Genomic DNA, 213,845 nt, shown 5'->3' with positions numbered 1-213,845 from the left:
CCTTATATTTTAAACAAACAAACATTCAAACATTCAAGTTACCCCATCTGGAAGCAAGAAAGCTTTGTATACAGTATGTTAGTGTATTTAACATGTAGAGACACATGTATGTTAATTGAAATCATACAAATTTTTGAAAAATAGCGCGCGCAACCAAAGAGATTAGAAATTCTATTCTTTTTTCTGAAAGGGAGAGGGAACGGGAACCTAAGTAAATATTAGAATGAGCTCGGAGTGGTTTGGTTTCTTATTGAATCCGTTCAAAAACAATTTTTAATATTCGCCCTAAGAAATCTGAACTGGGACTCTGACAGACTCCATACCGATATACTTGGCTCGGCATGGCCTTATCTATTATCAATTATCAATATGCCGTGTCCTGCTCTGCCGCGGCGCTGCCGCTCACGTACACGCGTATTACAGTGATTCGTACCAACACCAATGCATCGCAATATTCCGTTTCGCCATTAATTAAAACTAAATAAATACATATGTAAATACTACAACCATATATTGTCTATAGTCTATTGATATATTTTATTTTTTATATTTAGTTGTTCACATTAGTTGGTCAAGCTCCCTTCGCACAGGAAGAGTTCTTTCAAAACACCCTTAACAATTGTCCTGTGATATCGATATACATATCGAAAATAAATAAATGTGATGGTCCGTTTTCTATCGAATAGTCTCTTGTATTGGGTGATTGTCGTATGAAGATATCGAATATATGCGAAAGTCAGGCAGCCTCCGATATATTTAGCCATGGGGTGTCTTTTTTCTCTGCATTTTCGCAGCGGGCATTTTAAAAACAGGGTAAGGAATGATTTAATCTAATTTTATAGACTTGGTTTTGTAGAATTAGTAGGTATGCAGAGAATTCTCTTTACGTCCAAAACCCAAAAATAAAGTTAAGGAAAGGGTATATTGAGTGTGTTTGCAAATTTTAGGCATTTAAAGCTTGTTGTGGGGCAGATTTTAAAATGCGTTAGGTAATGTTCAACTGAAACGACTTGCAACACTGGCACAGTTCTCCACAATTGTAAACAAGACGCACTGTGGGGTCAGGTGGCAAAAATCAGGTGGCAAAATTCCAATATTATGTGAATTCTATCCATACTTTGGATGGCTTAAGACGCAACTTGGAGAACACTTCTAAATATGAATATTAAAACAAATAAGTATTTTATGGAACCACAAATTAATAGAATTTATTTTTGCGTTTAGGCTATGGCCGTTTCTCCACTGTGCGTCGCTCTGTCAATGGGAATGGGCAGCTCAGCAATTTCTCAGTCAACGGGCTTCAAGAACGTACAAAGTGCATAAAACAACAATTATTAACACCAAACAAAAGAAAAGTGCATAGAAAACGAGCAGTGATAGATAAAGAAACATAATTAAGCATTTATTTGCCGCTTTTACCAAACATTATGCATACACATGCATGTGTGTGTGCTGTATGTATGAACATGTGCGGGCTGAGCATGTGTTTTTGTTGCTGTGGAGATGTAGTGAAAGAATAAAATAACTAATTAAAGCAAAGCCAAATTACGCGAGTGTAATTAATTGGCATCTATGTACTTGAGCACATGTGTTTGTGTGAGTATGCAAAATTAACCAATTTGTGAATTATAAATAAACCAATACATAAGCATCACCGGCAAAAACAGAGAGCGCTAAATATGCGAGAAAGAGCGGCAGAGAGTGTTTTATAGAGTTGTCAAGGTGGTTAAAGTAAACTGAGGTACAATTGGAATTATTATTGTAATATTTTATTTAAATATGTAAAATATCCAACCAAATATTTTTCTTTCATGCGTTTTGGTCGGAATTGATTTTTTTGTGTGCAAAATTAATGTTTTTAAAAACGAACGCCCTTAACTCGCGCCGACTCGAGCAGCCGAGAGAGCGGCAAAGAGAGCGGAACGATGAAATATGGGAGCTCTCTCTTCCCTAACAGATTTCGGTTAATGAAAATTCAATGAACTAACACATGTTACCCGAAACTCTGTTATTGTCTGTTCAAATTGGCTAATTTTGTCAGCAGGGGGTTACAAAATATATCAAATAAGAATATAAAATCGAATGGGCTGCTTTGTTAAGGGCTAAAATTCCGTCGTTTCCTAACATACTTTTCTTTTGGCATTTTAAAACCTCGCTCTTTGGCGAATTCCTCTGGTCAGGGATTTTTTATCCTGTTGTCGAACAGTCAGGAAAACGTTTTCCTGTTGCCAAACAGTCTCCTGCTGCTAAACGGTCAGGGAATTTCTCTCCCATTGTGAATTGTCAGTTTTCTCCTATTGTGATTGAGCAATTTTCTCTTACTGTGAACGGGCAATCTAATTGTGAATGGGCAACGCTGCCAACTTTTCGTGTGATAAAAACTTTGAAAAGTCGAATCCAACTGCCGGGCCGCGGACAACGAAATACCGGAATTTTGTCTTGACTTGGCCGAAATACGTATAAATATATATATTATTTATATATGTGTATGTATATTTATGTTGAATATCCCTAAAAAAAAGAGCGCGAATAATCGTCGAGGCAGGTTCGTTACCCTTTAATTCTCGGTGGCCGGGAGTCCTGGCAGAGATTTTACACGCCCACGCAGCCACCCATAAACAAATCAAATAGAAACGAAATACTCGTGTGTGCCGTGTTTTTCTGTGTGTGACAACAATAAAGCCACTAAACGACCCCGTCGAGCGGTGGGGGGCAACCAAAACCCGAATGGTCAAAGCATAACTAACAAAACACAAAAGTGTGCCTTAAAACTCAATAAAACAAAAGTGTTTAAGCCGCAGCACCATTAAAAAACGAAGAAAAAGAACAAGAAGCCAACAACAAATGCAGAATTTCGGCAATTTTTCCCAGATATCTTTCATTGATTTTTCGCCTGGCGCGCACACCTCCTACCAAAGAGAGTGAGAGAGAAAGAAGTTGGGGGAGGCAAAGAAAGAAATGAAGAGAGATGAGAGAGAGAGAGCGAGAACATGCCGCTTTGTGTTCACTGCTCTCTCCACCACTTCTCTCTCTCTCATGCTCTTCATCTGCTCTGCTGGGTGCTGGTGCTTATCCTTTTTATTATATTTTGTTTATTTTGCGTTCTCTATTTTGTTGATTGCGCTTTGTACTACCCATTCGTTTCGCTGCATTTCATTCTCGTGGCGTTTCAAATTGGCCACACAAAACGAGAGCCGTGAGAGAGGCAGCAGCAGCTGCCTGCCTCCATATGTAAATGTCTCTCTCTCTCTCACTTTGTCTCTCTGTCATCTCTGTTCTGTCCATCCCACCCTGCAGAATGTGTTTTTGAGCCGTGCCTTATGCTCGCCCATTCGCATTCTCTATCGCTCCGTCTCTCTCTGCAGTCGTTGTCCTTCGTCCTCGTCCCCGTTGCAGGCAGTGTGTGCGCGTTGCCAACCGAAAAAGGTGCCGTTGTCATAATAAAAAGGGAAAAGTGGTAGTCGCGAGCCGCAAATAAGAAAGGCTGCTGCTGCGGCTTAGACCAAAACGAATACCAAGAAAATCATAATTAAATTCTAATTCTTATCAAATGTGTGTTTCCCTTGCAGTGTTCTCCGCCATCTTCTGCCATGGAAAGTGTGCACTAGAATAGCAAAAAGCAACCAAAAAGAAAAGCAAAAACTACATAAAGAAAACTTCCTCGTGTCGTCGTGTACGAATACCGTTAACAGCTAACTCTATCGCGTTGTTCCCCCAAAGTCTCATCGATCAGAGATCTCTGGATCTTCGAGCCGCGTTAATCTAATCGTTTTTCTCTGTCTATCAATAATCGCGCGTGAGTGTATTTTCTCTTTCTCGGTGTCTCTCTGTGTGCGTGCGTGTGTTGTTTTGTGTCTCTCTGTGTGTGTTTTTGTGTGTGTTTCTCTGCCTACCCTGTACATATGTACAATACTTGTCGTCGTCGTCATCATCGTAATTGTAATTGTAATCGTCATCGTCAATCGTCGTCGTTGTTGTTGTTGGTTCCGCTGTTGCCGTTATCCTATTACGCACACCATCCGACGGCCACAATCCTCCGCCGCCTTCGCCTTTGCATAAATTAATAATTATAAGAAATCTGTGTTCTTCGGTGTTGTCTCGTGTCAGTGTCTATCATTTGTTTAAGTACGACAAGCGATCCGCGAAGAGTAAATGCCTCCGCCAAACCATTCAATTGATGTTCAAATCGCAAACGCCATGGCCAATGCTCCATTCTGTGTGTGCTAATCGATGTAACAACTACAACAGCTGCAAACAACAGTTGAGCCCAAAGAGATCATCCAACAACAACAGCTGGAACTGGAATTGGAAGGATAATTTGTTCACTTTCAAATCACACACTGGAAAAGGTCAATTTATTGTGGTTCGTCGCTGTATGGAAAAGGTGAGCTTTTGGATATCAAAAATATATTGGGGAAAGGCTTTGCGGCAATCAAAAACTTCAAAATAGGCATCTAAAATATAGATCCATTAAAAGCAGGTAGGGGCCGCCCATCATTTTGTTAGCCTAAATAAGTGTCCCCTCCTTGGGCTGCTCTTCACAATGCAATTTTCTGAAGTTCTCTGCTGAAATGCATACACGTTAATTTGCCATGAAAGTGACAGCGGAGAGGCATGCGGCAGACACATACGGATATTGGAATTTCAAATGTGACGTTGCGTTGTGTGTTGATGTTTTCTGGCCAAGCGCTTAAGGACTGTGAAATGCAGAGGGCAAATGCGAAGCCAGAAAGGCAGGCAATCTTTATTTAGCGCACGTTTTGTCCTTTCCGACTAAGCAACCGATCGGAGAGAGAAGGCACTAAAAGCAGTTTCGATACAGACACACACACACATGACAGCCCAGAGTAGACTCCTCATTAGGACGTACCGAAAATGGGATAAATGCACTTCGCAGACAGAGACAGACCAACCACACAGCAGGAGATACGACAAGGCAGCGGGTAGACGTAGACGGAGACCCACAATTTCCATTTGAAATGTAAACAGAACATGTTGTTACCCGCACAGTGGAACAGATAATTACACGACTGCAGTGACAGACATAAGCGGGCCTGCGATAGGGCAGGGCGTTCAAGATTGGATTTCAGACGAAACCGCATACCACTGCGTAATCGCAAAAGAAGAATGAAAGACCAGCTGCAGGAGACGAAAGACGTTGAAATATTTCGATATTTAACCCAATAAATGATATCTTTGTGGGATTACCACTGTACAAGGCACATTGACACGCCCATGGATCGTTTTTCGGTTACGGAATACCATAACCATTAATGGATTTTATGTCTGAATTAGTTAACCGATTTCACAGTTAGATATTTCCAATCTCAAAATGGTTTAATCTCTTAAGCGCATGAATTTTCCCACTAATCTTCCATGGATGAGCCTAATGGAATATTCTTCGCAGTGTTTCTATTTTCCAATTGGGAACTCAAGTTCCTAAACTTATCTTTTTCTACGACTATAATTGGACCGTAGAATAATGATTATGCTCCCAATGTGCATATCGTTGGGCTTGGGGCCTGTGTCTGTGGTTACTATGGAGCTGCCTCCTGCTCCGTTTCCACTTTCCACTTTCCTATCCACGTATCTAAGCTCTGTATCTAAGTATAACCAAAGAAGCCCGTATGTTTTGTATTATGTTACACAAATATTTAAGCTGCCTTAAGTAGATACAACGAAACGCGTTTAAGATATACAAATATAGAAAGAAAAGAGCCAGAAGGAAAAGCAATGGGTGGGTGGGTGACTGGCTGTGGCTCCCACTGAGCCAACGCCAAAGCCAAAGTCGTGCCAAAAGTTATCACTACCCAAGATATAGGACATACAGACATGGGCAGACACCACTATTCGTATGAGTATGTAGATCGATTGACTGCTAAAGCCACTTCGCTGCTGTGCTGCCACCCAAAAATGTCACAAAAGAAAGCTAAATAGAGAAATGTAAAAGTATAATTTGATTATTGTTTGAATGACAAAAAGTAGTAGAGAAAATAGTCTATGCTATTAAGCAACGATTTAACTTAGCGGGAAACAAATGTTGTGTCTATTTGATTATGGGTAATTTGCACGTGTAATGTGTGTTGTTGCAGGTCTATTGTAAACCATCATTAAGATATATTCCAAGTGAGTTCTTGCGGAATTTCTAGGATAATTATTATTTCCTTTGCGTCGGTAGCTATAATTTCTGGCTGAATTTAGGAGCTCTGTAGAATCGAAAAAAACAATTTTTAGGGTAGAGAAAACTCTAAAATAGCTATAGCTAAAGTATCAACCTCTAACGACTTGGCACCATGTGCTTTTCCTTCTCCTTTTGCTGGTCTCCCCTTAACTGGTTCTTAGTTTTTCCTCTTTTTTTTCCTTGCTTTTGGTTTGTTTGTTTCTTTTGCTGTGTTTGCCGTTTGTATATGGATTGTCTGCTATCTGCTATCTGCTATTTTTTTTTGCTCTTCTTTGCTCTTCTTTATTTTATCCATTGATACGCATATCGTTTGCAATTTGCTGGGTGCCCTGGCACCCCCCACTTGACAAATTCAATTCAATTTCTACGATTTCATCTTGGTCGGACAGCAAGCAACCAAATAAAAGAAACAGAAGAAAACCTTGCAACTGTTGGGAGACTTTTGCCTGGCATTCTCATGCTCTCATGCTGTATGCTAATAAATTTCAATAAATTCATGACTTATTTTTACGGCCTAAAGCTAGCTCGTTTGCCCGCTTTTCCATCTATGTATTTGTTTATCTGTCTGCCAGTTTACTGCTGCTGCTGCTAAAAGTGCAGCTAAGGCTGCTACTGCTACAAGAATTTATGGCTAGAGGAATCCGAAGGATTTTCCTTGATTTTAATATAGGGACTACAATATATTCCATATTCAGCAACAGCAGATCAGTAAAACATTCAATATCCATTTGTTTGTCTAGAAAACATTTCATAGCATCGATCCATCGGCCAGGGCAGCTTTAGGATTTCCTCCATTTGTGTCAAAACTTTTGTTATTAATAGGTATCACTTTATGTCCTCAATGCAAATATATCATTAAGTATTCTTTTACCTGACACTTTGGAAATTGTCCTTCAAAGCTAAAGAAAACAACAAGAATTCATTAGTCAAATTAGTGGCGAAATTTCACCAAAGCTTTTCTAGGCTTTAGACTATTTTTGGGTGTTGTCTGGGGGTAGTATATCATTTATTTGATTATAATCATTTTTACTTGTCAGCCCAGCAGAAAACGAAACGAAAGAAGAACCTTTTTCGGGTAAACAACAGAAGAAAAACGTACGATAATAAATAAAAGCGACAAAAACAAACAACCAGCGAAAAGCGAATAGGCGAAAAATGAAATATTCGAAATATGTATTCGTCGTCGCCTGGCGTGTTGACCAAATTAGGGCCGTGCCAAGTGGCTGACTGACCAAAAAAAAAGCAAAAAGAAAAATGATTGATTTAATGACACTATCGCTGGTGGCACACCTCTCAGTCGGATTTGGGGAATGGGATTTGCCAAACAACAGACAAAGAAGAGAACATAGACTTGTGCCACAGTTCCAGTAAAGGAAAATTCGTCAAACGGTGTTAAGTTTCCATGCGTTTCGAGTGATTTATAATTGCAAATGTATTTATATAATTTATTGAAGTCTCTAAAGCATTTTATAGAAATATAGGCAGTCGGAAAATCGTGACTGTGATCAATCAATAAATCAATTAAATATGTAAATATATTAAATAGGTTTATAATTATGGAGAAAAACATATATTTCTATTGTGTTCAACAAACTGTGAAATGTAAACAAAAACCAATTGAAAATTTGACCATTAACAGCATTGTTCGTTAGGCGGTATTAAAATTGGTTTAATTTTATAAAATATATCAAATTTCACGTTTAAATCTGGTTGAAACTGTGCGCTTCGTTCGCTTTTGAAATGGACAATAAAATGGCAATTAAAATTTCAACTTAATCTAAAATCACTCGCAAAATAAAGCCATTGACTGTGTAATTAAAATATTAATTAAATTATAATTAAAGTTCTTTTATTTTTTTTGATAAAGAGGTTTTCTCTTGACGTCACGCTAATCCCTTACCTCCCTCATTTACCCCTCTTTCCATTGCGGAAAGTTTCAAAACTGAAACTTTTTGTAGAACTGTAGGTCTCGTCCTATGCTACAGAACCGCACTGTATATTTTTGGTTTAAATCGAGAAAAACAAATGGAATATAATTCGTACACGATTCTATAAAATATTTATAGACACAATGAATTACTAATTAAATGCAATAACAAACGGAAAACCAAATTAAAATGACAAATTACACAGAATGATGCGGGCGGAGGGAGGCTTTACAGTGAGTACCCTTTCAAGTGGAAATTACAAAATTTGCTCATGCATCAGAAATTACCAAATTCTGTTTCGAATGTATTTTATTTAATTATTTATTTGATAAACAATTTTGGCAAATCTTTTGTGTGTGTGCAGATAGGAGATTGAAACAAAATCCCTATTATATATTTATATATACAGACTGAAAATATTCTGGGAAATCACATTACAAAATGCTATTCCTGTTCAAAAAACTCAAACTCTGTCTGGCCAACCTTTTTCTTAGAAACATTTCCACTGAAAATCAAATCCAAATTCGATTGAATATTTAATCAACGATTTGTGGGATACATTTCTTTGGTACTTCGGTTTTCTTTGTCGTCTCTATTGATTAAAGTTTTTTCGATTTATGGACTGGTACACAAATGTTGCCATTATTTGTTTATGAAAGCAATTTAGTTATTATGATAAAAAATTCGAAAAATTACCACACTTTCATTAAAAGCGTTGGAAAAAGGATAGCAGTTAATAATTTGCAACAAAAAATCTGGAAAGTGGGTGGACCGAATGGTCGATAGAATGGCTCAGGAATAAATAAACGCAAATGAACAAATACGGCGGATTGGTGGTGTAAAAAGCATTCAAACCAAAAAACACAAATTTTGCAGCAATTAAAAATTCAATGTTTGCAATTTTCCATGCACACCACACCCACTCGTCCCCCCTCCGGCAGAGTTGACGGAAAAAGTGTATGCATTTTTCCTTTATTTGCACACAATTTTCGCATCCATGCCGTTTGTTTTATGCTTTGGTTACGAGTGTTATTATTTTTGGCCCCGCGAACATTTTCATTTTCATCCTTCCTTTCATTTTATTGATATTATAAATTATGGTTTATGCGAATTATGAAATTTATTTTTAACCGCCATTCGCGACTCTGCAGCTAACTGCATTTGTATATAAGCGCGAAAGTTTTTGGTCGATAATTTAACGATCAACTTAATCGCGTGCAGAAAGGTAAAAACAAATTTTCCGCAAAATTAAATGCGAATTAAAAACTCAACGAAATGAAAGCAGCAAAAAAAAAAAAAAAGTTTAATGCTGAGGTAAATCTTAAAATAACGAAATTTTTTTTCACAGTTTGCTTTATAAATCTAAGGATACTGTTGAATTTGATTAATATTTTAAATGTGTGCAGATTATATTCAAAGACAAATTTCGGCTGGTTTAATTTGTTTTGGTTCATATGTATATGCTTTGCTTTTTTATGCAATTGAAACAATTTCAAGGGTTCTTCATAGTTTTCCATTCACTTAACTACTCCAATGAAATGTGCCCTGCACAACTGGTTGAAACTGCCAAATGCTCAACTCCAGGATGTTGTAGAGGCAGCACTTCACATAAATGAAAATGAAAACGAGTCGAAATTTGGCAGCCAAGCATCATTAACAACGATTGAATCTTGCCCAAAAAAAATAAAGAAGGGTTTCTAACCCCCGAAAAAGTATTCTAGTAAATGTATTCCTGATGCCTGATGCATGATGTATTTGCATGTTGAGCAAAGATGAAAACAACCCCCCGAAAAGAGGTCGCCGGCTAAAGTGAAGTGCACTCAACGCCCCGAAAGTTGCGACAGCTGCAAATGGAACTTTTTTGTGTGCAGCATTTTCTTAGCAGCATTTTTTATTTTCTACTTAGCCCCCCGGGCTGGGGCAGTGCCAACGCGCTACACCGCATTTAGCCCATGAGCCATGGGCCAGCGCTTAGTAATTTGATCATAATTGGGTTAAGATTGAAGCGAAATATACACGGGGGCGACCACCGTATTTTATCCCTGTTCCAGCAGAAGGGCGGGTTTTTGTCATCGCAATTCAAATTCAAATTTAAATTGGAAATGTACATTTATGTAATGGCTACAACTGCTGCTAAATAAACATCCAGCACTTCCTTAAATAGAAGCACAAACTAACACTTAAATGATTACAGATGTTGGGCGTTGGATTGATGTTTTCAAGGAGTGTGTTCACATTTTATTGTATTATTTAACTTTATTTTATTGATGATAACAAATGATTGAATGATCTGTGCACAGCAGAGCACTACGTACACTTCCTGGCGTATTAAATAACTCTGAAAAAAGCTACAAAAAAATGTCCACTAGCTACTTACCGAAAAGCAAGGAAGAAAGGAAAATGCGAGCCAAGTAAAGGTACGAGTAAGAGTAGCGAAAATATGAAAAGCACAAAAGTAGAAAGAAGTGAAAGAAGAAAAGACGACAAGTCTCAGCCAAATGGTAAACTTTTCTTTTAAAAAGTTACCCTGTACCCTGGATGACACTTTTGCTTTGGACGGGGGGAAGGATGCGGATGGATGGATGGACGGGGCGCGGGGGTTTATATGGGCCTGTGGCAGAGAAGCCGAAGCTGCTGGTTGGCCAGTATATTCTTGGCCAGATGTTGCCCCGGAAAACATTAAAAGTGCAACGGCGGCGAAAACTTATTTACTTTTTCACATTTCGCAGCACTTGACTGCGCGCCGCCCTTTGCTGTTAGCGGCCAGGGAAGAGAGCGGAGAGTAGATGTAGCAGAGATGTAGGAAATGTGGAAAATGTGGGAGATGCGGCTTTTTCAATACCGCCCACGAACCAAGAGGCAGGCAGGCAGGCAGGCACTGCTTGACAAGTTTGAAATTTCAATTAAATTCATTTGAACTGCGGCTGGACTTCTTGGGGTCCAGTCACTCTCTATCGCCCTCTCTCTCTCTCTCTCTCTCTTTCTCTGTCTAACAGTCGGTAATGAGCAGCAGCAGCAGGCCAGCGTAATGGCATCTTAGTTTGATGCAGTCAACGTTTGCCATTGCCATTGCCACTGCTATTGCAGTTGCTGGTCGCTGGCTGCTGGCTGCCGGCTGCCACCGATGCGATGGCCACTGTCTGTTGTGGCAGTGGCGTGGTCCACGCTCTGCTGCGAAAGGTAACTGAGAGCGCCGACAAGGGGGCAATTTGCTACAGTGGTTGTGGCAGGCATATTCGTGGAATTGCTGCACACATTTTCCATTTGCTGGCTTTGGACTGTCCACTGTCCACATTTACCTCCCCCGTCCATGAGTGCCATTCGAGAACCAAAACAGGCAATGGGTCGGTTCGGTCGTTGGCATGGGGTCAACAACGTTGACAAGTCTTTGGGTTTGGGTTGCACTCAGGTCCACATACCATTGGTGGTCCACTGGTCAGCTGCAGTTTTGATGCTGCTGCTGCTGTGGCTGTTGTTGTTCTCTCCAGCGAGAGGATTGCTCTCCAGTGCGTGGGTCGTCGCCGAAACGGAAAATGTCTTCATCTTCATCAATCAGAGCCCAGGCATCTGACACTCAAGTCACTCATGCAGTCACTCAGCTCAATTCAATTCCCAGAGACAGAAACAGAAGCAGAGACAATGCTTTCTCCCACTCTCTCCCCCTGCTGTGTGCGTGTGTGTGTGTGTCGTTTTGTTGCTAAATTTCAATTACAAGTGCAACAACTAAGTGCATCAAGTCAACTTTCCTGCCGCATGAAATGAACTTTCCCCCCCAAAAGGGCGATGAGTTGTCGTCGTCATTCATTTCGTTTCCTTGTCAGCAGCGACAGGGCATCACTGAAGTGGAATGTGTACCACCCGATAGCATATTGTTATTGTTTGTTCTTCAAAAATTGTACTTATATATTACTCACTTCGCCAGGGACACTCCGCAAGAGCTCGGAGAGAGAAGAAGGTATTTTTTCTAGAAGGAAACTGTGAAACTAGGAAAATCAGGAGGAAACTATTTTTCGATTTTAGTAGCCTATCAGTCCGATCATAAAATGAAGATATGAGACAGAAATTTACGAACTTTTTTAAATCAAAATGGATATATATTTCATTTAATTATTTTCCACTTTATTGCACATATTTTATATTTAAATATTTTCAATCAATAATCGTCTAAACGGCTCTTAAATCAGCTTATCATTTTTATTAATAATAGTCCTGAAGCGCCTATCATTTCTGTTCGTATGGGAAATTTTTGACTGTGATTCAACGATGAATTGGCCTCGACTTATCTGCTTGCCCGAACTAAGTTTAACATTTTTTTATGTTTAATTCTTATCTATTGTATGCCTTGACTGTATAAACAAACGTTTAAGCCGCTTGGTGGACCGCTGCTTGGTTATGTCATCAGCGGGGCGTGGCAGTGTCATTGTGTGGTTTATCTTGAACTCCCGCTGATGCTGCTGCACTGCATGGTGTCGGCCGCCCTAACCAATGTGTCGGCGTGTGGTGTGTGCCACACAGCCGGCTTCCAACTCCGACGTCCCTTTCCGTTAGTCATACCCTACCCCCAACCCCACTCTCGACGACATTCAGCCTGTCATTTGGGTTTTGGGATGCGAGAGCTTCTGCTTAATTATTACAGCATAAATTATCAGCATCTTGAGAGTAAAGCAGGGCATGATTCACTCAGACCGAGAGAGAGAGAGGGAAGAAAGAGAAGAGGGAAATTGTCTCTTGATTTGCATACTAAGAGGCTTTTGTTAGTGGTCAGGCTTCCACTTCCACTCCCACCCATAACCCTTTCCTCTTCCTTCTCTTTGCTTCCTCTCCTTTCGTTTCGTTCGGAATGGAGCCCCAGATAACAGGCAGACACACACACACTCGCACACACATAATTCTTGGCTTTGTTTGTAAAGAATTTATTGAAATTGATTTCGATTTGCCTTCGGTTCTTCTCTGCGCTCCGGAGACATTACATTCGATCATTTAAGCAGGCGGCATTCGATTCTTTATTCTCTCTCTGCTATCTCCTCTCTGGCTATGCCATGTGATTTATTGATTCCTCTGCTGCTGCCCGGCTCGCTAATGGCCAAGGGTAAGGTTGAGTTAGGTTCCAGGGGAGGTTTGTGGATTGAGAATTGAGTATTTGAGTTCTTTGGTATGGGTGTTCGGTCTCGTCTTTCATTTTGATGGTTTGATGAGTGTGTTAGACACATTTGCCAGGGCTCTCCTCTATCCCCGTCTCTCTTTATCTCTCTCTCTCTCTCCCTGCCTGTCAGATGGATTTGCCGTGGGAATTTCGTAATTTCGTATGCAAGGCGAGGCCGCCTCTGTGACGATGGGCTTCGGTTTCTCCCTTTTTTTTTTTGTGCGAGTATCCTAAGTAAATATAATGGGTAATTTCTTTTTAAAGGTTCTGCGTGTGCCATTAGGGAAATTGCAATATCGATTCGGAGGGTTTTAGGCCTCACTGGAGATGTGTTATCCGAAATCAAATTAAATTTTGAATGCTTTTGTTGTATTTGCATTTTATTTAATTAACGTTTTTCTTTGTCTTTGTCTCTTTGCAGGTAAATGTTTGTGTTTAAGGACTTTAAATCGAACAGAAGTCAACCTGACTAAGAATGAAACCATAAAGAAGCGCATAATAGTGGTAATCCTTGGAAATTCAAGAGCTTTTATCTACAAAAATTAATTTTTTACAAATTTCAAAAGAAATATAATCCGGTTGATAAATGCCTTATCCGACCTAACACATGCCTAAAGTCATATATTTTACATTTTTTCTTTGAATGTCAGCTGAATTTTCCACATTCATACATATATTCCTTTTATTTTTGGTTTGCCGATGTGGAGGTTCTTTGATTGAAAGCCAAGCATAGGCACAAGGACTCTGTGCGCTATTGTAGGAGACGCATTCGAAAAACCCAGACTCAAGTATTCAGGAAATGACAACAGAAATTTACCCACCAATTCCAACCCTCCCCCAACAGTCAGATTTTTGGGAAGAAACAAAAAGAGACAGAAAGAGAGAGAGAGAGACAGAGAGAAATGTTCCCATGGCACGCGCTGGCGACACTTTGCAGAAGCAAAAATATTTTGCTGGAGGATGGGAGCCAAAGACCAAGACTACGAACAGAGCCAGAGCCAGAGACCAAAGTGGAAGCCAAGGGCGCGCGCGTTTCATGCATGTTGTGAATATTCTCGTTTCGGGGACACAGACACTGGGGGAGAGTGAGGCATGCCACAGGGAGGGTAGTAAAAGCGTACCGTTATACAAACATAAACATAAAAATATTAAATTTATGATGCAATAAAAAAAAACAGTGTTAACAGGAGCAGAGAAAGGCAAAGAGAGAGAGAGAGAGAGAGCGTCGAGTGCGTGCCTGGGAAAGCCTTGAGATTGGGTTGCACCCCCCTGTTGCAAGGGGCACCCTGTGGGGAATAAACTGAAAGCGAATCAAAAAAGGGTCACAAAAAAGTAGAAATAACGGAAAATATTTTTTATTTCCTATAATTTATTCTTAATAAAAAGTTCCAAAATAACTTTTATTTCGAATTAATTTTTCTAAGAAAATATTTGATCCTAGAGATAACCAGTCAAAGCCATGCGACCCTCTCCCTCGACAGGATATAAACAAAAGATAAATGGCAACAAAACCCTTCTGTTGGGGTATCAGAAAGCGCAGCTAATGAGCGTCCGAACCGCCAAAGGAACTTTACAACAACTGAAGTGACCGAGCCTCATCGAACCGGGCTAACCGGGCTAACCGGTTGCATTAAACGGTTATGACACCAACCCCTGGCAGCAATGATCTTTCGAGCGTTAAATGAGAAAAACAAGAAACCAGAACACAGAACAGAACAGAACAGAAGAGAATTTCTATCGATGTCAACTGTGTGTGCTAAGCCCTCAAGTCAAACGGGATTAAAGGGGATGCTAGAGGGCCATTCGGCACGGGGCGGACTCCTTAGGGTGCGGTGTGGGGCAGTGCAGTGTATTGGCAGCAATTGGTGGTGTCACGTTCCTCAAACCTTTTGGGTTTTTATTTATTCCGCCCCGGTCCCAGTTTTCCCTGTTGCCGTCTGTCGGCTTACTTTGACTTTTGACAGCCCCCCGACTAAAAAATAAAAAGCTGTGCCAGTACATGGCACTCATTCTCGCTCTGTCCGCTCTCTGTGGCAGCAGAGGCACATCATTGCTTGTAATATGAGCACGTGCCACCATCAACGAGGCATCAGCGTTGCTCCTCTGATTGGATGAGAGCTCCGAGAGTTTTTAATTTTATGTTTTATATTTTATTTATATCTAATAAAATTCAATGTGAACTTGTGATTGAAATTTCAATTAACATGCGAAATATTTGTTATTTTTAGAAATTCTCTTAGAGTAAAATTCCTCTTTTCCGTCTGACTTTTATTTAATTTGCTGTTTAAAATTCCCAAAGGCGAAACTAAACCTTTGTTTAGTTGTCTGCCACACCTTTGAGAATATTTGCAAACGTTTTTCAAAGCACCTTGAAAAGGGAAACACAACCCTCTCGAAACCCTGCCACTTGCAATGTTGCACTTATGTTTGGGCCATCCATCAATTTGGTTTTCCCCCACACCCCAGTCGTCTGATAACCCCAGCCCCTAACACTTCATTTGCACACATTTCAGATACAACTATTATTTCGGGACTTTTGGGGTTGAAAGTTACTAAATAATCCCAAACACGCGACCGACCCCCATGCAACAACAACAACAACAACAACAGCGAATAATTCGCATTCAAAATCTCGTAAATCAATTTTTTTTCTTCATTCTAATTATGTGATTAAGTGATTTATGACTTTGTGTCGCACATAAACGGATGGTACTGGCGCCCTCTCGTTCTCTCTCTCTCTACAACGCACCCTTCTCAACATTATCGCTGTCTCTCTTTCTCTCTGGATCGTTATTATTATTATTATTTGTTTTGTTGTGGCTGGCTGAACTCTTGAAGAGTAAAATAAAAATTTATGACTACACTAAAAACCCGAAAAAAAGCAAACAAGCTAACAAAATGTGTCCGTGACATTTATGATGTGACACATTGTGTACCTAACTCTCTCCCATCCTCACCTTTGTAACCAACATCCTCCTCTTGCTCTTGAATAAACATTTGTGTTACCCTGCCCCACATTTGTGTAAGAATGAGCCTCTGCCTTCTGGTTCGACTTTTGTGGCCTCAATCTTAAAATTGGTTTCTCTTTCGCTTCGGTCATTGCATTATAATTTTTATTGGCTCTAATTGATGACGACCCAACCCCCAAAAAGTCGTTTCCTCCAATGTGTTTTCCGCTTTTCCAATTGACCGTAAAGATCGTAAAGAAATGAAGTACCGCCCTGTCATTCGGCGGTTAATTTGTGAGTTCTCTGGAAACTGAAACCCAAGCGCTCCCAGCACTCACTCCGTTTTATGGCTCTCCGTCTTGGCATTTTGTGTATCTGTATCTGTATCTGTATCTCATGTTACCACCTGATAACCGAGTAACCAAACAAACTCGATTGATTGATTGTAGTTAGTTTTTGTCTGTTTTCTGTTTTCTGGTTTTTTGTTTATTTGTTGGTCTAGGCTTTTCCACATTTTGTCAAATGTCAACGTTGTTTAATGGATGCCACACTCAAAAGTCATTTTTCAGACAACGCTTCTCTTTAGACAACTGAAAATAAAATACGTTTCTTAATCAATTCAATGTAGAAGTTTCTCAGCTATTGATATTTCGTGTAGAATATATTTTTGTTGGTTTTCAAATCCTAGCTTCATTATTTATGAGCAGTTTTCAAGCCCCCTGGCAGAGTCAAAATGTCCTCCGACATACGCAAATTTTATGGGATTATCAAATGCAAACGAGCTGAGGGACAAACGACACATCCCCTTGGCTTCAAACGCCCCATAAATCATGGAATCAAAGTGCCACATTTCGGGCACCGAGATGGCCCAGAGATGTTTTTTGTTTTCGGGTTGGGAGATGCGTTAAGCCCTTTGGTCGAGGTCTAACACGTACTAAATGCTTGTCAACCGACGGCAAAGTAGAGACAATGCGGGGGGGCCGAGCGTTGAAATATTTATGAAAAATATTTCTTATCGAAGAACACACACAAACAAACAAGCGAAAGGCGGAAAAGGAGGAAAATGAGAATTGATTTTGTAGAAAAATTTGAGCTTTGTTTTTATCTTTTTCTAACTTTTGCTTAGTTTTTGCATTTGTTGAAGCGTTGCCCACATTTATTTTGTTCCTTCATCCAATCTTTTCACTTTCTTTTCAATTGGTTAAAAGTAAACTTCAATTCTAATGGAAATGCAAGTGCAGCGCAGATATTGTTCTCGTTGCAAAGCAGCAGAGGTGGCAGCGGTGGCAGCGGGTCCTCCTTCTGTACACACAATGCATAATGGACAGACATGCTCGGGCCACTTAAATTGAAGGACTCTGCTGAGAAGGACTCTTGCTTATCCATGTTCTCCCTTTTGGCATCTTTCTGCTAGTTCTATCAACAAATTCCAAATTGGTTTGCCAGCAGTTTTGCATAAAATGCCAAGGAAAAGGACTTGCTGGTGGAGGAAGGAAAAACTTTCAGTCTACAAATTGTTATCACAGTCTATTGGTCCCAGGGACAAGCCCTCATTCCATTTACTAGATGTTCATCAAGTGTAAATTGTAAGCCAAAAATTAATAATGAATCGAGTGGCGGCAGCAAACTTTCATGGGCAAAACAGGAAAAGTCTGTTGCACTTGCAGCAACAGCAGGAGGAGCCTCAGCGGAGGAAGCGGCGGAAGTTGCAGAAATTTACATAGCGCCTCCCCCCACAAAAGGCAAAGAAATTCCAGTTATAACTGGAGAAGCGAGCAGTCGGCCACAATGCCGAATGGCAACAAGAAAAGCACAACAATAAATAGCATTATGCTAATCCCAGGCCAAACAGAATGCGGCAAAGTAAAGAAAGAAAGGAGAGAGGAAGCCCTTTTGGCTGCGCTGCCTGGCACCAGCTGCCTTTCGGAGACTGGACTAGGAATAATAATTACGAGGAAACACAAAGAAAGAGGGAGAGAGGCAGCAGAGAACTAACTAACTATTATTTACTAAAAAATACAGCAGAAGACAACCGCAAAGAGTAAAAAAAAGCAGCAGCAAAAAGAAATTCCGCGCGAACGTGACATGGCATAAGAAATTGGTATAAGTCCCCTCTGCTCCACTTCGCTATGCCCTCCTTTCTCGAGGAGCTTCGCAGGGAGATAATACAACTTAAACTCCGCAAATGAGCTTTGAATCCTAGCTACAGGCAGGCCAGAGATAGGAGAGATATTATCCTTTCTATAGATAGTAGTAATTAACAAAAGTACAAAACAAACTTAAATTAGTTTGTAGGGGGACTGAAACTCTCGTTTCCACACAGCGAGGGCATTAGCGAGGACATTCGGAGGTGATACGTGAAGGAAGCTTCACGGGCCACGTTCACATGTGACTGTGTCCTTTCACTTATGCCAAATTTGTACAAGCAAATCAACAATCTACGTCCATTCGCATCCTGTGATAAGCGTGCCTAAATGGGGCTATATCCCTGCTTGAAAATAAATAAATAGCTCAACATTTCTTTCTGCGTTTATAACTCATTTTTTAATCGCATAAATTCCAATTAAATAACAACTTACATATTTAAATCCAGCAACAAAAAACGCATAATTCATCGTTAACCAAAACACAAGCAGAGAAACGAAGATCTACAGAAAGTATCAGAGACAGAGACACATCTAGACGGACATGTGGAGGAGCCCACAAAGCAGCACTCGAGGGTTAGACATGTTAAATTGTCATAAGCCTCAAAAATTCCATTATGATTATTTACTCAAGTACCCCAAACCGCTGCTGCACAGCACAGGCCACAGGCAGCAGGACCCAGGGCCTGGCCTGGCCTCCTCCTTGCGAAGATGAACATAAAACACGAAACACAAACACAGTTAGAGATACAGAAACACACAAACAAAACCCATGGATGTGGAGATAAGGAAACAAAGTTCTCTAAACGTATAAATCTGTTTGTCTTTGCTGCCAGGAGGACGGCACACGTCCCTGTGTGTCCCTGTATGCCCCTGTAAAAATTGTAAAATATTTTCAAACAGACACATAAACAAAGCTAATAAATGAGAACTTTTGCGCCGCGATACACACACAAGAACAAATCCCATTTTTACAAGGAAAAGGATATGAGAAAGTAGGACTCCAACTTGACTGAAAAGCGGGGAAAACCAGCAGGAGAAACAGAAACAAATCGCCGCAGGATATGCAGACAAGACAAACAAGTTCGTGTGGGGGGAAAATGCCCCAAAATGAAGAAAAACCTCTCGCGTCGAGCCGCAGAAGATTTTCCAACATAAATATTTTCCCATTGCAGGCAACAACAAGCAGCACACACGATATAAAGTGATGCCAAACAAAAAGTGCACATGCCATGAGTATGCGAAAACAGTCGAAAAAATGCGCCATTTATTTGTGTATTAAGTGATGATTTTTTGCGCTTTTCTCTGCCGTTTTCATACCCATGGCGGCCATTTTGCAAGAGCTGCAACAAAATGGCGGCCACAAAAAAGCAAATTGCATTGCCCGATGAGTGTTAAGTGTGTGGGCGAGGTGGTGGGTGGGGAGTTAATGCAGGATGGGGGTTATCTGATGTCAGAGCCCAGCAATGACGGGCAGTAGAGGGTATGCAAATGGACCATTTGCATAATTTTTATGCTGAATGTATGGCAGAAGTACTCGTAAAATATCTTTTAATATGTGGAATTTAATACAAATTTAGCTATAACCAAAGAAGAACCACAAACAGGTCTTTTGGAATTTTCGGAGCAGCACAACAGCAACAATAAAAAACGAGAAGGGACGTGTGAGACGCTTCTTACGCGTCACAACTTTTATACCCGGCACTCAGTACTACATCTGCAACTTAGCGGTTATTTGTCAAAATTTACATTTTTTCTTCATCTGTCATCTACATCAACAACACTGCTCACGCCAACACGCTCCTTTAGCTCGCCACCCTCCCCTAGAAACATACACTGCAGAGTCGCGGCAGAGGCAGAGGCAGAGGCAGAGGCAGTGACGTGTCAGGGGCCAGGCCATAAACAACGCGAAGCAGAGTGTGAATGCGCGGGACGGGGTGGGTTTGGCCACTGAAAATTAATTTCTCCATTGTGGCTATAATAATGATCCAATCGGATCCCAATTTGGTGATCTGATAGATATGGTCATTCCCTACGGAATGGCGTTTTTAGTTTTCTGCTATCTTCAAAATTGTAGATTTGGGAGGTTTTCGCCCTTTTGCGGAGGCGGAAGGGGGCGTGGCTCATTTTTGAAATACACTTGTAACAGTGTGAGCATACAGAAGTCTGGATGCAAAATTTGGTGGCTCTAGCTCTTATGGTCTCTGAGATCCAGGCGCTCATAAGGACGGACGGACGGACGGACGGACGGACGGACGGACGGACGGACGGACGGACGGACGGACGGACGGACGGACGGACGGACGGACGGACGGACGGACGGACGGACGGACGGACGGACGGACGGACGGACAGACAGACATGGCTCAATCGACTCGGCTATTGATGCTGATCAAGAATATATATACTTTATGGGGTCGGAAACGTTTCCTTCTGTGCGTTACATACAACCGTTATCCGCACAAATACAATATACCCTATTTACTCTTCGAGTACCGGGTATAACAAAAATTCGTCTCAACCAAACAGCAATCATCTTTATTTGTTTACTTCATGAAAAAAACGTAGTTGAACCGAAAGTTTGCCCATCAAATGTTACCATAATTGCACGGCTATAAATAAAAGACATGACACTTCATTTATAAGACTTTTTTTTATTGATACGAGATCATTGACGTGCTTAGGGGCTGAGGGGTGCTGCCACATGTCGCACAAGGCAAAAATGCTGAGGTTCTTCCAGATACACTCTTTCCTTTCCTCTATTGATTTCAGTTCCCGCTTCAGTTTCATTTCCGTTGAGCCTTTTCGAGGGTATTTTTCAGCCGTGATCAAACAATGCCTACTCGGGCTTTCTTTATGTTTTGTTCAGTTTTGGTTTTTGTTATGTTTTTCTCTCATTTGTTGTTGTTTTTTGAGTTGTGTTGGTATTATTTTTGAGTAATATGCGCAATGCATCAGGCTCAGACGCAGACCCGTAGCCGGAATCAGGCTGGGGGCTGGGGGCTGGGGCTGCCGCCGACATTGTTATTGTAGTTGTTTAAACACCACACACAACACACACACACACACTACGAGTACACTCTTGACATATTCGTGCTGTCTGCAGGGATTTGTGGCATTTAATTTTTGGTAGCCATTTACAAAACAGAACCCCTCGGCCCCTCCCCAAGTCCTTGCACAACAGGGGGGGAGGGAAATGTCTGTCCAACTGCAGTGTGTAATGCAATTGCCAGATTCAGAAGCCAGGAACAGGAACAGGCGAGGCTGAGCCAGAGCCAGAGCTAGAGCCTGGGCGTGGCTCTGGCTCATTTTTCGTGGCCTCCTTTGTGTGTGGTGGGGGGCTGGCAGGGAAAATCATTTTAAATGCCTGGGCAACGTCTCGCTTTTGATGAGGATGCTTTTCCAACCGAAAAGTGTTTTATGTTTGCACTTTGCATAGGGGATAAGGCCTCAGCAGCCCAATGTGTTTAGCTCTGAAATATTACTCAACATTCAGGACGAAAACTACGAGAAGATTGAAAAATTGGGAAAATGTGCAGGCGTGTAACCATTAATTACAGAATTACCCACATAAATGCCAGCAAGTGCAATGTTCGATCAATAAGTAGAGTGCGGAGTGCACTATAGTTGAGGCAGTGCCCGAATTTAAATCAAAATGGCATCGAATAATAATGTAAAGCTCTCTTATGTTCACTCAAATCTTTCATTGAGAGCAACACTCGATAGTTGTACTCTCTCTTTTGCTCTCTGACTGTTTCTGCCCTAACAATTTTGGGTTAAATTTTGCGTAAACACTTTCCAGGGCACTCGACTAATACACAGACGCTTACACCTGACGCTCGTGTGTGAGTGCGTGTTTGTGGCGCTTTATCTAAACTAACAATCGGCAAAGAGGAACAAAAAGATACACGAGAGTGAGCTGCTGCTAAGTGGACACTCGACTTGTACTCATCGCATGCCACATGCCCTCCCTACCAACTTACCATGGTGACACTCTGCACTTTTATGGATACCCTTGCTCTAAAATTTGCAGCGGAGAGTAGAGAAAATATATAGGATTATTGTGGGAATTATTACACAAAGAACTTTAGGCCTTGCTCTTTGCAGAGCCTATACTTTAGGTCCGTAGTTGTGCGGCATATTTAAAAAGAAAATTCCCGAACAGCCACCCCATCAACCATCGATATTTGGCAGTGTATCCCAAAGCTAGGCTTTTGTTTCGCTTATTTTTCTCTTCTCTATTTTACTTGCCACCTACGCGCTGTGTTGACGTCATAATTAGAACGTAGCCGACACAGATGCACATGACTTGGAAAAACAAATTGCGCTGCACTTTTCCACAGCCGCCCCATTGCCGACCTGCTGGGGTTTTCACCTGTGGAGATTTATGACACCAAATAACCCCATTTCGAGTCGAGGCTACAGAACAGAACAGAGCAGAACGAAAGCACCTTGTCAACCCCTTTCGTGTGCTAGATTTTTGTACATTTTCGTGCTACATTTTAATTTCTCTGCGTTGGGGGAAATAGTGGTGAAGGGTGGGGGGCTTGTGGGTGTGCTGGGAAAACTCATTAACTGTGCACGCTACTTGGCACCTTTTCTCCTCCTGCTGTCTACGCTACACTCTGCATTTCCTTCATTCCTTTCAATTTGTTTTCGCCTGTCTCTTGTCGCTCTTTCGCTCTCTCGTTGCTTTCTTTAATCTTCTTTTTCTGGGGCTCACTCACAATCCATTTCCATTTCCATTTCCATTTGTGGGCGAAGGTCGCTCAACTTGCGAGAGTATCTGCATAGCGAAAGACGCCCTAACAGCTGGGCGTGGCTCAATGCGTGTGTGTGTGTGTGTTTGCGTGTGTGCACACACACGATTGCACAATAAGCCGCTTTCAATAACTTGTCCAAGAAACGTTGGGAGGCAGGAGTGACATGAGGGGGCCAGGACCTACATTAAATCGAGCACAAAATTTATGCCACCGAAATGGAAAAAATGCAAAACGAATGGCGGATATATATTAGAAAATAATATTAAAAAAAAGGAAGAGCATTGGGGGAGTTAAGCATATGGGACTAATATTATATACGAAATTTATTTTCCTAATTTATAGCTTAAATAAATTGCATTTAAATTTTAACTGGATTTTCTGTAGACGCAAAATTGTAAATGAATGTGCCTCGGGGTTCCACTGGGATGCACTGTGCATTCGATTAATTTTCTATTTTATGGCAGTACCCAAAAATATATTAAACATAATCAGCAGCTTCCACAAGGGATGCCTACAATATTATTAAATCTATCCCAAATAAAAGAGTAAACATTTGTAATAAACATCTACAATTAATTATAAATATTTCTAAACCTTCTCTCCCTCTTCTAATTACAGAAATGACGCAACTTCCTAACCGCAACAAAATTGTTTGACAACAGTTTTTCCACACACGAAAAAAACGTTCGTTTTTTAGAACCGAAATTAAACACAAACTTTGTTGGGCTTAAAACAACAAGCAAAATGGTTAAATAAGAAAAGAAATCAATATATTTGCGATATTTAAGGTCCCAGAAGTAAATAAAAGATGCAGTAAATAAATTATATATAAAATCCCCCGAACACAACACAAATATAAATACATAAAATATAAAATCAAATCAGCTATAATAAGGAGAAGAACACACAGAGGAAAACCAAAAGCAACAACAACAAAAGAACACCAAAAATCAACCAACAATTTTTGAACATTGTAACCGACCGACAAAACAGGCAAACATTTGCATAAATTGTATGCAAAATAGAAAATGTTAAATTCCCACAACGCTGCAAACCAAATTACGCACAATAAAAATAATAATAGAAACCACACAAATAAAAACAACAGCAGCATCTGCATCCGCATCAGCATCAGCAAAAGCAAAAGCAACAATAATAACAATAAAAGCCACAAAATGCATTTGAAAAGTGCAACAGCAACAAAAGCAGACACAGTAAAAACAAAAACAGCAACAACAACAAACAAGCTGAAGCATAAGTTAAGCAAATTGTATGGATACTACGGATACGGATACAGATACGGTTGGATGCAAGTCTTCCTACTACTAACACTCTACGTGATTGGTAATCAAAGTGCCTGGCAGGAGAATATACGACCAAAACTCTATGTGGAATTAGGTGAGTGTTATATTAATAGTATTTTAGACATGAGCATAAAATGGGTGCGATTAATTTGGGTAATTTCGTTAAGGTTTCCCTTGTAACATCTACCCTGAAACTCACCTTAAAATGTATTTCATTGCCATGAAACCTTCCCGTATTTAACATTCTTTTACTCATCAAAAATTTACATATTTATTGCAATTTCTTTTGCTCATAATCGAATTTATGTGACGTCCCACAATGTGTCTGTCAGCTGTAAGATCTGTCAGCATGTGGCTGAAGTCTGGAGCTGAAGTTCCAATCATTGCAACGAGATTAAAACTAAAGCAAATGTCAATTTAAATTATGACTAATAAAAGGTGCAGACAGAGAAAGCAAAAAGAAAGAAGAGATATGTGTGGTGGAAGCAAAACGAATCGAAGTCAACTGCCAAAAACTTTAATGACAATTTTTTATTTTCTTTTATGTGAGAGTACAGAATGTAATTTGACTGCAAGACACACACACACACGCACACACACATGGAGAGAGGATAGTGGTTAGTTCCTATATTCAAGTTTTGACATTCAAAAACTTGCCCATCCATCCCCCCCAGCTGCTACCCGAAAAGTATCCACTGTTGTCAGGTGCTGAAGAAGAAGTTTCGGAGCCCAAGAAATGAAGCAATAACTTGTGTAGGGTAGAGAGAGATACGGAGAGATCTGAGAGGCATGGCTACTAATGCACATACACACAGTTTTTGAGATATATCCACAAGACATCCACACGTTTTGCTATCTTAACTATAAATAACAAAAATTCCAGGCAAGACATTATTTGCATAAAAGTGGCGAAGCTTTCAGGAGTGCTGCTGCTGCTGGCTGCCAGTAGCTAGCACAGTGTCCTGTGTGTGTCCTCAAATGTAAGTCTACTTGCGACATCATCATCATCGTCATCGTCATCGTCAGGAGTAACGTCGTTGCATATGCAAATTTTTGCTTGATTTTTTCTGTCTTTTTGTTTTGTTTTTTTGGGCTAAAAAGTTGGGCAACTCACGTAGCTTGAACCTCCAAATGTAGCAGTATGTATACCCAAATATATAAGTGTACATAGAGCCAGGTACATATGTACATGTGTATCCACAGTGGAGTTTGTTTTGTGCTGCAAGATGAAGCAGAAAAATTGTGGAAGTTGCCAGCAGCAACTGAAGTTTTTGAGGAAGTACGAATTAACTGCTAAAAATATATTTTGCACGCTTCAAAAATTACGTTATTAAATGTGCATTTGGCGCATACTTAAATCTGTGGCACAACAAACACAGTTAAGGGTAAGATAGAAGGCTTTTTCTCCCCAGCCAAAGGACTAAAACGAAATAAAAGTCAAAAGTGTTTTCCATTCAGGAAGTCATACAAATGAATGTCCTACCTTTTTCCAAGAAAATGGTGCCAGCATTTCACATATGCATGAAAATACTGCAGTAGGATGTAAATTAAATTAAATGTCAGCTCGATATACATTTACACCCTGCACTTTATGGCCAAATGGCAGCCATAGGATTGGTAGGAAACTGTGGAAAAATACCTCAAAAAGTAGTGGAAATTTCAATTTAAAATCCCGGTAGCAACTTTATAAGTTCTGCAGGACTGAAGGTAATTTCCTCTCTCTGATAAAACGATCCAATTTTCATTATACTCAATATCTCATTAGGGAAGAAGAATTTCCTTTCGTTGCAGCAACTGGAACTGTGTGCGGAATGAAACGTTTTTATTATTAGTTTAGTTCTCGCTCAAAATCAACTCTGAGGATAATCTGTGAAACGAACCCGTTGATGCCACGCCCATGCCACTGCTAAACCAATTACTTAGCTTCATTCCGCTGCCAGAGACCTTCTCCAGCGACCTCCAGGGACGGCGTGCGCACGTGTTAAAGTTCATTTAAAATCCATCAGGGAGCAGCAGGAGCAGGAGGTGGAAATCATCGTAAAAAAGCGTTCTTCAAACGTGGCGACACCCCAGAGTAGGGTATAGAAGGGTGTCAACTTCATCTTGGAGGGGCCACTCGTGCATAACAGGAAAATAAGGTTAATGGGGAAATTATGAATGCGCCAAATGAGCATAGGGAGGAGCTGGCTGGGAGGCTGGCAGAGTATCGTAGGGGTAATGTCATTCATGGGCCATACCCATTGTGTTGGTCAGACCAGAGAGACCAGAAACAAACATCAGGCGTCTCCTTAGGGGCAGCCCATAAAATATTACAACCCTGCGTGCCGTGCAGAGTTGCATTTGACAGCCGCAAGTGGTTGTCATTAGAGGAGCTGCGACAAAACGGTCATTTAAATGCACTCTTCTGCTGCTACTGCCACTGCTGAAGCTGCCACTTCAGCTTCTTATTCTTTCATCTTTCCCCCCGACTCTCTCGAAGTGGGCGGCGCAACACTTGCTGCAAAATTACGTCTATCAAGTGGGCGCGGCTGCTGGGGGGAAGGCAGTTAATGTTGATCGTTTTGTGGCACTCTCTTGCGTTGCATCCTGCACACACACACACACACTCCGCTCCACTCGCATCACTCTAAAAAAATGTCCCCCTTTTTCTCTCTGTAATTTTTGTGAAATGTTTCTTATGCTTATTTCTGGATACGTGCAAGGACTTTCTGATTACAGCACAGGCAGGCAATCAGGACGAGGCGTGGTGCATGCCCTGTTGCTAGGATGTCAGGGAAAAATCGAGACAGCGATGGGAAAAAAGCCAACGAAAGTGGAATTCAGAATATTCAAAGGTGGAGAGTTTATGAAATAAACTGTATGGAAAATAATATTTTGAGGAATGAATATTCAAATATTCGGACATATTTTTCAATCCACAGTATGCTCTTCTGCTTCTCAGAATCCTTTAGACTTCACTCTCCCTCACCATTAATCCAGAAGCCATTGACTATAACTTCCCCTTTTGAAAGTCAAATCAAATTTTAGACAGTCCAAAACAGGAGAGTCTCAATACAACAGCAAAATGAATAAATCCCATTGGTTGGATTTCGATTTGAAGGCTTCCTTCACTCCCGTCGAGTGTGGCACCACCATCTTGGCCTTCGAGTTTGCGGATGGCGTGGTGCTTGGCGCCGATTCCCGCACCACCTCCAATTGCATGGTGTCCAATCGTGTCACGGACAAAATCAATCGAATCACGGACAACGTTTACTGCTGCCGCAGTGGCTCCGCAGCGGACACCCAGCAGCTCGCTGAGGAGGTCTCCATTTTGATGTGGCGCCGCAAGATGCACACGGGCCAGCAGACTTTGGTGCGCGATGTGGCCGCGGAGTTCCGCGACAAATGCTACACAGGTCGCAGGAGCCTATCGGCCGGCATTATTGTGGGTGGCTGGGACGATCTGCATGGCGCCCAGGTGTACAACATTTCACTTGGTGGCATGATGACTCGCGAAAATTTCAGTTATGGCGGCTCGGGATCCATTTACATTAGCGGCATGCTGCGGGATGCCTATCGGCCGAACATGGATAAGGAGGATCTGGTGCTGCTTGTCCAGTCGGCTCTGAAACAGGCCATTCATCACGATAGCTTCTCCGGCGGTGTGGCGCGCATCGCAATTATCACCAAGGAAGGCATCGAGCGACGTGTGTACTACAACACCAGCACGGGAAAGGCACAGGCTACGGGCACGGATGAAATCTTGGGCAGTTCCGAGGCCAAGAAATCGCGAGAGTCGTAAAACAGAATTTTGTGTAGTTTTTTTGTTAATTAAAATCTTATTAAGATTACCCAAGGAACGTTTCAATGCATCCCTTCGCTTATGGGAAATTTCTGCAGCGTATTTGGAGCGGGGGAACAGTGGAAGAGTGGAACATTGACACATGGACATCTTCACACCTTATTCCAGTTGAGCTTGGGGCGACCATTAAGGTATTTTCTTTATTGGCATCTTCCGCGCAATTGAACTTACCCCGGCCCTCGTTCCGGAGTAAGTGTCTTGGCAGCCAGATGTTGACCAGAGTTGCCACCATCGAGTTTAAGTTACATGAACTTCCGTTTGCAGCCAATTACGCGTTGAAGAAGCTTGCGATGGCTGCAGCCGGAGGGCTGGCGAACAGTTATTTCCTGTGGCATGGGGAGAGGCATTCGATGGGGATGTCCAAGTGCAAGTCACCTAAAAATAGTTTCGCCTCGAGTCCGCGTCTCGGCGCGTTCGCGTCCGCGTTCGCGTCCGTCCCGTCATTAAAACTGTCTGCAACGTGTTGGAACAGCAAACATAACTGTTAATTGCCATTTGTGTGCGGAGCGAGACTCCGGCAGTCCTCCACTCCACATTGACTCGATTCCGCTCCGTCTTGGGGCTCTCATTTTCATATTTCGCCGCATGCGCCTCATTACAATTTAATTCAGAATGTAATTGCAGACGTTGAGTGGGAATGGGCATGGGTGTATGTAGATGGGGCATGTGGGGATGGTGGCAAGAACTGTAGGCAACCACCGACTTGGCAAAAGTTTTCTTGCATTTTGCGGCACTTGACACGCGCCTCGCATAATTTCCACACGTCTTATGTGCCGCACAAAGCTGCACTCCACTCCACCACACACCGCTCCACTCCACGCATATGTACGCTGCTCTCTCTCCCTAGTCTAGTCCCTTGCCTGACATCCTCACATTGTCTCTGCATTTCCATATGCATATTTTTTGGCAGTCGCTGTCGGAAAGGGCGGAAATGCGACAACTAAAAAAAATTATATATGTAGTTTCCCCCTTGGGACAACGGTTGCTTTTGTTCTCCAAAGACACCCCCTCCGCTCACCCCCTTTGTTTCCTCTTCTCTTGTCTCTCTCTCTCTCTGCATTTACATATTACTTTGATTCCATTTATATTTCTGTTTAATAAATTGTGAACGTGAATTGATAATCGCTGTTGTCGCCGCTTTGGCTTTGTCTATATTTAGTTTTAGTTGAAAAATATATGTGAGATGCATAATTAAAGCGAAGATAGCTGGTGGACGGTGTAATGCCATTTATGAAAATATTACAAATAGTTTTGGAGTTGTGAACCAAAGAGGAAGGGGACAGACAAGTCACTGATTGTAAAGGTATTCCTTTTGTAAATCGAACTGGAGATGTTCCTTTGGCTGTACGAATCCTCTTTATTTGTACAACGAAAATCTTTTAAAAGATACCCCAAGCATGCACCAAACAATTCCCTAAGCCACAAAGCCTTCCACAAGAGTTTCACACTCCTTTTAGCCCATTTAAAGTCCATTTTCAAATACAATTAATATCAGAAAATGTTTCCCCAGTCTGCTGCAGTCTCTGGGCTCAGTTTTAAATCGAGAGGAACATTTGGCCGTGTAATTTGAAATGGGAATTACAAATCACTGGCTTGTGCTTTAAGCACAAAAAATAAAACGAGAGCGAGAGAGATAGAGAGAGAGACAGTGGGGGAAAAAGTAAATCCAAAAGGCACACCCAATCAATTATATAGACAGCAATTTTTACAGCCCCCACTGGGCAATGTCGTTCAGCTCCCGAGCCCCCCAGCCCAATGCTCAGTTCATTCTGCACATTCTGGCCATTCGAGCCATTCAGGGCATCCATCTCATACCCCTTCCAGCCCTGCCCACTCGGCTGCCGCTGCAGTCCCTGTGTCTATGTGTGTGTGTGTCTGCAATTGGAACATTTCATGGATTAAACGTTTTCTTAATTGAGTGCCTCATTTTCCGGTTAGGAAGTTTTTCTCATGCCGAGAAAATAAATTACACACATGAGTGCAATTTGGTAGCAGGCAGCAGCAGGAGCAGCAGCAGCAGCAGGAGCAGCAGCAGGCGCAGCAGCAGGACTCGTTTCAGGTTCAGGAAAGCAGCCTCGAACTTTAACCTGGCGCTCAACTGAACAATCACCTCATAATGGCGTTAATCAAAAAGTTGCCACGACTGCGACTGTTGCAGTTGCATCCCGTTGATGCAGCAGATTGAACATTTAACGATTGAACCCTATACATACGCGTACATCTCTATGCACACGCTTTTATTCAGGGGTTCAATGGCTCTTGGTCTTGGGTCTTGGTCACCAGGGAAATTAGTAATATGACAAGTGCAGCAGCAGCAGCAGCAGCAGCAGCAGAAGTCAGCAGGCAGCATCATCATCCCCCATTGCGTTTGGGAACAAATGAGCGCCTGGATGTGCCACCATTTTTACACATTTTACTTATTCCCTTTGTTCTTCATGCTATGGTCATGGTCCTGCTCCTAGCTTTTTGTCTCTATAAATTTGCCACTGATCGTCGTCCAGCTGTCCAGCTGTCCTGTGTCCTGGCACTTGGCCAGTAATTGAAATGGCGTAACGACTAAAAATTGAGCAGAATCTCTCTCTCTCTCTCTCTCTCTTTTCTGCCTGCACTTTCCCCCTTTACTCCATGAAAAAGTTAAAGGGGGTTTACATAGAGGTGGACAAAAAAAAAAATTGTGGCGGGCTGGGCATGTGGCACTAGAAAAGTTTTGCTCCTCTCCTGGCACAAGTAAAAAGTTAATATTGATAAATTGATTAAAAGTTTAATAATTGTACATTTTGTTTTTGCCTCAAATGGGTGGGGCTGAGAGGGGAGTGCGATGCAACGTGCGTCATTGGCATGGTGTGGTGCGGGGCAGCCATAAAACTTATTGTCGTTGGGTCGAAAATTAAAAATGAATAGCCAAAGCGTAGCTCAAAGATTAATGCAAAAATGAAGTGCTAAAACAAGGAAAGAAAAAGTGCAAAATAATTATCTGAGAAGAAAGTGCTTGTCTTTTAGGGAATTGAATAGATAAGGATTAACCTCTGCCATTCTATATATTTCTTTAAAGTTGAAACCAAGAGATTGGAATATGCTTTATATTTTATTCGGCTTCCCCGGACATCAGTGCATTGCAGCTTATCTCCTCCACTATACTCCTCCGCTTATCTCGCTCCATGTAGCTCTCTCCCTGAGCGTATAGGGGGATTTTGCCACTGGTCGATCAAGTGCCGAAATAGCTCAGTTGGGAGAGCGTTAGACTGAAGATCTAAAGGTCCCCGGTTCAATCCCGGGTTTCGGCAATCGCTAACCTTTTTTTTTCTCTCTTATTATTTTTATTTTCTTATTTATTTCCGATGCACATAGTCCGCTTACCTGTAAGTACTGGCTATAATTACATATGCACAACATACCGTCAGTGTTCTTATCGGATTTAGGCACTTCCTTACTTTGTTCTCAATACAACAAGTAAATGTAAGCCATGCCTGCGTGTGCCAGTGGAAGTCGTCGAATTCCGACAACAATTCACTCCCTGCACACACAAATCACAATATGAACGAACTTTTAACCAAAAAATAGAAAATAAAACTTTGTTTCCCGAACAAATGCAGAAAATGCTGTGGCTGTGGCACGGTGGCTGAGGCTGAGGCTGAGGAGGAGAAGCAGAAGCAGAAGCACAGAAATCAGCATGACAATTATAATGATAATGAGGAGGGGGGATGCTACTATGCAGAGGCAGGCAGGATCTTGATGAAAATGTCATTAAGTGATGGCAAGGAATGCGCGCCCAACCAGCATCCAAGCACGGCAGCGATGGGGCAACGTCATTATCCTGGAGCCTTCCCCACCCATATTTCTAGCCATCTCTTTCTCAGTTTTTCGTGTTGCTCTCTGTCTCACTCTCAATCGCATCTCATCCTTGTGTCGTTGTCCTTGTCGTCGTAGTTGGCAGCTCTACATTGAATGCAATTAAAAAAGTTTAGCTTGATTCCCAGCTTTCTATGCACTTTCAAAGGGTATATTGGTTTTGTTCAGAAGGTTGTCAGGCAGTTGCCTGAAGCAGTTCCTTAACAACATCAAGATTGGATCACTATTATAAATAACTTTTAAACTAGAACGATCTGATAGGGTATTCTAGGCTTCGTCAGTCATTTAAAATGTCTCTTATTATGCTCTCATGAACGCAAATACATCTCAACACAGACATTCGTTTGTTCTCTAATTAATTTAATTTACAGGAAAATGAGCTGCTCAACAGTTGGTCATACGATAATTGGAAGCTTAAAGATTTTTGCATGTGTCGGGAGCACAGTCACAGTCTGCTGCTGTTGAACAGTTGAACCATGTTGACATTCATTTGTGTCTGACTGTGAATTGAGAAGTTGTTCGGGGGTTAATCCACAAATGAGAGGCACATGATGAGGCATATAATTTCAAGTCATAGCTCCCGTTTTGATGTCCCACGATTACCCTGATCCTAATTACCCATTGGGCTGTGTTCTCCTGAGTTTATCCGCTGGGATTCTCTCTAGGCACTTAAATAATAAACACTATCCTGGACAGCAATAACTTTGCCTTCCACTTGAATATTGCCAGCCATAAAACATAAATCACACTTTTTGTCTTGCACATAAAACTTCTTCAAGCTGAGGCCCCGCGCCACGCGCGACTGTCAGCTGCAGGAGCCACAAAGTTGTTATATTTTATTTTCTTGAGCAAAGAAGTAAACGCTTTGCCCCCGCATTGGGACTGCTGTCGTCGTTTGTGTCACTCTCCTGCCTTCTTCCTTTTGCTTTTATTTTTTTGCGGCCGGCAACGCTAATGATCTGCGGCAATGGCGCCCACGTAGCAACCTCAGAGTGAACCGCAGCCACATCCTCCTCAGACGTATCCGCATCCGCATCCGTATTGTCGATTGTGTTTTCGCTGAGGCTTCAACTTTGTTGCCTCACGTGACTGCCATTTAGTTGCAATCGAAGCTGGAGATGTGCCACTTCCGATAGGCAATAATAGATCGATTTTTGTATTATTGATGACTGCCAGCAGCAGTGGAAAGTGGGAAATATTAAAGGGCGCTCTTTTCTCTTTAAGCAACCCTTTCATAATTTAAACATCTGTTTTTTTTTGTGGCACAGACATCATTTATCATTGCCAAAGACATTATTAAGACTGGAACGGACAGGCCTAGCCGGGGGGATACATTATAACCCATTACACGCGTCTCATATGGATGCTTATGGCGTAATTGTGCGAACAACCCTCGAGCCGAAGCTCTCGACGTACCGACCATCATCATCATCAGGCGACAGCAGTTGACATCCACGAAGGCCCACGCAAGCTGCTGCTCACTTTTGTTCCCCCGTGAAAATCAGTGGACGTCATCGGGGCGGCCTACCACTTGTTCACCCCTTTGCTCCTGCCGCTCCACGCTGAAACAAATGTCTTCCGTCTCCGGCTTGGCTCCGTCTCTGGGCTTCTGTTTTTACCTTCTTTTTTCTTGTATCCGCTGGCTTGGGCCAAATCCGTTGTAGAGTTTTTTTCTTAGGCGGCTATGCTGTTCCTTTTGTCGAGATTTATCGCCTTTTATTCATCATTGTCACTGTGAAGGGGGTTGAGTGGGTGCTGCCACTGCCACTGCCGCACGTTTGCTGCGGTGACAACGTGCAACCGCGTCAACGCAATTTGCCGCCATGTCGAGATCGAAGTCGAAGCCGTAGCCGAAGTTGTGTGAGGAGTGGAGGGCCTGTGCGAAATCTTTGTGACGCCTTTTGGCCTTCATGATGAATTATTGAGACGCATGTCGCTGTGACAATCGGCAAATCAGCCAGGAGCCCTGGAGCCATGTGGAGCCCTCTGACAGGGGGCGGAGTATTTCTATATCTATCTGTATCTCTAGCTCTCTCTCTCTGTCTCTGTTTGACTGATGATTTGTTAAAGGGACATCCGTTTTAGGGTCGCTACTGCCTCTGCATTTCAAGTGTATTAGATTTAAAAGTCATTTACGAGTTTTGACCTAATCCGCTTACCATCCAAAGTGTTTGTCACATGAATAGCAGATGTCTTTGCCCCTGCCTTTGAGTGTGTGTGTCTGCTTGCTATTTGTATTGGCATTAGTCCTACATATATATCTTCCATCTCTCTGTGCTTGTGTGTGTCTCTCTGTCATTACATTAATTTGCGGTATTATGTCCTGGACTGGACTGGCCGCCTAATGAAAATCTCCTGTAAAATCCCATGGCCGAAGCAATTTGTAAAAGCATTTTGCAATTTGCCCCCTTAAGCACCATTCAACAGGAAGAAGGGTGGAGGGTACGTGGATAGAAACAGAAGGAAGAGATAAAGAGAGCAGGCTTGGTGGAGCTGCCAGCGGAAATTAACTTTAAGTTCTTAAAGTTTTAGGTTAAATGCTTGGTACCATGAATAAACTTTATAAGGAGGTCTCGTCGGTGGCAGAGTTACTCGCTACTTCTGCTTATTTTCAGTGCTCGTTTGCTTGTCAATGCGGAAGGTTACAGCGAGAGCCCTTTCACTCGCACTTTGCACTCGCAAGTTCTGCTTATTTTTGCCGACGAGACCTCCTTATATAGTTGCTTTATGGCTTGGTACTATCAGTCTCTTATTCGCTACTCGTTACTCCATACTCGTTACATTTAACACCGTATTTTTACTCGTTAATTTAATCTTCATTAATTTTCAGGCATTATTTTCTACACATAGTTCCCTAGCTTTTCCATTTGCTGTTCTTTAAGTCCCACTTTCGGATCTTCCCTTACTTAATGCTCAATTTTCTACAACTCCACCGTTGAATATTCTTTGCTTTATAGTCCAAATTCATAGCTCAATTTAAGCAGAAATAGTTTTGCTTCTTTCATATTTTACAGCTCGTTAGCTCGTTTATAGTTGGATGATTTTTTTCGCATACATATTTAATGGATGGTCAACGGGACAGAAACTGGTGACAGCTTTTCACTTTTCACTTCGGTCAAGGCTGCCGTTGCCTGCCACTGCCACTACTTGAGCTGTCATCGTTTTCAGCCATAGTTTTCTATGTGCCTCCTCCCAGTTGGCCATGGCATCTGAATCGAATGTCTGCCGGCAGTTATCGCTGTGGCATTCGGCTACTTTGATGTTGAAGTTGAAGCTTAAAGCCACGGCGCGCCGACCAAGTTGGAGTCCAGCACGAGAGTCAGCGTTTGAGGATCTTGTTTTTTTTTTACGAGCACTCGTATGCCTTGCTTTGGTTACGTCTCTCTTTTGGGGCCATGTCTGCAGCTTATGGTGCTGCCAGAGAGGCATAGCAGCTGGCGGTAGGCTGGCAAAAACACATTTTAGAATTTTTAATGCGCCGCCTTCTGCCTTTTATGGCGACAGAAGCAGAAACTCTGTCCGAAACCGCAGCAGGAACCAGGAGGACGCTGGACGATGGCTCTCAACGTGTATATCCAGAAGATATACTCCACCGCCTCTCTCCTCCAGTTAACATGCACATGACATTTGTCTTTAGACGTTAATCTCATTAAATAAGCAATGTGGTGCAGCCCAGGCAGACCAGGCAGGGGCTTTGTGCCACCACACTCTTTGAGTCTCTCCTTCTGGCCTGTGTGCCATTGTGCGTCCTGAAATGTGAGCTACTTTTGTCGCCTGAACAGTGGCTAAAAGTTGACTAAAACCATGAACTAAATGTATATAAAAATATATAAATAAATGCACAAAACAGTGAATCGATTGCCATGAGTTTTTCCCGATAAAACATGCCAAAATATGTTCAAAAACATGTTCCAGCAAACATAGTTTGGCACCACTGTGCCGTGTGATTTGTGAGCCCGGAATATTGGGTCTGTCCTCCTCCTGCGACTGCGACTGCCGTCTCTCTGGCTGTCTGACAGTTTGGCTCGTACCGCTTTTAATGCAAATACAGAAGGAGGGGGGCCAAAGCGCATTAAGAGCGGCACAAACGAACGGTCGCAAAGTAAGCTGTAGGTGGCAGGGGGCATGCTGCAGATACTATGCATACTAGCAGATACAATGTGCATCTTTTATGACATGGCAACGAGAGTGACTCCTCCTACTCCGCCCCTGGCTGTGTTGGGGAGTCTGCATTAGGCTCTCTCGCTTTGTGTCTGGGCAAATGTTTCGCCATCGATTAGTTTGCTGCCAAATTGCCGAAAGCCGCACATTGCCAGAGAGAAGTGCAGGATACGAGAAAGCCTGGCCTGTCCTGGCTTGTGCCCAAAAACTTTTGAGGGGGGGTGCGGAGGACGAACATTTGCATTTTGTGGGTGATGCGCCGGATGCCGGATGTGAAATGGTGAAATGGTGAAATGGTAATTGGTAATTCTATAAAGGCAGGGTTTAATTGATGAATTACTGTTGCACTTTAGAAACCAAAATCCCCAAATGTATCTTCCAAATACACGTACACATTGTGTTTGTGTGTGTGTGTGTGCGACTTTTGTGGTCGGTTGCTTGTCTGTGGAAGCAAATTTCGTGTGTCCACAAAAGATAATTCGAACGGAACAGCTGACGAGGCACTCAGCCGTCTGATTTCCATTTTAGACTGAAGCAAATACAGATACGAGCAGGAGAGACAGATACAGATACAGATATTTGCAGGAAGTTTTGGGCTTATAATTCCGCCAGAATACATCCTCTCCATGCCCAGGCAGCTGGTTAAAGTTTGAAATTAATAAGGACTTGCAGAGGCATCAGTGGAGAGTGTTTTCAACTGTGGAAAACAATGGAAAATCTTCAACTCAGAGTGGTCAGAGGGGGGATGGATGAAGCTGCCAACGGATGCGCAACTAAATCGTCCGTGTCATCACGCTGAGCGACCCCCAACTTACATCTTCGCCTCGTACTCTCCCACGACTGTCATTCGCATTGCCATTCCCATTCCCATTCCACATTCTCATTCCACATTCACATTGCATTTTGCTATCCGTCTACACTGTTGACTTATTTGCTTTGAGATAAACGCCAAGTTGATTTATACAACCCACCGACAATTCATTCAGCCATTTGCACCAGCCAGCGGCCACCACTCTCGCCCGCTCAGTTGTTCATTCATTCATTCATTCATTCATTCAGTCAGTCAGTCATTCATTCATTCGGTCGCCCGGTCGCTCGGTCGCTGAGTCGCTCATGGCAGAGACATGCAGTCAAGCGTACAAAATTCTTGTTTGTTTGTTTCTTTATTCATTGAGCAAGCAGTCGACTTCCTTGCCACCAGATCAGAGTGTGCTGCTGCAGTGGCAATGCCTGGACAGAGGCTAACCGAACGACTAACAAACTGGCAAACAATAAGTGCATGAGGAGGTTGAGCAGACTCTCCAAGGATGCGCCTGTGAGCGTGGCAGGAACTCCACAATCAACTCGCATCGACTGCGACTGTGGTGTCGTTCAGAGTTCAGGTCTGCCACTGCCACGCTCGCATGTTTAATTCAATCAAAGACCTCACCTATTCACATAATTTACTTCTTGATTAAATTACCCACCAAAAATACTATACTAATAAATAAATTGAATGAGAAAACCAGCAGCTCCACTGCCTCACAGCTGCTGAACAATTGATTTACTTGTTTGACATTTGTCGCTGCTTTCTTCTATGGAAACTTCTTTCTATCTGATGTTTTTTTTCGGTTGCATGTGAGAGCGGAAAGTTCAAAGGGTGGCAAGCATTGTATTTGATGGTTGATTGCTGATAGTTCCACAAATGTAGCAACTAGCAAAAGGCAAATCAAGGTCGAAAGTAGAGAGAAGCGCCAGGCTGTACCTGAAGTGTATTCCAACTGGCTTAAGGTACAAATTGAAATTAAATAGCTTGCAAATGTGCGGGCATTCATCTAGATTCTCGATCTTCAGTTGCGTAAGCCACTCATTAAAGTAAGCCTCTCAGAGCTCTTGGCCCAAACCTTTTCGGTTCCATTTTTATACTCTCCATTTCGTTGATGTGGGGATCTGTTTTATGTGCGAGTAACTGCCACCCTCTTTGCCACCCTCCTCTCATGTATATTCTGTGGGCCTTTTCGTGGGTTGTGTTGGCATGGCGGTTGAATAATGGCGGCTTGTATGCTTAGCGGCAATTAATCAGCGGAACTGTCCGCACCCAAACATGCGTGAACCGCCCAGCCCACACACCCACACACGCACACACACACAGAGAGTGGAAATAGTAAAGAGAGAGAGAGAGTGAGAGAGAGAGAGATAGAGATACGAGGCGACCCTAAAAATGTTTTGCTGTAATTAACTTAGATAAACAAAGAGCCAAACACTGCAGCACGGCGGCCATGGGGACATTCAGAGTCGTCGAGTCCGAGTGCCACCGAACGGCAGCAGTCGTTGTGTCCTTGTGCGCCTTGAGACCATCATCCCTCACTGTAAGAACAGCAGCAGGAAGGAGATAGAGAGGGAGAGAGTAAGAGAGAGAAGTGGAAAAGAGTAAAGTGGAGTGGTGTGGTGTGGTGTGGTCTATGGATTGGCTTGGACCCACTTCCGTTCTCGTCTGCTGCTGCTGCTGCTGCTGCTGCCACTTGGCAGTTGAGAAAAATGATTGCCTCAAATAAATCATAATTAGGCATGTAAACATTTAACAGATGTGAAACGAGTCGTCAGTCAGTCCGTCAGTGTGTGTGTGTGTGTGTGTGTGTGTGTGCAAGACAAAGCGATAACATAAATCGTTGATTGCGTCCAATCCAATCTCCAATCCCAAAACCAAATTGTGTTCTTTAACGCATAAAAACTCACTCTCCAGCAGCAGGCCAAAAGCTCGTACAAATTTATGGCCGCAGAAAACGGGCAAATTTGTAGGCAAATCTCTGCGCCAGAATTGCAAACGATAAATCAAGTGGTCAAATGTATCAATTTCATTGTTGATTTACATGCACAAATCTGTGGCAGGTATTTTAGCTTTTTGATCGAAAATTGTGCGAATTTTCATATTATTTTTTGGCTATAGAAAATCCCAAGCTCTGGTCCATGGCCATACTTCAAATAAATGCTTTGACATAGTTTTAAATGCGGTAAACAAATGCAATTGAAATCGATTAATGTTTGCGGTGCGATCAAATTATGTTGCTGATTTATGCCAATTATCAAATGACAGTACTCGCACGTCTCTCTCTCCCTGTCTATTCATGATTAAAGCAATACTTTTAATCATTGTAAAATCGATAGATAAATATTGTACAAGATTGTACCAACCATTGGGTCATCTGGTCATTGTCTTGCAGAGTTTATCGCTCCCCCACATTGGCTGCTGCTCGTAAATTTCATGGCATTAATTACAGCGTCTGTTGGCTGCTGTCGCTGTTGCTATTGTTATTGCTGTTGATATTGTTTATACACATTTGTGAGAGAGATAGCGCGATGTTGTGCTCTTTTAATTTCTCCGTCTCTGCCTTAATGATGCATGAATTACTAGACGTGGGCGTGTACGCCAGGGCAGAGGCTTAGGGTCGAGGTCAACATTGTTCATGTTGCATGTCATTCGTTCTGCGGTTCATTGACTAGACTACTGCCCGTACCCCTTTGTCTGGTAATTGATTTCTTACCTCTTACCAAGGAGAGCAGGGAAAAATAAATACCCGTAATTACGATTATTTCTGACGTGTGTGGAGTGGAGTACCAGTTCCTGTCCTGCCCATTGTGCGGTAGGTAAACGAATCAGTTTACGAGTTCTTTGTGCATTCGTAATTGGTTGTGTGTGGGGCTCATTATAATTGCCACTAGAATTGATTGGGTTAAGGGATTTACATGGAATTTCCAATGATCGTTTTCTAATCAAATTTGTTTCCCTTTTTTCTCATTTCAGGTACGTAAATGCATCAGAAACTGATAGAGGTACGTGAATAGAATGTCGTTTGAATGAAGGTTTGACACACAAAACTTTGCTGTATTTACATTTAAAGACTTTTTGCAGTTCACTTTTCAGCGGTTAAGAAAAAAAGTGACCCCGACTCTCGACTTTTGTGCTGCAATTTATTTTCAGCAGCTTATCAAATTAAAGTTTTGCGGGATCTTTCCAGCTAGCACTTTTTTTTGCGGCAGCTTAACCTTGCACCACCCTCCCGCACCCACCCATGGGATCCACTTTTCCCTGATGTTTTTTTATTTTTAGTACAGAGTGTCTGAATGTTGTCGCCATTTGCGTTGAATGGCGACAGCAACAATAGGAGCAACAACACTGCGTAATAGAGTCGGTTAGTTGAACCCGGACTCCCCTCGAGAAAGAGAGGACTTCTCCCCAATTGGCTCTGGCCTGTGAGCGAGCAGGAGGGTGGGAGGGAGGTAGGGTGAATTAAGTCTTTGCAGCAGTCAGCACAACAATGGAATGTCGTGCTATCTCTCGGGTGCACAATGTTAGAGTTGCACTTAACTTCAGACACAGGAAGGCAAAAAGGAATAGAAAGGAAATGCAAGGACTTGCATAGAGCTCCACAATAAGCACAAGGACAACTGGCGAAACGTTGAGCAGGATGCTGACTGCTGACTACTGACTCTCCCCCACTTTCTCTATGTGTACGTCCGATGTACCGCTGACAAAAACAAAAGTCGCCATGAACGTTGCATGAAATAGCTGCAGCGTTTGCTTTTGCTTTTGCTTTTGCCGTTGGCAAAGTCAAGTGCCAGGCGATTTTTCTTACACAATAATACACTTTTCCCCATTTCGCTGACAGGGCTTCCACTTTCAATATCCTGTAGGTATGCGGTTAGTGGGTATGATAATTGTATGCAACGTAAAAAGGAATACATTCTGTGGGTTCTTTGAATTATTTTAAATGGGACTAAAAGAAATGGAAACTCTGAGAGTAAAAATCCAATTAAAATATCGAATAATTATGTAATTTCTTAATATTTAAAGAGAAATATCGTAGACATTTTTTGCATCATTCCGGCCATAAAAAGTTTTGTTTTTGCGACTCACATTCAAATGAATTGTTTTTTGTATGTTCCATGGATAATTGTCGATTCATTTGTATTCATTGCAATCAATCCACGATCTAATGGTAATACAAGTTGTCTCAACCTGCACTCCAATATTCCCTGCTGTAATTTTTCTCACATTTCATTTCATCTGCGACTCTTCACTCGACTCTTGCCTGACGGAGAGGAACAGCAGCTCCTCCTGCACATGCACAGCGTATGACGTCACTTAGCGCAGACAACTGTGATAATGATAAAATTAGATTATAGATGCTTTTCATTTTTCACACCCAACTTGCTGCTGCCGCTGCAGCCTCTTTGTGTGGAGTGTGTGGAGCATGGAGGAGGAGTACATTTCAATTTATGGCTGCTGTGCCGCCCATGTAGGGGAATTCCATGCGGGTGCTGTTCTGGAAAAATAATTACCATCAAAGTTTTATATTACACACATATGTATTTATTTATTATAGGAGGGAGCGGGGGTGCGGGGTGCTGCTGCGGCTGCTGCAGCGGAAGATACACAGAAAGTCAAGTGGAATGAAGCGAAAATTTCCAAATGCATTTGACAGTTTGCTTAAGAGCATTTGTTCTCGCAGGCAACTGGCGAATGAATTGTCTGAAAGATGCGAATACCAATTGTTCATAGGGAAGAGGAGTGGAGGGATGTGGTGGGGTGTTGCACGTGCAACAGCTGCCACTGTTGTAACAGTTGCTTGGAGCAGCTTCAGTTTCAGCTTCAACACATTTGACGATTATCAAAGTGCCCCCCGGACCCTTTTTCTTTCCACAGCTGCTGCTGCTGCTGCTGCCACTGCAGCATCGAACAATTTCAATTGAGAAAATTATTTCTATATTTGTCTTTGCTTCTCCCTCTCTCTTTCTGTTGTCTGTGCAAAATTCGACACAGTTTCCTTAAGTAATTGAATTCAATTGTATCCACAGTAACCATCGACGACGACTTTGGTATTTCTGTGACTGAAGCCAGCGATAAAGTTGTGGAAATGTAAGCCCAACTGCCACCAACAGAAAGGCAAGTGGCAAGTGTTTTATGGAGATATCGTATGTAGGTTTGAGTACTGAATTGATAGGAGTGAATGTACATTTTGGAAAGAACCTTATTATATTTTTAGAACAGTTGCTGAGTTTATGGGAACAGCTAAAAACTCAGCAAGGAATTCCACTTCTTAAGAGCACTTATTATAATTATTATAATTATTCTAGCATCAAGAGATGGCCCTCAGTTCTATGATTTATATTTTCACAATCGAAATGAAATACTTTTGGCGTTTGCCGTAGAGATAAAACCACGGTTTAATTCGTTTTGAAACAGAAACCAAAGTAATTCATTTCGTAATTCAATCCGCTGGAAACCCTTACCCTTACCCCTTTGCTATCCCTTCCTGTTTTTCCCACAGCAATTATTTTCACATTATGTGGGATTTATCTCCTGGATATCAAAGGGGGAAATATACAAAAATTAAACAAGCCAAACCATCAAATTAGTGTTAGCCGCAAAGGATTTTCCAAACTATTTCAAACACTGTCCGACAACAAAACCCGAGTAAAAACGAGAAAACGCCATGGAAAATACTAATTACTCTGCACTAAAAAAAACTTTAACGATGAGTGTCGGGCAATCTTGACGAGGGTACGAGGCAGGGGTGTGGGGCATGGTAACCGCGTTGCTATAAAACGAGAAATATTTGAGTGTAAACACAACGTATGTACAATCCATCCTCTGGCGCTGCCGGGAGAGAGGCGCCACACAGAAGAGTGTTTTTCAGGGGCGTTGCATGCCACACACAGGCACTACACACACTCGCTGCCGCCTAGATACATTTGTATCTCTTTGGAGCTCTCTCTTCTAAAAGAGGGCGAGACCAAATGCAAATGCAAATGTCTGCCTGTCTGTCTGGGCCCCTGCCCAGTGCTGGATACTTAAAAGGGGGAGGCCAGCCGGGTGCACATGTTGCAAATGCATTCGACGTGAACGTGTCGAAAGTAAGTTGCAGTTGCAAGTGACAAAATCGCGTTTTGCTACGTGATACAGGCTTTGCCTCCGGGCTCTAAGCCACTCCGAAGCGTACAGAGCTACAAACGCGTATGTAGATACATAGATACATACATATGTATCTACGTTCCGCCGACAGCGCAAACTATTTGTCACGGAATTCCTTCGACACTGGGATTAAGTTCTCGCATTGCACAACTCCGCGTCTCGAGATTTACTTTTCCAACAGAGCCAAAAGCTCTGCTCGAAAAAGGAAAATCGAAAAAGTAAAAGTGTCAAAGGATGGCAGGGGCATGTGCCACAGGGATTCCCACCTGATTTCAAGATTCTTGTAGTTGCAGCAATTACGGAAAACTTTCTTCGCTTTTGTGTGCTGGGGCTTTGACTTTTTGGGGCACAAGTCAAGTGTCCAATTAGGCGTGAAAATGAAAGATTCAGAGGCAGGGAATGCATGGAAAGCTAATTAAGGGCCACATTAACTTAGGGAAAGTAAGTTCCTTGAGATCTACAAAGAGCTACTAACTATTTTGTATTATGTATAAAGAAATAAATAATAAGAAAAGTAAGGAAATAATAATATAAATAAAACTAAAGAAAAATAAGACTTATTAAATGAACATGGGGGACTATCAATAGTCAAATAATAATAATAATAAACATTAATTAAAAAAAAAAAAATAATAATGCAAATAAAAAACAAAATTACAATGAAATATTGAGAAAAAGAAAATAATAATTACGAAATATTATTTTATTTTATTAAAAAAATAAATAAGTATTGATAAAACAAAGAATATGCTTCCATTGAAGCTGAGATTGAATTTAGAAACATCCCCAAGAATGACCATTCACAGCAAATCATTAAACCGACTCGTTTTCCTGCCACTTAGGATCGTTCTATCAACATCTAGGAGAAGTTAAGTTGCATTGCCCGCAAGCGAGTGAACATATCTACAAATTAAGAAAGGAAAAAAAAACAAGTAAAAGAACAAAGCGAAAAAGATTGCTGTACAGTGGAGTCGTTTACATGAGCACAACAAACAAACTAGCAGAAAGCAACACAAAAAAGGAGCATTGAAAAGCAGGAGGAATGGAAGAAAAAACCAGCGTGTGACGTTCTGATATGTGGAACACGCCCCGTGGATACCACACCCACAACTGGCCCGCGGGGGCAGGCGGGAACGCAGCTGAAGGAAAAGAAATAGAAACATGTGTCTACATTCGCATCAGAGCCAAAAGGAAACTCCATGTTTCGCACAAGTGCGGAGGCAAGAGGCAGGAGGCAAGAGGCAGCATGCATTAAAAATCCACGCTTCCGGCAGGAGTTTCGCCTCCCAGAAAGCCATCACTACCGCGCAACCCACCCTCGTCCCCTCCACTCATTCAGGGTTTCAATAAAAAGATACAAACCAACACTGTGCGGGGAGGGGGCAGAATGTATCTAGGGGGAATGGCAAATGCATTTGGAGTGTTTGCGGCAAATGCCAAAATGAAATACATAATACGGGAACGAGTACGAGCACTCCTGCCTGCTGCCTGCTGCCTCTCCTCCCACGTCCTTCGTTTCATTTTGTTTTGCGCTGAGTTGCATTTTTGTTTTCGCTACTGGATATATACATATACATATATACACTCGTATCATGACCGATTTAGCTAAGGGAAAACCTCCCTCACCAACTGCTATTTTTTTCCCTTTTAGTTATATTTTTTTTTGGCTAAAAATGTAGTACCGCTGGAAGGCATTTTTGCTCCGTGTTCCGTTCGAGAGAGATGTTTTGTAATCCGCTTTTAAAATAATGAAAGAGCGACAAAAAATATATGCTGCACATAAACATCTATAGAAATATCTAGAGAGATTTAAAGCTGAACTTTTTCTACTGAATTTGCACTGTTCTGTTTGCCTGCCTAAACTTGTTATTGGTTCAAAGCGCTGGGAGCAAGTGCTCCTGCGAATATTGCCAGTATATAGTGTATTGTTGGTACAATAAATCTCTTGCAGGCGAATCAATAAAACTTGCTAATTTTCCGCTCCAATTAGCAGATTATACTCTCAACCAATCTCGGCAAATGGCGACGGAGGAGGGATAAAAGGAAAATAAGTTTGCACAATGGCGAAACAAGTTCCGAAGGAGCAGTAGCAACAGCACCAGCAAAAAAAAGTTTCCTTCTTCCTTTTTTCGTGTACATGGATTTTATCCTCCTCTAAAAAAAAAAGAAATAAAAACATTCAAGACTAGAACCGAGGGCAGTGGCCGGATAAGAGAAAAGCCAGTCCTTGGCTTGGATTTCTTTTTTTTTTGGGCATTCATCGCGTGGGATCTACACGTCGACAGAAAGAAGACTTCGTTCTGTTCTGTAGATTGAAGAACTGTGTAAATGTTGGACAAGGCAAAGAAAAACACGGATTAAATTAGGCTTTTCTTGGCTGGCAATTGTTTCTCCAGCTCACTCGATTTATTTGTATAATTTGAAGCAGTTCCCCAGTATAACGTCACCCAATCGATAGTTGATCCAGTTCCAAATTCTATGCAAAGTAAATTACTGTCGAAAATCAAATGCAAATTCCAAGAGTAAGCACTTGCCCGAAAGTTATCTATTTCCGAATTACATTCTCCAATGCGTTGGGGTTTCCATCCCCTTCGAACTGTGCAACTTATAAACAAGATTGCAAATTTAATTTAAAGACCAATCGGAGTTCCGTTGAACAAGAAGAACAATATTTATCCAAGCCATATATCTATCGCTTCTGCTGTGTTGTGTTGTGCTGCTGCTGCAGTGCAACCGTTTGGCCCACCAGCGGGGCTGTGTGGTGTGGCAACTTTATGGCTGATTTGTAGCATGCAGCAAGCAATAATTCAATGCTCTATGAAGGGCAAAGGGGGTTGGGAGAGCAGCAGCCCAGTCCCATCGTTGGAGAGACAAAAGCCTTCCATTGCTGGATATTCCAACACCTTCGACAATGTCGTTGTCACTTGGTGGAAACGGGAGAGACGAATGGAGTGGAAGTAGCAGTGGTACGGGGCAGGAGCAGGCGCCGGCTGCTTGCAACTGCAATCTGTCTGCCCTGCCAATCTCCCTGTCGGTCTGTCTGCCTTTCTCTTCTGTCTGCTAGTCTGCTAGTCTGCTCTTCCCTCAATTCTGTTTGGTTGGTATTCTCGGGGTGAGGATTCAGTGCCTGCCATATGCGTCCTTCTGACGCCAATGCCAATGCCGCCGCCGCCACCTTGAGTGCAGCAGCGGCAGCAATCGGTTGCACCTTTGAAGCGTGTCCGTGTTGCACCACCAACAGCGTCAGCAACAGCAACAGCAACAATTTGCATAGACAGTCACACTCCAAGGGCTGCTTGCTTTCATTGATTAGAGATGGTGAAATGTCCAACGATGTTTGAGCTGTGGAAATGGAAGAGGCATTCGGGTGTGGAGATTCGAGAGAGGTTTTCAGCCTACAAAAAAGGGGAGACAATAATGGGATCACCCATAAATTGCTTTCTAAGAACAAAAAAAAAACTAAAAAAAAAATATGTCAAGAAAATAAATATGTTAAACGATTAAAAATAAAATAAATATGTTTATAAACAAAATAAAAATAATAATTGAACTTAATTTTAAAAATTAGAATGCATTATAAAAAAGTAAACAACGATAAAAAAGACTAAAAAAAGGAAACAGTTTTTTAAACTAAATCAGTAGTCACAAAAAATTAAAAAAAAAATATATATAATAAATATATGTAAATTTATAAAAAAATCTAAAAACTTATAAAAATATTTTTTTTTTCGCCTCCTTGTTGAAAATGATTATTTTTGCACTTTTCGCTTGTGACTGAGGCTGTGCCTTGGGACTTTAAATAAATCATAAAGAGAATAACGTGCGGTCGTCACGCGCACATCTCTAACGAAGCATGCCGAATCCTCTGGTCTCTGGTCTCTGGCTTCGGTTCCCCTCCCTCAAAATGCATATGCAACATTGTATCTATATTTGTTTGTATATTTGTAAGCAGATGATCTACACCCACCGCCAGCCGGGCGGCAGCGAACGCACACGTGCTCTCCCTCTCTCTCCCTCTCTCTCCCTCTCTCCCTCGCTTTGTTGCATGTTGCATGCCTCGTTGTGGTGTTTATTTTTTCCTTTGTGCACTGCAATTTGTTCTGCAACGCTAACATAAACACCCATGAATCCCATGCATCCCATGCATCCATCCCTTATTCTCCGTTTGCAAAAGTTCTTTCAACTTCAACTTCGACTTCAACTTTACCTTGGGTTGCATTTGGTTTTTGTCATTGCCATTATAATTGATGGGAATATAATTTTGTTTCGTTGCCATCCCACCAATTTCCACAATCTCTTTGGCGATGGGATGGCCGCCGCCACCACCCCTTCCCCTTTGGCTTTTGGCAAACGGAGTTTTATGCAAATTTTATCGTGCAAATTGCTTTTAATGCATTTTGAATGCAATTTGTGTTTTGTATGTTTGAAATTGGAGTGCGCCACAGTGCGCCAGCGCCAGGGCCAGTGCCAGTCAGACAGCACACAAAAACTCGTAATTGAAACTGAAAGATTTTAATTTAATTTGAGTTTCTGTTTCTCTTATCGCCATCACAGCCCTCAGCTAGCTGCCTCGCCTCGCCATCCCTTGGAGGCTATTGTGTGTGTGTGTTGCCTTTGCCCCTCCTCAGCGAGTGGAGAGAGTGTTGCACTGTATTTTTAGCTGCAGCATTCGGCAGCATGCGGGATGCATGCAACCTTCGTTGCGCCTCTGATGTGTCTGCCAGTATCTGCATTTCGGTTGTGGGGGGCCATTCATTGAATTGATTTAGATAAAATTCATTCGTGTCTCGGTTTTGTGTTGATTACACGCCACGCACAAGCACCAGCAGCAGCAGCAGCACAGCATTCATGCAACTTCATTATGCCACCCGAAATGTGGCATGTAAATTGTGCATCCCGGCGTCATCATGGCATAGATTGAGGTGTCCCCACACCCCGTCTCCGGAGTCCCTGTCAAACGAGCTTGTAAGTGTGTTTGGGGGCTTTCATTTTTGGGGGGCTGGGGCTGAGATTTATGAGATGCACGCACACACATGCCATACGGCATATAAATCTCAATCTGGCATTGGAGCGGGAGCTGGGAGCGTGCAGCCACACTGCTCCCTGCCTCGTGTGTGAGGTGTGATAAAGACTTTAATTTGATTTAAGGCATTGCAGTGCACTGCATTGCATTGATTCCTGTATTCATTAAGTCATTTGGTTCTGATTATGGCAATTGTCCTTGCATCTATCGCTTGGCACTTTTGACACCTGGCTTTCCTCTATGTTTCAGTTGTCTGGCTGTTTAATGACCTTTATCCTTAGCATTATCTGCATTAGCCTTAAAGCATATTGAAATAAGTTCTTAATCTGATTAGGGGTCTCTGGTCTCTGGGGGCAATAAGCTTCACAGAGCCAGCGCACTGACCATTTTCTGCGCTTTGTGCCACGAGACCACTGAGGGGGCAGGGTGGGGTGCTCCCCCCGTTCCTACGTGCCACCAAACAATGAGCAATCAAATTAAATCCACACTTCATTGTGGGATAATGAAAGACTTCCCTTCCCTTCCCTTCCAGCCCTGCCCCAGCCCTGCCATAAAAAAGTCTCTCTGGCCAAATGATGTTAATGAAATTAACGCCAAGTTATGGCCAACTTTTGAACAGATGACTTACCTGCTACGGGATTATGCTTAACTTTTGTTGGAAAATCAAAAACTTTTACTTACCAACACACAGAAACTGACAGAGGGACGGTGGGGCGTGGGGTCTTCTGTTGTCCATTGAAGGGCAAAAGGGGTTGCCACGGCCACACATAGCAAACCACATCTAAAACGAGGGATTTCCTTAACGGATAAAGTAATTTTTTAATCCCTTTCTCGGGTTACCACTCGAATCCACATCCACTGCTGGGGCGACCTTTTATAACCTTCAAATGAGCAGCCAGCACGCGGCTGGTTGGGGATCCAAATAACAATTTAATTATGAGCATACTCTGTCTTTCGCAAACTCCTCTCCGGTGTGTATGTCCCAATACGAATTCAAGGACAAATTATAGCCATAAAGTTTCCGTCGGCAGCAGCAGCAGCAGCAGCATCAGCCTTTGGGATAAGCTAAGAGCTCATTAATGTCACATTCATGGTGGCTGGAGCTCTCTCTCTCTGGCAAGAGCATAAAATGAGCCCAAATTCTATCAGGGTATCTCCCAGGACTAGGACTGGGACTGGGACTGAGGCTGAGGCTGCTCCCAGTATCCATTTAAATTGAGTGCACACACAACAAATTGTTTATGGGCGTGTGCTGTGCATCTCTTCTGGCTCTGGGCCAGACCGAGTGTCGTCTGTGAGGTAATTAACGTGGCTGGAATGCCCCCAACCCACTCTAACCAAAGTGCCCCGCAGTAAAATAATCAAAATTAGCCAGAAAACGCCATCATCGTTTTGGGTTTTTGTTTTTTTTTGGGGGAGGCTAGCCATTTATTTTTGCTTGCATTTTGCCATCTACCAAAAGGACCTGCTGCTGCCTTGGTGCCATGTGAATTATTTAGGGATTTGTATTTAAAGTGTGTTTGGAATGGGGCTCCCTCACATTAGAGGTAAACACTCTAAAATGGGTTTAACATTATCATTTACATTGGGGTATGTGGTAATGGAATTAGCTGTGTTTATTATTGTGTAAATATACATTTTTGAGTGCTATAATTGTTTTATTTGTAGAGGCATCAAATGGCAAATACTTCTAAAACTTTGCCAATACAATTGTAGAATGTCAAACGATTCTCCTCTCAAAGTTTCTCAAAGCTAAACCGCAAATTTCCTTTTGAATTTGAAATATTTATCCCATTTCTTTACCAGCGTTTATTTTATTTTCCATTTCTTTAGAAAATAGCTTCAAACAGGCTTCGAGAAGCCTTTTCGTGTGGCTGAATTTATGTTTACCCGTCGCACTAATTAAATTTAATATGCATATTGCCAAGGCATTTGAAATTGCCAGTCCAGTGTCCAGTGTCCAGGACACTGAGAACCAGCCCGGGAACCACAAGCAGTTCGAAGGGGGTTGCAGAAAGGAAGGCCATAGGGAGAGACCGCCCTTGCGGTTAGTCTGCCAGTGGCTGTGTTCCTCCCTGTGTGTATGGGTAATAAATTTGATTAGTAGGATTTACGGGCAGGCCAAAAGACGGGACTTGGACTGGACCCTACGTAAGCGCCAAATGTTTCTTGGTGCAGTAAATTTTATGCTAAACAGTTGAGGCAAAAAAAAGGTTGTTCGAAGGAGTTTGTTGGCCTTTTCTTTACTGGTTTGTCCGTGTCTTTTCTACTGTTTTTCTTTATTTTTTCCCCTCCACGTTTAACGAGTTGTTACAATAAAATGTTTATTGCATGCTTTATGGCGCTCACTTGTTCGTTATTTTCTGTGCACTTTTTTTTTGTGCTGCATGACAGAAACGGAAGTGCACAGAACGTTCCAAGGCGAAAAGTAGGGAGCTCGAAGTTAGGGAACCAAAAACTTCAAAGGGTTTTCCTATTTTCGGCTGAGGTGGCCGCACTTTGCAACGATTTCTCATCAGCATCACTGAAGCTGCCAAAAAGTATGCAACACATCCTCGAGCTCATTATTAACGTCATTATCGGGTCATAAAGCCAGAGAGTGGCAGAGAGTGTGGGAGAGTGAAGAAGAAATACCCACAAATGATGCCAAGAATCGGTCGAGATAAAACCGCTTCACGACATGAAGTGGCGTCGAAATGGCCAAGATTCAGACTCCTTGCTGTGGCTGTGGCGGTGGCTGTCAGCCTGCTGTGAGGCTGAGGCTGAGGCTGAGGCTCTGCTGCCATTTTGCCAAACTCTGAAATGCAGTCAATGCCTCCTCTCCTGGATTTGCCATTCACTCTCGTTCCCTTCACTCATTTGCAGCTAAATTATGCGCATTGGGCTGCTTTTGGTATTGAAATTACGAGTATTTCTACCCTCACTCGTGTTCTTTCTTCTGCTATTTTTTGTTGGTTGCTGCCGCTCGTTTGGGTGCTGCTGCTGCTGCTGCCACTGCTCTGATGATGATGATGATGGCACCCCCTTGCCTTTGTGCCTCAGTGTTTGTGGTTCAAAAGTGAAAAGGAATTTTTTGTGTGCCTGCAAAATGCATTTTGATGATTTGCGCTGCAGGGACATAAATCTACATTCGCAATTTGGCAAGAAAAATCCCGAAATTTAGAGCGAGTGCAGTGAGATGATTTAAATGAATGCTTGAAAAGGTGCCAAAGAGCATTTCTTAAATGTTTTTGATTTTCAAAAGATTTTAAATGCGTTTAAATATTTTTATATTTTTTTTTTTTTATTCAGCAAATTTTTAATGTAGACATTTTATCTCTTTTATTGCAGGTAAGCGTTGATGAACAGAAATCTTAGAAGACGATCGATTTGAAGTTAAATGTCTATAGATAAGTATGTAAATATGTATCAATGCTAAGGCATGCCAGAGAGCGGTATAGGAACACGAAGAGAACTCAGCTGTCAGCCGGCATCGACTCATTCGATTTTTTGTTTGTTTTATGCATTGCGCGCAGTGTGTTATCGCTTAATCTTCAGTGTAACTGCAATCTTTGCTTGGCAATGCACATGCTCTTCCGTTTGCTTCGTTTCTTTACTCTCTCAGTAAAGGGCATCGCTACAAAGCGCAAGCAATGCACATGCCCTCCCAATTGCTTCGCTACATTACTCTCTCAGCAACAACAACAATGCCCGACGCCAAGCGTGATCGATCGTGTCGACTAACGGAACCCGCAAGCTCTTTTCACGGGCATCGCCACAAAGCGCAAGCAATGCACATGCCCTCCCAATTGCTTCGCTACATTACTCTCTCAGCAACAACAACAATGCCCGACGCCAAGCGTGATCGATCGTGTCGACGAACGGAACCCGCAAGCTCATTTCACGGGCAGCGCTACAAAGCGCAAGCAATGCTCATGCCCTCCCAATTGCTTCGCTACATTACTCTCTCAGCAACAACAACAATGCCGGACACCGAACGTGATCGAACGTGTCGACTAACGGAACCCGCAAGCTCATTTCACGGGCAGCGCTACAAAGCGCAAGCCATGCACATGCTCTCTCGAGTGCTTCATTGCAACGCTCTCTCAGCGGTTTTATATATTGCTCTCTCAGCAGCAACAACAGCACGCCAACGCGATTCTCTCGCTGTTCGCCGGTGCGCTCAACTAAAGAAAAGAGACTACCGATGCCCCTTATTCAGAAATCAATGCCATATTTCTTCATCCAATCAACATTGAGTTGAAGCCGGCCACAACTCTCACACCTTTATGGATATGGCTGTGGATATCCTTATTTACGGGTAGTGGCAATCGATTTCATGATTCATTATTCCCCACACAGCAAATTGGGATTTATGAGCACTTAAATAAGCTTCATTTCGCTGCTCAAATTATCAGAGTGAACTGATGAAATTATAATATCCTACCAGCAATATATGTACATATGTATGTACAATGTGTGCATATTAAAATAACGCATTAATTATTATGCATTTTTAAAGAGGCGCCAGCATTGAGGGAGGAACACTTGAAAAATATGCGACACATTTTCAGGACTCGGTTCGGGGCTCGGCGCGGGGCAAAAATGCTAATAAATCAAAGCAAATGCCAACAGCGGCAAAAAGAAAAGCGCAATCAATGACAGCAACACCTATGTATCTACATACCTCTACCAAGGGGATTGCAGATGGTGTGGTGTGTGTGTGTGTGTGGTTATTGGGGGCTCTGGCAGAGGCATTAACATAACTGTTATGTGCATATTAAGTGTACATTATGTTCCTTAATCCAGACAATAAAGCACCCAACAGTGCGGCAGCAGAAAATTAATGAAATTATGCAACAATTTTACAACAAATCAATGAAACGAAAGCCTCACAAGAGTAAACGAAAATGTTAATGCCACATGCCACGGGACACAGGCAGCACAGCACGTTCAATCGCCATAGAAATCAGGTCAGAGATTAAATAGAAATATGTTTCATTCACTTTCCATTGAGATTAGTGTGGGAATTTTATTGTGTAACCGTCAGAGCAAAAAGTCGATAAGAAATTGTGTGTATACGATTATATTCCAGCCTCACTTTCCGCCACGAACATTGCAAACGCGGCAATCGCCATTAATAATGACGTTTCCCGGATTTAGAGGGGTAGCTAAAATGAGAAGAAAATTTAAATTAATTTAATTTAATTTAATTGAACATTTGATTATATCGAATTACCATTAGCCAGAGCCAAGAGGCCGAACACAAAGGCAAGAGATAGGAATTTCATCTTGAAAGATACTGCAACAGAAGCTTGAACTGAACTGATGTCTGGACCAGTCCCATCCATTGGCTTTTATACGCTGCCTTCTCCACGATCGTTCTGTTATCAGGGAAAACCGCATTATTGTTTTTACGTGTGGATTTGCCCTAGTCTTTCTAGGAAATTCCCAATACACGAGTGTAATCTCAGAGAGACAGTGAGATTCGTTTTTAAGTATCGAATTCAATTAACGCGTTGCAGTGTGGGCAATGCTTCTCTTCTTTGGAAGTGTAGAACCCGTTTGCTAATCGCTTTTGATTGACAAGCTTTTCATGGAACTATGAATTTAGTGTCTAGATACAGCAAACACCCAACGATAAATGCGCTTAAACAGGTTCTTTGAACCTGGAATTCGCTTGGAACTTGTGCATCTTATTTATTATGGCTTGCGCGTGTGCTCTAAGAACTCTCTTGCAACAGACGGTGTAATAAATACTCTTACTTAGGCTTGGAAACTAAAGAACACAGAGATCACATATGTAGATGATTTTCGATTTGTTTAATATTTTATTTTACTTCATTTTTGGCAATAAATAAGTATTAGGAGCCACTTTTTGTGGCATGCACTAAAATAATTTGAAACAATTCATTGCTCCATTGTTTGTTGATTTCCGTATTCTGTTAATTTTGAAATGTCGCACTTCCAGAATTTTGAACCTATCCTGGGTGTGGGGCTGTGGGGTACCAAAATTGTTCACTTGATCGAAGGCCATATAAGAATTTTTTATTTACCAGTCTTCTTCAATTACCGCACCGACTAAAAACAACGCCATGAGCAGAGCCATTGCAAATGTTATAAATTGCTTCATTTTAATAATTTCTCAGATATTATTTATCGAATTGTTTACTGAACTGTAACAGAAGTTGAACTGATTTCAGTGCGCGTTATAAAAGGAACATATATATGAGTACTTATCCCATGTGTGGTCCATAGTTGGCTCTTATCGGACTGCAAATTCTCTGGGGTAATGGTCTTGTTGCATATAAAATATCCGAGATTTCAGGGGAACATTTCAGCGTATTTATTGTTCTATAGTTTTGTATTTCTTCACTTCTGATGATTCAGAAAATGAGAGAATTTAAATGTGAGGGGAAATTTACTATATTTTGAGTACATTTTGTGTCCCTAGAGATAAGGTTTTTCCGTTTCAACTTCCTGGAAAGACCCCGCTTATCCCGCTTTTTTGGGAATTATTTCTCTGTGTTTTTCCCTACTCCAAGAACTAATATTAAAATATTGTAAGAATTTATTCAACTATTTTTACGAGTATTCCTCGTTGCGATGTTCAGTGCTTTAACTCACGTTTTCCATCAAAATTAAAATTGTCAAAGTGAAAACGAATTTCGCTTATTTTAGGAAAGTGTGGAAGGAGGGCAAATAAAATGGCAAGTGCAATGGAAAAGTGAGGAGAAATGTAAGCAAACATAAATCAGTTCATCATCACAGCCGAGTCGAGTCCCTCCTGCCACAAGTACTTGTTCCATTTCTGCAAATCGTATCGACAATTTTCTTGTTGTTTGCAAATCGAATACCAAGTGAGCTGCGAGGAGATATTTTTTCTCAATTTTCTCCCTCTGCATTTTCTGCTGCTGCACCTTTTTACACTCTCTGCGATAGTTTTTCTTTTACCTTTTTTTCTATGTGCAGGAATAAACGTAATTCGTTAGAATCAAGCAAGGGAAAAAAATCCAAGAAGCAAATCAAATTAGGGAGAGTCTGAGTGAGTGGAAAAGGAGGGTAAATCGAGGGGAATGTGGGAGGAGAATGATGAATGGGAAGGGGGAGCGGGGTGCACATTAAAATTGTGTGGAAATCAACTAAAAATTGGGGTCTATTTCTAATTCTACTAATTCTAATTCTACTATTTTTATATACTCGCATTTAAATTTGAGTGGGGGAATCTTAGGTGGGGAGGGCCATGAAAAGCTCAGCGAAAAATTGCAATGCATTTTCATCGACTTCACCTTTTCAGTTGGAGTAGTCCTTAATTTATTTTATTTTTCATTGTATTTTCGTGTCTTCTTTTCGTTGCTGTCTGTCTCCTTTTGAAGCTCCTCCTTTCCATCAGTTCTTTCTGCAATTTATGTGCATACAAAATGAGTCCAACAAAGAAGAGCGAAAAACTTTTTAAGTGCGAAAGTGCGCTTTTGTGCCACAGTGCAATGGAGGGCTGCGTAATCAGATTTTCGAGTAGTTGGTTCATTAACAAATACACATGTACACTTATTGTGCTCCCCTGTATTTAATTAATTTTACATTGAATAATTTATTTATTGTATGTACATTTTATTATTTATTATTTCATACTTTTGTGCGCACGATTAAAAATATGTTTCTCTTTACATAATTCAAAAGTCCAACTGCTAATAAGTTTGGAAACATCCCTAGACTGTTTAGCTCCTCCTTCTTCCCTGGAGACAATTTAATTTAATTTCTCCTTTGTGTCAATATTTATCAAAGACAACGTTCTGCCTTGGCCTGCCTCTGCTTTGAGTCCATTAGCCGAGGTCGATGTCTATTAAATTAGAATGGAGAAATCATCTATTCATTCGAATGATTCATCTTGAATGACAGCCATGGCATATATTTAAATTCAAACTTTGCCGAAAAATGATAAATGATAATGAAATATGTATGTACATCTGTATATTGAAGAGGAATGTATGTGTATAGGGACTGCTGTTAGAGCTCTTTAATCAAATTACGACACAGGACACACACAAGGCAGGGCAGGGCAGGGCATCCTTGCATTTCTCGCTCAGACAATAAAGTTAATTAATTTACTGAGCCTCCTCGACTTGGTTGTTGGGCTGGATCTCGGGGTGGTCGGGTCCACTTGGTGTGGTTTTGCCTTTGGCTGGGGGTTGGGCTGGGCTGGGGGTTTTCGTGTGGTGCCAAAGTGACAGGCGCTGTGGGAATGTCAAGCTCTGGCCAAAAGTGCATCGATGTCGTGTGGCGTTCGTGCATGTGCAGTAAATTAAATTTCGTTGGACAGACTCTTTGGCAGCTCTGACAATCTGCAGTTAATACGAGTGAGTACTCTCTCGCATGGACCCAGGACACACACACAGGACACAGGGACACTGAGCGATTGTTTAAATGCCTTGGCATCCTTTGCGCCCTCAACTAAATATGCAAATCACGGACAAAATTCGATTATAAAATATTAATTTATTAATTTGCATACCATCCTGGCCGGCGCAGCACTGCCGGTGCTCCATCTAATCCATTCATAAATCAAAGCGAGACCTGTTAATGTCCTTTATTTTAAAGGACCCCCCACATACATTTACATGGCACTTCATAGCCTCATCTATGAGTACATATTTATGTATAATCGAATGCGCTGTTGTCAATTTTCATGCCACAATTTATGTTAATTTAGTTGTTGAACCTTTCTTGAACCCAGCAAATGGTTTGGGCCAAAGCAGAGCACCCAAAAAGAGCCAGCCATTACGCACACACAAACATTGGGGATTGGGATAATGGGGCAACAATCCATTAGTGGGTTACTAACGGTACAGCTCCCCCCGGCTGCCATTTCGTGGCAACAACTGCAAATCAATGCTCTGACATGTGAAAAATGGCAAGTCAGGGCCATTCCATATCCTTTAACAGTGACACAGGGAAGGGTGTTATGATTGTGGGCAAAGCTTGTAGAGTTTAGAAAATAAAGGCATGTCAGCTGCTAAGCTACTCTGGGAGAGATAGGATAAAGGATCAAAGGAACGAAGGAAAACTAAAAAATATAGCTTACCCATTTGCATTATATTTAAATAATTTATAAATCCATGTATCTATTTATTTTCCAAGCATGTACATATCTATGCACTTTACAAGGGTATCTAAATATTCGACACCCTCACGGCTAAACCTTCCGTCTGTTGTTGCTGCTGGCTGATGCTTTTGTTGAATGTCTATTATAATATTGCCATATTATTTTATGCATGCAACTGTGCCTCTGTGTGCGTCTATGCTAAGTGTGTGGCTCACACACACACACACACCACACACACACAGGCAGATATTTTGTGATTGTGTCTGCATTTTCGTAATCAAGCTCATGATAAATCGTTTGCGCAAAATTTATTGAGTTTTTGCATGACATTACCAGGAGCGACAGCGACAGCAGCTGCAGCACGAACACAGAAACCCCACATAATAAGAATGATGGCAGAGATGGTAGATGGTCCTCGTGTGAGTAGTCCTTTTTTTTGGGTGTCCCTGCCCTGTTCGTTTTTGGCTGTCGCTGCCGTTTTATATCCTCCATTTACCCCATATATTCGAATGCATATCCATATCCTCCATAGCTCATCCCTTTCCTGTGTGCTACTTATAATTTTGTGCACACAGAAAGCAAGTTCTTAAAATTCAACCCGTTTGAGCATAAATGTCTGACACCCTATTCAATTTGCTCTTTAAGCATACAAATGGGAACCATATTTCAAGGCTTCAACAGATGAACGGCGTAAAGAAATATTACCAAAAGCAATTAGAAGTTCCAAATGATAGTTGAAAGTTCATTTACAGAATGCAAATCGAAGCAATTATTTCTTGTTACCCATTTGACAAAAAGATAAAAATCAATTTTCATCCTGCAGACCTAGGCATTCGAAATGCAAATTGCTGAATTGAATCAATGTATGTACGTGTGTACATAGTGTATGCTTCTTTCTGCAAAGTATTTTTTGGTGCATGTTCATCGGCATCCTTATCGTGTTTGTCCAGCTGCTGCTGCATTGGCTCTGAAATGAAAGCGAACCGAAAATATCTCTAGAACACATTTCTCATGTAAACCAATCGCAGTTAGATGTATTGTACACATAAATAAAATATATATCTGCTCCTATATGTATGTATGTATGCTGAGCGAACGGATTGGATTGTGTGTTGGGTTCGGGATGCCTTTGCATTTTCCTTGAATATTTCCTGCCTCTTTTACGGAATGATTGATGACCAAAATGTTTTTGCATTGAATTTTCTTTTTGCAGTTATTTTTGTGTTGTCCACTTTTGCACTTTTCAATTGAGATAGCGCAAATATTTTCACCAACTATTTTTGATGCATAGAAATATTTATATATTTTTGAGAGACATTTGGGCGGCACTTTGATGCCATTAAAAGCCATTAACATGCCTTAACACTTTGACTGTGGTTTCATGGTACTAAGCTGCAAAATTTATGCCAAATTTATTGATATAATTTTAGTTTATTGCTCGTGATGCTATGTGATTCAATTTTATATTTGTGGGCCATTTTCGGGAAAAATAAAAAGTCTACCAAAGAGAAATTCATTGTCTAAAGCGTATTTGATTGAAATAAATTAAATTAAATTAATTATAATAAATAATGGCATATGTTAATAATCAGAAAACAATCGAGCGATAACCCTATTGCATTTTTATCTCACACCACATCACACTCACATCTCTCACTTTACCACAACTAAAGCGATAAAGCGAGAACGCGTAACTTCAAAAAGCATCCAAAGGCTTCACTGGAGTGTAAAATTACGAAATGTTTTACATGCGGATTAAGTCATTAGAGCTAACACTGCCCCTTAAAATGGTAAAACCCAAAGCTAGAGATAGAGATAGAGAGTGGAGTGGAGTACCAACTATCGTAAACACACTCGAAACAAGTGGCAGATGGAAATGGAACTGGACAACGAGCACTCCATGCTGGAGACTTGTCGTCAATAAAGATGAAATTATGAGTGGAGGAAGCCCTTGACTTATATGGGTTATTATGCCTCCCATTCCATTTCAGCTCTTCCCCGCTCCAGAGCTGAAATTTATCTATGAAATATGGCAAGAGTGAGTCCAAAGTCCAAAGTCCGAAGCCAAAAACCAAATGACAAATGAGTGGACTCTGAAGTGGGTGGTTGGGTGCTGGGCGCTGGGGGCTGGGCAGAGTCCAGTCGTCTGGCCCGGGTCTTGTGGTCGGTCATTGTGCCAGTGCATGAGCATGAATGAAAACTATTAGCCTGACATGTTGACTGAGGGAGGCAACGCAGGCGGGAGGGAGATCGGGCGTTTTTGATGTAGAAAAGGAACATCATTGTGTAGTTGTTAGGTGACTGCTCTCAGAGACAGACCCAACCATAGATGGCCCGACACAGGACACAGGAACTGCATATGTCCTCTGCCAGACGGAGAACAAGTTTTTTGGGTTTTTGCACCCGAATGAACCCCCCCAAAAAGCCAAAGCCCAAGCCGAGGGTCAGGAAATGATACAAAAGCCATGCAGCAAGGCAGCAAATACGAACAAGTGCTCCCAAACAACAAGGAAAAAATGCACCCCCTAGACCCCATTATGTGATGCAGGAGGAGTGTGTCTGGATGCATCATCCGGTGTCTGTTGGCCATGTACGTCGTGTCGCAAATGTCGCGCTTTCTATGGAACAACAGCAGCAGCCGTTTTTCGGACAGCAGAAATATTTTCTGTCATCGTGGGGATATGGTCATGGTCGTAGGGGTTGCCTAAAGGTTATTGGCCAGTCTTCAAAGTTGAAATTGATTTAAAAATGATGAGTAAAAAATGTTAAATGTATTCCTGGCATTGATTACAAATTGATTTAATTCCAAAGCACCTTTAACACGATCCCTCTGAAAATTGTCAACCCTTTCTTTAAATTTCTGCAACATTTAACTTTCTCTGCGCCGCACAAATCGTATTTTATTCAAATTTGTTGATTGCCACTCTGGCGCTGATTGCGCTTCATCCTCTCCAGCTAAGCCACACTGAGAGAGGGAGTGGGAAGCAGAGAGAGTGAGAGAGAGAGAGAGAGAGCCCGTCATGGCCCATCAGTATTCCCTTTTTATGTTCATATAAATACGGTGGCACACATCATATAAAAAGCTCTGTGAATGGTTTAAGGATGAAAGACAAACCCAAACCCCCAAAAAAATGGCGACAAAAAATATCGCATAAAAAAAAGGGCGAACAAAAAAAAAATATTTGTTTGCCTTATTAAAATTCCATGCAAATTATGGCGACTACAGTGGGCGTAATCCCCCATTGCTGCCATGCAACATCATGTACTCGCATGTGTGTGTTTGTGTGTGTGGCAACAATTGTTTCGGCTGCACAGGCAGCGGCAGAGGCAACGAAACGAAGGAAAATAAGTGAAAACCTAACGAAAAGTTATTTCATATGCGCACCAGACAAAACAGTGGAGCAACAACCCTCGCAACCAACAAAAAAAAAGGACGGGTATTCGAGACGAGCCAAGGACTTTTCCTCCACAAGGACCACAAGAGATGCGGCAGGGGGGTAGAGGGGCAGGCGGCGTTGATGTGAGCGCGCGTGTTAAGCATATTTAGTTCATTTATTTCAAATTAGATTCTTTTTTTTTGGAGCGACAACAAAGGAAATGCCATGAGGGATGGGTAGATGGAGAATGAATGCTCTGTGCGAGGACGAGTGTCAGCATTGATAAGAAGGACAACTGTCTGCCTGGCTGCTGCCCTGCCACTCTCGTGCCACACTGATGGCTGCTCATTTTGGGGGACTTTGCATGCATTTTCAAATTATTATTCAGCATTTATTTTCCCACATTCGCTCGTTTGCTAAGAATCCTATTACACAGCACATACGAGGACGAATACGAATACGAACACGAATACTCGTGTGCAGGATTTAGCCTTCTCCATTTGCTGATTAAAATGGCCATGACAAGGGTGTTCTGTCTGTGTGCGTGTGGGCTGTGTGTGGCCCCGAAAAAAGGGTTAAAATTACAATAACCGAAAGTGCGCTTAAATTTTGGAAATTGTTTGATGTGCCTTTGGGTTTTCTCTCATCCACTTTTTTCCCCCACTTTTCATTTTGTTGAGCAGCTTTGTTTGGGTGTGTGTTTGGATGGTTCATTAAGTTAGTTCTGTGTATGCATTCGAGTGGGCTCTGGGACTTGATTTGGATTAAGGGATTAGCTTGCAAAATAAATAAATAATTCACAGACTTCTGTTGGGCTGACAACTGGTCAACTTTTGGTTGTGGCGGCAAGGGTTTTATACGAATGCTCAAGTGTACGTGTAAATATGGCTATTTTAGGGATATGTTTGAATGCGGTGGAAGTCGGTTGAATGTAGAAATGAAAGAGATATTTTCATCGTGCATTGTTTTATGTGAAAACTTTTAATTGAAAAATACAAGAGAATTTAGACGTTTGAAATTGCGAGATGAATTTAATTTGTATGTTAAAAATATTCAATTGCATTATATTTATAATGGAAATGCATAAATATAACCAATTGGATAACCCAAACAATTTAATAAATTAAATTAAATAATTACACAAAAATTAAAGTTAAAATAGATATAAAAAAATGAACAAAAATAGTTAATAATGAAATTCTTAGGAAAACATATATCCCTTATGTACATATATATTTTTTATTTGAACAGAAACCTTTTCGATATTATTGCTGCCACCAGCCTGCGAAATGCTGCAACATTTTTGTGGTTCACTGAAAACTCTCATACACCTGTACATGCCTCCCAGGGCAGCTACACACATACATACAACATATGCGTACACTCCTGAAGAGATTGGAATATTGCCTTTGCAGGGCTTTAGTTTTCGTCTTGTTTTTCCCCTGCATCAATGTCCTGGTAGCTGGCCCTTGGACCCTGCAGTGCGCTTTGTTTCCATCGAAATGAGCAACGGCTGTGGCCGTGTGGCGGCATGTGTTGTGCATTCTAAATTGTTTTTCTTTTTGTTGTTGTTGCTGCTCTTCCATTTTTAAGGAATTTTTTTCGTGGCCCCTCGGCTCAGGGCTCAACCCGGCTACTTGGCTGCTTGTTTGAGTTTCTTTTTCCCTTCTTTTTTTTCGTGTATTTGGTATTTTTTTGTGCCACCCTGTTTGGCGCTCTGTTGACCTTTTATGAAATCAGCCAAAAGTCGTTGAACGTTACTCGGGTCGAGTAACGGGGATGGGGTTGGGGCCCGTACCCGAAAGAGGCAGGCAGCTGTCAAATATTAGTTCTTGTTAGTGGAAGGCAGGAGGAGCGACGACCAGCGCTGCTGTGTGGCGCACGGTGGGGCAGAGCCTGTCCTGTGTACATGTTGTGACCAACATTGTTGGTCAACACATTCTCTCTGCCTCTGCCACTTGTTATAATTGTGTTTGCGTTTTTCAATCTTTTCTTTTCTTTTCTTTCCCTTTTTTCTTTGCACCATTTTCCCCCTTTTGCAAGGAGTCTCCTGTACATCTTTTGCTTGTTCGCAATGTCATAAAATTTTTGCTTGCTCAGCAACATTCTTCTTTTGCTTACTCAACACTGGCTCTTTGCTCTTTTTATCCTCGTGCTGCTGCTGCTGCTGCTGCTGCTGGTCTTGGGACATCCTTTCGGTATTCAGTTTTGCTGTACTTACAACGGCATATCCCTCACCACACCCGTCTGCTCTGTTTCACTCTGTTTGATTGAACAGCGAATATATCCAGGGCCCAGACAACAGACAACAGGAAATTGTCTTACTGTGGGGTTTTGGTCAAGAGGGGAGGCCATGTCAGATGCCAAATGCCAAACGGGTGTGCCCACAAGGGCTCTCCAGACCTCAACAAGTAATAAATGGTTTAACAGTCATAAGACAAGAGATCATCTTTGTTAAGTATCCCTTACAATCGTCCTTAATCGCTCTCCCCGAGAGCTCCTTCATTTGTCTGATTCCTGAATTGATTTCCCTGTCGAAATATTTAATCCCTTTAAACCCCAGGCAATCCTTTAGTTTTACAATTTACGGCCTGCACCCTTTGTTCTCCTTGGGAAAAAACCATTAAATAAATTAAAAATGTTGAAAAATCGAAAGGGATTTCCGTTTACTTTGCAAACTGAATGGATATCGAGTGGGATGCTTGACTTTCACCTTGCTCCTGGGGGGGCCAGTTGAAGCCAAGGACACAAAGTGTGGAGAAGAGCCACAGCCAGACATTCAGACATTCAACTATGCAAATCTCAATAGAGAAAACCCTGCACCTGCACAAGTTTTATGTTTCATTTTAGACGTCGATTCACAGAGAGAGAGAGAGTGCGGATAAATGCTAAATCCTGTGGTGGGTTATGGCCCCACACATCCATCAAGTTGTGCGGCCCAAAGGCAACCCCTGAGTGCATTAGCCATAACTCTAATTATGTGGGGGCGGGGCCCAATGGGTCGGTTCAGCATGTCCAGCGAACCATTCAATCACGCTATCGCGCCCCCACAAAATCCTTCTACTTCTTCGACAAATGGCGTACACGTACGGGGATGTTTGAAAGGTTAGAAATTAGCCACAATTTCAGCAGCCTTTGGTAGAAGTCGTGCACACGACATGTTTGTGGTTATTTTTAAAAGACTTCTAGTAAAATACTCGTCCTGCGGTAGGAAAATTGTCAAGGCTTTTGTGAGGTTTCAACTACATAAGACAGTGTCTATCCCTTCCATTCGTGTAACTCTTTGGCGAGTGGCTTTTCTCTCTGTTTTCATTCCTAGTTCCATATCCTTATGCCATTTTCCGTTCGAATTGGATTGCCACTCCTGCTGCTCCTGCGAAAAGCGAAACGGAAGGTGCAACAAATTATTCGGACTGCAGCGAAATGGATAAGTGAGCGGGGACTCTGTGCCGCCCAGCTGAACGCGGCAAAGGCAGAAGGCTACGAGTGCTCCTACGGCTTCTCTGGTGCACCACTCCCGTGGTGATGAATGCGAGTCCTGGCCACCTGGGCCACTGCAGCATCAACTCTCGAACTCTAACTCTGACTCTGACTCTGGCTCTGGCTCTAACTCTAACTCTCTGTGACTCTGGGGCCGTGCAGCCCGGGCATCAGATTGCAGCTCTAGTCCAAGTGCGGACTCGGATTAATTTGCCAGTGATAGCGACTGGCGCCTGGGCTCCAACTCTGCTCTACCAAATTTGTGTGTTCTTTTTGCCCGAAACTTTTTCGCAGTTGTGCAAATTTGTGCAGCAGCATGGCGGCATGGGGAAAGTTGAAATGAAATATAGGAGAGGCATTCTGAAGAGCGTGGAGTGTCTCCCATCGTGTTGGCTAATCAACTTTTGCAAATTCCCAAAAAAAAAAGTAATAATAAAAAAATTGTATACGATGCAATGCCATGCCATGCTTCAGGTCCAAAGTGGGTTAAAAACATTGAAAACTATTAAAGTTATCTGTGTTATCTCACTCTCTGCTCCGCAAAGCCAATTAAGTTTTCTATTCGTGTAATTGAAGCCTGAAGGCCATTTGTTGGTGAAAATCAGTTGGACAACAAAAACCGATTAATTCTGATGAAATGATGGGATCATAAAGGAGGGATTTTACGCATATGCATATGCATGTACATGTACGAGTAGTCTCTGTAAGAGAAATTAGCATAATTGTAATATAGAAATGGCATTAAGAGATAATTATATTTCGTGTGCTGCTTGCTTTGTTCCCCCCAAAATGTTGTTATTGAATGACATAATGATTTTCCTTTTATCCTCAAGCAAAATTGGCTACAAATTTAATGCGGGATTATAGAATGGAAAGTTTTAAGTTGTTTGCCATTTCCCATTTGGCCAACTATGTATTTCTGTAGGGATATTTGGGCCTGTGACTGCCTCCCACCAGCAGTTGCTGCAAATGTCTGAGGCATAATATTTTATTGGTTAAAGTTGGCTAACGATTTATATTGGATATTTTGAATGTTTTAGCTTAGCATTCAAATAAATAACCAACCCGCAGAGCCAGACAAGACATCTCTCTTAGTCCTTGAGTCCTTCTGCCTTATCCTTTCTCGCCGCTGCTTCTGCTGCTACACACAACATCATTTATATTCAACTTGTTTTCAAAGCGTCTAGAGAGAACCATGGAGAATACGAGAGTCCTGGACCCTGAATGAGTGTGTGTGTGTGTGTGTCTGTGTGACAGGCAGCCATTTTTGCGTGTTTTTGCAGCATTATGTGGTGGGTGGTGTGTGGGCTGTGTGGACTCTGTGGATGTTGAACTGTGCCGGGGTGTGGTGTCTGGTGGCCTGCTGTCCCGTCTGGATTGCACGCTTCAGTGGAACGCACAAGCAAATGTTGTTGCTCAATCGAAAGTATCAAATTGCCCACAATAACACTTAAATCCAGAGCGAGTCTCCTCCTAAGTAGAAGTCAACAGCTGCTGGTAGATGGGAGGGTGTCGGGGTGTGGCCGATGGCTGTCTGCTTGGTTGGTGTCAAGGAAATGAGCAGACCAAATACAAATGTTCAACTCAACAGGAGAAACTGTCAACTTTTGTTGGATAGTGTTCGGTTAATCGAAGGAAAATATTTGAAGATACTTCAACAATTTATGATGGCAGGCCATGGCCACGGAAGAATGCTAGGATTTTAGACCAACAAACAGTGATAGAAGAGCAAACATTAAGTTTGTTACAAAACAAATTTATACACACGAAATTCTGTTATTTCTGGATTAAAAAAAACAGTTTTCCAATAAATTAGGAGACTTTTTATCTTTCTCATTACGTAAATTACGTATTTATTACGTCACTCATTACGTCATTAGTGGAATAACTTCAGTAAATTACAAATTCTTTGCTTCTTTCAATTTGTTCCATAGTTGATAGTTTTATCCTCTGTTTAAATATAAAAATACTCACAAAATATTCTTTGCATGCAGAATAGATAAATATATTCACGAATGCTGGCTGGCATTGTAACATTTTCAATCAAATTTTAGCCAGAAAGAAACCTCCATCTTTCCCTCCTTCGTTCTAATAAGCCATGCGTCCATTTAGTTGCAACTCCAGGCCGATTTTTGGACATCTCAATCGTCTCCGAAACGAACTTCTCTGCCAGCAATAAGTGTCATAAACTTTCCTGCAGCATTCCTTTTTTATGCTTTCGCGTTTCGCTGGCAAATCCTGGCAAGTATCGGAGCCAACTTATTCAATCGCAAATGTTGGAGAAGCAGACAGAAACAGAAAAAAAACGAAGAGTGTTCCAGAGGAAGTCGGGTAAACAGTCGGCATTGAAGCAAAAAAGGCAATAGGAAAAAGTTTGCGCTGGCTGGGGTCTGGGGTCTGCCAGCCATTCGATGGACAGAAGACAAAAACAAAGCAGCGAACCAAAAAGGAGAGTTCTGATGGCAACTGCTGTGCAATCGTGTCAAATATTAAAACATGAAATACATATTAAACGAGCACTGAGACTAAGCGGAATACCAATAGGAAAAAAGAGCCATTCCCAGTAGCAGTGGCAGTAGCAGTCCCAGTACCAGAGACAGCGACAGCGACCGAGTCTCGTGTAAACAGCAGCACAATAAGTTGGAAAATATATACAAAAAATACGTATATATTGTCTGCTGCTGGTGCATCCTACATCCTCTATCCTGCATCCTGCCATAAAGCATAGCAAATCAGGGGAAACAAAAGAAACCCGAAAACGAAGGCAAAAATCAAACAGCTAAAGGGAAGTAGTGCCAGTGGTGGAGTTACCATGAGTGAGGAGAGTAGTTTTAATGGCCAGAAAAACATTCCAGAAATGGGAAAAAACCCCTCGTATCGCATCGCATTGCCAGCTGCCTGAATGGCATATAAAAACTATAAGAGAAATAAATAAACAAACCCAAACAACGATTCATGTGCATATAAATAACTAAGAGAATAGTCAAAGATGCAGAACCAAATGGGGAAATGGCATAAAATTGATACCCCATCTAAACGGAATACGAGTCTGCTTCAAACGTATCTTTGGCAGAGATTACACATAATATTGCCGTTTACAACTAATTTCAATAAAGATCTAGATACGAAAATCTTTTCTAACAAGGGATTTTCAAGGGTGTCGTGAATACAAGCCACATCTGATTCTGGCTTCAGGATAAATCTGCATTCCTAAGACCCTCCCCAAAAAGCTTGTAATCATATTATTATTGTTTCTTTTCCCCCGCATAAGCTAAGAATGATCTTGGGGTAAGACCTTCTGCCAACAAAGGTACTGCGAATGCCAAAAAAGATGACACTAATGACCTTCTGCTAATGCCACCAAATGTTCGACTTTTTCTCTCTTTTTTGTGTTGTTTTGGTGGCTTCTGCACGCATCTGATTTCGAATGATGCCCCAGCTGCTGCTTCCAGCTAACGAGAAGTCTCTCTCTCTCTCTCTCTCTCTGTCTGTCTGTCTGTGTCCAGGGTCAACATTAATATTTGAGCAACGTACGCGAGCTCCACCCCAACTGCAAGACCACAATCCAGTCCCAGTCCCAGTCCAAGTCCAAGTCCATCCGATTCCGACTCGATTTTGGCTGTGTTTATCTGTTTGGCTCCTGCTAGCTGTTGTTGCTGATTATTCAAGGATCAGAGCCACAAACAAAGCACATGGTGGCAGGCAGCAACGCAATTTCTTCACTCTCTGCGGCGTATAAATTTTGTTCCTGCTGCTGCTGCTCTGAAAAGACACAAAAAAACCAACACCAAACGAAACCCGCAAAATCAGCAAAAATTTTCTAGTGTAAAAACACATTTCGCCACCACCAACCAGCCAGCCAGCCAGCCATCAGGCAGCCAGCATTCTCTCCTCTGTGCCGCTCCAAAGGGGGAGGGCGTGGCAAAATATGCGGCGTACGTGTTAAGTGGCAAACGTTTTTCAGCCCAGAATCCCCAAAAACTGAAGCCATAGCTCTGAAGCCCAAAGCTAAAGCTAAAGCCGAGGCCAAGTCCGTCAGTCAGCGTCAGCTTCAGAGACGGCAACGGCGACGGAGAGTAGTCGGATGCGGATGGATGGAGTTCGAGCTCGAGTCAAGTCACGAGGTTTTTGCCACGCATTTGTAAACTTTATAAATCAGTTCGTGTCGAAGCTGAAGCTGGAAGGGGCAGTGGAGTGGGCGAGGGACGTTTGCGGCAACGATGCGTTGCGAAAATATTTCACGTTATTTTTGTAAATTGCATACTTTGCGGCGGGCGTTCTTCACCACGCTGATTCGACAGACAGACAGACGGACGGAATGGGTTGGGATGCTGAGCTGAGCTGAGGCTGAGCTCTTCTTTCGCTGCCTCTTGGCTGGAGAGCATTTCTTTTTGTTATACAGAGAGAGAGAGAGAGCGAACACTCGTACAGAGCACTCCCACTGATGACTGAGATGAACCGAGTTTGAAAAGTAGCAGCTGCAATGGGGATACGATGTGCATCTCCTACGAGTGGCAGTGCTCTTCGCTATAGTTTTAGATGAATGCATTGCAATCGTGCCAAGTTTATGAACTTCTTTGTTCTTTTATTTTGTGAAGTATTCTTGCAAATTTATGAATGAAAAGATCTTTATTTTGGAAGCTAAAAAATGCCACATGCGGAGAAAATATGCAACGAAATTTGTATTTAGAATTGTAAATGGATTTGTGTCGAGAGTGGAAATTGTCCAAAATATAAAATAAATACAAAAATCTAGTATAATTACCAAAAATTGTATTTATTGAGAGTTGATAAAGACAGTCTCATAAATATTTTGAATGTTTCTATTAAAGTGAATTATATTTAATTTTATTTTTCATAATTTTATATATTTTATTTCCCTATTTATTTTGCATTGCCATGAAAAATTTCTCCAAGTGTTGATGTGTAAATTCTGCGTACAATCTGAGTTGCCCCTTCCATTGTTTTATGTTCAAAATGCCATAATGATAATCCAATCACAGCGTGCATCTTGTGTCTTAAAGCAATTAGCCCCACAAGACCGACAAGTTTCTAATCAATTGCCATTCTCTCGTGCTCTTTTATTGCATGTGTGTATGGGTTGACAAAGTCAGATAACGAGACCGAGCGTTCATGCCTAATTGAAGCGATTAAATTGAGTAAGAAATTAAATACCTAAAAGCATTCAATGCAGGGCCGCCCGCAGCGGGGGTGTTCGTTCTATGGGAAATATCATTGTTACAACTTTAATTAATGGCCATTACAGTGGAAGTAAATTGCTATGCTATGCAGAGCAGTGCACACCCCATTCCCATTCCCATTCCCAGTGTCTGGCGAGTGTGCGTGTGTGGGCGTGGCACAATTTCTGCCTTAATAAGCAATTTTTAATTTGCAATTACTCGAGTGAAGCGATTGTGAAATGAATTTTTATTGAAAAATGCACCAACACACACACGCACACACACGCACACACAAATTACGTATACGAGGCGTTGGACAAACAAACAGCAGTGCACAAACCCCCACCGCATGCCCGCCCACAGAACCACAATGCGCCAATCAATGCTCTACGACGGGGATGGATCCAACGGATGGACACGGGACACTGTACATACATATAGAGAAGTTTAATAATTCTAGTGCTGCTGCACGTTAACCATGGCTAAGTCGACAACTTGGTCATTAGGGAGCTTTGACCGAAATGTTAATCACATTACCGCAAAACGCTATAACGCAGAGACGGCCACCCACTTCAGCCAGCCCTTCCCGCTCGCCCTCTCTCTCTCTTTGAGGCAACAATAACAATTATTTTGACCAGGCCAACACACACACACACACAGCAATCGACAGGAGTGTGTGTGTGTGTGCTGCGCATTGAAATAGTAAACCGCAATTTGGCTGCCGCCTGACTCTCATCGAGACCTGCTAACTAGTTGAAAATGCAAACACAAACCGAGAACCGAGAACGGAGAACCGAACCGAGCACCAGGAGAAGCCGCCTCCTCCACGCACCACTCTGAGGCAACAACATAATCAAAGTCTCAACTAAACCACAAGCCGCCCCCATCCCACCACACACACACACTCACACACTCACACACTCACACACTCACAATGGTTGCCCACAAGCCGCTCAGTGTAACAACCCAACCCACCCCTCAAGTTGGGGCTTGCCTGCCCCAAAGCGGTAAGCGGACTTCGATCTGCCGCATGGCTCGTGGGGGGTGGTATTCTCATACGTGTGGGCTGGGGCTTACAGACCATAATTGTTGGCAAAGTTACCATTTCCTGTCTTTTGACTACACTGAGCGAAACTTTCACTCAGGCAGAAACTTTGATTAGTTCAATCAATTGAACAACTCAACTGTGAGTAATACCCGCACTCGTCGGGCGAAGGTGGATAGTGGCTCTTCCCCCAAATTAGCCAACTGAAGAATGTGATATGAAAGCGGAAATGGAAAAGAAGAGAAAATAGTGGGGGGAATACTTAGAGGAGAGGACTCCTCAGAGTTGATACATAAGAAAGTTGAGCGATTGGTTGATGTGCATATAATATGATGATAAATATTTAAATTTGTGACATTTCCACAGCAAAAAGGGACAACATTTTGGGAGTATTTCTGTAGAACACTTGAATAGCCTTAATTGAGGCAAAAACTAGCTTCCAATTTAGGTTATTGCGATTCATTTGCCTCTCATTTAAATCAGAATTTAATTTTGTTTTCATTTACCGCACCTTTCTGACCTCTTCCAGCATTAACCCTTTGGGATTTGAGCTCACAAATGTCATACCCTTAACCAAGTTATCCACTACAATTATGCTTCAATATAGGACCTTCAATCTGCAAACTGGTAGAACAGTTTATGTCTTTCTTCTTCTGCATTTTGCCTTTAAATATTCTCTTTTATCTATAGATAGCAGCCTCAACTTATATATAATTTCCGAAATCCTTTCCCATCTCCATAAAAAGTGCCCAAGATCTACTCAAGTATTCCACGACAAATCTGAAATACTTTTTGGTGTGGTTTTCCGCTTCTCATTGTGTATCCCACGTACGATTAAAAGATACATTGTGTGTGCGTGTGTGCGTGAGTGTGTGTTTTTGTGTGCCATTATGGGCTTTCATCGGCCGTCAGTTACAAAGCATCAAATCGATCGATACAAATTACAAAACCAACGTCGGTGCTGGCGGGGGGCTTAGGGCTAGAGGGATAGAGGCTGGACCATGGACCATGGACCATGGAGCTGAACGTGGGCTGACTGCCATCGTCTGGATGATGCTCTCGGGGATGCTGTTCGGTGGGTGGTGCGATGGTGGCATGGTGGTGGTTTATCCCCAGATCCCGAGTTCCCTTCGCCTTCCTTCCTACCCCGTTTTGGTGCATAGTTGGCGCATTGATGCTTCCCATTCACATTCACTCGAATGTCTCTCCCGCTCTCGCTTTCCCTTTCCTTGTCCCTTTGTGTGCTGCACCTCGCTGTCTCTGTCTTTCATTCCCTGTGCTTTGTGTCTGTCACTCTCTCTCTCTCGCTCTCTCTCCCTCCCACTGTCTTTCTCTTCCACTTCAATCATAACTGCGTTCAATTGTTGTTTTTATTACCACATTTTCCTTCACCTTTTCCCAGGAACGACACAGGGACAGGAGTTTTGGGTGGCAGCAAATTGGTTGGCTCTGCCACCTCCCACTCCTCCGAGCTCCTGTCGTTATCCTTTGGCGTACATTTTATTTTTTCTGCTTTGTTTTTTGTGGTCCTTTATGGTTGCAGAGCTTCAGCAACCTTTATGCGGTGCTTATCTTGCGGCCTGCGTCTGCCTCCCTGCCACCTGCCGCTGAGCCTCTGTCCCTTCATTTTGTGCATGAGATTTTCCGCCTGAGCGGCAGCCGCCACATGCCACTGTGTGTCTGTGTGTGTGTGGCACGTGTGGGTGGATGAGCCGACTTCCTCCCCCCTGCCAGGCTTTGCAACAATTGCGCATAATATAAATTAATAATGCAACAATTGCATTTTGTTATGCTTCCATCTCTCCGCCCTCCATCCACATTGTGTGGCATTGCTGATTTCATTAAATATTTTTGTTGCCTGCCACTCGACCTTCTCCTGCCTCTGCCTTGGAGTTGGGGGTGTGGGTGGGGCACTTTTATTGCCGCTGTCCCTCTCACTTTTACGAGGCTGCCTGTAGACATGGGCATAACCATTAAGCGTGATCTCTGCAGAGAGAGAGAGAGAGGAACCCCAACCCCAACCCCATTGAGCCATCAAATGCATTTGGCATACTAACCGATGCGGGGGAGAGCCTCCCCTCCACTAACTGGTGCCTACTTTTACGAGGCCAGGGATAAGCAGAGTGCCAGGATGAGTTTTTCCTTTCTCTTTCTTTTTGCTTCGTTTTGTTTGTTCTATCAAATGTCGAACAAGATACGTGTTGGGTTTTTCAATGGGCAATGGGCAATGGGCAATGGTCAATGGGAAACGAGATTTGTAGTTTGAACATAACTAATTACTTGAGCAGAGAGATTATTCCTAGAATTGCTGTTCCCACACTTGTGAACACACGAGAACAACCACAGAACAGCTCTGCGACCCAATGATTCCGTACCGAAAGACCACAGCTAGTTGGCAGTGGGCTAAAGTGAGAAGTTTTTATGGTAGAGGCAAGAAAACTTCAGGGACATGAGCGGAATGGTTAAAGGGAAGATAAATGGATAAATAGTATTACAAATATGCATTTAGAGCCCTTACCATTGAGTATATGCAATGTAATCCAGAGTTCAACCAACCATTCCTTGAATTCCCAAGGAAACTGCTCCACAAAACTCAGCAGCTGCCCAGCACAAGTTTCTCTGTGTCTATCCCCAAGCAGCAGAAGGAGTGGCAGTTCGGCTCATAATATGCATACAATACAATCTCGTACATAAATGAATCTTCCAACTGCTCAATCCTCATTTCAATTAGCATTTGGGCCGTGCGCTCCAATTATGGCCAAGGAGCAAAACCAGAACCAGAAGCAGCAGCAGAAGCTCTCTTTGGGCCATCAAAATGCCATTGACTAAGCAGAAACTACAATATCTAATGAGCAGAAGAGATGGGGTGGCAGCACAGCTCATTATCAGAAAATATCAATATTAATTAGTATGTATTACGTGACAACTGCTGGTCAGACTTCGCTTCTCTCTCTCTCTCTCTCTCTCTCTCTCTCTCTGTTCAGTTTTGCTAACAATTTGGCCAGCGCTTCGTCCTGTATCCAGCCCGTTCATAATTGTTTTCCGAAAGTGCCAGGGGAATGGGCAACAGAATGCGAATCAGAATGGCGGAATGGAGCATAGAGGAAAATCAACTAACCCGTCCTCGATGGATTAACAAAGTGATTGGCAACGACATTAACATTTTCATCAGGCCTCCGGCCTTTCAGGCTTTTCCGTTGGGTAGGAGTTGACATCGTAATCCATCATCGATGCCAGCTGTGGGGTGGGGCTTGGCGGGGCTACGGCGCACAAAAGAAGCTTTGAATTTTTATGATTATTATGTGCGTGCAGTGGGGGGAGTGCTGGTGGGTGGGTTGTCCATTCGATAGATGGCTTACTATCAACGGATTCCGCTGTGTCCGCCATTTATCGCAACTCATGGCGCACACGTTTCCCATTAGTCTTTGAGTTTGTCTCTACCCAAAGCCCAAAAACCCTACTCATGGCTCGTGTTTCTATTGTGGCTGCTGGCTGACGGGGTGAAAGGGTTAACAAAGCGAAAGAAAAATGGCAAAGATATAGACATTAAAATCAAAGAAGTGCTTCGAAAAAATAGTAAATAAATATCGCTAATTAATTATAAATAAATAATCAATAATTTATTGATTATCCCCTAAGAATATTCTCTTAGTTTCAATAGATTTCTTGCACCCTTTGTAGCGCTCGGCGGGTGGCAAAGTGCCAATAATCATGACTGACTTCTACAAAGGCAACTCATTCCACTCGTGCCACATGCCCCCTGTTTGGAGTGGGCTTCAACTCATTCCCCACTCCCCATTCGCTGGCTTCCTTCCTCCCTGGCTGTGAACACGTTTAATCTGCTTGCCACAGATTTCTATCACTGTCATGGTAGCTGCTGCCGTTGCTGTTGCTGTTGCCGTTGCTGTCATTGACATTGGCGACGTTGGAGCGGACTCTGACTCTGGCTCTGATACGCTGTCACAGTCGCCATCTCCTCCGCAGTCGCTGTCGTCGCATCGTGGCTGCCATTGTCAGTGCCGTGCCGTGCCCCATCGATACAGCCACGCTGCGCTGCGGCTTGAGCCTGGAGCCTGGAGCTGGAGCTGCGTCTGGTGAGGCTCTTATTTTTGCGCTGTCCTGCTGCTGCTGCTGCTGTCCTGCCTTCTTTTGGATTAACATCAGCGCCGCACCGATGTCGGAGCTGTGTGCCGTTTCGCCTTTTTTAATGATACACAATTAGTGCGATGATAAATGGTCTGTCAAATGCAGCATCAACAGCAAAGGAGCCATCGCGGAGCCAGTCCTCCAGTCCTCCACTCCTGCTTTGTCGTTGGCCCACTACTTAGCTCGGAGCTGAAGCTGAAGCTGGCCCGCGTCTTTGTTGTAGTTTTGCCCATTGATATCGTCAGCTTTTTGTAGCTGGAAGTGAAACATCTCCTCCGTCAGATGGAGAAAGCAAAAACGAGACGCGAGAGACAAGATAGAGGGAGAGGGCGAAAAAAGTAAACTAATGATGGCAGCACCCAGATATTGGATATTAATTGTTACAAATAACAAGATGCGCTCGCTCCAGCTCCAGCTCCAGCTTCACTGCACTTGGGAAAACCCGTCGGGGGGCGACGCCAAACGACGGAATCAATTAAAATGACGGAAATAAATTGTAGACACAAAGTACATTGTGTAGCCAAAGGGACCGGGACCAAGGACTGCCGAGCGGACATCGGGGAACTATTTCTGATTAGCGTCCTCATCCTCTCACAACAAGGGAAGATAAGAGGATAAGAGCCATAAAATATTACCAGCAGCAAAACAGCAGCGGAAGGGAACACGCGTACATATGTAGATGTAATCGATAGCCAAGCATAACTGAGGATACAATGTGTGTACATAGAATGAGTCATAAAGCTAGAAAGGACTTACCCCCAGAGATGGAGCAGGGAAAAATGCCATAAAATCAATAGAGACAAGTACAAGGCATAGAACAATTTGGTTTGGTAGTTGAACAAATATGTAATGAAATAAGTTCGTAAAGTTCCGACTTCATGGAGACTCTGGCAGTTACAGATTGATATACAAAACTCACCGAATTATAGCTTCGATGCTGATTTATGATTGAAAAACTCCATCATAAACAGAATCTCCTGCCAGTTAAACATCAGTTCAACATTTAATAATAATAATGCTGATTATCTAATCAACCATTCAGTGGTGACCCCAACTTGATGGGTGACCCCAACATAAATGTAGATTGTGACTTGTTTGATTAGATCAAACTGTCACACAGATTGGATTACCCGCGAAACGAAAACCTGCTGCCCATTCCCTTTGTAGCATTGTGCCTCCTGCTGCTGCTCCTGCTCCGTGCGCCAAATGCAAATGTGATGGCCTTCATAAGTGTAAATTATCGTTAGCGCAAATCAGGTTGCCACAACGGATACGGATCCGACAGACGCACGGCATGTTGAGCGTTTGTCTTGTGATTCAATTGGGTGCCTCCGCCACATCAAAGTTCCAGAGTGTGGGGGGAGAGGTGAGGGCGTAACTTGATTTGCATGTTCCCTGACTATCGGCATTGCTGATTGTTTTGCCAACGAGTGTGTGTATCGTGTAACGCACCAGCCAGCCGCATTGTTATCGAATAGTCAAATTATGGTGATGGAGGAGTGGCACTGGGACCGGGACTGGGACACTGGGCTGAGGGTTAATTTTGTGCTCTCTCGCTCTCGTTTAACATTTTGAACTTTATTATTAGTTTTTGCGGTTTTGAATTTCGAATTTCGAATTTCGCATTTCGATTGCGCGAGTGCAATCAGAGCCCGAGCTGGCTGGCTGGCCGCAGTTTGTGGTGGGCCAATGTGACCCCATTAATTTGTGGAACTGAAACGGAAACTGCGAGGCCTGCCTGTCATTCGTCTTGCGATTGTTTGTTGCGGTATTTGTTTTGTGGCTTTAAACATGAACCCCGGAGCGAAGGCTTGAATTATGTATTGGTTGTTCTTTATTTTAGTTTTTCTCGTCAGAGTTGGCTTTCATGATTATTTTTTTTGGTTTGGATTTTGTTTGCCTTCGGCATTGCAATCATTTAAAGTTAAGTTGAAGTTTTTCTTGTTGTTGTTTAGAACTAGATCCAGCGCTGGAGTCTAGTAGTCGAAGTAGGAGTAGTCGAAGGTGCCGAACTGGGCGTACTTCTTCTCGAAGTACTTGGCGAAGGTGTCGACGAAGAAGATCTTGACATCCTTGAAGTAGCCGTTGGGCACGAAGAAGGTGTACTCGTCGATCTGGCGATCGAAGGGGTAGCCGAAGGGTTTGCTGTCCACAAAGCGGGTGCCGCTGCCGACGCCCGAGGAGTAGGTGTAGTCGAAGTTGGAGAACTGCTCGTAGTCCTCGGTGTAGGGCGACACGAAGAAGTAGAACTGCATGGGCATGCCGGACTCCCAGCCCTTGGGCAGGACCAGGCGGTCGGGGAAGGCGTTGTGGGGCTCGCTGATGTCCAGGGGGAAGTCGTACTTGCCCTCGGTGGCCAGCATCACGTACTTGTACAGTTCGGTGTAGGTGGTGCGGTCCTCGGCGGTCCAGGTGAACTCCTTGGAGCTGCGCTTGATGGTGTTGGTGCCGGCAACGAACGAATACACAAAGCTATCGATCTGCACAAAGTTCTTGCTGTTGTAGACCAGAGGAATCACGCGGCCATACTCGTCGAATTTGGGTCCCAGGAAGACGCGCACGACACCCTTCTGCACCTTGTCGGAGTCGATGGTGAACTCGAAGTCGAAGGGCTTGTGGTTGAGGCGAGCCTGACGGGCCAAGAGGGCCTTGTCCCAGACGAACTCACCGTCGACGAAGGTCATCTTGTCGTTGAGCAGAGTGGTCACATCGAAGTCCACGATGTCGTAGTAGGTAACCAGTTTGCTCACGCTGACATCCTTGATGTGAATGCCCTCGTAGACGAGATCCTTCTGGGTGTAGGGCTTCAGGTAGTACTTGAACTGGTAGAACACATCCGTGAACTTCTTGTAGAAGGTGTAGAAGAAGGGATCGCGCATCATGGTCTCAAAGTTGAGGAACACGTTGGGGAACACCTCGAAGTCGTAGAAGTCGACATCGGCAAAGTACATATGCGACAGCATGTAGAAGTAGTTGAAGAAGTACTTGTCGTAGGTGTCAACGTTGCCCTGCAGGTAGTTGCCAATGAACTTGATGGCCTCCGGCTTGTGCAGATCGATGACAACGCCATCGGCGGTCTTGTAGTAGCCGGTCTCGAGCACCTTGTACACGCGGCTGAAGAAGTTCTGGATCTGGTTGAACATCTCGAAGTTGCCGTAGGTCTGGTAGTCGTAGTAGTTCTTGCGGTAGCTGTAGCCCACACCGTTGTAGTAGATCAGCTGAGGATCGTAGCCGTACTCGATCTGTTTGTACCAGAAGAATTCGGGAATGTCGCCATAGCCGTTGGCCAGACGCTCCTGGTAGTAGCGGGCCAGGATCTGCTGCACATTGTAGATCCAGAACTCGCCGCGACGGTCCTTGTCGAGACCGAACTCCTTGCCGTTCAGGAAGAAGGCGTAGTCCATGTTGAGGTAGTACCAGTAGGCGTTCCAGCCGAGATCCTCGGTGAAGTAGGACAGTTTGCTCTCGGCGTTGAAGAAGTCAATGTCGCGGGTGTAGTCGACGGGCATGTAGAATTTCTTGAGTCCCTTCATGATGTCCACGTACTTGGGGTCCTTGTTGAAGGTCTCGAAGTTCTCGCGGAGGAAGTACTTGTCCTCGACGTACCATTCCTGGCCCAGACCCATCATTTTGTACCACTGCCATGTCTTCCAGTCCTTGGTGTAGAAGTAGAAGTTGTCGCTGAATTCGCTCACATCCTTGTACAGGATGTCCTTGTACTCCTTCTCGTACATGATCAGCTTGCTGAACACCTCATAGTCGAACTTCTCGGCCTCGTACACGAACTTGCTGTTGAAGAAGTACTGCGGGAAGATCTCGTAGATCTGGGGCAGGATCAGACCCTCGAACTCGGGCTTGTGGATGACGGCCAGGGTCAGAGCATAGACGAACATGCCCTCGTTCACGTGGATGCGAGCCCATGCCACATTGTGCACGAAAGTCTCCCAGTCGTTGGCGTAGTAGAAGAAGTTGAACAGACCGTAGGCCTGCTTGTGATGGGTCTTCACCAGAGAACCGAAGAACTCGCCCTTGGGCAGCAATGCACCAAGTTTGTAGGACTCCCAGAATTTCTCCATGTAGAAGTCGAATTCCTGCAATGGCAAACAGAGGTAGGAAAAGTCTTTCTGGCTTGAGCTTGAGGCTTACCTTGTACTGGGCCTTGTCAACGATCAGCTTCTGTCCCATCTTGATCCACTCCTCGAACATCAGGGGATCCTCGACGCGGTAGACCATCTCGAAGATGAACTTCTGCTTCTCAAGGAAGTCCTTGTCGGCAATCTTCACCTTCTGTGTGGGCACACTGAATGCGCACACACAGCCCACAAGGGCCAGTAGTACTAGGCACAATTTCATCCTGGATTTGTCCTGTCGCTCCTCTTGCTCTGTTTGCTTCAACTGCTCCGGCTTTGGTTCGCTCAACGACCAACACCTAAAGTCTGTTGTTTGATTGCAGCCCAGCCGGTGTCTTTTATACCCCACGAATGCTGCCCACAAATCGATCCATGCTGCTGCTTGATCCCCATGGCCCCCACAGCACTGTCCGATGCACCATATCAGTCGCAGACAATGCCAATGCCATCAGCATAGGCCACACATAGCTGATGCTGCTGCTGCTGCTGTTGCTGCTGCTGCTACCCAAAATAGCATCATATTCGTATCATCCAGGTCGCCTTATCATCATCGGATGCTGTCATCATGCGACCGAACGAACGCCTCTTGAAGTGCACATCAGGTGCGATAGCATCCGTGATGCTGCTGCTGCTGCTGCTGCTGCGTTCCGATTCATTCCTATTGTGTAATTGATTATAATGATGCTGATGCGGTAGCGCCATGATAATGTTTTATTGTTGGCTTATTATTATGATTGTTGACACTGGACTTTCGCTCTGGGCAACAGTTTGAAGCGCAGCTTCTGTTGCCATCTTCTGATATGATTTATGCAAAGTTCAAGTTTATTTTCGTCGTGTTGTTTTGCATTTGCCATGAATTGAATAAAATAAATTCGAATATGAAATGGAAAAGTTCTTAGCACCAGTAGAGGCAGTTGGTAATTCCTGGAACAAGTTTTCCTTTGTCAATTCTCCCCTGTTTGTTCTTTCTATAAGAGATACTCAAACACTTAATATTTCCACACCCAAAGAGGGTGTGCTGCTTCCTTTTCTTCTTTACTGCTAATTGTTTGATGATTATGAAAACCACACACGCATAAACCCTTTCTGCCGGCACCACCACCTGCATTCAGTCAATGGCACTCGAGTCGCACGGTTAGTTAACTTTTGCCTTCACCGGAGTGAAGAAAGACTGCTGCAAAGTTGTTCTAAGGAAAATCAGCAGCAGGAGCAGAACCCTCCGCCCGCTGTCTTGGGTTCTGTGTGCTGTTTCTCGGTCCCGCCAGGACGCGAAAACTCACTCAAAATAAATGCGCAATTAATTTTCATGGTAAAAACTCGACAGGAACTTGGACTAAAGGTTGAGTGGAGTTGAGATGTAGCCTGGCGTGGGAGTGGGGAAATTGTTTCCTGCTACAACTTTTGCCATTCAAGAGAGAAAAATAATAATAACAAGCTGCCGGCTGCTTGGTTCGTTCTTCTCTCCATGGAACTTTGCTTAGAACGGATGCAGAGAAGATAAAAAGTAGGAATCGAAGGACTTGTAATGAAAGCAGCAACCGAAGTAAACAGCAGTGCAACAAAAAATATTCTTTTCAATCCAAAACAAGCGTGTGAAATATTTATCTATGTATTAAATACAAAAGCAGTAAGCAGTGGTTGTTGCTGCATTTATTATTTGTTAATATTAAGGGGTTTAAGTAGATTTTTGCAACAGCCATCATAAGCTAAAAACTAACATTTGTTTGGTCATTTTTTTTTAGCATCTTTGAACATCTTTGAACTCCAAATTTTTTCACATGTTTCTTACTTCTTGTATACCTCCCTATATCTGTAGGTACAATCTTTTTTTAATAGTGGAGTTTCTTGTAAGAAAATCCTGCTGCTCCACTGCTTTGGCAGGAAATTGAAACTTTTACAAATTATTGTGTGCACTTTCTGTACTTTTAATTTTCTTGCTGAATGCTGTGTTTGGGGCTGCTGCAATTCTTAATTTATTGTATATTTTGCGTGAGAAGGAGAGAGAGAGAGAGAGTAGCGAGAGCTTTGCTGAGTGAATATAAAAATGAAATCAAAATATGCAGCGGCCGCAAATGAGCAAAGTTTTCTTTACAGTTTTCGCCCCGTACCGTTTCGTCCTTATTTTTGTTTTGTTGCTTTATTTTGTTTTGTTTGGCCAACTTCAACGCCAAAGCTGCAGAATTTATTGCTTTTGAAATGCGGTTGCGCATAAATGTGCAAAGGAGCAGCAACAATAGAATGGAAATGGTGGAAATAGGAGCAGGAAAAGCTGTAACAAGCTGCGGTCGGGAATGAAGTCCACACAGAACGTAAATGAAATGAAGAAATGAAATGAAAAATCCTCACATAATTGCAAATGCGTGAGATATTTGCCAAATGGTGAAATTATGAAAATGAAATGGTGCCAGAAACCCTTACCCCAGGGCATACAATCTTTTGGGTCTCCCTCTCTCTCTCCCTCTCTCTCCTTCTCTCTCTGTTGGTTTTATTTTTGGGTATTCGTATTTATTTTTAAGTATTCCACTCAGGTTTCGGGCCTTAGAGGCATTTTGACGCCTCGTTTTTGGGGTTCGCCTAACTATTACTTTGATGACTTGCCAACTTGGGCAACTTTTTTTTTGCTTTTCAGCATCGGAAATGACTTTGATGGGGGGCATTTCTACGTATATATAAAAATATATTTGTTATTACTTTTTATTTTAATCAAATACTGACCTTCAGCTCAAGTTATTATCTGCCCTGCCCTTGGGGGCCATAAGAACTATCAGTGGAGGTAGACAAGCCAGAGACATGAAACTATTCAATATTCGAATATATAATGTAGATTTATTTGTTGATTATTCAATTAGAGTGTTTGACAGCTTGATCCTTGGGTCAGTGACCATTCTGTTAACCACAATTATTTGTTAATTAATTAATGTCATTAAATGAATGAATTCCAATCAATTCAAGTGTTAAAGAATTTACATTTATTTTATTTTATTTGATATGTGAGACATTTAATTCGACGACTACTCATAATTAAATGATTTAACTTTATAATTTGTGCTTTAACCAATTATTTTTCAGTGTGTTTTGGTAGGAAAGCCGGCAAGTTAGATTTGATTTTACTTTTAAGAGTATTTGCTTTCAGAACTACGTGGATTTTAGCATTGTCATTAGCATCTTATCTGAGGTCAAGCAAAAAATGCTTTGGAGAGGTCTGTTCCCAAAAGCTGACAGAAAGTAGAGTGAGCGCTGGAAGTGCAGCACAAAATGTGTTCAAATGTCAAAGAATATTCCAGACTAATATTCCAGACAATATTATAATCTTTTGCTCAAATGAATTCACAAAGTAATTTCCAATTCTCTACAGAGACCAGACCCCTGAGGCAAACAGACCGAAAACGGCTTTAAATCAACATCAAACATTCATTGTTTGATGGAAGTCCACAAGTATATAAAGTGCATGAATATTTCAGACTTGCACGTCTCCCCATCGATTTGCCCGACTTCCCCACCAAATACCCATCGACTTCCTACACAAAGCAGCCCACATAATTGAGTGCTCTTTTATTTAACATGCAAAATTAATGGCCAAGCCTCTGCAGGAATACAATAAAACTATTAATCAATAAGCGCTCATATGCCACACGGAGTGGCCGGGTCCGGGCCGGGAGGGAGGGAGTCTGAAGTGGTCAACCAGGGCGGGAACAGGGGACTCGTAAAAAAACGTGAAAGAAAAGAACAAAACTTTTGCCCACTTTATAAATTTAATGGAGTTTGCTAAAGCAGCATACAGCAATTATATTTTAAAACTTTTTCCATCCGCATGAGCAATGAGCAGTACAATATATTATGTACACTTCCCTTGCCAAAAAGCGGGTATTATTAATTTTACACGCAGTTAGTTTTAAACACATACCGTGTAAGCAAGTTCTGCAGATTAGAACCCTTCTGCTTAGGTAATTGTATTAATCAAATAATCTTTTCCCTCTTGCGCTTTAATGTAAAGAACTATGAGCATTGATATGCAATGATACCTCAAAGAAAAAGTCTCTCCAAAAATGTTGTAAATTGTAAAGCCACATATCGGATTTCTCTTGGGTATGTAGGACTTCGACCCCCCGGATTCCCTACCGACTGTGCTCATTTCCCTTCTTTTTTTAATTTTTTAGAGGCCTGTCGGAACTGGCTTTAGCTTGGCCAAAGATTCTAGAGAAAGTCCGCAGCTGGAAGCGGGTGTGGTACAAAAAAATGTGCACGAGTATATGCCCAGCAGGGGGTGGCTGGGAGTGGAGGGGCAAAAGTACAATAGCGCAAAGTTTCAAGTGGACTCGCATGTTGTGGATGGGATGGAATGGAAGGCAGGGAGTGGTGAGCGGTGTGGCAGGGTACCCTGGTCGTTGGCATCTGTTCAGCGCTGTGGCACATATTCCACTTTTGTCTTTTATTGCCTGTTATTGGACTCTCTCCGGCTTGTAGCGCAGCTTGGCTCCATGGTAGGGCTCCTCACCCCCCGCCTACCTACCCCTGTCCATTTCACAGCCAGCTTGTTGGAGCATTTCATTGTTTTAAAACAATGTTACCCCCCTTTGGTGGCGCTTCTGACTTTGATTTGCCATCCTGCTCGCACGCCCTTTTAATATTGTACTCGGAGAGAAACGCTTTAATCGGCCTTAAAGCTTCGACATGAAAATATTCAAAGTTCTATGTGAAAGCTTTCTAAACTTGTGATCTTGGCAGCTGACAACAAAAAGACTTATTGTCGCTTTGATCGCAACATCCTCGATAGTATAGTGGTCAGTATCCCCGCCTGTCACGCGGGAGACCGGGGTTCAATTCCCCGTCGGGGAGAGTGTACAATTTTTTTTCATTTTCTTTTTTAAGCATTTATTTTCTTTTTCGTGTGCATTTAAAAGTTCCTACCCTTTTTCCTTACACACAAAAGCCTTCAAAATTGCGATGAAAGCAATAACAATATATCTTTTTGTGCTAGAAATAAGAATAAATTGTTTTGCTTAACCCCACCGTATCCACACCAGCCCAAAGCAGTCAACAAACAAATTAAGGTGAAACTAATAAATTTTCAACACTTAACAAAATGCAAACACAAACCGAAAACCACCCAACATTTTCCCACCTTCGCCCCACCGTGCCAGGGTTGCCACATCCACGCCCATGCCCCAAAGGCACTTGAAAATGTCTGGGAGTGTGCTCCACGTCGTCGTAGCTGGTTTTGCCTCTTTTTTTTTTTTGTTTTCCTGGCTGGAGCACATGGCGAACCTTAACAAAGTTTCACTTGAAAATTAAGTTGCCTTCCTGGCTACTGTGCGAATTCAATAAATTTTCCTCAGGCAATATGTGTGTGTGCGTGTGTTTGGAGAAGCCAAAGAGAAAGAGAAAGAGAAAAAGTGGAGAGAACGCAGGGAAAACAGCAACAGAAACAGGAAAAGCGACAGTCAGGGGAGAGAAAAGTTTGTTCAGGTTCTGCAATATAAAGACCACAGAACGGAACCCGAAAACAACACCCACACTCGAGCCCAGTCCCCATCTATTCGAGGCATAAAATATTTAAAGGCAAAGGGAGTTCCGCTCCCCTCTTTTTGTTGAAACAGTCGAATTTTAGGCAGTGGCAGGCACAGGCAGAATTGAAAAAGAGTGTCCCAAAAAAATGTTTTCCTTTCTGGTCTGCAGCAAACAATGAAAGTTCTCAGCCCCTCTCTGCTCATTTTCCGCCATCTACAGCCTGTGCCGAATTGCAAGAGACACACACAGAATCAAATACGCACAGACACCTGCGGCCAGGGTTGCCAAATACACAAAAAAAGGAACAACAATACCATATCGAAGCGAAAGGGGACTCGAATCTGGGTTACAAACTTTTTTTCAAATTGCATTTTTTACTCGTTTCTGTGCTCTGCCCTCAAAGTGAATTTATGCCAACGCGAATATTTCCATTGATTTTGGTGTTCCTTATTGGTATTTTTGCAGCCCACCAGCCCCCAGAGAACCATCTCTCCCACTGTTCGCATCTTAAAATGTTGTTACAAACGATATTTTGTTTGTTTCTTTACCTCCACTCCACTCGACTACCTCTACCTCTATGTTGTTCCTGCCACTGGCAAATAAATTGCTGGCATGATAAAAAACACACTCCCAGAACTGCAGCAAAAAAGAAAAAAAAACCAGCTGCAACGGAACCAACCAAAAATGGCAATATGCACACAAAGGACAGGACAACGATTCTGTACTGTACTATTCCGTTCCGTTTTGGGTGGCCCAATGCCGTGGACGAGTGCGAGTGCCATTCGATTATTCATTTCGGCTGACAGCAGTCGCCAGGGCAACCCACAGCCAGCCCGGTTGCGGGATGTGCATGTGCATTACTTCAAATCGACTCCTAATGGCTGTTCAAATTGAAAACTAATCAGGGAATTGAATGAGTTGCCATGAAAACGGGGTTGTCGAGCAAATACGACGAGAAAGCGCTCTCCACAGCGCTCGTCTACCATTTGATAATAAAAATCAATGCAAAAGTGCATTTTCTGCGCAGAATTAAACCCAGTGCAAAATGTAATTGATATTATTTGAGTATATTAAAGAAAAGAGGTTATAGAATAAATAGAAAATCAAATTAAATTGAAAATATAAATGCCGGTTAATAAGTTGAAATATTTCTGAATATAAAAACTAATTTGTTATTTGTTTCTGTTTCTTTGCAGGTGTGTACGAGTAAATCCTTATAGCTTATGCAGCTAGAAAAACCCCATAAAGCCTAAGTATCCCTCTAACAATCCGATAACCTATAATGCTATTCGATGGAATGACTCTCTAGCCTCTTTATAGACTTTCAGTTTTCAATCCTTGAAGCGTCCTCCGTACTCCGCTTCCAAGGTGAAAATTATTGAAATATTTGCCTTTGTCAAACCCGGCGGACCCTTGAAATGACAGAGCAAAACGAGCAAAAAGAGTAGAGACTTCACCGTTTGGCGAGCATCTTCGTCATTCCCTCATCATGTCCACATTCTGCTTCCGCCTGCCCTTCTTTCTTATCATTCATTGTCTTTGTACGTTTTCTCTCTGGCCCTGAGGCGCTTTTATCTTTACTCTCAGTTTACTTTATATCTTTCGTGCGCTTTTTATATCTTTTGTATTTCTGCTACGTGCGCCGTTCGCTCGCTTGTTTTGCGCTTCCCTTTTCGGCCCCCGCCCCCAATGGCAGGGTAAAATTATAAAAGCTTCTGCCTCCTTTACGGTTCTCAAAGCAAGCGTTTTCGGTGCTCCAACCCTCACTTAAGACTTTCGGCTTCATCGGCTTGGCGTTTAAATAAATAAAACGAAACGCTGCTGAAGAACTTTCTCCCCCGACAAAGCGCTGAGCAGGCGGAATCTCCGTGCTAAGACCCGGAAAGGACCTCGAAAAGCCACAAGTAGTCCAAAGGATCTATAAATATGTCCAATACCCCAACCACACAACCATCGATACACTCACACACATGATTGGAATGATGACATTGACGATTTGAATGCTTGAAAGCGTCCTTAGAAAAACGAATCCCAAAAGGAAACACAAAGGTCTACACGAGATATCCTTTCTATTATTATTTCTTATGATTTGATGGACCATTGAAAACCATTGAAATATTTAAACAATTGAACTAAATTGAGGGAATACATTTGTTGTGAGATTCAATTGCTTTGAGGACTTTAATTTAGAAAGGAACTTAAACAGAAACTAGAAGTGGAGTAAGAAATTCCGTTGAAGATGATCCAACTGGGGCCCAAATAAATCAACAAACATGTGCACCTGACAAAGGATTTTTGCTGCACAAAATACGGGAAAATAGTGTCATGTTTCGTGTATTGATGAAGCTTTTAAATACGAACAAAAATATTATCCAGCATAAAAGGAATCCTCTCTTCCATAACTTTTATAAATTGCATTTCGAATGAAAACTGAGATTTGTTTGTGGGGCTTTTATTGCCATATTTTGTGGCAACTTGAATCCTGTTCAATGGAACAAACTTTTGCAAAAGGCTGTGGAGCATGGAGCTAGCTGGCTGGCTACCTTTTGACTAGCTGGACATTTATAATCCCATGGACACCATCCGAGTTCCATCCCAATGAGTGTAATCGTTGGCCCCAATTCGTTGGGGATGCATCGATGGAAATTGCCAGAGGCTGGGCTCCCACCTGACAGTTACTAAGTTAAGCCCTGCCCTCAGTCTCTCTGTTTCTGTTTCTGTCTCTGTCTCTGTTTGTGTTTGTGTTTGTGGCCGGGTGTACGAGGACGAGTACACTCCTGCTGTAACATAGTACCTGCAAACGCTCGATTTGACATGACCCGCTTCTCGTGTACATGGATGAGAACGAGGACCGAGGACCGAGGACCGAGTATATGCGCGCGTGCCATGTGAACCACAAAAGCCTGGCAAAGCTGATTCTGCACCTCAGTCTCTCTGCCTGTACCAGTGCCAGCGTCCGTTTTATGGGTCATTGGAGCAAGCGCTCAGAGGAGCGGACATGGATGCTCTGACTGGCATGCAGGCAATCATTGGACTCGGCTCGACTTGGCTCGGAGTTGATGAAAAGGCAGCGAGCGTGCAGCGACATAACCTACATGACGATGCCAGGAGGCACGGCAGTGAGAGGGCTCAGCTCAGCCACGTTAAGATGAGCCAGCGATGTCTGGTTGACAGCCAAACGGCATCATTAAACACGAACAAAGTGCCATGCTCGTTCGGGGCGTCATCATCATCGTCATCAGTTTGGAGCATCAGTTGGCGTTGCAAGAGGCAACGGTTGGATCTGAGAGCAGATGACATATACATAAACTTTAGCACGTGCTTACGACTCTTTCTCCTTCTCCTTCTGCCTGGCACTGCTAGAAATTCACAAAAAGAATTGCTAAATACCCAAAAACATGAAGACTTTCCTCGCCAGCAGCTCTAAGTGCATCACATACTCGTGTCAGTCTCTCAGACATTTGCATATTGGCGTGCCAAGGCATCCGTGGCATCCGTTGGGGAGCCAATTTATAGGGCGACTGCAGCGTCATTGTTTGATTGGGTGCGTGCCCCAGTCAGCCGTTGATCAATTACACCCGCCGCCGACATTTGTTTGGCGGCGCACAGAGGCAAAGCCATCCATCCCATCTCTCCATTCATCCTTCAGGGTCTCTCGTGCTCATATTTGTGGTGGGGAGACGCAGCATATCATTGTCACTGTAATAAGTGACGCGTGTGCTTAGTGCATACACCTGAGTCCCAGGACCTGCTTGCGTGCTTTGGCCTGTTTGCGATTCGTTCATGCGTGTGGCCCCAGTGCTAAATGGATGTGGGTGTTGCCTGCAACTGACAGGCAGGCCCCCATGCCGCCGCATCTGTGCCTCTGCCACTGCCACTGCCTCTTGGCCTCGTGCTTGTTTAGGCACACATGTAAAGCACATCTTATCTGAGCCATGTCGCTGCTGCCCTGAGAGACAGACGCCAGGGAGACAGTTTTGGGGGCCTTCCCACCCCAGCAGCTCCAGGATTATGCGAGTAAACACATGCACAGGAGTAGCATCGTACAGATTCTGTTTGTACAACATATCACGTTCCTGCCATGAAGAGAAAGTTCCTCTAATGATGAAGCAACAGCAACAGCAGCGCCAGCAGGGAGTACGAGAATTATGAATTTTTAATATTCCAAATTTTCAAGTGTCGCCCAAAGAGGGAAAGTGTCTTAGGGAAAAGCTGATGAGTTTCTGTAAATATCTCGAAAGGGTTCTCTTTTTTAAAGTTTACTCTTCGAGTGAGTCATAACGAGCTTCAGACTTTATTGCACTGCAGAAAAGTCCTTAAAAAGCGACACAAAGTACGAAGTTCGTCAGCATTCAACGCTTTCTCAACATCTTTGCCGCCTGCCCCCCAGCATTTAATTTAACATATTTCCCTCGATGAACTTTTCCGCCATCAACTTGATCCACATTAAACTTGATATGTACACTCGTAAAAGGCAACTTCGCAACGCATCCTGATGCACATGTCCGCTGTGCATCCTGCGTGTGGGGAAATTCTTCAACTTTCGCTGGGTTCTGGCCCTGCAGCCCACCAAGCACCTGGGCAATTGGTTACGACAATTTGTTGTCATTAAGGAACCCAGACTGTGGCGCAAGTGATGTACCAACAAGCCGCAGCATCACCCGACACCAGAGTATCTCTGGTGCTCTCTCGTCCTGTTGCTCCTGGTTGCTTGGTCTTAATGAGAGTACGCGCGTATCCTTTGCGTATCAGGATGCCGAACGCGAAGAGCGTAAATAAATGCAAATAATACAATAATACGTCAGTCCCGGATGCTGCTGGCTTCGCTTCTCCTTCAGATGTGGCGGCGGCTGCCGCCATGCCACGTCTGCAGTGCCTGGTTCTGGCGTTAATTGCTGCATAAATGGCGTGTAGTTCATATCCTGTCACATTTCGTGGCATCCGCAGGGCGTGCGAAGGTGCTCGAACTCTTTCGGCCTAAATGAATTTAAAGGCCTTTATGGCTATGGCTATGGCGCCACATCCCCCCGCTCCATGCCCACGCTCAACGTATTTCTCGATTAATTTAATTTTATTCGAGGCACGCACTGCATGGAAAATCAACGCCAGGTGGTGTCTTGTGCCACACAGGGTTGCATTTGGCATTATCATTTAATTATATTAATGTTGCGCAGCTGCCGCCAAACAAATTCCACCGCCATTTATAGAATTAGTTTTTGTCTATTTTGGCAGCAAATGCAAATCCCGCTGCTGGTTTTTCCGCATTTGATAAATTGTTGATGAATTTCCGAATGTAATTGGAAAACGATTTGAAATTTTAATGACAGTGAAAAAAGGCAAAAACATTTTCCCAGCCATGCCCCAAAGCTATTTATTTGTGGTTTGCTTTACTTTTTTGTGTATCTTTTCCACCCAAAAGAAAATATGTGGCAGGGCGTGTGGCGGCTGTCATCACACGAGACGAGGCGGCAAATAAAATTGATTTGGTCAAAATTGTTTGCATTCAAAAGCGTCACAGCGCGGGGCGGGGCATGAATAAAACCAATATCATGGGTACCATAAAATACGCGTATTCCCCCAGTGGGATTGGGGATGGTTTTCAGTGATTTTTTTCTCACTTAATATTCGTGGGGGACAGGACAGAATATTTAATAGGATAATTTGTATGATTTGTGATTGTGTCGACCGTGATAGAATGCGATTGGGGGGAGTGTGAGAGAAGGAAGAGCCAACGCTTTGGGGTATGACAGAGCAGAATTAATCGATAAGTAAGCGGATTATGTAAACGATACCCAAAGTATCGATAAGTACAAATGAAATCTCGCCGGTTTCCCCAGTGGATTTAATCTTCGGTGGATTAGTTTACACGAAGCTGTATCGGATTTTCCCCCTCGAAATGTTAGGATGCAAACTTCAGCAGAAAATAACATAAATAAGGTAAATCCCACAACAAAAAGCCAAAGCAAATCAAACAAACATTGCAGTTACAGCTGAGAGATACATACACATCGACATGAGCGGAGACAGGAGGGAGGTGCTGCCGATAAGCCCAAGGATGGCACAAGGATGATAGCGGAACAGAGTCCTTCCTTCAGACCAGCGGCATTCATTTCAGATTTCATTTTTGGGCCGTCCCAATGATTTTTTCATTCTCTGGGCTGCCTTTTGCCGTTTGCTCTCAGGCTCTATCTCTTTCTTGCGCCCTGCACCTGCACCTGTCTCTTTCTGCCGCACTCGCTGTGACTGTGTTGTGGCTCTTCCTGGCGTCTGCCTTTTGTGTGTCCGATTCGGTTCGGATTCCGATTCCGATTCGGATTCTGTCTGGTCTGGTCTGGCCATTTGATGTCCTCCTCTGTCGACCGTTGGCGTTCATTTCAATTAAATGCAAATCTCAACGAGGATTTTTTTCTTCGTTATTGTTGCCGCTTTTTTCTTTGCGCCTCTCTGGATAGAGATGTGCGGCTGAGGGGACTGGAGAGGTGAGTTGTGTGTCGAAACGCTGGCAAAAGTCGTGGAATGTTTTTCACGCATCGCTGCATTTTGTTTTCCGGCAAGTGAAGCCGCCGCCGCCGTTTTTCCTTTTCCTCATCACACGCTCCTTGCCGTATTTTCGTTTCCGCATTATTTTTTATGACGGCATCCAGGGATTTTTATTTGGTTACCCCAAGGGCCTGCGACTGGACAAGGTGAAATTTTACTCAATAGAAATGTTCTCTCTCTCTCTGCCGGTTGGATGGCCAAAATGAAGATTATTTTATTTCCTGCAGATACATTTTTGATGCATTTTAAAGCTCAAGAACCTGCCAGAGCCAGAGCCAGCGCCCGAGCCGCCTCTGCCGTAAGTTTTTTCTGTGCACCGGAAACTTTTATTATTGACAGACTCACAGACTCGCTCTCGACTTTCTCTCGCTCGCTTGCTTCCTTCTAGCATTTCTCTGGGCAGCACTAAAAGCAACATTTGGCTTGCATTTTTGAGCACGGTTTTTGCATATTTAATGTTTGCATTGTTGTCTGCCTGCCGCCCCGCCCCGCCCCAACAGTTTCCGAATGAAGTTTCACCTGTGTGTGGGGAATGGTCATCACACCATGTCGGGTAGAGGCATTTATCGCTTTGCGTTGCGGTGCTGCAAGTTCTGCCCGTACAAATGAAAAATTCGTTAAGAAAATATTTAATAATCAGCTTATTTTGTACCGCTGCCATTCGTTGCCGGCTCTTTGTGTAATTTGTGTAGGAAATTGTCGAGGAAATGCCTTTGCACGGAGCAGAGAGCGAGAGGTGGTCCTTTTTCTGGTTCCTGGTCGGAAGTTGACCATTAAGTTGGTTGGTTCTTGCACGGTCACGTCCCGCAAGTCAATGTCAAACATGGAGGACTCGGCTCTGCGACTCTACAACTCGACTCTGGGGCTCTGGCGAATTTTGTAGATTTTCGTACGTCAGCCGGAGGAATTTTATTTTATTTTTTTTGTATTTTTGTGTTGAATTTGCATAATTTTCGAGCAGAGGCGGCAGTCAGACATAGACGGTGGGTCCCATGTCCAGTTGATTAAAGTGATAGACTCTGTTCTGTTTTTATTTTGCATTTCCCTCCTCTATGTTTTATTTGTTCGGCTGTCGTCTGGCCCGTTGTCCTTTGTTCATGCATAGTCCATGTCCATAGACGTGTGCACCATGGGAGGACTATGGGGAAAAGAGGAATTGGATCTGGGACCACCTCTGTGTGTTACCCCCACCGTGGTGCTTTTTTCGAGTTTGCAGTTTACTTTTGTGCAAAGTCAAGGTAAATATTAGATTTTTGGCTGTGGCATTTTTCCGCTCTTTTTCGGGGTTCCAGTTTCCCAGCTTTGGCAGTATCTCTGTGGGTTGGCTGGTGCTCTCTCTCTCTCTCTCTCTCTCCCTGTTTGTGTGTGTGTGTCGCTTGTATTGTATGTGTGTAGATATAGGTAAAATAAATATTAGCTTACAATTTTGGGCTTACAAAGTTTTGTTGGCCAGGTCGACAAAAAAGGCCCGCGGTGGCATTAAGCAAAAAGTTGGACCTGGCCAGCATAAAGCGTGGTCCAAGGAGCATGCAGCAGCGGGGGGTGAAGCGTGAATGGGTCTGCGGCAGTGAAGCAACAAATGAGAATGATTATCATACAAATGAGAATGGAAAGGAGCCTACAAATAGAGCATGGGGCAGGGTACATTGAATCAGGGAGGGGAATCGGTGGTTACCAAAGAAATGTAGCAAGACTTGAGCTACAATTGAGCTGCATTTATTTTTAATAACTAAAATATGGTTGTTGTATTAATATGATTTTCTGCAATATTATTTATGTTAAATCCTTTCCAATTTTGCCATACAAAATGCGTCCACAAGGCCTTTTCCTTAAAGCATTCCAAACATTTGTCCAACATCTTCTCGCCTGTTCTGTTTCTCCTATCTGCCTTTTCCTTTTCTTTCTTGTATACCCCATATCCGCAGACTATTTCGCTCTGTTATCTGGCTCCCTCTTTGCTGTTGCTTTCCTTCTCTATCTATCCGTCTTTTCCTTTGGTTTTGCCCTGAGACATTCTTCATGTTTTGTCTGCTTTAATTATTTTTTCATTCTCTGTTTTCCTTTGGCGACTTTCTCTTCAGCTTTTGTTTTCCTTTTCCCCTTTTCTTTCTTTCGCTTCCGTCGTGTTTCTTTTTGCAGTGCTTGTTGCTTTTGTTACTTTTAATTAAAGCGAAACAAAATTAAAAAGAAAATGTCGCTTCATTTGTACAACTTTCGCTGTAGTTGGCACACCCCACACTCCACTCCTCCACCATGCACCACACACCACCTCGCCCCTTTGGAGGCTTCCCCTCACAGCCCTTGCAGTGTCTCTTTTCTGTTGCCACATGTCCCATGTGTCACGTTAAATGTCAAACAAACAAAAGGCTTCTTCTGTGCCGCGCATAAAAGCTCCTTTTTTTCTACCCATTAATTTTAGTATTTCTCTTTTTCAATTTTTCATCCGACAACCCATTGAAATGAAAAGTGGGCGGACACGGGCAAAAAGGGAGTCCAAATGTACTTTCAATAACCAGGTAGCGCACCCCCCTGCGTAACGTACCCCAAAGCCATGAAAAGCGCTTCGAATGAGGGCAGAAAAACCAAACCGGGGGAGAGCCCCAAAACTTTTTTACTCTTTTGAGGTTGACCCAACATTTGGCTGTTAAAAGTTAAAAGCCCTCGGAAAAAGCGAAAAAGTTGACGCAAAACACACACACCACACACTGGAAATTAAACTGCTGCAACATCAACGAGCGAATGTCTAATGAGTGGCACAGGACACACGTCACGCTGTTAAATAGATAGAATTCGAGGTTAATGAATGTTTATAATGAATAAAAGATTGCTTTGATCGGAGTGCAATGTAAACGCTGATTACCAGCTTCAATTCAGACATTGTATCAGCCAGAGAGCATCACCTTTACTTTGTAATCCCTTGTGGAGTCGTTCCACCTCCTGCTCTTTGTTGGCTGTATCGGACAGACAGACAGATAAACCGGCTACAGTTTGTGGCAAGTGACAACCATCAACGTTTTTTCCCCATCCCCATCCCCATCATCCCCATCATCATCATCACAGTGGGTACAAAAAGTAAATGCGAATAGCCAAAGTAAACAGCTGACAAAAACTTTACTCCTCCCTGAAGGACCAAAGCGGGGACATGATGAGGTGGCTGTGGCTGATGCTGTTGCTAAACGGGTGGCCATTCTTTGTGCTGTTGCTGCCCGCATTGCCCACTTACCGCTTGCCCCTCACCCCTTACCCCTTACCGCTTGCCCCGAAGTCAGCACTGCTCTGTGGACTTTTTTGCATATCAAGCTAGAAGGATCTTCTGCACTCTCCAGTCGCCATTTCCATACCCAACTTCTGCTCTTTGCCGCTGACTCTGTCTCTGTCCCGGCAGCTGCATTGTTTTCCTGTGCGACGCCATTTTGCAGCATTTTACTTGCCGTCTCTTGCTCCCTGTTTCTGTTTATCCCTGCTCCTCTTTTTCCATTCTCCTTTTTCCCTTTCTTCTCGACTGCTTTTTGTCGCCTTTAACGCCGCCTAATTGCCTAATTAGGCATTTGCATGCTGAACCAAAACCATCTCATCTGTCTTCCATCTACCAGCTTCCACCTCCAGCTCCACCTTCCTGGCAGCCCAATTTATTCGGAGTCAGTCCTCCTTTTATCCTGTTGTCTGATGCAAATTTTGTGTATAACTTTTTCGCTCTCTCTTTTGCAGGTCCCGAAGATATACTGAAATTTCTGGGAAACGAAAGTGTTGTGGATCACTTTAAGCTCGTCACCAAGGATGGCAACAGTCTGCTCATCGGTGCCAGGTAAGTGCTTTCTTTTTTTTCTATACTTAAAAGATAAGTGAGAGTTCAATTTACTCTTCTATATTTAATATTGCATATTTTCATAAGGGGTAGAGCTTTTATTAGTAGAAGTTACCTGCTGACATCTCATGCTTCACATGCAACAGTTCATTGTTCAAGTTTTGTGCCCCCATATCCTCCTGCATAATGTCAATTCCTTCGAGTGCATGGTGTACACTCATCGTACATGCGTGTATTCGATGAGGGTCTGCTTGAGAGCATTTGTTTAACACGTTTAAATGAAACTCCTGAACGGGCGGATAGAGATTGTGGGGAGGATAAGACTAGGAAGGAAATGGAAGTGAAAAATTTCACATAAAGCAAACTTCAATTTACTTTTCGCACACATTGTATTTAATTTAAGTAGAAGATACGAGTGGGAGTATGTTCCCATCTACCAGGATGGTAGATATGTATGCACAAACAGGACCAACTTTCTCAGGGCCAAATATGAGATAGAAGAGCACTTTGGGTTGGGGTCGAGGCAACTTTGCTTTGATTTTGCAACACACACACACACAGGAAAGGAGAGAGCGAAAGGAAACGAAAACTTTTGCAGCAGGTGGCCCTAAGATATGAGGAAATGTGCTAAAGTTTCCAGTAGTTCCAAAGACTTAAAGGGTTGGCTGGCAGGCTTGCACCGGGGAGGGGGTTGGGGTTGTCCTTTCGGTATTGTAAATTTTGTCGCTGCCAGAGACCGCAAAAGATGCTTACTGCAAATTTAGGGTTTGTTGAGTTTATTATATTCCGCATAGACAATGCCACCCAAACACACACACACACACACACACAGAGGCAAGTGCAGCTGGTGACACACATATTAAAATGTTGCATACTTTTTGTGTGCTCAGCCAGACATAATAAACTTGCCTGCTCCTGGCTGTGTGCTCGAGGAATTTGTGTGGCAAAGGAATGCGTGCAGCTTGTAAGACAAGACATCAACACACACACATATACACACAACCTAAACCCTTAGCCCATCGCCTACACATCGTTTTCTCACTTGTGCAGGCTTTCTTTCAGTCTCCGAAAAACCCCAGAGGACGGACGAGTCGAGTGCAAAACTTGGCAAAATATTTTGTAAACAGTTTTTGGGTTATTTATTAAATAGAAAATCTAAAAAATAAAACGAAAGGCTAGCGAACGTATTTCTTGAGAGTTTTAATTGAAGTTATTTGATATAAGCAGCCCATCTCAGCTGCAGATAGTTTCGAGTCATTCAACAAAATGTATTTATTATTTTTTGGTATGCATTATTTGTTCTCAAGCTGAAACAATTATAAGTAACCATTTTACGTGCATAACAAAGAGCGCTTTGCAGGCTCTTACGAATTTTAGATGTTGTGAAATGCAAATTAAAATGCTATCTAAAAACCAGACTAAGTTGTGAGAACTTTAACGACCTTCATCCGCGTCCTCCTCTTTCGCTTCCTCTTACGTCAGTAGAGCAATTTACAATAGAAAGATAATGAGGCAGCAAAATGCGAAAGCATAACCAAAAGCAGGAAAATTAAGTGGAGACACAACCCCCCACCCACACGCACACAAACGTACGAATGGAGTTGCAGTGGTGTGGGTTGTGTTGAAGCTTCTCAGCTTTTTTGCACGCTTGAACGAATTTGTATGCCAGCGATGTCGTTGCCAGAGTTGCCACTTACGTGATTAATGGATTTTTAACAAGTTACACACACACACACACATACGAGCACACGCATTGCGGAAAAAAAGAGGAAAACGCACAAACACACACAGTCGCACATGTTCGGATCCACTTATCAGAGACCCCAAAAAGAGTCAAAGTAACCGAAAGAGAACCGAGCAGCGATGGGGGGCGACTGCTGGTGAAAGCCAAAAAGCGCCACGTGTGCACACACACATGTGTAGCTCCATCTGCATCTGTGTTTGTGTGGCGAGGTTCTGGTTAGGGGTCTCGTGCTGCGTGGAATAGGGGTAGAAATCCTGGAACGGGATGGGGAGCCCAACTAAACTAGGATGACAGGCGGAAATGCGAATGTGACACGCGTTTTGCATGTGAAACGTCAGGAACAATGTAGAAGAAAACAGAAAAAAATAGAAAATTCTACAACGAAGTTGCTGTGCCGCTCCGCTCCCCCCTGAGTGCCTACCTGTATGCCCCTTCACATTTCCTGTGGTGTTGCAGGCACCGTGTTATGGCTGCCGGCACCTGATGTCGGCCCATGTCAAAGGCAATTCAAGAGTTTTTCAGTTGCCCCCAGAGCAGTAGGCAGATGTGTAAATTAATTGGTTGAGAAATCGATTGAGAAACCAATTATGAAGGTTGTGTGACTAAACAAAAAAATGTCGCTATTTTTCATGCCTAAAATATATTCCATCGAAATCATTAAAACAAAAGGAGAAAGGAGAAAGCTTTTCCCGACTTTTAGCAGATATTTTTTGCTTTTCTTGTAGATATTCCTAGAAGTGGGAATATAATCGTAAATTTCTAATTTAAAAAGTTTGAAGCCCACTTAGCTGCTTCGATGCGAATTCCTGGCTTAAACTTTCAACTCATTATTGCAGACAGCTAATGTTGCTGGTGTTGTTCCTGTTTCCTCTTGCTCCTCTGGTGACACTTATGCAAATTAGCGGGAAATTGCTGCCTTGAGGCAGGGCCCCACCCCTTGCTGCAGTGCCACTGGCAAATCGGGGTGGCCCGTAATTCAGCGGTAAATTTTCGCTCCAATTTCGGGCTCTTTCTAGTCGGATCTACTATACGTAGATAGCTTCTCCGTCCTGCCCTGCCCGCCTGCCTAAGCGCTCAACATGAAAATTGGGTTAACACATTAAGATGGAAAATATGTGGCAACGGTTCCTTCGGTTCACTCCGCTCCATTTTCTACGCTTCCTTCGTTTCCTTCGCTGCTGTTGTCGCTGTCATTGCTCCGCGCACTCCATTCCATTCCATTTCGTTACCCTTTCCCTTTCCCTTTTCTCGCTTCCATTTCTCAGGTTGGCAGGCAATCGAATGAATCGCGACAAAGGCGGAAATAAAATTGCTAAACGAACAAAGCAAAAAAAAAAAGAAGGAGAAAAACCGTTCTGTTGCCTAACGGTACGAGTGCTTGATTCATTCGCCATCTCCCTCTAGCTCTCGCTGTGGCTGTCGCTGTCTCTTTTCGCTTCTGCTCTCCTCTGTCGCATTCTGCATTCGTGTGTGCTCCATATGTCAGCCTATCTTTTGGCTTTTAGCGTCTTTTTCAACGCAATGGAATGCGAATGCGAATGTGAATTGGGCTCCGAGCTCACAGTGGGCCTGAGAAGCCTCAAAGAGGGAAAGTAAATTTGATTTAAAAATGAAAGAAGTAACTTTAGGACTACTTATGAGGAACTTCACGTTGAGAGCTTAGCAATTTAGTAACTATTGCTACAAAATCTTTAGACTCTAATTATATTTAATTTCTTATATCAACTTACAAGAAATCTGATGTGGAAAATAAACTATAATTAATTTATTTACTTTTATTCTTTTTTTATACGTGTTTAATTATTATATTTACGTTTATATTAATTAAACCCTTTTTTCTGTACCTAAATTGTGTGTGTAATTCCACTGTCACTGCATTGCATTTGGCAATTTCCATTTTGTATGCAATTTTCTTTTTTTACGGCAGTTGGCACTGAGGATTCTTTTACACTCACTCACAGAAGTATGCACACACACAGACGCAAACACTTTCATGGTGGGGTGTCCATCTTTTATTTCATTTCGTTCTGGCTCTTCTTCTGGCGTCAGGCAGGATCTGTTTGTGGGGTGCCTCTGCGCCTTTGCGCCTTTGTGCAACCGCGCAACAATCATTTTTGCACCGCGAATTCATTTCCGTTTGCGCTCGTTCTTGTCTATATGCATGTGGCCTGTGGATGCGTGCCTGTGCAACAAAAGTCCGCTAATTTTGGTGGAGATTTAAGCGCCACTCTTCACTGAAGTCCTTTTTTTTTGTGCTCGAAAATTGCATCAAGTTGCGGTAGCAAGTCATCCGCCTCTGAACGGATTGTAATCAACGGCTATCGTCCCGTACAATGAACATGCTGAAGGATTCCATTCCCAATTGAATTGTTCAGCATAGGTTCTAGTGCCTAGTCCTGCTGGTTCCATCTCCTATGTATGTACATGCATTCAGCAGGTCGTTGAGTAAAGCCTCATTTTTGCCTGCCTGCCCGTTCATTGTTCGACAATGGGCCATTGTCTACGCCTTAGTGAAAGATATTGCCCAGCAAGTAGTCGGAATGCACAATGGATTGCTGCGGCGCTATAATCGTTAAAGCCTATTTTTTGTGTGCGGAAATAGGTTTGGCGCACAGGATTTAACGCATCTAAGGCGCGGCATTTGCCTTGAAACAAATAAATTGAGCAAATCAATGGCAAACATTGAAACATTTCAGACTTCAGATGACAATGGAGTACCGCTCTGTTTATTACCGGAATAATACACTCAAACACTGCCTCATTCCCGTTGCATTTCCATCGATTTCAATCACAAAATGCCTGCACACTCATTGGGAAAATGGAAAATGTCATGGCAGAGTCGACCAAATTAAAATTGACCCAAGGAGTAGTTAATATTTTATGTGGTTGGTCTGTGGGATAGGTGGGGTCGGGGCTGGAGTGGTTTGGGGGGCCTAATCATGCTTATGAGACCACAAGCATTGAATGATGAAATGCAATTTGCTTTGTCATGTTTGCCTGTGGGTGGAAACGTGCCGAAGCCCATCCATCGCTCCCATTGCCAGACTACGAGTGGCCTGGGGGGCAGAGTTCAAATGCTTCCACCTGGTTAACAACTCTCGCAGCGTGTGTGTGAGTTGTGTGTGTGTGTGAGTTGTGTGTGTGTGTGTGTGTAAGCGCGGTGCTGCAACTGCAACTGCAAACTGAAGTTGTGGCCCGCTCAGTTGATGTTTGAAGCTCAGTCACAAGGCAATTCACATTTGGGTTTTTGGCATTTGACAGTTTCGACATTTTCCTGTTCAACCCCTCAGCCCAGTGCACTGAGGAGGTCTGCAGTGGGGGGTCGGGGGTTGTTGCACAAAAGAAAAACCTTGGTCAATAGCATGGAAATTCAAACCGTCAACTGTCCCCGTCCCAGTCCCAGTCCCATCTAGGGATAGCGAGTGAGTGGATGCTGCCAGAGCGAGGTTATGGGACAACACTCTGTCCTGGAATCCCTGAATCCTGAATCCTCAATCCTCAATCCTGAATTGGCTTAGTCAGCATCATCGAATGATGTGGGGGGGAGTACGTACTGAAGTTGAAGTTGCAGCCCTGTAACCCTTCCAGAGTCAGAAAGTCAATGAAAAATGACAAAAGCTAAGCCCCCCGAATGTTGATGGATGTGAGGGTGCATCGCTTCAATAATTTTTTTACCCTGCAATGGCTGCCATTTCACAGACACATGCAGGATCTGAGATACAGTGGGATGCAAATGGCGGCGACAAACATAAATTTGCCCGCTTCATGGGAGGAACATGAGAAGTTTGCCTGATTTGCTTAGCTATTCAGAAAAGCCATTTACCGTTCTGTCAGCCTCCCTTTTGCCGCATCAGGCATCAGGCATCAGGCGGCAACGCATCAATGCATCTCTCTGGTGGGGAGTGTTCTTTTCTCTGATTGCCTCTGCGTATTCCTCTTTGGTCGCCTGATGACGTGAGACATTGAAAGTTGACTGCCGCTGGTGCTGGCACAGGCAGGAGATGCCAAGATCGAAGGGTCACCACCGACCACCGCACACATCCCACAGCCACTTCCTACCGTTTTCGGCATTACGAGTATTCATGAGGAGCTCCTGCAATTTGCCATCTCAATTGACAATGCAAAGGCAATTCATGGAGAAGCAAATGTCTTTTATAGATGGGAATAGCCAGAGCCTTTGCTGTGGTTATCCCTCAGTGGGTGTGGGACAGAGAATAATTCCCATTCTTCCAGGGTATATAATCTTCGTTGCTCAGAGCATGCAGCACACAAAAACTTTTATTCAAAGTGTTAAATTTATGCACATCTTCATTCATCTTCATTGGAATCGCATTTACATACAAGAATGCCATTCTGTGAATCCTAGAAAATTTCCGCAAAATAAATTCTTGCATTTCCATAGACATTTTTGCGCTTTGAATAAAACCCAATAATCAGGTGGCTCGTACGCGCATAAATATCAGAAATCAATGCGCAATGCCAATGATGGCTCGTAAAATTTAATCAAACATAAATGAAGCACAATCTGGGAGTGGGAAGAGGTTTTTAATCGTGCCCAATGTATGGAAAGAATATCATTTGCTTCGGGGTTTTCGGCTGCGGTTTGGTTTCTAGTCTGCGTATGAGTAATTCGAAATCTTATTTTCGCTTTCGTTCGCACTTCTTGGTGTGGGTCTAGACTCTAGACGCAAGTCAGCGAAGCTTCTTGCATTGTATTTTGTATTTTTTGTCTACACGACACTTTTTTGTGGGTCAAACCACAGAAATGGCGTCGGTAGCGATGGCGACATGAATTGTATACCCGTATCCCAGCTCCTGCCACCATCTTCCTTGGCCTCGTTAAAGGTGGCTGGCTTTCAATCTATTTTATGACAGACCCTCCACACACACTTTCTTCACTTTCGCCTTGCCCAGTTTCCAGCCCTATCTCCTTCCGCTCTTGGTCCCAGCTCTTCTGGCAGCACACCCTCGTTTGCTTCTTCATTTCTGAGAGCTTGTCGACCACAATACTGTTATTTATGTGGAGCTGTGGCTTTTGTTTTGCCTCTCTTTGCGCTCGGTTGATATTTGAAAAGGGTCGGGCTGGGTCCTTGGCCTGCGGGTTTCGCCAATGCCATTTGTGGTCCTCCTTGATGGCTGGCAACGCGGCTGATTTGTTTGCTCCTCGTTGGCCGACTAAAGACATTTTCCCCAACAAAAGAGAGGAGAGATTTTTAAACGAATCGAAATTTGTTTGCCCGCGAGCCGTGGAAAAGTGTCACGTATGTGAAGGGATTATGAAGGGATTTTGTTGTAAAGTTGATGAATGTTTTTTGTATTTCACTATGGGCAGCGGTATTCAACGCTTAGATGTTGCTTGATACTTACTATAATCCTCCCTACCTTATGGTTCATTTGATATACAAAGAAATTATGGAGGAAAGCAGCTTAAAAGCTGCCAAACAATTCGGCAGCATTTATATATGTATATTTAAATTCGTAAATTATCATAAATACCAGAATGTGCCACTTGGAAGCGTTGAGCATTGGGCATTTGCATTTGATTGGGTTTATGCAAACGCAAAACAGGCGCAAAACCACGAATCATTTTGAGGTTCCACGGGCAATGGCCACAAACCGCAAATATTTCAAACCATGGCCAGACATCAAATGCCTCCGACTGATGCCCGTTTCCGCCTGATTTGCCTAGTTATCGTTAACACACACACACACACACACATTGTGTGTGTCTGTACATGTGTGTAGATTGTGCAAACGTTGTGCAATTGCTTCCTGCATTTGCAGGTGTATCCTGCCATTAGCCCCAATTAGATGTTCCATTTATTTTCCACAGAATCCATCTCGCAAATATTCGTATTATTTTTCGTCAATATTATGATTTTGCTTAAAGCTCTAAAGAGGAATATTTAACCAGTTTTTGTTCTGTGAAATGTGAGAAATCTGCATACATTTAGATAATTGGAAATTGTTTGTGGTATTAAAAATATTTTTAAAATTCAATTAAATTTCGATTTCTAGTTCTCCATGTTGCAGAAATTCTTTCTGCACAATTTTGTGCATATTTCAGATAACATTTTTGTACATTTATTTCGCATAAATTCCCAATGTGGTATCTATTGCTGTGCAACATTCTTTCTGTAACATCATCCTGTGTGCTCTGTGCTGTGTGCTGCGTGCCTCATTATCGCACGACGTTTCATCTTGGCTAAACATAAACGTAAACGTTTTCATAGCACCGGAAGCCTCTCCCTCGCACACACACACACACACACACAGCAGTATTCCCTTTTATATTTGCCAACTGCATTTAAGCTGAATAATAATAAACTGGCAAAGCAGCGGCAACAACTACTCGCACTATGGGATAGCTGCTAAATGTGGAATGGCTGACAGCACGAGGGAAAGCAGTGAAAATCCTTGCGTAATCGTTGCCGTTCACTGCGTTTCGCTGCGGGTAAAACTACTGCAACGCCAACACACACACACACACACACACACAGAACACACACTTTGCCGTGTGGAAAATATTTATGAGCTCGGTTTTCACGCCAAATGCGTTCTTTAAAATGCTCAAACATCCAGGCAACCCCATTGCATCCGCCGGCAGAGCTTGCAGCGAGCCCACAGGCTGCCGCACCCTTTGCTTTTCCTGCTGCTGCTGCTGCTGCTGCTGCTGCTGCTCTTCCTCGCTTTGGCATTTTCCGCGACATTTTCACAAAACGTTGCATTTGTTGTTGCACATTGCATTAGTCTGTGTCTGTGTCTGTGTGTGTGTGTGTGTGTGCTCATGCGCCTCTATGTGTGTTAAGCATTGCGTTAAAGTGTTTATGTGTGTTTGTGTTTGTGTGCATTAGAAGCCAACAAGCGACAACAGGAGCGCGCAACATCCGACAGTTTCTATACTCTGTACTGCCGCCACAGTGGCGTACATTTTTGCACAAGTTATGTACTTGAAATGTACTCTATAGACCGCATCGTAGGAGTAGATAGAGGAGCTATCAAAGCGCAGTCCAAGATCGTTTATCTTTCTGGGTAACTTTAGCGTATCTAAAGATCAACTCTTTGCTTGCTCTCTACTTTCCTTTAAACCAACTTTCCGCCAACAGTCAACTCGTTTTCCTCGCCTCTGTTACCACCTGCCCAGGTCCAATGCTTGTTCCCTTTATATGCTAATTTTGTTCAGCGCATTTCGTTATATGAGCAGAGCGTGAGCGAGAGAGAGAGGGGAATGCAGCTGCTGCTGATGTTGCACGTTCGCTTGAACGTTGCCTTTTGCCGTTGTCATAATTAAAACTCGCTGCATAATTGCCAAACAAAGGCCATGTCCTGTTCTACAGAAGTACAGCAGAGAGAGTGGCTGACATACTGGCGCTACACACAGTTACCCATCCTTGGCCCGGGGGCAATTACAGGCCTGACAGTCGCAGGCCCAGCAAATACACATGGACAGCATTCTGCTGCAACTCCTTTGCTGTAATGAGGAGACATTCCTAACCATTACAAATAGTGCAAATCTGTCAGTTTCCGCAGACCAAAAGTGGATAATATTGAGCCAAAATCGAAGCAGAAAAATATTAAAACTGATTTCTTGCAATTTGAAAGTCGTTAAAAAAAAAGATTGATGGAGTTCAAGGTGTGACAATGAGCTGCTAAATAATTCCCTCTCAGAGCAGAGCAGCTTGCAGTTTATCTTTCGAGAGTAACTGAAGTGTGAACAAACAATCAATAGCTGAAAAGCTGCTGCAAATGGCACTCCACCACACAGCCAAAAGAGCTGAAGCTCTACTCAATTTTCCATTCTGCATGCAAAATCGTTTGCACACCACACACAATATGTGCATATGCATATACATAACAGTATTTACTCTTAATATACATATCTATTCATTTATTTATTTAAAATTTTACGCTCTTTTTGCTGCATTGAAAAAAAGGATCGAAATGTTGGCAAAGTTTTGATAAGGGGCCGTCGTTTATGCTGTGGGGTTTTTGGGGTTTCTGGTGGTCCTTGCTGATTCCATGACACGGCAGCCATAAAATACTCGACCAAAGTGCACTCACACACGTTAGCATGCCCCCCAACCGCACACCCACACGCACACACACGTACACACAAAGTGGGAGCCACACGTAGTTGTGGTTTCAATAATCAATGAGTTGATTTTATGAAATTTTCCGTGCACCTCAGATGCCAGTGGGGCCACGGCACCCCCCACTCGTTGGGGTTTTCATGTGAGTTCAAATTTTATTAACGAGCATTTTTGGTGAATTTTTTTGTTGCATAAATATCGCATTGAAGCTGACAGAAAAGGCTAAAAGGAAAGTCAAAACATAGCGCAGACAGGCCATGCCTCTGCTTTGTGCTCTCTGCTATTTCCCTCGCACTTCCAAACAAGGTCAAATGAATTTTAATTAATTTTTTAATTAATTTCCCACAACACCCACAAGGCGTCGGACATGGGCCCCAACTTTTAGCGAAATGAAAACCGAAAGGAAATCAGAAATTCTATTAGTTGGGCGCGGGGGAACATTTAAACTTCAAACGACACATTTCTTGTGCCTTTGTGCTTATTACATGCTCATACTGATATCCCTTGTCTGTTCTTTTGTCCTTTGCAGAAATACGGTATTTAATTTAAGCATACACGATCTCGCTGAACAGCAGCGTCTGGTCTGGACATCGCCGGAAGATGATACCAAAATGTGTCTCGTCAAGGGCAAAGATGAGGTGAGTAAAGCAATAATTAATATATTTTAGTACCTGTAGCTGTTAAGCATTTATCGTTTTAAACATTACAATATTATGACGTGCAGCAATCGATTTTCATGACAACTCGTGCCATTTCTTGGCACTTTCTTGTACTTAATTCGAATTCAATTTTGAAGGCAATCTCCGACCAGCACCTGGCCTAAGACTTTTATCCGCTGTTAGTCATCAAAATACATAATCATTAATGTTCTGTTGTTTTGTTTGCACTTTGGCCTGGATGGATGGCCTTGCAGTTCCCATTTCCATTTCCATTCGCATTCGCATTTTCATTTCCATTTCGATTTCAACTTTTGCTGTTGCTTCCGTTGCAGCGCAAGAAATGAGAAAACAAAGCAATAAAGTGTTCACTCTCTCCCGCACTTTCTCCTGCAATCTCTGTGCCATTCCAGCTGCAGTTTTTTATGCGCTAAAAACATGGTAAACTACGAGAAGCTAACAAGAAATTGATTTATGCAACTTTTTCTGCTGTTGTTTGCCTCCTGTTATTGTTTTCTCTTTCTTTGTGGCTAAGAAATCAGGAAAATTTATTGAAAACTCTACGCCACCGCAGTTGACCCATTAAGAAAGTGCTGGCTAGCAGAGAGTCGGAAAGAGAGAGGAGGGGTTGTGCAATGAGAGAGGAGAAAAATCAAAGCCCAAACGCAAACTTTTGCTTAATGGAAATGGCAAACATTTTGGCTTTCAAATTGGTTTTTTGCAGTGTTCTGCTGCTGCTGCCGCTCGCTGTTGCGCTTCCGTTTCCGGTCAAGCAAGCCGAATGGTGGCACACACACAAACACACAAAATCCGTGGTTTATTCCCTTTGGTTTCCTTTAGCTTGCATTAGGATTTATAGGGGGTATATTGATTTTGATATAAAGTAAATAAAACAGATCGAAATACCGATATCAAGGGGTACACAGTCCACACTCGCGTTTTAATAGTTATTATTTATATTGATGAACATCCCAAATGGCTTTTGAGAGGGTATTTACAGCCGGCTTTCTGGCTCAGTTCTTCTTCTTTTTGCATGCTCAAGTGCACTTCAAGTTTGGCTTTTTCTGACGTAATTAGCCAACACTTGTTGGCTGGGCGTGCCCCAGTCATGGCCATAGCAGCGGCTACAGCTCCACAGGGAGAAGGGGGAAGGGAGAAGCAAAACATTAGCAGGTGTAATTTGTTGAACTCACTTTGCTTGCCGACTTCTTGAAGGGGCCTTGGCTTTGGCACCACCGACCCACCCACCCACTGTGGTGCTGGTTCGTGTTATTTATGGCATCAAAGCAAAAAAGAAGGAGGAAAGTATTAAAGTTTCTTTAGATTGGGCGCGGGGGAGCGGATTTGTGGCGTGCATGTTTGCCATTTGCAGCAAAAGAGTTTTTTCTTGCTCCAAATATAAATTGCAATTGTTGGCCAAAGAAGGAGCGCAACAAAAAATGTAAAAGAACCCAAATAGAAAAGTTCAAAATTTACAATTTTAATTAACTGACATTTTGGCCACTAATTTGGAGTCAACTTAATGCTAAAAATACGGAATACTTTTAATGCGAAATGCAATTAGTGGCAGCAGATATACACGCTCCCATACACAGACATAAGTCACGCCATGAAGGAAATTAAGGAAGAAAATATCCACATAAATGCCACAGGAATTACTTAATTAAAGCTCAGTTCAGGCTGTGTGCTGAGTCGATAATGTGTGGAATATACACACATGTGTGTGTGTGTGTGCACACCAAATGTCGTGTTGTTGGAATGTTTTCTTTTCCATTTAGCCCGGGGCGCCTGGGTGGGGTGTTAAATATTTAATTGATTGATTTTTTTTGCCGCAATATTTTATTAAAACTGCGCAAACAACACTCATAACAGCCAATATCCCGCCACTGTCTGCCCAAAATGAGCAATCAACACACATATTTATCTGGAGATATATATGTACATATGTATGTACATACATGCATATGTACATATATGTATGTACATATATTGATTCAATCCATAAACTGGCAAATGGCCATTTATAAAAAATGCAACCGCTGCTGCTGCTGCTGCTGCTGCTGCTGCTGCTGCTGCTGCTGCTGCTGCTGCATTGTGGGGGCTGAATATATTGAATATTTGAACGCATTTATGGCTAAAAAAATACTCGTAAATCCATTTAAAATATTTTATTTAATTGCTGAAGTCAAATAAAGGTATTTGCGATGGTAAAATCATCTCTTCGAATGTTAAAATGAATGCCCTCCCCTTTTAATCCAGATTGAACGCACATGGAAAGGCGCCTTGAAGCCTCTACCGAATGCACCACAAAACCATCTCAGCTACGTTGCCATTTGTGCGGCTCTTGTCTGCCATCATTAAGCGTTTGATTTGGTTTGCAAATTGTTTTCCACTCTGCTCTCAGAACTTCTGCCAACGCCCAGAGCAGACTCATGATGGAAGGATTGCCATCCCATTGAACCCACTTTGGATCCATTGTTCAATGGGTGAATGCTAGACGAACACTTTTGGCCTTTGGAGCCTCAGTTTTGGGGTTAGTGTCTAATCCAGGCCTCATTCTGGCTATGCCTTCATTCATCCGATGGACACACTCATTTATCTCACTTGTTGTTCCGTGTGCGGAACTGTTTTCTGGTCGCCCACTGATAAATCACAGCTGCCTGCTGGCATTCGAAGTTTTCGTTTTTGACATTTTTCAGGGCAACCTTTTTTGCTGATAAACTTCGCTCCAAAAGTCAAACTGAAGTCACATAATTATGTGCCAAATGAGTTTTGGAATTGTAACTTAAAGTGAGATTCTGAGAATCCTTCTTCAAATCAAATCGGACATAGCCAAATAGCAGGCAAAATTAATATCCTTGTGCCGCATCAGTCACACTCCGCTCACGGGAGGGAGGTGGAAGAAAACTTTGCAGAGAGTACCAGAAAATTGTGTTTGGCTCTTTTCTGTGTGGCTGCCAAAGCGCCTGCAGGTAGGCAACAATTTCGTTAATGATACCCAAACACGACCAAGGACCAACTCAGAGAAAGGGGAGACTGGGCAAGGGCATGAGAGAAGCATTTTACTTAATAATTTTTAAGCATGAAAAATGAATGACAGGCCGAGGACAGCCAGAAGGCAAAATGCTGGATTACATTTTGCCTCGATTCGCTCCCTCCCTCAACTCGGTCTCCCTCCCGCCCTACACAAAGCTCCCGCTCTTTCCCCATTTAATATTTCATAAATTTTCAGCCGGAAATCAATATTCGGAAATATTTGTTGGCCAACATTCCCCAGCCTTTTCGGTTATCTCTCGTATATTTGCAAATGCTAAAAACCCAAATGGAGAAGGACAAGGAGAAGCTGGACGGTGACCGCCCGGCGATGGAGGAGGAGGCCCAGACACAGCTGCAGCGGCATCTGGGCGATCTGAAGCTGAAGCTGAGCGACACCGAGCAGCGGCTGGACAGTGAGACGCAGCTGCGGCTACAAGAGGCTGAGGAATGGCAACAGTTAAAGGCGGATCTGCTGACGACCGTGCGTGTGGCAAACGACTTCCAGTCCGAGGCGCAAAGCGCTCTCGAGCAGCTCGAGCTCGACAACAAGATGCAAATGGAGACGATTCGGTTGCTGGAGCAGAAGCTGAAGAAGCTCACCACCGAGCCGGTCCCGCAGCAACCGCAGCAAACCTTCGCTGGCGATGAGCGCAAGGATCCACTGACTATGCTGGCCAAGAAATGCGGCTCCAAGCGGAATGCACTGCTCAAGTGGTGCCAGAACAAGACAGAGGGCTACCGCAACCTTGACATCACGAACTTCAGCTCATCGTGGAACGATGGCCTGGCCTTTTGTGCGATCCTTCACTCCTATCTGCCGGATCGCATACCCTACGATCAGCTCAGTGGGGCGAACAAGCGGCGTAACTTTTCGCTGGCCTTTGCCACCGCCGAATCGGTGGGAATTGCCACCACACTGAACATCAACGAAATGTGCCAGAGTGAGCGACCCGACTGGAGGCCGGTGATGTCCTATGTGATGGCAATCTACAAATACTTTGAGAACTAGACGGACCTGCCGTTTTTTGTGTATATTTTGTATCAGTACTTGAAACTGTAAAGAACAAAAATTAAAACTAAACTGGAATAAATAGAAATTCCTCTAACAGATAACGAGAGTTAGGGAGAGGGCGAGAGATAGATATTTAATGGGATAATGGCATGTAAAACTAAAAGCAAAAATTATTTATTAACCAGCCGAAAACAACAAACGGCGGCAGCCGCAACATTTCGACTGAAAATTAATAAATTTTCCAGTTAATTGCATTCTAAACAATGAGCCCTGGTATCCGCGTGTGTGTCTGCTATGCGTGTTAATTACAACAGAAATAATGAGAGTACATACATACATATCAATGCACAAATATACAAAACCTACAACAAACAAGTGCAGACCCAACCGAACCCCTCTCTCCCGTAATTGTTTTGTTAATTTATTTAAGTTTATGTAGCAACAACAACTGTGCTCGTTGGGCGCACAGAACAAGGCAGAAAACATGTTCAATATTTCAAAACAATAAACTAAATGAAATGGAAACGAAGTAAAATAGGAAAGGGAATGAAGTTGGTATACAGCCAAGTAAATGAACTAAATAATACATATTTTTACAGAATTATAAGAGCAAATGTTGTCCAAACTAAACTAAAGTCAGAGTTGGGCAGTCAAGAGGGAAGTTTTTAGCAGATTAGCAGATATTTCTTCGCTCTTTTATATGTTTTTCCTTGTGCGAGTTTGTATGATGAAAGTCACATTTATATTTGTTTAAATATATCAAAGAAAGGTTGACACTTTGGATGGAGCTTAGCTAAGCTGCAGCTTTGACCAGAGAGACAAATCACCTTCATAAAATACGCCGGAGAGTGAAATCATTGCCCCAATTACGCAAATTGCTGCATTCTGCATGCTGCATGCTGCATGCGCAGAATCTTGTGAATAATTTCCATTATATTGTACGAGTATGCACGTGTATGCAATTATTTTCATGCCCTGCCCCTGCCACTGCCCCTGCTGCAGTGGGGCAATCAGAACAATGGCATTGTTGTGGCCAAGGATGCCAACGGGTGGATAGGCAAATGACAGAAACCAAAGCGACACAGAATGTGGTATCAACATGGGCTTGCTGCTGCTGCTGCTGCTGGCTGGCTGGCTGGCTGGTTGGTTGGTTGGTTGCTTGTATAAGAATGACAGCGAAAAACTGTGCAAATTAGTAGGCAAACAAACAAAATGTTTAAATATTTTAACGCAGAGAAGCACAGAGAGAGAGAGTGCAGAATGCGGAATGGCAACTGCTGTCGGGAGGGAATATTGCAAATGATTTGTCATGTCAGAGTGCAAACACTTCCGGCTGTAATGGCTGTGGAGGCTGCCGAGTTGGTGGAGGATGATGGGTCGTTGGGGTGGCAGGTGAGAGTTTATATTCCTGGCAACAATTTTCCGCAACTATGGGGAAAAGTTGTCGTTGTCGTCGTCGCTGCGTATTCTCCCTTCTTCCTACCACCCCCGAACTATGCTAAATGGGAGCAAGTTACACATTTGCCTTTTAATATTTATTGAGTTGCAGCTGCCGCACCGCTCCGCTCGCTCTCCCACTGTGTGTGTGAGTGTGTTTGAAGTGCATTCGTTACGCATTAAATATTTCAATTTGCAAAACATTTATGCAAAGCACACACACAAGGAGGAAAGAGTTTAGTTCCAAAACACACACACACACACAGAGAGAGAGAAATGTTCATTCAGGTCAAGCCTTCTGGCTAGAGCCTGCCTCTGGCAAAAATTGGTAAAGCCTCAAGACCCGGCCCTGGCCTTTTGTGCAACTTTTTTCTATACCCAATTCCCTTTACGCAAAAGCTACTTCAAACGCCTCTGGGCTGGGCCGTGGGGTTCTACGTATTCCGAATTAAAACTTTTAATGGCAGCTTTTAACTAAGAACAATTTTAGTTTGGAGCTCTGACACAAAGAGGGCACAAATGATTTCAAAAAGTAGCCGCTGCAAGACTTAAAATACTCTACAAAATATGTTCTTAAATTTCCACTGATTTCTTTTTGATGCCAATAGCCCTAGAAGGCTTTGGATGTTTTATTCTTAATCTCTGATTCCATTTTACTCTTCTTCTTTTTACAGGAGGCCTGCCAGAACTATATCCGCATCATGGTGGTGCCATCGCCGGGGCGCCTCTTTGTGTGCGGCACCAACTCGTTCCGGCCCATGTGCAATACGTACATGATCAATGAGAACAACTACACGCTGGAGGCAACCAAAAATGGTCAGGCTGTGTGCCCCTACGATCCCCGTCATAACTCCACCTCCGTGCTGGCGGGTAAGTGCACATTTTACTCACCCACAGATTGCTCAGATAAACATACAAAGTTCCCTTTACTTTTATTCTGTTTTATTTTGCTTTACTTTTTGTAAATTCTTTTTCGTTTCGAATAATTTATTATGGGTGAAGCATCTCCATTTTTTTGTGTGTGGAAAATGTCTATTTTGTTTGTTTGCCGAAACAAAAGGGTTTAAACAAATATTCATACGTGTGAGTGTGATTGTGGGCGTGGCACTCTCGCACCCACTTCTGCCATACATATACGCAAATCGGATAAAAATTGTCATTCATCATGCGATGCGATACAATGGGATGCCTGGACCTTCTGAACATTTTTTCAACTGCTTTTTTGTTGGCCCAGCTTTGACTTCTTCGATGAGGTCGCATGATACATTTTTGGTATCATGGTCGCTGCCTGACTGCCAACCTGCGAATTATGTGCGAAATATATTTCGTGGACACTCTGCAGCAAGACTGCGGAGGCGCTACCCATAACCGATAAAAGGATTTCGAAATTTCCCATTTGCTTGATATTTGATTGAAATTTATGGCCTGGCACCAGGTGGCTGTGTGCTGTGTCTGTGGCTTTATATATTCGTATCTCAAGTGCATAAATTCACATGGAAGAACAGCACATTGTGGGCATATTTAAATGAACAAAACTAAATGGAAACCAAAGGTAGATGTGAAAGGTTTTACACTGCAGATACTGCAGTAGAATGCCATAATCTAAATTTGATCTCCGACGCAAGTTAGTAATAGTTTTTAGCTAGTAACATTTCGACCATTTTGTGGGCATCCTTTCGCCGCCATGTAACATAGTTTTGATAATATTTCCACTTGCCACCCATAAATCGACATTCTCCTTTGGCGGCATGTTGTGAAGTTTTCGCGCTGTGATTTGTTTGCATTTCATTGTCTGCAGCAGCAGCCAAACCAACAAAAACTTTCCCACAGCCAGAGGGGGAGAGCGAAGCGGATAGAAAGAAAGAGCGAAGGAGAGGGCATAGACAATATTGATAAACGTTTATAACTAACTTGAAAGTGTGCGAGGAGCAGCAGCAGCAGCAGCAGCAGCAGCACATGTGCTTTCCAGCTTTCTGGCTTGCTGGCTGGCTTATTGGTGTGAGGAGGGACCAAGTGTTGCCACAAACTTCCGCCGGATGCAGCTATCATCCATGTGTTTGTGTGTGTTTGTGTGTGTGTGCTGGCTTGGCTCTTTGCCCAGTTTTCGCCTTCCCCACCATGTGGGTCATAAGAGTTTATCATCAACAAGCTGCCACATCCTGGCCAAAAACGAAGCCCAACCTGAAGCCCGTTGTCAGTCGCCATTTTCTTTATTGCTTGCCGCAATTTATATACCCCTTAGCAAGTGGTACGATTATTTCGGGGCATATGCGCTACGCGGTGCGGTTTGGTTTGGAGAAGGATGAAGAGGCTCTTGAATTTGTCCCATTTTGGGAGGCATCACGAGGCACTTTTGTAGCCTTCACCCGTCTGCGGTTCTCCGAAGCATTTTCCTTGATTCATCCGCTTTTTGTTCCTATTTCACTTTGACTTGCTCTTCATGGTGCTAATATTAAATCGACATTTTCGACAACCCGCACACCCCGCACACCACACCCCTCGCCCACTGTCGTTAGTCATTTGGCGACTGTCGGCTTGCAGCGCTCGTCCTGACAGGATTTTCGGATATTAGCGAAGGGAATCGGCCTGGACGGGGAACTGGGGACAGCGATTTGGATGGGATGGTTAGCTGGGGCATGTTGTTTAGATTACAAATTGCCCCGGACACAGACAGCGCATAAAAAATCCCATCGTGCTGCAACAAACAACAACAACAGCAGCAACACCAGCAGCCGATACGAAGAGGATAAAAAACTGTTCCAAAAAATACAAAAAATAGAACCATTTCGGGGTGTGGGGGGGTGTGGGAAAAAATTGCCAAAACCCCGAACAAGCTGAAAAATGTTATCAATTCCGTTTTTATTCGTGACAGGGCGTTGATGTCAGGGGTTGACGGGCGGTGGGCGTGGTCGGTAACTGGCACAAAACTTTTACTACTCCCTACCCCCCTCTGGCCACTACTGGCCTGGCCCCGCTTTTCTAGCGCTCTCGAAAAAAGTTGGTTGACAACATTTTTGTGCCAATTTCGTTGTAAAAATATTGTTGTAACCATGATGAAGTTTTCAATTGCTTTTTCCACCAATATACGACATCTCCGCTTGGGTAGTTCCCCAACTCCCAACTCCCTACACCCTGCTCCCTCATTCCAGAGCCAGTTCCATTTGGCCACACTTCGTGCTTCAATGCGAGCGGAAGGATTCTATTTGTGTTCGATTTAAAAAGTGCATCTGAAATAAATTTCTATTGCCCGACAGTGTCACTCATTGATCCGTAGATGGCCGCCACCGGCCACAATACCAAAACTTTGCAAATAAAAAAAAAGATAAAAAGAAAAGGAAAACTCGCGTAAACCATTCGAGCGTTAGATGAGGTGAAAACGAAAGAGGAAACACGTATTAGCCAGCTTTCCCGTTTAATTTGTTAAATGTTTTCATTGGGAACTAGAGCAGAGAATTCGGAGTTGGTTCTGGCCCTTTGTGGCTTTAGCATTTCGCTTCCAATGAAGATCTTTGCCATTGAACCCCACTGTATTGGCAACTACATATTTTTGGGGTCAACTGGCCCCATTTTGTGGAATTTTGCTGCTTTGAATATTAAAATGGACCCCCCAGGGGCTCGACCTTTGTGGCACTTGAAAATATGGCTTAAATGTCTTACCAATTCGCACACGCCTCAGAAAACAATGCGAAGAATAGTAATAAATAATTTATAAGTGCGCATTTGCCACATTAATCACGAGCCAACGCTGCCGCCAGCAGCGACAACGTCGAAGCAGGAGGCAGAGCCGTCAGTTGGGGTGAAAAAAGGCGGAGAATGGCCAACAACGAACGGGGCCAAATCCCTTGGCAGCAAAGTTTTCCCGCTCCAAAGCCGACGCATATTAATTTCGGCACACTCAACCCCGTGGATCCAGAGCCTGCCCTGTTGGTGGGTTGTCGGTGTTCCTGGGCGCGCCATCTCCTGGCCACTGGCATTGGCCCGGGCACAGCGAAGCGTACAAATTGCCATCACTTGCGTTCAATTTTAGACTTTTCCAAGCAAATGCACAAACGCGATTAAAATGCTGACGAATGGCACGGGTGGAGCGGGGAAGGCTGTGACATGGGATTGTGCTGGCGGAAACAAGGGGCAAGGCGAAAGGCGAAAGGCGAGTGGCAAGGCATGGGGTCAGACATTGGCGTCAACGAAAAATGTCAAGGACTCGGCAGACCGTGCGGTCCGTGAGCCCTGAACCGGGAACAACATTGAAGAACGGTCGGGCCAGGATGAGGACCACGGCCAGCACCAGCCCCAGGAGCATGACCACGACCGGCATTGCTATCGGTGCCCAGATTCAGGACCAAGCTGCATTTGCATATCACGCAAAACCGCTCCAATTTCGCAGCACATTGCCTGTCGATTTTTGGTTCGGCAGGTTAAGGCCTCCAATCCGAACATCCTGCCACCATGGCCCCACCATCCTTGGGCCTTGGCTATTTCTGTCAGAGTATGTGTGCGTGCTGGCAGAAACTTGACCTTTTTCATTATAAGCCCTAGCCGAAAAAGAAGAGTTGAAGTAGCGCACACTCGTAAAATATTTATGTTTAATCGGGAATTTATAATTAGCAAAGATATTTTGCATACATGAATACACAAGTGGCAGATACATATGCATGGGAAGTGGTGGAATTTAAATGAAGAGATCTGTATGTGTTTCGCGACGAACTGTGAAGTTTTCAAGCTGATAATGCCAGTACTGTGAGTGGTGGAGCTACAACGATAGAGGAACCTATGCAGAATTTATATAAAATTAATCGTGATGAGACTCTAGCATCGAAGCTTCGAAGAGTAATGTTTAGATAGTTTTTTTCGCTTTAAACATAGGTACCATATATTCCATTTGGTAGGTTTGTTTCAACCTTTGCTCACTTGTTAAATTTGGCAACAGCGAATAAAGAGCAGCTAAGGGACACAACCCGAAAAATCGTGTTGGAAAATGCGAGTCAACGGGTAACAGATGGGGCGCTAGGCTCGCTCTAGCGTGGGCGTGGTACCATCGGCATATAAAATGAATATCAATGAACAGCCCGTGCAGGAAAAACACTCACCCACGTGCGCACGCAACAATAAAACAGCAGCACTGCGGCTCTCCACACGAGAGAAATAATAAAAACAGAAAAAACAGAAACATAAACCGGAACAACACCAAAAGAGAACTGGGTCACGTCACGGCTTTCAGATACTCCCTACGTGGTTGGACGCGGGGCTGTGCACCCCACCAGTCAGCCACCACCATACGTGCCGTGTCGCCGTGCCTATGACTCATGCGACCGATGCAGCTGTTAAGTTGTTTACCGAAGATCTTCGAATGGAAAGAAAACTTTACTTGGAGGCGCTTCGTTCAACATCCTCGATAGTATAGTGGTCAGTATCCCCGCCTGTCACGCGGGAGACCGGGGTTCAATTCCCCGTCGGGGAGAGATGTGAAAGTCTTCTTTTTTATTTTTTTTCTTCTTTTTTATTTAAAATACATCAAAAATAGTTCTAGATCAAAATACTAGGAACAGACTGCGAGGCCGGGATGTCTTAGAAACTAAATAGATACATTTCTTAAACATTTTACATAGAATTATCTAAGTTTGACAGTAATTTGATTCACATTCTACAATATTCTAAATAGAAACTGAAAAAAAAGAAGAAAAAAAGACTTTCACATCTCTCCCCGACGGGGAATTGAACCCCGGTCTCCCGCGTGACAGGCGGGGATACTGACCACTATACTATCGAGGATGTTGAACACCGCTTGTCAGATTTATGTTTTGTTATAAAAATAGACCAGCCCTAGACCCCAATAGATCGTAGAGCCATTTAAGAATGTTGTTGGAACATTTCTAATTGCATATTTAATCCAGTAATTAAGGGTCATTTTTCCGCAACATTTGTGCTTGGGTGTGGCTTCCGTTGCTTTTGGTTGCCTCTTAGATGGTTTTGACCCTGCCTGAGAGCTCGTTAGAAAGTAAAGGAGGGCTAATTTATTTTAGCCAACTTAAATTGGCTTAGGCGAATGACCAAAAGAAAACAAATGGCGCGTTATCTCGGAACCGAAGCTAGCGCCCAAGGATGGCCCTGGGTGTGGGTTGGGGTGTTGGTATGAGTGTGGGAATAGGGCCAGAGGACACACAATGCGGGTGCAATGCAAAATGAGAACAACAGCAGCAACAAGAGCAACAGCAGCGACAGGGACAGCAGCGACAGGGACAACTGTCAGTTTCATTAAAAACAATGAAATCTGCTAAGAGCCAAAAGTTTAAATGAGCGTCTAACAACTGCGAAGGATGAAAGGACCCTCTCACACCCTCGCACTCGCACTCACACTCACCGTCTCTCTCCCTCACTCTCACAAAGGGGCACTCGAAAAACTCGGCGAAAAAAGCAGCAGCCAACAGCGTCCGTCTGCAGTAAAATATGTACTCGAAAACAAAGTCCAAACAATAAACCAAATGGCGGAAAAACAAAGAAGAAATGCCTGCAAAAAAAGGACCAAACAAGCACAGCTTGTGACCCTTTTACGGACAATGCACGGACTCTTCTCGTATTTCCTTTTCTGCTTCTACTTTTCAAAAAAATGTGAGCACAAAAAAATCTAAGAAGAGAAACGAAAAGCATTAACAAGAAACAATTAGCTGCTAGAAACGAGGACAGCAGGAGAACAGAATCCTTTCATTAGTCAGTTCCGTTCATATCAAGCAGGACCTTGAAGAGGTTAAACTTGCCCCATTACTGAATAGATCAAGTGTGGCGTACTATGCGGCGGATGCGATTGCAGGTACTCCTGCAATTTTATTTTGTAAGCAGTCTCTCAATTTAGAAACCTTTTGGTTGTGTTTACTTTTCATTAGACATTAGACTGACTCAGCTGTTCGTCAAGTGGAAAGATTCATTATTTAAGGGCTGCTTGTTTCAACCCTTACTTGCACCTGCCACTCGTTGGGGATAAATCAGAGGGAGCCCTTGGGTTGTGCGGCACTTTGAGGGGAGCAGAGCAGCCACTTGCTTGTGCCAAAAGTCGCGGCACATGCCCGCCCGTACCCTGCCATCTCCACATGAAAGCAACACACAGAACCACCCTAAATTCCCCCCAGCCACCGCCGATGTGGCATGCACCAAATTTGTAGCACACATTGTGGCGGTGATGGCCCACTAAATTAATGTCTGAGCAATGTTGGCGCCAGGATCCCAAGCTTGTCGACGCACACAGCGCACAGAGCACACACACATCGGAGAATATTACATGGTACATACGCAGACAGTTTTCATAAATTATGAATTATGTTCTTTGATAGTTTTCCTTGTGGCTTTCCCCCCACCCAAAGTAATCGATATATTGAGCTCACCACAGCTTTCCATTTTGATTGTTGGCCTTTGGTTGGGAAACTTTTTAACTTCCAGAAGTTGGGGTAAAGATTTCCCAGCAACTAATGAAGTTGGATGGGATAATCTGGGGTTCTTTAAACCTAAAATATTATATAACTTTCAGCAGTTAGATATCTCATCTCTATGCCATTTTTTATCACTCTCTTTCCTGAAATCTTTTCATCACTCTCGTGTTGCATGAGAAATTGACCCAAATTGAAGAGCCGTCGAAAGGAGAAGCAACAACTTGAATAGTTTTAGCTGCAACATCCAATTGTTTCTCTCACCCTCTTCTCGGCACACGATATTATCCTTACCCTCGTTGAGGTGTTGCCTCATCCTTGTTGTGCTCGTACTCGTACTCGTACTCGTTTTCTTTCTGCATTGCCAATTAGACAGCAAACACATTTGAAATCCCTTTTAGCTGCATAAATCCCAGGCACTGCTCGGCTACTCGAGGACTCCTAGTCCTTGCTCCAAGAGTCTGTGTGTCTGTTTTCTTTTTTGGGACTTGTCCAAACGTAACATAATTCATAAGGCACACACATATACACACACTCAGGCAGAGAGAAAACAGGATAACGACATTTGAGTGATGTTAGTGTGCCACACAGAAGGAGAGACGGAGAGATGGAGACGGGAGCACAGCAACAGCAAGAGCTGGAGAGAGAGAGGAACATAGAGAATGTGTGAAATGGTCTTAGAACACATTGAGGGAAAGAGGCCCTTGAGTTTAGTGTTAAAAATGAGAGCCAAAACCAACAGACATGATGCATACATGTAACCAAGAGAGCTGCTGCTGCTGCTGCTGGCTAAACATATAAATTACAGACAAACTGCCATAAACACGCACCCATTCTCGTGCCCGCACCCGCATGGCAACACTTCCTAACCACCATTACCCTGTGCCCCCATGCCTTACCCCCCATTAACATCCTGTTGAAACAGTGGACAGGTTGCCTGAGCATTTCCAGGGTGTTACTTCCTTCCTGATGCTGGCTGCCAGGAAGGAGATGAAATGGATGGGAAGCCCTGCTAATCCTGCATCCCCTCGGCAGCTTACACGCCCCTAATCTAGATCCGGATCCGTTCCTGCCATCAGCATATGTAAATCTTTTTCCAACCGTCTGCTCGGAGGCGAAGAGGCAGAGTGGAAAGCTACCATTAATAACAGATAATTACGCCCAGAGTCAGCCCCAAACTTGAGACGACTTTGGCCTGAATTGGATTCTTTGTATTCATTGAATCCACTCGTAGTCCCAGTCGGGCACTTGCCTTGCAAGAGCCAAGCCAAGAGCTGCTCTGAGCCAATTGGCCCAACTTTCGTGCCCAAATCCAAAAAAGAGGGCCATTGGCAAGCTGCCTTGGCCGAAGCAGCTCGCTTGAATATCCATTTGGGGCAGCGACAAGAAAGACATTAACTTTTAATTTGATCATTTCTAAGCGCAATGCCAGATGCACACAGATGCAGATACACAGATACGAATGCACAGATGCCGAGATGCCGAGATGCAAATACGCCTGGGGGGGGGAAAGTCAAACTCATTTGGCCCCTTACAGAGTGGAGCGATTGGAGAGTGAAGTGAAGCGAGCCAACAGCTGATAATTGTGGTGCGCCAATAAAAACCAAATTAAGCTAATTGCAAAATTTTGCAAACTCCCAAAGCCAACGAGAATGAGAACGAGAACAAGAACAATCAAAAGCAGCAGCAGCAGCAGCAGCAGCAGCAGAGAAGCAGAAGGAAGATGGCCAGAAAATGGCATAATAAAACCGAAAAGAATCATGAAAGTGGAGCAGGCGAAATGTGACTCTGCCTTCTTGGCCTTCCTTCCATCTTCTCCTCCTTCTCCTTCTCCTTCCCCGTCTTGGGGGAGGACACATGTTGCCAAAAACTTTTGCTTCGATTTGCCTCCACACACAGAGTTTTGCTCTCTGGTCTGTGCTGCAATGCTAACAGAGCACAGCACAAGTGAAATGTAATTACATCCCAGAAATTGATAACACACACACAAAAATGGCCAAGAAAATGTGCAGGAATATGTCGACTATGAGTACGTTGTGGGCCCTCTGCCAGCGAATGTAATTAAAGCCTTGACTCGGCCATGGGCGGGGCGGGGGCTGCCATGAACAACGAATTTGGTGACTTAAGATGGGATCTGCCCTGCCATTGAACTGGGTCAGCCACATGGCTGTAATTATGCTAATTAATAGGCCAAAAGCTTTGCTTTAAAATTTCCAAATCCAGCCTCTGTCTCCCTCTGACTATCTGCTGTGCTCAACTTCAAGGATAAACCTTGGGAAAACTACTTGGCAATGCAAAGTCAAAAATTAGTGAAAACTGCAAGACTGCATTTTTATTTCGAATTTATTTAAAGAAAAATAAACTTAACTCTAGGACAAATAGATGTAAGGCCATGAGAATAAACTTATATCCATCTGGAATGTAGCCATAAAAGCATGTAGCATTCACTTATGTGTATGCCTGCATTTATTGTTACTATTTGCACGCATAATGCTGTAAATCTCCGAAATTCCTTGGCAATTTCAAGCAAATGAAGCAATTAAGTCGTGTGCAATTTCTGCACCGCTCAGTCGCTTTATAGGAATTATAATAGCTAATGCATGGAGCGCATATGCATGGCTGAATACACAACAAGCTTATGTGTAATTATTCCTAAGCGAGCTATTGAAATGAGGGCTTTAGCCGTACGGAACACACCCCTGCAAGGCCCGTGGCATGGCATGAAAAACAATGGGCCTCTGTTGGCCCTGAAAGTGGAAATAAAAAAAGGAAAATTATAAATATATGTGTGTGTGTGTGTGTGTGTGTGTGTTTTGATATCAAATATTTAAAACGCAACGTTCCGAGCAAGAGCGGACATGAGCGGCAATGTAATAAAGTTACGCCTTCCTGCCTGCCTCGTTGCCTCGTTGCCTGGGGGTCTCTCCCGGGGTGCAACGTCCCTGTCCCTGTCCCTCTAACCATTCCGTGCGTCGTCCTGTCATTGAAAATGAGTGTAATTTATGTATTAGCGTGTGAGTATGTGTGTGTGTGTCTGTTTGTGTTTGTGTATGTGTCTGCCGCATAATAAAACATGCAAAAATATGCAAATTGCCGCAGTCAACGCGATGAACTTTCATTACGCCTTGTTCTCGTCATTCTAAAGAGCGTTTTCCGTTCCGTTACGTTCCGTTCCGTTCGTACGTTGTTATGAAAATCGATTATGAGTAAGTCACTTAAAGAGTTTATCGAACTTTATGCCACACACTGCGAGAGAGAGCTGCGGGCTTGCGAAGACTTTCTGCCGAGTGCATAGAGAGGCTCAAGCCAAAAGGAGAAAAGGATATGGATAAGGGTGAGCGAGCGAGTGTGGGGTTGCAAGAAAAGTGGAGGTGCATAATTTTTGCACGCTAGATTGTCATTTAAAATGAGTTAAGTCCCGGCAATTGCTGCAATGCGGAAAACTTTGCCAGCTCTCCCAGGCCAGGTCTCCCGAAGAGTCCCGTGCACTATCTGCCGCCCAGTCGCTGTTCGCGTTGGTAGTTGGACGTTTGGGTCGGGTCGGGTCGTCAGGTAACTGGCGTTATAATGAGCAAACACTAAAAGCAAACGTAGCTGCACGAAACAATGACGAGAAAGAGACCGACAGACAGAGCACAAGACAGAGGAGAGCGTATAAAGGGCAGAAAGAAAGAGCCGGAGAGCGAGAGACGGGGAGCCAGAGCAAAAAGACACACACAAACAAAAACCAATTAGATGCAACGTGCACAGAGGCGCCACACAGCGAAGGCCAAAGGTGGCAGCAGCCACTCTTCCGTGTCCTGTCGATGTTGTGACAAGCGACGGACGGGGCTGACTGCTCCTCAGTCCCGACTATGTGTATCTGTACCTGAGCAAGTGGGTAGTGAGGGGCACGCTGAGGGGCAGGGCTCGTCCATTGTGCAGCTTGTTAGCCAAGCCAAAAAAAGAAGGAGGGAAACCTAAAATAAAGCTATAACAATGACAACTTTTGGTCGCTATGCTAATTGCATTCTCTGTGTTAATCACCTGCCATTCAGCAGCACTCTTCCCACCGTTTTGCAGATGGATATCTTCAAAAGTGAAACAAAGAATACTTTTATTAGATGCTTAGATTACGTGACAGTTGTTGCAAACAGATGTAAACCTTTAACTCGCCAATTTACAAGTAAAGTTCAAGAAATTGTAGAGAAATAAATAAAATAAATTTAAATTAAAGACTCTGAGGGTCAGGTAATAAATACAAAGAGCTCTCCTTATAAAAACAAGTCTTCTGAGCTGCTTAAATATATCATAAATATTCATAAATTCGAAGTGTTTAATCAGCGGAGTTAAATCTAGAAAAAAAAACATTATTTTAAAAAAGATGTGAAAAATGAGCATATTGAAAAATTAAAGATTTTAATATAACTCTCTGCCAGCTCCTCTCCTTGTTACCATTCCCTTAAATTTGAAAATTGCTTTTATTGGCCGTTACCATCACCTGTCCCACGTTCCTGCCAACTCCCACGCCATCCCCAATGGGGGTGCTAGAAGTTGCCTCAGCGGATTCTTGGCTGTGCTTCCCGGACACGAGCCGATTTTACTTTTCACTCACCGCGTGACTTTTACAGCCTCTTAATTTAAGCACTCGCCTGCAGCAATAGCAATAGCTCCAAGGGGATGGGCTGTAATGGCCTAAGAGTGGCAAGATGGGAGGGAAGGGGATGTTGGCTCCAAAATTAATTTGTTGCAGACTCGCGCTTTTAATGTGGCTTTTTGTTGATTTAATGTTGTTTTGCGCCTTCCTACCTACCCCCCCACGCGTTCTTGTCACGTAATTTGCGTTTTCTATTCGATTTTTTGTTGTGATAGCAGAGCTGCCACGCCCATGTGCCTGATGTTGAAATTTGCATGCAACATGAAAATCTATTGAAAATAAGGCCACCCTTGGCGGTGATGAAGATATTTTTCATGTTCCAAAAATATATTTGTACACAAAAATTATCTTGAAATTAGTTTGATTAGATTAAGCCTTAGATATGCTCTCTGCCACGTCAGTGCTGTATAACATGATGCCTAATTTGTCGTCCAGGGATCAACATCCTCGATAGTATAGTGGTCAGTATCCCCGCCTGTCACGCGGGAGACCGGGGTTCAATTCCCCGTCGGGGAGAGATGTGAAATTCTTTTTTCTTGCCTGTTTTATTTGTAGTAGAAATAAATAAATAAACTTTATATACTACAGGACAACAACAAAAAAGCCTGTGAAACTTTCGCTTGGTCTGCAAATCTCCCTGTGTGTGTGTGTGTCTGACAGTCACTCCTTCCGTCTCACAATCACAATTTTGATAAATTAAAGATAAATTCATCTGCAGTTGGCTTTCTCTTGCGCTGCAGCCATAGAATGAATTATATGTAAATAAATGAAATACTTTGTATGCCAAACAAAGTTGAGACCCCACCTTGTCCCTTGCACCTCCTCCATCTGCCAGTCCGCAAATGCTGCATGCGCCGTCTGTCTGAGTCTGTTGCTGTATCTTGGAAGATGCATGGATAATGCGGCACTTTGTCGGGGTTCTGGCTGCCCCTAAAGTGCCTGAAAAGAGTGGACTGTGGGAATCAGACATTCCCGCAGAGCAATTGATGATTGCATTGGAATCCACAGAGTCTGTGCTGGGTAATGTATAGACTGGAATGGGTGGGGAGGGGTTTGAGTTTTTGGAGGCCGACGGCAAAGCCATTTCCGGCCAGACAATAAACGGGCGCTCGGCATTTCCGTTTGCCTGCGTTGTTGCCGCTCCTGTTTTTCCATATTTCCTTCTTGTGTTCATGTTATTGAAGCTCCGACAATGGAAAAGCCATAGCCAGAAAGCCGGCGACAAGCCCAAGCCCAAGCCCAAGCACAAGCCAATTCACTGCACAAACGAAAATCAAAACAAAACAACAGCAAACAAAAAAAAAAACGCAGGCCCAGAAAAAGAAAATCTCATTTATCTTCGCTGGAGCCGGCCGCAGGGGCCCGTCCGATACCGATGCCGAGGCCGAGGCCGGCTCTGAGGCTTGTCGAAAAGTTTTCCCTCGTTGTTCTTGTCGTTTAACTTAATGGAATTTGGTGCGCATATTCGGCCAGGGACAACAGGGACAACAGGGCTGACAGGGCCGTGCGTATGTGTAATGATTTGTCCCAGACAATCAGCAATTGATGAAAATTGTATGAGACATATTTCTAATGTGTTTTCCGTTTCGCCAGGAACAACAGACAGGGTATTCAAATGCGCTGCATAAATAATTTCTTGGCAAAGATTCAAAGGAAATTTGTGTTTGTTTCTTGCAGCTAATAGAATGCGACACAGAATTGAAATTTATTTACAAATAATGCGACTGAAAAGTGTGTGCAAAATGGATAATAAATGCTGGCATTTAAGGTTTATATTTTGATTGGCTTAACTTAACTTTCTGCCTTTAAATGTCCATGGAAATTATATGCATTAAGAGTATCATCTGTTTGTATTTATTGTTAATCATTTGATGTGTGCAAATGTGACTCATCCAATATATTTTCCTTTTTCTTTGCAGATAATGAACTATACTCGGGCACTGTGGCCGATTTCAGCGGCAGTGATCCGATTATCTATCGAGAGCCGCTGCAGACCGAGCAGTACGACAGCCTCAGTCTCAACGGTAAGTTGTAACCACTTCTGGTAATTGAAAACGTCAAGACTGTCATGTTAATGCCTCTACGCGTTCCCCTTTCCCATTCCCATTCCATTTCCGGGTGCATCTGAGCTGCCCCGTACCCGTGTTACCTCCCATTGTCAGTGGCCTCTGCTGTCCTGGACGCCTGCTGTCATATGGCGATTGCGTGCGATTGCCTTTTGCATATTTCAAGGACCTCCTCGGTGTCTCGCTCGCTCGCGTTGCCCTGCACAGCTTCCATTAACTGAATCTGAGTAGACATTGGCACGTTCGACTGTCATTTACCAACGAAGATGGTAGGACCCCCCACCTATCTGTCCTGTCCGTCAGTGTTCATAATTTATGTGGTTGCTGCACGAGGGGGGTGCTGCTGCCTGCTGGTTGCCCGTGAAGGCTGTGAATATTTCATAGAGTCCAGTGTCAGGGTCCAAATATTTGTATTTATCGCTGTCCATATATGAACGAGTATAATTCTAGATATGTAAATATGTATTCCCCATTTAAAGTCAAGCGTTGCCAATGGCTGACCCACTTATATCCGAAATATTCATTACGTAGTCAAGCTTAACTTGTCCCTAATCACGCCCCTTAATACGTAGCACGAGATGAATCCATTCGTCTGTTCATCTCCCAACATAAAGTTAATGCCCCTCCACTGATAGCTGACAGCAAATAGCAATCGACCCGCTCCTAGGACACGCACAGCAACGCTCATAAATTCGTGAAAATTCGACGAAAATCGAAAACTGTCAGCGATAAAAATGTTTACAACAAGCTGAAGGAGCACAACTACAAATGCATTTGATGACTAAACTTTTTTGTTGTTTCCCCACACAGCCCCGAACTTTGTGAGCTCATTCACGCAGGGAGATTTCGTGTACTTCTTCTTCAGGGAGACAGCCGTGGAGTTCATCAACTGCGGCAAGGTGAGTTTTTCCCCAATCAGTTTGGACAACAGGCCACAAAACAAAGGCAATCAACGGAGAGCATATTTCTGCTGATGTTTGGCCAACGGAAGGTCCATTGTTTGTGGTCCGCAGATTGTCTGCCCAGCGACCAACAGCAGATATAATATTTATTTTCGATTTTCAGGCGATTTATTCGCGTGTGGCCCGCGTTTGTAAATGGGATAAGGGTGGACCGCATCGGTTCCGCAATCGCTGGACATCGTTCCTCAAGTCCCGCCTGAATTGCTCGATACCGGGCGACTATCCCTTCTACTTCAACGAAATACGTGAGTTTGCCAGGACAAAAGCGATACGAATATTAAATTTCATTATATTTCGCAACCTTAGAATCGGCCAGCAATCTGGTGGCGGGAGAGTATGGCTCGATGAGCTCGAAACTAATCTACGGAGTCTTCAATACACCCGCCAACTCGATACCCGGCTCAGCTGTGTGTGCCTTTGCCCTGCAGGTGAGTGACCCTTTCGGAGTCTTTGAGCGATACAAAATACTGAATGAATCTCGTTGTGCCATCCGCAGGACATAGCCGATACCTTTGAGGGCCAGTTCAAGGAGCAGAGCGGCATCGGCTCCAACTGGCTGCCGGTAAACAATGCCAAGGTGAGTGCCTTGCAGGGTATACTCGTACTTAGCGTTCAACCACAAGTTAGGGCTGTTGCCTTTGCCTTCCTTGTAAGCGCACTTGGACGCAGCTGTTGCCATGCAAATTTATGACTTATGGCCGGGCATGCCATAAAAAATGCCCAAAGGCAAATGTATTTTTCGTTTGGCACCAAAATTTGCATTTGCAACTCGAAATGCTTTTGCCAATTTCGGGCCAGAAGATGACTTGACTGCACATGTCGCCATCGATTTGGTGGCCTTTCTTCTCCTTACATTCTGGCAGTTGATGTGCGGTCAGGCGAGAGCTCAAGGGAAGCCAAAAGCCAAAACTTAAACGTATATTCAAAGCTCATTTGGGGTCGGCATAAACATAAATGTTTACAGCAATGTTTGGGTTTGGACTCTGGTAAACAAATGTATTTGAAATCAGATATTAAAAAGAAAATTCTTTTAGCTCACAAAAGTACAAACTTTGCAGCCAAAAAGCACATTCAAAAAAGGGTTACGAAAAAGAGTAATCACCATCGCAGCCCATTGCTGACTAATATTTTATTTAGCCTTGTATCTCATTCGCTTTTCGTTTCTTTTTTTAGGTTCCTGAACCGCGTCCCGGCTCCTGTCACAATGATTCACGAACGCTTCCGGACCCGACATTAAATTTCATCAAAACACATTCGCTAATGGACGAGAATGTGCCGGCGTTTTTCGGTCAACCGATTTTGGTCCGGACGAGCACAATGTGAGTACAATCAAATGCCACACAGCAGAGTCACTCACTCACTCTGCTTTGGCTCATCTTTATTTCGTTACTCGGCTGCTTCCGCTTCCGTTGGTGGCAAAGGGCCAACACAAAAAGACCAAGTTAGACCCTGCCGAGCTGAAATAATGCTGCGGCAGTGTATCCACAATTTATTTGCAGCATTTAAAGTACAGACAAAAAGCTGCAGTGCAATGGCGAACTTGAATACGTGACGGGGTCTAATTGGGGAAGCTGTTCAGCTGCAATTTGTGGCTATTTCGGAGCTTAATGTGTGGGCAGTCTGTGGGGAGCGAAGAAAGATAAGAAATTCCTGCCAAATACTATTTAAATCAAAGCGAATGCAATCTACGTAATCGCATTGCTTTTAATATAAATTTGATACTCTTTGCGGACAGCTCGCTCGTTGCACATTGAAGCGCTTGCACTTGCACCTAAGGCACTTGCGTCATGTGGCTGCACTCGGTTCATACTTCAATGTTTCAGCACCTGTGCCGCATCCGCATCCGCATCCGCATCCACTCTCAAAATGGAAATTGGCTAAAGGTGTTAGCCAGAGCATATAACCGTAAACTATAACAATCTGAACTTTAGGACGCAGCGGGAGGGGAAGGGCAAGGGGAACCGCATGACTCAGTGCAAGAGGTGCGAGCGTCGAGCATGTTGGGTCGTTCCCCATAAATTATTTGAAAAGATTGTGCCAACCGAGATGGCAGAGTGGGCTGGGGGGACGGGAATAGGAATGCGGTAAGGGAATTTAAAAATTCAATTTGGCAACTTTTCCATGTAATTGAGCCACAATTACGAAGCACTGTTCAGATGTGTGTGGGAGGTAAAAGCGGTAAAACTTTAAAGAGGGTAAATCATAAGCGAGCCACTGAGCAGCCCCTCGACCGAGAGTGGAGTCGGTTCCAGGTGGAAGGTGGGCTTGGGTTGGGTAGTGGCAGGGAGCTGCTGTTACTGGTACTGCTAGTGGTACTGGTGGCTGCTGTCCTGGCCTGGCCTGGCCTGCTGCTGCTGCTGCAGTGAAGCGATAGTTTGAAGCAAACGAACCGAACCAGCCAGAAGAAAATGCATGGATGCGCCGAGGAGGCAACCCGTAACGAAAATATGTATGCACAACTGAATAAATTAGAATGAAATATGGAACACGTAGCAACAACGCAGACTGCCGACTGCCGACTGCCGACAACCTCCTCCACATCCACATTCGCTTCCTTATCCCTCATTCCCATTCCCATTCGCATACCCATTCGTGTGCCACATGAGCACACCACAACAAATGCATGAGGCAAAGGGTGTGCGGTGAGGTGAGGTGAGTGGATCGAGCGGGACAAGTGGTGTGCGAGTGGGTGCCGTGGGGAGCAGAATGGCCACTTTCTGCAACTGAATCATTGCATTTTGGGTCTCAGGCCGGCAAACGGATGCGATGCGATGCTATGCGATGCTATGGGATGCTGTGGGACGCCAGAGACCAGAGGCGGGCATGCATCAGAATTTAATCAAGACCCAAGACTCAATTCAATTGCATAAAAATGTGCAAAAGTTACTTGAACATTTTCCTTTTCTTTTTTTTTTGGCTCAACTATTTTTGTATGGAAGGGAGGGGAGGGGCGGAGCACCACTGGCGCATTTCCCTCCCAGCTTCCTGCTAACCCAAATATTGAATTAAATTCCCCATTTACTGCTGGAAATCTCTATGAAGCGTCATAAGTCGTGAAAATGAAATAAAAGCGGCCTAATGAAGTGGGGCAAACCAGGAACAAAACGGAAATGCATTTGGGGGCTTTCCATGGAAAGTATCTTGAAAAATAATTAAAAGCACTAAACCATATTTTAGATTCAAATATCTGAGAACTATACAATGAAGAAATCTCTGCCTAAAAGTTATTCCGTTAATGAATCACTTTAAATAAATTGCCAACACTTTTTGTCAGAGATTATGTTCCATCTTCGGGAAATGCAATACTCGTTTGCTTTATTGGCTTTTGTCTACTTTTCACCTTGAACTTGCTTTACTTTTTGCCACATCCTCCAAGACAGGTCGAAGTCCTTAAGGACCAAGACCAACAATTTCATTTATCATATTTTCCATTTATATTTTCAACAATTCGCATAAATTATTTCAAAGTCTAAATGAAAACCAAAACGAGACAACCGCAAAGGGTATGCGGGGGAGGACTATTGGAAATCGAACACAAAATGACAAAATCAAATCAGAAATTGCCCAAAAATGTGGACAGAAATTTTGCTGAGAGACAGAAATTTATTATAATTTCATTTGTGGCCGGACAGAGGGGAGAATCGCTTGTCTGGGGGCCATCGACCACTTCCGTTCTTCGAGGGATATCCAGCCAGCTCTCCAGCAGGGGCGTGGCATAAATATAAATCTTGGAAGGAAGGAACTTGGGAAGGGACATTGGCCAGGCAGCAGCAGCGGAGACAGGACACAAAAGCAGGAGGATTTGCATGCTTGGATGAGGAGTGGTGGGGAGGGAGGACCAAAGTTTGCCGCAAGTCGAAAGTTGTAGCATCTCTGAGAAAAGTTGAATGTTTCAGCAAGTTGGCAGCTTTGGCTCTGTTGCAAATTGCTTCCTGACTTGGACCGGAAGTATCCCATATTCAACTGATTTCTGGCAGCTGGCTGACCATATCCCGTGCCTTCAAAAACCCACCTCTGCCCCTCTGCCCCTCCTACGGATGCCCTGTCCTTGCTTATCGTGTCTCGCCGTTCTTATCGCCAGGCAATGGCAATGGCAGCCCACCTCAGGCGGCGGCAATGTGGTTTGGGTTTGGGCTTGGGTTTGGGTGGGGAGAAGGTTAACTTCCTTTCTGCTTTGTCTGTCGCTGTCCCTGTCCCCAACTTGTTGTTGTTGCTGTCATCGTCGCCCTCCGAAACCCATCCGAGCGATGCAAAAAGTTGGCAACATTTTTGCAAGTTTCAATTGCCCCCGGACTCTGGACCTGGACTCTGGACTTTGACCCGAAGCTGGACATGTCTCTGGCCCTGACTTGGCTCCCCCAGACTTTAAACAATTTTCCCATTTTCTAGTTTCGACTTCAAATATCAGTGTATTTGCTGTGCACATGTATTGCATGTCCCGAACATTCCATTCCACACTTGGCCTTTCATTTTTCTCATTTTTTGGGCCATGCAAAAAACTTTGCGCCAACTTTTGCTCCTGGACATTGTTCTGTCTTCCATTTTAGTTTCAAATTTGAATGGAGTTTAATATTCAAAACGCCCTTTACTTCAATAGTATTGGCAATCAGTTTTATTTATTTATTGATTTGCAGAGTAAAATAAATAAATGTTGACTGAAAAAGTATATTCGAAATTTAACATCAGACATGTGGCAGTTGGGAAAAGCTTCAAAGTTTAAACTATGCCAGCACAAAAGAATACACAGAGAGAGATTAGTTAATTAACAATAAAAAGCAAAAGCCATCGTGGGAGGCAGCTCTAGTTTCAGCTCTAGTTGCAGCTCTAGTGGTTGTCCTTGATGCCAGTGCTGCTGTGCCAGACATTTGCATTTAAATCGAGGCAGGCGGCAATCGTGACAGCAACAATAGACATGGGGCCAGGCCACAAATGTTGCAGCGACGGCGGCGGAGGGACGGCACGGACATTCAGGCGCTTCTGTGGTGGAATCAGAGAGAGAGAATTTTCATTTTCATTTTCATTTTTATTTCATCTAGTTGTGTGCTGCTGTTTCAGTTACTGCGAATATGTATATATTTCTTGTACATATAAATACACACAAATTGTTTGCCTCTTGTCCAGCGACAATGTTTTTGCGTCCGTCTGTCTGTCTGTGCCTCAGTGTCTGTGTTGGTGTGGCACTGCCACACTGCCACACTGTCGTTGCAGTTGTACGAGTAGCTGTGGCTGTGGCTTTCTGGCATTCTGCTTCTCGTACAACCCCCGGACAGCAGCCAGCGACCATTTTGGCGTCTGTCCATTATTAATGGACATCTAACCAAAATGACAGACGTCCATCCATCCGTCCATTGTCAGTGGAACAGAACAGAACAAAACAGACGAAAAACAATGTTGCAAAACAAAGAAAACAACAACTAAAGAAAACATCCATTGACATTTCTCGTTGTGTTTCATATAAAACGAGTAGCAGCGGCAGACAAAGCGAGCTGCGAGCTGAAATAAAGACTAGATCCAAGTGAAATCGAACACCCCTGACAGCTGCAACATTAATTACGTATCTGGATGGATAATATTATGTTTATTTGTGTCTTCCCATTTGCAGTTATCGCTTCACGCAAATCGCTGTCGATGCACAGATCAAAACTCCGGGCGGCAAGACATACGATGTGATATTTGTTGGCACAGGTGAGCTCCATTAAACTACATTAGAATTCATACAAAAATCATTAACCAATTAATTTGTAGACCATGGCAAGATCATCAAGTCGGTGAATGCCGAATCGGCAGATTCCGCTGACAAGGTTACCTCCGTGGTCATCGAGGAGATCGATGTGCTGACCAAAAGCGAACCCATACGGAACCTGGAAATAGTGCGAACCATGCAATACGGTGAGTCAAATGCCACATAGCCTAAGGGAAACTCAAGTTAACTCCTTGGGGCTCTTCCACAGATCAACCCAAGGATGGCAGCTACGACGATGGCAAATTAATCATTGTGACAGACAGTCAGGTGATAGCCATACAACTGCATCGTTGTCACAACGACAAAATCACCAGCTGCAGGTAGGTCGCCACATGCCAGACAATGCAGAGAAGACACCAGAGAATGGCATTTTTATTATCATGTAACAATTTGCGTGACTTTCCATGGCATGCCGTGCGCCTGTCTGGCCGGGCCACTTGACTGCCTCAATATGCTGCGCATTTATGGAGCTTTTACATTTTTTACATTTCACAATTTTTGCAATATATTTATCCCGCCACCTCCACCTCCACCTCTCCATCTGCAGCGAGTGCGTCGCCTTGCAGGATCCTTACTGTGCCTGGGACAAAATTGCCGGCAAGTGTCGCTCCCATGGTGCACCACGTTGGCTCGAGGAGAACTATTTCTACCAGAATGTGTCCACTGGCCAGCATGCGGCCTGTCCCTCAGGTGAGTACCAGTGCCGGCCCAGCCATCGAACGCGAAATTAACCTCTGCTCTGTTCTTGCCCCTTCACACTCTCCAGGCAAAATCAATTCAAAGGATGCCAATGTGGGCGAGCAGAAGGGTTTCCGGAATGACATGGACTTATTGGATTCGCGTCGTCAGAGCAAGGATCAGGAAATCATCGACAATATTGATAAGAACTTTGAAGGTGATTTATCTAAGCGTTTCCCCCCCCTCCCACGTCTCTCTGTGCGCTCTCTGCGCGCATCTTTATGTTGCCATATTTTGCTGTTCGTATTTTTTGTATAATGCACGTACTTGCTTGTCACTCTTCCTGAGTTGGGGCTGGCTCCCTTACTCTGCCCTGACCCCCTCTCTCTTTGCTATCTGTATCTGTGTACCTGCGCTAACCTGTGCCCCTCCTCGGTAACTCTTACCCCTCTTGTCTATGTCTGTTGTCTTCTGGTGCAAATCACAATTTCATTCCCCAGACTCCGTTGGCTTATTGCCACTTTGTGCTATTCAATTTCAATCCCAAATGCTTCCCATGCACTTTATTTCACGCGGAAAATACACGCGAACGGACTGTTTTGCTGTTGAAGTCAACTTTTGAATGGTTAACCATCTCAGATGAGTGAAGTTGTTCCATTTGCCATGGAAAAAGCTCTGTCTTGGGAGTACATCTTGTGCGGATAATTTTCTGCTTAATAAAAGATACTGGAACTATTTGTTGGGTATAGTAAATGTATCTGTTTACTCATTGAATGAAGGCTCATTCCTAAGGCTCAAGATACAGCAAGTACTTTGCTCCCGATCGTCTCCTAATTTATCCTACTTTTGACTGCTTGTTTAAAACTAAATCTACCCATATGTATACCCATTTATAATACTCAAATATTACCATACCATGTGTTGATGTTGTTGTACAATTATATTAACGATTCTTGTTCAATGTTCTTCTTGTTTCTTTTTTTGTATGATTTCCATCTGTTATCCTTGTAACGTGCGTTCTAAATTCGATGTTTGGATGTTTATTGATGTCGTTGCAACACTCGTTAATGGATCATCTTCCATATAAACCCCACACTGAAACCGCCCCACCTGAAACCACCTGACACCCGACACCCGACACAACAAACAAACAAACAACAAATCCAATCTATACAATATCTGTGTTGTTGTGTATTGAAATGTTTGTTGAATGTTTTACCTAAATGCACAAACTGTATCGATGCGAACCAACCAACATTTTATTTGCACAAATTATTCTAATCGAAGGCCCTCAAATTTCCGCAGACATTATCAATGCCCAGTATACGGTGGAGACTCTGGTGATGGCCGTGCTGGCCGGATCGATATTCTCCCTGCTCGTGGGCTTCTTTACAGGCTACTTCTGCGGCAGGCGCTGCCACAAGGACGAGGACGATAATCTGCCGTATCCGGACACGGAGTACGAGTACTTTGAGCAGCGCCAGAATGTCAATAGGTGAGTGAGCAGTCCGCTAATCTATTCTCCACTCATTACTGATTACCCGCCGGCTCTCTCCCTCCAGCAGCTTCCCCTCCTCGTGCCGCATCCAGCAGGAGCCCAAGCTGCTGCCCCAGGTGGAGGAGGTGACCTATGCGGAGCCCGTGCTGCTGCCACAGCCACCGCCGCAGAACAAGATGCACTCGCCAAAGAACACGCTGCGCAAGCCACCCATGCACCAGATGCACCAGGGACCCAACTCGGAGACGCTCTTCCAGTTCCAGCCGGACGGCTACAACACACAGCAGACATATCGCGGACGCGACAACTTTGGAACGTTGCGCTCCCACCAGGTGATGGTGAGTATGCACGCACCCCCGAGAGTGACATTGCTCATCTATCACTTCCATCTCCTCCCCCCACAACAGGGTGACAACTATCGACGCGGCGATGGCTTTTCGACCACACGCAGCGTCAAGAAGGTAAGTTTGTTCACTCCAACTGGGGCTGTGGCGATTGATTATTTTCATTTCCGATTCGTACTACTACTACTACAACTACAACTACAACTAAAACCTAATACTAATCTCTAATTGTAACTCTAATTGCGCTCTTTCGATGTTGTTGACATTTATTGACATTAGTTAACATTACTTAACTAACTAACTAACTAACTCTAAGTCGGAATACCTTGTGGTGCCCTTGTATTTGATTGAACTCTCCTCGCACACTCGTCGATTGGTGTATTTCTTAGACTCACTTTTCGAACATATAACTATTTGATGTATTTGCTGTATGTGTGTATGTGTGTATGTGATGTATCATGTGTGCGTGTGTTTTTATCACCCATAGTACCTATCAGATAAATGTTTAAGCACAAACATCATCCACATAAATGTTGTACCTATTACCTGTCATTGATGTTGCACATTATAATTTAGTTGTACCATTTGCATGTCTGTTTTATGTTTCATCTATGCATACATACATCTGCATTTATTTTACTTTATTAAGTATGCATTTAAGTCATAGTTGGGTGTACTTAAACTTATGGAAACACTTATAAAATATCTGTTAATATTTATTGTATATTTCTGTTTTCAATTGGTTGCTTCCTTATCGGGCCATTCCTAAACCATTAAGATTACCATTTTCCATCTGTGTATATAAATATCATATAGGAATTCCTCATCAACCATTACTTTCTTTTGCCAATATATCTAAAATGTATCTTCGTATCGCTTGGGTTATTGTCTTCGAGTTGGAAATACACCAATCGTTCGAATTGAGTTGGGTTGGATCTATGCAGGCCCCTCGCTCTCTCCTTTATCTCTCTCTTGCTCTGTCTCTCTCTCTGTTAGCACTTTGTATAGCTAATATTCCTAACTCAGAGAAAAAGAACCACTTTCTATATCGTTACTAACTTCTTCATGCTATCGAACTATTCACAAAACTCACAAAAAACAGACTGCAGACACCTAACCAACATGAAAATACCTCTGAAAAAACAAAAAAGAAAACAAAAACTCTATCTCTATCTTTTCTCTCTTCTTTTTCCCTTTTTTCATCAGGTTTACCTTTGAGACGGGAGTGGGGCGGCTGAAACCAGTCAGGGACTAATTACCCAAAATATGGTAAATACTTTATGCATAACTAAAGCAAATTTAGTTCATTTTCTTTCACCCAACTTTTTATTCATATGTTTTAAATATATTATTTTGGCTTTTATTTGTTGTTACCTGTTTATCATTATTTTGTTTGCCAGGTTGGGGTTTATTTTGCGGCCTAACTTCCCGTTTAATATTTCCGTTTCCAAATATTCCGCTCAAAAGCTGCAATGTGGAAGCTCTCGTCACATGGAGCTCAACAGAAATTCGCTAGGCAAAAAGTAATTTCTGAATAAATATCCAAACATTTTTGCAAATTTGCTCACCTTTCGATCTAGTTTCGATCTTTTATTCTTTGGTTTGGTTATACATGAGTTCTTTTTTGAATAGATCCGTTCCGTAGGCACCAAGTTGTTGAAGATTTGTTGTTTGTTCTCTCTCTCTCTCTCTCTCTCTCTCTTAAGTCACTGTTTTTCTATTGGTTCCACATTACATTTATGCGAATGCCAAAAACGAAATTCTCAATCGATCAATCAGCCAAATCAGTCAATCGGTCAATCGGTCAATGGTTGTCAATTCAGTCCAGTCAGCCAGCCATCCCGCGCCCAACTCGTTTCGTCGTCAGTCCATCCATGGCCAGCGCCGCCTCCCTCCTCCAACCCAAGCCTGAACTCTGTATGCCTGAAAGTGTGTGTGTGTGTGTGTCTGGGCGTGTGGGTGTATGCTTTGGGTTGGACCTAGCGCTATACTACTCTAAGAACTGTCTACCCAAAACACTTGAATCGCTTGAACTCCTCTGCATGGGCGCCGTTCTAGACTCCTCCCCACAACAAACAAACAAAAAAACACCCAAGAATCCTACTTCAATGATTAACTGCTCAACAAGTGTGTCCACAATAGATATACCCACACAATACCCACTCTATGTAACTGCAATAATAAATACTACATGTACTCTAGTAACCTTATACTTTCGATATATAATTATATGCTACATGAAATTATCATTTTATTGCTTGCCAACTAAAAACAGCTCCCCGATTGGAATCACTTGAGAATTCGCATACCAAGAGATCGAAAGTTGCAATTTAAAGATCGGATTGAGAATATTCAGTAAACATTTAGAGTTTATCATTTCGGAATCAATAGAGCCCAAGCATTATAGATCTATAAATTGTCTTTGCCTTGCAACATTTGAGAGCCACAAAATTGACTGCAACGTTTTTTTGTTTTCTTAGATTAAAAAACCAAATTAGAGAATATGTTTTTGGTTGTACTTTTTCGTTTTGTTCCATTTGTATACATATGAATATATATCTTTTTCCGAACTGATTAACGAATAACTTAACGAATAACTGAATATATAAGAAAGTAAATGACACTCCAACCCTTAGGCTGTAAACAACACAAATACACGAAACAGAAGTCTTGGTCGCGCAAGAAGACAGCCGCCCCGTCATGGCATTGGTAAGTTTCACTCTCTCTCTCTCTACCCTCTTCACTCTCTTAACCGTTCACCTACACACATACACAGAGACACTCACGTAGGCACGCTCGCAACGTGGTTTCCCTCTTTGCCTCTTTCCCTTTCTCTCTACCGCTCTAACCTCTGTGGCTTTCTCTCTCCTTCTGAAATGATCTCTGAAGTCTTCGGAAACTTCCATTGGGTCATGCCATCATTTTGTGGATTTATTTACCCTTAAATGATATTGTTGTTTATTTTTTGTACCTACATAACTTATCTCTGTAAATGTAGTATATGGCTGTGTGAGTGTTTATGTGCATGTTGCAACAGATTTGCCATTCCTCAATATTCAATGCCCGATATGTGTATTTTTTGTGTGTCTCTCCACCCCAACCCAAATGCAACATGCACCCAAGCACTTGTACATACGTACATAATACTATATAGTATCTCTGTGGCTGTGTGTGTGTCTCCTGTCTCCACCGATCCACCTATAAAATATTTACCCAAAACTATGTGTTTCTATATCTTTTGGTTTGTTTTTTGCAGTAACTCAACATCGCTCGAATAGCCCCCAGCCACAACCACAGCAACAGCAGCAGCAGGCCCAACAGCAGCCGCACTCCAGCTCCGGCTCGTCGCCGGTAATGTCGAACAGCAGCTCCAGTCCGGCGCCACCCTCGAGCAGTCCCAGCCCCCAGGAGAGCCCCAAGAACTGCAGCTACATTTACCGTGATTGATTGCTATGCAACACCAAGTCGATGCCCCTCATTCAGGCCATGCCCACGCCCACGCCGACACCGACGACCACACCCAATCACCCTACGCCCAGGCCACACCCAGTCGCCAGTCGCCCAGCCCAGCAGGAACATCATGATCATCACAGTCCAATATTCAAGACCTACGCCAAGTCGATGCCTGTGACGCCTATACAACCGCAGTCGCCGATGGAAGAGACGCCCTCCTACGAGCTCTACGAACGCCACGCCCGCTCCGATGCCACATTCCACTTCGACGACGATGTAGATGTGGATGATGATGACGACGATGATGATTTGGAGGATACCTCATCGCTGGCCATGATCACACCGCCGCCACCCTACGACACCCCTTACCTACTATCGCGAAGAACCTGCAACAGTGCGTCGGCGGCGGCGGCTCTATCGCCACCAGTGCCGCCGCCTCGCAGATTCCGCTTCGGCAACCGGGAGTTCTTCAGCATGAGTCCGGGTGGTGGTGGCAGTGCCACGCCCACATCCACATCCAAAGGCAGCGCCATAACACCCACAAAACTGAGCGCCGCTGCGGCGGCCATGTTCGCCACACCACAAATGGCCCAACTGAACCGAAAGTGGGCGCATCTGCAGCGGAAGCGACGGCGGCGGAACAGCAGCTCCGGCGACTCCAAGGAGCTCGACAAACTGGTGCTGCAATCGGTCGACTGGGATGAGAATGAGATGTATTAGTTATGTAGATATGTGTGTCTGTAGCTTAAGAGTGCTGCAGATTTTGGCAGGAGCTGGGTGAGTGGAGATAAGTCCACATACAAGAAACAGATACGATCTCCAACAGGGTCTAGGGCTGAGGCTGAAACTATTGCTATTATGTATGGATACACATCCATCCCCCTTCTCCACTTATCTGCGCTCCACTTATAGCTTGCATTTTTCCCGAAATGAATACACAAACATTTGCGATAGAAGCTGAATGGGGATAGCCGGAGAAATTATACACGAAATTTATAGTTATATATACATACAGCCTACATATACCCAGGCCTGCATAACATACGTATATAAACCATGTACTCGAATGAATATAAATATAGTTCGAGGTTCGAGGAAGGGGCTAAGCTAAGTTAGAGCCAGCTGCAAACGAAACGAGATATTGTTAATTAACATTCATTGAGAACACATTGAGAAGAGAGAAAGGAGTCAACAGCATGTACATATTAATCTTAGAGTTCAAGTTGAAAGACGTAAACGTAGTTTAAGGCAGAACCTTATTTGATTGGAGGAGGGAGTATACGTTATACACACACGTTTTTTGCATTTAAACCCCCAGACAAAATGGAAAAAATAGAATAAATTTACAAAAGAGAGAAGAGAAAACAAAACAAAAGGAAACGCTTATTACTGATTTGTATAAAAACAAAACGAAACACAAAAGAAGTTCTCGTAAAATACCAAAATAGTAGGGCAAAAAAATTAGTCTTTAAGGGCAGCATTCGATTCACAATTCGAGAAACAGATCCTCCACTGCTCCGAAAATGGAACTGCCAACCGCAACAGGAAATATGCTCCAAAAATATATTCTCACACACCAAATCAGACGAAAACTCACACAGAATCTATTAACGAGTGCATTTTCTAAGGTCAATTTTAGTTGCAGAGCCTTAAGCTTCTTTTTACAATTTCAAAATCTGCTTCAACAAATCTGCTATGGAAATGTGTAAATTGTGTACAGGACTCTATACGATAGCCGATCCAAGGATCCGGGCAAACTGTACAGATATATGTGCCATAAATAGGGGACGGGCCAGCTTTGAGTTCAGTTGTTATAGTTTGCATTGCATTTAGGATGGTACTTTACCGGGGACAGAACGAACAGAGCTCTCTCTTAATAAATATGATAAGTATGAGTATGAGAAGGGCGTAGAAGGGTAAAGGTTAAGGTAAACACACATTTATTCCGTGTGAAGTGATCGATCAAAATTTAGTGAAAGCATTAACTAAACTTTAGCCTAGCCACATAGGGTTTGTATTATAGATTAGGCCAGCGGATGGAGAACTTTTGAAGATATTTGCACTAGGGGCATTGCTAATGTTGTTCTCATAATAGAGTATATATACACACACACACACAATACACATTATATAGGTTAAGCTAACCGACATTTAAATATTTTGTATGAAAGAACCTTAACAGAACCTTAACATCCGATTAAATTCAAAAACAAAATATTGTATGGAACACTCGAGGCATTGCAAGTTGCGAGACTCTCTGCACGAGAAAAAAGCGTAGAAATATCTAAATCAAAGCAAAGTTTGTAAGAACAATTAACAAATTGTAGAGTAAACAATAAATAAACAAACACACACTCAACGATCATGTATGTACTATATATAGAAGTGTATGGAGTGGAGTAGCAATTTAAATGCTTTTATATGCAATTTTACTTTTTGACAAAACGTATACAAGTAGGAAAGAAACAGAATCAGAATGAAACGACTCGAAAAGAAATTACATACGAATGCAATACATTTAGACAGCCAAAGACACACAATTCATTATTCTAATCTAATTTTAAATATTTATAATTGTTTGTGCTACATTTTATTTAGTTTTAGTTGTAAATACACCGATTGTACATGTATTTTTTAATGGACTTTCATTGCACTGAAGCAAATATCGTGTTTGTTGCATTAGCTTTGGTTTATTTAGTTTGTACTCTTTGTTTTTGTATTTGTTATTACAACTCAAGTGTGTGGAGTACTTCGAAAGCAATATGAACAACACGTAACAAACAAACAAACAAACAAAAATATATATATTAATGGTACATTTCATAGGAAAAAGCAAATCAAACAAAAGTCAGACACATAGCAGCAGAGTAGCAGCCGCAGCAGCAGAAGCAAAAGGGGAATGAACTAGGAACACCCTTAGGCATACCGTAGGAGTTTGAACTAATTCTAGAACTACAATACATACATCAACTACTTATACAATTGCGTAATCGAGTATTAGCTCGGAATCAGATCATTAACTTTTATACACTTTACCATTTACATATACTATACATAAATATATACAACAAGCGAACAGAATACCGATTTCATAATACATAGTACACGGCAAGCAGAATATGTAGTTAGTTGTACTCGTAATTTAGAGCCAGGCTGCAATTGAAAGGTTTTACAGTGACTCATGCCTACAAACAAACAGAACAAACAAACAACCAGCAACAACAGCACACACATAAAAAGATCCATGAATATACCGATTATATAATTATACATTATGTATATACATATATATACATAGATGACCCATATACATACACTTATTAGATACTTTAGCAGAGAGAGATTCTCTAGAGATGCTTTTAAAAATACAAACAAAATCGAAAATCCCAAAAAAATGAACAAACAAAAATAAATGAATTAAGCAAATGAAAAGTATTTTATTAAAAGACACGACTCTCTCGATTACTCGATGCAAAAGGGGTAGCAGAGTAAAACAGCTAAAGATAGAACATACAATACCCGATATATACAATTTCTTAAAACTTCTGCAAAACAAACAAAAAAAAACACTCGTGAGATCAACAAAACTCAGCAACTTTTTATAGAGGAGCAGCCCAACCAACTGTGGTTCGGATAAAGATGAAGATGAGGATGAAAATGAAAATGAAAATACTTTAAAGATACATTGTAAGCTAATTGAAAACGACTTTTAACTTTCTCCAAATAAGACGAAACGAAACGATTATTAGCCATGTATGCCGACACCCGAAACTGAAATCAGATTGTAGCCAGCGCATTCGTATTTGCTATTTGGCAATTAATAATAAAGAAAAAGAAAATGAGAAGAACGACACAACCGGCATTAACAAATTAGTGACAAAACGCGAGCCCTAGAGAGCGGAAATATAACACATAGGGAGGAATAGGAATAGGTATAGGAACGGAAAACCAAGACACACTCAAGTTCTCATTTTTCCATTAAACGATATATATTCAAGTGCTTCTTACATAAAATAAATAAATATATATATACATATATATAAATGATATATATAACATGAAGATTACATGGTAGAAATTATTATTACGGGACGAAAGCGGAAGCGCAAGCGGAAGGCATTGGCATTATGAATACCTACTAACTAGTTTAAGGCATTTACTATACAGAAAGAAACACAACTCTATTATGATTATTATGTTTTGTGAGCGAACTTGGAGCGAACTATTACAGATTACAGATAACAGAATAGAGAGCAGTTCTAGGGTTAAGCCTTATACTACCTATGCACGATGATTTCCCCCCTCCTGCGGATGATCGTGCCGTGTCGTGCCGTATCAAGCGGGGACACGAAGCGTTTGGTTTTATAATTTCTAAGTAGCCAGCTCTCTATATGCAGTACATATAGGATATATACCATACACAAACAAACGTAATCGATGCATTTTACTTACTTGAAAAGCCATCAATGAAGCAAATGAAGTTACAGCAAATTCATGATTCAATTTATATAATTATGTTAAGATTTTATAACGCAACAAGCCTAACGTATACATTACCTATATGAATACTATTATACGAGACTTTGTAAATAATACTTCAAACCAACCAACAAAAATAAATAATCTTTCATTCGAGCAAAACAAAACAACAAAAAGCCAGGACAAAAACATCAAAAATCATAACGAAACGAAATGAATCGAAACCAAGCTAAATACCGATTCCAGAATCGACTTTTTACAGCCTTGGTTCCAACCACAACACACCACAAGACTCACAGTCCCCCAGAAAGGTGCACGATCCACGAATAGGAGACGAGTATGTTATGCATTCTTTAGCGGTTACAAATACGTAAGGATAAATTTAAATTGTTGAATATGTAGAGCAAAGCATAATTGAAGATAAAGAAGGAATAACAAAATATTTAACCAACATAAGTTACAAAAACGCTATACACAAAACAAACGGTACTTCCAAGCAACTATAGAGCTAACAGCAAACCATTTAAACAATTAAACTGCAAACACTTAATGAATGAAGTTGAACGAAATGAATTGAATTCCGCACTCCTGCCACCCTCCCAAAACTATGGCTCCAAAGTTCACTCTCTCTTCCATAGTACTCTCCCTCTACCAATCGGAAATTCTCCATTATTTCGAATTAAGTTCGAACCAAACGCTTCACAAAACTAAACAAAAACTCCCAACATGAACACAGCGAACTTTGTGCGGAATGTGTGCGAAATCGGTTAATCAGCAGACAGCATACACAGAAGACAGCGAGAAGAAGATCAAGATCAACATGATGAACATCCGTTAAATGAAAGACAAGAAGAACAAACAAAAATTGTTAGTAAAAAGACTGAGCTACAAAATATACAAGAACAAAAAAACAAAAACAGAAGAAATAAAAGCAAACAAAGAACGCTATCGATATCGATAACGAAAGCGAGATGAAAGCTAAAACAAAAGCTAATTAATGAATACTATTGATTTATTGAGGAGTTTATTAATTAATGTGCATTTCTGTGAAAACGGTTTTCTAACTAGACGCTTGACTAGAATTCCATTTCCTTCGGTTCAATATGATTTGGCCAATCGAGAGAAGTTCCTAGCAAACGGAGGCAGCCAGCCCAAAAATATCAATCAGTAAGTGAATCAATCAATCAATCGATCAGATCAGATCAAAACCAGAAAAGGAACTTCTGCCCATCATTGTTAGTCCAGGCCATAATGATTGCTTTTGGCAAACTCATTCATTATCTGCTGATGTGGGTCATTAAATACGTAAATTGAGAACTTTTGTTTCCGTTTGGAATTCGAGATTGTATTGAGATTGAGGTGCTTTCTATTCTTTGGTCACTGCCACAGCATAATCGAGATTAAAATACCTAGAACATATATATACACCAATATATATAGTATATATATACATATATAGAACACGTATGTATGCATACACTTGCTTTTAGCTTTCCTAGAACTCTGATTTCCATACTTGAACGTACAGTAAGCTGCGAGTCATAGGAATTAGTCTCAGACACGAAATAATCAAACTCAAGGCGCTAAAAGAATGCGATTCGATTCGACCCGATTCGATTCGATTTGATGAAAGATTTTCAATTAATTCCACTCCAAAACACTACAGAACAGAACTAAACGAATCGAATCGAAAATACATTAAACTTTATAACATTAAATTCCGAAGCAAAGCAACAAACAAATTGAACACATGCAAAAGCTGAAAGAGAAGCTGATTAATGAAAAACAACAACCACATATTATTAATGATTATTATATTGTATTATTATAACTGAAAATATTTAGATGAAATGACATAATGATTCTTAATTATAACACACATTATTATAGATACATACTGAACAAACCGATGCAAAAAACCCAAAAACCAAAAAAAAACGACAACAAATGAAACAAACAAAAAACGGGAACGGCGAGAAGGGAATCGAAAATGATTAATAAAAATGAAAATATAGAGAATATTATATTATGAACATTCCCCCCAATGCCTTTCAATTCTTTTTGCATTCTTCGCTGCTCTGAAATTCTGCCCTGAACTTTTTGAATATTTTAAATGGTAATTCTCTCGAGATTGATTTTCTCCTTTAACATCAGAATCCAGCAGAGAGATAAGTGAACTCTTCATTTCGAAATGGTAAAAATATCAATCGGAGTGCTGGGAGTTTCATAGCTTGACCGCAGAGACCTAATCAGCTGGTGCCAGTACATGGTAGTCGTACCTAGGGCCAACATTTCTATCAGCGATGCTCCAACATGGCGAAACATGGCTGGCCCCACGAACCGACAACTGACAAGAGGAGCTGCACCCCGTCCAGCGTACGCACCCCAGACTGATAACCCAGAGGCAGGACGGATGAGATAAGGACCGGAGCCAGCTAAGAACATGGAGAGCAGATGAAAGGCGGTGACGACATCGCCAAGTGGAACTAAGACAGCGAGGGCAGGCGCAGAACTAGCTGAAAAGCGCAGTAACTCAATATTATTGTTGCTCAATGTCCAACCAGAGAACTGTCGAGTTTTGTGGACTACTTTTGGAGCCCGCCTCGTAGTGGGTCAATCGAATCAAGGCTAGTGCTGGGCATAGATAGTGTGTGAGCTAGTCAGTCCGTAGAAACTAAATCCGAAATCAGTTTCCATTCAATCGCGACACTGAGAGCAACATGCAGTCGTTGCCTTCCTGGGTCCAACTGCTGGCGTTGGCACTCTGCATATGCCAGATCTGCGCCCTACAACCCAGGCCTAGGTCTGATGATGCCGACTATGACTTTAGTGCGGAGAACGAGGATTCGTTCACGCCGCAGCCACTAAGGCCGCCACCATGGCAAGAGGCTCCCCAGCCACAGGAGGCTCGTGTGCAAGTTCCCGGCGTGGGCGACATTGTCGGTGTACGCGGCTATAAGACGATCTCGGGACGGCCAATCAATGCATTCCTTGGCGTGCGCTATGCCCAAGTGGGCGCCGGCCTGGGACGTTTCCAGCAGGCCAGGGCCACGAGTTTCCAGGGCAGAGTGGATGCCACGACAGCCAGTCCAAATTGCGCTCAATTTCCGGAGCTGCAGCGACTGCAGGCGGCCGAGGCACGCGGAGAGAACGTTGACGATTGCCTGACCCTCAACATATATGCGCCCGAAGGAGCACGCGATCTGCCCGTCCTGGTCTTTGTGCACGGGGAGATGCTATTCGATGGAGGTGCCGAGGAGGCCCAGCCGGACTACGTGCTGGAGAACGACATTGTCCTGGTGTCGATCAACTATCGTCTGGCTCCGTTCGGATTCCTCAGCGCCCTCAGCGATCAGCTGCCCGGCAATGTGGCACTCTCGGACATCCACCTGGCCTTGGAGTGGCTGCAGCGCAACCTTCCCCACTTTGGCGGCAACTCTGGAAAGGTGACTCTTGTGGGTCAGGCAGGCGGCGCCACGCTGGTCCATGCCCTCAGCCTCAGCGGTCGTGCAACGAACCTCTTCCAGCAGCTCATCCTGCAGTCTGGCACGGCCCTCAATCCGTACCTCATCGACGAACGTCCCCTGGAAACTCTGGCCACATTCGCGCGCCTCGCCCGCTGTCCGTATGCCGGTCGCAGTCTGGCACCGCTCTACGACTGCCTCAGCCGTCTGCCCACCTCCCAGGTGGTCAGCGCCTTCGAGCAACTGCTGCAACAGAACGAGGCAAGCGGCCTCAGCTTCCTGGGCGGCTTCAAGCTCGTGGTGGGCGATCCCCTGGGCTACCTGCCCGAGCATCCTGCCGCGCTGGCTGCCAAAGCGGCCAACAGCAGTGTGCCCATGATTGTGGGTGCCGCCAAAGATGCCAGCGCCTTTATTCTATCACGTGAGTGCTTAGCTAATGTTGGGTTGGGTCAGACCTGGTCAAATGCGATAAGACTATCAGTCTGAGAGTCCAGTTCCAACCAACCAACCAACCAACCGATTAGTGAATGTTTTTTGCTTGCCATTTCCTTTTAGGCTTCTACGACCAGATACAGCGCGTACAGTCGCAGAATGTGAGCGACTTCATCAACGTGGTGCTGCGCCACACGGCGCCTCCAAGCCAACACCAGGCATGGCTGGACTGGGCACGCAGGGAGATCTTTTCGCAGGAGCACGATCGCACGGCCAGTGCCCACAGTGTGTCCCAGGGCCTGTTGGAGTTGAGTAACATGATCCTGTATCGGGCGCCTGTCATCTACTCCATCCGCCTCTCGCACAAGAAGAGCCCCGTCTATTTGTACACCTTTGACTATCGCGGCGAGCACCATCGGTTCGGCCATCTGGACAATCCCCTGCCCTTTGGTGTGGACGCCTCCCTGAGCGATGACAGCGTGTATCTGTTTCCATATCCGCCAGAGGCTAGCCGCCTTAATCCCGTGGACAAGTCGTTGTCTCGTGCGCTGGTCACCATGTGGGTGAACTTTGCCGTTAGTGGCATACCCAATCAAAATGCTGGCGTCTGGCCTAAGGCCACTTCCGAGTACGGTCCCTTCCTGCGCTTCACCAACTCCAGGCAGAGCATGCTCGAGCTGGACCCACATTTCGGTGACGGACTCTACGCTCCCAATCTCTATGGACAGTACTTCAATGCAACCAACAGCACCACCACAGCAGCAGCTACAACGACAACGACAACAACGACGACGACGACGACCAGACGTCCGTATGTCTACAATCCTTACGTTAACCGGCAGCCAAACCCCTATCCCTATAACTACAACGCAACGACCACAACTTCCACGACAACGACGACTACGAGGCGGCCAATGTATGCGTACAATCCGTATGCCAACTGGCAGCCAAACAGACAGCCCGGACAGGCTCAGCCGTTCCCAAGGAGGCCTACGGATCCCGCGTACGAAAGAGCCCAGGAAATCAGGCGGCAACAGGTGATACGGGAGCAGCAGGAGCGAGAGCAGCGGATACGTGAACAGCGCGAAAGGGAGCAGCAGCAGCAAGAGGAGCAGCAACGCCGCGAGGAGGAGGAACGAGAGCAGCGGCGTGTGCAAGAGCAGCGAGAGCAGGAAGCACAGCGAGAATTGGAGCAGCGCTACCAGATGCAGAGAGAGAAGCAGCAACGAGAGCAGCAGCAGCGAGAGCAGCTGGCAAGGGAACAGCAGGAGGTCCTGGAGCAACAGCAGCGCGAGCGAGAACAGCGTGAACAAGCGGCAAGGGAGCAATGGGAGCGAAACAGAGAGCGAGCGGAAGTACATCGCAGTCCGCAGGAGGAGCTGGAGCAGCGGCAGCGGGAGTGGGAGCGACAGCAGCGTGAGCGGGAGCGGGAGCAAACAATCAATCCAGATGAACCAGACGATCGGGAGCTGGAGGAAAGGGAGCAACAGGAAAGAGAAGAACAGCAGCGACAGCAAATACTGCATGAACAACGCCTTCAGTACGAGCAGCGGCAACGAGAGCAGCAACAGCGAGAGCAGGAGCAGCGAGAGCAACTGGCCAGAGAGCAGCAGGAGCAACAAGAGCAGCAGCAACGCGAACAAGAGCAACGGGAGCAGGAGGAAAGAGAGCAACAGGAGCGCGAGGAGCAGCAGCGAGAGGAAATGGCGCGTGGCCATCAGCCGTACGAGCCTGAAGAACAGGAGAGCTCTCGCAGGCCCTATCCCAGCTACGAGGACTACGTGCGCAGAGACGAGGAAGAGGAACCAGTCGACTCTGATCCCGAAATCGATGAAAGCTCCAACCGAAACTATGCCGAGGAGCAGGAACGAGAGCAACAACAGCGCGAGCAACTGTATCGCGAGCAACAGGAGCGAGAACGCGAGCAGCAGGAGCAGGAACGCGAGCAGCAGGAGCAGGAACGCGAGCAACAGGAGCAGGAACGCGAGCAACAGGAGCGGGGGCGCCAGTCCCAAAACCCGAATGAAGACGAGGAAGATCAGCAAGACCGTAGGCAGCCTTACCAAAGCTACGAGGAGTATTTGAGGGCCACTGAAGAAGCTGAAGCGGCAGCAGCGGCTGCTCAGGATACTGAGCCTGAGCCTGAGCCTGAACGCGAGAATGATCCCAGCGCATACGAAAGCTACGATGATTACATTCGGGCGCAGCAGGAGCGTCAGGAGGCAGAGGAGCGAGAGCGGGCTGTACAGGAGGGCTGGGAGCACTCTCGCCCAGAATACCCTGGCTATCGGCAGTTTGTCGGCAATCATCACAGCTCCCCGCAGCACGCCAAGCAGCTGCGCAGGCAGCAGCGACCCAATTTGTAGAGCATTCAGCATGGAATCTTGAGTACTATGCTTAAGAGTTCTTTATTAAATATAAAATATGTATCATATGAGTAATCAATACCAATTGTAATGCAAGATCTGGAAGGATCTGCTCCATCGATGGGCTTATTTTTAATTGGCTCAGTGCATGGCTTCATAGCCGTATCTTGTTGCGATTTGGTCGCTTCACCAGACTCTTGCGAACCTCCAGCTTCTTCATCCGACTGGCAGTTGCCGCAGCCAATTGCTTCTTGCGCTGTGCCTTGGCCCTCTTGCGACTTTGGCTGCGAAGGTAGTAGATTTCGCGTATAAGACTCTGGCCCTGATCCTCGTCGCGCAACGTGGCGGAGAACTCGTTGAAATAGTTGCCGCCAATTGTCAGCGTCTCGTCGATCTTCATGTACGGGCCGTAGAGCGTGGTCATTGGCGGCCAATAGCCGGAACGATAGGAGCCCAGGGGATTGCCGCTGATCACAAAGTTTGTCCACAGTTCGACCATTCGGTGGGCCATTGTCACGTCCGGCGGACTCAGACGCTTCACATGATCGGGATAGGGGAAGAGGTAGAGGGCCTCGTCGGTCAGCGAGACGCCCGCCTTGAACGGACTCTGCATGTTCGTCTCCTCGTCCATTTCACGATACCTATTGAACTCGCCCGCATAGTCGAATGAGTAGAGGAACGTGTTGTCCGGGTTGTGTTTGTTGTTCATATTCAGCGCCAGCAGCACGGGCAGCTTGTGATTCAGGGTTCCAGCCACCTGTAAGACCATGAATTGAGATCAATGTGGAATCATTTGTGGGCGGGCTTTTCGCTTACATCGATGAGCCTGGGTATCAGGGTGTCGAAAGTTCCATTCTCCAGCAGCTGGCGATTGAAGAAGTCGTGCGTGACGAAGCTGGTGAGCAGCATGGTCTTGTCAGTGCCCACCACCTGGCGTATCACATGGTCGATGTAGTTGTACGTATCGTACTCATCATCCGGAATCTTTCCCTCGAAGTCGTTGTCCACGATCTCGTTGAGCACTCGAGTGCCGGCGTTTTTGGGGCAGCCACCCATGGCCGGATAGGAGAAATTGGACTCCAGCATGAGATCGTAGGGATGCTTCGGCAGCACGCCACTCGGTCCACCAATGGTGAACTGTATGCCGCCCGTATGGCCAATGCCCAGGTCAGATTTCTCGAGCTGTCGTGGGAAGGGACTCTCATTAATTGGACGTTTACCTGGAGTATGCACTGTACTTACCGCATGTTCCATGAAAGCGTTCAGCAGCTCCAATGCCGTGAGCTCCATGAGGCAAGTGTTGAGGTCTCGCACTGTCACCATCTTGCAGTCAGCCTTCTTGGCTATCTCCTGGGCGTGCTTGCGAGGATCCTCCTCGAGGAAGATGGGCATAATGGCCGAGCCCGAGTGGTAGATCACCTGGCTAAAGAGACCCCGCTGCACCAGCGGCGAGAGGGTGAGCAAATGTGCGATGGCCGCTCCACCTACCTGTCCCGCCACAGTGACACGAGACGCATCGCCGCCAAAGTACTTGATGAAATGTTTGACAAACTGCAGAGCAAGAAAGATGTCCAGGAATCCAGCGTTTCCGGGTATTTCATCGGTTTTGGTTGACAGAAAGCCGAAGGGGCCCAAGCGGTACTGCGGCGTCACCAGCACCACATCCTTCTCGAGCAGATAGTCTGGCGGCGCCTCGGAGTTGCTGCCCTCGTACAGATACTCCCCGTGTATGTAGACCAGCACGGGCAGCTTTGCAGTCACATTCGGCGTTGTGATGGTCATCGTAAGGCAATCCTCAACGTCCAGCACATCGTCCAGCTTGCGCAGCGAGTCCATCGACACCACCGAAGGGCATCCAATCTTTTCCGCTGTGGCATCCATCACATCTTCCCACGGTTCAATCGGTCGCGGTGCCTGTTAATCCAAATGCAAAACAAAAATCCAATGAGAAGGCACAAAATAGCATTTTGACGGAGGGAAAACCACATCCTCGATAGTATAGTGGTCAGTATCCCCGCCTGTCACGCGGGAGACCGGGGTTCAATTCCCCGTCGGGGAGATTCTTTTTTTCTTCTTTTTTTCTTCTCAGAACTTAATTATGTGAGATTTACATATTTTTGAAAGTTTAACCAATCAAGCTGAACATTTCTATTCCAATATCAAATTAGCGCAAACTTTTTTATCACTTTCTGTGGGTTCCGTTCAGAAATTATTTACCTTGAATCGATGCTGACCCGTGGGAGGCTCGGCGTATCTGACATCGACAAATTGCAGCACCTCCCGCTTGGTCCAGGCAGTTTCTAGAATTTTTCCCTGGATGCTGCCCAGCTTTGGTAGCTCAATGATGGTGTCTTTCTCCTCGTCGTAGAGCTTGCCGCGGACGCGTGCCTCCACACCCCAGTGGACGCCCAGGATGATGATGAGGAGTCCGAGTACGAGCTGCATGTTAGATAACTCAAAGTGGCACAAGATACCAAGAAGCCCAACGCTCTCGATGGCACTCAAAACGCAACTGATCTGTGCCGAGCTGTGGCTAATAGATTTTAGTTCGCTCTGACCCGAAGTTTCACCCCAGACCTGACCGACATAACCAAAAGAAGATTTCGCGAAACGGAGAGACTAAAACAAAACGCAAAAATACGAATGACGCCTTGTCCCCCTGGCCGTCCATAGATTTATGCAAATAATTAAGAATGGATTTCGCTGCTCCGGTTTCTGCTGCTGCGGGCCGGGCGCTTTGGTGCAAGTAAAAGGGAAAAGCGCCGCGACAGAACGACGAACCGAACTTGATTTGTCAGCTGGTCAGTCATTAGTCGCTGAGATTGATTAGCTGGCGAATATTTGCCGGCAAACATTGGGCATTCGTTGAGTTTGTCTTTCTCACGCCAACGAAGAGGCCGACGACGAAGGTGCGGGCCGAGCCGAGCCGAGTCGAGCCAGGGCAAAATTAATTTCTTAAAAGCTGCGGGCTGCTGCCTAATTTAAATTTTAGATTTTAGCTAATTGATTTTCCATATTCTCCTCGCTACTGGAATTCGAGGCCCATCGCGAATTATCAATCAACCCGAGCTGCGGGAGAAAGCAACGACTTTTGCACTTAATGAGTTGATGAACTCTAGATACTTATTCATTTGTAAATATATTTTTCCTTTGTGAGACCAGGGATGCCCCGCTTCACCAGAAAATTATTTTATCACCCCACTGCTATTGATTCTCTTGTAATTAAGCTATCGAATGCCAACATGAAGTTTTATTGAACATGCATAAACAAAACAAATGGACCTGTCACGCTAAATGAGAGCTTGATCATCTTTCTAAGCGAATATTTTATTTATGCATATTTTGTTCGCAGTCAACACTTTCCCATTCTGCTTGTTCTCGGGCAACCCAAATATGATTTATGGCTTATTTAGGGAGAACTCTCTGATCACTGATCGTTGGTCAAATAAAGTATAATATTTCCTCATATTATATTGCTACAACAGAAACTAATCGGTGATGTTTTCGCAAAGCTCCCTAGGGTGGAAGAGTCGAACCACGCCAGCCAGATTGTAGTCCAAAGTTACGCCGGAGATTTGTATAAATCAAATAAATCAAAGTCAGGGAAATATGTCACGGAAAAATGTTCCGAATACTCTAAAATTTAATTGACTTGAAGGATGATAAAGATTGAGTCTTTTTATTTCTCTTATGCATCAACTCACAGAATAAAAGTATACTTTCATTTTTTTGTAATAAATATAGCCCCAAAATAGACTGCATTTCCGTTCAGCCTGAATATAAGTTCAACCCCAAAATATATACAAAAGTGTACACATGCATTTTGTTTATGTTTATTGTTTATAAGTAAAGGTTAATAAGTGATTGGATATGGTATAATGGCATACGAATTTTATTTCGTCCTCTGGTCTCGCACACAGCCTTTTACGACGGAGGTGATAGAAACTCTCTCGGCGCTCTCTCTCCTATCGGTTGTCCGCTCTCGCTCTCAATTCGCTCTCCTTCGTTTTCTCTTTGCGTTTGCTCATGTGTTTGGAATTCGCAGTGACGCGAATTCGCCCTTGCTTGATTTGATGTTTTGTATAGGGATCGCCAGTGGCAAAACCAAGTCTACATACATATATAAATATATATGCGAGTCTGCATATCAGTTGAGCTTTAGGAATTGTTCGGCCATTCCTACTGATGTCAATTCATTCTACGCTTTTGAGTTGTGCGGTTGTAAATCAGAAATAATTATAACTTACAGAATGCCCAAGACCGCGTCGTCCCTCCTCTTGTACATATTGATTGCTTCGCAACTGCAGAGATCTTTGACAAGTGATTCGGTGAGTGGATATTTTAGCTAAATTTCTTCCTTGTCAACTGAAGCTTCCTTCCTTTAGAGTGCCACATTGTCGACTGAGAGTTCTGAAAGCCAGTGCGGTGGATATTGCTTTACCGCATTGAAGCCTATGCTGGACCACATTGCTGCCAATCAGCAGCAATGGAATGCCTGCGACGCCACCAACCAGCAATGCGAGGCCAAACTGGAAAGGATGGAAAGCCAGCTGGAAGTCCTTCAGGAAAAAGTGTCCGCAATCGAAGCACTAAAGGCTCCTGAGGGAAACCTGGTGGGGGTTCCGAAAGCAAAGAAACTGGAGAACTTTGTGCAGATCGGCTCGAGGTTCTTCTACATCGAACAGCATCACAGAGTCAATTGGTTTGCCGGTACGAATATATGCCGCCAGATGGGCGGACATCTGGCGAGTCCGAGCAGCGAGGAAGAGTTGAATGCCATTAAGGAAAGGCTCACACGTGGCCGAAACTATTGGCTTGGAGTCTCTGACTTGGCCAATGAGGGTTTGTACTTGTCGCAGGCCACGGGAAATATGGCATCGTATCTAAGCTGGCCCTCTGGAGAACCCAACAATCACAATGGTGACGAAAATTGCGTAGAACTTCGATCCGATGCTGACTTCCTAATGAATGACATCGAGTGTACATCTAAAACGTATTTCATTTGCGAGGCAGCCAATGAATCATAATAAATATAAAATATATTATAAATTCCCCTTTTTTGCGGTTTCCGGCTGCTGATAATTGAGGAAATTATCTTCAGCGGCTGCAGGGTTTTTCCAGCTTTTGCTTTAGAATTTAGTGAAATAAATCGGAACCTAGCTACCACATTCACTATAACAGGGATGTGCTGAAAAATACCTTTAATCCTTCATTCAATAGCTGATTTAATCTATAATCTATTAAAATTTCATTATAAACTGATGATGAACTTCCAATAGAGAGAAGGCAGGCAATGAAACTGTTGCGACATCTGCGACGGAGTACAAACTTGCTTCTACGGCTATCAAATATACACAATCTATCAACTAAGTAAATATTATAAAATGTAATAATTTCCCATATATTTTGAATGCATTTTCTCTGAGTGCAATCACGTTTTAAGTTCTCTAATTCTATACAATACATTTGTATTTGTGTAACCCGGAAAACTTTCAATCGCTGATAGTGTCCCAACAGCGAAAATTCGCTGCCTATAAAAGGTATGGCATGAGTTCAGCAATTACAATTCGAAATCATTTCTTTGCAATCTTTAGCCCAGTGCTGTTGCACATTTTAAGTAATTTATAGAATGTTCACTCTTGTGTCTCTGCTCCTGTGTACGCTGACTGCTGTGTGTCTGCCAGGAAGCTCGTCAAGTGATTCGGTGAGTGGAAATGCTGGACGGCTGGACAAGGTCGAGAGCCAGGTGGCAGTGCTGCAGTCGCAACAAGGGGGTGGCTCGGATAACTTCTGGAAAATCGGTTCAAAGTCCTTCTACATTGAGGAGAATCAAAAAGTCAACTGGCACTCCGCATTGGATATATGCCATGAGTTGGGCGGCCATCTGGCCGATCCGGACAACCAACAAGAACTGAACTCCATCAAGCAGAGACTCACCCGCGGCCGGCACTATTGGCTGGGCATCTCCGACCTGGCCAATGAGGGCTTGTTCCTCTCCCAGGACACTGGCAAGAGGGCCACTTTCCTCAGGTGGATTTATGGCGAACCAAATAACTATGGCAACTACGAACATTGTGTCGAACTGAAGTCACAGCAAGAAAGACCATTCCTAATGAATGACGCTCCCTGTGGTCTCAAGTCATATTTTATTTGCGAGAAAGAATGACAGATTATCTCATGAGAGTTTTCGTTGCATCCGGAAACATCTAGTATTTAATGTTAGGAATTGTTACTTATCTGTGATTCCCTGTTATACAAATACAAACTAATTTTAGCGACGGAGACACGCAAGTTTATTTGAGAAATTCATAAATAAATAACTTAAGGCATTGCCATTATATTTCTGTTACAATTTTTGTCTGCGCGTTGACTTCTTGGCAATGAAGACCAGATTTTGTCCGCGTCCCTCATTGGCAGTCGTCTCGCCATCGTTCTCCTCTGAATCCTCCTGATCGTCCTCGGCATCCGCGTCAGGCGTCAACCTATCCCGCATGGTGGCTGCCAGCAGGGCCGACTCCAGGTCATAGTAATCCTCGTTGACCAGGCTGTAGCCCCGCTTGACCTCCTCCACCGCAATGCTGTATTCATCGAGATAGTTGTCGCCGTAGCTGATGGTGCGACCCATGCGCATGTAGGGCCCCGTCTCGTCGCTCATGGGTGCCCAGGCGGGCACACCAGGGGCCACGGGTACACCCGTCTGGGCGAAGGATGTCCACAGGGCCACCATGCGCTTGGCCACCTTGATGTCGCGGTTGGAGTTGAGCATCTGGAAGCGTGGCCAGGGGAACAGGTAGAGATTGTCGTCGGTCAGCGACACGCCCATGTCGAAGGGCACAAAGGAGGCTTCCTCATCGCTGCTGGCGTATCGATTGATCTCGCCCTCGTAGTCGAAGGTGTACAGATAGGTGCTGTTGGGCAGCTTCTTGGCATTGGCCTGGAGCACCAAGAGCACGGGATTCTTCAGAGAAATTGTGCTGCACAGCTACACATTCGGGAATTGTTAATACAAGCATTTGGAGACGTTAATTTTGGTTCTACTTACATCGATCAGTCCTGGGGTAAGACGCTTGAAGCTGCCATTCTTGATGTCCTCGGCACTGAAGATCTCCTCGTCGGCAAACGCGCTCCAGGAGCCAGTGGGATCTGCGCCATTAGCCTGCGCTATGATGGTCTCAATGTACTGCCGCCCAGTCAGCTTGTCATCCAGAATTGTGTCGTTGAAGCTGTCCGCAAATATGTCTGCAAGGAGCAGGATGAGTTCCGTTGCAAGATCAAGCGAGTGTGGCACTCACCTCTCAGCATGAAGGTGCCGCCATGCTTGACGCTGCCACCCATTGTGGGATATGCCTGGAACTTCTCGGCGGCCAGCAGACGTCCCGGATGCTCCGGCAGTATGCCGGAAGGTCCACCAATGACCAGCTGAACCCCACCATAGGCGCCGCCGCTCAGCGAGGGCTTGTCCTCGCCATGGATGCTGAAGGCGGCCAACAGCATTGTGGCATTGAGCCGCATTAGGCACTTGTTCAGCGACTCCACCTTGGCCAGCTGCTTGCAGCCGGCAATGCGAGCAATGTCCTTGGTGGCAGCCAGGGGGGTGTCTGTGATGAAAGCGGGCGACAGTGCCGTGCCCGACTGATAGATGACTCGATGGAAGAGTCCCGACGGCACAGCCGGACTCAGGGTTAGCACGTTGACAAGTGCAGCGCCGCCCACCTGGCCGAAGAGAGTGACTCGCTGTGGATCGCCACCGAAGGAGGCGATGTGCTTCTGCACCCACTTAAGGGCCAGGATGATGTCGCTGACGGCCGCATTGCCAGGCATGTCATCGCTCATTGTGGACAAGAAGCCGAAAGGCCCCAGGCGGTAACGCACCGAAACCAGCACCACGTCCTGCTCCAGCAGATAGCCAGGGGCAGCCTCCACGGAGTCGCCATCGTAGAAGAAGTCGCCATGAACGTAAACCATAACTGGCGCAAGATCTCCCTCCATCTGGGAACAGCAGGGGAGAGGCTAAGTCAATGAGGAATTGTGCACTTGCAAAGATTTTGCACCTACCGCCTTGGTGCTGACAGTGAGGCGAAGACAGTCCTCGACATCGAAGCCATCCTCCTCCAATTTGGCGTACTTCAGCAGGTCCTGTATGGACGGGCAACCGGGATGATGACGATGGGCGGGCAGAACTCCTCTCCAGGATGAAGCTGGTTCCGCTGCCTAGGGCAAATCAGAGGCAAACAATTATATTCTAATGGAAATTTCTGGAATTTGGAGCTGGAATGTGGAGCTGTAGCCAAAACTCACCTTGAAGCGCTCTGCCTTGCCGTATGGCACATCGAGGAATTGCAATATTTTCTTGCCAGACCAGTCCGTGCTCAAAGTACGACCGCGAAGTCTGCCCAGAACGGGCACCGAGGCGGTGAACACATTCGACTCTGGAATATTTTGCTGCTGCTGCTGCTGCTGTGGCTGCTTCTGTTTGTTGGGCCTCTGCTTCTGCCCGGCTGCCTGCTGGTTCTTGTTGGGGCGTCTGTTCTTGTGATTGCCCATTGCGGGCTTGGGCCTCTGCTGCTTCTGCTTTTTCTGGTTCTGTGCCTGACTGCTGGCCACCAGGGCCAAAAGCACTAATGCCAGGAGGATCAGCACACCAACACGTATCCTTGCCATGCCTAGACTTCAGTTTGTGGTTCCGCTGTGGTTGAAGGGACAAGTAAAACTGCTGGCTGCCTCGACCACTGGCCACGACGAAGACTTTCTCGCCCAACATCGAGTGACACTTGACCGGGCACGAGCTCTAATTTAGAAGATAAAATGGGGTCAAGTCGTAGTCGTTGACAGCACTCTGCCGCCTCTTTGCTCTTTCGCGAAGCTCTCGACCGATCCCAATCCACCTCTCAGTCCATGAATATTCATCGAATCGCAGCCGATTGCTGAATTGGTTCTTGAGGAGATTATGCTGCTGTTGGAAGTAAAACAGAGCCGCACGGCTCCACGTTTTCTCCCAATCAGTTGGATCTGGCGCCAATGGGAATAACCAAATTATGCCAAACCATTTCTCATCTAGATTCAATATTATTGGCTATTAATCTTGCGTACGGGTGTGGAGGTGTTGGTGTGGTTATTACATTCGTTAGCTCTTTATTAATAAATTAATATAGTATGTATCGTGTAGCGTGTAAAATTATATTCAAATGCATTCATCTAGATTCTAGACCTACAAACGCATTAACAATAATTGCATTCAAATGCAGAAACTTCAATGAGACGCGAACTCTTTCGCCGAGAACATTCTGAGACATTTTGGTTGTGTGTGCAGTAGCATCGGGCAGAACTGCAGAAGATCGGCTATATGTATATATAGACTTATACATATGTTTTCTGTTTGTGGGCGAGTATGAAGAGTGAACCACCTGGCCGTGTGCGAGTGTGGGCCGATGCCGATGCCGACGCCGACTCTGACTCACATTTAGATGTAGTAGAGGCGCACAACCGATTTTGTGATGAGTGTTTCGTTGTCATAGAAACTGGTTTGAATTGTCACATTGCCATTTAAGACCTTGGCTGGCATCATTTGGGACTCGGGGGCCGCCTCGATGGTGGACTGCCAGGTGTTGGTGGTGCTGGCGCCGACGAAGCCCATCTCGAAGAACCACTCCTCCATGATGCGGCCCTTGAAGAGCACCTTCTGGTCGAGCCGAAAGTTCTCCATTGACTCGACGGTGCTGAAGTTGATCTCACGCGACACCGCCCGCATGTCCAGTATTTTGACGGGCACCCGCGCCTCGTGCTCCACGTCCGGTGCCGAAAAGTCCTTGTTCTCTTGCCATATAATCTTGCCGCTGTCCGCGTCACGCAATATCATGTAATTTATCTGGAACCCCTTCTGGATCTTGTCGGCGGCACTCTGGTCGTCGGAACCCATCGCTGTCGCCGGTCACGTCACCGTCGCTGGCAGTCTCAGTCCTGTGCACAACCAAGAGAGCGGAGCGGCCAATTTTTGCAGCTCGCCGACTTCAATATATATTTGGAGCAGAAAATCAATTATGTTTATTTTTAATTCTTGTGCCAGGCGAACAGCTGGTTGATATAATATTTGCTACGATTAATCGACTGGAAAATTATCGGTATTTTTGTGCGATGGACAGTTGAATGCGTGAAATATATTATTCAATGTTACCTAGTTGACTTGTTTATTAATGAAATTAAATATGTAGCGAAAATATTAAATTGTAAAACCTTTCAGATTAAGAGTTTGTAAAGTGAATCAAATCTCTCAGACCAATGGAAATATAATATAGGCTAGAGTTAAAATCAAGAGGGCAGTCCCCTGCGATACCTAAACTGTCTGCCAACTATGTACTGTATTTTAACTCTATTGTAATGTAGCTTTATTGTAGCGAATTGACTCATCAATCGGCTTAAATTATAGTTTTGCGCTGATACCCGTAACTAGCTGGAAATTTTAAATAGAATATCAAAATAGGAAGTTTGTTAGATTTGGTATATTTTGAAAATGTGATGGTACACTTCGGCATATTTGTGAGGGTCATGCGGTATATTTGATCGATAAATGCGCTGTAACACTGACAAAAACATTCCGAAATTACAAATTTTGCAACAATTAAGCCATGATTATTTATGGCGTCTATATAGTTAGCAAATCGGGTGGCCTTATATTCAACCTGGACAACCATGTACCCCGCATCGAGCACGAGAAGACGTTCACATATCCCCTGGATCTGGTGCTTGACTACGACTCAAAGAAGGTGTCGGTTGCCTTTAACAGGAAGGATAAAATAAACGGTAGGCGTTCCCTGGGATTATAACACTCTAGTTAACTCTACTCATTGGCTTTCCAGTGGGCCATGTCCTGGTGGCCGTGAATAGTATTCCCGTTAATGGCATCACAATGGAGGATGGGCGAGACGTGAAAGCGACACTGGAGGCCGCTGAGAATTATCCCATAATCCTGAAGTTCAGCCGACCCAAGATGACCACCAACGAGAAGATCTTCCTGGCCAGCATGTTCTATCCGCTGTTCGCCATCGCCAGCCAACTGAGCCCCGAGCCAAAGAGCTCCGGCATCGAGCTGCTGGAGGCGGACACCTTCACGCTGCACTGCTTCCAAACACTCACCGGCATCAAGTTCATTGTGATCTCAGAGACGGGGCTCAACGGCATCGATCTGCTGCTGCGCAAGGTCTACGAGCTGTACTCGGACTATGTCCTCAAGAACCCCTTCTACTCGCTGGAGATGCCCATTCGGTGCGAGCTCTTCGACAACAAGCTGCAGGAGCTTCTCGCGCAGGTGGAAAAGACGGGAATTAGCAATATTGATAAATAAACGTTAACTACACTTTATACACTGTTATCGGATGTGTTTCTGTGTTGTGTGTTAAAAGGAAGTTAAGTCGGAGAGGAAAAGAAAGGAGGAACCTCCCGGTGTAGCAATACCTTAACTACGAAGCCATTCTGTCGTCGATTGGCTGCATGAATTTCGGTGACTAATCCTTAGACGCTTGCAATCAGATTGTATCAATAACAATACGGTTCATGAACGCCATTTGGTTGGCAGAACTCTCCCGATTATCAAAATATGCCAAAGGAGTCTTCCAACTATTAAATTTCGCAGTGTGAGGAGTCGGACTAGGCCAGTCTGTAATGCAATGTTATGCCGATTTATTGTTGCCGACATGATCGGGAGATCACACCAACAACAATGGGAATAATGCTCTTTATACCCGGTACTCGAAGAGTAAATAGGGTATATTGTATTTGTGCGGATAACGGTTGTATGTAACGCACAGAAGGAAACGTTTCCGACCCCATAAAGTATATATATTCTTGATCAGCATCAATAGCCGAGTCGATTGAGCCATGTCTGTCTGTCCGTCCGTCCGTCTGTCCGTCTTGTTTGTCGGCTAGTTCTCAGAGACTATAAGAGCTAGAGCCACCAAATTTTGGCACCAGACTGCTGTATGCTCACTCTGAAACCAGTGTATTTCAAAAATGAGCCCCGCCCCCGCAAAAGGGCGAAAACCTCCCAAATCTACAATTTTGAAGATAACAGATAACATTCCGTAGGGAATGACCATATCTATCAGATCACCAAATTGGGATCCGATTGGATCATTATTATAGCCACAATGATTACTGGTGATCTATGCAAGCTATTTTTCAAATTTTTCAATGTTATCACTTAATAAACATGTCTCTCTTAATAATTTACATACATTTACATACTGTAGACAAAGTCTCGCACTCGCTGGCCCATTGCGTGGGCGCTGACTTGGCCATGGGCGCAGGCATAGCTGTGAAGTTCAAGGAGGTCTACGGCAAGGTCGATGAGCTGCGGGCCCAGAAGGCGGCCAGCGGAATGTGGCTGTGCTCAAGGATAATGATCGCTACATTTACTATCTGGTGACGAAGCCACAAAGCTGGGGAAAACCAACATACGAGTCGCTGCAGTCATCTCTGGAGCAGATGCGCGAACACATGGTGAGTGGCTTGCGCTAACTTTTAGACTTGGTTACTTGGCGACTGAAAAATGAATTGCGGTTTCATAGCATCCAGATTTTGACACAGTGAAAAAACATGGAAACCAGTTACCTTCTACTGACTTCTGTTCGCCTGGTACTTTGTCTGAAAATTTCAGAGAAGCAATTTCAAAATTTCACAGTGGCGTCCCAACACAGATCGGCCAATTCTCGAACTACGTTATTTTAGTTCCAGAAATTACCGTCTTCATCGCGTGGGCGCCACTGTTCAAAGAGGTGACTGTCAAAATTTGACAAAAATAACAGGAGAGATTTGTTTTGTTGTTTTCTCCTTTATGTGTAGTTCGTCCAGGATGTGCCACGCCCCCTCGTGATCGGCACAATGTCCTGGATCCTTTGCGACCAGTTCGGGTGCAAGGACATTAAGGATAATGCCATTTTCACGTTGTTTTTTCTTTTTAATCTCTACAAGGCTATAGCTCAGCTGTTTCCTGTCGAAAAAGGACATGTCACGCCTCCTCGGGATCGGGACAATGTCCCGGATCACTTCGGGTGCTAGGACATTAAGGATAATGCCATTTGAATATTGTTTTTCTATATAATCCCCTTCAACGCTATAACTCGACTGTTTCCTGTCGGATCAGGACATGGCATGCCTCCTGGCGAAGGTACGAGTCTCCGGTATCGCTTGAGTCCATCAAGGACGACAAGGACTGCAGGATATGGCTGTCCTACGCTATTTTGTAATTGGGAACTTTTCAGCCTGAAAGTATGCTATACTTTTGAGAACAAAAGCAGCCCCCAAAAGATACTTCAGTTTATTGGCCTCTGCTCCTGACACGTCTCTGCCGCTGCCTCTGTCGCGACTCTGCCCTGACTCTGCAGTGGGTGTTTCTAGGGGAGGGTGGCGAGCTAAAGGAGCGTGTTGGCGTGAGTAGTGTTGTTGATGTAGATGACAGATGAAGAAAAAATGTAAAATTTGACAAATAACCGCTAAGTTGCAGATGTAGTACTGAGTGCCGGGTATAAAAGTTGTGACGCGTAAGAAGCGTCTCACACGTCCCTTCTCGTTTATAGTTATTTTTGTGTACAAGATATTGCTTTGACTCATTCCGCCATAGCTAATAATGCAAAGAATAATTAGAATGTAATTTTGATTTTGTTTTTTTTATTCACTCAGCCATCTTACAGATAATTTTTGTGTATTTTATACGTTCTCATATAGTACAAATATTTCTTCGCTTAGCTTTATAGTTTACTCGTATTTTACACACATTCAGCGCATACTCTAGACAACACCCTAACCTAAAACAATATATTGCATGGCCTGTACGAACTGTACGCTTTTGTGATCGTTGCACACGCACAAGGATAAAGAAGGTAACGTAACCAAATAACCAACAAATTCAGTACATGCTAGATGTGGGTGTATACATATATTAAAGGGTGTAATTAATATGTTGTATATCATAGTAATAAAGTTCTTGAGCAAAATATTGACTCCAAAAATAGATTGCAACTGCGTTAAACGTTTACAAATTAAGCAACAATTTCCAAAATACCTACTTAAGAGCTATTCAAAAAAGTATCAAAAAGGTTTCAAGGCATAACAACAATTAAGTAAGTTTTTCATTTCATTTCATTTCTGTATAGCACTTGGTGGGGGGTTTGGATTGGGTTGTACAGCAAGAGGGGGCCTGTATATGTGGGGGGGTTGGTGGAATAATTCCTATTGCATACTGCCTATTGCACCAGTAGAGTCTTATCGTAATAAGAAGCGATTTTATGCACCGTTTCCGCTTAGTAGCCCGTTTCCGGTTCCTGCTTCAGCGTCATGCGACAGGGTTCTGCAATGAGCCGTGAAAAAAGTTACAAGTTAGTTACATGATTCAGTTCCAATTTGCGAGTAGACTCACCCATGCCATAGCCAGACGGTGCCGTCAGCAGCTCGGGAGGTCGGATCTTGAGCGGCGTGCGCCGCAACAGCTCCTCGGCGCTGCTGCCCTCGCTCCGATTGTACTCGTTGAGCGTAATGTCAGCAGGATTGCGCAGGCCCAGCCCGTCGACCGGCGACGTGACCGTTCTTTGGTACGGATGCATGCGCTGGGGACTGTGGTGTGGCTGCAGGGATGCCGACGATCGGCTGCCGTTGTAGTGCTTGACGGCTGCATCCATGTAGGGCCTGTCCTGCTGCTGTTGCTGCTGCTGCTGCTGATGAGACGTGCTCTGCAGCTGATTCTGCTGTTGTTGTTGTTGTGACTTGGGGCTGTTCAAGGGCGGCGAGATGGAAGCCGGAGCGACAGCTGTGGGCGTGGAGGAGGATGAGGCTGCGGCTGCTGCCGTGTTGGCGCTATAGGCCCGGAACGAATCATCATTGTTGGCCTCGATAAGGGCCTGTATGTGCTGCACGTCCAGGTCGAGGGCCTGCGAGGCGGCAATGGTCGCCGAGGCCAGCGTGTCCAGCGTGGAGTTCACTTGGCTGCCATCCAAATTGGTGGCGTGGGTGGGGCTCTGATAGTCGTTGGACTGATTGGGTGGCGACAGCGGCAGCGGGTTGTCCGCCAGTTCTCCTGTGAAAACGAGAAAAAAAACCAAATTAGTTTCTGTTTTCGGTCTGGGGAAGATCTAACGTACCACCCAGCAGCATTTCCTGCAGCAGGGAATCGATGTGGGCCACGCCAAAGATCTTTGCGAACTGTATCTGCTCGATCATCTGCCAGGTGATGGACTGCAGGACCGGCAAGATGAGCAAAATCTCACCGAAACGGCCGCGAGACTCGTACTGCCGATCGGATATGTAGTCCTCGAGATTGTTGAGTATCTGGTGGCGCAGCGACTTGATGCGATGCGGTTCATTCAGGCCCTTGGCATCTGTGAAGGAAGAGTAGAGGGGAAACGGTTACCCAACACAACTCCAAAGAGAACTCTTTACAACTCACTTGGATCGAAGAAGACCAGCGCCTTGATGCAGGCGAACTCCGTGTCGTCGATGCCAATATCCCGCATTACTGTCACCAGTTCGTCGATGATGCGGGCGCCAATCCGCGATATGTCCAAATTGGGCGACACTCCAGGATCTGCAAAGCATAAAGAGAGAGGCGTAAGTAATGGCTAGAATGCAAGCAAGAGGGTGTGGGGTGTGAGTACCTGGACAGTGCCTGGTGATGACGCAGTTGTTGCTCAGCAACAGGACGTCCTTCAGGTGCATCGATCGCCGTGAGAGACCCAGGAGCAGGTGCTCACCGGCATGCGCACGCAGCAGGGCCACCTGATCGTCCAGCTGCAGCTCATTAAAGGCTGGTATCTGCTTGGCCCACTCCACGAGGGTGAGCAGCTGTTGCTTCATCGACTCGCAGACATCGTTGATGCTGGCAAACTGCTTGGTCGAGAGATCCTCATTGATGTTCGGCTCCATGGCGGCGCCCGCCTTCGACTGCCGCGACTCGTTCTCTGCCTTCACCAGCGAAATCACAGAGAGCCCATTGCCCGGATCCGGGTCATCGTTGGAGGTGCGACGGCAGCTGATCCTATCCCGCTCGTTTTGCACCGCCTCCTTCTTCATGCCCGCCTTGAAGCACTTCCTCAGGCGGCAGTACCGGCACTGATTCCTCTTGTCCTTGTCCACCACGCAGTTCCGCGAGAATCTGCATGTGTACTGGTGGTTCTTGCGCACGCTCCGCCTGAAGAATCCCTTGCAGCCGTCGCAGCTGGAGGCTCCGTAGTGCTTGCCCGTCGCTCGATCTCCGCAGATGGCACACACCGTCGGAGATTGCGCTTGCTGCTGCTGCCCCTGGAGCTGTTGCTGCTGACTGGTGGCGCCACCGACTCCAGCTCCACCGCTGCTGCTGCCGCCTCCGCTGTGGTTGTTGTTGGGCGAGTACACGTTGTTGTTGTTGCTGGGGGTACCGCTTCCGGCGCCATTCCCGTTTCCGCTTCCATTGCAGAGCGCAAAGTTCTCGCTGCTCTGGTTGCTGCTGTTGCTCAGGCCCAGCCCCACGCCATTGGGACTGAGGGCGTGGCCGATGGGACTGTGGGGCTGCGACGCCGGTGGATAGCCAGAGGCCAGGGCATCCGCGTGCATAATATGGCTTTCCGATTCTGTGAAAAGATCAAGGCAGTCGAAAGTTAGTACTAAGTTTGGGATATTTGAGATCAATTTATATTTAATTCTGACAGTATACTTAAAACCCCGCTTGCTTAGCTTTTAGAGCTACTGAACTGTCCCATTAATTTACATAGTGCTCTTAAAACCTTTCAAAGATTTACAGTTACTAAAGTGAGCTTCGAAGGGTAAGCGCCACAGACGCTTAGGCTTGGCATCCATTCTCATAAATTTACAGAAATATGCATTAGTGCTTTCAAAGCCTATTACTGTTGCTAATTAAAAGCGGATTTAATGTCACCATCAGCACAGAAAGTATTTGAATACAGTTTCAGAGCCATACCAGCAGTTTCAATATTTAGTTTGAAACACATTGAACCCTTCTGCTCTGTACCGTAAAAGTTTTAGAATCACTTTTCCCTTCTGCGTCTGCCAAAGCAAATTCCTCTACACAGTTTTCCATTCGATGGATTTCCAGTTTCTTTCCATACAAAAAGCAAAAATAATTATACATTTACACACTCATACACATGTACATGTTCACTTGTCTGCGAGGAGTGTGTGGCTATCATAGTTAAAAATTGCAAAAAAATAAATCGCGCAATAGCAACAAACAAAAACAATTAAAATTCCAACAAAAACACACCGTCACTTGAGGCCGTGTGGCTGGCGCTGCTGTCGCGTCTGCGTCGACGTCTTCTGGTCAACGACGCTGCCGCTGGCAACGCCACTGCTGCGCTGTCCACCGACTTGCCACGCAACAGAATGTTGCCACCGCTGGGGGCAGCGCGATCGCGACTAGAAATTTTAACTCTACCGGACTTGCGCACCATTTTAGTGCAACTGATTAGTGGAAAACACGACGACAAAAAGCGCTGCGCTCGATCCCCATCGCAAAGCCCCAACGCCGCACACGCCATCGTCGTCGTCACACCATCGTATGTTGTCTCTGCTCCTCAGAGAGCGGCTCAAACAGAGACAGAGAAACAGAGAGAGAGAGAGAGAGAGTCTCAATGTGTGTGCGTTAATCGACGCCTAAATCAATTCAACTGTGTTTGCATATCGTTTCAGTGTGCAGGCCTTCTCTTACTTTGGATACCCTTTCAGACACTACACAAAACGTGCATAACGCACGGGAAGCAATCCGTAAGAGCTAGGTAACAGTTATCTATGTTTTCAATAAAGTTGAAAACACCCACATCGAAGAAATATAACTATAACGACAGCACAATGACACTATTGCTGACATATGTATGTAGCTATCATGTAATGATCTGCAAGGGTATCAACTCCATCGGCCACCGTGGATAGCATTTCTTATTTTCTCTCTTACGCGGACCATTGGGCAGAGAGGGAGATTCAGACTTGGCGCACACGCTAGCGGCACGGACAAGGCAGAGAGACAAGATAGAAATTCAACAGCAAACGAGACAGACAGAGGCAGAGACAGTGGCAGAGGCAGCAAATAAACAAATAAATAAATAAAGAGAAAAAAAGCCGGCTTTAATTTGGACATCGTTATAGGTGTGAGTGTGTGAGTGCGTGTGTGGAAAACACAACAGAATAAAAATGTATGTAAAAATACAAGCACCGAAGTAAAGGTACCCTTTCCAATCGATTACTCCCACAACTATGTAAATTTGTAAGTACATACATATGTACATATGTAAATGATAACTTTATTATATTTTTGACACATAGTTAGCTTTTTTTCAGCTTAAGTAAGACCTTTTACAAGAACAGATGAACGGACAATGATATTTTATAAAAGTGGCAAACACCTGCTCTGAATGATGATACTCTCCGCTGGGAGCTTTGAAATAGACAGAAAGATTGAGCGCGAGAGAGCGACACGAAAAACGAGAAATACACGACACGAGAAAACCGAATAACAACAAGTAGAAGAAGAAGAAAAAGAGGAGAGTCGGTAAATAGTTGCTTTAATAAAAACAATCAAAATTCTGTATTATTTTAATGCACGCAACAAGTTTGCGTACAGTGGGCGATAAACGCAAGATATTACTCAAAATATGTATTTTCGCCTTACTAAATTGATGGATAAATATTTACTGTTTCAATACACTTTTCGCAAATTAGCACTGCTGTTTAAAGATTCCCCAGACGGTTAATTGGTTGAATCGATCACCCACCACGCCCACCCGTCGCTCCTCACCTGGAATCTTAGCAAAATCAATCACGTGTTCAGAATCAATCCGTAGTGTAGTGGCGTTCCCTCGAGGCCCACAACCGAAATAAGAGCAGACACATTGGGGTAAGAGAAGTTTAAGTAAAAACCTAAAAACCAACAAGCCCCCAGACGAACCATTCTTATCACCTGGTTGGTCTTTTTATCACAAAAATACCAGTTCTGAACACTGCGAAAAGACAAAAACAAAAATATGCTGTGGGTCGCGGTCCTATCTTTTCGCACATACAACTTTCTCGCTATTTCTCACACTCTTTAGCTGGCCTCTCTCCCTAGTCTCTCTCTAGTAAAACAGGCCCCGGTGTAAGTTTTTTTTCTGCCATGTCATCGTTAGAGCTCAGTTTTTTCGTAGAGTTGCTGCGTCATCGTTAGTATTGCAAAAATGTTGTTCTTGCCGCTGCTGCTGCTGGCGATGTTTATACTTGAGTGGGGGCATCGCCGCAATCATAATCTCAGATTAGAAAATATCGGATTCCGAATGGTTTTGAAGGATTCATTCGATCACTCACACTGCCTGCTGCCACAAATAGTGTGGTTTATGGCCGTTCATAAAACGAAAGAAGCAAAATACATACATATGTACATATATGTACATAGGTACATACATATGTACATATTTATCTACACATGTCCATGTGTTACTCGATTTCCAAGTAGTCGTGTTTCTGCGCTGATAAGAGGCAACAACGTTTATGGATGGATGCATCATCGTTAAGCACCTGGGCTCTCAAATGAATCAGAAACAAAAAGAAAACTAATCTACATATTCATACCAGTGGTGTATTTTATAGTATTTCAACTTATTTGAGCGTGTTGGCTATTCAACTCAATTTGCTTAATTAATTTGCCCAACACAATGTTGGCGGCCAGCGGGCGACGAGCCCCCAAAGCACCCCAAATAAAGTATAAATAAATAAATCGAGAGAGCGGATCCGGAATGAAAGAGAACCGAATACTTCACGCTTCCATGTTAAATTTTATATTTATGGATATACTCGTACATATTTTTCTGTAGAAGTACACACAAGCCTCTATATACCCTCATGTTTTTCGTTGATGTTCACTCTTTATCTCAGAGGAGGTAATCTTTGAAAGAAAATGAAGTGTCCCACAGAGCTATAGACTCTTGAACTGCTCCTGAGATAATAGATCAATATTACAATAAAAGATTGATTTGTCTATAAAGCGGACTAGATTATTTGTTGTATGCCTTTCTAAGGGAATTGCTAAAATTATAATACCCTTAGCTGGAGAGAAGAATAACACATACAAGCATGTGTCTCTAATTTATGTATATTCTAGATACCCGCACATATTGACACACACACCTAAATGTGTATCCAAATATTATTTTTTAGTCGCCCATGGGTTGGACGGTTGAAACTTTGGTAGAACTACGCAAAATTTGTGTTTATTTATAGCTAAAATTGTTTTTGTTCGCTCAAAATAAGTTTTGTTTTGTGGAAACATGTGTATATTATTTCGGATGGAAATAAAATGCTAGCAATATTGGATACAAAAAGCAAAGATAAACCGGTCGCAATAGAAGAAATCCAATTGCTCTGCAGAACTAAACCGAAATTTGTTGTTTGGTTGTCAATGAATTCATTTACATTCAAAATTACACGAGTATTTATTTGCAGCTTAGTACCACATCAGATGTTTAGATATGTAGGAACACGTGTAGTTTGTTTGTCAGCAAATTAGTCACCCGAAAACTGGACTTTATTTGATAAGAGAACATGGAGTGTTTCCATTATGATGCGATAAGAATTAGACAAAGAACAAAGCAGCTCTCATTACTCCTTTTACACAGAAAACCCGGTGTTCTCCCCAAGGAACTCGACACTGCTTACAAGAAGCAATAAGGAAGCAATTCTTATCCATTTCTAATGATATTTGGTAGATCGTTTGATAAAGACAGTTGATTAGAACAAATCTCTTTGTGTGTTGTCACTGTACAGCTGTGTGGTATATTTATAGATGATTGTTAAGTCCCAGACGGATCTGTTGAACTTGATCCGAAATATATATTATATATTTATTATGAGGTCGTAATAAATATAGTATGAATACTCTTAATCGTTTGCTGATCTGTTAGGTTTTGGGGTCGAGCTTTTAAATGATTGAATGACTAAAGTAGGTAAACGATTGATTAAGGAAGTCGCACAGAATCTGGAAAATCTTGAAAATTGTAATGCAAATTGAATGTCTATGATCGAAGACAGAGAGCAGGCTAACAAAGACCTTAATTATTGTTTTGTTTCATCAGCAATGGTGAAACGACTGGTATTAGCCACGTACTGCTACATTTGTGTGTAATTTTGAATGCGCCGCTTATCCCCAACTCCCCCTCTACGCACACAGCAAGCGAATTTTATAAGCTCTTATCGGCGGCAGAGCTTCAATAACGTGCCTAACGGCAAACCGAAGCTCCTGCTTCCCTCCCCAATGCTGATAGCAGCGGCAAAAAGCTCAATTTTAAATCGAAGAAAAAAAAACAACCAAACATTCGAAATCGAAATCGAAACCGACATGCGACAATCGCAATTAGCGAAAGAACGAATCAAAGAGAAGAAACCCAAGAAGAGGAGGGGGAGTAGTAGTAGTAGATGAAGAAAAGTGAGTCAGTCCGAGCGATATCAGGCATTGGCATTATTCACAAAGGGGGTAATATTATCAAACGAAACATAGACAATTTCAATCTTAATCGAATGACTTAAGCAACTTCGGATTAGGTGACTACTTTTAGAGACAATTCAGAAAACATTTTACCTTCGAAAAACAAAGGATGAGGACGGCAAAAAAAAAACTATAAATGATATAAAATAATTAATCGAGGGTAACATGCAGTCTTAATTGTAGTTCTAGTTGCTGTGCAGCTGTTTGTTTAAATATAAATTGCATGTCAGAGATCAAATTCGGTTTAGATGCAGAATAATGTTAATTGAAAGGTGCACATGGAAGTACATTTATCCATTTAATATTAGCAGTCGATTGCACAGCTGAATGCACTTTCTTGGCAACACTGTTGTCTTTTACATCATCAGATGATGCTGACATCTCTCCAGCTCAGGAGGAGCTACCTAATATAGAATAATCTATGTGGGGTGTTCGTTTGGTTGGCATGAACTTTGCCAGATTTTAACATTTTATTACCACGGGGCCTCTCTAATCACTGGCGGACGTGCCGATGCGTCTGTAGTTTCTGGGAAAGTTTTGACGTACTTACTTCCCCCAGTACATGCATCATCAGACTCGAACCCGTCGTTGTCTTGGCTCCTCCTGCCAAATCAGTAATCACTTCGGCTCTTAGTACAGTTGCACTCTAACAAATTGTTTGTTTAATATTCCTGGACTGCAATTAAAACCCCTCATTATACCAGACTGATGCTACAGACGCTGTAGCTAGGCAAACATTCTACAATAAATATCGGTTTTATGGATATTACCAGAAACCCCCAAAGGGCCCAACATTGTTGTCTACACCGCGTGATCCCGTAGAAAGGGAAATTTGAATGTGTGTCGCTAAGCAAACATTTTTGTGGGTGGAAATTCTCTATGAACAACAAATACAAATACTAAAACTAACCTTGGATCAATCAGACCAAGTGCAAACGTTGAGCTCATCCCCAAAGATGGTACTTACGAAGGGTTTTTTATATTTTATTCCCCATGCATGCCCCACAATGTCACGTCATTCGCACCACTTTGCGAACGCTTTGGAACGGGAGAGATTCAATCATCTCTCCCTCATGGCGGATGTTTGTGTGAAGCATTAGAAATGGTCAACTGTGTGAAATGTACACAACTTTTTAGTCAGACAATTTGACTTTTGACTGCAAATATCGGTCGATCAAAAGTTATATCTGTCCGATGACCAGACCGTTATGGGGGAAAGGTTAATGCAAATTGGAAATCCCTTCATGCGGTTGTGAAATAATATCAGGCAAATAGTTTGGACCTTTCCAACAGAATGAATGCGATCATTTAGCCTACGAATAAATATACAAAAGGGTTTTCTTTCCTTATCAGCGTAAGAAATGTTGTCTGTACTATTCGCGGGCATTCTCTTTCTCTTGTACGTCTCGAGCATCTATGTAGTACCTCTTGGGAGACTGCATCGTTGGAGCTCATCGATCATTGGTACGAGAAGCATTTGCTTTTGAGGTGCCTGCTAGCCCCATGCCGTGATCCACTTATTGCACAGGCGACAGACTATCGTAAAATTGTACGTTTTTTATTGGCTTTATCATTAGTTTTATGACTAATAATTGCGCTTATATTGTCTATAATTAAAATACTGAAAACGTCGTCTCAATTAAATTGTTATTAACAAAAAGTCAAAGCGGCAAAACAGAACACGTTGATGCCAGAGAGCTGGTTCGCTGGTTGGCTGGCTGGACCAATCGTAATGCCAAACCGAGAGCTTAAACTATTGTATCTACCAGTACGAGTATCTGTATCTGTGTCTGGGTCTGTTACGTGCGGCAGCCATCAAATGCTGCTGAAAGTAAAACTTCTCGTTACTCGTACTTAGAATCGAGTCAAGTGTAATTTCCATTAACTATGTTTGTTATGGTCTTGGTGTCCGTCTGGCCTCTTAATTGGGCGCTAACGTGTTTCAGATACATTTGTATCTACGAATGACAGCCCCCAGGCCCCCTCGCAGGCAATTAAACAAATCCTCGCCTTGAACTGCGTATCACGACATTTAGAACTTGACTCCGCTAAGCATCCATTTAATTCATATGTACATAAAGTCGAGCTCCAAATAAAACCCACTCTCGATTTGACCAGCAATCTTTATCCATGTCTGGGTCGTCTTCTACCAACTCTTCTTATTTGTTTAGACGGGAACTCGTTGTATTTCCTCTATCTAATTAGCATAGGGGAAATCCACGGACTGTCACAGTCTATCTCTCAACTGCAAGTCACGATGAACTCAGTGAAACACTGGGAGACTCACTCTTTGCGGCTCAGTGGCTGTTGAAAAAAGCGATAAAAAATCAAACCAAAGCTGCGATTTTTGTCAACATGACCCAGCGCAAAAATGGGAACTGGACCTACCCCAAAAATATTTGTCATATTTAAATATAGATATATTTTTGTGTAAAAGTATTTGAAGATCAAAACACTCTTAAGCTCAAACCTGAAGGGATAGAAACATTTGTGGACATTTAAACACAAGCAAAAGAAACCTCAATTGTCGTCAAACCATATTTTATTTATAAATCTTTAGACACATTAAATGCCTATGATTTAGATTGCCTTCGAATTAAAGTAAGTTTCAATCTATTCGAATGAATAATTAAGTGTCGTACATAGTAGAGAAAGATTATCTCATGAAATCACTTGACGAATTAAGTAATTTAATGGATTAAGTCCACTTTTTATAAATACCAGCCAATAGGGACACGTGTGGAATAAACTATTAACAAAAGATTCAATCAGTTTTCGTATACAAAAAAAAAATATAATCATAAAGATAGATTATGTGCACTCGGCAATAATTCAGCTTTTAAAGAAATTAAATGTTTATCAAGTTTTCGACATCATACAAGTACTTTTAAGAAAATTTATGATTCCCAATGACTCCATGGCTTAGGTTAATCATAATCTTTATGTGTCCAACGCTAAGCTCTGCAAGCTTTATTCTGGAAGATATAGAGCATGTCCCTCCCAAGCACAAGTCCACAATTAAGATATTACTTTCGGAACATTCAAAATGTGGCTTATCGTCGTTTGATTTTTTGGGGTGTGATTCTTTCAAGTGTTTAGTACTCAAAAATCCAACTAACTTTTGACAATGCTTATCGATAACTATTCGACTCTAGATCGTTGTTGGTTCTCAAGTGGCACCTTTCCGTACATACGTAGTTCGTAGAGATATGCATACAGTGGCAAGTGCTACGGTGGCAAGTATTTCCGGTTATATCAGAGTTGGAACCAGTGATTAGTTCTATAAGGTAGCTGAATAATTAAAAAAAAATTAAGTACACACAGCACTTGCAGTTGTCGTTGAAGTTCTCCTCTCTATCGTTCCTGTTGTGCTACGAGGGGCTCATCACCTTCATCGGTGGATGGATGGAGGATAGAGCGGATAGCTCTCCATAAAGGTATCAATAATTCCATTGTATTGAGAACAGCAATTAACAATTAATCGAAGCATTCGTGTGTGAAAATACATCGAATCAGTTTACAATGTTATTAATTTTTGGTTGTGTGTTTTTTTCCGTTGATCGACCCCCTGGCCTCTTGCTCAACTGACCCAATCATAGCCTCATGGCAGTGAGGCAGTCAGGAATTTGCAAAAAGATGTTGGGTTAGAGATAGAGATGGTTCTATCTCTTGACTGGTAATCACGACACATGCCCCCAAAAAAAGCTGAAATAAACAGGAACATATAATTTAATGTTCATAATCTGTAATTGTACAAGCAGATGGAACACACACTTTATAATCGCATACTCGTACTGGCAAAATAAAAAATTAAATCATAGAAGCAGTAAAAATTTGTTTGGAACGAATCTTTAAATACGCTACAGAAGACACTGGATATACACTGCAAAACAGAATTTAAATCTAAAATAGAAGGAACAATTTATGCATAGCTTAATGGAAAGACAATCGTGTAGACAAAAAGATGAGCAGTAAATCGAATTATTGCTGAAATTTAATGGCTAACATTTTCTCCTGGCAATAATCCTTTAGTCTGTCCACTGCACAATCCAGTAGTACCCTCTTTCAGGGTACTATATACTCATACCTCTGACATTCTACAACGCAAATTGCCCAATTCTGTTGTTGTTTTACTGTTTGCTGCGTGTGGGTCTTTCTTCTTTGCTGTTGATGGAAGGAATAGGAATCTTATCGTCTCTCGGATGCACAACGATGGCACACATGAAAATCATAATCGTTGATAAGCATTGCAATAAAGTTGTTTTTATTGTTCGCGGGGATCTGATAAAGACCACACACCATTCTGATAAACAAAAAAAATGGTCCCCGCAATCAAATGAGAGGCATGTGCATGCATAATACTCTCACTTATCTGATATGTCAGTTAGATAGAGCACCCCACAGATCGGGAGGATGAGCCAGAGGACTGCATTGAAACGGATGTCTTGATGGAGGATCGCCTGATTTTCGGTACACATTGTTTTCGATGTTGTCATGGACGCAATTAAATGTATCTTATCAGAGAGCCATTCAAATCAGAAACGATTACAAAACATTCGCCATTCCCGACTAGCGGACACCCTCCAGAGTGCGTCCAACAAACGATCAGGATCGATTAGATCCTGAAATAGCTTTAGTCAATTTAGTGTGGCTCTTGAAACAGTAGGAAATAATGAGATTCCCAGATGGGCAAGGCTTTCGTATACCCCACTTGAAGGCTTTTATGATCCACAAACACTTTTCACCATGACTCGTTGGAAATTTAAAGTGGTAGCAATCACACTCGACGGGGATCCTAATTAATCTTAGCCACAATCCATAGTTTTTTTAGGAAACATTATTAACTGCACGCAAACATTTGAATGTGAACTTTCTCCAACCTCCGAAGGTTTGGAGTGGATGGGTGTGCCAAAGTGGAAATCACTTGAATCGTTGAGGATTTTAATAGATTTTTAATTGAAATATGTTCAGAATTATCTCGTTTTTGCTGGGAAAGGGCTTGAGCAGGAGGTAAACTTATAAATGTTTGCAGAAATGGAGTAGAATTTAAATATAACCATTATATCCGGCATGTACACATGCTTCCCCCTTGTGACACGAATTTTGTTTATTCCTTAGAAACGTTAAACAAATCCTTGAGGCTGCAGTCTTTACTACAAAAAATTCTTCCCAATATCCACAGACTCTTCAGACAGTTCTTTCGCAAACAAAAATTTGCTACCCTGCCTATCAGTTTTTTTAGTTTCTCAATAGTTTTGCACTTCGCCCCACTCACCCATCATGTGCAGAAGGTTCTCCTCCAAGAGGAAGGCATCGTCGTAGCTTGAATTGGTCAGATTCTCCGTTTTCATATTCAATAAACTGGGCAACATTGAGGCATACATTTAGGTAGCGTTAATCTTTACGTTTCTTTGGGTTTTCAGATTAGATTGTACAACAACCGATTAGGGATTAAAACGAGTGGAAAATAAAAACTCAAATCCGCGACAATAAGGTAAATATTGAAAAGTCCTTCACACTCTTTTGCAAATTGATTTTTTCACAAATTTATTTGTTGCTGTTGCTGCGGCTCTTTGGTGCACATTTTTTTATGTTTTTTGATAATTTTTTTCTCGTAGCTGTTGGATTTTATTTTTACGCGGTGTTTTGTGTTTTTGCTGTTGTTTTTTTTCAGCTAAGGTGAGGGGCCATAGACACACTTAAGTAAAGTTAAATATTTGCACAAATTAAAACCAAAAATAGCTGAAGCGATGAGAAAGTTTAAGGAGAATATACACACTGCTAGGGAAACACCGACGGCAATTGCTTCGATACGATACGATATTTACATATGGGTTTGTCGAGTTGCAGGAATGGATGGCAGGCAGAGGCGGTGCATAAATAAATAATGCAAAACGATCGACCGAAAAAAATGTTGGCAATGCAAAAAGGAATATCACAGTCCTTTCTTTCAAGTCAAAATGTTCACTCCTTTCAGTATTTTATTTCGCTGTATCTGTGGTCTTTTTAAGCCACGAAATCTACCGGCGTTTGTCAGTGGATCAGGAGGTGGTGGTGGGGGAGCCTGCGGTGCTGCCTCTGCGGGCTGTATGTATTATTACCGCCTAGTGCAAAACACTGACTAAACCTCAAATAATGTTCTCAACACGTACTAACTGTCTTAATATTATTTGTTGTAGATATAGAAGCCGACGCCAGCGACACCGACACCAACACCAACACCGAGACACCGACACCAACGAAGCCAGCGGCGGCGGCGGCGACAACGAAAGCTCCAGAGAGACGACGGACGAGACGATCAACGGGGAATTGGCTCGGTGTCCGCTCACTCGCTCGCGTCGCTCTGCGGGGCCCGCCGTCAGCGATGTTCGTATAAACTTTAATAAATATTATTACACCTACTATGCCCCTCGCTGTTGTTTTTACCTGCTGCATTCGGACGCACTCGTACTCGTCTTGGCAAAAATATTGTTAACAGTTACTACAACAGTTCGGATCGGATCGGCCGTGGGTTCGCGCCTCGGATCATTTCGGATCGCTGCTTCGTACCCTCCTCTTATCGGCAGAGATTAAGCGCGCTCCTATACGACTACTACATAGATTCTATATGTACATAATTCAAATTGTTTAATGGCCCACTAAATGTACATACGGACATATGCATATGAAAAGCCGTATCTGCGTATATAGAACGCGTAGATTTGTCTGTGGCTTTGTATGTTTTTTTGAGCTTTCATTTAAATAAATATAGTTTTTATTTTCGTTTTCTACAGTTTTCAAAGATTACACCGTGTTGAAGCACTTGAGAAAGAGGCAAAGAAATTGGGGGGCGCATATCTCAAACAGAGTAGTGGATTAACCGCAGGTTTGAGGCAATTGAGGAGAGATTTTTAAACTCTCTAAAGGAATCAATGAGCTGTAATTTTACAAGAAAGACAGTGAACTGTTGGGAGTTTCTATATCAGAGCTTTATTACTATTCTTTGGGATGCTTTTTGGGATCTACGAAATTGTATATTCTGTTCTATACTTTTTCCTGAAGAGCCCATTCAAATCATCTATCTATTGGATAGCTTCTCCTGTTAAGCCACTTTCCACGAGCACTTGCATCTCCCTGTGTGTCTCCTAGAAAAGCATTTTCCACTATTGGTACATATTTGTAGATCACTTCACTTTCAGCTTAACAAACACAGCGGTCGGGGGGCTCTCCGTCTGGTGTCTGGTATCTCCTGCTCCGTACAGCCAGCCAGGCCACTGCTTATCAAAACCGGAGCTGCAGCCTCGTCGCCACAGACAGCGATAGACAGAGACAGGGAAAGAGAAAGATAGCGAGATGCCAGTAGCAACAGGCGGAGCAGAGCAGCACTCTTCGTATAATAGGTCGCTGTTATTGTTGAGATGTGAACGAGTATGTATGCATGTAAAATATAATATTGTAGTATCTTTGGTGTTGTGTCGATTAGTAAGCGCCTTAAGCTGGGCCAAGCTAAGCCGTTCAAGGCACCCTGCTTATCAGCCAGTCGAACAGCGAAGTGTTGCATGTAACGGAACGCAGTTCTTCAGAGAATCCCTATAGATAGGATCGATGGCAAGCTCTTCAACTGCTTTTGTTTTGGTTTTGTATGTGAATCAATTGAATATAAATTCTTGCCATCTCTTTCGCATGCACAATCGCAGAGTCTCTGTCATTCCACTGTACTCGCCGCACTCGCACTTTATACGGCGGAATTTCTGTGACGAAACGGAGCTCCAACCACACACCAGTAGCAGGCCAGACCAGACCCACTTATTGTGTACACTCGTTCGTTTTTTTGTACTTTGCTTTCATTCCATTTCATTTCATTTCATTTCGTATGCCCCGCCGATTGGCGTCATCGTCAACATACACCATCATCATCATCCTCGTCAGCGTCATCATTGTGATCGTGATCATGATCGTCATCATTGCGGAAACGTGATGGAATTATGGGAGCATGGTAGTGTGATATTCACACACTGCACTTTACAAAGGGGAATTACCATTTAGAGGATCAAATTCAACACGATCTGTTGTGATGAATCCTACTTTGTTGTCTGTTCAACAGTTCCCTGTTGCAATTTCCTTTAAGATTGATTCTTTCTATTGATTTAACACACTCAAACAGTTCTTCAAAAACTTCAGTTTGCAGGGCATTGCGATTTTTAGGATCAATATGAATTAAGGGAAATAAGTCTGATATTTAATGTACTATTCAATGAACTTCCTTTACTGTTTGACTTTGGCTGTGGCCTTTTCGCACAGTCTCCCCTTTACAGAACTCTTCAGAGTGCGTATCCAACTGATCTTTCTTTTATTTCTCCTTGAGATTAAATCTTATAAATATCTCTCTCTCATCTGTACTCCGCTTTTCTCTCACATACTCTCATGTCGTGATTCTTTCGCATGACCTCTGTTCTGTTGCTGCAAAAACACCATCCAGATGACGCTTATCCCTCTCCATATGGTGGTTGAGTGATTGCATTAATTGCAATTGCAAAATGTGTCGCCCCCAGATACATTTATACATATGTAAATAAATATGTATCCCTTATCTGAGGTTTGTTTATGGAGAAATACGATCATTATATGACGCATATGTTTTGGTTTGAAGCAACACCGATGATCCGTACCGATCAGAGCTATCAGAACCCATTGTGCGCTGGCTGTATGAATGAGTGAATCACTCACATATAATAATCCGAATTCGACTCCAGTTCGCATTGCATTGGAGGAGTGCTACTGCAGCTACAGCTGAGAGATACTTACACACGTTTCCTGCATGGGGTGTGGTGTGTGCGAAAGGAAAAACTAGTATTAAAAATAAAATGCATGTCATGCATGTTGATGGCTGTCGCTTTTCCCCGGCACTTGTGTGAGTGCCCCTTGGGGACCCTTTCCAGATTGTCATTTCCAGAGAATTATGGAAAAATTAGCCAAGCCAAACATCTCCCTCTCACTCTCTCTTTCTCTCTTTCGACTGTCTTTCTGTGTCGTTTTCTTGGGGCATTCGTTAAGTGAATATTGTGCGAAAATTATTATTTTATTTGCATACATTTTTATAGAGAGACAAACACAGCCGCGAAGCAGGCACTTGTGTCTGTGTATGCGATGCACATGTGATTTGCATGTGTTGTTCGTCATCGCTGTTCATGATCATGATGATGATGATCATTCATTGTTGTGTCTTTTCTGCTGACTGTGACATGAACGCAACGACAACACACTGATGACGATGATGAGTGCCACGATGATTATGATACTCATAATGTTTGACTGCAATTTACTATTTACACTTCATTTAGCGGCGACAACTTTAAGTGAAATGTGTCCACATGGCGGCCTGAGTAGTTTGCCTCGTTCCGGCAGTCTCTCTATCTCTCAGCCTCACTGCATCCGTGAGAGATCTCCTGCGTGAAACAATCAGAAAAGCATCGCAATAGTAGGGCTGGCGGCTCTAACTAATTGAAAAATTAGCTCAAGTGTGAGGATAGTCGAGCAAGTGGCTTGTGTTGTGTAAGGAGCAAAATCACTCCCCCACTCAGACCCTTGACTACGAGAAGCTTTTCTTTTTTTGCAAAGCTTTCCTTAAGCGCTCGTAGTGCGACTTGAGCTCTAGGGTTTTACATTAGACTAAGGCACGGGTGTCGCTCTATGAAGTTGCTTGTAGTATTTTTAAGAGTCTTTTTCCATTACTTAAAATTATGAATTTAGCTTGCATCACACATTCATAGACAATAAATAATTAAATTAATACAGTCCCTAAAGTAGGATTTTAAATAAGTTGCATAAAGCAAATTCGTTAAAATATTGCAACAAAATTCGGTGAGTTCAATCGATTAAAAGTTGGCTTTGTATTACAATTTTTTAGAATTATGTGGGTAAAGAAATAAATGTGTTATTGTCACACATATGTACAGAACTCCCCATTCAAGGGCTAACGAATTGGCCCCCAAAACACCAAGATGTCAACATAAAGAGCACGATTATTCCCAGTAGTTATCTGCCGATATGCCTTTGGAATTGAGAAACCTTTGAAGATACATTTTTCTATATATATCAACACACACACACACGCACACACATAGAGATGACGCAAGGCAAGGCCCCCTTCAATTATCTTTTATGGAAATTAATAAATGTCTGAAGCGGATATCAGTTTGAAAAAAGTGCTACAATAAGAAGACGAAAATAAATCGGAAATATGGGTGCTTTCCGAAGTTTGTCTGCCGTTCATCTAGATATGATTTTTTTTAATTATAAAAAAGCTTGAATCAAAACAAAAAACAAAAAAAGAGTAAACTCAATGAATCGAAAGGCACACACACCCTGAAAAGATCACCCGAAAGCGTAGACAAAATGCAAATCGTATGGAGTTCGCGTCTGGGCGATAACCTCCCGCTATACATATATCACATCAGCCGAAACCGAATCTGAATCCAGGAATATGTGTGTCCCTCTGTCCCTCAGTTGATACGGGGCCTCTGAACCGACCGTCCGTACCCCTCCGCTGCATAATGCGAGAGCCTCACAGAAGGCACCACCTCCGTTTGGGGTTGTCTTCGAAATCCAAATTAAATACAAAATGAGAGAACGGAACCCCCTTCGTCACTGAGGTGACACTAGTCCCCAATCGGAGCTTCGTTTCAGAGCTACAGGTACAGCCCAGAGGGGCCTCCCTGTCGCTGTTGAGTCTCTATAAATATTCAACGAGTAAAAGCGTTGAGGCTGACGGACACTGGGGCTTGAGGCTCTCGGGGCTTGCTGTTGTGTTTGCTGTTGCGCATATTTAACCCTTGGGTTAAGTTAAACATTACGATTACGTTTTACTTCGCTTAATTTTGTGCGCGTTTTCCCCATGGTTTTCCATACACTTTACAGCACCCAGCCCAGCCAGCTCCTACTTTTCCCAATAACCCAATGGAAGTTCTTTTGGGGGTTTCGATTTCAGTTTCTCTGTCTCGATGTTAACTGCCTGAACAGAGCAACGGAGTAGGAGCAGCAGCAGCGGCAGCAACAAGTTTTTTCCAATCAATAAACAAATTATAAACATTTATAATGATTGCAGCAGGGGCTGGCTTATCGGTAAACGAAAAGCGGCTCGGTCTTATCAAGGCCATAAGCGCTCTATTTATAATTTACCTTCTAGCCGACGATACGATTAAGGGGCCTCACACTTTTGGCTGCCACACGTGGCACGTGTTTGCCAGCAGCAAAAGGTGTGCCGCACGATCTTGCACCTTGAACAGTTATTCAGTTTACGGCAGCCTCAAAACTGATTTGAAATCATTTTTAAATTGTAAATTTAATCTTAATTCGGCAGTGGAATATCATATTTTGCAGCGTTCAATCGGCATGCGAATTATTCAAGGACTATCAAAGATAAAATAACTAATGATTAGGGGTCAGAAAGGGTCTTTTGTTTCTGTATAAACAAATGGATACATAAAAGGGAAATTTTTTTCCCGGGATCATTCCGGGATCGATGTGGAAATCAGAAGATAGAACTTGGCAGAACCTCAAGCAATTTATTTGTTAGAGTAATCAAAACCTTATAATATAACTTATTTGAAGAACAGTAAGACAGAATATATGTGTAACCCTCGGAGATCATATTAGTGCCAAGATATCTTCGCAGCTCGTATTGGTAAGTCTTTAATAATTCTTGCAAGGAAACGAATGAGTTGGTAAACAATATTGCAATATTGTCATCTCCTTTAAGAGTGTCATTCACTTACCAGATTCATGCAGCTCGTGCTCCATTTCCTCCACCTTGTTGATCTTCAATAGCTGCTGTCCATCGGTGATCCTCAGATCTTGTGGATGCTTCATAATATGTTTTAGTTTTAAGATCCAATCACATAGTCAAAGAGTAATGCCCCTGCAAGTGCAAAGAGAACTGTCATAAATCAATCAATCCATTACCAGAACGAATTGAACGAACAGAAAATTAAAGTTCCAATGATTGCCCGATAATCGTAGGTGAAGTACATATCCCCGTTTGTAGATCTATAAATATTACACACATTTTAGGTGTCTAACAAGTCGAGTGCCTGACAACCAAACGTTTCACATTACAAGCACCAATTGGAGGGCGGGGTCACTGGGTTTACGATCCCATATCAGTGATAGTATGCCAGATACACCTGCCCAGGGGCCCATGGCCCACAGAGAGCGGTCTTTATGGCCGCTGTGGGCTATAAACCAAAGCGAAACACACTTCTCCCTGCAGACATGACGTGTAGTGTACACTGTACAGACTGCCAAAGCAAAAAAGAACCCACGAAATCATAATCTTCAGTGGTTTATTGACTGGCAGAGTCACAGATAAAAAGCCACACAAGCCCACCTACATTTACGCTACGATAAGTTCTGCCAAAAAAAAAGAACAACAAATGAAATCATAGGTAACAAAAAAATGCGCTCTCTCTCATGATAATGTTTGTGATTATCAGACATTTATTGTTTCTTTTTTGGTGCTTTCGCTCTCGAGTGCCAGAACAGCCGATAAGCCTCCCCAGAGGCCTCTCTCGCTCTCTGCCGCTCTTATCATGCCACTGACGCAGAGACCCCCTCGTACGCCTTGTTGTCACCTTTGAACGCTCGTGACTGTCGCGAGCCGATCCATGGGGACCAGTCGGTCGGTCTGTTTGTCATTTGATGCGAAAATTGTAGATTGTTTATCACTTTCACTGTCGTCCGTGTGGATATTACAGATAAGCTTTGGAGATGAGCATTGCCAATTATCCAGTAATCTGCAGTGTTCCCATCGTAGCTATTATCGTATTTTATTTATATTACTCTTGGGTATTAGGGGATCTGCAGTTGTTAGATAGTAAAGTGTTTCTCGGCTTTTAAGAACTGCTCCATTGGCTGCTATTTCTGTTTATGCTGGAACACCTTGCCAGCTGCCAAAAAAGCATATTTAATATCACAAATCATCACAGTTTCCCTTGGGATTAAACTTCAACTTTGACTTTAGTTTAAACATTAGAAAACAATCATTCCAATACACAACATCTTCGGTTACAGTTCAAATCAATTTTGCAGGGTAAACAAAAATATTCCAATAGAAAAGTAAATTTCGAAATCCAAAGATCTGGCAGCAGTTGTCTCGATACGAAATTAACAATGTGTTCACGTGATCCGGCCTCGAATCAGTTGATTGACTACAAGACCAAGGATTCGGAGGTGCAGAAGGAGTGCACCACAGCCAGTGGTACGCCGGTGGGTGTGAAAGATGCCATCATGACGGTGGGGCCGCGTGGACCGGCCCTGCTGCAGGACTTTGTCTACCTGGACGAGGTGATGCACTTCGACACGGAGCGCATACCGGAGCGTGTGGCCTATGCAAAGGGTGCGGGTGCCTTTGGCTACTTCGAGTGCACCCACGACATCACCCGCTTCTGTGCGTGTTCGCTCTTCGAGAAGATCAGGAAGCGCACGGCCATTGCCATGCGATTCTCGGTGGCCTGCGGGGAGAGCGGCTCGGCGGACACTGTCCGGGAGCAGCGTGGCTTCGCCGTCAAGTTCTACACGGACGACGGCATCTGGGATATTGTGGGCTGCAACACGCCCGTCTATTACGTGCGCGATCCCTCGCTGTTCCCCAGCCTGATCCACGCCCAGAAGCGGAATCCGCAGACCCATCTGCGGGACGCTGACATGTTCTGGGACTTCATGACCCTTCGCCCCGAGACGTTGCACGCTCTGCTGATGTTCTTCAGCGATCGGGGCACACCCGATGGCTACCGTCATATGCATGGCTATGGGGCTCACACCTATCGCATGGTGAATCCAAGCGGAGAGAGCTTCTACGTGAAGTTCCACTTCAAAACGGATCAGGGCATCAAGAATCTGGACGCACGCCGCTGCTCCGAGCTGATGTCCCACGATCCGGACTATTCCATCAGGGATCTGTACAACTCGATCAAGAAGGGCAACTATCCCAGCTGGACTATGTACATCCAGGTGATGCTCAACGAGGAAGCTAAGAAGAGCCGCTTCAATCCCTTCGACGTGACCAAGGTGTGGCCCCAGAAGGAGTTTCCCCTGCTGCCGGTGGGCAAGCTCGTGCTCGATCGCAATCCGACCAACTACTTCGCGGAGGTCGAACAGCTGGCCTTCAGTCCGGCCCACATGATTCCTGGCATCGAACCCTCGCCGGACAAGATGCTGCAGGGGCGTCTTTTCGCCTACGGCGACACCCAGCGTCATCGATTGGGCGTCAACTACATGCAGATTCCGGTCAACTGCCCGTACCGTGTGCACGTGAAGAACTTCCAGCGGGACGGGGCCATGACAGTCACCGACAACCAGGATGGCGCCCCGAACTACTTCCCCAACTCGTTCTGCGGACCTAAGGAGAGCTCCCGGGCTCTGGCTCTGCAGACCTGTTGCCCCATTTCGGGCGATGTCTATCGCTTCATGAGCGGCGACACCGAGGATAACTTCAGTCAGGTTACAGACTTCTGGACCTACACCCTGGACAACTGCGGGCGGAAGCGCCTCATCCGTAACCTGTCGGAGCATCTGTGCGAGGCCAGCCAGTTCCTGCAGGAGCGTGCCATCAAGCTCTTCACGATGGTCCACTCGGACTTTGGTCGCCTGATGACCGAGGCCCTGAACACGGCCAGGATCTCAAAGTTCTAACTGCTGTTTCATATTTCTAATAAATGTTTATCGTCAATGAACTTGTGGCTCCTTCTTCCTTTTTGTGAATAATCCTTCAAGCTGTTTCCATTGCATACTTTTGGGCCTGGAAAAACCTTGCTTTGGCAGGAATGTTTTTGCATATGGGAATATTTCTCTCCCCCTTATCTGATTACCTAACAAGAGCTGATCAGTTTGCTGTGCTTATCCAAGCCGAGCCACACACACCCCCAATCAGCCATTGAGATGAGAGATCTGTCATTAGCTTGCCGCTCTGTTTACATGCGACACACGTGGCCCACAGGTTTCTATGGTTGAATGCCTGTCTATGGCTGCTACTATCTCTAGATCTGTCTGTGTGCAGTGCGTTACAGAGCTTTAAAGCGAAGCTTGCAGGTCGATGAAGTTTCAAACAGCCAATAAATTAAAATATATAACTTTTCTTTCCATAGAATCTGCACATATGTGAAATTTCTGAATATTTTACTGAGATTCTAATAAATAAAGATAGAGCTGCTGAAAGTTACATCAAATGTTCACTGTACCTTGGGATGGCTTAAACCTTTTCATTGAAATTCACCTTGAGGTTCTTTCGATTTATAAACTATCAAATATATATTTTCAAACTTTCGCGTGCCACTACGTAAATGTCATGTTCCAATGATTGTAGCTTCCATGCACCCACGTAACCATGTACCGCACTGTAGCACTGTAGCCCCGTATGGCTGAATAATTCTCCCCTCAATTCTCCACCGATTTATTATATGTCCCACTAAAACGCTTAACAAATAGGCGACTGCAAAAAATAATTGTAAAGATTCTTCCTACTAACGGGTTAAGTGACTCCCGCTATGAATCAAAAACTTACTTAAAGCTGTCTTTCTCTCTGTCCGTTTCTATCTTCCGGTCAGACAGAGAGTTCTAACTGGCGCTGTAGCTGTATGTAACTGTTGTTGTTTGTTGTGTTGTTGCTGCTGCTGCTGGGCTTTTATCAGCTTTTGTTAGCGTTATTGTTGTTGCTGTGGTCGGTGCGCTGCTTTTGAGCGCATGAATGAAAGCGAAACAGACGTGAGAGACCAGACCCAGACAAGCACACTTGTTGATTTCTTTATGTGATTCGGACTCAGTGGCTCGTTATAATTAAAGTCGCTGCCGGGTATGATGTTTGTTTTTGTTTGTATTATTACTTTGATTTTGTTTAACTTTTATTGTTGTCTGGCTTTTGGCACTCAAATTTTTAATTTTTATTGCACTTTTACACTTTTTGCTGCTTTGGCTGCTGCTGTTTCTATGGATATGGCTGTGTGATATTCATCTCTTGCGTTTAATTAAAATCCGGAGAAAGAGCAGAAGGAGGATTGCACACACACTTGTAACTGAGTGATTTTGTTCAAGTTGTATAACTGTATAACTGGGCCGCACTGCATATTCATTTATATCAATCAAACGGGGCAAAAAAAATATGTACTTTAATATTTGTTGTGTTTTTTCTGGCCTCTGCGCCGCCGTCTTCGAACGTCACTTGACTCAACTACGGCTTCGGTGAGGGTCCGTTATAAAAGCGACCAGCGCCAAACGACAGAGAGTCGGTCGCCCTCTCACTTATCACTCTCTTGCTTTGGTGGCCGCTCCGCTCTCTGTGGTGCTCGCTCTCGAGCAGCAAGTGTAGCGCTCTCCTGCCGCTGCCGCCACTGCTGTTGCTGCATTAAAATGTTACGTGGTTGTTTTTGCAAAACAAATAACATAACAAAATATGATTTTATTTTATTGTTTTCATATGGTAATTAATGGCATTCATTGAGCATGTATCTGTGCTCTCTCGCTAAGGCGCTCAGCTTATTCCACTATCTTTTGCCGTTTCTCCAGACTAGTTGGGGAATGTCATACTACTGGAATAGTACAGTTGATTGAACCCGCTGACACTCAGACACTGGCACTCTCGCATTACACATTCCTCACGACAGACAGAACGACATAGCTAGTCCATCCGGCAGACCCAACATTCGATTCGATTCTATTTGGCGACTGAAATCAAAGTCGCCAATTTGGCCAGCGGGGGTCAAATAATATTAACAAAACACTCCACTCACACACGCGAGCTAGCGCACAAACACGGATAAGGGAACGCGTGTGTCGCAGTCGAAATTCACATTTTATTGTCTCAACTAAAGTTTAAACGGAGCTGGTGGCTGAAATAGCAACAAATACTATTACTGCGAATGATTGTGACGATAGTGAGAGTGTGCTGTGTTGCCGTTTCGCTGAGAGTGATCGCGCACAGTGCTGCCAGAGTATGACAAAACCCGTCGATGTGGCTGCGCTCTGTCCAACAGCGTTGCCAGGCGTGCGAAGCTTTTTAGGAAGCTTTTGGTGCGCGTGATATTTAAATTTATTTTGGACTGTATTCATACTATTCTTGATCAGATTAGAGACTCCTGCGTCAAATATATGTTAGAAAAATTTGTTTATTGAGATATTTTTTGTCCAGAGCCAACTGGTACAGTGGGAGGGGTCACTATCCGTATGCGTGTATAATATAGGGGGCATTGGGGGATTTTATATGGTAATTATTACATTATTTATATTTGAATGCTCGCTAAGAATATATAAAATATTTATAGTTTAGTTTAGTGGGTTTGTTTCTTGCATTGTTTATGCACTAGAATTGTACATGTTTGTGTGTGTGAATATTTACAGTTAAAGTTTAGTACATGTACTACATGGATTACTCGTTAAATAAATTATCATATATGGAGGGGTGTGGGGGTGAGGCCGATAGAGACCGAAAAAGCCGCCTCCATAGGGTTATGAAATGCGCTCTCTGGGCGACGACATTTTAGTGGTTTTTACACTTGTAAAAATTATATTAAATTATTATTATTACGTATTACGCATAGCATTAACTATAAAGAGAAGAGTGGGGGGAAATACGATTATAAACCATTCAGATTAGTGGTTGGACAGGGGGGCAAGGGGCTTACAAAACAATATATAAAATTGCACTAGGATTTTAGGCGGATTTAGTTATAGATTTAGATTTAGTTATAGATTTAGAAGTAAGCTTAAAAATTGTCACGTGCTGGAACTTGAATACAGGTACGAAATTTAGCAACGATCGCGATTGTTGTACGCCTGCACCTTGGCCACAGTGCAGTCGAGGGCCGCCCGGATATCATTGAACACGGGCACACCCTGCCGCTTGGCCAAATCGATGAGGTACGAACGTCCGCGATTGTAGTCCTTGATGGCGGCCACAGTTAGCTGAAAGCAAAACCCAAATGATTAGCAATCTAAATTTAGTTATAAACCCATTCAAAAACTCACCTTTTCGCCACCGAGCACACAATCCTCGGGCAGCATTTGTACCGCCAACACCACATTGTACATGAGTCCAATGCAGTGGGCGGCCAGTGTCATGGGTGCGAGGGAACGCGTCTCATTGGTGATCACAAAGAGCAGCACACGGCTGGAGTCGAGCAGAGCGGGATTGTACAGGCTCTGGCGCACAGCCACCGGCGGCAGTGACCAGCTGAGCGACTCCTCGGCTACCGTCAGCTCCTCCTGCTCCTCCAGCTGCAGCTGATTGCCGCGGCACTTTCGCCGCGTGCGAACAAACGAGCGCTGCTGCTGCTGTTGCTCGTGCTGTCCAGGCTGCGGCTGCTGCTGTCCAGGCTGCTGTTGCGGCAGCACCTGTATGCTCTCGTGCAGTGCCGGGCTGTGGAAGCTGATATTCTTCGACTGCAGGTAGGGTACCGCCAGTTCCTGACGCCACTTGGTGCGCATCACACAGCTGCCGCCCAGATAGACATCGCGCAGATCGAGTCCGCCACAGCAGAGGGCATCACCGGCACTGGCAATGGAGCTGCTGCTCGAGAAGACCGAATCGTTGGAGTCGCTCTCCTCCTCCTCGTTGGCCAACACCACAGACGCTGGTAGCGGGCCGCCTCCTGGCTTGGTTTCTATCGTTTTGGTGGTGATTATTTCGGTTGTTTCAATGGACTCGACGTTCAGCAAGATCTGTGGCTTGGGGCTTTTACCTAAACTGCTCGCGGCGGCTGGCTGCGGCGAGGATGTGCCACTGTCCCGGCTGCGACTCAGCTGCTCGAACAGGCTCTGACGCTCCAGATCGTGGCCAATGCCGCTGCTGCTGTTGGACGGTACACTGGCGTTGCTCGAGGTGCGCGAAATGTTCTTGCTGGCCGAATAGTAAATGTCCACATCGGGTGCTGCAATGAATGAATTATGAATTAATCGAATGTCAGAGGAATTAGCGGGAAGCGGATACCTACCATTGGTAAAATAAACCTGAGGCGGTGGCACATTGGTGCCCTTAATGGGCGAGATGCAGCCGCTCTCGTGTATCTCCTGCTGCAGGACGGACAGATAGGCCGAGATCACACAGAATAGATCAAAATCGATGAGCTCCTGATTGGCGATAATTGGCTGCACTTCCGCATCTTCATTTGCCTCGACCTTTGAGCTGTGCGTTTGCAGGAATTTCAACGATTCTCGCTGATTAATTATGATCTTTGTTAGATTATCTAAATTAACTAAACTCTGAGCATAGCCTAAGAATAAGAGAGCACGTTTACACTGTTCCACAGTGAGTAGATCGCTTTGCGGATTCACACGATCAAAGGCGCCGCGCACGGTACTGCAAAGTGGTTACAAAAATCTTAATAAAAGAAACTTTTGCTTTTAAAAACCCAGTGAAAACTCACTCTAAAATGGAAGATATCTTGGACGGTGGATCCCTGATGCCCGACAGTATTTCCTTGGTGCGCTGCAAGCCCGAGGGTATGTTCTCCAGTACTGGCAGACCGCGCCGGGAGACCAGCTCCTTAAGTATCATCTGATTGCGTGTCAGATCGAGGTATTCTCTGTGGAATGAGCAGAGTTTTAGTTGAAGGAATGCACTTGCTTTTGCTTCATACTTACTGCTGTGAAATAGGCTCATTTAGTATCTTCTGATTTGGTTTATACGGATGCAAAACCAACACCAGCTGCTTGCAGTTTTGACCCGCTATGTGTGCCGCCTCGATGGCACCAGCAGATGCGCGTGTTTCCGAATCCATAACAAAGAATAATACACGGGCCTTTTCCTTAGCACGATGCTCCAGCTCGATGAGATCGGGTGTCCAATCGGATACTTGCTGTAAGTACAAACAAAATCAAGGATAAATAATCTATTTCCTTAGGCCTAGAGTCGGCTGTCTTACAGGATTATAGAATGAAATGCCCAGCTCCTTCAGCGCTGGTATGGCAACGTCTGCGCGCCACGTTGTGGGATTGCAGGAGCCCCCGAGGAACACCTCCACGGGCTCATTGCTGGCGTTCTTTTTCTTTTTGGTATCATCGACACTGCTAAAGGATTTTGTGCTACGCAGCTCGGTGCCATGGTTGTCCAGCTTCTTGCCGTTGCTATGGCTGTAGGCATTATCCTCCTGTTGCTGCAGCAGAGAGCCTTTGCCCGCGGGCAGTTGCTGATATTCGCAGTAGTTGGATGACTGATTCGAAATCGTTGAAGCACTACAAACGAAAACCACGCAAATTAGTTAAATGAAAAGCCCAAAGGTTCATCAAACTCACCGAAAACGCTTCAGATCTGCGGCCAGTACACAAAATTGTCCAAATGTCAGGCCATTTGGCTGTCCACTGCCACCCTTGCGGGCCACTTTCTTGGCCGTTTGCAGCATTTCACTAACTATAAAATAAAACCAATTATTTAGTTGCATTTCGTAATGGTTAGACACTGATCTTACTCTGCTTTTGGCTGGGATGGAAGCTTAGCTCGTGAAAGAGCTCCTGTGTACGCTCATCGGGCACCACATTGCAGCGGGCCTTGGCACGCCATGCATTCAGAACTTCTCTGTAAAGATAAATAAAGAATATAAATTATTAAATGCAAAACTCATTAATGTACAGGCTTAAAAACAAAGCAATTGGCTTGGGGTAGGAAATCGTTTATGGCAGCAATTTATTGATCGCTTTTGGATAAGCTTTTCAGCTGAATACTGGAAAAATGCCCAAATAAATCAATTCGGGAAACTGTTTTGCTGTTGGTGCTCCTTATAAGCAAACAATGAATGAACTCCCTCAAGGACAGCCTATAGTCCGAATCGTACTATAAGTGGCAATGTATAATGCCAGTCACGTTCCCAGTGGCGACACATCGAAACATGTGCCACCCAATCGAGTACGCGAGCCATAAATAGGGGAACAAATATATTACGAGATTTTTGTGGCAGCTTCGTCTGCCTCTTCTTCCGTGTGTTGGCAAGACATCGTCATCACCAGAAGCAGCAGCAACAGCATCAACATCAACAACAGCGGGGGCACTGACAATTGCATCATTTGAACAAAATGGAAATTTAAATATCGCGTATACGTAGCGTATGCCACAAAGTTCTTTGGGAAGCGGAGACGCGGCTGAATAAATGGGTTTATTATTTATCGTATATAGCCATCTATTTCTCTGCGACGCAGTTACTTGATTTCCATTTCATTTTGAAACCGTTTCACTTTGTTTTTGTTTCTGTTTCTGTGTTTTTGTTTTTAAATATTTATATCACAATTTTTTCGCTCATATCTGTATCGTTTTTGCGTTGTGGTTTGGACAAAATGTTGTAATTGATTGCGTAAATCGTTTGTAAATGATTTTGTTTATTCCGACAAACAATCTAGAATTATCCGTCAACAATGTTTCATTCCAATTGAGTGGAGAATCGCGACTGAAATACAATTATTTATATTTCCTGCTGAGAAACGTTTTTGCATACCGGGCGGTGGGCCTTATCAATGCTAGAGAGCGGCCGCGGCCATCGGGCAATGCCAAGAGGAAGAGCCGCTTTGAGCAGCGATTGGGAATGGAAAATGACGTCAGTTTCAAGTCCAGTGACAAATCAAAGTCAGAAAACAAATCAAATTTGAAATATTTATTGTTGTTTCAATGGAAAAATACACACAAACAATTTATGGAAAAAAGATAATTAACGCCAGTTTGTAAAGTGTAAAGATTCTCATTGAATCAATTAGCAAAATCAATCGAATTACCAAAAATATATGATAGCTTTCGTCTGATTTCTGTTTCTGTTGATCGTTTTCCATATAAGGAAAATCCCTTACTCACTGCGACACGCGTTTCCGCAGCTAAAACGAAACACTAGCCATAAAAGTCGCCTTAGACATGTGGTTTTAAGCCACTGAATCACATGAAAAAATCAATCCAAAATGAATTATTTTATTTAAATACCTGTAGAACAAAGTTTAGCCGTTTTCCCTCCCTATTAAAACATAGAAAAAACCAAAGAGTGAAATCTACAGCTTGGCAGACACATCTCAAACGAGGAACAACATTTTTGGTTGTATGGCTGCCAAACAAAAAATATAAAAAACTTGTCTGCAGCCCACACACCTGAAGCACCTGAAAACCCAAACGGAAAAAAACATAAACTATGCAACAAAACGTTAAAAGAAACTCTTGCAACATGTTGAGCCAAAGAGAGACATAGAAAGAGAGAGAGTCAAAGGCAAATGGGAAGCCAAAATGCCAAGCGATTATGTCAGACAGAGCGAGAGACTCAAGAGCCAAGAGCCAAGAGCAAGTGCAGGCGGCGGTCAAACGTGTCTAGATGCCAATTACATGACTGCATCGATCTGCAGCAGCTGGTGGAGGAGACACCAACTGTTTCTGTGGCACGCCCACAGCTTCACATCATTCTCTAAATTTGGACCGGCCTCTGCCTCTGCCTCTATGCTTTTTGTTTGGTCTTCTATTTTTGGAATGATTCTTGGCTCTCGATTCCTTATGTGTGGGTGAAGTTGCGCCATAATCGTAACATTTTCTCTCCCCTCATTTTGTTGCTGTTGCTGCTGGTATTTTTATGGCAAACAGACCGATGCGAAGCTGAATTTATGCTTTGTTTACAAGAACACACGAAACAAAAGCATCCATAAAAGAGGAAGAGCATTGGCCGCCAGACGATGAACAAATTTGGCTGTGGAAACATTTCCGGAGAGGGAACGAAAACGAAAAGCAAAAGTGTGTGGGAACAGATCGATTCGGACACAAGGAAGTGCAGCAGAATTATCACATCGCAGCCACGCAGCATCAACGAATGCAATTAACAGATTTTTGCTTCGTAAACAATAATGAGACCAGTTTCGCAACAAAAATCATATAAATTAAACGGAAAGCTCGGCCGGTTCCGGCTTTATCTGTAAAGGATTCTTTCCCTACAGAAATGTACTTAAAGCTACTTCAACTAAAGAAAAGCTCTCCATAAAAATCACTTCGAGTAAAACCACCTAGAGAAAACATTTCTTTCGATTCATTAAACAGCAGAGAAAACATTGCTGGATGGCTCTCCGCTCCAGAGGTTTGAGCCCAAATGGATTTCGTGTCTGATTCATAATCAGAATTCATGATGAAATGGGATTCTAAGAAGCCGATGACATGATGTGTGCTACTAAAACTGCGACGACATTTTAGTGGTAAACAAGTTTTGCGTTCTTGTTTTCCTTTTTATGCTGTTTTGGGGCAATAGAGCGAAATAATGCGTTAACCAAGGGAGCGTATCGGATATGTATACCCCGTGGAGCCACATGAGAGCGAGAGAGAGTGGCATGAGTAAGATAAAAAAATATCTGTAAAGTGTTGTGGTCCGGACTACCGGAAATACGCCGTGACCTATTAAATGCTCCCTCGGTTTTGCAGATAAGGCCAAGTTAACAAGCCAAGGTTCTCCTTGTCCATGTCTCGGAGTCGTAATCTGAAATCTGCTGCTGCTTCTGGCCCTACTGCTGATAAGGCCTTAAACGTTTCTACATGAATCAGGGCAACGCAATCTATGGCTTGGCTATCTCCCAGATAATAAGTGCCTATAATGCAACAATTCAAGTGTACATTTACTTAATTTAAGCCATTTATAGACTAAAGAGCTTGATAAGAAGCGAGAAATGGAAACTCCTACTCCATGATTAATACTACAATTATCAGTTTAATATTCATTGATCTTGTCATTGGCAGGAATGCAGCAGCGCCCCTCGGTCGGTTTGCGTTCAATGTCTTTCCATATTGTTATCTGTCAGCAATGCGACTCCTATAATACACTTAATAGTATTATTTATTACAGATAAAACGGATATGTGATAGCTGTGAAAATCTATTCATAAATATTGTACTGCATGCGCGTTTTCCTCATAAATGGGATTACCCTGCTATTCTAATTCAAACAAATAGTGTACTAATTAATGTAAATGTTATCCGAACAGTCTAACAACAATTTCTTTGAAAACAAAGCTTCAACTGGAAGTTTTTTATTATAACGCGAACTTAAGGCCAGCTACGTATAAGTGTTTCTTGGGCATATCTGCATAAATAATTTCCAAAATGAATTTTCCTTCTTTATCCGGGCTGAAACTAAACCACGGATAAGTTTAAATCGGGGTTAACTAACCGAATATATAAAAATTAAATATAAACCTCACTTGTCGTCCCTTTGAGATATATAACGATCACCTTTGTATGGTGTTTTCCCATATCCGACTTTATCCAGTCACCTTATCAGCATTTCCTCAGTCAATGGATAAACCACAAACGACACACCCATAGATCAGAGAATTAAGCAGATCAGCATTTCCGCAAGTGATGAATGAACGTCTCATCAGGCACCGCATGCCGAGCATGCAATCATTATTTTGGCCTGGGGCCAAGCTGAATGACGCTGCTTTCGACTAGTACAGAAAATCTTACGAAAATCCATTAAAAAATAATAAGAAGAAGAAGCAAGGAGGAGGGAAGATGTGCAGGGGTAGGGAATATGCATTTGTGTAAATGATTTCATTGACCCACGCTCCCTGAGTGCCTTATTAATGAGTAATAAACAATTTCCGAATACAATTGAACAAAATGACAAAGTGTACATTGAACTCTGTGCCTGAGAGAGAAAGAGAGCGAGAGAGAGAGAGAGAGAGTAAGCGAGTGGGAATGTCGCTAGTTTTAGCCACAAACAAAACAAATAATCAACATTAACATTAACACATGCGCCTAAGCATACAATTTGCATTTGCTTTTGGCAGTTTGTAAAACGAGCGTGGAGGCGATTACGGTTTCTAGTGAAGAGCAGGCCCAACGATAGAACTATCGAAAATTATTGATCAATTTCTAATATATAATATAGGAAGATCTCTTATACGCGTGGCGACCCCTCTCCCCCGCTAAAACCCCAATCGCTGACAAAGCAAACAGTCATTAATAATTATGGTTATGGCGCGTACATTTGCATTTAACACTTGGGTAACGTAACACTACTCAGGGGCAAAATATTTGTCTACAATTTAATACTAGAACACATGTCACACGCGAAAGGTCTGTCTGTCTGTCTGACTCTCTATCGGGGCTAATCAGCATCGATCTATGTACATAAGTATGTATGTATGACTGATAGATGGAGGCAGAGTAAATCTCACTCGAAATGCAAAGGTGTGTTAGATATTTGCACAAGACTTGTGGCGCCTGGGGCCGGGCCTACGATACGATATAAGGTAACTCTTTGGCAGGTAACAGGTAGCCGCAAGGGGAGGGGCAGCAGCAGCAGAGGAAGAGAAGAGCTGGCGGGGGGCAGCTGCAGCGGCGATATACACCGTTCCGTTGACGACTCGTTTCAATCACACACACAGAGAGAGAGAGACAGAGAGGCACGAAACTCTCTCAGCAATAATCGATGATGAGGTCATAACTAATAATAAAAATGACGCTGCTCTGCCGCCGCCTCAGTGAGTAAAAGCAAACAAAGAGCAAAGACAGAAAACACACTGGCGAAGAGGCAAAGAGAGGGAGCGAAAGAACAGCTAAAAACTAAAGAGAGCTTTTGGTTGTTTGGCTTCCACCGTCTCTCTCTCTCTCTCTTGCTCTCTTTCTCTTGGCGAACAGCTGTTTCTGTGGCGGGCCAAAAGCATTTTCTATTCTGTTTGTTTAAACGTACGCATTTCGTATTTTGTATTTGTATTTATTTAACAAGTGTTGCCACTCCACTTTACGTCTCCTACACCTTCTACTTACTGCACTCCACTGCCGCCCCGTTATCGTTAGCAACTCTTGACAATTATTTATCAATGGCTCTGCACTGACGTCATATCGCAGCTCTTTGAACTCTCGTACAACTCTATATGTATAAAGTTTGCACTTTTTACGAGCATTTTCTTGGTATCTTAATCCCCCACACAACACTACTACTGTGGACGGACATTCCCACATGTCCGTTTCAATAAATCAAATTTTAAATCCACATTTAATAGGGAATTCGGTGCAAAAGTAATGAGCGACCCAGTACATGAGGTTCTCAATGGAATTTTATCATTGGAGGTGGGTTCGCTTTGGGGGTATGTTTGACTATTTGAACAATTAATTGTGTTTGCCCAAGCAATAGGGCATGTTATGGAGGAACAAGTTAAGTTATAAAATACATAAAAGATAAAGCATATTTTTATCTAGGCGGAAATTGAAAAGAAGGAGAAATTGTTTTCAATAATTTGTAATCCACAATTGGATTCTAAACTGATTCTTTAATTAATGGTTTTCCTTTACTCCTCCTCCTGTCTATCGTTTTATATATACAAATATTTACGAATACCTAACCAAAAGTCACTTTAAGATTATATTTTTGATGCCTGCCATAACGAGAAATCTTTCACTTGTATTTGTTCTTTTGTTAGCCATGATAATTAGCTGCCACCTTCTCCAGGTGCTTCTTCGGCTTCTTTCTGCCACACTCGTTAGGCGAAACCCTACCTCAAGCGAAGCCTCCGTATCTGATTAATCGGCTGTGTTGGTGTTGTGTTTGTTTATTTTTAAATCGTTGCTTCTACCCATGAAGACCGCTGTTCATCTTGGCCCCTTTCGACAAGCGACTATTTATAGAGAGACAGCAACAGAGAGTAGACTGAGACAGGCACTGGGCAAACAGGGCCGACCACCATTAGAGAACAATGCGGCAGAAGCTTTCACAAAGCAGTTAGGCCACGGACAGCACCAAAGATACGAATAAAAGTACTAGTTTTGTCTGCAGAGATACACTCGTAGTCGCACTCGTAAAATGGTAGCGTCATCGGTTTGTCTGGAGCTCTCAGTGGGGCTCTGTGGTTTTTGTATCTTGATTACAGTGTCGTTGTCCTATAACCTTTTTATGGGTCTGTCTCCGCTTCGTCTATTCGTCTGTTTTGGTTGTGACATCAACGTTTATTTTTAAGCTTCGCATTTCGTATTTCTATATATTTACGAGCATTTGCCTTCTCCCCATTTCTGTATTTATTTATTATTTATTTATTTCATTGTATACCAAAATTGTAGAGCGCCAATGATATCACTCTTTTTACCGAGTAATTTGTTTACCTTTGCAAACATTTCAGACTCCAGTATTTCCATCCATCCATTCCATTCCATGCCATGCGATTGCCGCCCAGCTGTGGATCGGATTGGACTGGCTCTTCGCCCAAGCAATTTAATGTCTGATTTCCAATCATATGTACACATATTTTTGGTCGCCCAAATGGAGTGTACAATGTGATTTGTCCTATCGGAGAGTGGCATCTAATCTAATCGAAACTTTTTTGTGGTCTGAATCCGACCTAGGTTTCGGTTGTGTACTATTCCCTTTTTTCTATGTGTGCAATCGATTCTATGTATACGGAAATTTATTTGAGATTGCTGAACGTGCGCGATTTGATCATGTTCCACAAAAAGAATCGAAACTGAGACTTTCTTTTCGCCAATAAAACATTTTCATATTTTACGAGAGAGTCGTAATAGAATTGTGCACTGACCACAGGTGTCATAAATTGTTCTACAAAAACATGGGCAATGCAACATACATATTTTTTATCGTCTTGCTATTTATGAAAGACCTCCATAGACTGTCCAAGAATTTTGATGGCCAATGGATAACAATCGTATGACTGCATTTCTAACAATAATATCCATCGGATAACAGTCGTATAACTGCCTAAAATAGAAAGGTGTTTGATTATATGGATCTAGAAAGTGTATTCGAAAAATGAGAAGGGTTCTGTTACAATTGAGAGGCTTTAAAATTTCTTTGGTGTTTAAAAATTTTAAATTTTTATTTGAAATAATATTACCTTAGAAATTCTCAAAAGAGAGACTTAAATTTTTTAAGTTCAACAAAACAAAGAATATCCTTTGCTGGTTTTTGTCGAATAAATATCCCTCTGGTTTCTATATCCTCACAAAAAGAATAGAGTGAGAGTGTGGCTAAGGGGGCGCGACTCCAATCCCCGAGATCTCGAGGCGGCGGCAGACACACAACCGAACCGCTCATCAGAGGCGCACGCGGGCAACTAAATTCGAATCGATTACCTTCTGCCTAGAGGGCTGCCAGTGCATTGCTTCCACCCGCAAGTGGTTTTCCATGCCTCTCTTCTGATTTCCTCATAAAATACGAGTATCTGCCTGCTGCTGCTTCTAGTCTGGAGGCAGCGCAAAAAATGTTCTCAATGAAAAAATTCTGACTGAGAAAAATCGGTTTCAAGTGGGGATATTCGCCTCACGAACATTTGATGTCATGGATGGTGGTAAACAAAGAAATTATAGAGTGGTATTACAACGCGGGGGGGTTGGGGCGGCATTCATTTATTTAATATTGTGTTAAATTACTAATTAAGCCAGCCACTGAGGCGGAGAGCGGACGGATATTGTTACGGCCGGTTGACTCCATGAATGATGTCATGAATTATCGTTTTCTGATTGAAAGTAGATAGGGAGGGAACTGCCGACCATCGACGTTGCTCTTGCTTGGCGGTTCAGAACAAAAGGCCTACACGGACTGTCCCCGCTGTCATTCAATCAGTCAGTCACACAGTCAGCCAGTCAATCAGTCACTCTGGTGCTGCCACATGCTGCTGTTGCTGTTACTGCTGTTGCTGCTGCTGCCTCTAATGAAGTTGTCATCGACACATTTGGACGCGCGATATCATTTTACTCCCATGCACGGCATGGCACGCCACTTATTTGTAGGCCTCTCTCCCACTTGGGCTGTGGTGTGTATGAGGCGTATGAGGTCAACGTTTCGAAAATAAATAGGTTACATATTCTGTCGTCTAAACACAAAGAACCCCAAAAAGCCAAGATCTAAAGGCTACCGATAAAGCGACCACCCACCACACACCGATGTGTGCTTTGTGGTGTTTTTTTTTGCGCAAGGTTAGTGAGGCATTGATGGGGGGGTTGTACAATACACATCTGGCGGCAGCGACTCTGCCTGCCACACTAATGGGGAATGCAAATCGGTGAAATTCTCTGAGGAGTGTGACTCAGAACCAGTCACTCCAAACCGTGTGGCGTGCGGATGTGTAACCCAATTGGCATCTGAGGTCACACACAATCGAATACTGGAGGTGGAGCTTCGAGAGAGGATAAATCCTAGATCATCGATGAGATCACTCTAAAGGAGCGGCGTCTCAACTGAACCGAAAAATAGATACAAATCGGAGATTGAAAATTACTCGAAATTTATTTAGATCTTAGGCTGGAAGTTTTAAACGTCGTTTAGCAAGTCAAATTATGTTGTAGATCGATTCATGATTTACAAGATACAAGAGTAGACATTAGCATATGGCAAATAAACGGATAAGAGTTGGATGACAGGCAGTCGTAGCTCTATTTGGAAGCTTCTCCCACAACTGTGAACTTAGCTCTTGTTTACTTCATTCCCTCCATGCAAATCAGCTTAGGAGATCAATTGAAAGCGCATTTTCCTCTCATAGTCTCAGTCTTTGAGTGCATATCCATTCCATAACCGACAGACAATCAGTCTTGAGACTCAACTGACAAAATGACAGACATGCAAAGATTGCGCGCCCCCGCAATATTTAAGCATTTCATAAAATTCCATTCTTATAGATTGTTTTCGTGGTTGCTCTCATATACAAACGGCTTATGTATGTATTTTGGTGGTCTCACATGATTTAATGGCTTTTCTTTTCTTATATTTTGCAATACAAATTGCTAAGCTCTTTCGCCACACGAAATTTGTTATTTGCTGTTGTTGCTTCTGCTGCTGCTTCTGGCTGCCGGCTGACGATCTTTGTTTGGTTTGTAAATTATGAAGTAGCCTCCGTTATGGCCCTCAAAAATTCACACTTTCTTTTAGCTTTTTGGTTGGAATATTATTATTTTTAGAACATGCCTCGCGTAAACAAAGCGACCAGTGCAAATCAAATATACAGAGCACAAATACATTGTTTAAGCGCTCTTTTTATTTTCTTAGTTTGTATATCGAATATTTTATGGCCCCGGGGGCACGGCATGGCCATGAAAAACAACGCCAAGTGCTGCACTTGGCCATCATCAAAATTCGCACATGCATAGATCGTGCATCAAAAGTTGTAAGCGAGTGACGACTTGAGAAGTCTTTTGAAAGCTTCGGTTAAATATCCATCTAATGGTAGACTCATTTCTGGCTCCAGTGATCTCATTTGCAATTCGGATAAAGCGAAAGCGTGGGAAGCTCGCCACAACATGATTTTTATTTGCCAAAGATTACATCAAATCGATCCAAATAAATTTGCCATTGGGTTAGATCACGTCTAAACTCTTTTAGAGGTGACATCAATGGATGATGGCTTACGGTTATTAATCGATGGCAAAGCCATTTGGGCGATGACTACATTCGATTGATCATCTAATCGCAACTATAACTCCACTTATCGTCAGACATTATCGGGGGGCTATCAAACAACTACTCGTAATATGTCAGTATTTGTCAAGCACTCTTGGCTTTGCCGTTTGGCCTTTAGATAGCCCATTGTCTGAAGCGGAAAAAGGGTAGTGTCCGTCCTCCCTCCGACCACATTGTATATGTCTATTCTTAGTCGCTGATTGCAGTGCAGTTGCCGCTGCAGAAACTCTTGATTCTGGCTCTCAATACATTGTTTATTTTTAGCCGATTAGCTCAGTGGAGGAGTACTCCGACTCTATTGTTCGACATTTATGTTTGGCACTGTATCCAATCCCGATGGCTGTTTACTGCGGCAAAGAGTGGAGCTTTGCAATCATTTACTTAGTAATTGTTTACAGCACGTTTCTCAATTATGTCGAATGAATAATTAATGCGCACATTTGCTTAGCCCATTAATGCAATTTTCCAGCACATTTATTCATTATTATTCATTGGCGTAGTTCCGCAACGAAAAGCGAATACTCATTCGCGATTCTCGATTCTCATTGTCGATGCACTGCGCCACACAGTGTGAGAATTGGGTGTGCGGTTAATTTTCCTAATTGATTTCTACAAGTTTTTCTGAGACGAGATGCGCCACCTGACATTGATTGAAACTTGTAATGGTAAACTGATGGATGACAGCAAATAAAAAGAAGCTTGTCAGACTGTTTTATCTATTCGGATAGGTGTTTCTTTAACTCGCGAATAAACTGGGTAATTAAAAAATGAGAATTTTAGGTGTAGATGGTAACATTTTGTTGGTTGTTTGTGTCTTATGTGTGCTCAAAAGGATAGGAGGTGTCTACCACTTGTTTATCTCGATTCTCGCATATAATTATAATTTATAATCTATGAGAATGCTCTGGCACTTTGTCGACACATCTCCACTTGTTAAATGTCTTAGAAAAATAACCATAAGTATTTTAAAACCACATCAATGTAGTCAGTTAAGTCCCTTTGTTACAATGATGAGTTTTCTCTGTTAACCAGATACAAATGTACATTGGAAAACCCATTGAAACACATCTATAAATACAACGAAATATCATTAACCGCTTACTGCATTTGGGATTTAGCTAAAGCTTAAGGAAAATTGCTTGTGATTTCTCAGTATTGTGCGCGCTGAGACAAATGGAAGTAAATGGCAATTGGCATTTTATTCAATTAATTATCCGTGATTGCTGCTTAGATTTTGATGCCATGCCATGCAATGCCATGCACTATGCCATAACCAAGTTAAAAATAAAGCATAATATTACGAAGCCAGAAGCAAAAGGAAGACAGCAGCAAATTAATACGAGTATATTTTTTTATACAAATTGATAAATGCACTTCACAGCACATAATAACAAAACAATAGACAAAAAGAAGGAAGAAATGCGAGTAATAAAGACAAATCGTTTCCACTAGGAGAATAATTGACAAAGAATGCGGCATTTAGATGAATTGAAGTGCCTTTGATAAACCCAGACTTATCATCAGACGACTCTCAGCCCCGGCCAATGCTTGATTTATTATGGCATCAACATCTCAATGGAATAAAGACTGAGACGATGCTGCCTGCTGCCTGCCATTCGGCGGCACAATCAAATTAAGGCGAAATAAAAACAAAGCCAAACGCATTCAACTCTTTTAATTTAACTTTTTTGCGGTCCATATAAACTCTTTAATGACCCAACGCCAGAGAGCGTCGTGATTTATGACCAGAAATTAGTTGACGTTTTTTTGGTTTTGTTTTGTTTTTATTGAGGGCCGCTGAACAATGGGACTCACAATCGTAATCGCATATTCTCCCTCTCCATTTCCAGGGCAATTGGCAATACTTAGCAAATCGCCAACACGTGCCCCATGGGATTACAAATTGTGTGTTTGTGTCACGGAAGAAGGTCACAGCCGACAATAGATCATGGCTAAAATTAAACATCGAGCCATACAGAGGAGAGCCACATATTGAATGAATTGAACTTTTGGTTTGATGCCTCGTTGCAGTCTGGGGAGTATTGGATGTCTATCTACTTTTTGGTGACAGTCTCATCCACAATAGGTACACAAATTCAGGGTATCCAGTAGTCGCTTTTTCAATAAAATTCGTATACGAATAACTGGATAATTATCTGATTTTAAGCCAACGAAAGTAGTCACTGTACTAAAAATACGTTCTAGGTGTGAGTTGGTTGACTACTGGATAACCGGATAAGCTGTTTAGAGATTTGTTCCAACAGTTTTGTGCAAAAAAAGTCACTGAGCGTTGAGTAAATTCTATTAAGCAGCTGTTATTACAGGAGCATTGTTCTAAAACCACACGGCTGTGGTTCAATGTTTAACATTTAACGACTTGTACAGTTTCAGAATAGTTTTATTTACTCAAACAGGGTATCAATAGTTCGTAAGCTGCCTTTTGGCAAAACAATTGGCACTGCCTGGAGGCAATGTGCTCAATAAATGTTATAAATGTGACAATTTGTTGGGTTATTTATGACTTTATTATATGCAAATTGAGACAAATGTTCAATCTGCGCGTACAGCATGTGTACACGATACCCCGCAATCGCATACACCCGCTACACCCACAACAACACTCGATACTCCTCGAGATGCTTATATGCCTGAGTTCGTGTTTACAGCTCTCGCTTTGACATTTTAATGCTTTGTTATTATTTTTTGAATAAAAATAAATAAATGCAATACACGCGCCTCACTGGACGACTGAATTGGTGAATTGGTATGGGTGAGTGTATAGTCGAAAGAAGAAAACGAACGACAAAACCTCATGCAAAGATCAAGTTCAATGAATTTTCACACAGAGCCCAAAGAGCGCCAAGGCGGGGGGAATGGTAATTTCATTTAATTGAATATTTTTCTGTGTCTTTCTGTGTTTCTGTTTTTGAGTGCGCGCGCAAAATAAATATAAATATATCAATTTTAAAATAACGATGACAAAATCGCTCAAGACACAAGAGAGAGCAACGCAACCAAACGGAACGGATCAGAGACAGAGGCCCTGCCCTGATGGTGGGATGAAGGCGTGGCAGATCGTGAGAAGATAAATCACGAAAAATGTCTGAAGTTCAATAGAACCTATGGGATAATGACCAATAAATTATAAATAAAGGTTTATCAACTAAAAGAACAACTTAATTCCTGGATAAATCAACAAATTTTCTAGTAAATAAACTTCATTTCGAAGGGTGAGTTGATTAATGGCAGCAAGACCGTATGGATAAGGTCACTGCCCAATACAATACATTTTATAGCGGCCCATCAATTTAATCAAAACCTCCCATAAATATTTACACGAATTTACCCCTGGAACATATACATCTGGAATTCCTTTTTGGCGTCGACCTTGCTTAATCTCAAAGAGTTTGACCATCGCGTAAAATCTGAACAGCTCTGCAGACAGGGAATGATGAATGGACAAAACTATAAATTGAACTTTTATTTATCTTTCTCCACATTTGAAGGCTTTTCCTATGCAAATATCAATGAACCTAAAAGAATAATTGGGTTATTTCTTCTCCTTGAAGCATAAATTCTTATTCAGGAAAAGTTTTTGGGTGTTAACATAGCAGAATGCTGATTGATGCGCCGTTTTCCACTAGGAAATGTTCAATGAATGCTGCGCATGACGTTGATTCATAATCGATGGAATACATTTGCTTCAATCGATCCAACTTTGACCGCCTTTCTTTTTTGAGCGCTTACAGCACTTCTACCTTTTTGGATTTCTCTAACTTTGTTTGTTTGGATGTCGTTAGTCGGTTAGTAAAAGTCATAACCAAAGAATAATGGAAATCAAAAGAAAACAAAGAAAAAACATACCCAAAAAACATTTGCGTGATCTGCGCGGGCGTCTGGCACACATTGTGCACATTGAGGGTGCGGGGGCGAGCATAGAGCATGCCGGGTGTCGTCTGCGAGCAGTGGCCCCCAAATGGCGGTAGACCCGCTCCGGCCAATATCGCTGATGTCGAGTTGCTGCGAATTGTGGTGTAGGCCCGATAGTGGGAGCTGGCCGAAGATCGCAGCTCCACCGAAGTTGTCGTTGTGGTCTCCTCGGTTTCGGTTTCCTCCTCCTCCTCCTCGTCCTCGTCCTCACATTGTTTCTCAGGAACCAGAGACGACTGAATGTGGCCCTCATCCAGCATCAGCATTTGGTGGTGCCTTGTAAGTGCCACTGGTGGTGGTGGGTGCACGGTGGGTGGTGTAGCGGGTGGCATGGCGGCTTTTGTTGCTGTTGCTGTTCGCAATTTAATAATGCCGTTGCTGTTGTTGTTCAATTTCTTGGCTCTCTTATTGTTGGCGGTGTTGTTGTTATTGTTGTTGTTTATGATGCTGTTGTTGTTGTTGATGTTAGCGCTCGTGTTGTTGTTGTTGTTATTTCCTATGGTCTGCGTTTTTGTTGTTGTGGCTGGATTGGGGTTATATCGATGTTGCAAGCGCATCTTGGATTGGATTTTCTTTTTGTATTTTGTGCTTGTCGAGTGAAAGAGATTTGATTGTTGTTTTATCCGTTGTTATCCGCTGGAATTTGTATTGATTTTGTTCATGGATTTGTAATTTGATTTTATCTTTATCCTTTATAGCTATCCTTTTGCTTTTTCTATGCTTTTCTGCATTGATGTGTCCTATTTTTGCATTGATTCAAGTAAAATAGTAGACTGTGGTTTTATCCGTGATTCTTTGCTGACATCTCTTTGCTTTTCTGCAGCGTTTTTTCTTAGTTCAAGTGAATGATGATTATGGTATACGTGATTATCCGTTGGCGTCAGTTTTGTTTTTATTCATTTAAAATCAGTTTTAGTCAAAGAGTAGATTATAGTTTTATCCGCTGGCATTTGCTATGATTTCTGCATTGATTTCGTCGATTGGTTGTCCTCTTAGTCCCATGTCAATTAGCATAACTTGTCCGCTCTCGCCGGCAGCAACATTTCTCGTGGGGGACGGCGTCGCACTTTCACTTTCAACTGAAGAATTTATGTGGAAAATAAACAATGTTCAAAAAACTGATATAGAAAGCAAACAAAGCAAAACAAGAAAATAAAACAAAAGCAAATAAATCTTTATAATTCAAATGCACCAGAAAAACTATATATTTATGGGTTTGTGTGTGTGTAGATGTTCGTTTTGGATATTATGGATATATAAATCGTTGGATTTTATTTCCACATCTATTTTTTTGTATGTTATTTAGCACTTTTACAGGTGTATGTATGGGTGTGTGTTTCGTTTTTTTTGTCTATGTCTCGACTTTCTGTTAATTTTGCACAAATAATTAATTTGATTTGATTTTTGTTTTGTTGGCGAACGGGGGGAAAGCTCTCTAAGGAGACAGACTGATTTGTGTGTGTGTGTGTATACTCGTTTTGTTTTATAAATTTAGAAATGATTTTATGCCACACACAGAGACACCACAAAAGCACGGGAGGGAGCAGACCGGAGCGTAGCGTATAGAAACGAAACGGAAGTCAGCGAATTTTCGTAAATATCGAAAGAGAACTCACATAGAGGCACTCGCACACAGGCAACCGATAGGCGTTCGTTCATTCATGCACCTTCTGGCATATACACATTCATGCAACACAGCACGCAGCACACGCTTCGGATACGCAATTTACGTTGTGAACGCGTCGAACCAACGCAAGCGAATGAGGCGCGCAGCTCCACGAAGCCCACAGAAGTACTTCGAACATTGATCGCTGCCTTTCTCTGTGGGGGAAGAGCGAGAGAGAGAGAGAGAGAGAGCGCGCGACGAGCCCCACAGAGCGGGCGAGAACACACAGAGAGCGAGAGTCTGATGTCGTGTGGGGCTCTCTGTGCCAGCATGGTTTTTGCCGTTCAAAACAAACATTCAATCAAAAAGAAGTGAGGAATGTCTCGACTAACACATACCCTGCACTACCCAGATTTATCCACCCATATATTATTATTTTAAAATATTTTATTGTGAATTCTTTTATTAGCTGAACGAATTTCCCATAAGCAAACGGAAACAGTTTACTTTCGAATGAATATACCACTCAAATGTACAAATTCCAAGGTATTACACAAATTTTGACCAGCGTTGGAAGCTGAGGGGAGAACAATTTAGACAGCAAGACACAAGCCCACGCGTGGGCTACTCTCGATTGTTGAACGCTGTTTTTGGGAACAGGGAACCCAACCGAATTAATTCTCACAACCACCAATCGAATGGGGCACCGCACACACACCTTAACAAAGGTTATACAAATAATAATTTGATCAGAATCGTTAAGAGCTTAAAAACCCATTGAGTGTGTGTGTGTGTGTGTGGGGGTATAATTAAATTACACATATTAGGGATTCCTAATTGCATTTCACATCATGATTATTGTATCCACAGCAAAATGCTGTTAACGTTTAAGCAATATAAATTTATATTTAATAAATATTTAAATATTTATATTAAAAAGTGGATATTGGAAGTGGAATCGTAGGATTTTTTTGATAGCTTGAATGCATTTCTTTTATGCTCAAAAAATTTATTTCAGTCAAATTTCAGTCATTGCTCCTGGGGACTTAAGCTTTAAAATGGGTCTCCCTTTTTGAATTTTTGACTCTTAGTGGCGCTACACACCGATCTACTAATTACTAATTCCTGCACATTACTCATGGTAGCACAAAAATGTGAACTTAGATTAAAGTTTGACCAATAATGGCTGTGGCTCTGAGTAACAATGGGAAATGGGTAATAAGGGGGCTCCCTTCGGGACACAGATAAGTGACACGATAAGCGGCTCAATGGGTCCACCGCCCCCGTAGGTTGCACCCAAAATAGGGATAACAGGTAAATAAGTTATTTCCGTTTCGTTTTGTTCCTTCTATTTGTTGTTGTTGTGCGACTGTCAACAGCTGTTTGTGGGCGTGCTGAAGACAATCTTCCAAATAGATGAGAAAATACATATGTATGTATGTATATAAGTATGAATAAATCTGACTATATCTGTTGGCCGGTCGCAAAATTTATTGATGCCGACACAAAAAGAGATTATGCGCGCGTGTAGGTGAACACAAAAAATATACAAGTATATATTTTTGGAGGGGAAACAAATATGTTTAGAAAAATATAATAAAAAGAGGGCGTTGCTACAAATTATAATGTGTGTCAGGGTTTGCTCTTGGCACTTGTTTCGCTCTTGCCACCGCGAATGCGAAAGTTCAAAAAGATTTTTGCGCACATGTCCAAGACGTTTGGGTCGCTTGTTTCGATCTGCTGCCAAAAATATTAAAACGTTTAGAGCACTACACAACACTATGAAGGGGAGAGGAGATGCTGTCATAGGCGCGCCTTTTATGAGCATTTCGCGATGATGATGATGCCATTGCGCCGATGTGGGCTGCTGGGTTATCTCGGGTTATATTGTGGTTATAAATCCATCTAAGCCTAATTAATTGCTGGCCACGAGCTTCATTTCGCGGACAAGGTGAAAACATTGAGGTTCAAATGATTTGTGGTTCCGGATAATCGCCCAAAACAATGTGCTCTGTGCGCAATGTCAAGATCACAATGGGAAGAGCTTGAAATTATTCCTGGGTCAACGATTCCACAATACAAGGGAGTACAAAAAGCGTAGAATTGTAAGCTTGTATAATGTTAATAATAAGTTTGAGCTCATATTTCATTGGGATAACAACAAAAGATTGTAATAAGCACTTAATGCTTCAGTAATTCCGTGTAAAACAAAAGTAACTTGATGACATTTTTATCTGGATAACGTTGCTCGTTTTGATAGAAATTAATACATATTTATATTGTGTCTTAGAGGCGGAATAACATTTTTAAGTAATGCAAATATGTCCAGGGGTTCCTGGAATTTCTCAAGGTAGAATTTGTAAGAAAAGACAGTTGCGGAAACGGGATTTTCATTATTTTAAAGATATATTTGTATAATAAAAAGAAAAAGCAAGTCGTAACGTTTCTTGATAATTTAAATATTGGATAACACAAGGCATAGGTCAACGTCGGAATAGAGTTCAATGGACAACAAGCGATAAGAGTACCGATAGCATTAAACAAACAAATGACAAAAAGAGACACTCGGATAAGTGCGGATAACACCCGAAGCTTAACATTACCCCTCGACAGAGGCCGTTTGCGATTGCAAGCAAATACCTAAAGCACGGAATCATGTTGTCTAAATGGAAATAATTGCCACAAACGATGTTTTCGATTAGTCAGTCTTGCTGCTTGCTCATCCTCCTACCTGCCTCCATGACTTTCCAGAGCCAAAAGTGAATCTAGAATTCACCCCACCCACATATTCGTACTCGTATATGCTTCTAGGGCGCAGCTGGTTGAGTGGCAAGTGATTGATTGATTGATTGATTGACAAATTGTTTGAGAGAGAGATAGCGAGCAAGGGAGAGCGAGCGGCATTGCTCTCTTTATTGGATGATAAGCATTCAATCAGGTATCCATCAGACACACAGACAAACCCATACAAAAGCGACACAAAAAGATAAGCAAATGCGTAGATAACAAAGCCTACACATGCACACACACATACAGCGACATTCTATGCTTTGTTTTTGTATGTATGCATGTGTGATATTGGCTTTAAAATAAAATAAAAAAGTTTATCGCACCGCAAACAAAAACGACCTTCAGTAGTAATGATGGTTTTTTTTTGTATTTGCTCAGCCACATTTATTGTATGTCAGGCAGAGCCGATTGCCGATTTCTTTGGCATTTTACTTCTCGTATATTTTCAAAAACATTTCCATTTCCGTTTTTCTCTGGCCAAAAATTGTTTTTGTTTCTGTGCTGTATATGTTGGGACATGACTTTGTTGATTTTATACTGATGCTGATTTATGCCACAATTGTTTTTGTGTATTTTCCACGGCACGCGTACTCCTTCTCTTACGCTGTTTACGATACTCAATTAACGGGACTGGCCGCTCGCTCGCTTGCCGCCAAAATGAACCCAGAACACAAAAGCAAAGCTTTTTACCCACACCACACTTAACTCAACTTAATGTTCGCTATCTTGCTTCTGTCTGTCTCTTTGTTTTGTACTCTTCTAGGTCTTCGCTCAGGTACGAGAACAACCGCAAGAAAAACAGAAGGAAGCAACAGAAATTACTGATGTGACACTCGTGCAATACCCTAACCTGAAATATCTATATTTAATGTATTTACATTTTATTTGAACTTTCACCAGGGCCAAATACAACCAATTTCCTTAAATTACCAATTAATTTTGACCCTATTCGTTGGGCGTGCTCATTTGTTTAGTAAACAGCCTCAACAAGTCGAAGATGTCTTATCTCATGCAGGGTATCGTCAACAAAGAGACAAACGGCTGCTGCAGTTGCTGCTTCTTCGAAATCGCTGCTTTTCGACAATTTTTATTTTATTTGTTAATAAACACGCGCATTGTTATTTCCCTGCTGCCCACGGTCCACACCCCACGCCCTGGCGACGTGTTGATGTTTATTAATTTTGTGGGTTGTTTTTGCTATTGCTCACCTTTGTTATTGCTAAAAGTTTATCAAAGTGTTACATCTTTCATTGCATTCTCGTTTCCGCCTTCATCATAATTAAGTGCATTAAGTTAATAATTGTCCGAGTGTCACAACAATAAGAACAACGACAGTAAAGTGGATGATCGAGTGATACATGAAAGCTTACAAAAATACTTGTAGGAAATGTACAGAACTACAGTATATTCTGTGGACAGATATTGATGTTCGAAAGTAGATTTGAGCGTTCAAGGCAGATGTTCGAATATGCAAACAACGGTAGGATGGTATAATGGATTATGATAATAATGGATTATCGTACTAATAAAATCGGAGGGTCTATGCACCCCTACATAAACTACTTTTTGCCTATGATGAAAGATCTTTTATTTAATCTTTTATTTATTTTAAACCACAAAGAGTTCAAGGACGTTCTACTCGTATAGCAAAGAAAAAATAAGTTTGTACTCGTATTTTCTCATCTCTCCACATGAAACCCCCCATAACATGTGCTCTCAATGGCAGCCGCAGCTTCGCGTTAGTTTGAAGAGCGAATAGAAGGGGTAGAGAGAAGTGTGGGCACTCAGCACGCGTTGAAATACACTTTGAATACGAAGCCAACCCCAAGGCTGCCCCAAAACTAGCGGTAAATCCAAATTAACCTTCGCTTCGAGCAAACTCACACACACACACATGAAAGAGTATTTAAGTAAACTTTCCAACAAAAAAAGTTTCTGCTGCTTTGGCAAAAACGAAATGCAAAAGCAGATGAAAGAAATCCAACTAACGGACTAAAAAGCTTAGGTCATTGACCAAAAAAAGAATATCCAAAAGAGAGAGCACAGTCGATGGGCTCTCTTAAACTCTCGAGCACGTTTTCCGAAAAACAACAACAAAAACTGACGACGCCACTTTTATATCTGTATGTGAATGTGGGGTGAAGCTTTGCCGCTCTTTCTCTCTCACTCACACCAAAAACCGTATATTGTCAATGCGATCTATAGGAATACCTCACCTTATATTAATTCACTATGGCCACAATCTACACACACACATACGCACACAAATTAGATTCCGCTGTTGCCCAACAACAAAAGCCCTGCGCGCTTACGTCATTCATAAAAATACAAACGTAGCGTAAGGCAAAGAGAGAGGAACAACAAAAGAGAGATGGAGAGCGGCAGACAGTAGCGATTGTAGAATGCATTTACCATTGGCCATTTACCTGAGGAATAATTTAACCATTTTATGCATTTTTTATGCTCTCTCTGTCGACACTTTCCACGCGATACGACACTCTGTTTGAGGGGAGATGTGTGGAGGCGTTTGTTTAATCAATTCCTGTACGGTCGCTCCATTACTTTCTGGTCGGGGCCCCAGCTGCTCCTCTATTGCACCGATTCGAATCTTCCACACGCGGACCACGGCTGTACGTTATGTTTTATGTTTGAGTAAACAAATAACACTTGTATTTGTTACATTTTATATATTTAATGTTTTTGTTTTGGCACGCAGCGCCGTGGAGTAAAGTTGTTGTTTTTGTTTTCAGTGTGACCGCGGAAGTATCAATTAAATATACCGTCAGGGCCTCGAAAATACACCGAAATATACTTTTTCATTTTCAAAATATACCGTAAAATATACCATGGTCTGAAATCAGATTCCTCGATTTTGATGTTCGATTTGATGTTACTAGCTTGTTAGGAGTCTCAGCACTGTAAACATAATTTTAGCCGGTGGATGAAACAGTTCTATGCAATTAAACTTAATATAATTACTTTTTGTTGTACCTGTACTGCAATTTTAAGGTTTTTAAGAAGGAGGTACGAAAAAGTATTCGTTTATCCACATAATAACTACACGTTTGCTACATGCCAATTTACAGAATAGCCAAAATTGAACAGAAAGATTGATTAAAGATTAACTAATTAAAGACATATGAAAATGAAGTCGAACACCTTAGTTCCTTTCTCTGCCATTGTAGGTTTTTGGTCATTCAAATATAAACATTTGTATTAATTTCATCTTGAAATGTCGATATTTCGGTGCGATAAGATTTAATTGCAAGTGAGCCATGAGCTGCCAGATTGAGGGAAAATGGACTCCATTTAGCCAAGTTTCAAACCCAAGAGGAATTCAAATAAGAAAAATCCCAAGGGAAATGTTTTCTCCCTGTGGGAGTAAATAAATGTGCCTAAAATGTTCTAGGCCTTCCTACCCGCTAGATGGCGATCAAGTTACATTTCGTTGACAGCTGTTAACTTTATCGCTGTCTGGAACTCGAATTCCTCATGGAAAAGCCACCTTTTCACGCACATTATTTTCATTCATCATAATGTCGCCTTATCCTCTTGTTCTTTATATTCTTCTTATTCTTATTGTTTGGGGTTTTTAATTTTCAATTACCTGTTTGACTAATGGACACAACCCTAGAAGGAAGACATGGTCGGAGTGCGGTGAGGGGTGGAACGGGCAGGTGAACGGTACTCATGAGGAGCCTCTTAATTGTGGCAACAACAAGAGTCTCTGCCACTCATTTTGCATTGTTTATTGCCACTCAAAGTCGCGCTGAAAAGCTCCCCACGCCACACCCACACTCCCCGCGAGCACTGCAGCATTAATCTTAATGCATATGCAACAATGGCGAGGCGAGTCGACGAGTTTATAGCTCCCAACCCACAGCTCTCCTTTCCCTACCACTAACCCTCTCCAATCAACGCCCATGCAGCCAGTACCAGTTGCAACCAGTTGCAAAAAAACAATATGGTAAGGCAGCTACATGTTTTTTAGTCTCTCTGCCTAACTTTAGTAGCTAGTAATTATTCATAATATATGCCATGAGACGCTTTTGAATTTTGAATTTCAATTACGCGCACTGATAAGCTATCGATACTGTTATCGATAATGGCAAAAGTAGGGATTTTTCGATGGTGCCATCAACAGTTTGCCATCTGATAAAAAATTAACTTTTCTCTTTTGAGGAACAAAATAATGCTAAAACTATGGATAAAGGACAAGAATCAAGCAACTATGCAAAGCAACACCGAGAGGAACTAAGCAGCGAGGAGTTCGAACAGCAGAAACAGAGCAAAATACCGAAATTTGAACTTAATTCCTGTAGTTGTAATTGGAAAAGGTTGCTGCTGGTCGTCGGGCTTTTGCCGTGTCTTCACGAGTGCATTGGAGATCGGCAAAACCCTCAAGCTGACTGCCTCCTGATCATTCCCAACAGCCTCAAAATATAACAACAGATGAATAAAGGGAAATATGCACACAACAAAACAGTTGCCGGAGCACCTGAATGGAGCTGCTTTAAGCTCTTGCGAGAAACCAACATATGTACATATATGGAAAGGAAGGATGTGATCTACCTTCATCATGCTACATGCTACATGCCACAGGGCTATGCTGCCGCACCTGCTATTGCTTTGCTGGTTCTCCAAGCCAAGTCAAGTCGGGCACTTCATTATGCACATTAGGATGCAGGATTCGTTGGTGCGTGTAGCGTTAGTATCTAACTTAATTTAACCAACTACGGACCCTACGTGAAGGTGTGCCAGGGAGGGGTGTGTGTGTGTGTGTGTGTACTGCTAATGGGCTTAATATAAAAAAAATGCAACATTTTGATTTAATTGAATTGAAATTCACGCCACTCGAGCAACTCCATTAGGCAGAAACGTGTCCAACGTCAAGGAGGCAGATGATGGTGGCCGTGGCTGCTGGCGGGAAATCAAATTACCCAAAGGCTGTGGCAGTGGGAGGAGGTGGCAGCGGAGGGGAGGGCCAACGAGAGTGCGGCAGAGTGTAGAAAAAACACGAAATAAATATTGTCAAAACACTTGTCAAATGGCTAAACAAAGAGTTTCCCCCCTTAACCCCAACACCAACCCTCCTGCCCCGTTGCATCCATTTGCGTGGGCGTGCCAATTCGTAGTCGAAAATGAGACGAAAACCCTGAGAACTGGAACTGTAAGCAAATCAATTTGATTCGATTTAAATTTAAAAGCATCTGCACCCTGTACCCATTCATCACCCACCCCACCCCGCTCCGCAGCTGCCCCTCGGGCAACACACTTTCCCCCCCTTCCCTGAGCTCCGTTGAGCGATCTTGTTGTGGGGGGAGGGGGTCACGTGCCTGGAACGCGTGCCACTGACATAAGTTTACAGTTCGAGTTTCGCAGCTCTTCAGCTCGGGCAGGCGACACATGACCAGGGGTCGTGTGCATCAAAAAAGAAGGAGTCTCTCCCACTGTTTGGTTTTCGGGTGTTCAGCGACACATTTGATTTGGATAAGCTATCAGTTTATTAGTTGAAGAGATTTATTTAGACTTTCTGCACTTCTTTCTCTGATTCGCTGCATGTGTGTTTGCAGTTCTATTTAGTGATAAGCGCTGAGTGGGAGGGAGAATTAGTTAAGAGGAATTCAATTGATTT

General features: G+C 43.3%; 15 protein-coding genes, 1 long non-coding RNA gene and 6 other non-coding genes across 34 annotated transcripts; 14 read left to right on the top strand and 8 right to left on the bottom strand.

Annotated features, from left to right (window-relative positions):
- Nucleotides 1-24,211: 24,211 nt before the first annotated feature.
- LOC117902203 (semaphorin-1A) lies at nt 24,212-137,324 on the top strand. 6 transcript variants are annotated; one of them, XM_034813422.1, is made up of 21 exons: nt 24,212-24,227; nt 24,302-24,505; nt 94,434-94,530; nt 104,894-105,002; nt 111,180-111,375; nt 124,476-124,580; nt 125,433-125,521; nt 125,688-125,829; nt 125,891-126,012; nt 126,081-126,161; nt 126,758-126,903; nt 131,187-131,269; nt 131,330-131,473; nt 131,536-131,647; nt 131,875-132,017; nt 132,094-132,222; nt 133,311-133,500; nt 133,571-133,841; nt 133,911-133,964; nt 136,484-136,556; nt 137,104-137,294. In XM_034813422.1, the coding sequence occupies exons 2-21, from the start codon at nt 24,415-24,417 to the stop codon at nt 137,292-137,294; spliced, it is 2,568 nt and encodes an 855-aa protein (XP_034669313.1). In that variant the 5' UTR covers nt 24,212-24,227; nt 24,302-24,414. The 6 variants fall into 6 exon arrangements, 4 of the variants coding, with proteins under 4 accessions (XP_034669313.1, XP_034669311.1, XP_034669310.1 ...); XR_004649381.1 differs by lacking the exon at nt 24,212-24,227 and adding an exon at nt 135,054-135,116 and having other exon boundaries at nt 24,308-24,505; nt 133,293-133,500; nt 133,568-133,841; nt 137,104-137,161; XR_004649382.1 differs by lacking the exons at nt 24,212-24,227; nt 137,104-137,294 and adding exons at nt 135,054-135,116; nt 135,315-135,370 and having other exon boundaries at nt 24,308-24,505; nt 133,293-133,500; nt 133,568-133,841.
- Nucleotides 27,428-28,250, top strand: LOC117902206 (proteasome subunit beta type-1-like). Its single transcript, XM_034813426.1, has one exon. The coding sequence runs from the start codon at nt 27,476-27,478 to the stop codon at nt 28,190-28,192; it is 717 nt and encodes a 238-aa protein (XP_034669317.1). The 5' UTR covers nt 27,428-27,475; the 3' UTR covers nt 28,193-28,250.
- On the top strand, nt 31,464-31,536 carry Trnaf-gaa. The gene has a single exon. It is a non-coding gene; the product is annotated as a tRNA-Phe (tRNA).
- On the top strand, nt 45,793-49,281 carry LOC117902209. The gene is made up of 3 exons (XR_004649383.1): nt 45,793-46,047; nt 48,286-48,299; nt 49,269-49,281. It is a non-coding gene; the product is annotated as an uncharacterized LOC117902209 (long non-coding RNA).
- On the bottom strand, nt 53,211-53,582 carry LOC117902208 (bomanin-3). Its single transcript, XM_034813428.1, has 2 exons — nt 53,456-53,582; nt 53,211-53,387 (listed from the first exon to the last, which is right to left on the bottom strand). The coding sequence occupies exons 1-2, from the start codon at nt 53,565-53,567 to the stop codon at nt 53,314-53,316; spliced, it is 186 nt and encodes a 61-aa protein (XP_034669319.1). The 5' UTR covers nt 53,568-53,582; the 3' UTR covers nt 53,211-53,313.
- LOC117902204 (larval serum protein 1 gamma chain) lies at nt 76,430-78,992 on the bottom strand. Its single transcript, XM_034813423.1, has 2 exons — nt 78,694-78,992; nt 76,430-78,638 (listed from the first exon to the last, which is right to left on the bottom strand). Exons 1-2 carry the CDS (start codon nt 78,898-78,900, stop codon nt 76,524-76,526), a joined length of 2,322 nt encoding a protein of 773 aa, XP_034669314.1. The 5' UTR covers nt 78,901-78,992; the 3' UTR covers nt 76,430-76,523.
- On the top strand, nt 83,442-83,513 carry Trnad-guc. Its single transcript has one exon. It is a non-coding gene; the product is annotated as a tRNA-Asp (tRNA).
- Nucleotides 107,750-109,082, top strand: LOC117902205 (cytospin-B-like). Its single transcript, XM_034813425.1, has 2 exons — nt 107,750-107,992; nt 108,253-109,082. Exon 2 carries the CDS (start codon nt 108,328-108,330, stop codon nt 109,063-109,065), a length of 738 nt encoding a protein of 245 aa, XP_034669316.1. The 5' UTR covers nt 107,750-107,992; nt 108,253-108,327; the 3' UTR covers nt 109,066-109,082.
- On the top strand, nt 115,892-115,963 carry Trnad-guc. Its single transcript has one exon. It is a non-coding gene; the product is annotated as a tRNA-Asp (tRNA).
- On the bottom strand, nt 116,203-116,274 carry Trnad-guc. The gene has a single exon. It is a non-coding gene; the product is annotated as a tRNA-Asp (tRNA).
- On the top strand, nt 123,001-123,072 carry Trnad-guc. Its single transcript has one exon. It is a non-coding gene; the product is annotated as a tRNA-Asp (tRNA).
- LOC117902207 (SH3 domain-binding protein 1) lies at nt 137,291-143,690 on the top strand. Its single transcript, XM_034813427.1, has one exon. It carries the CDS (start codon nt 137,316-137,318, stop codon nt 138,018-138,020), a length of 705 nt encoding a protein of 234 aa, XP_034669318.1. The 5' UTR covers nt 137,291-137,315; the 3' UTR covers nt 138,021-143,690.
- A 734-nt stretch (nt 143,691-144,424) lies between these two features.
- Nucleotides 144,425-148,109, top strand: LOC117900651 (glutactin). Its single transcript, XM_034811084.1, has 2 exons — nt 144,425-145,664; nt 145,799-148,109. Exons 1-2 carry the CDS (start codon nt 144,500-144,502, stop codon nt 148,039-148,041), a joined length of 3,408 nt encoding a protein of 1,135 aa, XP_034666975.1. The 5' UTR covers nt 144,425-144,499; the 3' UTR covers nt 148,042-148,109.
- Nucleotides 148,073-150,961, bottom strand: LOC117900652 (glutactin). Its single transcript, XM_034811085.1, has 4 exons — nt 150,259-150,961; nt 149,284-149,955; nt 148,858-149,223; nt 148,073-148,798 (listed from the first exon to the last, which is right to left on the bottom strand). Exons 1-4 carry the CDS (start codon nt 150,484-150,486, stop codon nt 148,196-148,198), a joined length of 1,869 nt encoding a protein of 622 aa, XP_034666976.1. The 5' UTR covers nt 150,487-150,961; the 3' UTR covers nt 148,073-148,195.
- On the top strand, nt 150,029-150,100 carry Trnad-guc. Its single transcript has one exon. It is a non-coding gene; the product is annotated as a tRNA-Asp (tRNA).
- Nucleotides 150,962-152,235: 1,274 nt separating the features above from the next.
- Nucleotides 152,236-154,379, top strand: LOC117901317 (macrophage mannose receptor 1-like). The gene is made up of 3 exons (XM_034812027.1): nt 152,236-152,369; nt 152,427-153,063; nt 153,660-154,379. The coding sequence occupies exons 1-3, from the start codon at nt 152,292-152,294 to the stop codon at nt 154,205-154,207; spliced, it is 1,263 nt and encodes a 420-aa protein (XP_034667918.1). The 5' UTR covers nt 152,236-152,291; the 3' UTR covers nt 154,208-154,379.
- On the bottom strand, nt 154,365-157,078 carry LOC117900642 (glutactin). Its single transcript, XM_034811073.1, has 5 exons — nt 156,340-157,078; nt 156,097-156,252; nt 155,334-156,030; nt 155,084-155,280; nt 154,365-155,023 (listed from the first exon to the last, which is right to left on the bottom strand). Exons 1-5 carry the CDS (start codon nt 156,700-156,702, stop codon nt 154,388-154,390), a joined length of 2,049 nt encoding a protein of 682 aa, XP_034666964.1. The 5' UTR covers nt 156,703-157,078; the 3' UTR covers nt 154,365-154,387.
- Nucleotides 157,079-157,147: 69 nt separating this feature from the next.
- LOC117900644 (probable cGMP 3',5'-cyclic phosphodiesterase subunit delta) lies at nt 157,148-158,117 on the bottom strand. Its single transcript, XM_034811075.1, has one exon. It carries the CDS (start codon nt 157,955-157,957, stop codon nt 157,502-157,504), a length of 456 nt encoding a protein of 151 aa, XP_034666966.1. The 5' UTR covers nt 157,958-158,117; the 3' UTR covers nt 157,148-157,501.
- Nucleotides 158,118-158,613: 496 nt separating this feature from the next.
- Nucleotides 158,614-159,406, top strand: LOC117900643 (trafficking protein particle complex subunit 4). The gene is made up of 2 exons (XM_034811074.1): nt 158,614-158,838; nt 158,895-159,406. Exons 1-2 carry the CDS (start codon nt 158,664-158,666, stop codon nt 159,377-159,379), a joined length of 660 nt encoding a protein of 219 aa, XP_034666965.1. The 5' UTR covers nt 158,614-158,663; the 3' UTR covers nt 159,380-159,406.
- A 2,297-nt stretch (nt 159,407-161,703) lies between these two features.
- Nucleotides 161,704-186,398, bottom strand: LOC117902415 (transcription factor HNF-4 homolog). 4 transcript variants are annotated; one of them, XM_034813764.1, is made up of 7 exons: nt 185,058-186,398; nt 181,276-181,418; nt 163,680-164,630; nt 163,472-163,609; nt 163,167-163,403; nt 162,449-163,102; nt 161,704-162,379 (listed from the first exon to the last, which is right to left on the bottom strand). In XM_034813764.1, exons 2-7 carry the CDS (start codon nt 181,367-181,369, stop codon nt 162,333-162,335), a joined length of 2,121 nt encoding a protein of 706 aa, XP_034669655.1. In that variant the 5' UTR covers nt 181,370-181,418; nt 185,058-186,398; the 3' UTR covers nt 161,704-162,332. The 4 variants fall into 4 exon arrangements, with proteins under 4 accessions (XP_034669655.1, XP_034669656.1, XP_034669654.1 ...); XM_034813765.1 differs by lacking the exon at nt 185,058-186,398 and having other exon boundaries at nt 181,276-181,421; XM_034813763.1 differs by lacking the exons at nt 181,276-181,418; nt 185,058-186,398 and adding an exon at nt 174,798-175,093.
- On the top strand, nt 182,668-184,214 carry LOC117902416 (catalase). The gene has a single exon (XM_034813767.1). The coding sequence runs from the start codon at nt 182,669-182,671 to the stop codon at nt 184,187-184,189; it is 1,521 nt and encodes a 506-aa protein (XP_034669658.1). The 5' UTR covers nt 182,668; the 3' UTR covers nt 184,190-184,214.
- Nucleotides 186,399-186,831: 433 nt separating the features above from the next.
- On the bottom strand, nt 186,832-210,913 carry LOC117902414. 5 transcript variants are annotated; one of them, XM_034813759.1, is made up of 11 exons: nt 205,431-205,576; nt 203,749-204,893; nt 189,952-190,058; nt 189,779-189,893; nt 189,409-189,718; nt 189,128-189,342; nt 188,911-189,069; nt 188,479-188,843; nt 188,227-188,415; nt 187,514-188,148; nt 186,832-187,450 (listed from the first exon to the last, which is right to left on the bottom strand). In XM_034813759.1, exons 2-11 carry the CDS (start codon nt 204,369-204,371, stop codon nt 187,295-187,297), a joined length of 2,874 nt encoding a protein of 957 aa, XP_034669650.1. In that variant the 5' UTR covers nt 204,372-204,893; nt 205,431-205,576; the 3' UTR covers nt 186,832-187,294. The 5 variants fall into 5 exon arrangements, with proteins under 5 accessions (XP_034669650.1, XP_034669649.1, XP_034669648.1 ...); XM_034813758.1 differs by lacking the exon at nt 205,431-205,576 and adding an exon at nt 210,637-210,913 and having other exon boundaries at nt 187,514-188,415; XM_034813757.1 differs by having other exon boundaries at nt 187,514-188,415.
- Between the last annotated feature and the right edge of the window lie 2,932 nt (nt 210,914-213,845).

Source organism: Drosophila subobscura, chromosome U (assembly GCF_008121235.1).
Source record: "Drosophila subobscura isolate 14011-0131.10 chromosome U, UCBerk_Dsub_1.0, whole genome shotgun sequence".
Classification (NCBI taxonomy): Eukaryota; Metazoa; Arthropoda; class Insecta; order Diptera; family Drosophilidae; genus Drosophila; species Drosophila subobscura.
The sequence above is the reverse complement of the archived record's forward strand: the minus strand, read 5'-3'. Positions and strand labels throughout refer to the sequence as shown.

Excerpts from the sequence above, each read along its gene's own strand:
- LOC117902203 (XM_034813419.1), top strand. The coding sequence starts at position 24,415 with ATGCAAGTCTTCCTACTACTAACACTCTACGTGATTGGTAATCAAAGT. Across the intron at positions 125,522-125,687 it reads AGTTCATCAACTGCGGCAAG|GCGATTTATTCGCGTGTGGC; the intron begins GTGAGTTTTTCC and ends TTCGATTTTCAG. Across the intron at positions 126,904-131,186 it reads TTGGTCCGGACGAGCACAAT|TTATCGCTTCACGCAAATCG; the intron begins GTGAGTACAATC and ends TCCCATTTGCAG.
- LOC117902206 (XM_034813426.1), top strand. The coding sequence starts at position 27,476 with ATGAATAAATCCCATTGGTTGGATTTCGATTTGAAGGCTTCCTTCACT.
- LOC117902208 (XM_034813428.1), bottom strand. The coding sequence starts at position 53,567 with ATGGATGGGACTGGTCCAGACATCAGTTCAGTTCAAGCTTCTGTTGCA. Across the intron at positions 53,388-53,455 it reads CCTCTTGGCTCTGGCTAATG|CTACCCCTCTAAATCCGGGA; the intron begins GTAATTCGATAT and ends TTCTCATTTTAG.
- LOC117902204 (XM_034813423.1), bottom strand. The coding sequence starts at position 78,900 with ATGAAATTGTGCCTAGTACTACTGGCCCTTGTGGGCTGTGTGTGCGCA. Across the intron at positions 78,639-78,693 it reads TTGACAAGGCCCAGTACAAG|GAATTCGACTTCTACATGGA; the intron begins GTAAGCCTCAAG and ends TTGCCATTGCAG.
- LOC117902205 (XM_034813425.1), top strand. The coding sequence starts at position 108,328 with ATGCTAAAAACCCAAATGGAGAAGGACAAGGAGAAGCTGGACGGTGAC.
- LOC117902207 (XM_034813427.1), top strand. The coding sequence starts at position 137,316 with ATGCCCCTCATTCAGGCCATGCCCACGCCCACGCCGACACCGACGACC.
- LOC117900651 (XM_034811084.1), top strand. The coding sequence starts at position 144,500 with ATGCAGTCGTTGCCTTCCTGGGTCCAACTGCTGGCGTTGGCACTCTGC. Across the intron at positions 145,665-145,798 it reads CAGCGCCTTTATTCTATCAC|GCTTCTACGACCAGATACAG; the intron begins GTGAGTGCTTAG and ends ATTTCCTTTTAG.
- LOC117900652 (XM_034811085.1), bottom strand. The coding sequence starts at position 150,486 with ATGCAGCTCGTACTCGGACTCCTCATCATCATCCTGGGCGTCCACTGG. Across the intron at positions 149,956-150,258 it reads CGGGTCAGCATCGATTCAAG|GCACCGCGACCGATTGAACC; the intron begins GTAAATAATTTC and ends TTGGATTAACAG. Across the intron at positions 149,224-149,283 it reads ACGCTTTCATGGAACATGCG|CTCGAGAAATCTGACCTGGG; the intron begins GTAAGTACAGTG and ends TTCCCACGACAG.
- LOC117901317 (XM_034812027.1), top strand. The coding sequence starts at position 152,292 with ATGCCCAAGACCGCGTCGTCCCTCCTCTTGTACATATTGATTGCTTCG. Across the intron at positions 152,370-152,426 it reads GATCTTTGACAAGTGATTCG|AGTGCCACATTGTCGACTGA; the intron begins GTGAGTGGATAT and ends TCCTTCCTTTAG. Across the intron at positions 153,064-153,659 it reads TTGCGAGGCAGCCAATGAAT|TAATTTATAGAATGTTCACT; the intron begins CATAATAAATAT and ends GCACATTTTAAG.
- LOC117900642 (XM_034811073.1), bottom strand. The coding sequence starts at position 156,702 with ATGGCAAGGATACGTGTTGGTGTGCTGATCCTCCTGGCATTAGTGCTT. Across the intron at positions 156,031-156,096 it reads TCACTGTCAGCACCAAGGCG|ATGGAGGGAGATCTTGCGCC; the intron begins GTAGGTGCAAAA and ends TGCTGTTCCCAG. Across the intron at positions 155,281-155,333 it reads CGGCACCTTCATGCTGAGAG|ACATATTTGCGGACAGCTTC; the intron begins GTGAGTGCCACA and ends TGCTCCTTGCAG.
- LOC117900644 (XM_034811075.1), bottom strand. The coding sequence starts at position 157,957 with ATGGGTTCCGACGACCAGAGTGCCGCCGACAAGATCCAGAAGGGGTTC.
- LOC117900643 (XM_034811074.1), top strand. The coding sequence starts at position 158,664 with ATGATTATTTATGGCGTCTATATAGTTAGCAAATCGGGTGGCCTTATA. Across the intron at positions 158,839-158,894 it reads CAGGAAGGATAAAATAAACG|TGGGCCATGTCCTGGTGGCC; the intron begins GTAGGCGTTCCC and ends TTGGCTTTCCAG.
- LOC117902415 (XM_034813762.1), bottom strand. The coding sequence starts at position 165,467 with ATGGTGCGCAAGTCCGGTAGAGTTAAAATTTCTAGTCGCGATCGCGCT. Across the intron at positions 164,631-165,280 it reads CCACACGGCCTCAAGTGACG|AATCGGAAAGCCATATTATG; the intron begins GTGTGTTTTTGT and ends ATCTTTTCACAG. Across the intron at positions 163,404-163,471 it reads GCTGGTCTTCTTCGATCCAA|ATGCCAAGGGCCTGAATGAA; the intron begins GTGAGTTGTAAA and ends CTTCCTTCACAG.
- LOC117902416 (XM_034813767.1), top strand. The coding sequence starts at position 182,669 with ATGTGTTCACGTGATCCGGCCTCGAATCAGTTGATTGACTACAAGACC.
- LOC117902414 (XM_034813758.1), bottom strand. The coding sequence starts at position 204,371 with ATGCGCTTGCAACATCGATATAACCCCAATCCAGCCACAACAACAAAA. Across the intron at positions 189,719-189,778 it reads GCAGATCTGAAGCGTTTTCG|TGCTTCAACGATTTCGAATC; the intron begins GTGAGTTTGATG and ends TTTCGTTTGTAG. Across the intron at positions 188,844-188,910 it reads AAGATATCTTCCATTTTAGA|TACCGTGCGCGGCGCCTTTG; the intron begins GTGAGTTTTCAC and ends ACCACTTTGCAG.